General features: G+C 38.6%; 1 protein-coding gene, 1 long non-coding RNA gene and 2 other non-coding genes across 5 annotated transcripts; 3 read left to right on the forward strand and 1 right to left on the reverse strand.

Moving 5' to 3' along the window:
* Nucleotides 1-11,922: 11,922 nt before the first annotated feature.
* LOC145539965 (U6 spliceosomal RNA) lies at nucleotides 11,923-12,029 on the reverse strand. Its single transcript, XR_014078102.1, has one exon. It is a non-coding gene; the product is annotated as a U6 spliceosomal RNA (small nuclear RNA).
* An 18,742-nt stretch (nucleotides 12,030-30,771) lies between these two features.
* LOC145538057 (uncharacterized) lies at nucleotides 30,772-36,272 on the forward strand. 2 transcript variants are annotated; one of them, XR_014076615.1, is made up of 3 exons: nucleotides 30,772-31,018; nucleotides 31,440-31,553; nucleotides 34,894-36,272. It is a non-coding gene; the product is annotated as an uncharacterized LOC145538057 (long non-coding RNA). The 2 variants fall into 2 exon arrangements; XR_014076614.1 differs by having other exon boundaries at nucleotides 30,772-30,809.
* Nucleotides 36,273-71,196: 34,924 nt separating this feature from the next.
* On the forward strand, nucleotides 71,197-238,658 carry LYST (lysosomal trafficking regulator). Its single transcript, XM_081569436.1, has 53 exons — nucleotides 71,197-71,283; nucleotides 97,621-97,710; nucleotides 100,135-100,333; nucleotides 112,819-112,909; nucleotides 114,583-116,662; nucleotides 118,107-119,130; nucleotides 120,650-120,811; nucleotides 122,299-122,455; nucleotides 124,732-124,958; nucleotides 125,454-125,520; nucleotides 129,811-129,920; nucleotides 131,518-131,935; nucleotides 133,196-133,340; nucleotides 134,734-134,907; nucleotides 138,664-138,824; nucleotides 139,669-139,859; nucleotides 141,984-142,229; nucleotides 147,002-147,175; nucleotides 148,089-148,238; nucleotides 151,848-151,985; nucleotides 155,640-155,838; nucleotides 158,128-158,259; nucleotides 160,414-161,041; nucleotides 161,739-161,916; nucleotides 163,770-163,939; nucleotides 164,825-165,055; nucleotides 170,456-170,622; nucleotides 171,288-171,440; nucleotides 175,258-175,449; nucleotides 177,128-177,306; nucleotides 179,479-179,685; nucleotides 186,267-186,443; nucleotides 187,013-187,089; nucleotides 187,235-187,423; nucleotides 189,448-189,593; nucleotides 189,682-189,778; nucleotides 190,541-190,602; nucleotides 192,240-192,295; nucleotides 194,327-194,479; nucleotides 197,622-197,866; nucleotides 204,166-204,232; nucleotides 205,562-205,718; nucleotides 209,363-209,503; nucleotides 212,358-212,575; nucleotides 218,368-218,598; nucleotides 220,133-220,322; nucleotides 223,628-223,764; nucleotides 226,267-226,365; nucleotides 229,918-230,057; nucleotides 230,337-230,434; nucleotides 234,417-234,573; nucleotides 235,655-235,726; nucleotides 236,657-238,658. Exons 3-53 carry the CDS (start codon nucleotides 100,142-100,144, stop codon nucleotides 236,793-236,795), a joined length of 11,391 nt encoding a protein of 3,796 aa, XP_081425562.1. The 5' UTR covers nucleotides 71,197-71,283; nucleotides 97,621-97,710; nucleotides 100,135-100,141; the 3' UTR covers nucleotides 236,796-238,658.
* Nucleotides 205,878-205,950, forward strand: TRNAG-CCC (transfer RNA glycine (anticodon CCC)). Its single transcript has one exon. It is a non-coding gene; the product is annotated as a tRNA-Gly (tRNA).
* Nucleotides 238,659-241,335: the final 2,677 nt, after the last annotated feature.

Consider the following 241,335-nt stretch of genomic DNA (forward strand, 5'->3'; position numbering starts at 1 on the left):
ACATGGCAACCACCCGGCTTTCATAGGGTTTAGAGTTGAAGAGAGAAATGAAAACATTAGAATACTTTTCAGGAAAAATAATAGTTTAATATATTTTCGTTTTTTTTTCTATCTTGATTTTTCTCTTACTCTACCGTCATTTTAAGCATGTAGTTACACATGCCATGACTTTGTAAGCTTTGTTTTTCAAGACTTATCCAAAATACAAATTTTCTCCTAAAATAGCTGTAACTTCAGCCCCTCTTTCTTGTAAAGAGTAGTACCTGTAGGCTGGTCATATGGACCAGATACAAATGATGTCCAATTGGTGTGAAGAAGTAAAATAAATGTGTGTGCAATTTTCCCAGTCTTTCTCTATACACATTGACATCTTTGACAAATCGTTAAAGTAAAATAGTAAATGCCCTGAAATACTGATGCTTTATCAACGTGAATCATTAATGCTACTACCTGTGGAGTAACCTTCGATTTAATCCGAGGAAACACCTGAATGATCCCTTTCACATTCTCCAACTGTTTGTTTCAGTGTCTGATTTCTCTAAACCTCAGGCATCATCAGACCTAGGCAGAAAGTAGACTGTGAACACCCAACCCTTATTCTGGAGTCAAAATACCACTGGAGTATATACAAAACTATGTTGCAGCTCTGTCAGTGCAGGACTTCAAGACAGCTAGGCCTCGAAAATCTTTTGAGGTGGTTTTTTTTCTTCCTTTTTATTTTTTTAACCAGTTGGTGGTCTTCTATCTAACCTCTAAGTTCCTGGTTCTTTGCATGAGGAAGAAATGTGCTTTGCAAACCACATGGCTTGGCAAGTCTAGGTGGGAAGGAGAGGTTGACACTTGAACTTATGTAATTTCAACCCCAGCCACTGGCAGACATGGGAGAAATCAATTTTTCCCATATATGTGATAGTTTTCTCAGAACTGGATTTACACCATCTTTGCATGCCTGCTAAGTCACTTCAGTCGTGTCCAACTGTGACCCTATGGACTATAGCCCAACAGACTCCTCTGTCCATGGGATTCTCCAGGCAAGAATACCACAATGGGTTGCTTTGCCCTCCTCCAGGGGATCTTCCCGATCCAGGGATTGAACTCACATCTCTTATGTCTCCTGTATTGGCAGGCAGGTTCTTTTACCACTAGTGCCCCTGGGAAGCCTGCAACATATTACATGTATATATTTATAAATATAGGCTTCGCTGGTGGCTCAGAATCTGCCTGCAATGCGAGAGATCCAGGTTTGATCCTTGCTGCTAAGTCGCTTCAGTCGTGTCTGACTCTGTGCGACCCCATAGACGGCAGCCCACCAGGCTCCGCCGTCCCTGGGATTCTCCAGGCAAGAACACTGGAGTGGGTTGCCGTTTCCTTCTCCAGTGCATGAAAGGGAAAAAGTGGAAGTGAAGTCGCTCAGTCGTGTCCGACTCTTAGTGACCCCATGGACTGTAGCCTACCAGGCTCCTCCATCCACGGGATTTTCCAGGCAAGAGTACTGGAGTGGGGTGCCATTGCCTTCTCTGAGGTTTGATCCTTGGGTCGGGAAAATCCCCTGAAGAAGGGAATGGCAACCCACTCTGGTATTCTTGCCTAGAGAATGTGTGTATATTCTTATATGGGTAAAAGATTGACTTCTAAGTATGACCTCTAAGTTATATCTGCAGGCCGCTAACCTCAACATTGCAGATCATCTTTTTTCTTCCAGGAGGAGAAGGGACAGCAGTTTGCTTAGATTCTTGAATTTGACTGAAGATTGAATGTACTTTTCCCCATATTCTATTCTCAAGGCAGAGTGTTAATACATCAGAGCGTGAATCCAATAACCACACTGTCACCCTTCCTCTTCTTGTCAGCATCAACGTGCATGACATAAAGGAAATAGACCCTTCAGAAGAGATGAAGGGCCTGTGATGTCTGGTACCAAGAATGTATTGGAAACCTTAGGAAAGTCACGAATGTGGTCAGCTGAACCCTACCTGCCTAAGACTATTTGTACCACTGCTACTGTTCTTGCTCTCCTGTTTCAATTACAGCCAAGTTGTAGTCTTCGGCTGGGATAGGCTGCAGAATATGATACGGGGGAGAGCCTGTGATTGGATTGTTAGACATGAGCCTTGAGGGACCTTGGCTTTGTCTTTTCGACTGACTATTCTGGACCATGTGACACAGTCTACCAACTCCCAGGGTGCTTTTTGCTGCTAGAATGAATGACTCAGCATCAGGATGGCTTTAGTTGGCATTCTCTGGGCTGTTTCATCCAGCCCAGGCATGACCACTGTGGGCCTACCAGATTCCGCTGTAATACACACAGCCAGGAGCTCACTGCCTTCCTTCCCCGCCAGGATCAGCTTCACAGGGGAGCGACCTTTAGAGTTGCATGGGACCCACACTGGGAAGGGCCCTGCAGGGGTCCAGTGGTTAAGACTTCGCCTTCCTATGCAGGGGGTGCAGGTTTGATCCCTGGTTGGGGAGCCAAGATCCCACATGCCTTAAGGCCAAAAAACAAAGACATAAGACAGAAGCAATATTGTGACAAATTCAATAAAGATTTTAAAAACGGTGTACATTAAAAAAAAAAAATCTCGAGGTAAAAAAAAAGAAGGTCCCTGTTCTTGCTGTCCTGAAATTCTCAGCTTTTCACCAAGGAGACCCTGAATTCTTATTTCATACTGGTCACAAAGTATGTAGCCATTCTGCCAGGACATGTAAGCTTCTCTCACCCACCAGCCACGCATGGCACATTCACACACAGCAATTACCTGGGACCTTCTGCCTTGGATCATGCTCTGCTCCAGGCTTGAATTGGCTTCCAAATCTGGGCTTTCCTACTTAGTTTCAGGGCTGCTTTGACTTGACCTGCCTTGACCCCTGGGACTTGAAATTTAAACCTGACTTCCTCTGTCTGACACTTCAAGGTCAAACACTCCAGAGGTTACAGCCTCTGTTCACCTCTTAGTGTTTTTCACTCGAATGAAAAGTGAAAGGGAAAGTCACTCAGTTGTTTCTGACTCTGCAACCCCAATGGACACAGTCCATGGAATTCTCCAGGCCAGAATACTGGAGTGGGTAGACTTTCCCTTCTCTAGGGGATCTTCCCAACCCAGGGATTGAACCCAGGTCTCCCAAATTGCAGGCGGATTATTCTTTACCAGCTGAACCACAAGGGAAGCCCAAGAATACTGGAGTGGGTAGCCTATCCCTTCTCCAGCGGATCTTCCTGATCCATGAATCAAACTGAGGTCTCCTGCATTGCAGGCGGGTTCTTTACCCACTGAGCTATGAGGGAAGCCCAATATCCTAAGTCACTTGAATGACTTAGGATAAATTCACTACCCAACTCAGCTCTGCTCCCCTAGATATCAGTCAGCTATTTCTATTTATAGAGAAATGTTTTGGACTTTAGTGTAATATCCCTTTTATTGAGCCCTAAGTCTACTTTCCTGCAACTCCTACATGTCAGTAGAGTGTTCATTTCCTTATGAGGAACTAGCCTTGGGACATCACCATGCACTTGACGTTTGTGTTCTGATGCCACATGTTAGTACGCATGATGGATTGCTAGTGATTGAGTCAGCAAGTCAATTAATACCAAAACAAGCTTATTTAAATTAAGCATGTCTGTTGTATCTGACAATATTAAACACTCCTTCCCGTTGATTAAAATTTCAGAATGTCTTCCAGTCACTGTTTACACATTCCTACACAGTGAGCCCAGGCTTCCCAGGTGGCGCTAGTGGTAAAGAACCTGCCTGACAATGCAGGAGATGTAAAGAGATGTGGGTTTGATCCCTGAGTCAGGAAGATCCCCTCAAAGAGGTCATGACAACCCACTCTAGTATTCTTGCCTGGAGAATCCCATTGGACAGAGGAGCCTGGCAGGCTATAGTTCATAAGGTCACATAGAGTCAAACTCAACTGAAGCAATTAAACAGGTATGCATGCATGCACACAATGAGACCAGCCTCAGACACCTAGGTCAACATTCCCTTTGACACTCTCCACAAATATCCAGTCTCCCCATTCACCTGCCTCAGGTCTCTCAGACCCCCACTCAGATGAGCCTGCTCACAGTTCCTTATCAGATCCTCTTCTCTGACCCCATGACTCCTCCCAAGTAGCCACCGGGCCTGGCATGTCATTTCATGGTGACAAAAGTCTTCCTAAACACCTTTCACTGGATTCTGCTTTTATACCCCTCACACTGCAAGCATCCCCATGCCCTGAATTTTCCCCAACTCAGGCATAGCAATGTTTATTTTTACTCATGTGCTGGGTGTGGATCCTGCAGTTGTGGCCCCCACTTACCCCAGCAGAACTCTCATGGTCTACCCAGACCTGTCCATGACTCCTTTGTAGCATGGCCCTTCAACTGAGCAAGGTGTATATGCATGTGTATGTGTACATATACATGTGTGCACTTAGCACACTGAAGCGACTTAGCACACACGTATATGCTTTGGTAAGTAAGTAAGTGTTAGTGGCTCAATCGTGTCCAACTCTTTGCAGCCCTATGGACTATAGCCTGCCAGGCTCCTCTGTCCATGGGATTCTCCAGGCAAGAATACTGAAGAGGGTTGCCATGCCATTCTCCAATGTGGCAGCTCTGAATCAGAGGCTGTAGGAGAGGGACCCTGGAATTTGGAGAGTTCAAAAGTTCCCCAGGCTGAGTCAAGGTTGGGAGCCACTGCCCTCACAGGAGGCCACCCTCTCCCAGACATAAACCTCATAAATGGACCTTAAATGGGAGTCTGGTCCTTTAGGGTAGGAAGGTATGATGTCCTCGACTTTATAGCTGGAATATAGTCTTGGAGACTATATGACTTGTCCAAGAGATGGAATGGAGCAAGGACTCTGTATTTGCTTCCTAGGGGGCATCTCTTTCCACTGTCCACGGCACTGTTCACACCTCTGTGTGTGTGTGTGTGTGTGTGTGTGTGTGTGTGTGTGTGTGTGTGTGTGTGTGTGGCAAGCTCTATGAGCCCTCTGCATGTGCTTGCTGCACAGCATTCTAGGTTACAACCCTGGAACTGACTTGAGCACACAGGTCACATCCAGACTCCACCTGCTGGAAATTCCCTCTAAAATCCTGCCTCCCATCCCCCACACTCCTACTCTGTGCTCCTCTGGTCTTTGCGCAGAGCTGACAGAGAACTGCCATGTGTTTTTGCTCACATCTGTCCCCCACTACACTCCGGGCTCCTTGAGTTGGTCATGCATGCTCTAATAAGATACTGACAGACCTGGGTTTCTCAGTTTGGCTGGTGTATTAGTTGGCTGCAGCTGCCATACAAAGGACCACAGGCTGGCTGACTTACAACAGTAAAAACATATTGTCTCACCATTCTGAGGGTTGGAAGTCCAAGATCAAGGAGTTTTCAGGGTCGGCTCCTTCTAGGCTGTGCTGGAGAATCGGTCTCAGTCCTCTCCCTCAACTTTTGGTGGGTGGCAATCCAGTGTTCTTTCTCACCCTGATCTCTGCCTTCATCTTCCTATGAGGTTCTCCCCATGTGGGTATCTGCATCTAAATTTCCCACTTTATAAGATCCTAATGACCTCATTGGAGAAGGCAATGGCACCCCACTCCAGTACTCTTGCCTGGAAAATCCCATGGACGGAGGAGCCTGGTAGGCTGCAGTCCATGGGGTCGCTAAGAGTCAGACACGACTGAGCGACTTCACTTTCACTTTTCCCTTTCATGCACTGGAGAAGGAAATGGCAACCCACTCCGGTATTCTTGCCTGGAGAATCCCGGGAACGGCGGAGCCTGGTGGGCTGCCGTCTATGGGGTCGCACAGAGTTGGATCCGACTGAAGTGACTTAGCAGCAGCAGCAGCAATGACCTCATTTTAACTTGATTGCTTCTATAAAGATCTTATCTCTAAATAAGATCACCTTCTAAGCTACTGGGGGTTAGGACACCAACATAACCTTTCATGGGGACACAATTTAGCCCATCACTGGTTTCATGACTTTAAGCAAGTAGCTGAGACCCATAGAATCTTGGTTTCTTCATCTGTGAAATCAGTATTTAAAAAATACCTACTTTACAGGCTTTTTCTTAATAATTATTATCAGATTAGATAAGGGATTAAGTTTTGTTTTCAAAGCAAGGTACAGAACAGTAAGTTTAGTTGCTATAATCTGGGTTAAAAGAGGTGGGGCAACCCTCCATTCATTCTGTGTGTGTGTAGGGGGGTTGGTGGGTGGGTGTGTGCACACACACATGCGTGCCATAGATTGACTATCTAAACCATCAGAGCCTACGGCAAGCTCCAACAGAAACCACGTATCAAGTAAACATGATGACTTCCAATTTTTCAGTCAAATGTAAGGCCATATCAACACTAAAAATCAAGAACTAGGCACTTTTGGTGCTGTTAAATCAGCTTTATCATTTTGTTTACACTTGGCAGCAGGTTCCCCAAACTTCCTGATCAGACCTTCCGAGAGTACAGATCTTCTGAGAGAGTCGGTTCCGGTCGGTCTGGGCAGGACTGAGGGATCTGTGTTTCCCCAACCCCTCAGCTTGCCTCATGGGACCAACCTGGAATCCTGGCAAAGTAGATGAGGGCTCCTCTCACCAGGGCCGGCCTGGCTCCTCATCCCCCGCCTCTGACTGGCCAGGTGTGAGTCCATGACCCAGGGGGTTCAGTTCCCTCAACTCCAACCTTGTGCCTGATTTTGAGTTGAGATCCCACAATCCTTTGCAGCTCTAACATGCCATCCCTTGTCTGGTCTGTTCAGACTGGTCTGTATTATTGTATGCTCCTCAAATACCCCTGGCATCTTTTTCTGTGTGTCTTCCCACCAGCTGGCCCGGTCAGTGTTCTGTGCTCAGTGGGTGTCCGGCCAAGCTGACCTGTTGATGGGCCAGAATTAAATAAGAAGAATTCAATGGGGAGCCAGCGCAGGGGAGAAAACTTTCAGTGAAGCCTCTCCCTGCTCAAAGATCTTATTCTGCCCTTCAGGGAAAGCTGGGGACCAGCTGGGCGGGTTTGTTTCAAGTTCACCTTTCCACACTTGGTGAATCACTGTTGCGAAAGATGGTTGGTTATTTAAACGTCCTCAGCAGACTCACTATTCTATGATGAGCCAATTGTTTTGATTTTGTTTTGTTTCATCAGATGAAAGAAAGTGTTACCCTCCTCTGCTGGTGGGAATGCAAACTGGTGCAGCTCCTTTGGAAAAACATTTGGTAGTTTCTTAAAATCCTGGGTGTACACCCCAGAGAAATGAAAGCATGTCTACACAGACACTTGTGCGTGAATGTTTACAGCAGCATTATTCCTAATAGGCAAGAGGTGGAAACCACCCAAATGCCCATCTGTAGATGACTAGATAAACAAATTGTGACATATCCACACAATGGGATACTATTCAGTCATAGAAAGGAATGAAGTACTGTTACATGCGACGGCTTGGATGAACCTTGAAAACAGAATGTTAAGTGAAAGATACCAGACCAGAGGGTCCCGAATTCAATATGGGTCCCCAAATTTTTGGCACCAGGGATAATTTTTCCCTGTATCAGGGGTGGTAATGGTTTCAGGATAATTCAAGCATATTAAATTGATTGTATGTGAGCCTTATTTCTATTATTATTACATCAGCTCTACCTCAGATCATCAAGCATTAGATCTCAGAATTGGGGGACCCCTGCCATATTGTATGCTTCCTTTTATATGAAATGTCCAGAATAAGCAAATCTATAAAGGTAGAAAGCATATTAGTGGCTGTTGCCAGGGCCTTGGAGAAGTGGAAACAAGAGTGACCCCTTCTTCCCTGTGGGGTCCTTGGGGTGATGAAAGGTTTGAAACCAGAGAGAGATGATGGTTGCACAGTTCTGAATGCATGAAATGCTGCTGGGTCATACCCTTTAAAATGGTCCATTGTGTGTTATGTGAATTTCACATCCCTGTAAACACAGAGGAAAGGGTAAAAGACAGTGTGGTGGAGGGAAGAGAGTAAGAATGGGAATGAGAAGGAGGGAGGCAATATGATTATGCCTGACATGAATTTTCTCAGTTCAAAGGAAAATGTGACCCTGAATGCGTCACTGAAACAGAACAGGGTATTAGCCTGATTACAGCGACCACAGATCTCCTCTAAGGGTTGGAAGTGTCATCATTTCCTCCAGCCAGGAGCAGCGTTTGGTACTGTGAGTCACAAGATGTTGTGGTCAGTGTGAAGTCTTTTCCAGCACAGAGGATTCTGCTCTGACTCTGAGCCACACAAGCTTCTTACCCCTCTGGGGTCTGGTCCCCCACCTTGGGGCTCAATGGGGACTTGAGGGACCCAGGACAGTGTGAGCCCTTCTGGGCTGCAGAGTCACCAGCCCACAGGTAGAGACCCCTTTGTGTCAGCTCTTAACTGGGTAAGACATGCTTTTCCTAGTGCTTGTCAGGACAAAGATTTGGATGAAAAAAAAACCTTGATGAGGATTTGAACTGAACAACAGGGAAGACACGCTGATGGTCAGTCTAGAGATCACTTTGGAAGGGTCTTGGCATAAGCCCTTTGCTGCCAGTCTTTGTAGCCTTCATGTCATGTCCCTTTCAGATGAGTTTGGATGAAAGTCTCAGGTGAACTTGACCGTATAACAAGACCAGTTCAGGATGAAAATAGAGTTCTGCAGAATTTATTAACTCAGCAGTCACATCCACTCGGGATGTCTGAATGACAGACCTTGGCTGCTAGCCTTGATTTCTGCCACCAGGTTTACCCTACTTGGGGCGGGTATCTACTGGTGGGCATGTGCAAACAGCAAGGCCGTACTGTATAGCACAGGAAACTATATTCAATATCTTGTGATGAACTGTAACGGAAAAGAATACAAAAAAGAATGTATATATATATATATAACTGAGTCACTTTGCTGTACAGCAGAAATTAACACAACATTGTAAATCAACTATATGTCAATAAAACTGAAAAAAGAAAAGAGGCCATCATGACTCCCAGTCTAGGCTATGCCACAGTCAGGGTGAGGGTCTCGTGGTGCATTCCAGGCTTCCCTAAGGACACACGCTCTCTTAGGAGGCTGAGTTTGGGAAGATCCAGGACTCTGCTAGGACAGCCAGTCAGTTCCCTCCAGCAGTTCAGGTAGTGATTTGTAGTTCAAGATCTGCGCTCAGAATGTAATAGAGAAGAACTTTTGTATTCTATTACAAGGTAATCACTTAAGGGATGTTGCCTATAAGCTTAAATTATATACAATTGCCCATCTCTGGGAACCCTGCTTCCCAGGTAATGAGCATTAAGATAAAATACCTTTGTTTATCTCACAAGAAACAACCTGACCGAGCCCACCAGTGAATGACTACAGGGAGGAAGAAATTAACACATCCCCTTCTGAGGCAGACAAGAACCAGGAAATGTTTGACTTTACATCCTCTCCTTTTAGTATAAAAGGAGCCTGAATTCTAACCCAGGCAAGATGGTTCTTTGGGACGAGTCTACCATCTTCTCCATCTGCCCACTTTCTGAATAAAGTCGCTGTTCCTTGCCCCAACAACTCATCTCTCAATTTATCAGCCTGTCATGAGGCAAGCAGTATGAGCTTGGACTCAGTAACAGAAAGATGACCTTCTCAGCTTCACAGCCCCCTGGTGGGCCCCTGCTGGAGTCTCCTACTCAGTCGGGAAGAATGGGGTGGTCCTTGAAGGGATGATCACCCTTTAGAAGTCCTCACTGCCCTGAGCCTGTTCTGACGTAAAATGCACAGTTCCCTCAGATTCCTGTTGTGATGGCTATTTTCTTATTTGAGTTTTTGGACAAATGACTTCATTTTTCTCCAGCCTGTGACTTGCAGTAAAGCACCCAGTCTTTTAATCAGATCATTAAAATCAAAATGAAAAATTTAGTTTTCATTTAAAAATGTAAATGAAATTTTATTGAATATGGAAAAGTATTCATATTTACTTTTATAAAATACAGCACAGTTGTGAGACTGTCCTGACTTGCTCCCCCCACTGCACTCCCTCCATACATAACCCTAGCACTCCAGTGATGGAATCTGTGCCAGGTCGTGTCTCCAGGGCTGGAGCTTATGGCCACACCATCACATGATGTGGCAACTCATGCTTCTTAATCAGAGCATCAGATGACTTAGCGCAGTTGTGCTCTTGTTTTTACAAAGCTTCTCTGCAGCGAGGCCTGCTCTTAGATCGTGGGCCTTTCCTTGGCACCACTTCAACAACTCAACTAATTTCCTGTGCCAAGGGCCCTTTCTCCAAGATTTCTTCTCACATGAGCCACCCCATTAGAGTCCAGATTGACTTCAGGGCATTCACTGGAGGGGAGGGGCCATGCCACTGGTTTGGCTGCTGTGAAAAAAGAGCTGTGGAATTGGAGAAGGAGTGAAGACTGGGTTTGACTTCTGCTTTTGCCCCTTGGCAGCTGTGTGACTTTGAAAAAGTTACTTAATTTCTCTGGGCTTCCCATTTCTACATTTGTGAGACAGGACTTACAAACAGGAGGCAAAGAGAGAAAAGAGCTCAGTCCCCAGAAGGGGACAGAGATGCATTTAAACCCTACCTCTGGAGCTTGCCCAGATTGTGACCCTGACAATCCCCTGACCTACCAAAGCCCCAGATGTCAGGTGTTGTGAATGGGAGAGACCCCACTTGCCTCTGGGAGTCCTTTGAAAAAATTAAAAAAGAAAATGTATGTGTCGTGCCTGGCATGAGTTTAGGCACCAAAGAAAAAAATTTTTTTTTTACTATAAAACAAATGTCAAACATGCCAAATATCTACCTTCATAGACTTTGAAAGGATTAAATTCACAATATATATGAAAATATGCTGTAAATGGTAAAGAATCTAAAATGTCATTATCATTATTATAATCTATTTTTTCTCTCAGGCCTATCAAACTGTAAAAAAGTTTGGAAAAAAACAGTACAATAAATATCTGAATATTCTTTCCCTAGATTCACCAATTGTTATATTTGCACCCTTCCTCTATATATCTGTATCTATTTCAATCTCTATCAACTTAGCACCACTGTCGAACCATTTAAAAGTAAGTTGCAAGCGTTATACTTGACACTCAATTACTTTAGCAAATGTCTCCTAAGAATAGCATCATTCTTTCAGCGGTAAATAATCCACCTGCAATGCTGGAGACACAGGAGACGCAAGTTGGATCCCTGGATTGGGAAGATCCCCTGGAGGAGGGCATGGCAATCCACTCTAGTATTCCTGCTTGGGAAATCCCATGGACAGAGGAGCCTGGCAGGCTAAAATCTATAGGGTAGCAAAAAGCCAGACACAACTGAGCAACTGAACACACACAAACACTTTATATAACTAACTACTATTATTACCAAGAACTTTACCATACGTATAATAATAGTATCTTATATGCAGTCTACACTTTCTCCAATTAGACACGCAGTTCCAATACAGGATCCCACATTTCATTTGGTGATTGTCTCTTTAGTCATCTTTCTTTTATTTTATTTTGATGTGGACCATTTTTAAAGTCTTTATTGAATTTGTTACAATATTGCCTCTGTTTTATGTTTTGTTTTTTTGGCCGTGAAGCATGTAGTATGTGGGATCCTAGTTCCCTGACCAGAGATCAAACCTGCACTCTCTGCACTGGGAGGTGAAATCTTAACCACTGGACCCCCAGGGAAGTCCCCAGCCTTCTTTACTCTAGAGCTGTGTCATTCAATACAGAAGTCCCCAGTTGTATGTGACTGTTTTTTAAAAAAGACCTTTTTTGGAGTATAGTTGATTTATAATTTTGTGTTAGCTTCAGGGGTACAGCACAGTGATTCAGTTACACATATACAACATCCACTCTTTATTTTTGTTAGATTCTTTTCCTAAATAGGCTGTTACAAAGTATTGAGTGGAGTTCTCTGTGCAGGTTCTTGTTAGTTACCTGTTTTATATACAGTGGTGTATATATGTCAGAAAAATGTGGAATACTTCACAAATTTGCATGTTATCCTTCCACAGGGGCCATGCTAATCTTCTCTGTATCATTCCAGTTTTAGTCTATGTGCTGCCAAAGAAAGCACTGTATACGGCTCTTGATCCCTTGAAATATGGCTGGCCCAAATTGAGTGTACTCAAGACTTAGCGCACACGCAAAAAATGTACATTATTTCATCAGTAACTCTGTATATTGATTGCATATTGAAATAATAATACATTGAACGTATTGGGATAAAAATCCATTTTTAAAATTAGTTTTACCTGTGGCTATTTAAAAATTTTAAATTGCATATATAGGTCACATTACATTTCTGTTGGACAGCACTGTTCTAGAATATTTCTCTCTTGTCTTTTTTTTTTCTCTTGTGACATTGACATTTTTGTTGTTGTTGTTGGCACACTGTGTGACTTGCAGGATCTTATTTCCCCAACCAGGGATCGAACCTGGGCACCAGCAGTGGAAACTTGGAGTCCTGACCACTGGATCAGACATGAACATTTTTGAAGAGTCCAAGCCGATTGTCTTGTTGAAGGCCCTACAGTCTGAATTTGTTTCCTTTTGAGTAGATTTGGCTTAATCTTTCTGACAAGGATATAACCTGGGTGGTATTGGTAGTTTACAAAGCATCATGTCAGGAGGCTCACAGTGTCCGTTGTTGGGATTGCAGAGTCTGATTGCTTGGTTACGGTGGAATCTGCAGATATCTCTAATATAAAGTCCCTTCATTCTTGTAATCAATAAATAACCTTCGGGGTGATCCTTTGAGAACATGTGCACATCTTTCTCTACCATCTTTTATCCAATGGTGTCAGCATCTAGTGATGATATTTGTCTCTATCAAAAATCACACCAAACAAACTGTCTTAACTTTTTAACTCAGTGGTCAAATAATTTTCTGTTTGTGTCATTTATCCTAAGACAGTGTGGACAATTCACTGACTTATAAATCTCATTCATTACTGGTTGCATAGCTTTCCCTTGCATAGAATCCAGTTTGTATTTGTGCTCGTGTCCAGTCGTTCAGTCATGTCCGACTCTTTGTGACCCCATGGACTGTAGCCTGCCAGGCTCCTCTGTCCATGGGATTCACCAGCCAAGAATACTGGAATGGGTTGCCATTTCCTCCTCCAGAGGCTCTTCCTGACCCAGGAATTGAATCTGAGTCTCCTGTGTCTCCTGCATTGGCAGGTGGATTCTTTACCACTGAACCACCTGGGAAGCCCTAGAATTGGGAATACAACATATTTTATATCATCTTTATTGACAGTTATTTAGTCCTGTTTCTTTCTATTAAAAATATTGATTCCATGAACATCCTTTTAAAGGGCACATACAAACATTTCCTTCTTTGAGACATATTCCTGGAAGTGGTATTGCCGAGTATGTTTACTGAAATTTTTGACACATGTTGTCAGATGGCCCTCCAGAAATACTGCACAGTTCACACCTTCAGTGAATCATCCAGGATGCTTTCAGCTGCAAAGGAACAACAATCCCAACACAAACTGGCTTTAAGAATAAAGACATTTATCTCACACAAACCAGAACTCCAGTTGAAAGGTACAATATACACTGTTTTTACTCAACTTCATTTTTTCGAAAGGCACTGGTTGGGGACCACCAAACCAACTGCATGTTGACAGTTTGGAAAATAATGGCTTGAAATACTTGGATTCCATTCTGGAGCTGGAGACAGGAGGCTACCTGAGCAAATTCTGACTTAGGAATGGAGAAGTAGAGATCCATCATCTCATCTACAAGGGCTAGCAAAGCACACTGTTCTCAGGCCCTCCCCTCCCTGGACATCACTCAGCTTCCTAGTCCTTGCCAATCTAACAAGTGAATAATCTCTTTTAAAATTTCATCTGTGAAACAGATTTCATGGGCAAGCAGTATTGTATAGTATAGTATTATGAGAGACCCACCTGGATTCATAGTCTGAAAGCACCACTTATCAGCTGTGTGACCTGGAGCAAGTTATTTAAACTCTTTGTGCCTCTGGCTCCTTATCTCTAAAATAAAAATGACCATATCTACCTTATAGTCTTGCTATGAGAATGAAAAGATATAATTTGTGTAAAATGCTTAGCACAATAAGTGCATTTCAAAAAGCAACTGCTTTATCATGTGCAGATTTCTATTGCTCTGTATGTGTGTGCTAAGTCGCTTCAGTCATGTATGACTCTTTGTGACCCTATGGGCCGTAGCCCACCAGGCTCTTCTGTCCATGAGATTCTCCAGGCAAGAATGCTGGAGCGGGCTGCCATTTCCTTCTCTGGGGTGTCTTTCCAACCCAGGGATCGAACCCGTGTCTCTTATGTCTCCTGCATGGGCAGGTGGGTTCTTTACCACTAGTGCCACCTGGGAAGCCCCTTCTGTTGCTCTATCAGGTTGCAGGAGAATCAGGACTTGAACCCACCACACAAAGGAGAAGAAGTCAGCTGGCACTTAATCTGTGCTGGCCTGACTGCATCCTGGTTTTCTGACCCCACAGCTCATGATGCAGATGGAAGGGAAGGATTGCTTGTGGGGCACTGTGGACAAAGTCCTGGAGGCTCTGAGAAAAAATATGACGATGACTCTGTCTTCTAGGACTTCACTAAGGAAAAGACGGCAGACTAAAATACAAATGCCTTCAGCACAGACATATTTTACATGCAGTACACCTTCTCCCTTGCCCTCAATTTTGCCCCCATTCATAGGTTCATAGCCATCACTTCACCAAGTCTGGTACCTTCCTTCAGGGTCTTTTTTTCTTTTAATTGAAGTATAGTTGATTTATAATTAATTTCTGCTGTACAGCACAGTGACTCAGTTATATACACATATTCTTTTTCATATTCTTTCCCATTATGGTTTATCACAGGATATTGATAGTTCCCTGTGCTATACAGCAGGACCTTGTTGTTTATCCATCCTATATATAAAAAAGCTTACATCTGCTAACCCCAACATCACAATCCATCCCTCACACCCCCTCCCTTGGCAGCCTCCAGTCTGTTCTCTGTGCCTGCGATTCTGTTTCTGTTTCATAGATAGGTTCATTTGTGTCGTATTTTATATTCCACATATAAGTGATATCATATAGTGTTTGTCTCTCTTCTTCTGACTTCACTTTAGTATGCTAATCTCTAGTTGCATCCATGTTGCTGCAAATGACATTATTTCATTCTTTTTTTATAAATTGGAGGTTAATTACTTTACAATATTGTGGTGATTTTTGCCATACATTGACATGGATCCACCACGGGTGTACATGTGTTCCCCGTCCTGACCCTCCCTCCCACCTCCCTCCCCATCCCATCCCTCAGGGTCATCCCAGTGCACCAGCTCTGAGCACCCTGCCTCATGCATCAAACCTGGACTGGCAATCTATTTCACATATGATAATATACATGTTTCAATGCTATTCTCTCAAATCATCCCACCCTCGCCTTCTCCCACAGAGTCCAACAGTCTGTTCTTTATATCTATGTCTCTTTTGCTATCTTGTGTATAGGGTCATCATTACCATCTTTCTAAATTCCATATATATATGTGGTTAATATACTGAATTGATGTTTTTCTTTCTGACTTACTTCACTCTGTATAATGGGCTCCAGTTTCATCCACCTCATTAGAACTGATTCAAATGCATTCTTTTTAATAGCTGAGTAATATTCCATTGTGTATACGTACCACAACTTTCCTATCTATTCATCTGCCGATGGACATCTAGGTTGCTTCCATGTCCTGGCTATTGTAAACAGTGCTGCGAAGATATTTCATTCTTTCTTATGGCTGAGTAGTATATATGTACCACATTGTATATATGTACCACACCTTCTTTATCCATTCATTTTCTCAATGGACATTTAGGTTGATTCCATGTCTTGGCTTTGTGAATAGTGCTGCTATGAAGATAGAGATGCGTGTATCTTTTTGAATTATAGTTTTGTCTGGATATATGCCCAGGAATGAGATTGTTGGATCATATGTTTTCTCTATTTTTAGTTTTTTGAGGATCCTCCATACAGTTTTCCATAGTGTCTGCACCAACTGACATTCCCACAAAGTGTCAGAAGTTTCCCTTTTCCCCATATACCCTCCAGCATTTGTTATTTGTAGACTTTTTAATAGTGGCCATTCTGACCAGTGAGAGGTGGTACTTCATTATAGATTTGATTTGCATTTCTCTAATAATTAGTGATTGACAGGGAAGCCTGGTGTGCTGCAGTCCACGGAGTCGCAAAGAGGTGGACACGACTGAGCGACTGAATTGAGCTGAATAATTAGTGATGTTGAGCATCTTTTCATGTGCCTACTGGTCATCTGTATTTCTTCTTTGGAGAAATGTCTACTTAGGCCTTCTGCCCATTTTTCAATTGGATTGTTTTTTTGTCAGCAACTTATATGAGCTCTTCTATAGTTTGGAAAGTAAGCCCTTGTTGGTCACATAATTTGGAAATATTTTCTTCCATTCTGTAGGTTGTCTTTTCATTTTTTATGGTTGCCTTAGATGGGCAAAAGCTTATAAGATTGATTAGGTTCCATTTGTTTATTTTTGTTTTTATTTCTATTACCTTGGAAGATCCTTCAGGGTCTTGTATTTGGTCTGAGATCCTTGAGCCTTGGTCCACAGCCTTCCGTCTTGGACATTCGCCAGCCCCTTGTCTGACACATGTGAGTGCCCAATGGATGGTAAATGATTGGCTAAGTACTTACAATTTGCAACATGTTGCAGAAGGCACCAGAGTAATTAGAGTGCAGTTTTTCCTTTGATTTCAGTTTTCCCTCTGGGATCCATAGTGGTTTATGTACAAAATCTCGTGGTCAGTGTCTCTTTAGTGGCAGAGGGGAGACTAAGTATTTAGGGAAAACAGGAAGTGGCAAAAGAACTAAGAGAAAGAAAAAAAAGTGTTAAATGTTCTTGTGGAAGAACTGATGCAATAGAAGGAAAGTCTGTGAGAGGATGATGAGCAAACAGTAAAGGGGCTTGTGAAACCTTCTATGTTTCAGTGCAGATCTAAGCCAGAGCTGCTTTGTTTTCTCGAGGTCTGAGCCTTGACACAGCTGTGAGGTGAATGTGTGCAGGTCGATTTCAATTGAGATTAAGAAGGAAAAGGTGACTTTCCCCTAATTGAAAAATAAACAGATGCCAAGAGCAGGTAAATTATAGTGAAAAAGTGTTAGTCACTCAATCCTGTCCAACTCTTTGTGACTCCATGGACTATAGCCCACCAGGCTCCTCTGGCCTTGGGATTCTCCAGGCAAGAATACTGGAGTGGGTTGCTGTTCCCTTCTCTAAGGGATCTTCCCAACCCAGGGATCGAACCCAGGTCTCCCACATTGCAGGCGGATTCTTTATGGTCTGAGCCACCAGGAATCATAGAAGAAACACAAATTCCCCCAGAAGAAGTAAAATATTATTAATAGGTTGACATTAATCATCCAGTGTCATAACTGACACCATCAGTAAGGTAACAAGTAAATAAGACTGTTTGGAGGTGTGAATGGGACAGTGATAATGATAACATTTACAGTGCTGTTTGTCCCTGTGACCTCTTTTCCCTGGTGTGAGTTTATTCCAACAGAATAACAGAAATCTATAAACAAAAACACAGTTTCTGAAATGATTTTTCTGGGCTAAGTACTTTACATGAATTCTCTCCCTCTCTTTCTTTTACTTTGTTGTTGTTTTGGCCACGCTGAATGTGGGATCTTAGTTGCCCAACCAGAGATCGCACTCATACCCCCAGCAGTGGAAGCATGGAATCTTAACCACTGCGCCACCAGAAATCCCTGAATTTTCTCTTTTAATCCTCACAACAAATCTATAATGTATATATCTTTAATTCCCATTTAGGTAATTTTTATCCCCATTTTAGCCAGAGACTCCCCAACAGAGAGGTTAAGTAACTTACTCAAAGTCACACAGTAGATAAATGGTGGTTCCAAATGATGAACTGAAGCAGGTCCCTCACTGAGTCCTCACTGTACAATATTGCTTGTATATGAAATCTCACTGTTACACAGATGGAACAAAAATGCCACGGCTTTCTGAAATGTAAGTACATTCTATAGCATTAACTTAAAAGTCCAGAGATGTCCCCTAGATTGGTGACACAAGTTATTGTAGCATATGGGTGATGCAGAAATTTTCAATGATTTTCAAAAATACATGAGGTTTGGGGAAGCACTTCTTCAACCTTTATCGTGGGAAATAATCAAATCTAAGTCATCTCCACTCTGTGACTAATTCCCTTTTCCAGAGCTGTGGAGTTATGCTACAGCAGCTCTGTAATGACTAAGCCTTTAATACAGAATTTTTTCCTAATGATATATGCTTCTTAGGACCAAGGTCTATTAAGGAAGTCTTTGAGTCTGGACCTGGAGGGAAGATTATATCTCTGTCTTTCAAAATTAGGCTAAAAAGGCTAATATCCATTAACAAAAGAGTGCCAAGTCCCCTCCTTCTATGAAGCCTGGCCTCACCACCCCACTCTCTTCTCTTCTCTTTTTGGTGAACCTGCTTCAAACTTTTCCTGCAGCATCTACCACAGCCTCGTCTCCCTGAGAAGTGGCGTTTTGGGATTGGCCAGGCTTAGGGGCCCCCTCGGTGTCCGTTCAGGCATTGTGCCTCCACTTTTGGTTATTTTGCAGTCACTCAGCACCACAGAAGACAGACGCTGCTTAATCAAGGCAGCAAATCAGAAAAAAAAAAATCAGAACCCATCCTATTGTCCACTAGCATCTTTATTTTTAAGCCAATCCTATCTGGAGTCTTTTCTGACATTCTTGTGTTCCTAATAAATATTTATCTTGACAATAGCACATAAATCAGTTGATGACTTCCCTTGTTACTTATAAACTTCAAGGGTCAGAGGTAAAGAATCAAGTACAGTTGAGGTCTTAAAATTGAATTTGTGCCAGATATTGAAACAGAAGTACAGGCAGACCTTATTTTATTGCTTTATTTCTGCTTTATTGTGCTTTGCAGATACTGTGTTTTTTACAAATTGAAGGTTTGGGGCAATCTTGCATCAAGCACGTCTATTGGTGCCATTTTGCTCACTTCATGTTTTTGTGTCACATACTGATAATTTTCACAATATTTCAAAGCTTTTTGATGATTATTCTCATTGTTATGGTGATCTGTGATCAGTGATCTTTGGTACTGCTACGACTCACTGAAGGTTCAGATGATGGCCAGCATTTTTTAGCAATAAAGTATTTTTAAATTAAAACATGCACATTTTTTAGATATTATGCTATCACACACAATAGACTATAGTATAGTGTAAGCATAACTTGTATATGAACTGGGAAACCAAAAAATTCATGTGCATGTGAATAGCTTTATTGTGATGGTCTGGAACTAAACCCACAGTATCTCCAGGGTACATCTGTTATTGAAATTGTTTGAGTTCTAATGATTGGCGTATTTATCCACAGCTAACATCTTGGCCTTTTTCTCAGTTTCTGATAATAAAGAAAACCTGATGAGCACATTCCCATACTTAAAACTTGTCAGTGGTCCCTGTTTATCCCCAGGAAAAAATCCAACCCTTTTATCACGGCAAAGAAAGTTCTTCTGGACTTCCCTAGTGGTCTAGTGGTTAAGATTCCATGCTCCCAGTGAAAAGGGGGTGTGTTCAATTCCTGGTTGAGGAACTAAGATCCCATATGCTTTAGGCATGGCCAAAAAAAATAAGTTCTTCCTAATCCACCACTTGCTCATTTCCTTAGTCTCTTCTCTCAACACCCCTGACTTCTGGCCCCAGCTAAGCCTCAGCCCACCAAGGGTCTTTGTCATTAGGTGGGCCCATGAGACCCCATCTTGAAACATCCCCTCCTGCCCTTACCTCTTCACCCTCACCTGGCTGAATGAGTCTAGCACATCTGTCTCCACTAAGATGTCCTTTCCTCCTAGAAGTTTTCTCACTCCCCATCTGCCTCCACCTGGAGGGGAGCCACTCCTGTATAGTCCCATGGAAGCCCTCAGCATTTTCCATGCTGTGTTATGACTGCCTGTGGATTTCCCCAGCTCCCCCTCCACCTGTAAATTTCTGAGAGCAGAGCTCTTCACTGCTATATTCCGAACACCCAGCCATCCTGTCTGGTATGTAGTAGATAACTTGATAAATATCTGTGATTGAATGTTATTCATACTCATATGATTTTTTATATTTGTTGCTATACAGACTACAGTTATGTATTCTGTTTATACACAGACTCTCTGCCACTTAAAAAAAAAAATTATTTGACTGCTCTGGGTCTTAGTTGTGACATGCAAGGTCTTTAGTGGTGGCATGTGGGATCTAGTTCCCTGGCCAGGGATTGAACCTGGGACCCCTGCATTGGGAGTACAGAATCTTAACCTCTGGACCACAGGGACATCCTCCAGCTCTGCCACTTACAACAACCAAGTGACTCCTCTTTCCCCCACCCCAAGTTGATGCCTACTCCAGCATCACAAGGTTAGTCCTGTCCCCCTTCACACACACACCCTGCGCCAAGTGTTAACCCTGCTTTGTACAAACTTGAGTGTTACCCTGAGGAATTGGCTTTCATTCAGCAAGAAGGATGAGTCACTGGAAGTGTGTTTAAGACTAGGAGAGCATGAAATTACAACTCTGGGCCAAGATGAACATGCATGGATTGGCAGCACAAAAATCTGAGACTAAGGGAGATTTGTTAGGGAGCAGTAACTACTGGGGACAGGAATGGAGAAGAAGACACAGTTTTGAACTGAGAGGAAGGATCTGGCCATTCATCAGATGTTGTGGTTTACTCGCTAAGTCATTTCCGACTCTTTTGCAACCCCCTGGACTATAGCCCACCAGGCTCCCCTGTCCATTGGATTTTCCAGGCAAGAAGGCTGGAGTGGGTTGCTATTTCCTTCTCCAAGGGATCTTCCTGGCTCAGGGATCAAATTTGTATCTCCTGCAATGACAGGTGAATTCTTTACCACTGAGCCACCAGGGAAGTCCTGTTCATCACATATAGGGACCAAAAAGAGAAAGACTCAAAGTTGAGTTCAAACTCATGGGACTAGAAAATTGGAAGTCAGGTGACACCATTCACAGAAATAGGAACTATTGGAGGGGTTCCATGAAGTGTTTCATTTTTCAGGTAGGAGAGGTGTCCATTGGGTCTGCTAACAAAGTATGCAAGTTAAAAAGCTCAATTATTGTGCTTCCCTGTTGGCTCAGTGACAAAGAATCTGCCTGCCAATGCAGGAGATACAGGTTGATCCCAGATCTGAGAAGATCCCACATGTACTAAAGTGAAGAAGAGAATATAAGGCAGCTAAGCCCATGAGCCACAACTATTGAGCCTGTACTCTAGAGGCCAGGAACTGCAACTACTGAGCCCACGCTCTGCAACAAAAGAAGTCACTGCAATGAGAAGTCCGAGAACTGCAACAAAGAGGAATCCCTGCTCTCCGCAACTAGAGAAAAACCCACACAGCAGCAAAGAGCCAGCGCACCCAAAAATACATAGATAAATAAGATCTAATGTATATATATAAAGCTCAATTATTCAAACCTAGAGCACTGACACAGGATCCACTTTGACCAAAATGTATCAACATTGTTGTGACCACTATGGCCTTACTTGCTCAGTTTTGTTTGGCTTAAATATCAATTGCCTTATATTCTTTTCTTCACTTTAGTACGTGTGGATACTGAACACATTTCGAATTTTATTTCCCATCAGATGAATGTATCTACCTGAAAAATATTAAATATTTATTTTTTTCTGCCCTGGGAAAAAACTCAATTATTCAAATAAGGATTACAGATAGCATGGGTTGCAATTGCTAGGTGCCGATCACTTTACAGCATTTACTTCTTTCGTGCTTACTACAACATCCTGAGATCCATTGTGTGATTCTCCCATTGTACAGATAAGGAGACTGAGGCTCAAGTCACTTGTCCACATTCACACAGCTTTTCTGGGTATCAGAAATGAGATCCAGCCTGGGCTCTGTGACCCCAGTACCTCAGTACGGTGGAAACTGGGGCTCAAGAGAGATTCCGAGCTCTCTGTCAACTCCAGAACCGTCAGCTTTAGGATGCTAATCAAGCGCTGTGATTGGATGAGGTTATCAAGGGAGGTAACATGCAGAGGAAAGAATTGAAAATCAAGGATAGGAATGGAAGACTAAGATGAGCAGCCAAGGGAAGAAGACAGAGGTGGAGATGAAGCAGGAGCAGCAGAGAATGGGAGTGGAAAGAGTAAAGCATCTTCAAAGAAGGTAGAAACATGTTCTAGAAGAGAGTGATGATTACATCAAGCTCTGTATAGAAAGGTCAAGAAGGAAAAGTATTTTAAGGCCGTTGGATTGTTTATTATTTGTTGATTGGGTTAATAGTATGTTGCCTAAGTCTTCCCAGGCATTCACAGGGAGAAAGCAAAGGAGTGTGGAGGAAGCAAGTTGGGCAGCATCAACAGGTTTCATAGAATTGTACCAAGACCAGCACAGATGGGTCAAGAGAAATTTGTGCTGCAGGTTCCATGCATCCAAGATCCAAAGCTGTGACATGCCAAGTTTTAAGTTTGCTTGAAACCCACAGGGTATCACTCCAGCAGAGTTAAAGCCTCAGAGTCGCTCTGGGTTAACAAATTAGCATTTAGTTTGAACACATAATATGAGACAGACCTGACTGTTTTGTATCAAGGCCCCTAAGATCATTTGCCAAAGATCCAGATCTTATTTCAGGCTCTCCTTTCAGTCTCTGGGGCACCCGCTAACATGGAGTATAACCATGCCTAGAATGAGCTAGAACTGCTGTTTCTCTAGAACCATTCACGTAATACTTTATGTGCAATGACAGAATTTACAAACCAAGATCATTGTCTTCTTCTTTGCCAGTTGCTAATTAACCTTTCAGCTTGATATTCAGAGTTTCTGAAACTCAGGGTATTTCAGATGATCTCTGCTAACATTGGCCTCTTTGAGAGAGGAGAGGACTCTTTCCATTTCCTTGGTTAAATAATAAATGAACTGGTATCCAAGCTGCTAAAATTGAGCTCCCATTGGGGGCTTACTGGCTTCAAAGTGTGTGTGCTGAGGAGGAGAGATAGGACATCCTGGTAGTCTTTAGAAACTCTAGGAGGTTAAAACTAGAGCAACATGAAAAACCATCTCACTCAGGGTCTCGTTTTGCAGATAAGCAAAATGAAGCCCAGAAATATGAAGCATGCATGTGTGCTAAGTTGCTTTAGTCATGTCTGAGTCTTTGCAACTCCATGGACTGTAGCCCATCAGGGTCCTCTGTCCATGGGATTTTCCAGGCAAGAATACTGGAGTGGGTTGCTAGGCCCTCCTCCAGGGGATCTTCTCAACCCAAGGATCAAACTCACCTCGCTTTTGTCTCCTGCATTGGCAGGTGGATTCTTTACAAGTAGCACCTCACCTAGGAAACCCAGAAATGTGAAGGGGTTTGCTCAAGTGCCAGAGCTGGTTACAGCATTAGAACTAGAGTCTAAATCTCTTATCATTAATCCAGTTCTCTTTCTACTATGCTCTTCAGAAAACAATGTACTGATCCACAGATGTCCTCTGTTTGGCATTCCAGCATGTTAGCACCAAATACCATGTACTGTCTTCATAAATACATGCTTGTGCCTTAGGCAAGAAAGAAGGGAAGGAAGCTGGCAGACAAGCTCTTCAAAATATACTGAGAAGACTCTGATGGCCTAGTGGAGGGTGGGAGGGAGGTTTAAGAGCGAGGGGATATATGTATACGTACAGTTGAAGACAGAAAAGTGTGGAAAATTCTTAAAGAGATGGGAATACCAGACCATCTTACCTGTCTCCTGAGAAATCTGCATGCAAGCCAAGAAGAAACAGTTAGGACCAACATGGAACAACAAACTGGTTCAAAATTGGGAAAGGAGTGCATCAAGGCTGTATTTTGTCACCCTCCTTATTTAATTTATATTCAGAGTATATCATGTGAAATGCTGGGCTGTATGACTCACCAGCTAGAATCAAGATTGCTGGGAGAAATATCCATAACCTCAGATATGCAGATAATACCACTCTAATGGCAGAAATCGAAGAGAAACTAAAGGTGAAAGAAGAGAGTGAAAAAGCTGGCTTGAAACTCAACATTCAGAAAACTCAGATCATGGGCACGAAGTCCCATCACTTCATGACAAATAGATGGGGAAAAAGTGAAAACAGTGACAGATTTTATTTTCTTGGGCTCAAAAATCACTGCAGACAGTGACTGCAACTATGAAATTAAAAGATATTTGCTCCTTGGAAAAAAAAACTATGACAAACCTAGACAACACATTAAAAAGCAGAGACATCACTTTACTGACAAAAGTCCATATAGTCAAAGCTATGGTTTTTCAAGTAGTCATGTACGGATGTGAGAGTTGGACCATAAAGAAGGCTGAGTGCTGAAGAACTGATGCTTTTGAACTGTGGTGCTGGAGAAGATTATTGAGAGTTCTTTGGACAGCAAGGAGATCAAACCAGTCAATCCTAGAGGAAATCAACACCGAATACTCATTGGAAGGACTGATAATAAAGCTGAAGCTCCAATAATTTGACCACCTGATGCAAACAGCTAACTCATTGGAAAAGACCCTAATGCTGGGAAGGATTGTGGGCAAGAGGAGAAGGGGTGGCAGAGGATGAGACGATTAGATAGCATCACTGACTCAATGGACAGGAGTCTGAGCAAACTCAGGAAGATGGTGAAGGACAGGGAAGCCTGGCATGCTGCAGTTCATGGGGTTGCAGAGTCCGACACGACTGAGCTACTGAACAACCAACAACAATAGCTGATTCACGTCATTATACAGCAGAATCCAATACAACATTATAAAGCAATTATACTCCAATAAAAAAAAGAAACATATTGAGCAGATACCCAAGGAGTTTCTTAAGAGGTAACATAAATTTTGGGGAAAGACCATCCAGGCTTTGGAATATTCACTCTTGGTTTTAATCCTTCATCCTAATTTGTGATGCTGGAAAAGTTAATACTTAAAATCTATATTAGTTTTCTATTGCTGCTGTGACAAGTTACTACAAACCTAGTGGCTTAAGTACACACGAAGGTATGTGATTACAGCTCTAGAACAAGTCCAAAATGAGTCTTACTGATTAAAACCAAGTGTTAGCAGCGCAGTTTCCTTTAGGAGTCTCTCAAGGAGCTTCTGTTTCCTTACTTGTTTCAGCATCTAGAGGCCTCCTGTATTCCCTGTGGCCTCTGCCTCTCATCATTTCAACCTCTTGGTTCTATCAGTACATGTCCCACAACTGACTTTGACCTTCTCCCTCCCTCTTATAAGGGATGTTCTTATATCAGGCCTATCCAGACAATTCCAAATAATCTCCTTGTCTCAATATTTTTAATATAATCATATCAGCAAAGTTTTTGTTGTTGTTGTTGCCATATAAGACAACATATTCATAGGTTCTGAGGATTAAGATGTAGACATCTTTGGGGACCAGTGTTCTTTTTGTTTATTTTTATTGGAGTATAGTTGCTTCACAATTTTATGTTAATAGTTTCTGCTTTACAGCAAAATGAATCAGCCATATGTATACATATACCCCCTATTCCTTGGATTTCCTTCTCATTTAGGCCACCACAGAGCATTGAGTAGAGTTCCCTGTGCTATAAAATAGGCTCTCGTTAGTTATCCAACCAGTCAATCCTACAGGAAATCAGTCCTGAATAGTCATTGAAAGGACTGATGCTGAAGTTGAAACTCCAATACTTTGGCCACCTGATGCAAAGAACTGACTCATTGGAAAAGACCCTGATGCTGGGAAAGATTGAAGGTGGGAGGAGAAGGGGACGACAGAGCATGAGACTGTTGGATGGCATCACTGACTCCAGGACATGAGTTTGAGTAAGCTTCAGGAGTTGGTGATGGACAGGGAAGCCTGGCGTGCTGCAGACCATGGGGTTGCTAAGAGTCTGACATGACTGAGCAACTGAACTGAACTGAGTTATCTATTTTATTGTTGTTTAGTTGCTAAGTCATGTCCAGCACTTTTGTGACCCCATGGACTATAGCCCACCAGGTTCCTCTCTCCATGGGATTTCCCAGGCAAGAATACTAAAGTGAGTTGCCGTTTCCTTCTCCAGGGGATCTTCCTGACTCAAGGACCAAACCTAAGTCTCCTGCACTGGCAGGCAGATTCCTTATCACTGAGCCACCAGGGAAGCTTCTATTTTATACACAGTATCAACAGTGCATGTATATATATATCAATCCCAATCTCCTGGCTCCTCCCATCTTGTCCTTTCCCCCTTAGTATCCATATATATGCCCTCTACGTCTGTGTCTCTACTTCTGCTCTACAAATAAGATCATCTATACCATTTTCCTGGATTGCACATATATGCATGAATATATGATATTTGTTTTTCTCTTTCTGACCCACTTTACTCTGTATGACAGTCTCTAGATCCATCCACGTCTCTGCAAATGGCACGATTTCATTCCTTCTTACGCCTGAGTAGTATTCCATTGTATATATGTAGTATATTTTTACTCATTTCTTCATCAATGGACATTTAGGTTGCTTCCGTGTTTTGGCTATTTTAAATAGTGCTGCAATGAACATTGGGGTACATACATCTTTTTGAATTATGACTTTCTCCAGGATATGCCCAGGAGTGGGATTACTGAGTCATGCGGTAGTTCTATTTTTTGTTTATTAAGGAATGGGGGCCAGTATTCTCTCTTCTACAAACTCTGAGGCTAATAGGTAACTCCAGAGATAATAATTCACGTTGAATATTGCTTAGATATCACTTCCCACAAAAAGACTTCCTTGGAACCCTAAAACTGGGTTTGACTTTCCTCCTATGTGCTCTCATAGCCATTTGGGCTCACCTCTTTGCCCTTATTATACTATATTGTAATGTCTTTTTAAAAAACATATATGTTTATTTTGTTTTTTACAGTAGATCCTTGTCTGTTATCTATTTTAAATATAGCAGTGTGTACAGGCCAAACCCCCTAAATCTTCCTTCCCTCTGCTTGCCCCCTGGTAACTATAAGTTCATTCTCTAAGTCTATGGGTCTGTTTCTGCTTTGTAAATAAGTTTATTTGTATATTTTTTTAGATCCACGTATAAGCGATATCGTATGATATTTTTCTCTCTGACTTACTTGACTTAGTATGATAATCTCAGATCCATCTCTGTTGCTTCCACAGGTGTTATTTTATTCTTTTTAATGGCTGAGTAGTGTTTCATTGTGTATATGTACCATGTCTTATTTATCCATTCATCTGTCCATGGATATATGTGTTGTTTCCATATCTTGGCTGTTGTAACTAGTGCTGCGTGAGCATTGGTGTGCATGTATCTTTTTGAATCATGTTTTTCTTTGGATATATGACCAGGAATGGGATTGCTAGAATATATGGTAACACTATTTTTAGTTTTTAAGGAACCTCAATACTGTTCCCCATAGTGGCTGTACCAATTTACATTCCAACTAACAGTGTAGGAGTGTTCCCTTCTCTCTAAACCCTCTCCAGCATTTATCATTTGTAGGTTTTTTGGTGATGACCATTCTCACTAGTGTGAGGTGATATTTCATTGTATTTACTGTACTTTACTGTACTTTAATTTCTTGATCACTCTAGACAAGAAAAGCTATGACAAACCTAGACAGCATATTAAAAAGCAGAGACATCACTTTGCTGACAAAAGTCCATATAGTCAAAGCTATGGTTTTTCCTGTAGTCATGTACAGATGTGAGAGTTGGACCATAAAGAAGGCTGAGTGCCAAAGAATTGATGTTTTTGAACTGTGGTGTTGGAGAAGACTCTTGAGAGCCCCTTGAGCTCAAGGAGATCAAACCAGTCAATCTTAAAGGAAATCAACCCTGAATATTCATTGAAGGGACTGATGCTGAAGCTCCAATACTTTGGCCACCTGATGTGAAGAGTTGACTCATTGGAAAAGACTCTGATGAGAAAGATTGAGGGAAAGAAGAGAAGGGGACGACAGAGGATGAGATGGTTGGATGCCATCACTGACTCAATGGACACGAGTTTCAGCAAACTCAGGGAGATAATGAAGGACAGGGAAACCTGGCGTGCTGCAGTTCATGTGTCGCTAAAAGTTGGACATGACTTAGCAAATGAACAACATAAGACAATACAACTCTGGAGAGTAAGAACTGTGCCCAATTCATTTTTGTATCTCTGGTCCCCAACAATGTCCAGAGCTTCACAGTTGCCCAATCAGTTATAATTGTACTGAGGATTAAATGGAGACCATACAAATTTCCCAGTGGCATCTAGATTAAATAGGTATTCAGAAGATGAAGGATGCTTTTGTGAACATCCATTATGCCCAAGAAACCAGGAGAATTTCTATGAGTGACAAGTAAAATGTCTCCATCCCTAATGAGAAAATGCAAAATTGCATGTCTTCTAGCTTTGGGGTAATTAGACCCTTTGGAGCAATTAGTCAATGTCATGGTTCACCTTTTCTGTCTTTATTTTAATGTTGTTTTGCCCAGAACCAGCACATGTTTGCTGAAGGAAGAATGTTGGCTGATTTTCAGAGGTCAAGTGGGGCAGGAGCAGGTGGGAAGGAAGAAGCTATCACCTATATTTCTACATCCCAATGGGGCAGAGCAGAAATGCAACCTGGGTCTGTCTTTACCCTTTTAAGAGCTGTGTACTGTGGCATCTGTTTCTTCTCACCTCAGTGGCCAGAATGGGTTTTATCCTCTAAGGTTCTCACCTGGTCCAATGGAGGGATGAGAAGATGGGTAGCAAGCCTAGTAGTTCTGGGCGGCCTGGTGGTGCTGGAGTCGCTACATTCTGTCTGGCCTCACGCAAGTCATTCCTCTTCCAATTCTGTGTCTATAAAATGCATGACTCACCTCTCAGATGCCAAGAAACTCAAAGACTTTGTGTTCCTGTCATTAAAGGGTAAAATTTAAATTTAAAAAAGCTGCTGTAGGCATATCTACCAGACTTGCATTAGACAAAAGCTCATGTCAAGGACAAAGCCAGCTTCGATTTTATTTCAAAGACTGGAGCAGGAGACCTAGTGCCAGAACTTTCAAGGTACCTGCTGTTTAAAGTGGGCCTGCTCACCTTTCAGCTGGATTCAGATTCCAACACGTCCTGCTATAGGGGTGCTGATTCCCCTAAAGTTACACAGAGCAGGAATTGAACCAGCAAGCTTGCCTTTCTAGCGAAGCAATAACATGTACTGATTGCACCCGCAGTCAGAGCTGTGTGCCTAAATGATCTGCAGAAGAAATTTTTAATGATTTGTAAGTTTATTTCCACAAAAAGTATAACAAAAGAACAGATATTAAACCAAATTTAGAGGATTTTTTAGCTGTGCAGCTTATGGAATCTTAGTTCCCGGGCTAGTGATTGAACAGTCCCAAACCAAACCTACATATGAATTCAACAAGACAGTCTTTTTGAGAACAAAATGTAAAATCAGGCCACCATGAGCTTCTTGAAGACCACTTTTTAAATCCCTATTTTTAAAATTATTTATGCTGAAATAAATGTTAACTGGTTAATTAAGTATTCAAAATTAAGTACTCAGTCACACAGTAGTTCTATTGTCTGTTGCAAGGATCAAAGGGGACTGGAAGACAGTTTTCACCACCAAAGGGCAAACATTAAAAAGACAGCAAAGGGACATTGTATAAGTGAAAACAAATTCTCATTTACGTGTAATTCATGCAGTTTGGAATATTGATCATTCATTCATTAACTGTCTCATTTTTATCATTCCACATATGTATTCTAAGTATCTTCCATGAGACAACAAGGGAATTATGCTCAGTGTTCTTGGTGCTTCCTGACCTTGTTTGTTTGTTTTAGTCACTAAATCATATCCAGCTCTTTTGTGATTGCATGAACTATAGCCTACCAGGCTCCTCTGTCCATGGGATTGCCCAGGCAAGTGGGTAGCCATTCCCTTCATGGCCTTATTAGGCAACAGATGGGCAATAATATGGACAATGTGGTGTGGTAAATGCTGCTTTAGGAAAACAAAGGGTGCCACAGAGCCAAAGAGGATGCCAATCTGGTCTGGGGGTAACAGGGAGTTGGACTCAACCACCAAAGACCACCTGCCTCCACTCACATTATTTTCAAATGTGAGGAGCAGAGATGGGAATGTACAGCAGACTATTCTAGAAAAAGAACTTGTCCCATAGATCAGGAACCTTAACAATCAACAGGCTAGGAATTTGATGAATGCCTCAGATTCAGAGATTTAGGACTGTGATTTAACAAAGCCAGTAGTAGAGACTTCCCTCTTGGTTCAGTGGCTAAAGACTCCATGTTCCCAATGCAAGAGGCCTGGGTTTGATCCCTGGTCAGGGAACTAGATCCCCAATTCTGCAACTCAAGATCTCATATGCCACAACTAAGAGCCAGTGCAGCCCAACGAATAAATAATAATAATCAACCAAAGCCAATAATCCTCACATAAGAGACCTTTCACTTTGGATAAAGGCAACCCTATTATCATCAGCAATACCCCCAGCCTCTGTCCAGAGGGATCAAAGTCCTCTTCAGGGCCCTTTTTACTTCTATGGACTTTTCAAACTGTGGCCAACCAACACCCCACTTACTCAAGCCCTCTAAGAACCTTCCCCTCTAAAGCAAATGGAGTTCTCAAGAAGCAGGAAGTTTCCTTAGGAGAAGGGGAGTGAGGGAAGTAATATAGGACATAAGAAAACGTGTTGTCTCTGACGACCTTGAGAGAACAACCTTAATGGAAGGGGAGGGGCTAGAGCCAGCCAGAGGAGCTAGAAGAGAGGAAGAGAGAAAAGGGTGTGGACAGGCTTCCTGGGCGGGGCAGCCAAGCAGTTGGACCCTAGCTGGAGGAAAACGTAGGTTCTTCGGTCAAGATAGGACCTTGGAAATAATTTGTATGCCCATAAGACATTTAGACTTTTAGTTTAGTTTCTACATTTAAACATTTAGTTTCTCTTTAGAAGGAGAAACTGAAGATGCTGGAGAAAAGAAATGGAAAGTCCTTGAGAAAACTAGAAGCCTTTCAGAAGGAGTAGGGTCTTCACTCAGGGGAACAAGGAGAAAGGTGGAGAATGACGAGGAGAGAGGCTGAAATTCAGTTTCCTTTCTTGAGCTCTTAGTAACTGAACAGAATTTAAGCAAAGGAGATGTTAAAAAAAAAAAAAAACTTTTGACTAAATGATAAATTGTAGAATCCAGATGGGAGAAGTGTGCGTGTTGGGAGAGGGGGTGTGGAAGCATAGCAGGGGAAACAGGCAAATTGTGTAGTTGGCAGTTGTAAAATGGCCATCCAAGGAAGAGATTTAAATAGCACCATTTGCCAATCAAGGCTGGATGGTAGAACCGGAATATTTTTTCTTTTTTTTAATTTATTTTTATTGAAGTATAGTTGCTTTACAATGTTGTGGTAGTTTTTGCTTACAGCAAAGTGAATCAGCCAAATATATACATATATCCCCTCTTTTTTGGATTTCCTTCTCATGTAGGTCACCACAGAACTGAAACATTGAGAGTGGCTGCAGAGACCGAGACTCTAGATGGCTTGAGGTGCTGTCCCACTGCTGATTCTCTGACTGGTTCATCTGATAGGAAAGGTTGAGGTAAAGAGACATTTTGAAAACGGTATCTGTGGTTGTCATTAATTTGAAGGAGGTAAATAGATACCCTTTAACTTCCATCTTCCCACCTACCCAGAGTTGAGGCTTTGCCTCTAGTGGAGGGATTCTGGGAGTTCAGTAGCAGCATGACTTCACCTTCTAGCAACCATTGACTTTTGGCCAGTTACATCAGCAACAGCAGCAGCAGCATAATCGTCAACTGAATGCTTACTGTGTGCCAGGCACTGAGCTGAGTTCTTCAAGTAGATTATCATATTTAATCCTATGTAGATCTACGAAGTATAGACAATTAGAATTCACATATTGCTCTTAAAAGGAATGTGAGTCTCAGGGAGATTAAGTCATAGGAACTGTGATACAGGTAAACTTGGAAACTACCTTGTCGCCAAAGGCTGCATTTACTCCTTAACCTCTCTGAGCCTCAGTTTCCTCATCATAAAATGGGACATTATAATAACAAGTTCCACACAGGAGTATTCCATAGATTACATGACATCAGGCATAAAGTAGACAGTCCACAGAGTTACCTATTATTAGTAGATTTGAGCTATTATTACAACACTGTGTTTACATTTTAATAAAGGACTGTAGAGAAAGAATGTGTGTGTTTGTGGAGAGTTTTGTATGTGTATGTGTGGGAGAAAGAAAGAACAGTAATAATCAGAAAGTCATAAATTCGAGATGGTGAATTTTGAGTACTGGCAGAAGAGATTTTGTGTGGGCAGCTTTCCCTTAATGCCTTAAACTCCATGATATACAAGTTCCTCAAGATGGTTTTAATTTTCAGGGCTGGGGATAGTGAGGTGTATGAGGCACTAGATTCTGGTGTAATATTTAAAGGTACAGGTCCCCAACCTCTGGGATCTAACATCTGATGATCTGAGGTGGAGCTGATGTAATAGTAACAGAAGTAAAGTGAAGTCACTCAGTCGTGTCCGACTCTTTGTGACCCATGGACTGTAGTCCATGGGATTTTCCAGGCAAGAATACTGGACTGGGTTGCCATTTCCTTCTCCAGGGGATCTTGCTGACTCAGGGATCAAACCTGGGTCTCCTGCATTACAGGCAGACTCTTTACCATCTGAGCCACCAGCGAATCCTGAAGTAAAGTGCCCAATAAATGTAATGAGCTTGACTCATCCGGAAACCATCCCTGTTACGCTGGTCCATGGAAAAATTGTTTTCCACAAAACCCATCCCTGGTGCCAAAAAGGTTGGGGAACAATGCTAAAGGGACACAAACAGGGTTGAGGGTGGGAGCAAGGCTCAAGAGGAAGGCTATATATATATATATATATATATATATATATATATAGTCATGACTGATTCACATTGTTGTATGGCAGAAACCAACATAACATTGTAAAGCAATTGTCCTCAATTGAAAAAAAATAAATTTAAAGAGAGACAAACAATTCAGTTATCAAGATACATTATATATGTGGGTGTATTATATATACATATATATTTTTTAACACCTCTGAATGAACTAGTTCTATAAAAGCATGGGTTTGTCCTATAACATTTAATATGGCTTTTTGGTATTTTAGCTTTTTACTAATAGATAAAATAGATGATTTCTCCTTTTTTGTCTTACTTTGCAAATTATTTAGAAATAGTATCTAAGTTTTATGGTTATTTCTGCCCAAAGAGGAATTAGAAATTCTATGGGGTTTTGGTTTTGAGATATACTTAACGTATAGCATTATATTAGTGTCAGGTGTGGCAAAGAATCTGCCTGCCAATACAGCATACACAAGAGATGTGGGTTTGATTCCTGGGTTGGGAAGAACTCCTGGAGTAGGAAATGGCAATCCAGTCCAGTGTTCTTGCTTCAAAAATTCCATGGACAGAGAAGCCTCAGTTCAGTTCAGTCGCTCAGTCATGTCCAACTCTTTGCGACCCCATGGACTGCAGCATGCCAGGCTTCTCTGTCCATCACCAACTCCCGGAGCCTGCCCACACTCATGTCCATTGAGTTGGTGATGCCATCCAAACCCCCATGAACAGTATGAAAAGGCAGAGAAGCCTGGCGGGCTACTATCCATGAAGCCCCAAAGAGTTAAACACTACTGAGCACATGGCACACACAGTTTCAGGTGTACCATATAATGATTTGATATTTGCATTCATTGCAAAATGATCACCTCATTAAGTCTAGTTAACATCCATCACTACACATGGTTATATATATTTTTTCTTGTGATGAGGGCTTTTAAGATCTATTAGAAGTTTTCATTAGAAAAGACCCTGATGCTGAGAAAGATCGAAGGCAGGAGGAGAAGGGGACGACAGAGGACGAGATGGTTGGATGGCATTGCTGACTCAATGGACATGAGTTTGAGCAAGCTCTGGGAGATAGTGACATACAGGGAAACCTGGCATGCTGCAGTCCATGAGGCTGCAAAGAGTCGGACATGATTGAGCAACTGAACAACAACAAGCACCTTTGAAGTTTACAGTACTATTAATGACCCCATGAACTGTAGCCCACCAGGCACCTCTGTCCATGGAATTCTCCAGGCAAGAATACTGGAGTGGGTTGCCAATCCCTTCTCCAGGGGATCTTCCTGATCCAGAGATGGAACCCAGATTTCCTGCATTGCAAGCAGATTCTTTACCATCTGAGCCACCAGGGAAGCTCTAGTCCCATTATTATCTATAGTCACCATGCTGTACATAACATCCTCAGAACTTATTTATTTTATAACTGGAGGTTTGAACTTTTTAACTCCCTCCACCCATTTTGCCCACCCCCACACCACACCTCTGTATCTATGAGTTTGAGGGTTTTGGCTTTTTTTTTCATTTAAGATGCCTCATACAAGTGAGATCTTATGGTATTTGTCTTTCTCTGTCTGACTTTTTTCACTTAACATAATACCCTTAAGGTCCATCCACGTTGTTTAAAATGGCAGAAGTTGTTTCCTTTATTATGGCCAACATTCCATTGTGTATATAGACTTCATTTTCTTTATCCTTTCATCCATCAGTGAACACTCAGCATGCTTCTATGTCTTGGCTATTGAAAATAACGCTGTAATGAACATAGGGATGTGTGTATCTTTTAACTTAGTACTTTTATTTCATTCAGACATATGCCAAGAAGTGGAATTGCTGAATCATATGGTAGTTCTATTTTTAATTTTTTCAGGAACCTCCAAACTGTTATCCACTGTGGCTGCACCAATTTACATTCCCACCAACAGTACACAAGGGTTCCCTTCTCCACATCCTTGCCAAAACATGTTATTTCTCGCCTTTTTGATGATAGCTATTCTAACAGTTATGTGATATCTCACTGTGCTTTTTTTTGTTGAAGTATCGTTGATGCGAGGCTTCCCCAGTGGTTCAGCAGTAAAGAATCCGCCTGCAATGGAGGAGATGCAGGAGACAAGAGTTTGATCCCTGGGTACAGAAGAACCCCTGGAGGAGGGCATGGCAAACCGCTCTAGTATTCTTGCCTGGAGAATGGATCTACAAGAGTCAGACACAACACATACTTATAGTTGATTTACAACATTGTATTAGTTTCTGATGTATAGCAAACTGATTCCATTTACATATATACACATACTCTTTCTCGTATTCTTTTCCATTATGGTATATTACAGGGTATTGACTATAGTTTCCTGTGCTATACAGTAGGACCTTGTTTATCTGTTTTCTATATAGCAGTTTGTATCACTAATCCAAAACTCCTTTCTACCCCTCCCCTACCCCTTTCCCCTTTGGTAATCCATGTTTTCTACGTCTGTGAGTCTGTTTCTATTTCTCCTTTGGAAAAATGTTTAATTTACCCATTTTTAATTGGCTTGTTTGATTTTTTCCCCTTAAGTTATATGAGTTTTTTATATATTTTGGATATTATTCCTTTATCAAATATCTGACTGGCAAGTATTTTCTCCCATTCAGTGAGTTGCCTTTTCATTTTGTTAATGGTTACCTTTGCTGTGTAGAAGTTCAGTGTAGTTTCATACAGTCCCCCTTGTTTATTTTTGCTTTTGCTGCCTTTGGTTTTGGTGTCAAAACCAAAGAATCTTCACCAAAACCAATGTCAAGGAGCTAACCACCTATGTTTTCTTCCTAGACTTCTACAGGGCTTATGTTTGGGTCTTTAATTCATTTTGATTGATTTTTTGGTACACTTAAGTTTTAATATTTTGTATGTGGCTGTCCAGTTTTCTCATCACCATTTATTGAAGAGATTGTCTTTTCCTCATTGTATATTCTCCAGCTCCCTTGTAGTAGGTTCATTGGCCATTTTTCATGGTTTTCTCTCTGGGCTCTCTATTCTCTTTCACTGATCTAAGTGTCCATTTTTATGCCAACATCATACTGTTTTGCTTACTATAGCTTTGTAATATTGTTTGAAGTCAGGAAATGTGATGTCTCCAGCTTTTTTCTTCTTTATCAAGATTGTGTTAGCTATTCGAGATCTTTTGCAGTTCCATACAAATTTTAGGATTGTTTGTTCTATTTCTGTGAAAAATGTCATTGGAATTTCGATAAGGATTACATTGAAACTGTAGATTACTTGAGTAGTATGGAATTAATAAGATTAATTCTTCCAATCCGTAAGCATGGAATATCCTTCCATTTATTTGTGTCTTCATCAATTCATTTCATCAGTGTCTTGTAGTTTTCAGTATACAAGTCTTTCACTTCTTTGATTAAATTTAGTCCTTTATTCTTTTTTGATGCAATTGTAAATGAGATTGTTTTCTTGAACTTCCCTGTGGGTCCAGTGGCTAAAGACTCCACACTCCCAATTCAGGGGACCTGGGTTTGACCCCTAATCAGGGAACTGGATCCCACACAACTAAGAGGTTGCATGTGCAACTAAAGATCTTGTGTACTGCAATAAAGATCAAAGATCCTAAGTGCCACAACTAAGACCCAACACAAATAAAGAAATATTTTAAAAATAAAGTCTTACTTCTAATTTAAAACAAGTTCTTAATAATAATAACTCTTATTTACACTCTCATGCCAGCAAGCATATTAAAGAGTTCTAGAATATTTCCAGACCTTCACTGACACACCAATAAAAGATTCATGTTCCTAGCTTTACATATTTTTTCTCTGAATGCTTTATAACAGGTCATCATTATCCAGCTGTGGATATAATGTCCAAAAATATAACATTACCAAAAAATTACAGAAAAAGTTCTCTATAAAATGACTAACTGATAAAGTGAGCCTTGGACTATCCCCCCAAACTACAGAATGACACAACATGATAAAGCTATATAATTAAGTTTTTTATACACAAAGTATTTTATAATATACTGTTCAACCATAGAAATCATGAAGGGAGCATGGGAAAGGCCTATTAAACTGTGGAGTAGCTATGACACATGTGAGAGCTCTATTGTTATTCATAGGAATTGTGTTTCTCCTCGTTAATATGAGCATTTGAAAACAAAGGATATTTACAGGAATTGTGTGCTCATCAGGATGATGGTGCCCTGCCATACTCAGCAGCATTGTATTGAACACTGGTACTTGAGAGAAAAACCAAAATTAATTCACAATAAGGCTAATTGGAATCTGCTGCTGCTGCTGCTGCTGCTGCTGCTGTGTCGCTTCAGTCGTGTCCGACTCTGTGCTACCCCATAGATGGCAGCCCACCAGGCTCCGCCATCCCTGGGATTCTCCAGGCAAGAGTACTGAAGTGGGGTGCCATTGCCTTCTCCGAATTGGAATCTAGACCTCATTAAAAAGTTCCTTCTCCCTTTGGTCATTCTTTAGAGCTCAGAAATGTTCATAAACAACACTGCAGCTGCCTTTGCTGTCTCTAAGAGAAAGAGAGAAAATGAAAGAAAGAGCTTTGCATCTAGTTTGTGATGGAGAACAACTCTGCTCCTAGAAAGGGAATTGCCCCCACATACAGTTGTTGCCCCTACTTATCAATAGCCTGGCCTGGGGCAGGTCGCTCACTTGTGCACTCAGTTCTCCCAACATGGAAAGCAGCTCATGGGGTGGGCTTTTGTACAGAGCAAAGAAATCAAGGCAGGCGAAGCACTTAGAATATACGTAGCACATAGTAAGTGCTCAATAAATGACAGCTATTACTAGCTATTAAGGGATTGGCTACCCAAGCCTACCCAAGGGGAAATCTGAAGGCAGTGGGAACAATATTAACATGTGTGGCAGAACAGATAACTAGAGGGGATGCAGATTACATCTACGTTTCTCTCACTCCAGCTGAGGACAAATTTTGGGGTTTTCCTGGGTACCATCTTTGGGTCACTACTCGTTGTATTTCACGTGCTCTCAGGGGATTAATTGGAGAAGGCAATGGCACCCCACTCCAGTACTCTTGCCTGGAAAATCCCATGGACGGAGGAGTCTGGTAGGCTACAGTCCATGGGGTCGCTAAGAGTCGGACACGACTGAGCGACTTCACTTTCACTTTTCCCTTTCATGCACTGGAGAAGGTAATGGCAACCCACTCCAGTATTCTTGCCTGGAGAATCCCAGGGACGACGGAGCCTGGTGGGCTGCCATCTTTGGGGTCGCACAGAGTCGGACATGACTGAAGTGACTTAGTAGCAGTAGCAGGGGATTAATGACTCCCAAACTTTGAGTTCCAACCCTCAGCTCTGGGCATGTTTCTCTCAGGTTCCTACAGCACCTCAGATTCAACACATCCCAAACCCGAGCAGTCACCTCACTCATCTCCAGCTCACCAAACCTGCTTCCCCAGTGTGCCCTCGGCTGATGCAATCCCATCATCTCTGCTTCAGCCAAGCTCTGGACTCTCATCTCTCTTGGCAACCTTTAGCCAACCTGCGCCACACTTCATCAGTAACCAAGTCCTACCGGTTTTACTTCTTAAAGATTCTTCAAACTGTCCCTGACTCTCTCTCTCTGTGACCTCTGCCCCAGGCCACAACTTCATCCAATTCACCTGGTTTCCCTGCCTCCAAATGCATCCTCTTAAATCACCACCTCCTTGCCCCATCAACTACCCCTCATTAAAATGTTCAGGGACCTCTTCCTACTTAAATGTCCAGGCTTCTAACCATGACTCCAGAGCCTCCTGACCAGGCCCTGGCCCATTACTAAGACTTATTTCTCTGACTGCACTTTGTTTTCTAGCAACACTGGACTGCTATATATCCACAGAATGTTGCTTTTCAGGTCCATATCTGGGTTCCTGCGATTCCCTGTACTTGTGATGCCTTCCACCCCTTTATCTCAGATCCAATGACATGTCCCCCAGGAAGACTGGCCGGTTCTTCCTCTCTCTCAAAGTGGATTAGATCTCCTTCCCCTGAGAGACTTTGTCTTTTATGCAGCAAATCATCACACCTGCTACAGAATATTGTAATTAGGTGCTTCCCTCCCTAGACCAGGAGCTCCTTGAAGTTAGGAAATGCTGTGTCTTATGCATCTTTGTACACTGAGTGCTTAATAGAGTGCTTGGCACTCTGTGAGCACTTAGTAAGTAAATACTGAATGAATTAACATTTATCAATCCCCTCAGTACCCCAGGACTTCCTTGTTGGCTCAGATAGTAAAGAACCTACCTGCAATACAGGAGACCTGGGTTTGATCCCTGGGTCAGGAAGATCCCCTGCAGAAGGGAATGGCAATCCACTCCAATATTTGTGCCTAGAGAATTCCATGGACAGAGGAGCCTAGCAGGCTACAGTTCATGTGGTCACAGAATCAGACACAACTTAGTGACTAACACTTCAGTACACCAAGAGATGGAGTGTCATTTGAAGAAACTAGATTAGTATAATATATGGTTCCCCATTGTTCCCTATTGTACAGGAGACAGGGAGCAAGATCATCCCCAGGAAAAAGAAATGCAAAAAGCAAAATGGTTGTCTGAGGAGGCGTTACAAATAGCTGTGAAAAGAAGAGAAGCAAAAAGCAAAGGAGAAAAGGAACGATATACCCATTTGAATGCAGAGTTCCAAAGAATAGCAAGGAGAGATAACAAAGCCTTCCTCAGTGATCAGTGCGAAGAAATAGCAGAAAACAATAGAATGGGAGAGACTAGAGATCTCTTCAAGAAAATTAGAGACACCAAGGGAACATTTCATGCAAAGATGGGCTCGATAAAGGACAGAAGTGATATGGACCTAACAGAAGCAGAAGATACTAAGAAGAGGTGGCAAGAATACACAGAAGAACTGTACAAAAAAGATCTTCACGACCCAGATAATCCTGATGGTGTGATCACTCACCTAGAGCCAGACATCCTGGAACAAACAAAGCTAGTGGAGGTGATGGAATTCCAGTTGAGCTATTTCAAATCCTAAAGGATGATGCTGTGAAAGTGCTGCACTCAATATGCCAGAAAATTTGGAAAACTCAGCAGTGGCCACAGGACTGGAAAAGGTCAGTTTTCATTCCAATCCCTAAGAAAGGCAATGCCAAAGAATGCTCAAACTACTGCACAATTGCACTCATCTCACACGCTAGTAAAGTAATGCTCAAAATTCTCCAAGCCAGGCTTTAGCAATATGTGAACCATGAACTTCCAAATGTTCAAGCTGGTTTTAGAAAAGGCAGAGGAACCAGAGATCAAACTGCCAACATCTACTGGATCATCGAAAGAGCAAGAGAGTTCCAGAAAAACATCTATTTCTGCTTTATTGGCTATGCCAAAGCCTTTGACTGTGTGGATCACAATAAACTGTGGAAAATTCTGAAAGAGATGGGAATACCAGACCACCTGACCTGCCTCTTAAGAAATCTGTATGCAGGCCAGGAAGCAACAGTTAGAACTGGACATGGAACAACAGACTGGTTCCAAATAGGGAAAGGAGTACGTCAAGACTATATATTGTCACCATGCTTATTTAACTTATACGCAGAGTACATCATGAGAAACACTGGGCTGGAAGAAACACAAGCTGGAATCAAAGATTGCTGGGAGAAATATCAATAACCTCAGATATGCAGATGACACCACCCTTATGGCAGAAAGTGAAGAAGAACTAAGGAGCCTCTTGATGAAAGTGAAAGAGGAGAGTGAAAACGTTGGCTTAAAGCTCAACATTCAGAAAACTAAGATCATGGCATCCAGTCCCATCACTTCATGTCAAATAGATGGGGAAACAGTGGGAAGAGTGGCAGACTTTATTTTCTCGGGCTCCAAAATCACTGCAGATGGTGACTGCAGCCATGAAATTAAAAGATGCTTAAGCAAAGTTATTACCAACCTGCTGCTGCTACTGCTGCTGCTGCTAAGTCGCTTCAGTCGTGTCCGACTCTGTGCGACCCCATAGACGGCAGCCCACCAGGCTCCCCCGTCCCTGGGATTCTCCAGGCAAGAATACTGGAGTGGGTTGCCATTTCCTTCTCCAGTGCATGAAAGTGAAAAGTGAAAGTGAAGTCGCTCAGTCGTGTCCGACTCTTAGCGACCCCATGGACTGTAGCCTACCAGGCTTCTCCGTCCATGGGATTTTCCAGGCAAGACAGCATATTAAAAAGCAGAGACATTACTTTGCCAACAAAGGTCCATCTAGTCGAAGCTATAGTTTTTCCAGTAGTCATGTATGGATGTGAGAGTTAGACTATAAAGAAAGCTGAGTGCCGAAGAATTGAGGTTTTTGAACTGTGGTGTTGGAGAAGACTCTTGAGAGTCCCTTGGACTGCAAGAAGATCCAACCAGTCCATCCTAAAGGAGATCAGTCCTGGGTGTTCATTGGAAGGACTGATGTTGAAGCTGAAACTCCAACACTTTGGCCACCTGATGTGAAGAACTGACTCATTGGAAAAGACCCTGATGCTGGGAAAGATTGGAGGTGGTAGGAGATGGGGATGACAGAGGAAGAGATGGTTGGATGGCATCCCTGACTCAATGGGCATGAGTTTGAGTAAACTCCAGGAGTTGGTGATGGACAGGGAGACCTGGTGTGCTGCAGTCCATGTGGTCGCAAACAGTCGGACACGACTGAGCAACTGAACTGAACTGATGATTCCCTATGGTGAAGGGAGGAACTTCAAACACTGAACAAGCAATACAAAATAGCAGATATTTATTTCAGACCTGCAGAAGGTGAAATAGAAAACAGGAACCCAGAGATGGAGGGCAGGGAAGGGTCAGAAGTGACTTGGAAGAGGGTCAGATCCAAAAGAGAGCTGCCCAGATGGACAGGTCACAGATTAGAGAGCTACCTTGCATATCACTTATTCCCTGGTGGCTCAGATTGTAAAGAATCTGCCTGCAATGCATGAGACCCAGGTTTGTTCCCTGGGTCGGGAAGATCCCCTGGAGAAGGGAATGGTTACCCACCCTAGTATTCTTGCCTGGAGAATCCCATGGACAGAGGAGCCTGGTGGGCTACACAATCCATGGGGTTGCAAAGAGTAGGACAGGACCAAGTGACTAACTTCACATATCACAGTGCTGTTGGTTTATAAGCCACCAAAGCCACCAAACCAAAGGGAAAGTGAAATGACTCTTCACTCACTGAGCTAGTGTTTCCTGAGCATCTATTAAGGAGGCAGGCACTGGGGATACAGCAGTGAATCAAAGAGGCCCTGTCTCTGTCATCACTGAACTTACCAGGCAGTGGGAAGACAGAAAATACCAAAGTAAGCAAAGAAATATATAATTACATACGGTAATTAGAGCTGTAAAGGGACTAGACAGGATACTGTGAGAGAAAATAGCAGATAGGGCAGGGAGGGTCTATCTAAGGATGTGGTTTGTTTTGTTTTTTTAAGGAAGTTCCTTTTATTTATTTATTTTTAAAATTTTGGGGCCACACCACATGCCAGGCACGGTCTTAGTTCCCTGAGCAGGGGCAGAACCCATGGCCCTTGAAGCGTGCATTCTTATCCACTGGACTGCCAGGGGAGTCCCAACAATGTGGTTTATAAACTGAAGTAGACAAGTGTTTCCCTGGTGGCTCAGTGGTAAAGAATCTATCTGCCAATGCAGGAGACACAGGCTCAATCCCGAGGTTGGAAAGATCCCCTGGAGAAGGAAATGGCAACCCACTCCAGTATTCTTGCCTGCGAAATCCCATGGATGGAGGAGCCTAGTGGGCTACAGTCCATGTGGTCACAAAAGAGTTGGACATGACTTAGCGACTAGACAACAAAAACAGACAAGGAAGGAAGGAACAGGAGAAGGAGCAGTCCAGGAAACTGGCCTGGGGCCTGAGCAAGGAATGAAAAGAGGCCAGTGCAGCCTTGAAAAGCTGGGCAAGGAAAAACAAGTCCTGCCAACATCCAACATCTGCCAGGGAGGCAGACAAAAGCAGAGAGGTAGAGTCAGGTCAGACGGGTCAGGAGTTTAGATTTTGTTCTATGTGCAATGATCAAGGAAGAGTTTTAAGAAAAGGAGTGATGGAGTGTGATTTACATTCATAGAGAACCATCCAGGATGCTAGGGACAGACAGGAGTGGGAGGGAGTTTTGGAGTCAGAGGAGGTCGTGACTTGTGTTAAGCTACTGAACGCTTCTCTTTAGGAAACATTATCTTTTATCTCATTTTATAGCTGAGGAAACTGAGATTCAGAACTGGGAGGCAGACCCAAGTCTGTTCTCTCTCAGAGATGGAACTTAACACCCCTGTTGCCTCTTCTGTGACCCTTGTGCTCAGTTATGCAAAACTTCCAGGTTGGCAAAGATTAAAGAGGGTGATAATATCAATTTTTGGCAAGGCAACAGGGGAAAAGTGAATTTTCAACCACTGTAGATGGGAAAGTAAATTGGTGCAGTCTTTATAGAAGGGAGCACCATGCCTTAGAGATGTGTGCCTTAGGGCCCCCAATTCCATTTTTAGAATCTTAAAAAGATAAACCCAATACTGAGCCAAAATGTTTGAGCAAGTCTTACTTATCAGTATTTGTAATAACAAAATAGGGCATTGATAAAATAGACTTCAGTACTGTGCATTTAATAACATGCAGTGTTACTGCATGGACTCTACAATATATTAATATTAACTGGTGATAAAATTGGGTTGCCAAAAGAGGTAGTGTGATTTCATTTTCACAAAATATATGTTTATATAGAGAGAAAACTTTCTGGAAGGATCTATATCCAAATATTAAGAGTGCCTATAGTCAGCGGGGAGAAAATTTTCCTTCTCTCCTTTTAGGTTCTGTGGCTGGTCTAACAAAAAAATGATATAAGGTGGATTAACAGGAGAAAAACAAATTTAATTATGTACATACTGGAGTCCTACAAAGACAATAAGACTCAAGGGCAGGTGGGGCGGTTGATGTCCATAGCCCATTCTGAGCTAAGGAACAGCTGGATAGGGGCCTGAGGCTTCAAAGGGGAGGCGGGTCATTCACAGGAAAGTACTAAGAGCAGATGTCTAGTAATTATATGTTTGCCTTGATACATAGCAGCTTTTTCAGATGTAAAGTTACCTCTGGTACTAGCTCTCTTTATGGGCCTTCCAGTGCAAGGGCTACGGGTTCAAACCCTGATTAGGGCACTAAGATCCCACCCACATGCCTCACAGCCAAAAAACCAAAACACAAAACAGAAGCAATATTCTGTAATTCAATAAAAGCAATATTCAATAAAGACTTTAAAAGTGGTCCACATTAAAAAAAAAAGAAAGAGAGAGGGGTAAAAGCTTTCCTTGAGTCTGCTGCATCTTGATTGCCTTCAGCTCAGAATAATCCATGTGCCAAAGTGGCACATTTTGGGGGTGCTTGTTCGGAACCCCTTCACTGTCTCCAAAACATGGAGAAATCTGGAGATTTTTAATGTTGTTGCTGTTGTTTTTTATGCACAATATCTAATTTTTGTAGATCAAAAATTTTAAGTTTTTTATTGAAATAGGGCGTGTGTGTGTGCTGTGTGCTTAGTTGTTCAGTCGTGTCCGACTCATTGTGACCTCATGGACTGTAGCCCACCAGGTTCCTCTGTCCATGGGGATTCTCCAGGCAAGAATACTGGAGTGGGTTGCCATGCCCTCCTCCAGGGTATCTTCCCTACCCAAGGATATAACCCAGGTCTCCCTCATTCCAGGCAGATTCTTTACCATCTGAGCCACCAGGGAAGCCCGAAATAGGGCATATGTACAGAAAAGTGCACACATCCTATTCTCAAAATGAGTGAGTGATAAACTGATCACACCCGTGTTAATAACACACAGATCAAGGGAACGTTCCCAGACCCCAGAAGCCCCCTCTGCTGAATCACTTAGAATCTACTGTGTTGAGTCCATCTTCCTCCACTTCACATTATGTCTCATGCGATTCTTCCGTGTGGTTGCACTGAATTTCGGTACATTAATTAATTGCTTGAAATCTTAGCATGTTAATACCTTATCTTTTTCTAAATATGACGCCTTAGAAGGATAATCATAGCATTTTTGTCACCTTATAAAGTGTTTTCTATGGATACTGGCTCTAAGCATTATTGTTTTCCTCACTTAATAGACAAGGGACCTGGGTACAGAGGATAATTTACCTTCCTCTGGATCATACACAAAGCCAGGACAGGCTCATATCTAAATCTGTGCCCTTTCTGCTCCACTTCCTTGGATTAAGAGCAAAGGTAGCAGTGGAATAAGAGAAAGGAAGAGCTTTGCTCACTAGTATGCTCTTCAGACATTGAGACAATCACCTGGGAGAGCTGTTTAAACTCCTTTTCTGAAAACCATTCAGAGTAGAATACACAGACCCTTCTAATTCAGAAGGTGAAGGTCCCATCAATATTCAACCAATTTCAACGTACATTGTTGCTGGAGAGAATTTCTTTTGCTAATGATCTGTGAGAACAACTTTTCTCACTTTACATTATAGTATAATTATAGTATAATCTATGTATACTTACCATGTGGATTTTATGTTTGCCTATGTCCATTCTGCTTTTTGAACAACATTGATTATAGCCTCTTAACAATCACATACAGGCAGTTCACTTCTCGCGTACAGTCAAAAATCTGGTGACCGCAGGACTGGGGTAGAACTCAAGTCTTCTGGCTCAAGGGTCTTTGGACTACACATCAGTACATAAAGTGAGAAAATCCATTTCTACTTGGAAGCATAAACGATGTTGTGCCTGATTGTTAATAAACCTGTAAACATGGTTTGTTTGTTTTCAAGCAAGTAGAACTGCAAAGACCTAACTTTATGTAACATACAATCATATTTCACTATAAAATCCATAAAGATCCTTCTTTAAAATTCTGAGATTCTATTCAGTTCAGTTTAGTTCAGTTTCTCAGTCGTGGGATTCTATGGGACTTTCTGAATTAGTCCTGAATATTCATTGGAAGGACTGATATTGAAGCTGAAACTCCAATACTTTGGCCACCTGATGCGAAGAGGTGACTTAATGAAAAGACCCTGATGCTGGGAAAGATTGAAGGCGGGAGGAGAAGGGGATGACAGAGGATGAGATGGTTGGATAGCATCACCGACTCGATGGACATGAATCTGAGTAAACTCCAGGAGTTGGTGATGGACAGGGAGGCCTGGCATGCTTCAGTTCATGGGGTTGCAAAGAGTCAGACACGACTGAGTGACTGAACTGAACTGAACTTCTGGGACTTCCCTGGTGGTCCAGTGGTTGAGACTCTAAGCTCCCAATGGAGGGAGCATGGGTTCAATCCCTGATTGGGGAACTAAGATCCCACATGCTGCATGTCCAATAAATATATAAAATAAAATATTTTTTAAGTTAGAAAAAAAATCTTATGGTTCTAGGTGTCTGTATTGTGAAATGAATTTTACAATCCAGTACACTTTGTAGAACCTTCAAAAGAAATTAGATTAATTAATAGAGAAAGCAAAGATTTATCACTTCAAATATTTACTTCAGCACTATCACAAGTAACCTTGTCTTACAGGTTAATGTCAGCCCTTAAAAGCTGAATTGTGGAGCCATGCATTGCATGGGGGTACCCAAATCTGAAGTCTGTAAATGAATTGATCTATAAGCGTGGTTATGGCAAAATCAACAAGAAGCGAATTGCCCTGACAGACAACGCATTGATTGCTCGATCTCTTGGGAAATACGGAATCATCTGCATGGAGGATCTGATTCATGAGATCTATACCGTTGGAAAACGTTTCAAAGAAGCAAACAACTTCCTGTGGCCCTTTAAATTGTCTTCTCCACGAGGTGGAATGAAGAAAAAGACCACCCATTTTGTAGAAGGTGGAGATGCTGGCAACAGGGAAGACCAGATCAACAGGCTTATTAGAAGGATGAACTAAGGTATCTACCAGGATTATTTTTGTAATCTGGTCAGTTAATAAACAATTGAAACAAATTGAAAAAAGAAAAAAAAAAAGCTGAAGTGAGATAACTGAACAGCTAGTCTGAAATCCCCTATTCCTTCTTCCCTATTCTCTACTCCCCTTTCTGTGGATGTTCTCCTTTTTTGTGTTAATTATGGAAAAATCGCAAATAAGAAATTCATGTCTGCTGTCTCTCTACCTCTGAATCTAGCACCGGATGCTTGCACGTGGGAGAATTTAGGAGACATACCTACCCCTTCCTGGGTTAACTTTCTGGAATCTGAAAATGGAATGGTCTGTTTTCCTGACAAAAGGACAGTATTTGCAGGTCAAAGGACAACTGATAAGCCTATTTATTTTCCCAGAGACCTTGGCCAGGCACTTCCCCTCTCTTAACTCTCCTGGTCAGCCTGGACTTGGCAGGCTATCTATGCCTTCTCTGTGAATCTCTATCTTCATAGTTACTTTTTTATAAACAGACATGAAGGGGGAATCTTTTATTTTTATTTTTGATGATTAAAATTTTACTGGAGTATAGTTGATGTACACTGTTCCATTAGTTTCAGATATACAACAAAGAGAATCAATTATACACACATATATATCCACTTTTCTGGTTTTTTTTAAAGATTCTTTTCCCACGTAGGCCATTACAGAGTATTGAGTAGAGTCCATTGTGCTATACAACATGTTATCATTAGTTATCTATTTTATATATAGTAGTGTGTTTATGGGGGCTTGAAATAGCTCAGCTGGAATTCCATCACCTCCGCTAGCTTTGTTCATAGTGATGCTTCCTAAGACCCACTTGACTTCACACTCCAGGATATCTGGCTCTAGGTGAGTGATTACACCATCATGGTTATCTAGGTCATGAAGATCCTTTTTGTATAGTTCTTCTATGTATTCTTGCTACCCTTTTTTAATATCTTCTGCTTCTGTTAGGTCCATACCATTTCTGTCCTTTATTGTGCCCATCTTTGCATGAGATGTTCCCTTAGTATCTCTAACTTTCTTGAAGAGATCTCTAGTCTTTCCCATTCTATTGTTTTCCTCTATTTCTATGCATTGTTCACTTAGGTAGGCTTTCTTAACTCTCCTTGCTATTCTTTGGAATTCTGCATTTAGGTGGGTATATTTTTCCTTTTCTCTCATGCCTTTAGCTTCTCTTCTTTTCTCTGCTATTTGTAAGGCCTCCTCAGACAACCATTTTGCCTTTCTGCATTTCTTTTTCTTAAGGATGGTTTTGATCACTGCCTCCACATTTCTTCAGGTTCAGTGTCTGTCAGATCTAATCCCTTGTATCTATTTGTCACTTCCACTGTATAATCCTAAGGGATTTGATTTAGGTCATACCTGAATGGTCTAGTGGTTTTCCCTGCTTTCTTCAATTTAAGTCTGAATTTTGCAATAAGGAGTTCATGATATGACCCACAGTCATCTCCTGGTCTTATTTTTACTGACTGTATAAAGGTCTTACTTGTTTCCTGAGAAACCTGTATGTGGGTCAAGAAGCAACAGTTAGAACCAGATGTGGAACAATTGGTTCAATATTGGGAAAGCAGTATGACAAGGCTATGTATTGTCACCCTGCTTATTCAACTTTTATGCAGACTACATCATGTGAAATGCCGGGCTGGATGAACCACAAACTAGAATCAAGATTACTGGGAGAAATATCAACAATCCCAGGAATACAGATGATATCACTCTAGTGCTGGAATGAAGACTGTGGGGAGAAATATCAATAACCTCAGATACACAGATGTCACCACCCTTATGGCAGAAATCAAAGCACTAAAGAGCCTCTTGATGAAAGGGAGAAAGGAGAGTGAAAAAGTTGGCTTAAAACTCAACATTAAAAAAATTAAGATCATGGCATCTGGTCCCATCACTTCATGGCAAATAGATGGGGAAAAATGGAAATAGTGAGAGACTTCTTTATTTTTTTGGGCTCCAAAATCACTGCATATGGTGACCGCAGCCATGAAATTAAAAGACACTTGCTCCTTGGAATAAAAGCTATGACCAACTTAGACAGCATATTAAAAAGCAGAGACATTACTTTGCTGACAAAGGTCTGTCTAGTCAAAACCATGGTTTTTCCAGTAGTCATGTATGGATGTGAGAGTTGGACCATAAAAAAGGCTGAGCACTGAAGAACTGATGCTTTCAAATCATGGTGCTGGAGAAGACTCTTGAGAGTCTCTAGGACTGCAAAGAGATCAAACTAGTCAGTCCTAAAGGAAATCAACTCTGAATTTTCATTTGAAGGACTGATGCTGAAGCTGAAACTCCAATACTTGGGCCACCTGATGTGAAGACCTGACTCATTGGAAAAAACTCTGATGCTGGGAAAGATTGAAGGCAAAAGGAGAAGGGGGTGCAGAGTATGAGATGGTTGGATGGCATCACCAATTCAATGGACATGAGTTTGAGCAAACTCAGGGAGATAGTGAAGAGAGCCTGGTGTGCTCTAGTTTGTGGGGTCACAAAGAGCCAGAAACGACTTAGTGACTGAACAAGAGCAACAACAATGGCTAGACCACTTCTTGTTTATCCATTTACCCATCAATGGACACTTGAGTTACTTCCACCTTTTGGCTATTGGGAAAAACGCTGCTGTGAACATGGGTATGTAAATATCTGTTTGAGTCTCCATTTTCAGTTCTTCGGGGTATATAACCGGAAGTAAAATTGCTGGATCCTATGGTAATTCCATGTTTAACTTTTTGAGGAGGTGCCAAATGAGTCCCCCTTTTCATATATTCGAGGAAGGATTCTAGGGGCTGGAAAGGTGGGGAGGAGAAGGGATGGCAGTTCCAATTACCAGGAAGCAGAGTTCCTTGGAAAGGAGGCTAACTGAGTTTTTCAGTCCTCTCTGTAAGGTAGTGCTCTACATGCCACCCAGCAGGATGGGGTAACCCTTGTATCTTTCCTACCCAACTGCTCTCTCAACACTTCCAAACCACATGGACAGGTACTGAAGGCTTGTAAATAACAGTAACTTGAACTTTTCTCCTCACTCCACTATTCCCCTCTAACTCTGGCTTTTTTTTCTGGCTGCACTGTGCAAATGAAGGATCTTAGTTCTCTGACCAGGAATTGAACCCACCTCCCCCACAGTAGAAGAGTGGTCTTAACCAATGGACCTCCAGGGAAGTCCTGACATTTTTAATATGCCATTCTCTTATCTCTAATAATAATAGTAGACAATGTATAAATAGGAGAAATATTTACTGACCATTATCTTTTTCTACTGATATGTTTTAGAGAGTATAATAACTCTTTAGGCAGAAATGGTTTAGGCCCTGCCCTTGAATTTAATGCTAATTAATTTAATGCTGATTTAGTGCCATTTATCTTTAATCAGATATAAGATTAAAACTTTTTCCTTTAATTTTTTGGTCTGGCCTATGGTGACTTATGGTATCCATCTTATTTCCTTTTATGCACTGGTTATTAGGAATCTAGACCAAATTCAGAGCCCAACTATAATAAGCAGCTCATCTCAGGTAACTGGTTGTATTCACTCATTGACAGAGTCCCTATTGTATTTTCAACCTTAAATTACCCCATTTTTATTACGTTTTTTTGGGGAGGGCTGGGGGGATTATCTTGTGCCCTTTCAAAACCAGGCAAGATATAAATTCTGAATAAATGAAAACAATAACACACCTTTACGAAGTTAACTCTTTCAAATTACCTGGGTCTCATTTAGTACATTATAGTAATTGAACTGCACAGATTCTTCAAGTTGGAAACAAGGAAAATCTATCTAAATTACTGTTGGTGTTGCCCTAACTGACCTGTTTATGTAATAAAATCAGGATCTCTAAGACCTCCAGGGAAGGATCACTGCTACCGAAAATGTGAGTAGGCATTTTGGAATCTGCATCAACTTTCAAGCCATTCAGTATCACTCTGTGCCTCAAAAGAGTATTTAACTAAATTATTGAAACCTGTAAAGGCAGGAGCTCTGTCTTCCAAATGAACCATATGCATCCTGTTTATTAACAAGTATCTAATTCCTAATTGGGCCGAGATAGTTATTCCTCCAGAAAGCTTTTGGGAAGAAAACATTAATTCAGTACATCAAACTGTGGTAGGTGGTCATACAGCAGTAGTATTTTTTTTTTAATATTTTTTTATTTGGCTGCATTGGATCTTGTGGGATCTTTGTTGCTTCATGTGGTATCTTTCACTGAGACACACGGACTTTCAAGGTGTGGGCTCAGTAGTTGCAACTCTCAAGTTTAGTTTTTTTTTTGTTTTTTTTTTATTTTTATTTTTTTATTTTTTTTTATTTTTTATTTTTTTTATAAATTTATTTATTTTAGTTGGGGGCTAATTACTTTACAATATTGTAATAGTTTTTGCCATACATTGACATGAATCAGCCATGGGTTTACATGTGTTCCCCTTCCTGGACCCCCCACCCACCTCCCTCCCCATCCCATCCTTCTGGATCATCCCATTGCCCCGGCCCTGAGCCCTTGTCAAGTTTAGTTTTAATGAGGTATGTGGGGTCTTAGTTCCCTGACCAGGGATTGATCCCGAGTCCCCTGCAGTGCAAGAGGGATTCTTAACCACTGGAACCACTAGGAAGGGAAGTCCCAGCAGAAGTATGAAAGTCAAGTATTAAGGTATCATGAATCAGGAAGCCTCATGATAAATGCAAGGAACTCTTGGAGAGGTGAATCTTCACAGTTATTCAAAGTACTTCAGGGCTTTTTTTTGTGTGTAGTACAACAGGAAACACAGCTACCAAACCTTTCAAAGTAAAGAAGCAATTTTTTTCCTTAGTGGTATACATTGATGGTGACTGTATTATCAATAGCATTCAAACAATATTCATGGTTTAAGGATAAGGAACTTTCTCTCAGTCTCTTTGACCCTTACATCTCTGTTGGGTGTATGTCACTGAGTTGAACTAGAGCTAACACAAGGGTGGTGAATACAGTCCACTTGCTCATTTCACTGAGTGTGGCTGAGGGAGTCCCAGACATGGCCCGAGCAGTGAGTGTCATCACAAGCAGGGACTGCAATCACTATTTATTGCAAAGATATTCATCAAGGGCCTAATACATACATGGCACATAATATATTTGAATACATTTACAACTCTTTGTTTAGGAACTATGCCAGGTGCTTTAGTGTTCATCAGGGTATGGAAGTTGAGAACCATAAGTAATGTGATAATACCTATTATAAGCATCCACTTTAATAGCCATTGTTCTAGGCCTCACCATGATGTTATAATATAAATTTGTTTAGTTGTAATCTGTGTCCAGAATACAACATAATTAGCATCAGTTTCTGGGTACAGAAATAACACTGAAAGTTCAGAGCAAGCACATATAAGACATAATAGTAATTTAACAAATATTTATTGCACATCTTCTGTATAGTCTATATATACATATATGTGTGATACATACAGCAGCCTAGTAAATAGTTAAGAACACAGAACTGTAAGTTAAGTTGGCTGGCACTACCATTTAAAAGCAACATGACAAACAAACTTACCATAACTAAAAGAGGAAAGGGGAAAGGGTGAGGGGAGGGATAAATTAGTAGTTTGGGATTAGCAGGTACAAACTAATATCTATAAAATAGATAAAAACAAAATTCTACTGTATACCACAGGAAACTATATGCAATATCTTATAATAAACCATAATGGAAAAGGATCTGAAAAAGAATATTCATATAAATGGAATCACTTTGCTATACACTTCCAATGAACACATTATTGTAAATCAGCTATACATCAATAAAAATTTTTTAAATAAATATTAAAACACATAATTGACAAGAATAAAGCAACTATGTGAGAGTAAAAAGAATAAAACCAGTGTGACATTGGGCAAGTAGCAAATTTCTTATCTATAAAATGGGAACAAGAATACTTACCTGGCAGAATTGTTATGAGGATTAAGTACAATAACATTTGCAAAATACTAACCTAGGACCTGGCTTAAAAGTTCAAAAAAAGGTAACAATTTATCATTTATATATATATGCACATGAATTTGTTAATAAAAATATTAGTTCAGAAATTCATAGCAGGTGTGGTATTTAAACATGGCACAGTGGTAAAAGAATCTGCCTGCCAATGCAGGAGATGCAAGAGATGTGGATTCAATTTCTGGGTCAGGAAGTTTCCGTGGAGGAGGAAATGGCAACCCACTCCAGTAGTCTTGCCTGAAAAACCCCATGGAAAGAGGAGCCTGGCGGGCTACAGTCCAAGGGGTCGCAAAGAGTTGGACATGCTGAGCGACTGAACATGGGCATTTTTAAATCAAAATTTTAAAAAAGAATAATCTCTGGGGAAAGAAAGGAGAGAGGCAGCTGTCAGCACAAAAGAAGGGCAAAAAAAAAAAAAAAATTACACTGCAAGTTTGGTGAAAGTTTGCAACCAGGTGATGAGTGGCAGCAACTAGGCTCAGGACTCATATTCTGGCATTTAAGCCCTCTAAGGACTGCAGAGTTCTCAGAAAAAGAGTAATGATGATCTTCACAGGGATAAACTCTGGCTCTCCCCCTCTGCAGGAGAATCAGGGCGCTCTGACTCATAGGAGCCACCACAAAATCACTAACTGGAAATCCTTGCTGCAGCTACACTGCAAAGGAATCGGACTCAATTTGCCAAATTCCCCATGTGATCCAAGCATGGCCATCTGCCAAAGAGCCAGAGGAAGAGAGGGCCACTTGCCTTCCCGGCAACACAGACGTTGTCCAGCCTCATCCCCGAATGAAAGCGCAGCAGAGAGCTCACAAGAAGTCATTTCCTATGATGATTTGGCTTTGAAAAGAGCAACTGTGATGCCAGAGTGTTGGGTACATTGCCTCTTTTGACCGAGCAATCATTCTTCCATGGGGAAGTGGAATTGGAAGTTTCTTGTGCTGCATAAAGCTATTTCTTTACCATCTGCTCTCGTATCTTCCTCCGATGACATCAGAGTGCAGCAGGATTTACCTTTGCCATTTAATGGGGTTTCGGGCTGCTTGACTCAACTGTGCCTGTTCTTATAATGCTAGGAGAATGATCCTATCCTAAGGCAGCTGAACAGAAGCCAGAAGTTAACTGCAAGTAAGAGACCCAGCTTGCATAACAGCATGGAAGAGATCAGTTTCACTGCAGCAACACAGAGTAGGTGGTTGCTAAATAGTCTACAGTGAAGATGCCTCAGAGTGACGACTAAAGGAAAGAGCTCCTTGCTCACCTGAGGAAGGTAATCACTGTACAGGTAGGTTAAAGTGTTTCTGAGACCTCCCAGTGCCAGTCAAGCATGTGTGCAGCTTTGGTGGGCAGGCTGGGTACAGGCTGAGAGCTTTAAAGCCACCGAGGAAGATGATTAGCAGCTGAATTCCTGGCAGCCCCAGGGCTCTCGGGGGCTGGTTCCTACACACTGCTTGCATGGAGATACTGAGCAGAAAGAAAGGAGAATGAAGACACTCCTGTAGAGTGGGGTGAGCCAATGACCCTCACTGGAGAGATTCCAGCTCTGATTCTTGGATGCCAGAAAACTGAGGTAGTCTGTCTTGGGCATGGAATAGGTCCAAGGACTCACGTAGCAAGTGGATATAGAAGGGCTCCTGGGGTGATGCTATTAGACAAGGCTCATCAAACCCAACATATCCAACATGCACTCTCTCTCTCACACACCCACCGCTGTATCTCTAACCTTTCAGCCTCTATTGTATTCTTGATCTATGCTAGGGATAGCTCCAGTCCCTCTATCTTGCAGGTAAAGACTGGTCTAGGAGGAGGAGGGAGACAGCACAGAACTAAGGATTGGAGTGGGGAATTATAAAGAGATAAATAAGAAAGTCTAAGGCTGGAGTTAGAGGTGAAAGGAAAGCCTGTGAATGAGATTGGAGGAAAAGCTAGGAGGAGCCAGAATGTCTACTAGATGGAGAAGGGGCTGAGGACACTCTAGAAGGCAGGGGTTTAAGTATTGGGAGGGAAGAATAAGCCCAAGTAGGGTCAAGTTTGGGAGGGGTATTGAGTGATTGTTCTGAGCCAGGAGACTAGGAGAGCTTGTGTGTGGGTCAGCCTGGCTGGAGATGTGGATGAAGATAAAAAGGTGGATACGGATGAAAAGACAACTCTGTCCACTCAGAAGCCAAGTGGCCTGGGCTGTAGTCCACTCCATGGGCCTTCTCACTCCACACCTCTTGCTGGTTCCCATGTCTTGCTAAACAGCCTCCTCCATTCCCACATCCCCTCAGTGCGGCCTTCATTCTCTTTCTTTTGGGCTTTTGCCAGTCTCCCCACCAGTCCCCCTGCCTCTAGTCTTCCCCCTCCAACCTATTCCTCACACAACTGCTAAGCATTGTCCTTCTAAACTGCAAGTTTGGTTGGCTTCCCTGGTGGCTCAGAGGGTAAAGAATCTGTCTGCAATGCAGGAAATCCCTGGGTCAGGAAGATCCCCTGGAGAAGGGAATGACAACCCATTCCAGTATTCTTGCCTGGAGAACTCCATGGACAGAGGAGCCTGGTGGGCTACAGTTCATGGGGTCACAAAGAGTCAGACACAACTGACTGACTCACACACACAAACCAAGCTTAAAGGACTCAAGTCTTCCCATTGCTGGCAGAATAAAGCCCCAACTCATTTCATGGCATGCAGGATGCTTCAAGATACCTGCGCCCACCTTGCCATTGCAGCTTCATCTCCTGTAACTTACCCTCAAGTCTTCAGTCACCTGCAAGTATCCAATCACCTGAATAATTTGTTAGTCCTTGAATATGACCTTGTAACTGCATTCCTACTTCCTGAAGTTATTCTCTCAGTCTAGAAGAGCTTTTCCTTCTCTCCTGCCTATGAAACCTCTTCTCATCTTTCAAGACGAAGCCACCTCCTCTGAGAAGCCTTCCTGTACTCCTCCCTCCAGATTAGAATGAATTGTTCTGTCTCCTGTGTGTGTGTGTGTGTGTGTGTTGAAATATATAAAACATAAAATATAAAATTCTTCATTTTAACCATTTTAAGTGTACAATTCCATGACATTAAGTACATTCACATTGTTGTGCAAACTTTATCACCATCTATCGCTGGAACTTTTTCATCATCCCCAAGTGATACTCTTTCCCCATTAAATACACCCTTCTCCTAGTCCCTGGGAATTGTCATTCTACTTTCCATCCCTATGAATTTAACTATTCGAAGTGCCTCATATGTGTGGAATCATGTAATACATTTCCCTTTATGACTGATATGTTTCATTTAGCATAATATCCTCAAGGTTCATCCATGTTATAGCAAGTGTCAGAACTTCCTTCCCTTTTAAAGCTGAATTAAATTTCACTGGGTGCAGAGACCACGTTTTGTTTATCCATTCATCCATCTATAGATACTTGAGTTGCTTCTACCCTTTGATTACTGTGAATGATGCTGCTATGAGCATCAGAGTTACAAGTACAGTGTCTGTTCAAGTCCTTGCTTTCAGTTCTTTACGGAAAATATCTAGAAGTGGAACTGCTGGATCGTATGGTCATTCTAGCTCCATTCTTTTCCCTCAAAGGTAACTGTGCATGATAAGTGTGCATCCTCAATGTAATAATGTAGCTATATATAAATTCCCTAGGAGCCATGTTCAATAATTAAAGCACAACAAAGACCCTGGAAAGAATATTTGACTTTTCCCTGTAGTAAAAGTAGGTTTTCCACATAGAGAAGCTGCAAACCAGTTGAAATGTGACAATGCTGTTAACACTTGAACTCAAAAATTAGACTCTGGCAACATGCTTCTAAGACAATCTTTTCAAGAAATTCAGTTAGTAAATTTTGTAGTTATTACTCTGTCATGACCTGCTTAGACATTCGGAATCAAGGAACCTGAATTCCAGTCCCACCTTGCCTGTTACTAACAGCAAGTAACTTAATTTTCTAGGCTCTAATTTTACCATCAGTAAAATAACAAATATCCCAATACATTCATGAGAAAAGAGCAATCTAAGTGAAAGCATTCTGGTAACTTCAAAATAAGGATCATCTGAATTATCACAGTGACTGGCACCCTGTACAACACTGGGGCCTATTTAGTTGACCTGAATAGTAGTACATCAAATTCATGTCCTTCCTCAAAGGAAGCTAAATGGAATTCTTTAAAGAATAAAGTATAACCATACTTTTTTTTGAGGTTTGAATGGAACTTATGTTTTTAACTTAATTTTTATTTTGTATTGGGATATAGTTGATTTACAATGTGATGTTAGTTTCTGCTGTACAGCAAAGTGAATCAATTATTTATACACATATATCCATTCTTTTTCAGATTCTTTTCCTGTATAAATTATTACAAAATACAGAGTAGAGTTCCCTATGCTATACAGTAGGTCCTTCTTGGTTGTCTGTTTTATATATAATGGTGTGTATATGTTAGTCCCAAACTCCTTATATGTCCCTGCCCCCCACCTTTCCCCTTTGGTAGCCATAAATTTGTTTTCTAAGTCTGTGAGTCTGTTTCTATTTTGTAAATAAGCTCACTTGTATTATCTTTTCAGATTCTACACATAAGTGATATCATATGATATGTCTTTCTCTGTTGGACTTACTTCATTTAGTATGACAGTCTCTACGTCCATCCAAGTTGCTATGAATGGCATTATTTCATTCTTTTTTATGACTGAGTAATAGTCCATTGTCTATATGTACCATATCTTTTTGATCCATTCCTCTATCAGTGGGTATTTAAGTTGCTTCCATGTCCTGGCTATTGTGAATAGTGCTGCAATGAACATTGGGGTGCATTATCTTTTCTAATTATGGTTTTCTCCTGATATTTGCCCAGGAGTGGGATTGAAAGTACAGCCATACTTGATTATTCCCACTTGGATAAGAAAAATCTTTGAGTAAGAAGTAGAATTCCAGGAACATTTGAAGAATGATAGGAAAGCTGCTTGAGGAATTGTAATACTGGGCAGTTTAGGAGATAGTTTTCCATAAATAAGAAGTAGACACAAAGAAAGAAGGCCCTGATTATTATCAGAGCCAAGATTATTAAAAATACTCTTGATAAAAATAGATGATAAGTCCTGTACAATATGTGTGCATTCCATCCAGGCAGTATCAATGTGAGTTTTTATAAAACTTGTAGGTAGAAAAAAATACCCAAACCTACTTCACATGATTATGTCTATGGTACATTTAGGTGTAGCAAAGATATATTGAGAGTCACTGTTAAGATGTTGGTGCCAAATCATGAAAGTTTTACTGAGTAATAAATTAGCATAGCTTTCTTGCCTTAGGAGAACTGACCAATAAAGTTACTTTTAGATCTTACATTCTTATCTTCTGTGTTTTCAGAATGTCTGTGCTATTGATTCTCCAGAAGGGAAGGCAAGATAAGGCAAGACTACTGATCTTTTTTTTTCATGTAGAATGGTAAATTGATTGAATGGGATGTATTCTTCCTCTTCATGTCTCATTCTTCTCTCCCTGAAACTGAAGAAGTGGCCAGTAAATAAAATGCATGTTTGGAACAATTATAGAATTCAAGTGACATGATCAATCACTTATATCATATATGCAAGACAAAAGGCACAATGTTATATATGTAATAGCAATGAATTAGAAGGAAAACAATGAGACAGCAGTTCTTCTAAAGACTGAGGTCTTTTTCAGGGCTATTGGTTTATATAGATCTATATTTCTCTATTCTAGAGCATCCAGAAACAGCCTGGAAAAGACAAAGAACTTTAGTATGGAATAAAGTGACATTTCTAATGAGAGGGGAAAAGATGAGGATAATGTATGGCATTGAAACAAGAGACTGTCCCTTTGGAGGAAAATGCCTTTCCCCGTTTTCTTTCCCTTTAAATGGTGTCTTTCACCCTAGTTCTCAGGCGTCTGGCTAGGAAGCCCAGAAACAGAGGTGGCACTTGGAGTGGATGCTGTTGGCATTTACCCATTCCCCATCTTGTACTCCTCCTTGTAAACCAGTCTCCTGTGGCCAAGGATTTATCTTATTTTCAAAGACATCTATAATAGGTCAGACTTGAATTTATGCTAACTCAGGAAACTCTCACATACCTGCTCGTGCATTCACCCCAGGGTTGACCATTCTAAAACCATGTCTCTTCATCAAGAATCAGCCACTGTGGGTAGGAGGTTTGCCTGAGCACTGCCTTTGGTATATGAGCAGCGGGCTTCCTCAGCTGCCTGAGTTGGGTGTGGTAGAGAGCAAGCAAAGGGTCAGAAGCCAGGTTTCCAACAACTAGCAGGGACATAGCTGCCAGAAAGTACAGTGTTGTCTACATCCCGTCAGGAAACCCTTGCTCTATATTATGCCTAATTATCAGTCAGCAGCTGAGTCCCAGAAGAGTACTACAGGGCAGGAAACAAGGCAGGAGAGGTTATCCTGAGGGGCAAGTGGTCCTGTGACTGTGCTTTATAGTACATTTCCTGGCCAGCTATTCCTTTGATTCAGTTCAGTTCAGTTGCTCAGTCGTGTCCAACTCTTTGCGACCCCATGGACTGCAGCAAGCCAGGCCTCCCTGTCCATCACCAACTCCATCAACTTAGGCTGAAGAATTCTACTTCTTACTCAGACTCATTCCCATTGAGTCAGTGATGCTATCTTACCATCTCATCCTCTGTCATCCCCTTCTCCTCCCGCCTTCAATCTTTCCCAACATCAGGGTCTTTTCCAATGAGTCAGCTCTTCGCATCAGGTGGCCAAAGTATTGGGAGTTTCAGCTTCAGCATCAGTCCTTCCAATGAATATTCAGGACTGATTTCCTTTAGGATGGACTTGTTGGATCTCCTTGCTGTCCAAGGATCTGCTAGCTGTTCCCATCCTTTGATTAGGTGACCTCAAATTCTTGGTTGATGCTTCTTTGTGATTATTCAGTTGAATCTAGTATTGGATTATATATACTTGAATAATACAAAAACAGCATATTTAAGCTTTAAAATTATTGGCTCACATTATGTTCAGAAAGATCTTCAGACATCCAAGGTCAGTGTTCCAGTGATATAGCTTATCTGGTAAATAGAGGCAATGTGACACCAATTGTGATTTCAAAGGACAGCAAATGTGACAGCAAAAGTGATTTATCTTATAAAATACATGATTTGAAAGTTACAACTGCAAACAGATAAAATATGAGGAACAGCAAAATGATGGTCATGAATGCATTGGTTAAGAAATGTATTTGAAATTTATCACATAGAGTCATTCCAAATATTATAATGAAGAAAATTGTCAATAATATTATCTACAATAATAATAATATTATCTACACCAACAACAATAATTGCAACAGTGTGCTGTGCTGTTCTATGCTTAGTTGCTCAGTTGTGTCCAACTCTTTGCGATCCCATGGACTGTAGTCTGCCAGGCTCCTCTGTCCATGGGGATCCTCCAGGCAAGAATATTGGAGTGGGTTGCCATGCCTTCCTCCAGGGGATCTTCCCAACCCAGGGATGGAACCTAGGTCTCTCATATTACAGGCAGATCCTTTACCGTCTGAGCCACCAGGGAAGCCTGGTGACAGGTAATATAATAATATTATCTACAACAACAATAATAATAGAAACCTTTATTGAGCATCTATACATCTTTATGAGTGCCTCACTTTTAGGCACTGAGGATACAGTAGACGGAAACAAAATCCCTACCTTCAGGGAGGGTAAAGTTTAGACAAAATCTTGGTTGATGCTTTTAACAACTGGAGAAGAAACTCGTGCAGTCTAGCATCATTCTTTTTCTTTCAGGTGGCTGCTATCTGATTCTTAGGCATGTTGGGAGGGGAAGGGAAGGGGGTATAAAATAGGGGGGTATCTTTCAGAAATCACATAGAATTCAGAAGAATCTGAGTCAAATAGTAGCTTGTACCCTGGCCACAAACACCACCCAGAGGGCCAGAGTCACTTGCCACAAAGCAGCTTCCCCCTTGCCCAGGGAGGCACTGCATTTTGGAAAGACTATCTCCTGGCCCGGAGTCTTCATCCAGCTGAAGCTTGAGTTCACTTGCTCCCGGGATGTTGCCTTGGGGCTTTGCTGACTAAACTGCTCTACCACAGTGACCCATGTGAAGCAACATGATGTTTTTAAAAAACTATGGATTGAAAATCCAGAAGATAATGTTATTAAATAGACCCAGATGTTTTTAACTGTCTTGTTTCTTTAAGGTTCTTCACAGTTCACAAAAGTGCTTTAAAATGTCTTACCTGTATTCCTCAGATTTCTAGAATCTAGAAACACCCTGTCTTCTCCTTTTTTTTTTTTCAAATTGGCTACCTTGCTTGACTTGTGGGATGTTAGTTCCCCGATCAGGCATTGAACGTGGGCCGCCAGCAGTGATGTGCTAAGTCCTAACCACTGGACCACCAGGGAACTCCCCACCCTTCTTAATTTTATATTTCAGTGATTGATTTCCAACAAAATGTCCGCATTTCCCCCAATATTATTGTGTGTTTTGGATTACTTTTTATGCTTGGATATTGTTAAATTTCCAAACAGTGTCTACTGTTGTTGTGTCAGTTGCTCGGTCATGTCCGACTTTTGGGGACCCCGTGGACCATAGCCCGCCAGCCTCCTCTGTCCATGGGATTCGCCCATGGCAAAAATACTGGAGTGGGTTGCCATTCCTTTCTCCAGGGGATCTTCCTGACCCAGGCATCAAACCTGGGTGTCCTGCATTGCAGGCAGATTCTTTACATCTGAGCCACCCAGGGAAGCCCCAAAGAGAGTCTATATTTTATTTTCAATAGGGTAGCATGCCTGGGCTGCATCCATACTATTAAGTGATACAACTGTCTCAGCACTGTACTCATGGAGTAGTTGCATGAAAAGGCAAAATTTGGCCATAAGTCATCTGTTTACAAAGCGAATCCCGTGGAGTCCTTCATGTCCTACGTCGCTCTAATGTTAGCACAAGCTGGGCAGGGAGAAGGGTTTTTGCTTTGAAGTCAAGGCTCCAGGCAAACATCTAAGGAAGTGAGTGCCCTCCCTCCACTATGGCTGGTGCACTGCAGGCCCTTCCAAGTGGCACAGTAGAGCTGTTCTCTTTTCTCTGCTGTGACCACTTGTTTAAAGGCAGAGCTGCCTGGGACCAGCGATTCTACAGACATTTTAGTGAAAGCAGACCTTTCAGTTTGTTTGTTGTTTGTTTTTAATCTCAGATCCCTTTGAAATATCTTTGAAATCTCAGGATTTAGAAATATCTCAGATGCTGGTGAAGAGGAAATTTGGATACCAGATCCTATGCTGTACATACATTCATCTCTTCCCTTCTGCAGCCCAAGTTGTTTCTTTGGATTTTTTTTTTAAATACTTATTTTTATTTATTTACTTATTTGGCTGCACCAGGTCTTAGTTGTGGCACACAGGATCTTCAATCTTCATTGCAGCATGCAGGATCTAGTTCCCAGAAAAGGGATGGAAACTGGGCCCCCTGCATTGGGAGTGTGGAGTCTTAGCCACTGGACCACCAGGGAAGTCCCGTGCAGCCCAAGTTTTATTTTTAGATGAGCTGTGTTCCAGAGAAACTTAGAATGAGAGCTTCCCCAGAATACTCTTCCATATCTCATGTAAGTCTGTTCATGGAAGGCCCCACTAGGGCCCACCTGAATTCGACAGGTAAATATGGCTTAGGCTGAAGGTGGGGCCGCACTACATTAATATTCAGTTCTGATCTCAAATATACAACAAGTCTCTGCCTCTCAGATTAGTTTGCATTGTGAACTGGGGAAATGATTATGCATTTTTTACAAGTTTGATTTCTCGGTGCAAAAAAATAGCATTTTATTTTTTAAAAATTTATTCTATTGAAGTATGGTTGATTTATAATGTGTTGATTTCTGCTGTACAGCAAAGTGAGTCAGTTATACATATATATTCTTCTTGATATTCCTTCCCATTATGGTTTATTACAGGATATTGAACGTAATTCCCTGTGGTATACAGTAGGACCTTGTTGTTTGTTCATTCTATGTATAATACTTTGCATCTGTTTACTCCCAACTCCCAATTCATCACTCCCTGCCTTTCCCCTTGGCAACCACAAGCCTGTTCTGTGTCTGTGAGTCTGTCCCATATCATAGATAAGCTCATTTCTGTCGTATTTTAGATTCCACATATAAATGATATCATACGGTATTTGTCTTTGTCTGACTTACTTCACTTAGTATAATAATCTCTAGGTTCATCCACATTGTTGCAAATGGCATTATTTCATTCTCAGTTGAATGGTATTCCATCTTATTTATTCATTCATAAAATAACACTTTACTAACAGGATGCCACATCAGAATGTACACAGGTATGACACAGTCTGGTATTCCAGACACAAAAATTAGGATTTGAATAAAATCTCCCAAAGTGTAAAAGACACAAACTCTAACAATTATTGACCTATTTTAAAAAGGGTCTTCAAACCACCATAATCTCTCACCAGTCTTTTTTTTTTTTTTTTTAATAAATTCAGTCTTTTTTTTTTTAAATTGAAGTATAGTCAATTTACAATGTGACCACAGGTCATGGAGAATTCTTTCAGGTGCTATATTCTTCTGTATTATTCTTTGCCTCATTTATTTAAAATAAAAACGCACTGAGCAGCTACTGTTTCAGGAGCTTGGGAATACAGAAATCTAAAATGCAGTCCTCACAACTTATTAAACTCAAAGTATATTCGAGAAGACAAAAAATTACAAAAATAACAATACATACTGGGAGTTACAGGCTTCCCTGGTGGCTCAGATGGTAAAGAATCTGCCTGCAATGCAGGATACCTGGGTTTAACCCCTGGGTCTGGAAAATCCCCTGGAAGATGGCATGGCAATCCACTCCAGTATTCTTGCCTGGAGAATCCCATGGACAGAGCAGCCTGGTGGCCTATAGTTCATGGGGCTGCAAAGAGTCAGACATGACTGAGTCATTATAACACACACACTGGGAGTTACAGTGCTTCCCAGGTGGTGCAGTGGCAAAGAATCCACCTGCCACTACAGGAGACATGGGTTTGATCCCTGGGTCAGGAAGATCCCCTAGAGCAAGAAATGGCAACCCACTCCAGTATTTTTGCCTGGAAAATTCCATGAACAGAGAAGCCTGGCGAATTACAGTCCATGGGGTTGCAAAGAGTCAGACATGACTGAGCACACATACACGCATGCCTCACTGGGAGTTAACAGACAAAAGGAAAGAGCACTGTATTCAATTGTGTTCTGGCTTATCTGTCACATGTACTTGGGATATTCTTTCCCTCTTAGCAGATAAAAGGGAAAATCCATACTTTATATCTTAACTTATAAATACTAAACGGGCAAGAGCGTGCCCTTTTGTGCATTCAGTGCAGTCTTCTGCTGACACAGGCCAAAGACTAACTGAGCCATTAAAGCAGTTGGGTGGGGTAGGCTCCTTCCATTTGTGTGATGTAGCAGCACCCTGGCTTAGGATAAACCTTTATTCTTTGGTGATGGTCCTTATTTTTTTATATTTACTTATTATTTTATTTGGCTCTCCTAGGTCTTAATTGCAGTGCAAGGGATCTTTGTGGCATGTGAACTCTCAGTTGTGGCATGTGGAATCTAGTTCCCTGACCAGGGATCAAACCCAGGTCCCCTGCATTGGGAGCATGGAGTCTTAGCTACTGAACCACCAGAGAAGTCCCATGTCTGGTCCTGATTAAAACAGACTCTCTATCAGCCCCTCTGGAGAATCAGCACAACCTATTATTATAATTATGATGTTCTTTATTAGCACCTCGCTAATTGCTACACAATAGGCCCAAGATAAGATATTTATTTGTCCCACAGAGTTTAACCTATGCTTTGAGGTTCTTCAACAAGTGACTAGACGTTTTAAGCAACATGGAACATGGCTTAGCTAGAAACAACCAGGTTGAAATAGGGAGCAATTATCTACGTGGCTACAGTTGAATCGGTCAGTCAGTTCAGTCGCTCAGTGATGTCCGACTCTTTGCGACCCCATGGACTGCAGCACACCAGGCTTCCCTGTCCATCACCAACTCCCGGAGCTTTCTCAAACTCATGTCCTTTGAGTCAGTGATGCCATCCAATCATCTCATCCTCTGTTGTCCCCTTCTCCTCCTGCCTTCAATCTTTCCCGGCATCAGGGTCTTTTTCTAAAGAGTCAGTTCTTCACATCAGGTGGCCAAAGTATTGGAGCTTCAGCATCAGTCCTTCCAATAAATATTCAGGACTGATTTCCTTTAGGATTGACTGGTTTGATCTCCTTGCAGTCCAAGAGACTCTCAAAAGTCTTCTCCAACACCACACTTCAAAAGCATCAATTCTTCAGTGCTCAGCTATCTTTATGGTCCAACTCTCACATCCATACATGACTATTGGAAAAACCATAGCTTTGACTAGATGGATCTTTGTCAGCAAAGTAATGTCTCTGCTTTTTTTTTTTTTTTTTTTTATAAATTTATTTATTTTAGTTGGGGGCCAATCACTTCACAACATTGCAATAGTTTTTGCCATACATTGACATGAATCAGCCATGGGTTTACATGTGTTCCCCCTCTGCTTTTTAATATGGTGTCTAGATTGGTCATAGCTTTTCTTCCAAGGAGCGTCTTTTAATTTCATGGCTGCAGTCACCATCTCCAGTGATTTTGAAGCCCAAGAAAATAAAGTCTCTCATTGTTTCCATTCTTTCCCCATCTATTTGCTATGCAGTGATGGGGCCAGATACCATGATCTTAGTTCTTTGAATGTTGAGTTTTAGACCAGCTTTTTCACTCTCCTCTTTCACTTTCATCAAGCAGCTCTTTAGTTCCTCTTCACTTTCTCCTATAAGGGTGGTGTCATCTCTATATCTGAGGTTATCGATATTTCTCCCAGCAATCTTGATTCCGGCTTGTGCTTCATCCAGCCTAGCACTTCACATGATGTACTCTGCATATAAGTTAAATAAACAGAGTGACAATATACAGGTTTGACGTACTGCTTTCCCAATTTTGAACCAGTCCATTGTTCCATGTCTGGTTCCAACTGTTGCTTCCTGACCTGCATACAGTTGGAGCAGAGGGATATATTGGTCATCTTCGCCCACCTGCCTTCCTAGCATCACCCTCAACCTCCCTGAAATGTGGCCTTTACTCTTTCTATTTTAAAAAGGATCTTCAAGCCATTGTTATCTCTCTCACCAGTTTTTTTTTAAATTGAAGTACAGTTGATTTACAGTGTTGTGTTAATTTCTGCTGTATAGCACAAAGTGATTCAGTTATACATACATACATATTCTTTTTTATATTCTTTTCCATTATTATTTATCACAGAATATTGTATATATTTCCCTGTGCTATATGGTAGGACCTTGTTGTTCATCCATTCTATTTATAATAGTTTGCATCTACTAAAGCCAAACTCCCAATTCATCTCTATCTCACCCCCTCTTGGCAACCACAAGTCTGTTCTCTATGTCTGCCCTCTCACCAGTTTTTACATATGTTCTTTCTCCTCCTAGAGGAGTACTTCTTAAACTTTAGTGTGCATAGAAGTCATCTGAGGATCTTGTTGAAATGCCAGGTACGACTCAGTGAATCTGTGGCATGGCCCTAGGTTCTGGACTTCTCACATGCTGATGCTGCTGGTCCATGGAGGAGCATGGGCTTAGAACATCCTGCAGGCCTGTTTCGGTTTCTGGACACATGGATTTTAGAGACTGCTACCAAAAAGTAAAAGTAATAACCATGCTAATGACAAAACGATAAACTCTTTCAGGGACCAATCAGCTTCCCAACTTTTTATTGCTGATTAAGGTCAAGAAAGGCCATTAAACATATGTAAGGCTCTAATTGGAGAAGGCAATGGCAACCCACTCCAGTACTCTTGCCTGGAAAATCCCACGGACAGAGGAGCCTGGTAGGGTACAGCCCATGGGATCGCAGAGAGTCAGACACGACTGAGCGACCATTCCACTCACTTCACTCACTTCATACTTTATCACTGGAGAAGGAACTGGCAACAACTCACTCCAGTATTCTTGCCTGGAGAATTCCAGGGACTGAGGAGCCTGGCAGGCCATGATCCATGGGGTCTCAGAGAGTCAGACACGACTGAAGTGACTGAGCTACCAAGGCTCTAATTGTCATATCATAAATAAAGGTTATTTGAATTCCAAAAAAGTAGGAAAGGCATAGTTTCAGAATAGAGGACAATCTTTTGAATCGAGTAAACTTGACTTTGTGGAAAAACTCACTATATTGGTCCCATTTTTAAAATTTTATCCTAGACTAGGGCTTCTCAGGTGGTGCCAGTAGTAAAGAACCCACCTATCAATGCAAGAGATTTAAGAGACTCAGATTCGATCCCTGGGTTGGAAGATCCCCTGGAGAAGGAAATGGCAACCCACTCCAATATTCTTGCTTGCAGAATCCCATGGACAGTTGGCAGGCTACAGTCCATTTAGGGTTGCTCAGAGTCAGACATGACTGAAGCGACTTAGCACGCACACTGCTGCTGCTGCTGCTGCTGCTGCTAAGTCGCTTCAGTCTCACACAGGAGCACTAAAATTAGTTAGAGAAAATTGGCCTGCCTGAAGTCAACTGAGGCTTTTAAGTCTCAAGTCTAGAGTCAGCTTTTCTGGGAAGTCTTTTCTGATCCCAGGGATGGGGTTGGATGTCCCTCCACAGTGCCCCAGGGATCCCTGGGGATACTTAGGATAAAATTTTAATAGCATTTCATTCTTTTTATGCCTGAGTAATATTCCATTGTGTGTGTGTATGTACACACACACACACATCTATATATACACATATCTTCCTTATCCATTCATCTGTCAATAGACATTTAGATTGCTTCCATATCTTGTCTATTGCAAATAGTGCTGGTATGAATATTGGCATGCATGTATCTTTTCAAATTATAGTTTTCACCAGATGTATGTCCAGGAGTGGGATTGTTGGATAATATGGTAACTCTATTTTTGTTTTTTAAGAAGCTTCCATATTGTTCTCCATAGTAGAATGTCTTTCATCTATCTCTGCTTCTCAAAGCCTCAGATATCACAAGTACACAAAAAGACTCAGTAATTGAATGATGGCCTGAAATAATGCCTCAGTGTTAATTACAGTCCTACTAGTGAATTCTGTTTGTGGTGATAGGTAGAATTAGGGATATTTTTTGATGGTCCAAACTAGTGGCATGTATAAGATTACTGAAAGAATGTACATTAAGAACCTTCTTAGGTAGCACAGGGTTCTTTTGAGTAGGCAGTGAAACACATATAAATCTTTACCTGTTCCTCACATTGAACCTGACTGGTCCTTTCCAACTCTTGCTTTGAACTGGTCAAGTAATATTCTGTTCTGTGAACTTGCTGATACCTTGAACTCTTCCTTTGTTTTTCTGGTCTTCTGAATGAGCTACCATGAGCGTTAGAGGGTTCTTGTGAATTTTTAATCTGCGCTGATTCCCTGGGCTCTTGACTTTTGAATAGAAATGGATAGCAAACATGGATTTCTTATGATAACATTTCATAAGTTCTAGGGTTGCCATAACAAATACTTCAACCTAGGTGGCTTAAACAACAGAAATTTATTTTCTCATCATTCTTGTGGCTAGAAGTTCCAGATCAAGGTTCGAGCAGAGTTCGTTTTCGTGAGACCTCTCTCCCTGGTTTGCAGATGGCCATAGTTCCACTATGTTCTTATACAGCCTTTCCTTTATGCCTGTGTGGAAAATTCTGGTGACTCTTCCCCTTCTCATAAGGATACTAGTTCTATTGGATGAGGGCTCCACCCTTATGACCTAATTTAACCTTAATTACCTCCTTTAAGGTTCTGTCTCCAAACTGAGTCACATATGGGTTAAGGCTCCAACCTATGAATTTGGTACAGGGAGTGGGAATCAATGGTATTTGTGATATGAGGGAGACTTAAGTATGGGCAGAGTCCCCTCTTGTTGAGGTTTAAGGGCAGTGTTGAGGTAAATTTCATTGAGATGATGAAATCTGAGCAAAGAAAGGAAGGAGGTAAGGGAGTTATCTATGTGGCTCTCTGAAAAAAAAGCATTTCAAGCAGAGGGAACAGTCAGTGCCAAGGCCTTAGGACAGGAATATATCTAGAGTGGTTGGTAAACAGTAAAGAGGCCAATGTGCCTTCAGGATGGCAGAGTAGGAAGAGATGAAGTTACGGGGAGCCAGATGGTACAGAATTCTGCAAGCCATTGTAAAGACTTTGGCTTTACTTGAGTGAAATGGGGAGCCACTACAGGGTTTTGTGCAGAAATGTGACATGGCCTGATTTACATATGCATGTAGCCACAAAATGATTATTTTAACATATTTTGGTGACTTGGATGTGAAATTATGCACATATACATTAACTGCATCTTTTAAGACTTTGATTTTAGAATCTCCCTTTAGAAACTAATCTTAGAGTCAAATTATCTGGAGAACTACCCACTTATGAAGTTTTCCATCATGTGATAAATGCATAAGTAGGGCTTCCTTCTAGATATTTATCACTTGTCTTTATTCTTCCTTCTAGTGCATGTACTTGATTAATACACATTATTTTGTGTGTTCATCCGAAATATTTTAAATAAGTTTTATCTAATATGTATATTTAACATCTATGTTCTAAGATACTCTTATACAGAGTTAATACTATGGTAGCTTGGTTAAAATACTTTATATCTCAGATATAAAGAGAAAAGAATAGTCACAAAATACATTACTTTGTGCCTTTTACAAGAAAATAATACCTCGAGGGCCAATTGTGTACCATTGTCATATAAAGTCTGTTTTGTTCTCTTTAACAAAATCATGACCGTCTATTATTTCCCATTCAAGAAACAGAAACTAGCTTGTTAGTTAACACTTCTATGATCTCTTTTGTCCATTAAAGGAAAAAAAAGGGTGTTTTTGAGATTAGTGTGAAAGTTGGTGTATAAAGAAGAGTAGGTTTGGTTATAAGTAAAACTGTGAAATAGGTCATTTGGCTTCCTCTTCCTCTGAGTTCAGGGAAATTCACCAAAGTATCTTAGGCACTTAGCACACAGTACCAACACAAGTAGGTGTCACTATATATTTGTTAAGTAAATAGCATCTCTTTCACTAACTTGCTGGAGACTTCATGTATTGCCCATTCCTGGAGTAGTCCAGTTTTAAAAGATTGTGGGAGGCAGTGGGTGAACTGTCAATGGTTGAACTTCAGAAGTTAGTGGGGAGATTTCAAAGTATGGGATTTCCCCAAGAGCCCCTTCAAATCACATCACTGGGCACCTATTTACTTGGTTAGTCACTGGATCAGATGGAAGTTGCATTTGGTATACAGCCTTGGGATATAATATCCTGAATTATTTCTAGATTCCCATGTAAAAATTACTGCAGTTGTTGATTCTAAACCAGCTCAATTAGTAAACCATTGCTTATACAGTTGACCTTTGAACAACGGGTTTGAAAGGGCACCAGTCCACTCACATGCAAAAGTTGTTCACTAAGTCTGTAATACAGTACTGAATACACCATTTGAAGTTGGTTGAATCCATAGATGGGGTAATGATTATAAAGCTATATGCAGGATTTTTAATTAGTAGTGGGCCAGTGCCCCTAACAGCTTCCCTCTTGTTCGAGGGTCAGCTGTACCTTGTATAGGCAGAACTTGAACCCCAGACTTTCAACCCTCAAAGCTCAGGTTCTTTTCCAGTATCTTAGACATTCCACCGCAAGGCCAGCCACAGTGACTAGGTGGTGATGCCTAACTACGGCATCAGTAGCCTGTCAACCATATGTTGGACCTGACAGTCAGTCAGGAAGCTAAAATATCCTTATATTTAACCTATGGTTCCCACCCGCTGGAACTGCTATTGTAAGACACACAACTTTGACAGGGCACACTGCCTAATACTGTGTATGAAGAGGGTTAAAACATACACCTTTGCACTTAATTCTAAGGTAGCTTCGTAAACCTCTTTACGTTTTTGTAATAAGCCTACAGTAACCTTTGCAAAATGTTTATTTTTTCCAGGCCTCGGGGGAAGGGCAGAGTTCCTCGCGGGTAACCCTTTCTCCCTCTTCCAACCCCTTCCCATCCTCCGAGCCCAGAGAAGGGGCACAGTATGATTATCTATGTTGAACGGAGGGAGAGGACGCTAAGCATGTACTTGGTGCTTTTCAAACGGAGCAGACTCTCCCTAGGGTGTGACGCAACCCGCCTCGCAAAGCCCCGGAACCTCGAGGACGCGGGATGAGCCACCCCGCCGCCAGGAGAGAGCCCCGGCCCCACCCCGAGACCTCCGCCCGCCTTCCTCTCTTCCTCATTGGCTCCGGCCTCCACGCGTTACGCCTGCGACGCAGGCGCTGCCTTACCGGCGAGGGGAGGGGCTCGGGAACGCGTGAGGCGGGCGAGTGCGCAAGCGCAGGAGCGGGCCGGACGAGGGGGAGGGAGGGGGTGGTGTACCCGGTTTCCTGGGTTACCTGAGGGGGCGGGGGGTGGGGAATTTGCGGCTGCGGTGGAGGCGGCGTTAGCGGCGACGACTCGGGATTCTCCTGGTGAGGAGGAACGCGCATCAGCGGCGGCCAGAGAGCAGGTAAAGGCGGCCGCCGGGCCTGGGGGTGCCGGCCGCTGTTAGGGGTGCCGGACCCTGTCGGTGGCCTGGAGGGAAGGTGGTTGGGGGTGGCAGTCAGCCCCGGCTGAGGGTCGCGGTGGCAGGGCTGAGGGCGGAGGACTCGGCCTCGACGCGCCGGCCCGGGGTTTCTTTCCGGCTCTGGGGCTCCGGGACGTCTCCCCGCCGCGCCCGGGCAGCCTTTGACAGCACCTGAGCCGCGGGCGCGACCTCTGCCTGGCTTCTCTGGATCTTTGCAGCGGCCAGCGGCCACTAACTTTATTTCCCGGCGCTTGGAGGGCGGAGGTCAGGCAGGCTGGCGGCGACTTGCTGCGATCTTGATTGCATTTGTTATCCTGTGCCGCGGCACAACTTGCAGCCGGGCCGGGCCCACACCGGCAGGTTGACGGCTGGAGTTGACAGTTTCGGCGCCACCACCCTGCGGGTCACGCTGTAAGATCTTGCCCCGCGGGTGTTCGCCCACCTGTCATCTCCTCTGTGCGCCTCAGCCCGCTGCATTTTTTTTTTTTTTGCCTGTAAGCTCTTTGCCCGGGCGAGAGACTCTCCGAGAGGATTCTCTGAGACATCTGCCGTCTGTCCCGAGCATCATTGGCGCCTTGTCTGAGGTGCGGGTTGGCCTCTGGTGGGATTATAACTGTATACTTTTCGGTATGGGAAATAACCCAGGGAGACCCCAGCATCACAGTGTGGAGGCCAGATGTTTGCTTGGTGGTGGAAGGGGTAAGCTCAGAGGCTTTAAAAAAACGCTTCCTAGCTCTGGGTCTTACTGGGTTAAACAAAACAAAACAACCATACACACCCAGTGACAGCACTTGGTAGTTGATGAGGTTGTTTTAAGAAGATAGAACGTTTTAAGAGAGTTGAATCTCGTGTTGAATACTTTGGTGTTGAATTCAGACCAGAATGTTTCCTTGAATATTGAATTCAGCTTGCACTTTCCTTGGGGTTTGTTTAGCAGATTGATGGCACAAACTGAATTGGGCTTTTCTTCCTGATGATCGTTCGCTATTCTGCTCTGTTACTTTAAACTTCCACACCCAGGAACCTTATGCTAATAAAGATGTTGACTTTGTGCTTTCATCTTATAAATGTAGTTAATTAATATAGGGGATCTGTTTTAAAGAGCTTTGCAAGTAGCCAGCAACATTTTTTTTTCTGACAGTTCTTTGTTGTCATCCACGTTGTTACTACAAAGGTTGGAAAATTTGGAGAAGTGGGGGAGCATAGGGAGAAAATGAGTTACTATATAATTTAGTTTACATTAAAGTGAATTTGTAAGCTATAAGATTGTACGTGAATATAGTAAATATTTTTGAATAGCTACTGTGTGCCAGTTTCCTAAACAGATAAATATCCTCTCTAGCAGGGAGTTTACATTAGTAGGGGATCGCAGATGATAAAATATGTTCTTTGTCAGATGGTGTTAAGTACTATAGAGAAAAAGCATGGAAGAGGGAGAAATTTGCAGTTTTATTTTGTTTTATCAACATATAGTTGATTTACAATGTTGTCCTAATTTCTGCTGTACAGCAAAGTGATTCAGTTATATATATATATATATATATACACACACACACACACTTTTTTTTTTTAAATACCTTTTCCATTATCTTTTATCATAGGATACTGAATATAGTTCTCTGTGCTGTACATTAGTACCTGGTTGTTTATCTGTTCCATATACTAGCTTACATCTGCTAACCCCAACCTCCCACTCTGTCCCCTCCCCTTTGACAACCACAGATCTGTTTTCTAAGAGACATGCAGCTTTAACTAGAGATAGCCAAGGAAGGCTTCCTAGAGAAGATGACATTTGAGCCCAAGACTACAGGGAAGTGAAAGGGTAATCCCTGCACCTCTCTGAGGGAAGAGTGTTCAAGCAGAAAGAAAGGCACTTGCAGAATGCTTAGAGGCGGGAGTATACTGGGGACATTTGAGGACAGCAGAGGCTGATTTGGCTGTGGTGGAGTGAGCAAAGTAAAAGCAGTGGAAATGCAGGAGAGAGGTAAGTGGAAATGGGGAATCAGATTGTGCAAGGGCTTGTAGGCCTTTGAAGGACTTGGGCTTCCGCTCTGAGGGAGAAGGGGGCTCATCCTTTTGAATAGAGAAGGCATATAATCAGACTTGCCTTTTAAAAGGGTCATTGTGGTGGCTGGATGGAGAATGGATTTTATCTGGGGTGGGGTGAGGTGTTGGACAGAAGTGGTGATATCAATTCCAGGACCCTTCCCATAATCCAGGCCAAAGAGGTTGTACCTTGGACTATAGTGGAATTGGTAGAGTGGTTGATTTCTCAATAAATTGAGGGTAAGGTCAACAGGAGACTTAAAGGGCACCAGAATTTCTGTCCTGAGCAAGTAGATAGATGGAGTAGACATATATTGAGGTGAGGTTCATGAGAGGAGCAACTTGGTGGAGAGAAGGTTAGGAGGTGGTTAGAAAATAATGAAATTAGACTCCAAGTGGAGATTAGTAGTAGTAGACCCAGTGACTTTGTATTGAAGACACTTCTATGTTATCTTGACTGTAATAGGGACTTAATGTTTTCAACCATGAACTGCCAACTTTTTTTCATATTCATTTTCTTTCTAGACTTTTGGACCAACCTAATCATCTTTTTCATCAAATGTAGCTTTGTTTTTACTTGCATGCACTTAGAGCATCTGTTTCAGTTGTAGAGAAAGCCAGCCCTATAATCCAGAATTTCAGAATTCATTTTTCATTTGTTGTTGTATCTAACTTGAACACCTTCATCTGATTAACCTTTTTCTGAATTAAGTTTGGACACCTGGCTTAAGTTCAAGAATTTTTTCAAGCTTCAGGAATCTTGTTATCAAATGTGGCTTCACTTGGCCATTTGTGAATTACAATGGAAATGACCTGTATTTTTAATACTTTACTTGTAGTCAGTAATATACAGGGATTACCCTAATTCTTCTGTTTCATTAAAGATGGCTTGACGTAAATGGGCCATCACGTGTTTGGTGGAGATCTTCATCAAATTATGCAGTATTTGGAGCAATAGAATTTGACCTGTACAACTTGTATGAAAAATATATTAGGGTCTTAAAATTTAAGGTCTACCTCTTAACATTTTCAGAACCCCAGTAATACACTAATATTTTTAAAAGGATTTTTAACCCAAACATATGATGAAAGTATATAAAAATATGTTAGATAAGTATGTTACATAAGTATATAAAAATCAGTTTAGTTCAGTCGCTCAGTCGTGTCCAACTCTTTGCGACCCCATGGACTGCAGCACGCCAGGCCTCCCTGTCCATCACCAACTCCTGGAGTTTACCCAAACTCATCTCCATTGAGTTGGTGATGCCATCCATCCATCCCAGTCTCTGTCATCCCCTTCTCCTCCCGCCTTCAATCTTTCCCAGAATCAGTCTTTTCCAATGAGTCAGTTCTTCGCATCAGGTGGCCAAAGTATTGGAGTTTCAGCTTCAACATCAGTTCCTTCCAATGAACACTCAGGACTAATCTCCTTTAGGATGGACTGGTTGGATCTCCTTGCAGTCCAAGGGACTCTCAAGAGTCTTCTCCAACACCATAGTTCAAAAGCATCAATTCTTTGGTGCTCAGCTTTCTTTATAGTCCAACTCTCACATCCATACATAACTAGCTATAAACTGATCTTAGAGTTGATAAGGATTCTGTATTCTCTTTGATACTACTTTCTTTTGCTATTGCTTCTTACCAATGTTTATCCTGTGCCTCTTAATTCTCCTGGCTTTGTTTTACAGTAATTGAGACATTGGGAAATTTTGAATGCTATCCAAGTCTAACTTCTGAGAAGACAAAAAACCCCCAAAAATCTTAGCTAATAATATGAAAGAGTAATGTGTAAAAGGTGTAATCATCTTAATTAGCCAAGAAAGAAATCAAACAGTTTTCCAAAAGGCTAGTCATTATTCCATTCAAATGTGATTCTTTCAAGTCGAAACTCAAGAGAGACCAGGAAATTAGAGAACTTCTAGCCACTTTAGATGAGTGGAAGAAATAGATGAATGATAAGGTAGAGTAAGTATCACACATATTCTCTACAACTACTGCCACTCATCTTTAAAAAGTAAAGAGAATAGAAGATTTTTGCCAGAAACCCAAAGAGTTGCATATTTTAAATAAAAAAAATGTGTGAGGAGTGAAGTCTGGAAACTATACATTAAATATCTTGGCACTGATTGATTTCTATAAAAATTGTAGACCAGATTGCCAAACAGATGCTTTGTGATTTGTGATTAGAAAATAAAGTACTGATTACTAAGATGCAGACTTGGTTTTTAAAGAATACATCATATTATGCTGGGCTTCCCTGGTAGCTCAGATGGTAAAGCGTCTGTCTACAATGCAGGAGACCCGGGTTCGATCCCTGGGTTGGGAAAATCCCCTGGAGAAGGAAATGGCAACCCACTCCAGTATTCTTGCCTGGAGAATTCCATGGATCGAGGAGCCTGGTGGGCTACAGTCCATGGGGTTGCAAAGAGTTGGACAAGACTGAGCAACTTCACTTCACATTATGCTAACCTCATGCTCATTTTGCCAAATATAATATAATTTATTAAATTATATTATTTAATATAATATTAAATAATCTTTGTGAGTACCTCACATCTTAGAATGCATTCCCATTTAGCATCTCACTTAACTTTCACATCATCCCTGTTAAGTACTATCAGGTGTGGAGGGCCTCAACGGTAGGAATCCTGGAGAGACACAAAAGGGACACATGTGGGAGATTTGGGGCTTCTCTGCTGGCTCAGATGGTAAAGAAACTGCCTGCAGTGCAGGAGACCCAGGTTTGATCCCTGGGTCGGTAAGATTCCCTGGAAAAGGATATGGCAACCTTCTTCAGTATTCTTGCCTGAAGAATTCCATGGACAGAAGAGCCTGGTGGGTGTACTGTCTGTGGAGTTACAAAGAGTCAGACAAGACTGAGTGAGTAACACTTTCACTTTCATGGGAGATTTTAGTAAGGACTTGTTTAGATATGAGGTAGGGGAAGAAGAGGGAGGAATCAAAGAGTGCTTTAAGGATTCTAGATTAGGTGAATGGTAATGCTAGTAATCGATCTTCTAAAAAGTCTGAGAGGAGTAGATAGGGAGATGTGAAATTCATCAGTTCATATCAGTTTGGTGAAGTAGTTGTTTTGTTTCTTGAAACTGAATCTGGAATGAGTCACATATAATTTAAAAATTTAACATATGTAGGTCTGGAGCTCAGGAGAGAAGTCTGAACCAAGTAAAAAAAGTTTTCCTTTGTTCAGTAAATATATTCTTTCAAATACTTTTGGTAAAGCAGGGAGGACAGTGGGTGGAGGTTTGAGCAGGGAGATGTGATTAGGGAAAGTTTGTTTTTCTTTAAACATGGAATAAAAAGGATACTTTAGTGGACTGAAGGAAAGAGGGTATTGAAGAGGAGAGAAAATTGAAGTCACAAGAGAAAGAAGATACTAGACATAATCTCAGAGGCAGTGGAAGGATTGAGAACAAGAGCACAGGTGCACAGGTGAAAGGGTTATCCTGAAGAAACGTAGTGATGCATATTCCTTTTGAAAAAAGAAAAGGAAATAAGGAGTAGATACGGAGACAAATGAGTAGCCAGGATAGTTTCACTTGTTTCTGTGGAGCAAGGTTATCTGCTGAGATTGAGAGGAAAGAGCATGGATTGGGGTATTTTTGTGGAGAAAGGAAAAGTTACCATTGTGATTGGAAAGTGGCCTTGACCAAGGACAAGTGACCTAATCGCTGATAGTGTTTAACACCCCTGCAATCACAAATATAGAAAGAGACTGTGCTGAAGCAGTTTTCTCCAACAGTTCCTGTGACAGAGCACAAGGCAAATAGGCTGAACCTGGACCGGGATTGAAAGGGAAGGTATGATGGAGAACTTGGGTAGAGGGTGGTGTGAAGTCAAGGGATTACTGGTGGTGATGAGGTTGTTAACTGAAGGGCTGAACTTTTAAGTATCCTGCTTGATTAAGGAAGAAAGTGAAGCCAAGACAGGGCTGATAAATGTGGAGAATGAAGAGGATGAAGAATCCCAATGAGTAAGCTGTAGGATTAGTGGACGTACTGCTACTGCTGCTGCTGCTAAGTCGCCTCGGTCGTGTCCGACTCTGTGCGACCCCATAGACAGCAGCCCACCAGGCTCCGCCGTCCCTGGGATTCTCCAGGCAAGAATACTGGAGTGGGTTGCCATTTCCTTCTCCAGTACATGAAAGGGAAAAGTGAAAGTGAAGTCTCTCAGTCGTGTCTGACTCTTAGCGACCCCATGGACTGTAGCCTACCAGGCTCCTCCGTCCATGGGATTTTCCAGGCAAGAGTACTGGAGTGGGGTGCCATTGCCTTCTCCATTAGTGGACGTAAAGGAGTACTAAAGATGGAAAAATGTGGTGTGAGGGTCCTAAATTTAAGATTCTGGTGCTGGAACGATTGCAGGTGAAACAAGAGCCAAAGTATGACTGATGACGGTGGGTAGCCAAGATTAATAGTGCTAATTACAATAGTAATACTAATAAAAGCAACTGTTTATTGTGTGCTTTATGCTAGTCCTACACTGAATGCTTCTTATAGATTAATTATGAGCTTCTCATAATAAACCTATGAACATTATTACTATTTAATAATAAATCATCCTTACTTTTCACAACCATCCTGTGAAGCACATATTAGGCGCTCCATTTTACAAATGAAGAAACTGGGGCTCAGTGAGATTAAGTAATTTTCCCCAAGGCACACAGCTTGGAAGTACCTGAGTCTTTCTAGCCCCAGAACTCTTATGCCCAACTCCTAAATCATGCTGGCCTTCTGCCAAGTAGGGGTCATTGAAGAAAAGGAAGTCAAAGTACTCTAAATCCTAGTGTGTTGGCATTAATTTTTCTCATGGGTAGTGAAGCCCAGAATAACAGATCTTGTGTGGAGAGGAAGATAGGAATTGTATGACAAAATTCTCAATAAATGAGTGGCTCAAAGGTCAGTCAGTGACAACTGTAACTATAGCTACAGCCTTGAAAGGGGATGAAGTGGGATAATAATGTCCAGATCACCTTCGGAAACCAGAATTGTACTGACTTGTCTTCCTAGCCTGGAATCTGGGTGTGCATAGTGATTTATTAAGAGGAGGAGATGAAGTGATCCTCCTGTGTGGAGGTAGAGGATATAGGGAAGTTTCTCAGCAACAGAACTAGGGATTCTAATGGTAGGGAGTAAAGAATTCAAAGTTGAGCCAGGAGGACTCATCTAGTTGTGCATTAAAAATCGGAAAGGATGGTGACAAGGCTGGTTATATAATGTATTGACTAAACAGATGTTATTTTGAAAATGAAAAGATGTTAATAATTACTGTGGGACAACAAGCGTAAAGTAGGACTGTCCTGGACAAATTGAGGTATTTAGTCATATCAGTCATTGGTAACCTGAGGACATACCACCCTAGAAAGGGGTTGTGGATGTTGGGAAATGAATTGAGCCTTGAATTAGAGGCACGTGAATGGAGCTTACTAGCCTAAGATTATTTTCTAATCCCACAATACTGCCCTGAAATGTTCTGGGTATGTCTTGTTCTATAAGGGTCTGGAAATTTGAAGGAAGTTATGAATTCATCTCGAGAGAAAAATTTGGAAGCCATTATTATATAGATGGTACCTGAAACCTTGGATGATGAGATTATCAAAGAACACAAAGGAAAGTAAGGCAGAGGGGAGAATGCAAAAGCTCACCAATGTGAAGGAGCCAGTGAAGAAGCATCCAGACAAGGAGACAGAAGGAGAAGTCAGAGGGGCAGGAGGAAAACCAAAAGAGATTTGGCATCTTCCATGTCATGAGATGGAGCAGGACATGACAACCCACTCCAGTATTCTCACCTGGAGAATCCCATAGACAGACTGTAGGCTGTACAGGCTACAGACTGAAACCTGGACAGCTACAGTCCATGGGATTGCAAAGAATCGGGCACGACTAAAGCAGCTTAGTACGAACACACACATGTCAAGAGACAAGAGAGATTTAAGAATGAGTGATTAATAATCTCATATGCCTCATTGAAAAGACCCTGGTGCTGGGAAAGATTGAGGGCAGTAGGAAAGAGGGTTGACAGAGGATGAGATGGTTGGATGGCATCACTGACTCAATTGACATGAGTTTGAGTAAACTCTGGGAGTTGGTGATGGACAGAGAGGTCTGGCGTGCTGCAGTCTATGGGGTTGCAAAGAATCAGACACAACTGAACGACTGAACTGACTGACTGATGCCTCATGTTCCTCGGAGAGGTCAAACGAGATAAGGATATCCGTTGGATTGAGTCGGGCAGTTAGAAGTTTATTATTGGTCTTGACTTGAATAGTTTCAGTAGAGTGGTATGGGCAAAAGCCAAGCTGCCATGCACAGAGTGTGTGTGTGGTGGGGGGCAGGGTGGAAGGTGAAAAGACTACTTCCAGTGCAGATTACCCTTGAGTAATCTTGAAAGAGGAAGGTGTCAACAGGCTTTTTTTCTTTCTTTCTTTTTTTTTTTTTTGGAAGAGGCTTTTATTATATAGCAGTGACTGAAGTTTAGTATGGGAAATCAAATGATGAGTAATAGACACTGACATACAACTACCACCTATAGTTTATAGAACTTTTAAAGTCAGTGTTGGTCCCTGATTTGATACCAGGCTCAAATCACATTTTTTTTATTAATAAATTTATTTATTTTAGTTGGGGGCTAATTACTTTACAATATTGTAGTGGATTTTGTCATACATTGACATGAATCAGCCATGAGTTTACATGTGTTCCCCATCCTGAATCCCCCTCCCACCTCCCTCCCCATCCCATCCCTCTGGGTCATCCCATTGCCCCAGCCCTGAGCATTTGTCTCATGCATTGAACCTGGAATGGTGTTCTGTTTCACATATGATAATATACATGTTGTAGGCAGAGAAAAAGCCAATGGAGATGAAGGGTTAAAAACTGAGAAGAAAATGGAAGTGCTAGCAGTGCCTCCTAATAATGTCTAATCAGTAATTTTGTAGTAATCAGAAGAGTGAAAGTGAGAGCAAGAAATATTTTAGATCAAGGAAGACAAACTTCATAATAACTGTAATTTGTCAGAAGCTGCAATGGGTGGAGAGTGTTTATAGAAAGGAGGGAATTCCTAATTTGGATGAAATATTGGAAAGTGACATCTAGGTTGTAAACTAACTCTAGGTTTCTGTTTTTTTCCCCTCTACTTTTAATCCTGTGTTTTTTTGGAATGATATAACCATGTTCCACCTCCAAGGTTGTTGTTAGAATGAATTTGCTATTTTCTGGGGATTTGTTCTTATAATTCTTACTTCTTAACTTTTTTAAAAGTTAGCTGTACATTGGAAATATTTTCTGGTTAAGTATATTTGTTTTCTATTGTGGTTACATTTGATTCTTGGCTGAATTCACTGGTTTTGGTAATTTCTGTTTAACAAAAGTGAATTCACATCTATATATGTGTTTTCTGTTAATGAACATGTAAAGAGCAATAATAGTATGTTAATTTTTTTCTTCCCTCTTTAAATTTGTTCTGACCAAAATGTAATTTGCTGCAGTGGAATTGTTATTAGTTTTGTAGTTCACTTGTCTTGGTTCCTCAGGTTGAAGAGTAATAGTCATAATTGCATAAGTATTTTTTCAACAGCATAATTATTATACAAAGTTTAGAGGAGTGTAAAATTAAAACGATGGTGAGAATGATTTCCTCATTTATTATAACTATGTGCTTTATTTGAAAGGCAAGCAGAACATTTATCAGTTCATAAAATGAATTCATTGTTACGTCTTCTGGATATTCATTCATTGAAGTGCAAAATTAGTGTATCCTGGACAATGGTAAAAGGAAATTTTGCTGGTGTGACTTGTAGGGCAGCTGTTTATATTTGTCAGCTCACTCTTACACTACTTTTTGATATTTACTTATCTGAACCTTTAATACACTATGACTTTATTTTTATTTTAGTCTATTAAAGATTAAAATCCTTTTCCATTTTCTGGATTTCCTCTTAATGATGCTTCCAAAGATAGTAATGCTGATAACTGTTCTTGCTTTTCTCTGTTAGCTTTATTTAAAAATTTTGGAGACTGTTTCTAAAGTCATACATTCCATACTGCTGAAATGTATTTATTTTCTCTACATCTTATTTTTTAAAAAATAGAATCTCTGGTTTTGATAAAACCTAATGATGCGCAATTTAAGGAAACATTTAGAATGTGTAATTTTAATCTTAAATCTTGATGCTTACTGTTACTATATGACTATTACTATATTACTATTTTCTGATTATTATACTGTTACGAAAGCCCATAGCCTAAAAAATACTTAGAGATCATCTACTTTTGTCTTTGTTTGAATATGTATAAGAAGAATGGGAATCAGAAAAGCACTTTGCCTGAGATCCTAAAGAATTTGATGCAAAACAGAAAACTGAAAGTGTTTTGACTTTTAGTCTAGTATTCTTTCTCCTATACCACCAAATTCTTGAATATTTTAATACACTTTAAAAATGTAATCCCATAGCCAAAAGATGCCTTATACAACATGGAAAACAATGGTGTTTAGTTTCTAGTATGTAGTTCATGTGTAACTTTAACCCTTTTTCTTTGCACGTGTCTACATGCAGATCACAGTGATAGAAACTAGATTGTAATGATACCAATGTGGTTGAAAAAAAAACATAAAGTGTAGGTTGAATCTGAAATTCATTCTCTCAGAAACTGTTTAATATATATTTCTGTTTTACTTCTGTTCTCTATCACTCCCAGTCCCTGTGCCCTTCTCTCCTACTATCTGTCCATCCTCATGAATGGTTAGAGAACAGCAGATGAAGCAACCAGATCTCAGTTTGGTCTTACTGTTGTTTTTCTTGATGTGAAATGTTCTGTAACAGTAAACACATTTGTCTATAATTGCCTCAGCTGAATTGTTTTCTTTAGAATAGAAGCTAATTTTCATTGTGTCTATAAGAATTACAGCAGATGAGGAAACTAGTACTATCTACATTTGCAAGAAGTCTTTCAAGCTTGTCAATATCTGTGTTCAGTATTTCTGAAACTTATTTTGCAGGCCCTTTACCTTATACAAGATATATGTTAAAAACTGTTCATCGTTATGATGTTACTCTACAAATTATTTTTTACTGTTTTCATTTCACATTTAGCATAAGGCTCCAGGATTGTTTTTGTGTGTGTTTCTTTAGGTGGAAAACCACCATATCTACTGTTGATTTTAAAGAACTTTGAAACTGTAAACTCCAAATCATATTCTTTAACATAGGAAGAATAAACATCTAAGCTTTTATTGCTGAAGTTTTTTGTTTTTAATCTAAAAAATTTTGGTAAAGGTTTTTAGGTGTCTCTGTAGCACTTTCCTTAATACATTAAGTTCTTGCCGTGGAATGGAGAAAGGCTTTTGTAAATGTGCCTGTTTATTTGTCAGTGCTTTAGGTGTGGGAATATTTCATAAAGGAATTTGAGTAACAAAATGTTTACTGTCAAAGTTAGTATTAAATGAATTGGTTTCTATTTATTGAACTCTTACTATTTGACTTATTTTTAAACAAATAAGACCTGATTTCCCTTCTTAAAGTATAATCTAGCTTTGAAAGAAACAGTGTAATCCTGTAATACAATGTAGTGAGTCCTAAGATAAAGGCATTTAGAAAAGTAATTGGTAATTAATGGAAATTTCAGTAGCAGCAGCAACATGATTTAAAGAAAAAAAACAAATAGTGAAATAATGTTGAGAACCTTTAGGAGGAATTATGGCATAGTACATTGTGTTTTGAGATGTGTTGAGAGATTAAAAAAAAGTTAGATAGTGGAGGGAATTCCATAGCATGATAATAAGGAATTAGGATCTTATTCCCTAGGAATTGAAGTACCATTTATGATTTTAAGGAACGTGGCTGACATTTTTAGCAGTTGTAGAATTTGAACTGAATGGAGATGCACCAGGAAGAGTGACCAATTAAGAGGTTGTTGGTATTGCAAGCGAGAGAGATGAGGACCAGAGAATGCTTCTCTTAAGATGAGAGGGGAAGGACCAGATTCAAGGTGATGATCATAACAGCTAACAATTATTGATCTTTCTACAATCTGCCAGCCACAGTGCTATCTCATTTAGTTTTAAAATTAACAACAACTCGAGGTGCTCTTAGGAACTCAGTTTTATAGATAAGAAACTGAGACTTAGACGAAGTCAAGTCTAAGGTCACAGAGCTGGCAAGTAGGAGATGCAGAGGTGAACCAGCCAGCTGTCAAGACGAAGAATTGACTAGGCCCCGGATGAAGTGCTATTCTTTTTTTTCCATGAGTGGCTGGGTAGAGCCCATTAACTGAAATAGGAATGAGGAAGGAAGAGCTGTTTTGTTGGAGGGAGGTGTCAATGTTTGTTTTGAAGGAGAGAAATTTGATAAAATACAGAGATTGCCTGAGTCTGAATCCTGTGTCTGATACTTGTAGCTCTGTGACCTTGAGCAGTTACCTAACCTCACTGTGCTTCAATTTCCAACATGTGACCGATAGGGGTATATTTGTACTTACGAGACTGTTACGAGGATTAAACCAACCACTCCAATAGAGTGCTTACGGAAGTGCCCAATGTGTAGTAATTAATCATGGCAGGTATTAGGTGTATCACCATCATTATCATTCTGTAAAAATCTAGAGATCTGTTATGAAGATGGATGAGCTATTCAGTATAAAACTTCTAGCACAATTATTCCTAGTAGGAATGTACAGCCAGGAGAGATGATTTACTTGATGGGCCTTCATCGTTTCTTTTGTTGCAGCCACAATGTCTCAAAATTTCCATTCTTTTATGGTGCTCAGGATCAAACACTGATAATCTTCTGAGTTATCTGCTTGTCCAGTTTGTTTTAGAGAAAACGAACTGCTTGTTGAAGGGCTTTAGTGTGATACATCTTGGTGTGACTTCCTTGAAATTTCCTTTAAAATTCTGCCTTGCTACACTGTGCCTGGGTTCCTTTATTTCCTGGCCACTTTTGTTGTACAGGGAGCCACGATGACCTCTCTTCTCTGAGCCAATCAAATTTTCCTCCACATTTACTAGTTAGGGATTATTATAGTCCTATATATTTAATATGGAACACTAGGTCAGAGCCAGTCAACTTTTATCCCTCTTATGTTACAATCCCCATTAGAGCTGAAGGTGTTACTTCTTGTTAAAATATAAATACTTCTTTCCAGGAGGAGCAGAATTTTCTTTTTTTCAGTTCACTTCTTGATGTGACTGAGACATGAGGAAACATGGAAAATGATACCATGAACCTGTGGGAGACCTTGAGAAGTTTAGGATGGCAGCATGTATTGCCTGGAGGACAGATGAGCCTGATTACTGCCTGATTATAGTTACACTTAGTGCCAGACCCAATCACTAGAATGCTCTGACAGGTACTATTCTAAAATATATAGTTTGGCTGTGAAAGTGTTAATCACTAAGTCATGTCTGATTCTTTGTGACCCCATGGACTGTAGCCTGCCAGGCTCTTCAGTCCATGGAATTCTACAGGCAAGAATACTGGAGTGGGTAGCTTTTCCGTTCTCTAGGGGATCTTCCCAACCCAGGGATTGAACCTAGGTCTCCTGCATTGCAGGCAGATTATTTTTTAGTTTGGCTATGTGAAGTTTCTCAAAAATTGCATGCCGTATTAGGAAGAACATTGGATAGGAATCTGAAGATGTAAAGCCCTGTGACTTTTGGGAAATCTCTTAACCTCCATCTGCCTTAGGGTTCTTATCTATTAATGTAAAATTTGGAGGGAGATACTAAGATCATTTAATTCTCTGTTAAGATAGTTATTCAGACTGTAAATGATTTGCCTTTGCAAACAATGTTATATGAAGTATTTATATTTATAAGGCTCTTCTCCAGGTTGTTTAAACTACAGTATACCTGAGAGTGGCATTGTGAGAGAAGAAGGTTTGGGGAAGTGCTGGTGTTAACGTCATTAAGCTTAACTGGCCCTAGTGTTTGCCTCACATGTGCTACCCTACTTTTGGAGCCCTTTCTTTGATCATCAGAGCCACCCCAAATGACTTGGATGTGTGGGAACACCATCTCCCCTTGCTTGACAGGGTACTGGAAAGGGGCATGGCAAATGTGGTGTTGCTGCTGCTGCTGCTAAGTCGCTTCAGTCGTGGCCGACTCTGTGTGACCCCATAGATGGCAGCCCACCAGGCTCCCCCGTCCCTGGGATTCTCCAGGCAAGAATACTGGAGTGGGTTGCCATTTCCTTCTCCAGTGCATGAAAGGGAAAAGTGAAAGTGAAGTCGCTCAGTCGTGTCCGACTCTTAGCGACCCCATGGACTGTAGACTACCAGGCTCCTCTGTCCATGGGGTTTCCCAGGCAAGAGTACTGGAGTGGGGTGCCATTGCCTTCTCCGAAATGTGTTAGCCATCCAAATTGAAACTGTCAGTTCAGTTCCCCAGGGGGACTTGGGTAGTTAACTCAGACTCCTTAGGGTCCAGAGTTCAAAGCCTTAATGACATTTTTTTTTCCCCATGAATACCACATTAGTATCCAAGGAGCTGGGGACCAGTCTAAACTTTATAAGAATGTGTGACATCCTGACTTTGAATCAGATATTCTTTCATGCAGAATTCAGAAAATCAAGTTCAATATTTGTCAAGAAGCTCCTGAGCTCTAAACAACAGCTATAATCTAAAACAACTATTATAATTTCTTTCGAAGTTAATCATTAAATGGAAGTTGAACATCATCCTCGAGTATGGTGAATTATCAGTAATTGTGGGATTGTGATTTATCTTGCAAAAAAAGTTTGTATTATCACTAAGGTAGTTTTTATGGATCTCCAATTCAGCTATTTAATTTAGAACTTTGTTGAAGTGTCACACCCTTTAATTCTCATTTTAAATTCCAAAGATTTTATAAAAATAAGCCCATGAAATATGTTTTACTTTTTCATATTCAATGACATCAAATTTTACTTCAATATTCTGAAGAGAATATTTATTTTCCACTATAACATAGGTTGTAAAAATGCTTATATTAATAAATATATGTAATAAGTGGATAAGCAACAAGGGTATATTGTACAGCACAGGAAAATGTAGCCATTAGTTTGTAGTAACTTTAAATGGAATATAATCTATAAAAATATTAAATCACTATGGTCTACTCCTGAAACTAATGTAATATTATTGTAAATCACCTATACTTCAATTAGAATAAAAGCAAGTAAGCTACTTGTAAGAAGAAAAAAAAATTGGTATGTAAATAATATCATCGTAAACTTTCTGTCTTAAGTCGGTAGTTGGTAATCATTCTGATGGCTATTATTTAATATATCTAGTATGACCAAACATTTACAAGATAAAGCCTAGATTAGCAGTTATTTGCTTGCTTAGATGTTGTATAATTTAACTCAACCAATGTGTCTTATCTAGCTTATTCTTTAAAGAGAATTCTGTTATCTGAACAAGATCATTTCCTGGTATCTTCTCTCTTCCCCCATCCAAATCTCTTGTATGTTTGGCTCTGTGCTATGGTTACAAAAGTGTGTAGGGAGAGATTGTTGAATCTTGTTTGCAGGTGTACAGATTGCAGACTTGTGAACTTTGAGTAAAGATCCTGGGCAAAGTTTAGAGGCATTTAATGTTAAGGAAACTTCTTTGCCCATTGTCTGATTTTTAATTGACCTGACAGAAGAAAAGGTGTGTCTTCTAAATGTTGTTATTTTAGTTCTAGTTAATTAGCTCCAAAAATATCATATAACCTCCAAGACAATTGTCATGGGACCTTGAAATGTTGGCTTTAGTTTTTGTCATCTATAGAATGTGGGGTTGGAGAGTATGAAGTGGAAAGTTTCTGCTGTTGTGTAAATGCACGAAATGATAAAAATAGTGTTATCATTTTTTCCTCAAGTTTTTTTGATCTCTAGTGATATGTTGCAAAGAATATGTGAAATCTTTGGGAAAGTCATAAATCGGCCTATAATCAATATATACTAAACCCTGTGAAGAGATGGGGTTTAGCATAGTTAAGAGTTCATGTGAACAACCGTTATTTTCATGAAAGCTGCTTCAAATTGCAACAGATTCTGATTCAGTAAGAATTCAGTTCAGTTCAGTTCAGTCGCTCAGTCGTGTCCGACTCTTTGCAACCCCATCAATTGCAGCACGCCAGGCCTCTCTGTCCATCACCAACTCCCGGAGTCTACCCAAACCCATGTTCATCGAGTCGGTGATGCCATCCAACCATCTCATCCTCTGTCGTCCCCTTCTCCTCCTGCCCCCAATCCTACCCAGCATTAGGGTCTTTTCCAATGAGTCAACCCTTCGCATGAGGTGGCCAAAGTATTGGAGTTTCAGCTTCAACATCAGACCTTCCAATGAACACCCAGGATTGATCTCTTTTAGGATGGGTTGATTGGATCTCCTTGCAGTCCAAGGGACTCTCAAGAGTCTTCTCCAACACCACAGTTCAAAAGCATCAATTCTTCGGCGCTCAGCTTTCTTCACTGTCCAACTCTAACATCCATACATGACCACTGGAAAAACCATAGCCTTGACTAGACGGACTTTTGTTGGCAAAGTAATGTCTCTGCTTTTAAATATGTTATCTAGGTTGGCCATAACCTTCCTTCCAAGGAGTAAGCGTCTTTTAATTTCATGGCTGCAGTCACCATCAGCAGTGATTCTGGAGCCCAAAAAAATAAAGTCTGACACTGTTTTCCACTGTTTCCCCATCTATTTCCCATGAAGTGATGGGACCAGATGCCATGATCTTAGTTTTCTGAACGTTGAGCTTTAAGCCAACTTTTTCACTCTCCTCTTTCACCTTCATCAAGAGGCTCTTTAGTTCTTCTTCACTTTCTGCCATAAGGGTGGTGTCATCCGCATATCTGAGGTTATTGATAATTCACTGAGTACTAATTATTTTGTGTATTATTTGTGTCTCACAATAATCCTGTGATTTTTAGTAGTCTTCTATTTTTTGGTACCTAATACATTTCTGAAAAATATTCTTTGTGATGATAATTTCTCTAATACTATTGTAGTTAGCAGATTTAGGTAAGTATGTAATACTGGGTTGGCCAAAAAGTTCATTCACGTTTTTCCGTAACATCATGCAAAAAAGCGAAGTAAACTTTTTGGCCAATTCAGTATTACTTTAAAAGACAATTTACCAGAAATTTTGGTGTTCAATGAAAGATTAAGAATTGAGTCCTTCAGATGGTGCTGTTAGATGAGAAAAAATATGCTTTTTAATCAGGCCATAAGAGTAAAGTTCATTATTATAACATTTTTTCTTGTTTGTTTTCCTTTTTCTTCTTGTTTACTGTAGAAGTCACAAGGCAAGGAAAAATCAAAAAATGCAGATACCTTCTGCTTTTATTTTCAGAGTTTCCTTGGAAACTCCATCATCATAAGCAGACCCTTAATATTTCCTGCAAACTGGTCTGAGGAAAGGGTGTAGTGATCTTTTCTTCCTCTAGACGGCACTCTCTGTTGGAACATGTTAAACTAGTTTCAAGCATTTAAAATCAGTTCAGTTCAGTCTCAGTCGTGCCCGACTCTTTGCAACCCCATGAACTGCAGCACGCCAGGCTTCGCTGTCCATCACCAACTCCCGGAGTTTACTCAAACTCATGTCCATTGAGTCGGTGATACCATCCAACCATCTCATCCTCTGTCGTCCCCTTCTCCTCCCGCCCTCAATCTTTCCCAGCATCAGGGTCTTTTCATATGAGTCAGCTCTTTGCATCAGGTGGCCAAAGTATTGGAGTTTCAGCTTCAACATCAGTCCTTCCAATGAATATTCAGAACTGATTTCCTTTAGGATGGACTGATTGGATCTCCTTGCAGTCCAAGGGATTCTCAAGAGTCTTCTCCAACAACACAGTTAAAAAGCATCTTTGCTTTTCAAAAGCATAAATTTTTTCGTGCTCAGCCCTCTTTATAGTCCAACTCTTACATCTGTACATGACTACTGGAGTAACTATAGCCTTGGTTAGATGGACCTTTGTTGGCAAAGTAATGTCTCTGCTTTTTAATAAGCTGTCTAGGTTGGTAATAACTTTGCTTAAGCATCTTTTAATTTCATGGCTGCAGTCACCATCTGCAGTGATTTTGGAGCCCGAGAAAATAAAGTCTGCCACTATTCCCACTGTTTCCTCATCTATTTGACATGAAGTGATGGGACCAGATGCCACGATCTTAGTTTTCTGAAAGTTGAGCTTTAAGCCAACTTTTCACTCTCCTTTTTCACTTGCATCAAGAGGCTGTCTAGTTCTTCTTCACTTTCTGCCATAAGGGTGGTGTCATCTGCATATCTGAGGTTATTGATATTTCTCCTGGCAGTCTTGATTTCATCTTATGCTTCATCCAGCCCAGTGTTTCTCATGATGTATTCTGCATATAAGTTAAATAAGCAGGGTGACTCCTTTCCCTATTTGGAACCAGTCTGTTGTTCCATGTCCAGTTCTAACTGTTGCTTCCTGGCCTGCATACAGATTTCTCAAGAGGCAGGTCAGGTGGTCTGGTATTCCCATCTCTTTCAGAATTTTCCACAGTTTATTGTGATCCACACATTCAAAGGCCTTGGCATAGCCAATAAAGCAGAAGTACATGTTTTTCTGGAACTCTCTTGCTCTTTTGATGATCCAGCGGACATTGGCAGTTTGATCTCTGGTTCCTCTGCCTTTTCTAAAACCAGCTTGAACATCTGGAAGTTCACATTTCATGTATTGCTGAAGCCTGGCTTGGAGAATTTTGAACATTACTTTGCTAGCGTGTGAGATGAGTGCAATTGTGCGGTAGTTTGAGCATTCTTTGGCGTTGCTTTTCTTTGGGATCGGAATGAAAACTGACCTTTTCCAGTCCTGTGGCCACTGCCGAGTTTTCCAAATTTTCTGGCATATTGAGTGCAGCACTTTCAGAGCATCATCTTTGAGGATTTGAAATAGCTCAACTGGAATTCCATCACCTCCACTAGCTTTGTTTGTTCCAGGGTGTCTGGCTCTGGGTGAGTGATCAGACCATCGTGGTTATCTGGGTCATGTAGATCGTTTTTGTACAGTTCTTCTGTGTATTCTTGCCACCTCTTCTTAATATCTTCTGCTTCTGTTAGGTCCATACCATTTCTATCCTTTTGCCAAGAGAATGCATTGATCATAGCAAACACCCTCTTCCAACAACACAAGAGAGGACTCTACACGTGGACATCACCAGATGGTCAACACCGAAATCAGATTGATTATATTCTTTGCAGCCAAGGAAGGAGAAGCTCTATACAGTCAGCAAAAACAAGACCGGGAGCTGACTGTGACTCAGATCATGAACTCCTTGTTGCCAAATTCAGACTTAAATTGAAGAAAGTAAGGAAAACCACTAGACCATTCAGGTATGACCTAAACCAAATCCCTTACAATTTTACAGTGGAAGTGCCAAATAGATTTAAGGGACTAGATCTGATAGAGTGCCTGGTGAACTACAAACGGAGGTTCATGACATTGTACAGGAGACAAGGATCAAGACCACCCTCAAGAAAAAAATGCAAAAAAGCAAAATGGCTATCTGAGGAGGCCTTACAAATAGCTGTGAAAAGAAGAGAAGTGAAAAGCAAAGGAGAAAGGGAAAGATATACCCATTTGAATGCAGAGTACCAAAGAATAGCAAGGAGAGATAAGAAAGCCTTCCTCAGTGATCACTGCGAAGAAATAGAGGAAAACAATAGAATGGGAAAGACCAGAGGTCTCTTCAAGAAAATTAGAGATACCAAGGGAACATTTCATGCAAAGATGGGCTCACTAAAGGACAGAAATGGTATGGACCTAAGAGAAGCATTTAAAATAGAGCTACATAAAACATTTACCAAAAATGTTTACTGATGTCATATAATCTCTGAAGATCCACATAGCAACTCTGTGGGATGGACATTTTATGGGGAGGAAGCCAAACTTCACACACACAGCTCTTTGTGACTGGACACACATTGCTTGATTCCAAATCTCCCGCCTTTGTTTTTACCATTGTTATAATACTAACAATTTGACTGTTCTGAACAGATTCAGAAACTAGCAAAAACAGAGTGAATAATCAGACTGGTACATATTTATTGAAATATTTATTGAGTAAGTAATAAATATTGGTTGAATTAAATGAATTAGTGAAAAAGTGAACTGTAGCACAATAGACTCTGTCCTCCTTATCACCAAGACCACTCATTATTTGATATTTCTTGAGGAGGAAACTTAGTGACCATTGGAGTACTTCTTGCCACATTGTTGAGATTTTATCTTCAGTGGTAAATGTAGTATCATTGGTAGCACTGATTAAAGCATAGAATTGATAATATATTTAAAAAGTGCCTAAAAGTTAAGAATATGTAGTAATGACTTGATGTAGGGGCAGGTGTAGTAGCCCTGCCACGTTTCACGAAGGTAAATGTTTGAAAATACATTGTACTGAGGATGATAGCATAATTCTGTGATCTTTTAGATAATAGGTTGTGGCAGAACCAGAACCAGATCAGAGCTAAAATATCAAAGTCAGCTTTCCTAAAATGTCTATGGGAGGTCTCACTCAGCAAAAGCAAAGCTTATTTTATTGACCATTGCATTTCCAGAAGGTAAAGGAAATAATCGGGGAGCTGATACTCTGAGCCTAATTTTGACCCTCTTTGAGGGCTTGGTTAGTGAACATAATGGGAAGAGCTAACAATGATATGTTGTCCAGAAAACTAACTTCATGATTACTCAACTCCAGTGACCTTTCACTTCCCCTCCAACACTGACATGCAGAGTCATACTCTGGATGTTGTCATCATCTGAAACTGTTTGATTCAGAAATCTACAAATTCCCATGTCTTCCTTGCTACATTCTCTGTTCTTCTCTCTCATGGTGATTGAGTACCTGAATTTCCTCTTTGTGTGTCAACATGTGCCTGGCCTTTTTCTTTTCTCTACCCAACCTGTACCCCATTTATGACCATACGAATTATTCTTTCACCTGTACCCTTGATTCCTTCCTCTTATGCTTCTGCTGCCTCCAGTCACCAGAACCCTCATTTCAAGATCAGTGATACAATCTGTATTCTCTATTATGAGATCCAAGCAGCTGAATCCTGGAGAATCTGAAACATTTGAGAAAATTGATCACATCAGAAATTCACAGTTTTCAGCCAGCGCCCCAGGAAATCTTTTTATTTTTCCTTGATCACTATTCTCTCCATCCTTGTTTTCCTGCTTCTCGTTTTGCTTTTTGATACCAAACTTAGTGTAATTCTTCTGGAGACTTGAGCCTCTCTTCCTGTCTGGAATGCCATTCTTCTCTCCTTTTCTCCCTTTACCTGTTCAACTTTTTTCAAAATTATCTCGTTCATGAAGCTTCCCTGACCACTCAGATTGGGTTCAGTACTTCTTATCAGTGCACAGTGCCCTGTGTATTGGTTTGCCTTTGCCACATAATGTGATCTTCCTGTGGGTGGGCAGAGACTGCGACTGCTTTCCTACTTTGTACTCTTAGTGCCTGGCACAAAGGGAGTGTTTAGTAAGTGATAGGTAAGTGAATAAATAATAAACAGAAAGAAGACTTGAAGCAAAGGTGGAATATAGAGAATTGGAGATACAGAGTTCCTAAATATCAAAGAAAAGATCAGTAAGGTGCCATATATAGTTTCTAGAAGGGAAAGTGGTTGTAAGATGTCCATAGAATCTTTATTGAACAGTTGGAAATAATATGCAAAGAAAAAGTAGAGGCAAAGTGGCCAAATGAACTCAGATTTTAAAATAACACATGCAGAACAAGGAAAGAAGGATATGAAACAAATAACAAAAACAAAATTATTTATATATAAAAGAGGAACACAACCCTCTGAGAATAATGAGCTAAGGTTTTAAAAATGTTAAAACTGACCTTTACATTTTATATATAGAAGATGAAAATAACAAGCAAATAATGGATTCTTCTTTTAAACAAACCGACCCTATAATCAGAGACAGAGAATAAATGAAACTTCTCAATTTCTGTTTTCTTTCCATCTTCTCTAACATGAAGAATGATCTATACACAGATTAATGAGGGTAGAAGTAAGAAGAATAGGAGAAAATGTAAGCCCAAGGTTGAGGAGGAGATTGTACCATAATCTCTGGTTGCTCTAAATGAATTCACACCTCAGGTTCAGATTCTGAGAAAATTTGTTAATGTCATTGCTCAACTGGAAATCTTTGAGTTATTACAGTGAATTTGAAAACTTTTAGAAGATTGTGAAGAATAAACTTCCAAAATTATAAAAAAAGAATGCAGATTCCATAGACTTTAGTGAGTTTGAAGTTATCTCCACAAAAGCTTCTTAAAGATCATTTAAAAAGATTTGCAAATGTTTACAGAAAGAATAGATAGACAGGAAAGGTTAAGGAGAGTCTCTAAAACTAATTCATGTAGATAACCCAGATTCTGCTTTTGTTGGGGATGTACATGTACAGATCAAGAGAATGCTGCAGCTGTAATATACATAGAATCCCATGAGGTATTTGACATCATCTGGTCTATCCTGTTTTGGGAGACACATGGAGAGCTGGACTGTAGTATAGATCCAGTTATTGAATAGCGGAACTTGATTTTAGTTACTGCAGCTGTACAAATATGCCATAATATCTTTTTTTCTTAAAAAACTAAACAATTCCCCTATCCAGTGTCCCCTTCAAACTGCCACCTATTTCCTTGCTACCCTTTTTGACAGAACTTCTCTAAAGGGTTTTCTAAACACCTTGCCTCCATTTGTTTGCCATTCTTTGCCACTCCACTGAGACACTGTTTGACAGGGTTGTCAGTAACTTCCATGTTGCTAAATCCAATGGTCAGTTCCCCATTTCCATCTTACTCAACCTCTCAGCAATATTTGACACAGTTGATCACTCTTTCCTGTTTCAGGTTTTCCTCACTTGGTTTCTGGGAAGGACCATGCTCCTGAATTTTTTCTGCCTCACATGCGGTTCCTTCCTGGTCTCCTATGCCGGAACCTCTTCGTCTCCCTAACTCAGTGATGTAGACCCCAGGGCTCAGTCCTAGAGCCTGTTCTCTGCTGCGCTTGCACTCATTCTCTGGGTCCCCCCTGTTGAGTATTCTAGCCACTAGCCACAGTCCCATCATTGCAGAAAGTTCTTTCACATGGCATTGCTCTGGGTTATTTCATCCATATTATCTCATTAAAATGCATCTGCATGCTGATAATTCCCAAACTGATTCACCTGTTCCAGCCTCCCGCCTGAACCTAGCTTGGTATATCCAACTGCCTGCCTGATACCTTTGACTTGCTTCTTGAGAGACCTGTCAGACTTGACAGAGCTAAGGCTAAACTTTATTATACTTTGTCTCCCATCTGGTCTTACCTATAAATGATCTAGGCTAGTCCTTGCACAGTCTTAAAAAAAACTTGGTAGTCTCTCTTTTTGTAAAAAAATTTTTGGAGGTTAGGCAAGGAAAGGAGGGTGGGCAGGAAGGAGACTTCCACTGTTCGGGAGAGACAGTTCCAGAGGAACACTCCTGTTTCTTTCTACATCTCACTTCAGTCCCTGAAAAGTAGGAGTGAGTGACTTTTCACACTTTTGTAGTAATATCTAACTTCTTTTTTTCTCTTGCACTCGGTATCTGGTCGGAGAAGGCAATGGCACCCCACTCTAGTACTCTTGCCTGGAAAATCCCATGGACAGAGAAGCCTGGTAGGCTACAGTCCATGGGGTCGCTAAGAGTCGGACACGACTGAGCGACTTCGCTTTCACTTTTCCCTTTCATGCACTGGAGAAGGAAATGGCAACCCACTCCAGTATTCTTGCCTGGAGAATCCTGGGGACGGCGGAGCCTGGTGGGCTGCCGTCTATGGGGTCGCACAGAGTCGGCCACGACTGAAGTGACTTAGCAGCAGCAGTAGCTGCAGTATCTGGTGTATCAAATATACACTAATCTCAATGCCCTGGAATACTTTTTCCCCAGATACTCACATGGGCTGTTTTGTTACTTCATTCAGGGTTTTGCTCAGAATGTCCCCTTTAGACATTCCCTGCCAACTCTATCTAAAGTAGCCTTCCTGTCATTCTGTATCCTTATTCTGTTTTACTTTGTTTTCACAGCACTTAGTACCACTACCTGGCATTACATTTATTTTTTCTGTCTCTACCCCACTAGAATCCATGAGCATAGGGATCTTCTTTTTGTGTCAAAAATAGTAGCTGGTGTATAGTGACTGTTCAATAAATGTTTGTTTAATTAAATGGCCTATTGATGATGACACTTATGTCATTTCTAATGACATAAAACCAGAGGGTATAACTGACACATTGTCAGTTTTTTGTTTGCTTTGGTTATTTATATTTTACACTTTGCTAGTTGCTGAATTAGAGAAAGTGAAACCTATTGCTTTTCTGAAAAGGTCATTTATATGATTATAGGCATTTTGCTAGGATGCATTTCATTTATGGTAAAATTTTAAGAGTATAAAAATTCTAGTAATATTGTTGGGAGCAAGTTTTATTTCTTATGACATTATATCAATAGTTATAAGTTGAAAATTGTAATGATGATGAATTTGAAATTTGGCATTTTTGCTATAAAGTACAAAAAGCAACAAGACAGGGTCGCCGGCCTCAAGGAGCTTGTTACCTAGGAGGTAAGATAGTCATACAGATAAGTAGCTACACAGGGGCAAAAACATGTAATATTCTAAAAGACACATTTTCAATTTATTTAAAAACTGTATTTCCATATTTTATGGACACCTAGCATAATATAGAGTAATTTTTTTTAAAGTCAGAACACAGCTATGAATAATGAGTGATGGCAGAGTGTAGGAGGACACAGCTCATTGTTCTGGCAGATGGGATTATGATTTTGGATGGAGTGTAACTCCATGGATATCCAAGCTGGACCGCGTACAATACGAAGATAAAGAAGCCATGTCAGTGGCTTTCTAAGAGCATTAGAAAAATCCCTCAGCTTGGCCTGGAAATGTCTCTCAGTAAGAGAAACAGATGGATCCAGTTTTCTGGCAACTTTCACTTCTAATAGCCAGCCTCAGTTAGCTGGAATCATTTTAGTATCTGAGATAAACGGCCCCATCTTATAGTAATCCAAACTAGAGGGTGCCAGTAGTCAGAGCAATTCATTCAATACCTCCTTATGCTCATCGTTCAATAGGTGATTTCCTTGTCTGTAATTTTAGAGTTAAAAATATATGGATGGTGCAGTAGGAGCAGGTATGGAAGGTGTTTTGAGACTCCACTCCAGGACTGTTTTGTTTGGTTAAGCAGTTGATGCCCTGGTGGTTGGCCAGTGGAGTGGGCAAGTAAGACTGAGATCTAGCCTGTGCTTTGATAGCTGTGTGCCATGGGCTGCACCATCCTAGGAAGTGTTTTTTCCCTAATTCACACAAAGTCCTGTGTAGCCTAAGAACAGTTCTGTTCTATTTCCTGCCTGCTTTATTCTCAAGGGCCTAGAATAGTGTGTAGTACAAGAACCGTCTGTCAAGCTGAAAGGAATTCAAGACAGTGCTCTAGATTTGAGCATTTTGAGCAATTAAAGGTCATTTTGATTTTAAAAGCTTGTGGTTCCAAATAAACCTTACTGTTTGCCTTATAACTATGAAAATATTTTTCATGCCTCTGCCTGGTAAAAGTTATAGCAAAGGAGAAAACTACAGAGAAGCATCTTCTTGCTACCCCAGAAGTAGGAATTTATCCTTTGGTATTCTAGAAATAGCCTTCACTGTATTATACATAGGAGATTAATTCATTTTTAAAAATTCAAAAAGGGTAGGAAACTTGGTGGTGGTTTATTCATTCTTTGGCTGTAGTATTTTCTGAGTTCTCATATATCCTCAAATATCTTTTACAGGAAAGTAATAACTTGACTGTCATACTATATAGATGATATTCTACTGCCTTCTAGATTTTGTTATTAAAAAGACAGATGGTGTGCAGTTCTTCCTCCTTTATAGTGGTTTACTGGAGGTTATAAGTTGGGAGTTGGGAGAAGAGGTGTAGGGAGCTGTGATCAGGTTGTCTTGTGCAGATCAATTATGTTCCAAGACTCCATCTCTCAAGATCCCATTCTTAAAGCTACAGGCATTTTTTCGTGTGCTCTTGAGATTAAAAAAATTGTTGGCTGTTTCATACATCAAACATGAAGACTAGCCTCTGGTTTTTATGTCAAAATTTTAATTTTTAAAATTATTTGTGTTTAGCTATCACCGTTAATGGTTCTCCTGTTTTGTTTTGTTTTATCCTGTTTTTTTTTTTTTGGTAGGTGTAGCTTCGTTCTAAGAATATTTGTTTCGTCCAGTTCATGAACTCAAATTATAAAGACCCTAAATGTTACAGAAGTGTTGAAAGATTGGTGAGTATTTAATGTAACATATATTAATAGCCAAAATACTTGATTCAGTCTAAGACTTTGAAACTACATAGTTATGTGACATTAATTAAATCCCAAAGTGAAAATACCTAAACTTTCCAGACATGTAAATTATGGTTTATTCATACTATGGCACATGCACAATAGTTTAAAGGAATGAACTTAATGTTGAGAGGGAAAAGCAAAGTTATAAAAAGATGCATACATTTTTAAAATAATTAAAATGATACTGAATATTTTATTACTATGATGTATCAAAATTATAAAAATATATATGGAAATGATAAAACAGCAACTAAGGAGGTAGAAGAGGTATGAGTGGAGTGTAGCTTTCCTGTACTATAAAGTTTGATTTCTCTACACACATACACACGCACACACCCATCCCCCCCATGCACGAGAACTGAACTGAACATAGCTTAATGTTAATACTTGCTAGATCTGAGGTCTGACTATTTGCTATAACCTCATGTTATAGAATCTTTGTTTTTTTCTGGGCATTTGAAATGTTCCAAAAAAAATCTTTCAAAAATACCATGCAATCATCTTTTCAGTTGGCATTCAGAATGGCTGAAAAACATTCAGTTAAATTCAGCAATGCTTATTAGATTCGTCAGAAGAAATAAGTATTTCTTACTGTGCCAAGCAGAAGTGCCCCCATCACTCCTTCCAGAGTTGTTCTGCTAGTGCTGTTAATAACTAATGCAGCTAGAAGAGTGAAAAGTGTGTGAATACTGGATGGAAAAGTTCATTTTTTGTTATTAGTAGTTGACAGAGTTTTAGATCTAGAAATTCCAATAAGAGCAATACAAGAGTTCAGTGAGAAGTTTGGATATATGAGTAAAGTTTGGATATCTCAAAATAAATCTACTTCCTATAGGCCCCCTATATACCAGTTTTGTATCCTAGTTAGAATATATAATGGAAAATAAAGTCCCATTCAGAATAATGATGAAAACTGTAAGACACCTGGAATAAACCTAACAGCAATATATAACAGCAATTTCTACTTCAAGGAAATAATAGGATAAATGTGCAGGTATTATAAGGTGTTTATTGCAGTTTGTTTATGATAGTAACAAGCTAGAAACAACCTAAATATTCAACAGTGACAAATTGGCTACATTGTTATAGTACATCTACTAATGAAATACATGTACTGTATGTAAAATACACATGCAGTCAGTTCAGTCACTTCAGTTCAGTCGCTCAGTCGTGTCCATGAATTGCAGCACACCAGGCCTCCCCGTCCATCACCAACTCCCGGAGTTTACCCAAACTCATGTCCATCAAGTCGGTGATGCCATCCAGCCATCTCATCCTTTGTCGTCCCCTTCTCCTCCTGCCCCCAATCCTACACATGCAGTGGAATGTATTAAAAACAGTATGCATACAGCCATTAAACAGAGAAAGAGTTCATGTGAAGATTTCCGAACTATCTAAATGAAACAATCAGGTAATAGATCATTTATATATGATACCCTATATATGTAACTGTGTGTGTATTTTATATACATTTTTAAATCAGGAAAAATGTTTCTGCATATAATACTTTTTACTGACATGGCGTCTTATGCTTTTAGGAAGTGGGATTGACGTTATTTCCTCATTAATTGTCTAAAAATTCATGTTAATTTCTATTATTTCTGTTAATTTCTAGACGATAGGCTCTAATTATTACCACAGTTTTTTTGTTTTTCACATTTTTTAAAATTTCTAAAGTTGCAGTGTGCCTTGCAACTGATGATGTCTTACATAGTCAGTAGGCTGCATTTGTGGAAGAGTTAGTTGTTCTTGAGTACCCTTCAATGAACTTGGTCATAGCTGTTCACAATGTCAGCCCTTCAGTTGAGTTATGTTCATTGTCAGTACTACATCTGATGAATTTTCTGTGTTTCCTGGTTATTTGCTTTCTACCAATCTCTGGTAAGATTAAAAAACTTGCACCAGCCTCAAAACCTACAGAATGATGTCAGCGTCTTTGGGTTCTGTCAGGTGAAAAACAGTTTATATTTTTAAAGATCCATTTATCTTTCAAAATATGTACAGCAAGAATATTTTATAAGTAATGGGTTTATTTTTATTCTATAGTGAGGCCATTTTAGAGAGGAAGTCAGCATTGACTTTAACCGCCACCACCCACTAGTGTTTTCTTTCCCAGCACTTTCACTTACCCATGCTTGCTCAGTCATTTCACACCCAGGACTAATTTCAGCCATGCAAGTATACTTAAGGAGTACCAGACTAGATCAGAACTATGTCTGAAAAGATTATAAGGTTAGGTACCAATGCCCAATAATTTAAAGTCAGTCTTGGATTAAAAACGAATAGCAACAAAAATACATGTTAATAGTTTTATGCAACATTTTTATTTTTCTAATCTTTTCTGTAATATTTATTTTATAGCTCGGTCATGAGCACTGACAGTAACTCATTGGCGCGTGAGTTTCTAACTGATGTCAACCGGCTTTGCAATGCGGTGGTCCAGAGAGTGGAGGCCAGGGAGGAAGAAGAGGAGGAAACCCACATGGCAACCCTCGGACAATACCTTGTCCATGGCCGAGGATTTCTGTTACTTACCAAGCTAAATTCTATCATTGATCAGGTAACATTTTCATATCAAATCATTTTTTTATCAGTAAATTTTAATTATAGATAAGTAATTTCTAGGTTGCTTAATTTCTGATAGTCTCTTTGAGATAAAGTCCTGTCTCTCACATTACTCAGACAAGGAAAAGTAACTCCATTTATGAACATATTGTTTATTTGGATACTTTCCAAAATGTCTAAAATATCTTACAGTTATAAACAGCCTTTTTTCTAAAATTCTTTCATATACCCTATGCTTTTTAATTTTAATATCAGTGTGAGATAACTATGATTGTTAGTAGAGGTAAGATCATGATTCAGAAACATCATGCATTTGTACTTTCAATAAGTATCAGGTATATTTTTTAAAAGTTTAGTGTAAATTATATTTAGAGAACTTGCCAATTCTGGGGTGAAAGTACAGAATCTTTTGTGTAAACTAATAATTACTAAATCATCGGGTTTTCATACCTTACTGTGTTTGCTTAAACAATGGTAAGACCATATGGTATTTTGCTGTTTCCTTATTATAGAATTAACAGAATTTTAAGGCTAGTTGGGACTATGGAGATGTTTTCATCTAACCTCCTTTTGTAGATGAAAGACTGAGATCCAGAAACATTAAATAAATCAAACAAGGTTAGCTTGAAGCTTAAATGCAATTTTTATCTATTTCATTTTATCTGTAAATCCCAATATAATCCCAATTAAACTTTCAATAGCTTTTTTAAATGCCAGCTTTATTGGAATATAGCTTACATATCAAAGAATTTATCTATTTCTTATGTGCAGTTTGGTGGTTTTTAATGTAGTCATACATAAATGCAACTGTCACCACAGTCAATTTTAGGACATTTTCATCCCCTCAAATAGAAACCTGGTGCCTTTTAGCCATTACTTCCCTATCCCTCCCATCCCCCCAGCCCTCAGCAAACACTAATCTACTTTCTGTCTTTCTCTTTTGAGTTGTGAAGTATCTTTTACTGTACTGTTAAATGGTTGAATGTGGATGTGAAAGTCATTCAGTCCTGTCTGACTCTGCGACCCCATTGACTGTAGCCCGCCATGCTCCTCTGTCCATGAGATTTCCCAGGCAAGAATACTGGAGTGGGTTGCCATTCCCTTCTGCAGGGGAACTTCCTGACCCAGGGATCGAACCCGGGTCTCCTGCGTTGCAGGAAGTTTCTTTACCGTCTGAAGCCCATTAAATGATTGAACTCATTCAACTCATAATTGCAACATTTTTTCCTATGGCAATATTTTTTTAATGCCCTCTTTCTCCTTAGTCACTCACTTTTTAGAATATCTGTAGCAATGGTGGTAGGGACAGTAGAAGTAGAGTGAAAATAAAATATTAATGAATAACCATTTTAAAAATAAGACTTCCCAAGATTTAGTTGTTTAAGCCAGAAAATAGAGAATGATCTTTAGGCTCTTTAAGGGGAATTTAACTATGTAAGATTTAATCATTTAAAATGGAATCAAAGCACTGGATTCAAAGCTGTACATGAGAAACTTTAGCTTTTTTTTATATCTCTGTTTCTCATATGTTGAAACACTTCTTGGATACTCTGGAGAAGAGGCAGTTTAAGTCCTTGCAATACTTCTTCTTTATTAACAGATATTTAATATAAGGAGTTAAGCAGACTTTTTATTGATACATAATTTACGTATAGGAAATGCACAGTATTTTGTTGGATAAGTTTTGACAAATATGTAACCAAATCAATGGTTAGAAATTTCCACCACCCTAGAAAGGTTTGTCATATTCCTTTTCAGTCAGCCACTCCCCTTCCCCCGCTGCAAGATAACCATTGTTCTGACTTTTAACATCTAAGTATAGTGTTGCTTGTTCTAATACTTCCCGTAAATGTAATCATGCAGTATGTACGCTTGTGTCTCGGAGATGATTCATGCAAGTTGCTTAAATCCGTAGTTCATTACTTTTTGTTCCTGGTTAGTGCTTTGTTGTATGGATATACCATAATTTTTTAACCATTCTCCTGTTGTTTAACCATTTGGGTTGTTTTGTTGTTGTTCTTTAGTTGCTAAATCATGTCTGACTCTTTTGTGACCCCCATGGACTGTATAGGCCACCAGTCTCCTCTGTCCATGGGATTTCCCAGGCAAGAATACTGGAATGGGTTGCCATTTTCTTCTCCATTTGGGTTGTTTACATTTGGCTATTGTGAATAAAGCTGCTGTGAATATTCTTATAAATGTCTTTGTGTGAATATATTTTCATTTCTCCTGGATAAATATCCAGGCATATGATTGCTAGGCTATAGGATAGGTGTTTAGCAGTATAAGAAATTGCCAAACTGTTTTTTGAAGTGGTTGTACCACTTTTCATTCCTACCAGTGGTGTATGAGAATTCCAGTTGTTCTGTATCCTCTCAATATTTGACATTGCCAGTTTTTTTAGTATTACCCATTCTAAGTGAATGTGAAGCAGTATCTCACTGCAGTTTTAATTTGCATTTCTGTGACAACTAATGATGTTGAGCACTTTTTAGTGTGCTTATTGTCCATTTGTATATCTTCTTTTGTGAATATCTGTTCAAGTTTTGTGCTCATTTTAAAACTTAGGTTATTTGTTTATAATCCAGTTGTTATAATTCTTTATGTATCCTGAATAAAAATCTTTGTTGAATTGCAAATACTTTCTCTGTGGATTGTCTTTTCATTTCTTTCTTTTTTTTCTGCTGAGCTGTGAGGCGTGCGGGATCTTAGTTCCCCAACCAGGGATGGAACCTGTGCTCTCTGTAGTGGAAGCATGGAATCTTAACCACTGGACCACCAGGACAGTCCCACCTTTACATTTCTCAACAGTGTCTTTAGAAAAGCAAATTTTTTCCCTTTATGAATAGTGCTTTTTATATCTTGTCTAAGAAATCTTGGTCTTACAAACCCAAAGTTGCACAGATATTCTCCAATGTTTTTCCCCCTAGGGGCTTTTTTGTTATTATTTTTAGGTCTTTTAGGTCTGTGATCCATTTTGGATTAATATTTGTGTACGGTGTGAGGTAGGAATTATGGTTCATTTCTGCCCATCCACTCAGTTATTCTGCAGCATTTCTTCTTAAAAGTTTGTTCTTTCCCCTACTGAAAAACCTTGCCACCTTGGTTAAAAACCAACTGACCATATATTTATAGTTAATTTTTAGACTCTCTCTTCTACTCTGTTTATCTTCTTTCACTAATACTATACTGGCCTGATTACTGTAACTTTTATAGTAATTCCAGAAATTAAATGGTATAAGTTCTCTAATTTGTTCTTCTTTTTCAAGAATGTTTGAAGAACATTCTAGATCCTTTGCCTTTCCATATACATTTTAGAATCAGCTTATTATTTCTACAAAGTGCCTGCTATGATTTCAGTTGTGCTGTTGTTGAATCCAGAAATCAATTTGGAGAGAATGGACATCTTACATGCTAACAATCCTGAGTTTCTCAATCCATGAACATGATATAAATCTCTTTATTTGAGTCCTCTCAAATTTCTCCACAGTTTTTTGTGGGTTTTAGCATTGAGATCTTATGTATTTGGGGGTAAATTTGTTCTAAATAGTTTATTCCTTTCATGACATTATAAATGGCATTTAAAAATTTTATTTTTCTGCTGCTTGCTGCTCATAGAAATATAGTTGATTTTTGTATGCTGACCTTGTGCCGTGTGATTTTACTAAATTTATTTACTTATCTATCTTGAAGTTTTACTGTGCATTCCTTAGGATTTTCTGTTTAAACAGTCATGTCATCTATAAATAATTTCACTTCTTTTCAAATTTTTATGCCTTTTATTTCATTTTCTTATGTTTTTCTTTGGCTTCTAGTACAGAAGTGGGTGGAAGTGATGAGAGTGGACATCCTGCCTGTGTTTGACCTGAGGGAAAGGCATTCAGTATTTCACTATTAAATCTTATGTTAGCTCTAGATTTTTCCCAGATGCCTTTTATCACAATAAGGAAATTCTCTTTTAGTCCCAGGTTGTTGAGAGTTTGTATCCTGAATAAATATTGGATTTTGTCAAACGTTTTCTGTGCCTATTGAGACTATCATATAATTTTTTTCTATTAATATAGGTGGATTACATTGATGGTTTCTAAGTGTTGAACTAACTTTGCATTCCTGGAATAAACCCAATTTGGTCACAGTTTATCATATACAGACATGTTAATCTGTTTATTCTGAGGGAAAAAATGCTTAAATAGCAAAAATGTAATCTTTTTAATGGTTAAACATAACAGACTGGAAGTTTATACTTAGACCTTTACAAGTTTTTTGAAAACTTGTAAACTTGAAAACTGCCCAGCCTAAAAAAATAACAATTACCCTTGATTTTAATGTTGGTATCAGTGTCAATTAGATAGGTGGCTTTGGTGACCTAATTGCTCCAGATCTCAGTATCCTCATCAGTAACGTAATATACATCAGTAACATAAATACATCTAGTTGGATGACTCTTCCAACATAAAAGTGATTTATTTCTATGTCTATTTGACAGTAATGGTTTCTAATTTCTTCTATACCCTAATCATGGACATATATCACTTAATTCTAAGATAATGAGTAGAAAATAACATGATTTATTACCAATAAAATATATCAAATTGAACTAGTATACACAACTATGTGTTATAAAATTCTGCTTTTAAAATTTCCAGTATATATAGTTTCTATACCTATTCATATTCTATGGATGTTCTATAAAGTTGTTATTTATTTTACTGAGTAAAATATCAAGAACAGGCTAGACATTTATGAACAGGATATAGTTTTAAAAATATAATGGGTTTCTTTAACCTTTGCTATTTTATATGTAACAGAGTACTTTAATCTTCTTACATTTTTATAGTATTGTTTCTTTAATATGTGGTACTATATAATTGGCCTATCATAACAATACATAAAGTAAGTTTAATTGGAAAATATCAGACTTTTAAAACTGTGGCTACACAATTCATTCACTGGTTTATTCAACAGTATCTACTATGTTCTAGCACCTCTGCTACATACAGATATACAGGAATAGAGATGTCTTTACCAGGAACTCATAGATTTTGAAGGGATGGACAGATTTTTTTTTTTTTAAGGATGACAAACTGTAAAATTATTTGGGCATATAAAGGAGAGAGTCCTCAGGAAATGCTTCTTAGACAAATTGACATGCCTAAATAGGAATTGGCAGTGTAAAGGGGGAGGAGGCATTAAACCAAAGGAACTGAAAATGCAGACACACTGAGCTCTGGAGAAAAATTTACTAGGAGGGTTAAAGCAAAGGCTGCATGTGGGGGCCTGGCTAGTAGGGAAGACTGATGGCAAACCTTGCCTACTGTAGTTTTGTCGTTCAGTCACTCAGTCTGAGCGTGTGACTCTTTGCGACCCCATGGACTGCAGCACGCCAGGCTTCCCTGTCCTTCCCTATCTCCCTGAGTTTGCTCAAACTCATGTCCATTGATTGGGTGATGCTGTCTAACCATCTCATCCTCTGCTGCCCCTTTCTCATTTTGCCTTCAATCTTTTCCAGCATCAGAGTCTTTTTCAATGAGTTGGCTCTACCATAGTAAGTCAGTCTACCATAGTAAGGAATCTTAATTTTATTCTGAAAATATTAGGGAGGTTGTTAAGTAAGAGAATAAGCAATGAAAAGTATTCTTCAGATTTGACGAGTCAGTCACTGATAATATTATTAGCAAGAATTGTTTCTGTTGGAGAATAATGCAGACTTTTCAGTTTTCAAAGGTAATAACAATGAATGAATTTTAAATTACTGCATCTAGTTCTGCAGATTCTGTTTATACATATGCCAGAATTTATCTGTGTATGATTGGTCTAACAGGGATGAGGGAGCATAGCAGATGCTGACATTCCTACATCTTGGAGGAGTGGGAGTGTGATCACAGTGGAAATGGTAGCCCCTGGACAGCAGTAGATAATCCATTGCATTATCTCCTTTATACCCAGGCTAGTAGACAGGAGCAGTGAGTATATCAGTTGATTGCTACATAACAAACCACAGTTCAAAAACTTAGCAGCATTAAAAAATAATTTATTTGCTTCTGATTCTGTGAGGTTGGCAGTTCAGATAGGCTCAGCTGGGATCACCACCTCTGCTCCTTCTGGTGTCAGCAGGGATTACATCTGAATGTGCAGTTGGTTGGCGGAAGACTGAGGGCTGCTGGATGGGACTGTTGGCTGGCTGCCTGGTTTCTCATCCATGTGGCCTCTCATCTTTCATAAGGCTAGTCTCAGCTTCTTTCCATGGGTGGAAGCATTCCAAAAGGCTGAGGGGGGAGGCTGAAGAAAGTCACATATCTCACTTCTGCCACATTCTGTTGATCAAAGCAAGTCACATGGCCAGCACAGATTTAAAAGATGAGAACACAGACTCCAGCACTTGATGGGAGGAAATCACTTGTGGCCATGTTTTATCTACCATAGTGTTTTCCCTCTGGCCATGATTATTAGCATCTCTCCCATACTCCCTCCCAGGACTCTCAAAGTAATGTTCCATCATGGCATTCGATCGGAAGTCCACGAGCTCACAATAGGCATCAGTTCTGTATGCACTCTAGGCTTCCCGGTGCAGCACTTTGGTAGCAGCTAGGCTTTTGTGGAAAAACACCTTCAAAATTTTTAGTAATACTCTCCTTTGGTCTAGCTAACAGGGCCTACTAGGTACCACCTTAAGTCTTTCTGGGGTTGTGACATAATACTCTTAGTATTATAGCCACTTAATAACCCATTTTTGATAGGAGGAGAGGAGGAGAGGGAATTGGGAGCTGGTTGGGCAGACTATGGCCTTTAGACCAACTGTTGCCATTGATCTGTTTGTGGGCAGCACACAAGCTGAGAAGAGTTTTGGCATTTTTAAAGCACTGTTAAAAAAAACAAAAATATGGGACACAGGCCATGTATGACTCACAAAGCCTAAAATGTTTACATTCTGGCCCTTTACAAAAGAAGTTTGCAATTTCTGGTCTAAATCAAGAAAAACTATTTTTTTTCAAAGCATAGTATTTGACATCAGTAGAGAAAACAGTACATGTAATTATCCTGAGACATCAAAAACATTTAACAGAATTCATCTATTCTTGACAAAAACTCTAAAAATAGATTAAGAATAGAGAGTTTCATATAAAAAGAGTAGAAAAAAAAGAAAAAAATTTAAATTTATTTTATTAAGGTATAGTAGGACTTCCCTGGTGGCTCAGATGGTAAAGAGCCTGCCTGCAATGCAGGAGACCTGGGTTCAATCCCTGGGTCAGAAAGATCCCCTGGAGAGGGAATGGCAACACACTCCAGTATTCTTGCCTGGAGAACTCCATGGACAGAGGAACCTGGTGGGCTACTAGTACAGTATTACTAGTAGCAAAAAGTCTTTGCTACTTTCAACACGGAGTAGCAGAGTAGGACAGGACTGAGCAAATTTCACATAGTTGGGTTACAATGTTGTGTTAATTTCTGCTGTACAGCAAAGTGATTCAGTGAATATTCCTTTTCATATTCTTTCCCCTTATGGTTTATCATAGGATGTTGAATATAGTTCTGTGTGCTATACACTAGAACTGTGTTGTTTATCCATTCTATGTATAATAAGTTTTAATCTGCTAACCCCAAACTCCCAATCTATCCCTTCCTCACCCCCCCCACCCCCTTGGCAACCACGAGTCGTTCTTTGTGTCTGTGAGTCTGTTTCTGTTTTGTAGATAGGTTCATCTGCGTCCTATTTTAGATTCTCCATCAAAGTGATTATTATATGGTATTTGTCTTTATCTGTCTTACTTCACTTAGTATGATAATCTCTTGGTCCATCCATGTTGCTACAAATGGCATTATTTCTTTTTTTGGCAGAGTAGTATTCCATTGTATGTATGTTCCACATGTTCTTTATCCATTCATCTGTCAGTAGACATTTAGGTTGTTTCCATGTTTTGGCTATTGTGAATAGTGCTCACATGAACATAGGAGCACACATATCTTTTTGAATTATAGTTTTGTCTGGATATATGCCCAGGGGTGGGATTGCTGGATCACATGGCAACTCTATTTTTAGTTTTTGGAGGAACCTGTATACTGTTTTCCACAGTGGCTGCACCAAATTACACTCCCACCAACAGTGTAGGAGCATTTTCTCTACATTCTCACTAGCATTTATTTGTAGACTTTTTAAATCATGGCCATTCTGACCAGTGTGAGGTGGCACCTCATTGTAGTTTTGATTTGCATTTCTCTGATAATTAATGATGGTGAACATCTTTTCATGTGCCTACAGGCCATCTGTATATCTTCTTTGGAAAAATGTCTGTCTAGGTCTTCTGCCATTTTTCAACTGGATGTTTTTCATTGTTATTGAGTTGTATGAGCTGTTTGTATGAAAAAAATCAAAATAATTTTTAATAAGCTCTGCAATAGAACCAGCATAAGAATAACTTTATTACTACTCTGTTTGATATCATGTTTTAAAAACATGCAGTAATAAAATAGAATATGAAAATAGTGACAGCTAAATGTGAGAAAGATGGAGAAATAAAAGTTAATTTTTAAACTGATGTGTACAGAAAAATCCAAAAGATCATCCAGAAAACTGTTGAACAGAATTATAGAATATAAGACAAACATATTGTTTCCTTTAGCTAAAGCTATACAGCTAGAAAATTTTAAAAAGATTCTGTTTACAGTAGTAATGAAGAAATGTTCACATATGTGTGTATAGATACACATTTAAGAAATAATTATAAAGTTCTGATAGAAGAAATGAAGGACTTAAATAAATAGCACATATATTTCTGCTATGTCTGGAACATTAAATTTAGCATTTCAAAATTAAAAGTAATGCCATTAATATAAATTAAAATAACTTCAGTCCAAATTCCTTAACATGTCATCCTGAGATCCTTGAACCCCACTGATCTGGTGCCCATATGCCTGCAGCTTCCTAAACATCGCCTCTGGTTTGGGATCTCAGCCTTTCCTCCCAATAAAATTGCCCTTTCTCTTCCATCCTGCCATCAGTACTTTTGGATGGTTAGGGTAGGCAATTAATATAAAATACAATCAAAACAATAGAATTGTGAAAGAGACAGTGCCTGGCACCTGGTAGATATGGAGCATGAGCATGATTCTTACCACCTGGATGAGAGTGATCTCACTGTTAGTTATTGCAATGGGGAATTAAAAAATGTGTGACACAGTCCTTTTCCAAGCAGAGGGGAAAACATAAAATTGTAAGTATTAGATAAGGAGTAATGTGATTTCTCTAGATCGGATAGTTTAGGAATAGCCAGGCAATGGCTCTGTTTGGGTCGTATATTGCCTAATTTGGCATATTGATCCTTGAGCTAAGTGGGAAGGAAATAGAGAAGTTCCAGGCCACGTGTCTCAGAAGCCAGGGGCAGGAATGCCAGTTCACACAGCAGTGGTGATTTGCCAGAGTACTGTGGAGGAACATGCGCTGAATTACAAGGACAGCCTGTCTATAGCACTTCACACACCCTTGAGGTTTTGGCAAGCTCTGTTAGAATGTTATTAGTTCCTCTACAAAAGATAAAGACTCAACTTAGAAGGACTAGGCAGGAATGTACCTGTCCAAAATTGGTTTACTTTTTTTTGCAAGATAGTTGCAAGATAATGTATCTTTTGCTGGCATCTTAAAAAATGTTGAGATAGGTACCTAGTACAAGCTCTGCATTCAATTGTTATCTAGACATCTGCTGATTCTGAAGTAAAGCACATAGAAATGGGGCCCTTTGATACAATTTTTACTTTGCATCCAGAATTCAAAATCATTCAGGCAGGTAATGTTTATGAACATCCAGCTGTGTACTAGGCATTGAGTGGGAAAAAGGGAGGTGATTGCTAAGGACTAGGGCTTGAGCCCTGGAATTCATGCTCTGAGAGAGGCCTCCAAAGTATGTTTGGAAAAGTCTCCGATCATATTTAGAGATAAATCCAAACTCCTTCATGTGACCCCCCTTCCCAAGCCTGCCTTGTATCTGGCACTGTCCACGTGGCTGACCTTGCAGCCTTTTTTCTCAGTGCCCTCCCCCTTGCTGTGCTCTAGCCATGCTGTCCTGCCTGCCATTCTATGCAAAAGTCAAATCCATTCCCACCCTTTGTATCTTTCCTATGAGCTCTTTTCCTCCATGTCTTTGCATGGATTCTTCCCTCTCATCACTTAAGCATCTGCTCAAGTGGTCCGTCCTGACTAGCCTATTTAAATGTTCCTCTTTCCATCCTATTTAATTTTCTCCATATCACAGCATTCTGTCTGAAAGTTTCCTATCTGTCCCCATTGTTTTCTGTCTCACCTGCTAGAATGTCAGCTTTGTAAGGATGTGAGTATTGTCTTCCTTGTTCACCACTACCTCCAGAGTGTCTGGCACATAGTAGGGGCTCAATAAATATTTGTTGAATGAATGAAAGAGGAAAGTGGGCATTCAGACATTAACCGTTCAGCAAATTGGTTGCTATACTAAATCATGAAACCTTACTTGACCTAGGGGCGATTAGAGAAGTCTTCCCACAGAGGAACTAAGACCTGAAGGATGAGTTGGTACTTGGCAGATGGAAGGATGGTGAGAGAATTGTAAGAGCAGTGCACGTGAGGAAGACGTTTGAAGGACCATTGATGTTCAGGAAACCTTAATAGTACATGTAGGTAGGGGTTGGGTGAGGTGGTAGGAGTTAAAACTGGACAAGTCAGTAGGAATCATGTCATGAAGGGCCTTCCAGGCCTGAGAAGGGATTTAGATTTTGTTTTTGCAGAATTTTAAGCCTTTTCATAACCAGGATGCTAGAAAGTAATAATCTGAATCCTGTCTCTATTTTCTCATTCTCCTTGACTCTTCAGCCTATTTGTAATTTGATTTGCACCTTCATCACTCCATCAAAACTGTGTTTGTTAAGGTCACCAGTGACCCTGTACTTGCTAAGTGCTTTCCTACCATCATCTTACACAATTAAGGATCAACAACTTTTGACCTGGTTAACTCTTCTTTCTTTTCTGAACTGCTCCCTTCCCTTGATGTTTCTTGTTCTGCTTCTCTTTGGAGAGAGTTAACATCTCAGTCTCCTTTGTAGGCTGCTCTTCAGCACCACCATCTCCAGTTCATTCAATGTTGTTCTCCAGAACTCCATTCTGGGAAGTCTGCACCTCTCCTCCTGCATACTCTCCTAGGAAATTTCACCCACGTCCTTGACCTCTGCTCGGATGACACCCCAATTATTTACTTTACATCTTTTTCTTAAGTTCCAGTCATGTATATTCAGCTGTTTATTAAAAAGCTGAGTCCATTTGGAGATCCAACAGACATCTCAAACTCAGTATATCTAAAAAGTGAATCCATCGTCTTTACCCCAACCTAACACCACTGCTAAATGTCCTATCTTGATGACTGTATTATCAGTTGTTACCTAGTGGCCTAAATCAGAAACTTTCAAGTTCTTTTGGATCTTTTTTTTTTTCCCCTCCCATATGCCCCATAGATAATCAGCTGCAAGTCATTTCATTTATCCCTATGCTTTCTCAAATATGTCTCCTCCTTTTCAATTTTACTGTCTGAGGCTTCAGGTAATTATTATCTCTCGTCTGTATTACTGTTTCCCTGCCTCTAACACTGATTAGTCCCTTCCCCTCCCCACCAGTTCTGTGGTCTATATAGTGTCAAATCTGATTATGTCACCCTGACCCACTCTGACCCCCTCCCCACAGATTGACATAAGGAATTTACACTTGATTTGTCATTAATTCCTCAACCACCTGTGTCCCAAGTTTCCCAGGTCTAGCACTTCCACACCTCTGATAACGATTGCTCCTTTTTCTGAACTCCTAAACTGAATGCCTGTGCCACACCTGGGTATGTACACATGCTGCGTGCCTTCTGTTCTTTAACTGTCCTGTGTGTATGTGTTCTATGGACCAAATGAGGGGACCTTCTCCAGGGCTTGGACCATATCCACCAGAAAGGGTAAGACAGTAAATGCTATGGACCTAGTGTGCAGTCAATAAATATTTATCGGATGACCTTCACTAATAAGTCTGTCTCTCTTTACATATACTATTGTATTAATAATGTCCATTTCTCTTTTTGAAAATTGTGTTTTCTGAGTTTTAACTGCATGAAGCCTTTATGTTTTTCTAGTAATTTTTGTTACTGGTTTGCTAATTAATAGGGCTTAACTTTTCATTTTCACCTAGCAAATTTATCTTTTTGTAGGTGAGGAATTCTTGCAATGTGCATGGTGGTAATAACAGCTACTTTCAGAAAAAGCAGCAAGAATGTGCTAAATACCATCAAATACTCTTACATTCTCCTATCCTTGGGAAGGTTTATAAATTGCAAAGTATCACAGCTTTAATTGGATTTAGGATAGGTTAATTTGATTCTTCTTCCTCAAGAAATTGAATTTTTTTTGGTTCAACTTAAAGATAAGATATTAGAAGTTACTGTGTTTCATGACCTCAGAGCATGAAGGATTCTTTTATTTCTAATACAGGCATTGACATGCAGAGAAGAACTCCTTACCCTTCTTCTGTCACTTCTTCCATTGGTATGGAAGATACCTGTTCAAGAAGAAAAGGCAACAGGTATGTTTCTTTTCTTTGTCTTATCACCTGTGTTATCAAAATTCTACTGGGGAAAAACTTCCACTGAAAGGTTACTTCTGCTGTGATGGTTGATACAGCTCAAAATCAAAGCAGTATATATTAGTGTGATATTTAATATGAAAAATTCTTTAGGCAAATATATTTTTATTTCTGCTAATAATATAAAAATGATAGCCCTACTTAGAGAATTCCTTGAATGTAATGATGATTAGAAAATAGATGAAGAAGCAAAACACTTAGCAAAAGGAGTAAATCTGTATGTGCAGCCTAACATTTAACAATGGAGAGTGAAAAGTTTGAAGAAATTAAAGATTCTCTGCTTACTTTAAAGACTGCTTTCCATTACCGGTATTCTATCAATGACTTTTGCAGTTTAGTTTTTCTAATGTTGCTTTTAAAGGATAAATTTGAAGTAATGTTTTGTGTTAGGACTAGACAGGATTATTACACTTAAGGTCAACATATTTTTAATTTCTAATTCAGAAAAAATATATATCATATTAAGTACATGAAAATTAGTTTAAATGTTTCAGTAGAGGGATTAACAGTTTTCCCCCTTGACCATTTCTGGAATATGCAGATTGTGAGATGTTTAAGGATCTCTCAGGTTGGAAAAAAAAAAAAACACCTCTTGAATTGTATTTTAATGCCATATATGCATTTTAAATGTATTTCTGATATGGAGCTCTCTTTTAAGGGATTTATCTAAGGTCTTGTAATAATATTATCCTGCTTATTTTGTTGATTCACTGACTCTGCTCTTATTTTCTTCTGAATGTCTAGAACTCACACATTGTTAATCCCTTAAGAACTCTAATTTGTGTTCTTTTGATGAAGTTGTCTTCATTGCCTGCAACTTTTGCATATGTGAAATTTGTCAGACTCCTTTTAATCCCCTCTCCCTTAAAAGCACAAGTCTTTTATTTATATTTTTAATTATTCATTCTAAATTATAACTGTACCTTTTGTATAGATCTTATTATATATTATTGCCAAGGAAAAAGCCCAATGTCATTATCTTTTTAGTATGGAAAATTTTTTCTTTTCTCTAAGATATAGGTCTTGAGTGATGACCAGGCAGCAGCCCTAGGTTCAAGGCACTGAGGGTGAAACAGCAATATCTTCACCTGTGCCAAGTTCCTTGCGTAGCACATGCAGTAAATATTGTGAATGAATAACTCTTTTAACCCCAGTCTTGGAGAGCATTTGTATCTATTGTATGATTTTGAAATAATTTTGGAAGATCTTAAGGTTCCTAAATTATATCAGAGCTATAAACTAAATACTGTTTTGAGGATAGAGTATACCTCTGTGTCTTAATTAATGGTGTTATTAGAGGAGATTTGAAAAGTGGTAAGAATAGTAATGCTAAATACCAGCATTGCTTTCCTAACTCTGTTCTCCCTGTTTTCAAAATCAATTTGTATTCTTTGATTCAGGGCCACTTGAATTTAATATGAGAAGGATAAGGAAATGAAGTGATGTGGGGAGGAAGGGGAGTAGAGACATACCAAACAGCTGAAGGAAGTCAGCCCCTTAATAAAAATATACTGAGGACAAACTCCTGAAGTAGAGAAGTAAGAGGAGAATCACCTATGCAAATTGAGTTTCAAAACATATTAAGGTATTCTAAATTTTCTTTCTTTTGTCAGACTTTAATCTACCATTCTCAGCTGGTATAATCCTGACCAAAGAAAAGAACTCAAGTTCTCAAAGATCTACTCAGGAAAAATTATATTTAGAAGGAAGTGCCCCGGCTGGTCAGGTTTCTGCAAAAGTAAATGTTTTTCGAAAAAGCAGGCGACAACGTAAAACTACCCATCGTTATTCTGTAAGAGATGCAAGAAAGACACAGCTCTCCACCTCAGATTCAGAAGCAAATTCAGATGACAAAAGTATAGTAATGACTAAATACAGAAGGTCGCATGTGCTGCAGCATTTTGTAAAACAGTGTCCTAAAGAAGACCACCTTACAGCTAAGCTTAACCACTTATCAACCAAAGAGCACACTCCTCCTGACACCATGGCTTTGGAAAATTCCAGAGAAATGATTCCAAGACAGGAGTCAAACACTGACATTTTAACTGAGCCAGCTGCCTTGTCTTCCATCAGTCACATGAACAATTCTCCATTTGACTTATGTCATGTTTTGTTATCTTTATTAGAGAAAGTTTGTAAGTTTGACATTACCTTGAATCATAATTCTGCTCTCGCAGCCAGTGTAGTGCCCACACTGACTGAATTCCTAGCAGGTTTTGGGGACTGCTGTAATCTCAGTGACAATTTGGAGGGTCAGATGGTTTCTTCAGGTTGGACTGAAGAACCAGTGGCTTTGATTCAGCGGATGCTTTTCCGAACAGTACTCCATCTGATGTCAGTAGATATTAGTGTGGCAGAGGTGATGCCAGAAAGTCTCAGAAAAAATTTAACAGAATTGCTTAGAGCAGCTTTAAAGATTAGAACTTGCCTAGAAAAGCAGCCTGACTCTTTTGCCCCAAGACAGAAGAAAACACTACAAGAGGTTCAGGAAGATTTTGTGTTTTCCAAGTATCGTCATAGAGTGCTTCTTTTACCTGAGCTGCTGGAGGGAGTTCTGCAGATCCTGATCTGTTGTCTTCAAAGTGCAGCTTCAAATCCGTTCTTCTTCAGTCAAGCCATGGATCTGGTCCAAGAATTCATTCAGCATCACGGATTTCATTTATTTGAAACAGCAGTTCTTCAAATGGAATGGCTTCTTGTAAGAGATGGGGTTCCTCCTGAGGCCTCAGAACATTTGAAAGCCCTCATCAATAATGTCATGAAAATAATGAGCACTGTCAAAAAAGTGAAGTCAGAGCAGCTCCATCATTCAGTGTGTACAAGAAAAAGGCACAGACGTTGCGAATATTCCCACTTCATGCATCACCATAGAGACCTCTCAGGTCTGTTGGTCTCGGCTTTTAAAAACCAGGTTTCCAAAAACCCATTTGAAGAGACGGCAGATGGAGACGTGTATTACCCTGAGCGGTGCTGTTGCATCGCTGTGTGTGCTCACCAGTGTTTACGCTTACTGCAGCAGGCTTCCTTGAGCAACACGTGTGTCCAGATCCTCTCAGGAGTTCAGAACATTGGCATATGCTGTTGTATGGATCCCAAATCTGTGATTGTTCCTCTCCTCCATGCTTTTAAATTGCCAGCACTGAAGAGCTGTCAGCAGCATATACTGAATATTCTTAACAAACTGATTTTGGATCAATTAGGAGGAGCTGAAATACCACAGAAAACTAAAAAAGCAGCTTGCAACATCTGTACCGTTGACTCAGATCAACTAGCCAAATTAGAGGAGACCCTGCAGGGAAACTCATGTGATGCTGAACCTTCCTCAGGTTTATCAAGTCCATCCTACAGATTTCAAGGGATCCTGCCCAGCAGTGGATCAGAAGACTTGTTGTGGAAATGGGATGCCTTAGAAGCTTACCAGAATTTTGTTTTCCAAGAGGACAGATTACAGAGCGTACAGATTGCAAACCACATTTGCAGTTTGATCCAGAAAGGCAATGTTGTTGTTCAGTGGAAACTGTATAACTGCATATTTAATCCTGTGCTGCAAAGAGGAGTTGAATTAGCACATCATTGTCAACAGCTTAGCATTACTTCAGCTCAGACACATGTATGTAGCCATCATAACCAGTGTTTGCCCCAGGAAGTACTTCAGATTTATTTAAAAACTCTGCCTACCCTGCTTAAATCAAGGTTTGTTATATATGTATGTAGATATTTTTTCTCATTGTTGAAAATATCATATTCAAAGATGTTTGACTATCTTTATTATTTATTCTTTCCTAGGATTTAATTTTAGTTTAACAACAAAAAAATTCCCACCCCATGTCAGATTTTTTTTAACATTTATTTATTTGTTTGTTTTACTGAGGTGTTTATAGAGAAGAGGACAGAGCCATTGATTTTAATTTCTCTGAAAAAAAGTAAAGTTTTAAATATATATCTGAGAGAAAATGGATAAAATGCAGATACCCAACAGCAGGGGCAAAGTTAAATTAATTACATTATATTTACTTGATTTAATATTATTAACCAAAAATAATGTTAGCCAGGATCTGTTGGGACATGAGAAACTGCTTATAATATTTTATCAGTAACATACACAAAATAAAAAATATCACCCATTTATTTACAGCTATGTAAAATATATATATATAGTATATAAAGTATGTACATGAATGATAATTATTTATCAAAACAGTGAAATTAATGGAATTATTATTTTTTAAATACCATATTTACATTTATTACCTATATGTAGAAAAACTGGAAAATACAGATAAGCAAAATGAAGAAAATTAAGATACTTAGAATCCCACCAGTGAGTTTTGCATATTTTGTGATTGTCAACTCTCATACTTAAAAAAAACAATTTTGTAAAGGAAGCTTGCTTCTGATAGGTAGTTAGCCTTTGAAATTAATGTGTATACCATTTTAAAAACTTACAGTAAAGTATAACATATCTGTGATCATTATTTTTACAACCATTAAAAAAAAAATCCTGACATTCTGACATTGTTTACATAGAACTGTCTTTGATCTGAAAGTTTTATAACTCTGTGGCGTATTTATGGACAGCCTGAATCTTTCCTGAGCTGATTTATACTAAAATCATTACTCAGATTCCAGTGATCCAGGCTCGTGAGTTTTCCCTGAGACAGAGCTGAAAAACTTCAGATCTGTAGTTTAGTTCTTTCCCTTGATGACATACAGATTTAAAATAAGCAAAAGTCCTGAGTGAACCACCAAGTAGCCAAATGAATGGACACACAAAGGCCTCCCTGCTTTCAGAGTGTCCGTCTCAAATATGGAGGTTATTGTGGCATTGAGAATTTATATAGAGAAATTTGCCATTTGGGGAAAAATATTCTTCCCTGAATTGCTTTGTTTCACTTGAGATGCATGTAATCTGTTGTTTTCAAATGCTACTGGAATTATATATGCAGTGTTTGAAGAAGGATGTGAAAGTAGTTAGAAAGCAACTTGAAATCCTGGTCATATCGAACTAAGGACTTCAGCCAGATAATTGATAAAGTTGAAATACGTAGTGTTTAGTATATGCAGCAATGACATGTTTAAATAGTGTATGAATGATGTGCCTGTATATAAAATCTTTTGTACTTTTTTTCTCTCACAGGGTAATAAGAGATTTGTTTTTAAGTTGTAATGGAGTAAACCAAATAATTGAATTAAATTACTTAGATGGTATCCGAAATCACTCACTAAAAGCATTTGAAACTCTGATAATCAGCCTAGGGGAACAACAGAAAGAGTCTTCAATTCCAGGTATTGACGGGATAGACCTTGAACAGAAGGAGTTGTCATCTTTAAATGTCGGTACTTTGTATAACCAGCAAGCTTATTCAGATTCTCAGAGTCTTAGTAAATTTTACGCCCGGCTCAAAGATGCTTATCCAAAGAAACGGAAGTCTGTCGTGCAGGATGTTCATATCAACACAATTAACCTCTTCCTCTGTGTGGCGTTCTTGTGTGTAAGTAAAGAGGCAGAATCTGACAGAGAATCAGCCAATGATTCAGAAGATACTTCCGGCTATGACAGTACAGCGAGCGAGCCTTTGCAACACATGCTGCCATGTTTCTCTCTCGAGAGCCTCGTCCTGCCCTCTTCCAAACACATGCACCAAGCAGCTGACATTTGGTCCATGTGTCGTTGGATCTACATGTTGAGTCCCATTTTCCAGAAACAGTTTTATAGGCTCGGTGGTTTCCAAGTATGCCATAAATTAATATTTATGGTAATACAGGAACTGTTCAGAAATCCTGAGGAGGAGCAAGGGAGAAAGGAAGGAGATAGAAACATGAATGAAAATCAAGATTTAACCAGAACTTCTCAACCTGAGATCACTGGGAAGGAAGATTTATTATCTTTGACTGTAAAAGGTGACCCCACACCAGCGGAACTGAGTAGTCTGAAAAAGAGTGCTGACAGTTTAGGTGAATTAGAGTCAGAGCATCTTTCTTCCATAAATGTGGAACAAATTCCAGCTGCGGAAGCTGTTCCTGAGGAAACAAAAATCTTTATGAGTCGAGAAAGCGAAACCTCTCTTCAGGGCATACGACTTTTGGAAGCCCTTCTGGCCATTTGTCTTCATGGCACCAGAGCTAGTCAGCAAAAGATGGAGTTGGAGTTACCCAGTCAGGTAAGAACTTAACTTTCATCTAACCGTTGTGTAATGTAAATTTTTTAAAGTTCTAATGTAATGCTATTGTCATTTTGTTTTCCCAAAGATTCTGAGTTTTGAGGTGCTCTTGTATGCTTAGCACAGTACCAGGTACTGTGGTGGACACAGAGGAGTACATGACCCCGTTCTTGCCCTCAAGAAGCTTAGGATTTAGTTTGGAATACAGAACCCACGTGACAAAATTTACCAACCCTGAAAGGCATTAAATACACATTAAATATCAGATGTCAGATGAGTAATAATGGGTAAGTAAGTAAGTGTTAGTCTCTCAGTCGTGCCTGACTCTTTGCGACCCCGTGGACTGCAGCCCACCAGGCTTCTCTGTCCATGAGATTTTCCAGGCAAGGATACTGGAGTGGGTTGCCATTTCCTTCTCCAGCTATTGTATTTCAAAGTCCATACTAGACAGTCTTGGTGTGGTTCTGTTTGGTGCCTTGCCCTGATCCCCTGCCAAGCTGATCCACCCGTGCACCATCTGCTGCAGATGTTGGCTGCTAAGGACTCACATCTGCACCCAGCTCCCAAGGTGTGGGATGCTGAGAGCCAGTGACTGATGGGTATGGCTCTGGGAGTGGGGACAGTCTCTGTGGTGCAGTTCATGCTGCAGAGCTTCCCATGGAATTGGGCTGGGGATGACGCATTTATTCTGAAACCACATCTTTTCCTGGATTCTTCCCCCAGCATATTCTGCCTTCCTCATGCCTTTACGAATTTCCCCTGAGAACACATCTCAGCCAAAAAGGAATGCTTAGTTTCAGGCCCTGCTTCTAAGGAAATTTCAAATATGGCAGATCCCTTCTTTTCTTTCTGCATTCTAAGTTACTTCAGTCACGTCCAACTCTTTGTGACCCCATGGACTGTAGCCCACCAGGCTCCTCTGTCCTTGGGATTTTCCAGGCAACAATACTGGAGTGGGTTGCCATTTCCTACTCCATCATATCTTGTCTGTGTGTATCTGTGTCTCCCACTGGACAGAGTTAAGGGAGAAGTCGATTTCCTACCCATCCTTATGGCTTCATCCCCTAATAGAAGGACAGGCAGTGAGAATTCCCTTCCAGGACAGATAGGAAGGAGTAAAGAAGGGAGGAAGAGAAAAGAATTAGAATACAAGGGCTTCTTAGACTCTTAAGGAATCACTAAGAAAAGGAATTAGTAACATCTAGAAATTGTTAATGAAAACCTTGAAGTTTCAACTAATCATTTTTTTCCCTGATACAATTAATTTATGATACATTGAAATTCAAAAGCAAATAAGATGAGTAAAGCATTGGATAAATTAAAATATTATTCTTAATTGTAGCAAGAGGACATTTGTATAAGCACTGGATATTTATACAGTCATTTTAATTGCATATCAACTGCAAATAAATGGACTAGCTTTTACTTAAGTAAATATTAATTTATCATATGTTTTCTCACTGTTAATTTTTTTTCTTAAAGCATGTTGATATTTTTAGTTTCTTTGCTTTTACCTTAGAACTTGTCTGTGGAAACTATATTGCTTGAAATGAGGGATCATCTTTCCAAGTCAAAGGTGATGGAAACAGAATTAGCAAAGCCTTTATTTGATGCCCTGCTTCGAGTTGCACTGGGGAATCATTCAGCAGATTTTGAGCATGGTGATGCTATGACTGAAAAGGTATGAATAACATACAGTTATGTTGTTGTTGTTTGGGTGTGACTGGCAGAGGCAGAAGTGTGTGGGTTCAGAGTGTGACACTGTGATGTGGTTAGAACATACAGGCCAGGATTTGGTCAGGTGAGTTCAGTGGGTTCTGTCTCCATCCTCTGGGATGGATTGTATCTACATCTCATAAAACGCAGGAGAGCAGTGTGACATGCTTTTCTTCACCTAATCTGGAAATTTACTGAGAATTGCTTCTAGTAAGATGAAAAGTATTATTTGATGTCTCATATATAACTGATAGTTTATTAAGTAATAATGCAGGGATAGGGATGACTCAACTGTCTTCTTTGTCTTATTTGATTCTATAGTGATATGGTTAGTATTTGCAGAACTCTCTTCTCACTTTAATTTTAAATCACTCAACATAAAAATGACTGGTCCTTGCATAGAAAGAAGTCATAGTTTTTTAGTTGTTTATGTTAACTTCATTTTCTAAAAGAACTATTTTAATTTTTTCCATGAAACTGATGTATACATACATAGTTAATTTACCTCTCCTTTCCTGTTTCTTTTACCTTTGTTTACCTTTATCTTTGTGTAACTTCCTTTTCAATTCCTTGGTCTAGATATATTGGCATTTTATAATCTTCTGCCATAATAGTTTACATTACTGTTTGTCATAACGTAAAAACTTACTAAAATAACTACTAATGTTATAATCATATTTCTGAATCAATTGGTTAACTAGAAAATGTTAAAATACCTACCTAAAATGTTAGAATACTTATGTAGGTTAAAATATCTACCTACCTATTTAAAAAAAAAAGATTATTCTTCTTTTTGTAAATGTTGCAATGATAAAGTACTCTGAGCTTCTTTAAGTGTGTTTTTTTAAAGTGAAGGTATTATTAGCATTTTTATAAGAAAAGGAAAATTTCATGCCACATGATACTGCACAGGGAGTTAATGCTGGAACTCTTTGATTTCAGAGATGCTTGTATGTAGACAGTTGCGTTCTGAAATCTTAAAATCAGTTTCTTTGAAAATTTTTCATGTCTTTAGTTATCTAATTTATGAAACACTTTATAAAAACCTTTGGAAAAATCTTTTCTTGAGCAAATATGTAAATATAATATGTATTTATTTGCATTAAGTTGTAAGAAGTATAATTCCACCTCATTGTGGTTTTTAGTCATCTCCTATCACATAACTAGAATGAAATTTCTTAGACTTACTTTTCAGTAAAACTGAAATGACCTATAGTTTAATTTGTTAGGACACCTATTTTTTGAGGTGTTAATCAAGTTGGCTGAGAAATTCTGGAGAATTATGCTGTGTGAATTTCATAATGTATAATGGTTAATATCAGTTCCTAAAATTTTTTTCTTAAAATACTGAAGCTGTCTTCAAAATGACTTTTGAGTAATAAATATCTTATTTTTAAAAAAATGAACAAACATTGCAACTTTTGCCTTAATTTAATTATACTGATCTTATAGAGTCATCAGTCTGAAGAAGAATTGTCATCCCAGCCTGGTGATTTTTCAGAAGAAGCTGAGGATTCTCAGTGTTGCAGTCTTAAACTTCTGGTTGAAGAAGAAGGCTATGAAGCAGATAGTGAAAGCAATCCTGAGGATAGTGAAACCTGCGATGATGGTAAAATATCACTGAAGTACTTGTGACTTGATTTGAAAGTCAGATTATTAACTAGCAAATCATTCTTAATAATATCACTTTAGAACTTTCTATTGTCTTACATTTGTAAAGTTGTATTGTATCATTATTTTATTTGATCTTGACAAGAAATTCTCGCGTTCTTGTAAGCAGTTTGAAAGTGAAAGTGAAGGTCGCTCAGTCATGTCCGACTCTTAGTGACCCCATGGACTATACAGTCCATGGAATTCTCCAGGCCAGACTACTGGAATGGGTAGCCTTTCCTTTCTCCAGGGGAATCTTCCCAACCCAGGGATTGAACCCAGGTCTCCCGCATTGTAGGTGGATTCTTTACCAGCTGAGCCACAAGGGAAGCCCAAGAATACTGGAGTGGGTAGCCTATCCTTTCTCCAGTGGATCTTCCCAACCCAGGAATTGAACTGGGGTCTCTTGCATTGTAGGTGGATTCTTTACTAACTGAGCTATGAGGGAAGCCCCTATAAACAGTTGAAATCAATGAAATATATTTTTGTTATCACAAATATTGATGGAGTGCCTAAAAATACAGGGTAGAAGAAGTCTCTGCTTTCATATATATTCTAGTGGAAAAGACAAGAAATATCAGAAATAAGCAGTATGAAGAAATAAAACAGGGTGATGTGATAGTGACTGGGTAGTCAAAGAAGGCCTCACTGAAGATGTGTTTACATTGAAGCCTTGATAGAAAAGATCTATCCAGTGGACATTGACAGGAAGAGCTTTTGAAGGCAGTTTGTTACAAAGATTAAGTAATACAAGGAATACAGACATATCTTTGTGGCATCCAGAATGCTGCAGCATAGGTTTCTTAGTTTACCACAGCCCAGCTTGTCCTTAATATGGAAATGACATTGCATGTGATCCTTTGTTTCCAGGCCTAAAACTTGAATGGAGTAGAATGGAAGATATGGATTGAAAAGAGCCAGGAGATTTCTGGAAGGGCTTATCTTTTTATTTGCTGGTCTTATGACTATGCCAATACTGTTAGTCTTCACTAAGTTTGCAGTAGTTATTTTCTTCAATGGCTGTTGTCTCTTTCAAACTGAGTGAATGGGAATATTCACTGATGTCCTACTTAAAGGGCTTTGACGGACCCATAGCAAGTGTTTTTTTTTTTCACCATAAAGAGAGTGAAAAGCACAAAGGAACAGCCACAGATTGAAAGCCTCATACATATATATTCATGTGGCTTACTTGATTTGTTAAACAAACTTTTTTTCCAGCTTTTTTGAAATAATTGACATACATCACCTTATAAGTTTAAGGTGGTTTGATTTGCATGTATTGTGAGAGGATTACCACAGTAGTTTTAGTTAACTTTCACTATCTCGTATAGATACCATACAAAGAAAAGAAATAAACCTTTTTTTCCTTGTGATAACTCTTTTAGTATTTATTCTCTTAACACCTTTCCCGTATATCGTACAGCAGTGGTAACTATAGTCACCATATTGTATGTTACATCCCTAGTACTTATTTATCTTATAACTGGAAGTTTATACCTTTTGACCACCTTCTTCCACTTCCCACTCCCCCTTTCCCCCTAAGCAGGTGCTTTTGAAAAATATTGCTATAATACTGTCAGTTTTATCATAGTACAGACATGATTTCATAATGATAGATACCTTCCTTTTTGTAAGTTTGCTCACTAGATCTTAAAGAATTTTGGTCCAGGTAGAAATTTATAAATTTCTTACCTATATGAACTTTTAAAAAGAGTACAGCAGTTTCTTTAAAGAGCGTAACAGTTAAATTTTTCAGAATGTAATATTCAGTGAGGCAGTGTCTATATCCCACTTATAAAAAAGGCAAAGTATAAAATTCATCCAACCAGTAGCCAAACCTACTGTTTTCACAGAGATGTAAGCAAATGAACTACCCTGTGATTTAGTTATTTTGGCATCAGAAAGTTTGGGATAGTACTTTTTTCCAGTTGTCTCAAAGGAGTGTGTTAAATCTGCATCACATGTCTATAAAAATTGCTGTTGATAGTACTTGTGCTTCTAGTGAAGACCAAAATTACTTTTAAGGCTACTCATTTACCATCAAAATATCCATATGACTTGATTATTCAGGATAATTATTGCAGTAAAAAATCAAGTAGTAGGAAAAGATTTTGTGAGCATCTTCTTATAAATAGCACTTTTGCCACTAGATCTCCTAAGTGATGAATGAGATTTGAATTTTTTTTCAGTGCTTAGGAAGAGAATAAAAATAACCTTTTCTTTTTCTCCTTTTAGGGGTAGACTTAAAGCCTGAAGCAGAAAGTTTCATTGCATCAAGCAGTCCAAATGACTTACTTGAAAACCTTGCTCAAGGGGAAATAATTTATCCTGAGATTTGTACATTGGAATTAAATTTGCTTTCTACTGGTAAAGCTAAACTTGATGTGCTTGCCCATGTATTTGAGAGTTTTTTGAAAATCATCAGACAGAAAGAAAAGAATATTTTTCTACTCATGCAACAGGTAAAAGATGTATTTAGTTAAATGTGATCAGTATTTATCACACACACGCCCTAATTATTCATCTCTTTATTTATATATAACCCAACTTGTCTGAAAATTGAGGTGATTACTTACCTTTTGTAATACTTTATGGTATGTTTTTAGTACAAGTGATAGTCTAATTAATCTTCTGCTTCCATAGTTCTCCAAAGTAGGATAAAAATCAGTGTTGTCATTGGCTAACTGTAAGAATTCTAGTGTATTTCTGAGAACGAGTAATATTTTTTAAATTGCATTTAATTTTGATATATGGTCATTGTTTTGAAAAATCATAAAAAACAGTATGAAAAACAAAATGAAAATTATGCATAATCCTACACATAGCATTCTCTCCACTTATTATAAAATATCTAGATATGTATATACAGTATACTATCAAGTAATTTATTATGATATTACAGTTTCTTCATGTTTTCATGAGGTAAGAAATTTAATTTCTTATTTTTTAATCTTCAGGGAACTGTGAAAAATCTTTTAGGAGGATTCTTGAGTATTTTAACACAGGCTGATTCTGATTTTCAAGGTGCGTTGAAACTTTGGTTTTAAACAATAGCTTTGAAATAATTTTGTTATGTGAAATGAAGAGTTGACAATAATAGCTTCCATTGGCATAGTGCTGTGTAGTTTCAGAAGTAGCTTTATATGCATCATCTCTCCTGTTTCTCAAACCAATAGAGTAGACATAGTATAAGTATATTTAAGACATAAGTATCTTGAATTTCTAGAGAGGAAAATCTAGATTCCAAGTGATCAAATGAGTTGTTCAGGGTCATGTATTTAGAAGTGGCATTGCGAGACTGTTCAGTTCAGTCACTCAGTCGTATCCAACTCTTTGTGACCCCATGGACTGCAGCACGCCAGGTTCCCTGTCCATCACCAACTCCTGGAGGTTGCTCAAACTCATGTCCATAGAGTCGATGATGCTATCCACCCATCTGGTCCTCTGTCGTCCCCTTCTCCTTCTGCCTTCAGTCTTTCCCAGCATCAGAGTCTTTTCCAATGAGTTGGCTCTTCACATCAGATGGCCAAAGTATTGGAGCTTCAGCGTCAGTCCTTCCAATGAATATTAAGAGTTGATTTCCTTTAGGATTGACTGGTTTGATCTCCTTGCAGTCCAAGGGACTCTCAAGAGTCTTCTCCAACACCACAGTTCAAAAGCATCAGTTCTTCAGCACTTAGCTTTCTTTATGGTCAAACTCTCACATACCTACATGACTACTGGAATAACCATAGCTTTGACTAGACAGACTTTTGTCAGCAAAGTACGGTCTCTGCTTTTTAATATGCTCTCTAGGTTTGTCATAGCTTTTCTTCCAAAGAGCAAGCGTCTTTTAATTTCATGGCCACAGTCACCATCTGCAGTGATTTTGGAGCCCAAGAAAATAAAGTCTCTCACTGTTTCTGTTCTTCCCCATCTATTTGCCATGAAGTGATAGGACCAGATGCCATGATCTTTGTTTTTCGAATGATGAGTTTTTTTTTTTTTTTTTTCGAATGATGAGTTTTAAGCCAGCTTTTTCACTCTCCTCTTTCACTTTCATCAAGTGGCTCTTTTCTTCCTCTTTGCCTTTTGCCATAAGGGTGGTGTCATCTGCATACCTGAGGTTATTGCTGTTTCTTCGGGCAAACTTGATTCCAGCTTGTGGTTCATCCAGCCCAGCATTTCACATGATATACTCTGCGTATAAGTTAAATAAAAGGGTGACAAAATACAGCTTTGATGTATTCCTTTTCCAATTTTGAACCAGTCCATTGTTCAGTGTCTGGTTTTAGCTGTTGTTTCTTGTGAGACTGTAACTCAGTCTGAAGGATTGCTGCTCTGTCAGGTATTACTTGAGTGCCTACTCTCTTCTTTGTACTTTCACAGACATTTTAGAAATTCATAATGAATATATAATATGGTCATATTATATATACCAGATAGAACCCTAGATTTTAGCTGTAGAAACCTAAATTTTAATTGGAGGATTAAGGCTGACATACACAAAATGTTAATTTGAGCTTGTCACATTTTCTCATGGTTAAATTCAAGTTATGCATTTTGGGCAGGCATACCCCAGTGCATCATATCCAGGGGTTCATGATATCTGTATCTTAGCAATGATGATGTTGCCTTTGATCACTTGGTTAAGACAGTATCTTGCAAGGTGCTTCCATTGTTAAGTTACTATTTTCTCTTTATAATTAGTAAGTATCTTGGGAGGAGATAACTTGAAACTATGTAAATATCCTTTTTTTTATCTTTAAGCTACTCATTTTAGTATCCAGTGATGATTTTTGACTGAAATAATTAATATGGTGGTATTTGTCAAATAGTAATTTTCTATTTCCATGATTCCTTCATTTCTTAATTGGAATTACACTGTAAGGAAAGCCTTCCCTTCTTCTGCATTTACTTAATTATGGCTATATTTTTATATATTGTGCAGGCACTTAATGGACCGTTTTGATCTGAAGACTTATTTCTATCTTAGCTCTGAGAAATTCTATTCCATTATCTTTTAATAACAGCTTTATTGAGGTATAATTCATGTACTTGACATATAATTAATATACTATATAGTTCACCCATTTGAAGTATACAGTTTACTGTCTTTTAGTAGATTCAGAATTGTTCATTTTAAAACTTTTCTGTCACCCCAAAAGAAAGTTCTACAGAGAATTTGAGCCTAGTACAGAAAGTACCTAGGTTAACATTAGTATATTTGCTATAGTTAATGTACCTATATTGTTAAATTATTAACTAAAGTTCATAGTTTATTCAAATTGCCTTCATGTGTACTTAATGTTCTTCTTCTGTTTAAAGATCTTATCCAAGATTCGCATTGCATTTTGTTGTCATACCTCTTTAGGTTCCCTCTTGGCTGTGACAGTTTCTTAGACTTTCCCTGTTTAATGACCTTGAGAGTTTTAAGCAGGACTGATCATGATGTCTTCCTACTGGAATTTGTCTGATTTTTTTCATTGTGTATCTCACTGTAGTTTTTATTTTGCATTTCCATAATGATAAGTGATGTTGATCATCTTTTCATGTGCTTGTTAGCCATTTGTATATCTTCTTTGGAGAAATGTCTATCCAAATCATTTATGCTTTTTAAAAATCAGGGTGTTTCTTTTGTTGTTGTTGAGTATTAGTTATTCTCTCTTTGCTCTAGTTATTCTCTGTATACTCTGCATAGCGACTCTTCTGCTGTTTTTCCCCTTGGTTAGGCAACTCAGCCAGTCTGCAGACTTTACAGTTATAGTTGGTAGCCCTAATGTGTACATGCTGTCATACATCTCAGCTTTTTGTTGGCAGAATCCATTCAGTTTCTTTAGAGAACAGTTAACAAGTTTGGGGCATAACAGTAAATAATGAGTTATCTGTGCTGAATACTCAGAATAAGGGAGACAGATGCATGTTCACAAACAAACCTTTTATTAATCCCTGTGCTTTCAGCCCTGTTCTTACTTTCTCCCCAGATTTTTGACAGATTGGCTCTCCATTCTTCTGAGCCCCTTTGTAATTCAGAGAGATCCTAGGCTGCAGCTTTCTCTTTTGTCTCTCTATCCTTCCATCTTTAGGAAATATTTTTAAATCTCTCAGTTGATGTGCACCTAGTGCCCACTGCCTCCCCTGCTTTTTTCCTATTATGGGTTTCTTCCTTTTTGTTATTCTGTACTTTTAGTCCAGTGACTTTGCGATGATAGACAGAGGGGTGTGTGTGTGTGTGTGTGTGTGTGTGTCTCTCTCTCTCTAGTCCCCCATTTTGAACTGGAACCTATTAGTTTTGAACTGAAAAAAAAAAAAAAATCCACACACATATACTTTACTTTGATCATATTATTTTCTTACTCTAAAACCTGTAACTGATTCATGTTACTTACAGGATAAAGTCCATGCTATTTCTTAGTCTCATTGCAATTTTCTTTCTGTGTCAGTTCATGGCTTCTATAAAACATGTTGCTGAAATAGGACTTCTCTTCTTAGGTTTTATATCAGAATTATTTTGTCATATCCAAAAGGGAGATAATATTTATTTTGTAGGACTTTTTGTTTAGGATCAGCTGAGATAATGCGTGTAAATATACTTTGATCACTGTAATATATATGCTATGCTGCTTCTGCTGCTAAGTCACTTCAGTCGTGTCCGACTCTGTGTGACCCCATAGATGGCAGCCCACCAGGCTCTGCCATCCCTGGGATTCTCCAGGCAAGAATGTGACAAATATTATTCATTATTTTACTCTCAAATGTTCTATGAATTTGTGTATTATACATGTAATATATATAGCATATGTAATATATATGTTATAATTATTATTCATTATTTTACTCTCAAAAGTTCTATGAATTTGTACATTACCGGTTATATTTCATACTAAGCCTCATGATAAAATAAAATGTTCAAACTAATCTTTAGTGATATTTAAGTGTTTTCATAATTTTTAATATTTCTACTTTTGTTTATATCATCTAATTTTCTCTTTAGAAAGTTATAGTTATAAACTAAACATTTTCAACATAAGGAGGTAGCAGACTGTTTTACAGTACCTAACAGTGTCAGCTTATTTAAGAAATACTGTATTAATTTATGCTTCTTTAAATATCCTTATTTTACTTTGAGCTAACCACTCTTTCAGAAAAATGGTTTTGTTGTTTTTTTGTCAGCTGGTTAGTTGGTTTTCATTTAGTGATATTGCTGTTTCTTCAGCAAATATTTGGATTATTAGATTAATATAATCCATGTAAGTTGTGACAATAGTATTGATATTTAATCTCTATTATTGTATATTGGCTTTAATTTTTCTCCTCTCTCTTTCTTTAATTTAGCATGCCAGAGAGTATTGGTGGATCTTTTGGTATCTTTGATGAGTTCAAGAACATGTTCAGAAGAGCTAACCCTTCTTTTGAGAATATTTCTGGAGAAATCTCCTTGTACAGTAAATATGCTATAATTTGAGATTTTTTTCACTGATGCCTAATAGAATTTTTTTCTTTAGAAATCACTAAGCTCCCTCTTTTGATGTAGTAACTGTTATACAGTCAACTCCATGTTATTGTGTGTGAAATTCTCAATTATTTTATTATTTAAACAATTTTAACTATTTCATTTCTGTTTTGGCAAATTAGATATATCACTGGGGTCATAATCCCTTTACCTGATTACATCCCAAGTCTTTGTGCTTAAGAAATGCTGAATAATTTTAATTACTAAAGATAATTATGAGTAATGATAACCATTTTGAAGGTTATCTTTTTTTTTTTTTTTAGAAAATTATTATTCACTCTTCATTTATCTTCTATCACTTGTCCATTGGTGCAGCTTAGTGATTTTTAGACTCTTCTTTGCTGAGAAGCCCATTTTTATAATGAAATCTTGACTCGAAGGCTTACCCAAATAAAACAGAAAGCCTTGGAGCTACTTTCTTTGAAGTAGGATTGGAGAGTGTTCCTGAGCCCTGCCTGTTTCACCACCCTACTTGAGCCTTATAGACCCTGAAGGAGCCTGTGGAACATGAGGTCAAAAACCACTAGTGCAGACAATTGAGAACTGACTGTATATTTATGCGGTGTTTCTATTCTATTTTCCTGAGTTCATTTATCGTAGCAATCAACATTAGATGTTATTTTATGAATGGGTAGGACATTGTACTGGGTTAATCTTCTCTATTTTTTTTACTTGTCTCCTTAGTCGTTGCTTTTCCCTTTAATTAAATACTTGTTTCCTCTCATCTCTTTTGTACATTTTGTGTTTCAGTTTAACCAAAAACTTGTAATTATAAATAAATCTAAAAAAGGTGAAAAATTTTTATTTGATTAGGGAAAAGGCATGTAAAATAAGGTGGAAAGTAACTGAGCACTCAATTTTAGGAAGTCAGTCATGCCATAGATACCATTAAGAAACCTAAAGAATTTGTAAGGTCTCTGGTTCTATCTCTCATTTAAAAATAATTGTGAGAAGTAACTGTAGTGCACTTGGAAATAAACACCTTTCTTTGGTAGACATGATTCCCGATACAATCATTGTGTTTTAATTTCTAGTACATAAAAGCTCAGAACTTTTTAGGTCTGAACCTTTTTAAGATCTTCTAAATATAAAACAAATTAACCACAATAGATTATATGTTTTAAGACTGAAATCTCTGTTTCATATTTTGAAAAGTGAAAGTGAAGTTGCTCAGTCGTGTCCAACTGTTTGTGACCCCATGGACTGTAGCCTACCATGCTCCTCCATCCATGGGATTTTCCAGGCAAGAGTACTGTAGTGGGTTGCTATTTCCTTCTCCAGAGGATCTTCCCAACCCAGGTATCAAACCTGGGTCTCCTGCATTGTAGGCAGACGCTTTACCGCCTGAGCCAATATGTTAACACAAAAAAATGAAAATTTTAATGATATAGTAGGTAGGAAGTTATTTAAATAGAAATGCTTATATGCATACATGTATGTTTGTATTTTTGTTTATAACCTGATTTTCAAGATTATTATGTACCTTGTAACATGACTGTACAGTTTTGTTTGGTTCTCTCTCCCTTTAGGAAATTCTTCTTGTGGGTATTCTGAAAATTGTTGAAAGTGACATTACTATGAGTCCGTCACAGTATCTAACCTTCCCTTTACTGCATACTCCAAATTTAAGCAATGGTGTTTCATCACAAAAGTGCCCTGGGATTCTCAACAGTAAGGCCATGGGGCTATTGAGAAGAGCACGAGTGTCACGGAGTAAGAAAGAGGGCGACAGTGAGAGTTTTCCCCAGCAGCTGCTTTCCTCTTGGCACATAGCCCCGGTCCACTTGCCGTTGCTCGGACAGCCACACCTGTCAGAAGGTTTCAGCATTTCCCTGTGGTTTAATGTGGAGTGTATCCATGAACCTGAGAGTACCACAGAAAAAGGAAAGAAGACAAAGAAAAGAAACAAGTCACTGATTTTATTGGACAGTAGTTTTGATGGAACAGGTATGACAACAGTATTATCTGTTGTACTAAGACTTTTCAGATGGCAGTTTTAGTTGAGCACTAGGAACACAGTGATACTCTGACTTACTGTCCACACATTCTTCATGTGGAATGCCTTAGTAATGGTAGGTTCTGATGTACCAAAGCCTGAATGGTCGGACATCCTTAAACACCATTTTCTTCTGTACTTTTGCCTAGTGTGGGATAGGAGAGGGAGTATGAGAAGGGAGGCAGGTGGACCACCACATACGCAACTGCTTTGGGATCACCAGCCACATTTTCTGCCTCTGTCATGGTCCCATTACTGGCTTAGGGTGGCTCTGATATTTGAAAAGGAAAGCATAGAACCCTGTAGCTGCTTTTCCATCCTTCTCTTACCTGTTTCCAGTCTGCTATCATTCCACCTCCATTTCATCTCCTTTCTCTCTTGTAGTTAAAGCTCTCCTTCTTATGCTGTATCTTACCACAGTGCTTCTCTCCTGTCACAGAATGTGTAACTGCATCAGCCAACCTCCAGAGTGAGAATAAATTTCATTCCAGTTCTTTCTACAGCCTACTGAAGCACTCTTTTGTGACTATGAAACTGCTAGGTAGAAAGAACTTGTTCGTTAAAAAGCAGTTTATGGTGGTAGGAAAGTGGGCTAATTCTTAGGGTCTGTGGAATGAATGAAATGACTAAGCCAGAGGTTTGGGGGGTTATGATTATTGGGAGGTGCTGGCCTCAGTAACTCTTCATTCCACAGAGTTTACACACCCCACTGGAGCCTCTGCTTCAGGACACTAGACCTTTACCAGTATTTGGTTTCTAAGAACATCTTCTACCACTGACCTATAGATAGAAAAGAAAACCTTAATGACGCTGTCAAGACTGAGGGGTGGTAAATGTCACCTGGTATGCATAGTTGGAGCTCTGAATCTTACTTTTCCACAGACATATTTCCAAGTTATTAGCATAGCATACTTAGGTATTTTTATGGGTTAGCCTAGGAAGTTGAACTTTTAAGAAATCTTAGTAGATAATTTAATGAGTCGAGTAATTAATAAGAGTTTTCTTTTATAAATTGTACATCGAAAGAGCAAAGCAAAATGACCTGATATAGAAAACTCTCCATGTACATTAGATAGCACTGTCATCAGTAATATCACATGTACATTGTTTAGAGCTATCAGTTCTTAGGTGGCAAAATTCAATTTACATTACTTTTCCACTCAATTTTTGTCAGATGCTTGACTGATCATCCTAACATCTTTTTTTCATAGAGAACAACAGACTGGAAGGTGCAGCATATGTGAATCCTGGTGAAAGGCTCATAGAAGAAGGTTGTATTCATATGATCTCATTGGGATCCAAAGCACTGATCATCCAAGTGTGGGCTGATCCCCACACCGGCACTTTTATCTTTCGGTAATAATTATCCTCAACCCTGCCCCCCATGAATAGCTTAGGTATTTAAATAATTTATGTAGAAGACATTAATGTGAAATCTGCTATTGACAAAATAGAAAACTCTTATTTAAAAAAAAGAAGGTAGATTCAAACAATTAATATAATCTGTGTAATAATATATTTATATAAAATCTGTAATTAAACTCTAAAGTTCACTATGTTAATTCTCGGTGTATCTTAGACCAAATACTTAAGTCTTATCTATGGATGTATTCTATCTGATTGCAGTGATCTTATGATGTTGTTAACAGGCAGCTGTTTTTCATGCAGATTATATACTTAATAGCCAGTGTCTCTTTGACTTAGGTTCTCATTGCTGTCTTGTCCTTTTTTCTTGCCTCCTTTGTTAACTAGTATAGATACAAGTTTTTTATTTGTATTGAGTGAGTATGAATGGTATGATACTATTTTTATAAATATGTAAAAGTTGGACCATAAAGAAGGTGGCTGAGCGCTGAAGAATTGATGCTTTCAAACTGTGGTGTTGGAGAAGACTCTTGAGAGTCCCTTCGACTGTAGGGAGATCAAACCAGTTAATCCTAAAGGAAATCAGTCCTGAATATTCATCGGAAGGACTGATGCTGAATCTGATGCTCCAATACTTTGGCCACCTGATGCAAAGAGCCAACTCATTGGAAAAGACCCTGATGCTGGGAAAGATTGAAGGCAGAAGAAGGGGATAACAGAGGACAAGATGGTTGGATGTCATCACCGACTCAGTGAACATGAGTTTGAGCAAACTCCGGGAGATGGTGAAGGACAGGGAAGCCTGGCAAGCTGCAGTCCATGGGGTCGCAAAGAGTTGGGCACCACTGAGCAACTGAACAACAATAATTTTTATAAAAATTTAAGTAAAATATGTTACTTATGGATCTAGGTTCTGTAAATGTTATAAAAGTTACTAGGTAGTTTATGTAAATTATATCTTAATTCTCTTAGTAATCCCTCAAAATAGGTTAGACCAATAATACATACTGGCATTTAGATATTTACAATTTTGTATTAATTTCTGTATAAAGCAAACATTGCACTAAATAGTCAATGAGTATATAGATAATAATAATAAATTTTATTTTTGCAAATTGAATCCTGAAGATTATTGCCCAAATTGTTAATACTAGCAAATGAGCCAAATCTGTTTTTCAGTTCATGAATTGAGGTTATACTATAATAAAATAATCAAGCAGATTATGATATAAAACAAAGACCTCCTGACTTTTCAAGTTAGTTTAATACTAGAACTGGTTTTTAAATTTTACTTAAATATCTAGAGTTATACTTAACTATACATGTTAAAAACTGAGATCAGAAATTTCATGTTTCAGCCTATACCTTTACTCTTTTTGTTCAGTGTCTGCATGGATTCAAACGATGATACAAAAGTTGTGTTACTAGCACAGGTTGAATCACAGGAGAATATTTTCCTCCCAAGCAAATGGCAACATTTAGTACTCACCTACTTACAGCAGCCCCAAGGGAAAAAGAATATCCATGGGAAAATCTCCATATGGATCTCTGGACAGAGGTATGAAACACTTTGAATAAATACTTAATAATCTCAGTTACAATTTTAAGTTTAATTATTCTCTTACAGCTTCTGAAACAAATTACAAGAAGACTATAGATAAAATTTACTATATTTTAATAGGAATCTGTCAAGTGAGATATTTTTCTTTTTTATCACTTACATACAAAATTAATTTGCCTTAGAAGTAACCGTTGAAGATTAATATTTGGATCTGGGGGACCATGCACAAATCTGAACATTTAGACATTTATGAATTTAGTACATCAAGCTCATATATTATAAGATAAATCCATAAGGAATTATTTAAATTAAGTGGTTAATAAAGCTAATACCAAAATTAAATCAGAGTTTCAAAAGAAATTAGAATGACTAGAAAAAAATATAAGCCAGTATATCAGATGATGGATTAAGATAGAAACCTAGGAATATACCAGGTGATAGGTTTGGTTATAGTACTATTTGACTTTTACAAACCAGGAGAACTGTGAGTCAAATTAATAAGAAATATCTTGTGGAATATCTTAATGTAAAGTTTAACTCAGAATTGTAAGGTATCTTGGATTTGTAAGAGTTGGAAAGTATTTTATTGAATGAAATAGCATGAAAGGGAATACAGAATTGGAAGCTAGTATAACACAGGAAAGAACCAAGCTGGTTGGAAGGACATCTAAGTTGAATGATGAGAAAGAAAAATGAATGGGCATGGTGATACTGCATGACAGCAGCTTTGAATCTAGGATAAGGCAGCTAGACTTTTTGCAAGGTGCTTTATATACATTATTGTCCATTTCTCTCTAAAGTCTCTCAGAGTAGATTAGATCATAGAGATAACATATAGCCTTTGCACAGATTAATCGGTTTTTTCATTCATTTGTTCGTCAGATATTTATTGAAGAATTGCTATGTGCTGAGCACATTCAGTATTAGGCCTGGGAGCTTGGTAAACAAGACAGATATGTTCCCTGCGTTTTGGGGGCTCACAGTTCAGAGAAGAAGCAGGGTACACAATTAAACGAGTGTGTATAAATCATGACAAGTACTGTGAAGATAACAAATGGATCCCGAGACAGAAAATACCTGGTTTCCTGCTTAAGAGAAGGGCATCAAGGAGGACCTATCTAGAAACAGATCATTTAAGCTGAGACCCGAAGGAAGGCAATGGAATTTTGCATGAACAAGAGAGAGGAAGAGTGAACCAGGCAGAGGAAAGGGCCTGTGAGAAAGAAGAGAAGGCTGTGTGCCTGTCAGCACTGCAGTGGAGGCTGCAGGAGTCGACTGCTTACAGCCTTGCAGCCTCAGGAAGGCTGGGAGAAGAGGCTTGTGAACTGCTTTGGGGTAGCCAGTCCGCAGTGTCTGCCATAGGAAACAGTTTATTCATTTTAAAAAATACATGAAAATATGTCATTGAATCTCAATTTCCATAATCCAAAGAAAATATTTTCTGAGAAGTTCTGTCTTCACAACTGCCTAAGCCTGAAGGCAGCTGTGGCACATCAGTATATGTTTCCAGAACCTTGAGTTAAATTGGTTGGGATTGGGGATGAGACGGTGAGAGTCTGCTGGACACTCGCCTTATTTCTGGAACTCTCAGCACCTACCAGACAGTGTAGTAAGCACTTTGCACAGATGACCTCATTTAGTCCTTCTAGCAGCACAACAAAGTAAGAGATGCCTCTACCCTTCCATGTGAGGCAGCGGAGACCCAAAATGCTGCTTGCAGTGAGGAGGGTGGCTGAAACTCAACCTGGACCCTGAACCTGGATAGAGCCCTGCTTTAAAACCCTCTCCTCTCTTAATGGGCTTCCCAGGTGACTCGGTAGTAAAGAATCTGCCTGCCAATGCAAGGGATGCAGGAGGAAGATCCCCTGGAGGAGGAAACGGCAACCCACTCCAGTATTCTTGTCTGGAGAATCCCATGGACAGAGAAGCCTGACAGGCTTACAGTCCATAGGGTCACAAAGAGGTGGACATGACTGAGCATCCACCTACGTGCTTTACTAACCCTACAGCCTTTTGGTGAATCAGGCAGGCTGACAGATATAGGAATCATAAACTAATCATTACACATGTTCAGAATGAGTGTCTAGATGTTCTCTGTGGCCAGTTCTGAAGTTACGAGCATAACACTCAATTTTTACTCACCCACTTATTTGAACATTACTTTGAATTTACCATTTGGTAGAAGTTAATGATTTTATCTAGTAATAGAGCATTGAGCAAGTGACCAAGGAGGAATATATTATTCCTTTGATTTAAATTTGGCACTATATCACTCTCGGAACTAATGAAATTATTTCTACAAGTAATACATTTCGAGATGTAACGACACTGAAAAAAAAAACTTAGTATTTTCTACTAATTTTTATTTGATGAACAGAACACAAATCTGGTAGGAATATATGGCACATAGTAGATGCTGCTAAGTCGCTTCAGTCGTGTCCGACTCTGTGCGACCCCATAGACGGCAGCCCACCAGGCTCCACCGTCCCCGGGATTCTCCAGGCAAGAATACTGGAGTGGGTTGCCATTTCCTTCTCCAGTGCATGAAAGGGAAAAGTGAAAGTGAAGTTGCTCAGTCGTGTCCGACTCTTAGCGACCCCATGGACTGTAGCCTACCAGGCTCCTCCGTCCATGGGATTTTCCAGGCAAGAGTACTGGAGTGGGGTCCATTGCCTTCTCCGACATAGTAGATAGTATGAATTATTTTAGTGTTTGTTGAACCCGTCTTGCATTGATTTTACAGATTTTCTTTACCCTTAAGAACTGGATTAAGTCATAGTGCCACTAGGTGGCAGTACTGTTTCAGTTACAGCCATTTAGTTGGTTCAAGAAAAAGACGCCTGCAACAGTAATAGAAGTTTTCTCACTATAATGTTGTATGTCAGTTGTACTTCAATGAAAAGATTAGCTCACATCTTTCCTTTGTTAATAATATTCCTATTTAAATAGTTAAATGTATATATTAAGTATGGAACAGAAAGCCTTAAGGGCAAGTATTTAAATAAATATATACCAAAATAGAATTTCTCATTACTAACTTATTCTAAGTGCTTTGTCTTTACAAGCTATCTTCATTATCTTGAGTTTAAAACATTCTAGAGTGAGGGAAGAGCTCGACACTCTGCAATTTCAACAAGAAGATGAAGTTCTCCCATCATGTGTGTCTCTCTAGGAAAAAGCATTAGTTTACCTTTTCCTACTCTGCCTTTTGTGAGGATTCCTATAACCTTTATCCATGAAGAAAAGCAAGAGATTAATCAAAAGCTCTGCAATATTTAGTACTGAAAACACAGAAAATGCAAAAAAGCATTGGCATTTCAGTGCCTTGTCAGAGCAAAACTTGAAGTGATACTCTTCCTGATTAGTTTTTGAAGAGGGCATAAGGTTTTAGGAATTGTGTACTGAGTTGGGAGACTTTCTGGTAAAATCAGGGGGAGGTGGTAGATTTCTATTTTAAACCAAGAAGGCAAATATGCAGACGTCAAGTGGCAAAGAAAACTTGCAACAAATGTCCGGTCATACTTCCCATGGCCTGGTGTGGATCACCAGGCATCGCTGTTCCCTTCCTCTCCTTTGGGGGGTTGTGGACCACCAGCACCTAGGACCAAGAGACAGGAGAATCAGTCCTTCTCTCTCACCCATTACCAATTATCCAATACTAAACCAGGAAACTTGTTCAAGAATTTCGCGTTATTAAACATTCACACTTTAAAAATCCCTGAAGTAATTGATTTAACTTTGTTTTTAATGTAGGAAGCCTGATGTTACTTTGGATTTTATGCTTCCAAGAAAAACAAGTTTGTCATCTGACAGCAATAAAACGTTTTGCATGATAGGGCATTGTTTATCATCCCAAGAAGAATGTTTGCAATTGGCTGGAAAATGGGACCTGGGAAATTTACTCCTCTTCAACGGTATATTTTTCCCCTTCAAAGCATTTCCAAATTTTTCCTTCAGTTAACAAATATTAAACTAAGTTAATTTTCCTGGATAAAGTATTTATCCCTGTTCCTTCACTTGTACTTAGTACTGTATTTCCTAGATTCCAAGATGTACTGTTTTAACATATTTATAATATAAGTGGTTCTTATAATTGGTACATATATTTAATGCAGAGGCACATATCTTCCCCCACCCCCCTGCCAAAGAGAAGCTTATGTTAAATCACTTTATAATCCTGGAAAATGCATTATACAGGTACAGTTTAGACTGGCTGTCTCTCTTATTTATAACTTTAGTATATTATATAAAAATACCAAATTTTAGGTGAAGAAGAAATACATGATTTTTAAAAATGTATTACTCAACCTGGCACATAATAGCATTTAGACAGTGTTTATTGAATAGATAGATGGATGGATGAAGGACTAATGATACCAATCCATATGTTGTTTTTAAAAGGAATTCACTGAGATAAAATTTCCATTTGCAAAAAAAAAAAAGGACAAAACAAAACCAAAAAAAATCCCCTATTTTTAGCTTACGGAGCAAATATAAATATTATTACTTTATTTTACCAAGAGTTTTACAGATAACTTTATATATATACATATATATGTATATTAACTCATCTTACATCCAGAGTCGCTATCGATTACTTGCTCATTACACTAATCTGAAAATTGAAGCTTTATTGATTTTGAAAGATATAGTGAACAACTAAAGAATCTAGCAAAAAAAAAAAACCCTCTGATTTCTTATTTTTATGAAAAATTCTGGAGTATTTTAAATAAGGAACTTTTTTTTTTTGCTATTCAGGGGCTAAGATTGGCTCACAAGAGGCGTTTTATCTGTATGCTTGTGGACCCAACCATACGTCCATAATGCCATGTAAATATGGCAAGCCTGTGAATGACTACTCCAAGTACGTTAATAAAGAAATTTTGCAATGTGAACAAATCAGAGAACTTTTTATGACCAACAAAGATGTGGACATTGGTCTTTTAATTGTAAGTTTTCATTTTATAGGTTTTAACTTTTTAGTAACTGTTAATGTATGTTTATTGAATGTGAATTAGCTGTGATTTGATTTTTAGAGTTTTTCTTTTCTGTTTCTCAACATTTTCTTTACTTACAAATGTTTTTCTTTTTAATTAAAATACTTTGACTTCCTCAAAATTTGTTTTCAGATTTCAAATTTTCATCTGCTTTTCCTTGGAACTATATTTCTATACTAAGTATTATTTTAGGTTATACCCATTGTTAATCATTCGAGAAAAACTTCTATGGTATAATGAAAATATAAGATACGTTACCCTTAAAAATTGCTTATTACGTTTCCTTTCCATACTTATAAATAAGTGCTAATTTTTATTTATATTAATTTTTATTATACATACTCAGATTTTAAAATGTTTATTCTTTAATATCAATAGCAACTAGGAATTTTGCTTTCAAATTATTGCTAATTCTGCTTATATGAGACTCTTGATTGCATTTTATACATTATTCTAATATATTGTTATACACAGTTTAGGAGCTTGTGATGGATACTTTTCATTATAGCAACTAGGAAACTGATCCTTCATAGTCTAAAACATTTAAGTTTTGAGTAGTATTAAGTATCTGTAGTAAAATAGATATAGAATTTAACTAAAGATCTGGTATTAGACCCACAATCTTTTTCTCCATAGAGTATTCCAAAATGGTGGTAGGGGCATTTTGGCTGTCCACTGTTATTGAACGGGGGCCAGAGATTGTAAATGTTCTACAGTGCATGGGTAGTATCCAACCAGAATCACCCAGAGGACTTGCTAAAACATAAATTGCTTCAGTAGATCTGAAGTGTGGCCCAAGAATTTGCATTTTTAACAACTTCCGAGGTGATGCTGATGCTGCTGGTTGGGGACCACACACTAAGTATCTCTGCTTTAGGAAGACCAAGGAGCTCATACAACAGATGTTTGTTCAGATAATTTTAGCTCTCTAGTTTTTGGTTAATCCTTTTTTCACAAAAAAATACATATTCTTAATCCTTTTATTTTGTCTGAAAAGAATGGAGGTTATAATTCATAAAATTCAACAGAAATTATCGCAAATAAAAATTATACAGGTTTTATGTGAAAAATCTTTTTTGAAAGCATATTTTTTAAGCCTGACTTTTTTAGCCTGCTATTTTGGGGTTATGAGACATGAATAAGAGGTCAGATAGACATGGTGCCCTCCTAGCAAGGTGTTGGTATCAGATGGAAATTGTTTCAGATGATCAGGCATTTTATCAGATGTTTAATGAAAACTACTGTAGATTTATGATTTTGTTTTACCCAGCATAATCATATACAATAGACTGTGCATAAGTTTGGTTGGTATGCATATGTGCTAAATGATGTCTGATGAAACTATACTTGAATCACCGTGGGTTGAAAATGATTGAAGCCCAAAGCCCCCAACTGCTACACAATTTTTCATAAGCATGATCTTCTGCAGCAGCCTTCATTGAGAGCACCTCAGAGTACATTTTGTTTTTAAAGTTTACCATAATTTTTAAAGTAATTGATAGAATATTTGACAGAGAGCTAGAACCTAATCAAAACTACCCTTTGCTGGGGAGAAATATTCAGTTTGGTAGGTATGCTAATAGTTTGGGGTTTTATTCTAGTGGAAAGAATGCTCTAGTTTATACAGTTGTGTTTAAATGAGTAGGCAGCCCATGAGCAAATTCAATACCAAAATACATTTGAATACATTGACCCAGAGTTCACATCTCATAGGGTTGTAAGAATTGGTTACTATTTATAAATGCATAGAACAGTTCATAGAATATGAGTGTGGTAGGGATTTGTTATTGATGATAGGTGTAATTTCATGTTTATTCTCAAAAGATCAAAGCTGGAATTTTTCTCAGCCTTCATATGGTTTACATGTATTGACCACTCCTAAATGAAATGGATCTTTTTCGTTGTGGAGAGCTGTCTTGCTTCTCATGTCCGTCTTTGTTTTGTGCAGTGACTGTCTTTTTTAAAACAAAGAAAAAGATTTTTTGCTTGTCTTTTCACTTTGAAATAATCCATTTGCTAGTTGATAATGTACTTTTTAAACTGTTTAGTTATTGAAGGAAAATATTTGTGTTTCAGGAAAGTCTTTCAGTTGTATATACAACTTACTATCCTGCTCAGTACACCATCTATGAGCCAGTTATTAGACTTAAAGGTCAAATGAAAACCCAACTCTCTCAAAGACCCTTCAGCTCAAAAGAAGTTCACAATATCTTATTAGAACCTCATCATCTAAAGAATCTCCAGCCCACTGAATGTAAAACCCTTCAAGGCATTCTGCATGAGATTGGTGGAACTGGTATATTTGTCTTTCTCTTTGCTAGGGTAAGAATCACTGATTGTAATTTTATTTAAAGAGAAACTACTTCTTTATTACTGATAACTTTTAGGATTCCTTTTTAATTAACAGTAAAGCTATGTATCAACTATATTAAACTTTCAAGATTAAAAAAGCACAGATTGTTTAGAATGTCATCAAAGTTTCTGCCACAATAATTTTTTTGTTAAAATTTCTTTTTAATTTATGAAGATTTGGGACTTCCTTGGTGTTCTTGTGGTTGAGACTCTACTCCCAATCCCAAGGGCATGGGTTCGATCCCTGGTCAGGGAACTAAGAATCCTGCATGCCACGTGGTGCAGCCAAATAAATTAATTAATTAAATAATTTATGAAGATGTCAGAGTTTTCTGTTATCCAGAAATGTAATTAGAACCATTAAGTATTAAGTGTATAAGATTTAATATTGCCAATGAGGAAAAAAAATACTATAATAAAAGTATAGAAGAAATGTATTTCTTAAAATAAGATTTGTGAAACTTGTTTTTCCCTTGAAACTTCCAGATACATGGGGAAAAATAAAGGTCAACAGATAAGTACAAAAATAACTTATTTGAGATTGAAGTTTTTTTAAAGAGAAGGAGAAAGTCAAAAAGTTTGACTCACGCCATGGATACTGTTTTAGAGAATTATATTTATTTATGTGTTGTGTTTAGTCATCTGTGGGCTGAAACAATCTCTTTCCTGAGGTGGAGTAGACAGTGGTGTACATGACTGTTTCAAGGACTGCTGAAATCCAAATAGAGGGTACAAATGGTCTCGCTTCAGTACGAATCATTTCTACTTCCTTGTGGTCCAAATCCTTGTTTAATTAAAGCAACCCTGATCTTTTTTCACTTTCAAATTTTGTGCTTAAGTGTAACTTCTGCAGCATTGTCCTATGTCTCCCTTTTTTTTTCTTTAGTGGGGGCACCTCTGATTACTTTTGTGATAAGAGACATATCAATATTAGTTGTTATTGTTACTATGCTTATAAATACTGGATTAGCATTTGACCTGCCATACTCTAAGCTTTCTTTCTTTTTCTTTTTCCATTTTTAATACCTTTTTTTGCATCTAGTGTCTAGTTGAATAGATATCACACTACTGTTTTAAAATAAAAACGTTTCATTTAACATCTCATCAACATTTTGTGATCTACTTTTATAGCTTTGTATAATTTCAAAATGTGTATACTTGGTTTTTCCTTTTTCATCAAGTTTAGTCAGTTCGGTTCAGTTGCTCAGTTGTGTCCGACTATTTGCAACCTCATGGACCGCAGCACACCAAACTTCCTTGTCCATCACCAACTCCCAGAGCTTGCTCAAATTCATGTCCATCAAGTCAGTGATGCCATCCAACCACCGCATGCTCTGTCGTCCCTTTCTCCTCCTGCCCTCAATCTTTCCCAGCATCAGGGTCTTTTCCAATGAGTCAGTTCTTCGCCTCAGGTGGCCGAAGTATTGGAGCTTCAGCATCAGTCCTTCCAATGAATATTCATGACTGATTTCCTTTAGGATTGACTGGTTGGATCTCCTTGCAGTCCAAGGGACTCTCAAGAGTCTTCTCCAGTACCACAGTACAAAAGCATCAATTCTTCGGTGCTCAGCTTTCCTTATGGTCGAACTCTCACATCCATACATGACAACTGGAAAAACCATAGATTTGACTAGATGAACCTTTGTTGGCAAAGTCATGTCTGCTTTTTAATATGCTGTCTAGGTTAATTGTAGCTTTTCTTCCAAGGAGCAAGCATCTTAATTTCATGGCTGCAGTCACCATCTGCAGTGATTTTGGAGCCCAAGAAAATTAAGTCTCTCACTGTTTCCATTGTTTCCCCATCTATTTGCCATGAAGTGATGGAACCAGATACCATGATCTTTGTTTTTCAAATGTTGAGTTTTAAGCCAGCTTTTTCTTTCTTTTTTTTTTTTTCACGTATATAGTCTTTAATGGGTACGTCCACATACTGTTATGATTGAGCTCTTAAAGCTTAAGCCAGCTTTTTCATTCACCTCTTTCACTTTCATCAAGAGGCTCTTTAGTTCCTCTTTGCTTTCTGCCATAAGGGTGGTGTGATCTGCATATCTGAGGTTATTGCTATTTCTCCTGGCAATCTTGATTCCAGCATGTGCTTCATCCAGGCTGGCATTTCACATGGTGTACTCTGCATATAAAATAAATATTAAAGTTAAATAAGCAGAGTGACATTTACAGCCTTGATGTACGCCTTTCCTAATTTTGAACCAGTCCATTGTTCCATGTCAGTTTCTAACTGTTGCTTCTTGACCTGCACACAGATTTCTCAGGAAGCAGGTAAAGTGGTTATCTCTTGAAGAATTTTTCAGTTTTTTGAGATCCACACAAAGGCTTTAGCATAGTCAATAAAACAGATGTTTTCCTGGAATTTTCTTACTTTTTCTATGATCCAGCGGATGTTGGCAATTTGATTTCAGGTTTCTCTACCTTTTCTAAATCCATCTTAAACATCTGGAAATTTTTGGTTTGTGTACTGTTGGAGCTTAGCTTGGAGAATTTTGAACATTACTTTGGTAGCATGTGAGATGAATGCAATTGTGTGGTAGTTTGAACGTTCTTTGGCATTACCTTTCTTTGGGATTGGAATGAAAACTGACTTTTTCCAGTCCTGTGGCCACTGCTAAGTTTTCCAAATTTGCTGGCATATTGAGTGCAGCACTTTCACAGCATCGTCTTTTAGGATTTGAAATAGCACAGCTGAATTCCATCACCTCCACTAGCTTTGTTCATTGTGATGCTTCCTAAGGCCCACTTGACTTCACATTCCAGGATGTCTGGCTCTAGATGAGTGATCACACCATCGTGGTTATCTGGGTCATTAAGATCTTTTTTGTATATAGTTCTTCTGTGTATTCTTGCCACCTTTTCTTAATATCTTTTGCTTCTGTTAGGTCCATACCATTTCTGTCCTTTATTGAGCCCATCTTTGCATGAAATGTTCCCTTGGTATCTCTAATTTTCTCGAAGAGATCTCTAGTCTTTCCCATTCTATTGTTTTCCTCTTTTTATTTGCATTGATCACTTAGGAAGGCTTCCTTATCTCTCCTTACTATTCTTTGGAACGCTGCATTCAGATGGATATATCTTTCTTTTTCTCTTTTGCCTTTCACTTCTCTTCTTTTCTCAGCTATTTGTAAGGCCTCCTCAGACAATCATTTTGCCTTTTTGCATTTCTTTTTCTTGGGGATGGTTTTGTTCACCACCCCCTGTACAAAGTTACGAACCTCCAGCCATAGTTCTCAGGCACTCTGTCTATCAGATCTAGTCCCTTAAATCTATTTGGCACTTCCACTGTATAATCAAAAGGGATTTGATTTAGGTCATATCTGAATAGTCTAGTGGTTTTCCTTACTTTTTTCAGTTTAAGTCTGAATTTTGCATTAGGGAGTTCATGGTGTGAACCACAGTCAGCTCCTGGTCTTGTTTTTGCTGACTGTATAGAGCTTCTCTATCTTTGACTGCAAAGAATATAATCAATCCGATTTCGGTATTGACCATGTGGTGATGTTCATGTGTAGAGTCGTCTCTTGTGTTGTTTGAAGAGGGTGTTTGCTAAGACTGGTGCGTTCTCTTGGTGAAACTCTGTTAGCCTTTGCACTGCTTCATTTTGTACTCCAAGACCAAACTTGCCCATTACTCTAGGTATCTCTTGACTTCCTGCTTTTGCATTCCAGTCTCCTATGATGAAAGTGACATCTTGTTTCAGTGTTAGTTGTAGAAGGTCTTGTAGGTCTTCATAGAGCCTTTGAACTTCAGCTTTTTCGGCATTAGTGGTTGGGGCATAATTTTATTTTCATTACTGTTACACAGTGATGATCCCAAGGAAAATGGTTAATTTTTTATCTCACATACATATAGGATCTTGCCAAAAAGAATTTTAAACTATGTTTTTACATACACAAGCTGTTCAGTATCCTTCCTCCCCTACAAAAGTATAATTCAGTTTCCTTAAAATCCTTTCAGGTATAGCCTTCCTTTTGAGCTTAATCTCCTCCATCTAGCCAGATAGACAACCTGCAGCCTCCTAGATGTACTGTGAATCCAATCTTCATCTCTCTCCTGACTGTGTCCCACCCTTGGACACTTGTTTATCCCTGCTTCCTGTGGTTTTGCTCTCTCTCCAAGTGATTTTCTTCACATAGGCTTCCCATCCTGAGCGGGGTGGAGTCAGAAGTAGTTTTTATGCTCTCATGCATTCATATCGTCTCCCTCTTCTTTGCCTTTTCATATCATAATAGGATGTTTGTTTCTTACATATAGTAGTTGCCAGAAAGCATTGGGGGAATTGAAGTACAAGTCACAATCCTTAGTTTTTATTCTTACGTCTTATGTTTTGACCTATCAGCAGGCCCCACTGAAGGTAGGTAGTCTGCCTCTTTACAGTGTGAGCAGTCTGTCTATTACTTCATCTTCCATAGCACAGAACATAGAGCCTGTTTGTTGACTAAGTATCAAAAATATGAGGCATTTTGCTGACACTTCAGATCACCAATAAAATGCTACTGACTTCTAATGTTATCAATGTTATTTTCGTTAATTTATAGAATATTTGAGACATAAGAGCATGGAACTTCTTGGTTTTATTTGTTTACAATTCTTAAGTAATTACAAACAGTGTCAGCAATAAAAAATAAACTTTCAAATGAAACTGATAGGTTGGTATTACATAATGGAAGATAACCCCACATGTTAAATTTTTAATCTCAACAAATTAGAAAAAATGTATCTACTTTTTTTTTTAGGTTGTGGAACTCAGTAGCTGTGAAGAAACTCAAGTGTTAGCATTGAGAGTTATACTCTCATTAATTAAATACAACCAACAGAGAATACATGAGTTAGAAAACTGTAATGGACTTTCCATGATTCATCAGGTGTTGATCAAACAAAAATGCATTGTTGGCTTTCACATTTTGAAGGTACGTTCTCATAAAACTTATTCTCAAGGTTTCATATGCAGTGATACTTACCTCTTCATTAAGTCTTCCAGTAATAGAGTTTCGTGTTTCAGTTATTCCTGAAGAAAATTAAGGAAACTCGATAGTATTTATTTAATCAAACAAAGGCTCTTCTGGGTTTTTTGTCATATAAATACTTACATTTTCATTTCCTTTAAAACATTTTAGAAGAGTAAAAGAAAAAATTAAGATTTTTAGATCTTGATAAGCCAGTGATACCTCCTGGGCTGGCCCCTCATTCTGTAGACTGGTGATAGTGACTCACAGGTAGACTGCTGCTTGCTTCAGCACCCACAGTTATGGCGGCGAACCCAGTTCTCCAGACACCTAGTGCTGTGCAGTTCTCGTGAGGCAATGCTGCTATAGAGTTAGTATCTTAAAGCCGTATTAGCTTTTTATTGTGATCCAGCTGTAATCACATGTTTAAATACCTTTCTAACTAAAAGCACTTGGTAACATTGTGATAGTATTTCTTTCTGAGGGTTCTAGTATTAAGGCAAAAGACCAATGCCTGTTCCCATGCCCCCGGACTCCAACTCTTAAAATGAGCAAGATCCATACCCTTGTGGCATGAATACTTCTTAGAAAAAGTTTAAAACTCAACAGATTCATTGAATTTTAAAAATAGGATGTAGTTTATTTTACTCCGTATTTGAAACTAAATAGTCATTTATAAATATTTGAAATTTGAGGGTTTTCTTATTACTTGAATTGTTTTACAAAACAAGGTAAAGATACCTTGTGAAATGCCAAGTTATTCAGTAGTTTTCTTTTGAATTTAATGTTATGACTGCTAAGATTGAAAGCTTAGTATCGCTGTTGAATTTTTGGATTGATTATTGATGCATCTTGTATTAATGCTGTTTTTCCGTAGACCCTTCTTGAAGGTTGCTGTGGTGAAGATATTATTCATATCAATGAGAATGGAGAATTTAAGTTGGATGTAGAGTCTAATGCTATAATCCAGGATGTTAAACTGCTAGAGGAACTATTGCTAGACTGGAAGATATGGAATAAAGCAGAGGCATGTACTTTATGTGGTTAAAAAGCATTTTTATGAATGCATTTTTATGCATTTACCCTCTCAGCAATTTTTACATGTACAGTACAGTACTAACCATATACACTTTGTCATATGGCAGATCTCTAGAACTTTTTCATTTGGTTTGACTACTCTACCCAATGGACAACAGCCCCCCATTTCCCTTCCCCTGAGTCCCTGGCAGCCACCATTCTACATTCTGTTTCTTTGGTTTGATTGTATTAGATATTTAATACAAGTGGAATCATTCAGTGTTTGTCTTTTTGTGATTGGCTTATTTGACTTAGCATTATGTCCTCAAGGATCATCTGTGTTCTAGCATATGACAAGACTGTTTTCTTTCTTACACTATTCCATTGTATGTGTTTTCCACATTTTCTTTATATGTTCATCCGTCATGGACACTTAGGTTGCTTCCACATTTTGGCTATTGTGAATTATGCTGCCGTGAACGTGAATGTGCAGAGATCTCTCTGAGATCCTGTTTTCAGTTATTTTAGATACATTGGCAGAAGTAGAATTGCTGAGTCATATAGTAATTCTAATTTTTTAAAAATAGAATTACTATACCATACTATTTTCCATAAGAGAGGCACCATTTTACAGTCCTACCAGCAATGTCCAAAGGATCCAATTTCTTTACCTGCTTACCAACAATTGTTATTTTTTGATAGTGTCTCTTCTGTAGGGTATGAGGTAATAATAATAACTTGTAGTTTTGATTTGCATTTCCCTGATGATTGGTTGATGAAAAGCATCTTTTCATGTACTTACTGGCCCTTTGTATATGTTCTTTGGAGAGATGTCCATTCAGGTCATTTGACTATTTTTTAATTGAGTTATTTGATTTTCTGTTAATGAGTTGTAGGAGTCATTTATATATTCTACATACTAATCCCTTATCTCATATACGATTTGCAAGTGTTTTCTCCCATTCTGTATATTGTCTTTTCACTCTGTTGGCTGTTTTCTTTGCTGCACAGAGAAACATGTACTTTTAAATATTCATCTAATCAGTCCTCTCAAAAACAAAACAAATTTACTGCTTCAGTGTAACATTAATTGTAAATGGAAATCTAGAGATTAATTTCTGTGCAAGGTCTTAGACAGCCATAGATAATGTTGATCTGGAGAGTCAGGATCAGAACTTTGGCTGCAGTAGTAGTTAGAGGAGTACTCAGGCTGGAAAACACTTGAATCAGTTGGAGACTTGCATTTACCATAAACTCTGAAAGGGAATCCTACTAAGAGTGTGTGGAGTTGAGTCAAGAGGAGGGAAACGGACACACTTCTGAGTAGGGGAGCCATGTTGTCCGGAAGTCAGAGCTGTATCCGTTTGCAGAGCAAGGCTATGAAGTCATGGTTTCATGGTAGGCACAAGCTAAGGAGCATGCTTTGATCTTAGATCTAGGCAAAGCTTCCCAACTGGATGATGGATTGTGTGGTCTTCACAAGGACCCAGCAAGGAAAGTGAATATGGGGCTTTTTCCTTCTGCCCTAGCTAAAGTATAGTCTTTTTGGTTTGGTTTGGAGAGCCTCCTCAGTTCTAGTGTGGACTGTAGATTGTCTAGAGTTATTTAGAGTGTAACATCATTATCATCAAATGTAACTGAAGACCAATTCAAAGTGTATTCCTTAACAATTTTAAAATATTTGGTTACTTCCAAATTTGGCAACAGTCACCCCAGACTTAATATCAATAACGAGTTATTAAGCTAAAGAAAACTTTTCTAATCTATCATTAACAAAAATAAATTTTGACCAAACATGCTAGAGGAGAGACAGATTGTTTTTCTGTTCTCCCTGTATAAAATTATATTACCAAATTATTGTTATATGAAGAAGCAGTTCAAGAATATGCTCCTACAAAACACAGGGGAAAAGTATTATGGAGCTGTGTCAAGCAGCTAGCTTTTTCTAGATGTTATGGTATTTGTCAGTTTTTAAAACTTTCTATTTCATTGTGACTTCTCATTCTGAATAAATTCTCTTCCAGAATTTTAAAAACTCCATGTGCATTCATACATAGTATATATGCATTTGTGAGCTTCTCTGTTGGCTCAGCAGTAAAAAATCTGCCTGCCAATGCAGGAGACACAGGTCCAACCCCTACATCAGGAAGGTCCACTGGAGAAGGAAATGACAACCCACTCCAGTATTCTTGCCTGTGAAATCCTCTGGACAGAGGACCCTGGTGGGCTACAGTCCACAAGGTCACAAAGAGTTGGACAACACTTAACAGCTAAACAGTAACAACAAATATATGCATGTATAAAAATACACATGATGTTGCAAGGAGAGAAAGCTTATGAACATAGTGATAGTAAATGCAAACAAATTGAATCAAAGACAGTATGAATATAAACATGTAATAAAGAAATAGCTCAATTGTAGATTATAAGATTGAATCTTCACTAAAAATTGGACAGCTATTTTAGTATTTCAAAAAAGGATGCTAATTTGATCATTAAAAAAGTTTGGCTAATAAGCAAAGCATTTTTTGGTCGAATTCAAAACTGAGATGCATGGATACTTCTATGGATTTGAAATAAAATTTTCTTTCTTTTTTTTTTTTTTAATTTTCTTTTCTAATTGCTTTTTTAGCTGAGTTCTGGTTTTTGTCTGTTGGTTGTCTGGTTGTTGGTTTGCTTTGGCACTATTCTATTTTAGTATTATTTTTCAAGCCTGAATCAGGTTTTCATATTTGAGCTGCTTTGTCTTCAAATTTTCATATGCCTTTTTCTTTCAGGGCATCTTGATCCTGTCCTATTAAGAGAGAGGCCTTGGTTAGAACAGTATGATTAAGTCTATCAATTCCTTGGCCTTTTCATTATTCATTTCCATCATATAATGGCAGGCAAAACAGCAAACCTACAACCCAAACTAGTTAATTTTGCTTTTTGTTGATAGCTTTGCTGAAAGATTATTTGAGGTGATAAAATGAGGTGAAGATTATCTTTCAGTAGTGGTTATCTATGTAAGATTCCTTTTTCACTATTACTGTGAATTATATGGAAGAAGCATTTTAAAGTATGTTAAGAGGATGCTAATTATTGTTTTAAACTGCATGTTTAGTAATTGTGTGGAGGATTCTATAATTTGGACTTAAAAGTAAATTAATGCAAAAATTCAGAATTTCTACACTGTCACCAAATATTTTCAATTTAGTACATTTTTTTCTAAAAGTATTTAATTAAATGCTACATACACAAATTAACATTGAAGTCTATATGCTTTTAATAATGCTCTTTGAAAATAAATTATTTGCAAACAATTTATATTGATAATGTGTTTCTCTGTAGTAAATAGTTCCCCAAGATAATTCATCTTTTGAAAATACTGTACATCATTAATGTCCCAAAGCCCCTAATGCAGCATTGCATTGAACATAAATATTTAGAAATGACCTATTGTCAAAAAAAATAATAGCCTGGGAATAAATTTTTAGATTTGCTTTTTCAGACAGATTTAATCTTTGACAAATTGTGATTGTTTACACAATGTTAAACTGTTGTATTGCATGTCTTCTAAAAAGGACGAGCCATGTTTTTCAATAACCCTGTGCTAATTGGTATATGTTTGTTTTCTCAGCACGGTGTTTGGGAAACTCTGCTGGCAGCCCTAGAAGTTCTCATCAGAGCAGACCACCAGCAGCAGATGTTTAATATTAAGCAGTTATTGAAAGCTCGAGTGGTTCATCACTTTCTACTGACTTGCCAGGTTTTGCAGGTACTCCTTATGTAACTTTACTTATGGAGACATTTTCTGCAGTGATTTTTGTTTAATAACTCAATATCATGGACTGAAATTCTGTGGGACTTTCAATGAGATTTTTTCTGTGAAAAAGGTAACGAAAATGGGCAGAGAGAGGAGAACCTGCCCAGACAGGGGTGGTCTCTAGAGCCAAATAAGGTAGAAAGTTCCCAGAAAATGTAGACAGAGAGAATGCTATCAACTTGGAAATTCTTAATAGCTTATAAGATTTCATCAGAGTGAAGAAGGCAAGACCCAGATTTCTTGGAACTTTAAGCATGTGTGGTGGATCATTGGAGGTAGTGAGAATACATGATTATTAAGAAGTCCAACAGCAAAAGAAAAGAGAAATAGACTGTTAACAAAAGCTTCACAATAAGTCAATTTAAGGGATTTTTTTTTTTTTTTTTAATGAAGTAGGATACCAGTGACTATGTGTAAGGAGTCAGTGGAGAGGGCAAAGTTGAAGAAGCTTAGACTGGGCTGAACTCAGGAATTAGTAATTGAAGTGGTGACCAGGAGCATTGGGAAGTCACTGGGGTATGATTTAGGGAAAAAAAAAAAAAAAGATGGTTGTGGCAGAAATAACACTGAATTGCAAGTTTGGAGATCTGTGTTCTTGTCTTGACTTGGCCATTGTGAGATCTTGAATTACTTTTTTTTTTTTTTATAAATTTATTTATTTTAGTTGGGGGCTAATTACTTTACAATATTGTAATAGTTTTTGCCATACATTGACATGAATCAGCCATGGGTTTACATGTGTTCCCCTTCCCGGACCCCCCACCCACCTCCCTCCCCATCCCATCCTTCTGGATCATCCCATTGCCCCGGCCTTGAGCCCTTGTCACATGCATCGAACATGGAATGGTGCTCTGTTTCACATATGACAATACACATGTCTCAATGCCATTCTCCCAGAACGTCCTACCCTCACCTTCTCCCTCAGAGTCCATAAAATTGTTCCATGCGTCTGTGTCTCTTATTCTGTCTCGCATATAGGGTTATCGTTACCATCTTTCAAATTCCATATATATGCATTAGTATACTGTATTGTTGTTTTTCTTTCTGGCTTACTTCACTCTGTATAATGGGCTCCAGTTTCATCCATCTCAGTAGAACCGATTCAAATGTATTTTTTTTAATGGCTGAGTAATATTCCATTGTGTATATGTACCACAGCTTCCTTATCCATTCGTCTGCTGATGGACATCTAGGTTGCTTCCATGTCCTGGCTATTGTAAACAGTGCTGCGATGAACATTGGGGTACACGCGTCTCTTTCAATTCTGGTTTCCTCGGTGTATATGCCCAGCAGTGGGATTGCTGGGTCATATGGCAGTTCTATTCCCAGTTTTTTAAGGAATCTCCACACTGTTCTCCATAGTGGCTGTACTAGTTTGCATTCCCACCAACAGTGTAAGAGGGTTCCCTTTTCTCCACACCCTCTCCAGCATTTATTGCTTGTAGACTTTTGGATAGCAGCCATTCTGACTGGTGTGAAATGATACCTCATTGAGGTTTTGATTTGCATTTCTCTAATAATGAGTGATGTTGAGCATCTTTTCATGTGTTTGTTAGCCATCTGTATGTCTTCTTTGGAGAAATGTCTGTTTAGTTCTTTGGCCCATTTTTTGATTGGGTCGTTTATTTTTCTGGAATTCAGCTGCAGAAGTTGCTTGTATATTTTTGAGATTAATTGTTTGTCTGTTGCTTCATTTGCTATTATTTTCTCCCATTCTGAAGGCTGTCTTTTCACCTTGTTTATAGTTTCCTTTGTTGTGCAAAAGCTTTTAATTTTAATTAGGTCCCATTTGTTTATTTTTGCTTTTATTTCCAATATTCTGGGAGGTGGGTCATGGAGGATCCTGCTGTGATTTATGTCGGAGAGTGTTTTGCCTATGTTTTCCTCTAGGAGTTTTATTGTTTCTGGTCTTACGTTTAGATCTTTAATCCATTTTGAGTTTATTTTTGTGTACGGTGTTAGGAAGTGTTCTAGTTTCATTCTTTTACAAGTGGTTGACCAGTTTTCCCAGCACCACTTGTTAAAGAGATTGTCTTTTCTCCATTGTATATTCTTGCCTCCTTTGTCGAAGATAAGGTGTCCATATGTGCGTGGGTTTATCTCTGGGCTTTCTATTTTGTTCCATTGATCTATATTTCTATCTTTGTGCCAATACCATACTGTCTTGATGACTGTGGCTTTGTAGTAGAGCCTGAAGTCAGGCAGGTTGATTCCTCCAGTTCCATTCTTCTTCCTCAAGATTGCTTTGGCTATTCGAGGTTTCTTATATTTCCATACAAATTGTGAGATGATTTGTTCTAGTTCTGTGAAAAATACCATTGGTAGCTTGATAGGGATTGCATTGAATCTGTAGATTGCTTTGGGTAGAATACTCATTTTCACTATATTAATTCTTCCAATCCATGAACACGGTATATTTCTCCATCTGCTTGTGTCCTCTTTGATTTCTTTCATCACTGTTTTATAGTTTTCTATATATAAGTCTTTTGTTTCTTTTGGTAGATATATTCCTAAGTATTTTATTCTTTTTGATGCAATGGTGAATGGTATTGTTTCCTTAATTTCTCTTTCTGTTTTCTCATTATTGGAGTATAGGAATGCAAGGGATTTCTGTGTGTTAATTTTATATCCTGCAACTTTACTATATTCATTGATCAACTCTAGTAATTTTCTAGTAGAGTCTTTAGGGTTTTCTATGTAGAGGATCATGTCATCTGCAAACAGTGAGAGTTTTACTTCTTCTTTTCCTATCAGTATTCCTTTTATTTCTTTTTCAGCTCTGATTGCTGTGGCCAAAACTTCCAAAACTATGTTGAATAGTTTGAATTACTTTTGTAGACTCCTGTTCTCTTCGTATATCTGAGGTAGTCAAACTGACCTGTGTTAAAGTTAATATCTACATTTTAAGTTTTCTGATTCAGCAATACAAAAGAATATATGAAGAAGAGTGGATTTAGAGATATATTGTCTATTTGGACAGAGAGGAAAGATCTACCCTTGATCTAGAAGCCAGCTGCTACGCACTCGGGAGGTGGGGTTGGAATATATAAGTAATTTGTTTATATCTGTCTTTATTTCTGGTAATTACGTAGCATTCTGCCAGGTCTGATTATTCCAGGCAGTAGATGGTGCAGTAGAAGGAGATCAAAGGTCTAAGTTTGAGTTATGCTGCACTACTGACATGTTTTCTATGTGGTTTAAGTTAGTCATACAATCACTTCAGGCCTTCATATTATAGAAATGGAGGATAAAACCTCTCCGAGCTGTTGCGAGTGATAACTTTGTAGACTGGAACATCCTCTATTCATGTAACCAGTTTTGTCTATCGGAAATTTTCTCTTCTGAACCCAAACTAGTAGTAGCAGAAGCAGTAGTGACAATAGTACTAGTAGTAGCTAACATTTATATGGGGCCATTGGTTTTAATGAATTTTAATAGCAAGATTGCTTGAATTGAGAAATAGCAGCTCAGTTTTATGGTAAATATCTAGTCTAGAGCAGAAAACCAACACAGTTCTATCTTAAACGAATTATCTTGCTTAAATGAGAAATGTTAGTTAAGTTGACAGTTCTTTTTAAATTAAGAAGAGTTTTTAATTTTTTTCAGGAGCACAAAGAGGGGCAGCTTATATCCATGCCCCGAGAGGTTTGTAGATCATTTGTGAAAATTACAGCAGAAGTCCTTGGATCTCCTCCAGATTTGGAATTATTGACGATTATCTTCAATTTCCTTTTAGCAGTTCATCCTCCTACTAATACTTATGTTTGTCACAACCCCACAAACTTCTATTTTTCTTTGCACATAGGTAGGTATAATCATTTTTGTTAGATCTTGGCTGTTTCCACTTTCATTTTTTCTTCCCGTTTGATCCATGTTTGCTTCATATTCGTTGAATGACCTCTGTGCTAGAAACTGCTCAGTTACACACTGGAATTGGGACAGGGTAGAGTGAACCAGACATAGTCTCTGCCTTCAGACATACAGTGAACCAGACATAGTCTCTGCCTTCAGAGAGCTTAAAAACCAAGAGGTGAGGGTAAATGTATGTGCTGAAATAATTATAATAAATAATAGCTGGCAAGTACCTAATAGATACAAAAGAAGAACTGATTCGATTTCAGGAGAGTTAGAATTTCATCAGACAGATATAGAGAGAGATTTAATACATTAATAATATGCCATGGGCATTGAAGAATTTTGATAGGTATTAATAGATTAGAGAATTACTATCAGGTGAAGAGAGTGACTTAAAGCAAGGAAAAATAGAGAAAATAAAGAATAGTTAATTTTACCTAATATAGGAGATTTATAAAGGAGTAGAGAAATAATATCCTATATGTAGCTTGGGACCATCATTTATTCCACCACACCCAGAACCATATTAAATGAGTCCTTGAATGTAAGATCAGAGAACTTGAACCTGTGTTCTATTCAGGAGTAATTGAAGGATTTTGTTTTGTTGTGTTTGTTTTGAGCCAAAGAATATGATATAAGTTATTACAATAAAATTCAGCATAGAGGAACAACCTGCATAGAAATGAGTTGAAGCTCAGGGAACAGATGAGAACACTGAAGAAAAGTGTTGGGAGAAAGAAGGAAAAAGGAAGCTAAGGATAGAATTATTGGTAGTACTATTTAAAGGATGGAACGAGAAGAGTAATCTCAGTATTTTTTTTTAATGGAATAATCAGATTTTTAAAAGAACTAGGAAAATGTGATGTGATAAGAAAGCAAGCCAGCGTATACATGTGACAAAGCTAGATAGTAAATTTAGAGAGGGAAGCTGATTGTAAACAGCCATGTTAGGCCATGTAATAGTGAATATAATGATACAGCTGCAGTAAAAAGCCAAGTGAAATTATACACCATGACTTTGTATTAGGTTCAGCAAACATCTAGTGAATAAAGTAATGTCAAGATTCTGGTAGCACAGGGTAGTTGCAAAGATGAGTAAAATGTGGTCGCCTCTTTTTAGGAGCTTACAGTCTAGTAAAGGGGAGTGAGGCATAAACAGTAAGTATAACATATGGAAAGCGCAGCAATGCCACTATTTCTTATTCTGGTAGCATAGAGCATTGCAAGGAGCTATTTCCTGGAGGAGGAGATACCTGCTCTGAGTTGAATTGACTAGGAGTTGAAGGGAAGGGCCTTCCAGGCAAAGCAAATGGCTTGGTGTTGCTGACATATTTAATGTAAGGAAGAAGGCTAGTAGAGGGGCATGGAGACAGATCATGGAGATTGTTCTAGATGAGAAACTTGGACTTTATCCAGAGTGGTAGGGAGGCAACAGAGAGCCCTTGGAAGGTTTTAAGCAGAGCTTACCGTTTGATGGAGAGAATGCTGGTAGCTATGAGGATTTGAGGGTGGCCAGATGTCCATCCTGGATATTATTTAGAAGTTTATGATGATAATCCAGGTGAGGGGTGTTAAGAGCCTGCATTATAGCACTGTGCTAAGGATGAGATGAGTTCAAGAAACAAAGTCAGTAGAATCTGGAGACTGATTTGACATGAGTAAGGGAAAGGTTGTGGTCACGGGTGGCTCCCAGATCCTGCGTGGGAAACAGATACTTCTACTACCATGGGAACCAGAGAACAATGCAGGAGTGAATTTAGGGCAGAAGGATGACTCACATTTAGATTTGTTGCATTTAAGAAATCAAGCAGTTGAATTTATAAGTATGAAGCTCAGAAAGGAAGATTAAGCTAGATGTATTAATTTTTGGAGTCATATTGGGGCTGTGTAAAAACAGAAGACATAGACCTTCCCTCAAGTAATGAAGAGATGAACGGTCTCCTTGGAGAGATCATGTTAGCATATAAAAAGTGAACAGTTAGCTGTTAAACTATACAAATAACTAACAGTTGGAATTCAAAGAAAATAGAAGTTAATGTAGCTAGTATTAGTCAACAAAAGAATCTAAAGTAAGAAATTGTAGAGTGTCCTCACATATCAAATATGCATTAGCATAAAGTACACCATTTTTTTGACTTTGAATATTTTTGTAAATGTTTGTATTTAATGACTTGCTTTTAAAGTTGTATTTTTGTTTTATCCTTTTAAAAAATTTTCTCAAAATTTATTTTGATTCTAGATGGCAAGATCTTTCAGGAAAAAGTACAGTCAATCATGTACTTGAGGCATTCTAGCAGTGGAGGAAAGTCTGTTACTAGCCCTGGATTTATGGTAATAAGCCCATCTGATTTTACTGCTTCACCACCTGAAGGTAAACAGACAAACAAAAGTGATAATGAAAGTGTAGCCCTTTCCTATTTAGTTCTGAATATAGATGCATGTTTGCACAACCTGATAGATTAAATAAATGGAAAGCTAAACTTTAAAATTACAGAATATATTTAAGGAATCCATTTACTACTTTCTGATATTAGTAACTCACACTCAGTATAGCAAGTAATTCTCGGGAGAGCTTAGGAGATAGATGAGGCTCATGCTATTTTATTCTGGAATTCTTTGTCCCCCTTTATCACAGTCTTTCATTAAGCTTCTGATTTATTTTCCCATTTTCTTCAAAAGCTTTGTTTGGCTTACTGTTTCCTTTCCATCTGAACTCATTCTGGACAGCTTTACTAACCATGTGAGTGGCTATCCGTACTGCAGCCTCATTGAGATCCTTGACCCTGGGGACCTTCCCTCTACTTTACCTTCCAGTCTGCTTGTGTCCATCTTGGACATCATCAAAGAACACTTCCCACCTCTGAAATTCCAGTCTCCCACTCTCTAGGACAACTTCCTATCTTTCTGGTTTCTTTTTCATCATCCCCAAGTTTTTTCTGCCTGTTTTCCTTTCAGTATAGATTTCATTAGCCAATGAAAGACTAGGTCCTACCTAGTCTTGTCTCCAGCTCTTATACAAATTATTAAATAGGCCAGTAAGATAGAGACATGGATAGGTAGGTGAAGGTATCTGGGTATTAAGCTCCAATTTTCTTTCTCTCCCAAAGAGTTTCGGTTATTCCCTAGCACATCTTATGGCCTTGTATTATAATATTTTAAGTCTGTGTTTTAATTAGTTTTATTTGGAATTTTATAGAATGTGTCATTTTTAAAATTGTTGAGCATCATTCTGAAACTTTTGCTAGTACAATCATGCCCACATTTTCTCCAGGTCATTTGAACAGACCCTTTTGGCAGCCTTATTCCTCCAGCCAAAATCCAGAAATAACTAGGAAGAACTTCTGAACTATGGAGCTATTTTATTGCCACAGAGCCTGAGCTCTAAGCAGTTCATTCAGTCCTTATTTACTGTATATCAGCACTTCTCAAGTTTTAGATGCTGAAAAATCACCTGGAAAGCTTGTTAAAACACAGATCCCTGGGCCCCTGCCTTCTGCATTCTGATTCAGTAGGTCTGGAGTGGAGCGTGAGAATGTACATTTCCAACACAGCGGTGCTGATCCCCGTGCTCCTGGCCCACAGACCACACATTCAGGAGCATTCATTTATATCCCATACACTAAGGGTGAGAGTGATTTTTCTCATCTCCTTCTGTGTAGAATATGAGGAGCAGAAAATTGGAGAGCTGTGGCAAGAAGTGAAAAACTCTTTCCTAGTAATAGCAGCAAAAAGTGACTGCAGAAATGAGGAGTGAGAGAACAGTCTAGGGACATTTAGCCTGGTAATAATAACACCAAGTATGGCTATCACTGCTATTTATTCAGCACATATTTATTATGTGCTCTTCTTACCTTTGAAGAAATGAACACTCATATAATTAAATTATTTACCTAAGGCCGCCTAACTAACCGAACTGTCTCATCAAAAAGCCAACACTCTTTCCACTGTGTTAAACTGTATCCTTGGAACGTCCCTGGTGGTCCAGTGGTTAAGACTTCACCTTTCAATGCAGGGGGTGCAGGTTCAATCCCTGGTCGAGGAGCTAAGATCCTGCATGCCTTGTGGCCAAAAAAAACCAAAGAAAAACATAAGACAGAGACATTTTGTTAACAAATTCAAAAAAGATTTTTTTAAAAAGGTCCACATCAAAAAAAAAAAATCTAAAACAAACTGTATCCTAGTGACTGTTAGCCTGAGGTAAATGGATTTTCACTTAATTCACTTAATTTCACTTCAGTAGGACCATTCATCCCAATAACTTTGAATCATTCAGCCAATATTGTATATTCTATTAAGGAAACAAGAAGAGATAGGTATTTTGGGAAACTTTTAATTGAAAGTAGTTGAAACAAAAATACTTTTAACAGAAATTTTAAGCATTAGTCACTACAGTCATTATCCTGTATGGGTTCACTAACATCACTGGATAAATGGGTTATTACTGTGATTGGGACTGACAGTACAAAAGAGAAGTGGTCCCACTGAGCTGACTTTTCAGTGCTGTTTTCCTATCTACTCTTACCAGGAAACAATTCTTCCAGTGCTGTTCCAAAGCAGGTAACTGCCAGTATGCTGCGTTCTAGAAGCCTCCCAGCATTTCCTACTTCTTCACCTCACATAAAGCCACTAAAACTGACTGGAAGTTTGGGTTGTAGTATTGACAAGTTGCAGAGTTTTGTAGATGATGGCATTGCTTCCCAGCCAGAGAAATGGAGCCCTCCAGGGAGTTCCGAGACACTGGAAAAAAGCAAACAAGATGCCTTCATCAGTAGCTGTGAGTCTGCAAAAACGGTTTGTGAAACAGAAGCTGCCCTTTTGGCCCAAGCGTCTGTCAGTGATGTCCCAAAAGGAGCCTTGGGACTTCCGGCGGTCAACATAGATCAGAAAGACTTGGGAGCAGAGCCCAGATCAGACGACGACAGTCCTGGGGATGAGACCTGCCCACTCCGACCTCTTTACCTAAAGGGACTGGCCTCGTTCCAGCAAAGCCACAGCACCATTGCCAGCCTGGGTCTAGCTTTTCCCTCACAGAATGGCTCTGCAGCTGTCGGCCGGTGGCCAAGTCTTGTTGACAGGAACACCGACGACTGGGAAAATGTTGCTTTTTCTCTCGGTTATGAGCCACATCACAGCCGAACTACAAGTGCTCACAGGTACATGTTTTTTTGTATGACAACCACTTCCTCCCTTTTTTTTTAACTATTTGAAGAATTTCTGTACTTGTAGAAATCTCTTTATTCTGTGACCTCTTTATTATGTAACATAGTACAACATGTACGTTAACAACAAGCAAAGATGCCTTTCTCTTTACTTTAATACTAGGTGATAATTCCATATTTAACTAAAGGCTAAACCATAAATAATTCTTGAAGAAAAGATTATCTTATGGTTTATTTACTTCCATATGATTATTAGAGAAAAACTCTTCAGTTTAGGAAAATTACACAGTTTATTATTGTTCCCCAAAACCATCAGTGAAACTTTCCACAGTGATGGAAATGTTCACCTGTGCTGTCCACTGCAGAAGACACATACTCACTCGAAGTGTGGCCAGTGCAGCTGAGCAACTGAATTTTTAAATAGTTTAAACAGCACAAGTGGCAGTTGAAAAACACAGATGTACAGTAGACTAGTGTTTAGTAGAGTATATATCTAAAAACTACTGGTGATTAAAAACTGATGGCAAATTTGTTAATCATAGTTAAATCAAGAAACATTTTTAAGCCTTATGAACTTACGTTTCACATGTGAAAATTATTATTACTCATCATTGTTCTTAAGGTAATCATAATACACTACTTTTTTCCCTCTGATATTGTGTTTATGACCCTTTGTGGGTCTCTGTTTTAGTGTAACCGAAGACTGCTTGGTACCTATATGCTGTGGGTTGTATGAACTCTTAAGTGGAGTTCTTCTCATCCTGCCTGATGTTATGCTGGAAGATGTGATGGACAGGCTCATTCAAGCAGATACACTTTTAGTCCTTGTCAACCACCCATCACCTGCTGTACAACAAGGAGTTATTAAAGTAAGGGCAAATACTAAATATGTTGCTTTAATTTGGAAGAATAAATATATGTGTACTCTAAAGTTTGAATATACATATTCAAATAGATCTGAAATCTTATTTTATTCTTAAGTATCATGAGCTGATATAGTTTGTTACTGCTTACCCGATTTTTATATGTATTATCATCCAATTTTAAGCCTTCTCCATATATTGCTTTGTATCAGTGTGTTTTTTAAGTCTACTACTTACAAGGAACACATAGATCATTGGAGGTCTCTCCTGAGTGCATTGTCGTCAAATGTTAGACAGTTAACTTCAGGTTTCAGCTCAGATGTCACCTTCTCAGAGAGACTTTCCCGAATCATCTTCTGTCTGGCCTTACTCCTCATTTGCTCTATAATAGCATCCTGGTTATGTCTTATAATTACCTTTTTAATTTGTTTATATACTTTCTTTTACTCTCCCACACTGAAATATAAGCTCTATGAGGGTAGGCATCTTGTGTTTGATATATAAAAGGTCCTAAGTACATTATTGAGTGAATAAAGGTTTGATATGAATGGTTCCCATTAGGAAACAACCCTTTGAAATGGTCTTCAAAGAATCCCACTGTTTTAATTTGATGTGGGACATTGTGTAAGCAGTCTCAGTTCAACCCAGTATTTACTTAGCTTCCATCTCATGTGTAAAACACTGGGCTAGTTGCTCTGTGGGATAAAAGGGAATAAGCCCCTGTATTCAAGAGTTTATAGACCAGTGTGGGAGAGAGACATATACACGAGTAAGTAAAATGTAAGAACTTCTGTGATGGTTGCTTCAGTGGTAGTCTTAATAAAGAAGAATGGGAGCATGCTGCTGCTGCTAAGTCACTTCAGTCGTGTCCGACTCTTAGCGACCCCATGGACTGAAGCCTGCCAGGCTCCTCCGTCCATGGGATTTTCCAGGCAAAAGAGTATTGGAGTGGGGTGCCATTGCCTTCTCTGAATGGGAGTATAGGAAAAGCAAATAATTCTGATGAGGGAACAAGGGCAAGATGCATGCAAAAGGTGTATTTTGTATTATGCTGTAAACTTAGAAAAATTTTTAAGTAGGGCAGTAAAGAGATGTGTGTTTTAGGAAAGAATAGTCTTATCACCACTGTGAGGGAGTGATCGCAGGGGAAAGAGGTGGGAGCACTGTGTTCGCAGGCTAGCACTGTGATCCAGGGGAGAGATGATGAGTCCCTGATCTGGGGAAGTGGGAAGTCAGAGGACTGACAGATTTGAGAGACGTTCCCTGAAATAGGGGAGAGAGACGTTGCTAATTACATGTGGGCAGTCAGGATGAGAAAAGCCCAAAGTGAGATCAGCCTTAAAGTCTAGGAGGATGGTGCTTCTGTGCTCTAAGACCAGAACCATGAAAGAAGTGAGTTTAGAAGGAAAAATAATTACTTTGATTATATATATGTTACATTTAAGACGCTGGGAAAGAGTGAAAATTTAGGCCTATGCTTAGAATAAATAAAATGTCAGGAAGTCTAGAAAAATAGAGGTTTAGGATATATATTTTTGTTCTTTGAGAGAAAGCATTGTACAGTGTTGACTAATTTTTCTTTTTTTCAGAATTAGACACAAATGTTCTACTTATATTCAACTAAGGCTACCTAAGACCTCCAAGACAGAGGCATCATTAGCATTCTATGGTAGTCAGAGAGAAAGTTTTAGGTTTGTTTGCTTTGCTGAAGAGGTGGCCCTTTTTTTTTTTCAGCTTTTTACATTCTATACACATGAAGTTAAGCAGCTTACAACTACAGGTGTAGTACACTGCCTGATTTGTATATGTTATATAAAATTTTAATATATTATCTAAATTGTCTCAATTTTTTTCCTTAGCTATTAGATGCATATTTTAATAGAGCATCCAAGGAACAAAAAGATAAATTTCTGAAGAATCGTGGGTTTTCTTTACTAGCCAACCAGTTGTATCTTCATCGGGGAACTCAGGAATTGTTAGAATGCTTCATTGAAATGTTCTTTGGGCGACATATTGGCCTTGATGAAGAGTAAGTGGGTTCTTCCCTTCATGAGAATTGGGGATCTTTTGTCTTAAATGTAAAATTTATTAAACTGACTCAAAATTATTCTATCACATTTAGAAAAAAATCTGCTAGAAGTCATTTTCCAGGTGAACCAGTTTATTATTTTTCATGTGATATTCTTTTTATAACTTCTTCCTTTGCATTTCATTCACTAGCTAGGCACTGAAAAGAAAGAAATGCTGCATCAAATGAAAGAAAGTGATATTTAAGATTTGGCATACAGTGTTAACCTGAGAAGAAGGTGGCCCCCATAGTCTCAGCAGCAGATTACATGAGGGATCCATAGACAGGCTCCTGACTCCCTTCAGGGATGCTCATTATCTGAGAGAAGAGTAAACCGGCATACTGATCACTGAGCTTGGGCCCTGGTGTAATGCTCATGGATTAATGAATAAGTGCAAAACTTAAAATTTTTCTCACAAGCCAGAAGTTTGGCAGAAAGGTTAAGCTGTTATTTCTATATCTGATAAAGTAGAGAGAAATGTGTCTTTTTGTTAAGTGTCTGCTACTTGTTTGCAAGTAGGCCAGTTCAAAACTATTAATTGTAGCACTGACAATATTGCTTTTCATTTGCATAAGCTTTTGGCTTTGTCAAAGCAATTCTGCATCATCTCATTTGATTCTCACAAGAGCCTTCAGAAGAAAGTAGAGCAGATATCATCACACACATTTGACAGATAAGGAAAATGAGGTGTAAAACACATCAATAACTTCCCTCCATCACAGAGGCAAATAGTATACAGGAACTCAAAATCAGGTCAACAAAATGGCCAATATTGCAATCATTTTTTCCTTATTTCATGGTTAGTTGCTTCTAACATGCTCTTAATTGTGTATTATTTATTATAGATTTGATATGGAAGATGTGAAAAACATGGGACTTTTTCAGAAGTGGTCTGTCATTCCTATACTGGGACTAATAGAGACCTCCTTATACGACAATGTGCTCTTGCATAATGCTCTCTTACTTCTTCTCCAAATATTAAATTCTTGTTCTAAGGTAGCAGATATGTTGTTGGATAATGGTCTACTCTACGTGTTATGTAATACAGTAGCAGCCCTGAATGGATTAGAAAAGAAGTAAGTTTAAGTCATTATTTAAAACTACCTCTGATTAACAACTTTGGAAGGGAAAAAATTTTAGTAGCAGGTTACATTAAAGCATCTGATATTCCATAATATTTTCAAAGAATTTCTTTCCTTCAAATCTGATTAGATTGGATTTGAGAGGGTATATTTTCCATCATTTTTCCATAAAGTTTGATTTTTTTTAAAAAAGATATTTATATGACCTACATTTAGGTATTTAGAACCTGAAAACAAGGAACAAATTTGTGTGTATCCTCAGTCGCTTCAGTCATGTCCAACTCTGTGACCCCTCTGTCCATGGGATTTCCCAGGCAGGAATACTGGAGTGGGTTACCATTTCCCTCTCTGAGGAATCTTCCTGACCCAGGGATCAAACCTGCAACTCCTGCATTGGCAGTCAGATTCTTACCACGTGAGCCACCTAGGAAGCCCCTGAAAAAATTTACCTGTCCTCAAATATATTTACCAAGCTTCCACTATGGTCTTATAGAAAGTATTATCCCCCTCCAGAATAGGAAATTGAGACTTTGAGGGATATAATAACTTGTTGCAGATCATATAGCTAGTAAATAGAGAACTTGAGGCTGAATCTTCTCACTTCAAAAGTCTCTGCTTTACAGTCAACATACTCTCCCACTTTTCCTACCCACTGTTTTCTCCCGCTGTTAACTACCATACTGAATTAACTTTTTTAAAATTTATTTATTTTTAATTGAAAAATAATTGCTTTACAGTGTTGTGTTGGTTTCTGTCATATATCAACTGAATCGGGCAGAAGTATACATATGTCCCCTCAGTCAGAAGTACATTGGCGAATGGTTGCCCACCAGATTGATAAACAACTTTAAAAAATATGTTAGAAGGTTATATTTTTATTTGGGTTTTGTGCCTTTGGTTTTCTCATTTATGATATACAGTGTAACATTTTTATTAGCATAATATTAATGTTAGAAATTTTCAGAAGCACCATCTTACTGCATGTTAAAGCATTAAATATTAATATACTTTTGCAGAGAAGGCAGAGCGTATCCTCAGTGATTCTCTAAGCCAGGGAGACTCTCTCGGTATAAGAGAGAATTTGTAGTCAGCTTAGTTCAGTTTTCACTGGGCACCTGTCTTATTTCAGTTCAGTCGCTCATTCGTGTCTGACTCTTTGCAACCCCATGAGCTGCAGCACGCCAGGTCTCCCCGCCCAACACCAACTCCTGGACCCCACCCAAACTCATGTCCGTTGAATCGGTGTTGCCATCCAGCCATCTCATCCTCTGTCCTCCCCTTCTCCTCCCGCCTTAAACCTTTCCCAGCATCAGGATCTTTTCCAATGAGTCAACTCTTCGCATCAGGTGGCCGAAGTATTGGAGTTTCAGCTTCAACATCAGTCCTTCCAATGAACACCCAGGACTGATCTCCTTTAGGATGGACTGGTTGGATCTCCTTGCAGTCCGAGGGACTCTCAAGAGTCTTCTCCAACACCACAGTTCGAAACTATCAATTCTTCGGCACGCAGCTTTCTTCACCATCCAACTCTCACATCCATACATGACCACTGGAAAAACCATAGCCTTAACTAGACGGACCTTTGTTGGCAAAGTAATGTCTCTGCTTTTTAATATGCTGTCTAGGTTGGTCATAACTTTCCTTCTTTTAATTTCATGGCTGAAATCACCATCTGCAGTGATTTTGGAACCCCAAAAAATAAAGTCTGACACTGTTTCCACTGTTTCCCCATCTATTTCCCATGAAGTGATGGGACCAGATGCCAAGATCTTAGTTTTCTGAACGTTGAGCTTTAAGCCAACTTTTTCACTCTTCTCTTTCACTTTCATCAAGAGGTTCTTTAGTTCTTCTTCACTTTCTGCCATAAGGGTGGTGTCATCTGCATATCTGAGGTTATTGATATTTCTCCCGGCAGTGTTGATTCCAGCTTGTGTTTCTTCCAGCCCAGCGTTTCTCATGATGTACTCTGCATATAAGTTAAATAAGCAGGGTGACAATATACAGCCTTGACGGACTCCTTTTCCTATTTGGAACCAGTCTGTTGTTCCATGTCCAGCTCTAACTGTTGCTTTCTGACCTGCATACAGGTTTCTCAAGAGACAGGTCAGATGGTCTGATATTCCTATCTCTTGAAGAATTTTCCACAGTTTATTGTGATCCACACAGTCAAAGGCTTTGGCATAGTCAATAAAGCATAAATAGATGTTTTTCTGGAACTCTCTTGCTTTTTTGATGATCCAGTGGATGTTGGCAATTTGATCTCTGGTTCCTCTGCCTTTTCTAAAACAAGCTTGAACATCGGTTCATGTATTGCTGAAGCCTGGCTTGGAGAATTTTGAGCTTTACTTTACTAGCGTATGAGATGAGTGCAATTGTGTGGTAGTTTGAGCATTCTTTGGCATTGCGTTTCTTTGGGATCGAAATGAAAACTGACCTTTTCCAGGCCTGTGGCCACTGCTGAGTTTTCCAAATTTGCTGACATATTGAGTGCAGCACTTTCAGAGCATCATCTTTGAGGATTTGAAATAGCTCAACTGGAATTCCATCACGTCCACTAGCTTTGTTTGTAGTGATGCTTCCTAAGGCCCACTTGACTTCACATTCCAGGATGTCTGGCTCTCGGTGAGTGATCACACCATCGTGATTAACTGGGTCGTGAAGATCTGTTTTGTACAGTTCTTCTGTGTATTCTTGCCACCTCTTCTTCATATCTTCTGCTTCTGTTAAGTCCATACCATTTCTGTCCTTTATTGAGCCCATCTTTGCATGAAATGTTCCCTTGGTATCTCTAATTTTCTTGAAGAGATCTCTAGTCTTCCCCATTCTATTGTTTTCCTCTCTTTCTTTGCATTGATCACTGAGAAAGGCTTTCTTATCTCTCCTTGCTGTCCTTTGGAACTCTGCATTCAAATGGGTATATCTTTCTTTTTCTCCTTTGCTTCTCGCTTCTCTTCTTTTCCCAGCTATTTGTAAGGCTTCCTCAGACAGCCATTTTGCTTTCTTGCATTTCTTTTTCCTGGGGATGGTTGATCCCTGTCTCCTGTACAATGTCACAAACCTCTGTCCATAGTTCATCAGGCACTCTATCTGTCAGATCTTGTCCCTTAATCTATTTGTCACTTCCACTGTAAAATCATAAGGGATTGGATTTAGGTCATACCTGAATGGTTTAGTGGTTTTCCCCACTTTGTTCAATTTAAATCTGAATTTGGCAATAAGGAGTTCATGATCTGAGCCACAGTCAGCTCCCGCTCTTGTTTTTGCTGACTGTATAGAGCTTCTTCATCTTTGGCTGCAAAGAATATAATCAATCTGATTTCGGTGTTGGCCTTCTGGTGATGTACGAGTGTAGAGTCTTCTCTTGTGTTGTTAGAAGAGGGTGTTTTCTATGACCAGTGTGTTCTCTTGGCAAAACTCTGTTACCCTTTTCCCTGCTTCATTCTGTACTCCAAGGCCAAATTTGCCTGTTACTCAGGTGTTTCCTGACTTCTTACTTTTGCATTCCAGTCCTCTATAATGAAAAGGACATCTTTTTTGGGTGTGTGTTCTAAAAGGTCTTGTCAGTTCAGTTCAGTAGCTCAGTCGTGTCCGACTCTTTGCGACCCCATGAATTGCAGCACGCCAGGCCTCCCTGTCCATCACCAACTCCCGGAGCTTACCCAAACCCATGTCCATCCAGTCGATGATGCCGTCCAACCATCTCATCCTCTGTCGTCCCCTTCTCCTCCTGCCCCCAATCCTTCCCAGCATAAGGGTCTTTTCCAATGAGTCAACTCTTCACATGAGGTGGCCAAAGTATTGGAACGTCTTGTAGGTCTTCACAGAATCGTTCAACTTCAGCTTCTTCAGCGTTACTGGTCGGGGCATAGACTTGGATTACCGTGATACTGAATGGTTTGCCTTGGAAACAGAGAGATCATTCTGTCGTTTTTGAGATTGCATCCAAGTACTGCATTTTGGACTCTTTTGTTGACTATGATGGCTACTCCATTTCTTCTAAGGGGTTCCTGCCCACAGTAGTAGATAAAATGGTCATCTGAGTTAAATTCACCCATTCCAGTCCATTTTAGTTCGCTGATTCCTAGAATGTCAATGTTCACTCTTGCCATCTCCTGTTTGACCACTTCCAATTTGCCTTGATTCATGGACCTAACATTCTAGATTCCTATGCAGTGTTGCTCTTCACAGCATCAGACCTTGCTTCTATCACCAGTCACATCCACAACCAGGTGTTGTTTTTACTTTGGCACCATCCCTTCATTCTTTCTTAAGTTGTTTCTCCACTGATCTCCATTATCAAATTGGGCACCTACGAACCTGGGATGTTGATCTTTCAGTATGCTATCTTTTTGCCTTTTCATACTGTCTTATTAGGATCTGTGTTTTGGGCAGATGAGAAATACAAAATATTGTATTTCCTCAAAACATCTAGTCTTGATTGCAGTACAGTACATGAAATTGGTAGAACTTGGAAAGAGTACCAGCAGGCTCCTTCTAAGAGCTGTTTGTTACTGCTATTGTTTTAAATAAATTGTACTTACAGAATGTCCCTACATGCTACTCTATTGATTGGCCTCAAAAGTTACCATTTCTAACTCTTGCTTGATTTTGAAAATGTGGAGTGGGGTAGCTTAATATCACACACTGAGGTGGATGATCAAGGTTAAAAATTGAGGGACAGAAGTAACTAATTCATATTTATTAGGTACTTACAAGTGATTACTGTGGGCTTCCCCAGTGGCTCAGTGGTAAAGAATCTGCCTGCAGTGCAAGAGATGTAGGAGACACAGGTTCAGTCCCTGAGTCAGGATAATCCCCTGGAGGAGGGCATGGCAACCCACTCCAGTATCCTTGCTTGGAGAATTCCATGGACAGAGGAGCCTGGTGGGCTATAGTTCATAGGGTAGCAAAGAGTCGGACATGACCAAAGCAACTGAGCATACACACAAGTGATTAATACATGTTCAAATCTTTGTCTCTTTTAACCCTTAAAATAACCATACTTTGTGTAAGTGGGATTCAGAGAGGTCAATTAATTTATTCAGAGTCACCATCTTTGAGAAGCCTCAGAATATACCTCTTCATACCCATAGAACCTTCGGTGGCTGGGAATCTAGTGGTGCATGCCCACAGTATCTTGTGTTAATCTCTCTTGTTACACTTACTACCATTTACTGGTAATAGTTATCTGTTCACTTGTCTGGTCCTCTGCAAGCTGAATTTTGACAGGAGTCAAAGTCTTTCTTTTTATCTGTCCCTAGCCTGTAGTTCATATGACCTGCCATAGAGTAAGCATGGATAAACATCAAATGAATGCATGAATGAATGCATGCTAACAGAACAGGAATTTAAACCAGTTCTTTTTGCCTTAAATTATTTGTTCTTTTTCTTTAGCGTTCCTTTGAACGAATACAGATTACTTGCTTGTGATATACAGCAACTTTTCATAGCAGTTACAATTCATGCTTGCAGTTCCTCAGGCTCACAGTATTTTAGAGTTATTGAAGACCTTATTGTACTGCTTGGATATCTTCAAAATAGCAAAAGCAAGAGGACCCAAAGTAAGATTTAATTTTTATGAATTGGGGGGAACAGTTGTATAATAGCCAAAAACGTTATTAGAAACTCATCTCTTTCTCTGACTTCTGTAGAGAGAGTGGGTTAGAGGAGAGGAAACTGTTTTACTAAATGTTCACCCTTAACTTTGTTTACTGGCTTTAAAAAGAAGCCTTTTTAAGTGGCAAAAATTACAAGTGACACCCTGATGTAATTAGTAGCTGACAACATATCATTTAAAGAAGCTGCTGATTTTTCTTGCCAAGTAGAATTAAAGGCTTATGTTGAATAATAATACCCTTTAATTTTCTTTAGTGGCAAATATGAAAGTGAATATGGGGCAGAAAAATGTGAGAATTTCGGGCTAAACTTTTGCCTTCTATATTAAAAAGCCTATTCTTTTAAGACAATTACATGAAATGAAATACATTTGTGAGCTAGTATTATTCCATTGAATTTTTTATAGTGGTCCTTCGGAAATTTGCTTTAAAATTGCTTTTAAAGACAGTTCAAAAATGTTTACTACCATCAAGAACATGTGATCAAAATTTTAAAATTTAAGTCTAATAAAATATTATTGGCAGTTTTGATATTGCTTTAGTATTAATATAAAAGTCAACTCAATTACAATCACATAGCTTGAAAACATTCTAGTATCTTCTGTTTTTAGATATGGCTGTTGCTCTACAGTTTAGAGTTCTCCAGGCTGCTATGGAATTTATAAGGACCACCGCAAATCATGACTCTGAAAACCTTACAGATTCACTTCAATCACCTTCTGCTCCCCATCATACAATGTTTCAAAAGCGAAAGAGCATTGCTGGTGAGTGTTTAAATAATATTTTACTAATTATAAACAGAAGGTAGCCTGACTCTCCTATATTCTTATATCACTCACATTTTATTTTATTTTTTTTAAATTAGTTTATTTATCTATTTTTTAACTTTACAATATTGCATTGGTTTTGCCATACATTGACATGAATCCACCATGAGTGTACATGTGTTCCCCTTCCAGAATCCCCCTCCCACCTCCCTCCCCATCCATCCCTCCGGGTCATCCTGGTGCACCAGCCCCGAGTACCCTGTATCATGCATTGAACCTGGACTGGCGATTCGTTTCACATGTGATAATTTACATGCTTCATTGGTATTCTCCCATATCATCCTGCCCTCTCCCTCTCCCGTAGAGTCCATAATACTATTCTATATATCTGTGTCTCTTTTGTTGTCTCACATACAGGGTTATCTTTACTGATTTACTAAATTCCATATATATGTGTTAATATACTGTATTGGTGTTTTTCTTTCTGGCTTACTTCACTCTGTATAATAGGCTCTGGTTTCATCCACCTCATTAGAACTGATTTGAATGTGTTCTTTTTAATGGCTGAGTAATATTCCATTGTATCACTCAGATTTTAAAACATTGCTTTGTTCAGAAGTTCAACTGTAGTGTTTGAGAAGGTTTTCCTCCCAGAGGAAATTATTCTCTAGCTTTCTCTTCAGTGCTGTTCTCTTTCAGTTATCTCTTGAGCTCCTACCATGTGCCAAGCACTGTGTTAAATGTTGAAGATGCAAGGATTAAAAAAGACACAGATTCTACCTTTCTACCGTAAAATAGTAGAGAAATACAGAGGATAGAAATAGAGACCATACAGAGCTGGGCAACCTGATTTACATGTAGGGTTAGGGAAATCTCTGAGGAAGTAAGGTTTCAATATAAGGGATGAGAAAGGAATTAGAGAAGTCAGTGAGTGTTACAGGCAGAATGAACAGCTGATGTGCAGGTCCTGAGGTAGCAAAAAGCTAAGCTTGTTCAGAGAACTGAAAGAAAGCCATATACCTGGAGTGTAGTCCTTGATGAGATGGTGCCACCGGGTGAGGTGCTGCAGGATGGCATAAACCAGTTCATATGGGCCATGTTAAGTAGCTTTGATTTTATCCTAATGGGAAGTTGTCAGAGGCTTTTAAGTAGGTGACATGACATAACCAGACTTTCATTTCATAAAGACAGCTCCAGTTTCTGTGTACAGAGTGGATTCAAAGAAAGTGGGAAAGGCAGTGGGAAGTGCAGGGTTTATTGCAGTAGTCAGGGCAGGAGATAATGGTGGCTTAGACGTGATTACTATATGTACCTTAGGGCTTGCTGTAAATGAGGGTATATCATCAAATTATAATTTTTAATATTGTTAGACTTGTTTTTTTCCCAAAAAATATGCTCTGATGTTTATACACATTAATTCAGAAAGATAGTATAAACACTCCCCATATTGACTTTATGTATATACACACATATACATATATATCTCTATATAGTGAATATATATGTACATAGACAGGCACTCATGCACACACACACACACACACACACACATTTCTCCAGAGTACTTGGTAAATTGAGATTTAATCAACCCTTACAGTCTTAAGGGCTTTTAAATCCAAATCTTTCTTCTACTTATGGTAAACTACTTCATTGTGTTGGGTGCTATGCCAAAGTTTAGAACCATATGAAATACTCTTCTGTAGAGAAAAGCTATTAAATATACATTGTTTCACAGGAATATGTTTGTTGCTGTTGTTCTGTAGCTGAGTCATGTCTGACTGCAACCTCATGAACTGCAGTAAGCTAGGCTTATGCAGCACTCCAGGAATGTTTTCATTATACCAAACAAAATCTTAGGTAGATAAAACTTGTAATACATCCACATAACTAAACGTATTGTCCTATAATTCCTTCCTTAATTTAGTATATTAGTGTAGTCTCTCCTCTTGGACTTCCCTCTTTTATTCTGGGTTGAATTCCATCTTTTAGCAAGACTGGCAGTAGTGCTCAGCTGCCTGCATGACAGAAGGTGCCTTTTAGACCGTTTTTCCTTTGCAGGATTTCTTAGTTAGTCAGAGACTACTACTTAGGTGGAACCTCCCTCTGTTGATAGAGGAAAGTACATTTACTACTTTCACAAATTCCTGCTATTTCTTCCTTCTTGATATTTCTCATTCTCACGTCCATTTCTTCTTTGCTTTTCTACCTAGATCCCTGCTTTAGTTTCTTTTCTGCTTGTGCCTGGGCTAACACAACGCCCTTGTGCTAATTTCTGTTTGATCTGTAATTCCTCTTATCTATGATTTCTCTTAACAGTTTGTCCTCTCTCTCTTCAGTTACTAGTCTTTTTATCACCTAGAGCCTAAAGGCCCTGCAGAGCTCCAAGTTTGCTATTGTTTATTTTTCCTTTCAGTCATTTTTGAAGTGGATAATAGACTTTTAGTTCTTTCTCTAAACCATTCTTTTTTTCCCCTAAGTCCTATAGCCTCTTCTACTGGGGTTATATTTTTCATACTGTCTAAGTAAATGCAATTGCTGTATGCCACATGAGGCTTATAGAATTCTAAAAATTTTCAACTTAATAAAAGACCTTGAAAGTCATCCAGTCCAGCTTCCTCTTGTCACAGATCCACCGAGGCCTAGAATTAGAAACTGCTGGATGGAGGCCCCACACCCATCTCTTTGTGTCCTTTCACACCCACTCCTTCCAGGTTTGTTATATCAGAGTTAGGATGACTTGCTTAAACTAAGAACGTAATCTGATAATATTATCCTTGAATATATCCCAGATATGAATTTTTCTTTTTATTTGCTCCATTTTTGTCTCAAAGGTGACTACACACCAAGCTGTATTAACTGATAAAAATACTGATTACCTAAAATACTGGACAGTCTAAAATGCTATTAAAATATTTCAATATCTTGCAGGATGAGTCATTAAAACCTATTGTAAGTAATGTTTATAGAGGCTATTTGTGGACTTTGATATATGCTTTCATAATTTTAAAAAAGGTTCAATTCCAATGAAGGATTCCATTATTCCTCACCTACCAAGACGTCATTTTGGTTCCTATGGTCATCTTCCGATGCCCTTCTCCTTCAGTCCATTAAATCAAGACTCAGTTACCTGCTTTTCTCCTGGATCCACTCCCTGTGGGGTGCCTCTTGGAGCAGGTGCAGTAATGGTGCTGGAAGCCACTCCTGCCTCTTCAGCCTGAGGAAATCTTTCTCAGGAAATGTTTTGTGTAGGATTGAATCACATGTGATGCATGTTTCAAATCATTTTAATAATAAATTACTGAAATTACACTCTCCTTTCTGAGTTCTTCACTGTATTTGACTGATTTCTACTATGTCACTATGTACATGTTTCAAAACTAATTTATAAAATTCAGCAATGTTAAGTACCCAAAAATAGTAATGTTCTTGGTAAAACATGATGTGCTTTAAAAAAATCAATTGATTATTTTGGAATACAAAGAAGTGAAACGGTATTTGAAAATGTTTGAATATATACACCCTTCTAATTGAGTTTTTCAGAGGACTAAAATTTTGCCAAAGGATATCCATCCTACTAAGCTATGTCACAAGCTATAGCATTGTTATTTTCGACTTTGAAATCAGAGGTACTGTTGCACTTCTTCAAAGAGGGAAAGACATCACATTCTCTTAATCACTCTCTTTCCTTGTATAAATTAACTTTGAATTAAATTATGTTCTTTTCATTATCTGATAATCAAAAAGTTATAGCAGAAATGGTTTCTTTGATCCTTGTTAACTCCAGCACTTGATGTTTTAATTTATATACTTAAAGGTCCTCGAAAATTTCCCCTTGCTCAAACTGACTCTCTTCTGATGAAAATGCGTTCAGTAGCAAGTGATGAACTTCATGTGATGATGCAACGGAGAATGAGCCAAGAGAACCCTGTCCAGGCGACTGAAACAGAGCTTGCACAGAGATTGCAGAGGCTCACCGTTTTCGCAGTTAACAGGATTGTTTATCAAGGTAGGATTAGAGAATAAATGTGTTCTTGCTCAGATATTGAAATGAGAATAATTTAAGAGAGGGGCTTTGCTGGTGGCTCAGACAGTAAAGAGAACTGACTAAATTTCAGGTTTTTTAACAGCATTAAAAAATGTTTGGCATCCATACTAGTAAAAGAATTTATTTGGAACCAGTAGCCTTGAATAAAATTCTGCTTTTTAATATGTTAAATGCTGGCCTAGACTGACCATTGAAATTTAAAATAGTATAGCACCTCCAATATATTTTTTAAACTTTTTTTGAAGTAGTCATAGATTCACATGCAATTGTTAGGAAATATTACAGAGAGATTCTGTGTACCCTTTACCCAGTTTCCCCCTTGGATCTTGTAAAACTATAGTTCAGTATCAACACTGGGATATTGACATCACTACACTCAAGAAAAAGGACATGTCCATCCTTATAAGAATCTATATGTTGCCTTTTAGAGCCACATCCACTTTTCTCCCATACCCACCCCTTCCTTAATCACTGGCAACTATCAATCTGTTCTCCATTTCTATATTTTCATCATTTCAAGGAAGTTAAATAAGTGGAATCATACAGTATATAACCATACAGTAAGCGTAAGATTGACTTTTTTCACTCAGCATAATTCTCTCGAGAGTCATCCTGCATGTTGCATGTATCAATAATCTGTTCCCTTTTTGTTTTTGGTAAGTAATGTTCCATAGCATGGATGTACAGTTTAATCATTTACCTGTTGAAAGACAGTCTGTGTACTTTCCAGTTTGGGGCTATTACAAATAAAGCTAGCTGCTGTAAACATTTTTGTGAAAGTTTCTGTGTGAACTCAGGTCTTTGCTTTTCTTGGATAAATATCCAAGAGTGCAATTTCTAGGTGGTATGACGGTTGTATGTTTTGTTCTTGCTACGGAACTGCCAGACTTTTCTAGAGTGGCAGTATAATTTTACATTCCTACCAGCAATGTATGAGTGATCCAGTTTTCTTCATGTCTTCACCAGCATTAGAAGTTTCACTGTTTTCAGTTTTAGCCATTCTGATAGATGATGTTGGGCTATCACTTTGTGGTTTCAAGGTGTACTTCTATGGGAGCTAATGATTTATATGTTTATGTATGAACTTTAATGCCTATAACAAACACTAAAAAAGCTATGCAAAGAAATATACTCAAAAACAATACAAATAAGCCAAAATTCTAAAAAAGTTCAGGTGACACCCGTTTTTTTTTAACTTTTCTAATTTATATTTGGGACAACCAGCCTCTAGAGTAAACTGTGAAATTGAACTGTTATCACATGCACAACAGTTAATGGGATAGCATGTTCAGTTAAACAGGTCTGCATATCTATCTAATGTAAATATCGCATGGTCTTTATGTTTAATTTGTACAAGAACCTTCATGACTTTAACAATTTTGTAGTTTAATTCATCTTTGTTAGTAAAATAAAGCTTTAATTTAGAATTGCATGACTCATGTATGCTTAAATTTCTGCATTGTTTTAGGTGAATTCACTTTCTCTAGTATATTGTATTTTTTACATCAAATAACAGCTATTACACGTTTACATTGTGACAACTGAACTAGTAATTACATAGAATATTTTTGCCACTATCATTTGTAATGGCTCAGTATTAGTGATTTGACTAATTTTTTATTCTTCTTTTAATTCAAAGAATTTAATCCAGATATTATTGACATTTTGAGTACTCCAGAAAGTGCCACTCAAAGCAGGACCTCAGCTTCCCAGACTGAAATTTCTGAAGAAAATACTCATCATGAACAGCCTTCTGTTTTCAATCCATTTCAGAAAGAAATGTTCATGTATCTGGTAGAAGGATTCAAAGTATCTAGTGTGAGTAAATTAGTTACATGGGAAATGTTCATTCACAAAGAAGGAGTAGAGGTTTTATGTGTCTGTATTCAGTTCAACTCAGTTGCTCAGTTGTGTCTGACTCTTTGCCACCCCATGGACTGCATCACGCCAGGCTTCCTGTCCATCACCAACTCCCGGAGCTTGCTCAAACTCATGTCCATTGAATTGGTGATGCCATCCATCTCATCCTCTGTCATCCCCTTCTCTCTCAGGAGGAAAAGTGTCTGTATTACATGTTTTCAAAATCATATCCTTACACTTTCACAGACTTTTCTGAAACTCAGACAACTTGAATTTTAATAATGAAGTAAAATGTATTGCTAATTTGCCTTTTTCAGAACTACTTACTTCATACAGCATTGGTTTTTAAGTCTATAACCCAAAAGCTATTTTCTAATATTATAATTTATTAAATAAAATCAGCATCAGAAAAGAATAGGAATTTGATGATTACCATGAGAGCTTAAACTAATAACCTGTTTTTAAAGGACTTTATTTATAGCTGCTTACTCTAGAGTTATTATTATGGATAATTATGAAGTACAGATGTTGGCTTAAACATATCTAATATCTTCAAAATTATGTAGAGAATACTGAGAAGCATCAGGCTCCATTTATCATCAACTCACTTATGTTTTTGTGGGTCATTTATAGTTGAACATAGGGAAAAAAATTGGTCAGTACGCTCATAGATAACAAAGGCTAATCTAATTCTAGCAGAACTCATAAATCATGATTCTGCCAATATAACTAGATTTGGTTGTCTGCAGGTTCCACTTAGAACTGAGCCATTCACACAGAGCCCTTAGGACTAGGAGTAACTGGAGAGCCCTTTCCAAAACTCAAAATAAACTCTAAAATGTACTGATTCCAATTTTTAAACCAGATACAGGATATTTGATCAGGATTGGGTTAACCCTGTGGGACCACCATTGAAAGCACAGCTTATGTGGTTATTTATTAAGGGATATTGATGGTTAATTTATATACAATTCTTAATTTGTGACAGTTTTACTCAATATTTTAGTCTTCCCTGGTGTCTCAGTGGTAAAGAATCTGCCTTCCAGTACAGGAGGCAAGGGTTCGATCCCTGGGTCAGGAAGATCCTTTGGAGAAGGAAATGGCAACCCACTGTAGTATTCTTGCCTGGAAAATCCCATGGACAGAGAAACCTGATGGGCTACAGTCTATGTATGCATGCTAAGTTGCTTCAGTTATATCTGACTTTGTGATCTTATGGACTGTAGCTCGCCAGGCTTCTCTGTCCATGGGATTCTCCAGGCAGGACTACTGAAGTGGGTTTCTATGCCCTCCTCCAAGGGATCTTTCCAAGTCAGGGATCAAACCTGAGTCTCTTATATCTCCTGCATTGGCAGACAGGTTCTTTACCACTAGCACCACCTGGTCCATTGGGTCGCAAAAGAGTCAAATGCAACTTAGCAACTAAACAACAACAACAAACAGCAATATTCAATATTTTAGTACTAATTCAAGCCTCTATTATGAATCCTTCTCTTTTATATTGTAAAATCCAGGTGGGCTTATTTACCGTTGTTCCTTGATGGTTCTTTTTTTTTTTTTTTTTTTTTGCCATTTAAAATTTCCAAACCCTGGGTAATTTTTTTAAGTGTCTTAGAACTTCAGCTTCTTTATCTCTCCCTTTTTAAATTGTGGTAAAATATACATAACATAAATTTTGCTACTTTAACAATTTTTAAATGTACAAATCAGTGACATTAAGTCCATTCACATTGTTGTGCAACCATTACCACTGTCCATCCCTAGAAATTTTTCTGTTATCAGAAACTGAAACTCTGTGTTCATTAAACAGTAACTCCCCATTAGCCTCTCCCCTAGTCCCTGATAAACCACTATCCTATTAGTATATATTGCACTTGTTTATCCATTCATCCATCAATGGTTATTTGGATTGTTTCTACCTTTAGGCTATTTTGAATGATGCCACTATAAACATTGATGTAAATCCATCTCTTTTAAAACCCTGTTTGTGTGGATGTGTATATCTTCCTAATTTCAACTGTTTGAAAATTCTCAAATAAAACATGTTCCATGATTTTTTAGGGCTGTGTTGAGGTTATTATATTATTGCTTAAGAAATTTGATCCTAATTCATTCCTGTTTTGATTTAAGGCTTCAGGTAAAACCGGTAGTTCCAAACAGCAGTGGGTTAAAATCTTATGGTCTTGTAAGGAAACCTTCCGAATGCAGCTTGGGAGACTGCTCGTGCATATGTTGTCTCCAGCCCACCCTTCACAAGAAAGAAAGCAAATTTTTGAAATAGTTCGTGAACCAAATCATCAGGAAATACTACGAGACTGTCTTAGCCCATCCCTGCAAGTAAGTACCCCAATACTTCATAAGTAATAACTGTTATAAAACTGTACAAATCAAGAACTGAATTTAAACTGTATTTTCATGCCAAATACCATGAATATAGTTTTCTAACCAAACAAATATTTTCTGAGGTCTTCCGTCAGATGCCATTTACCAGAGTCAATTTGTTTAATCTGTTTAATTCTCCTTCCTTTTTCCAGTGTTTAAGCAGTTCTATACCTGAGTTCTTATAAGGTCCTTCATAGTTTGTTACTAAATCTTGAAGTGTTTTCTTTAAGAACTCTTTGGAGATTTTTTTAAAGCATTATATTATCCATGAAACATCTATGCTGAATGGCTCAAACAGCAGTACATATAACATATTTCAAAAATATTTACAGTAAGTTAAAATATTTGTTGATCATCTGGAATGGTAAAATCAAAATACTCAAGCTGTTTTGAAATCTATAAACTCGATCACTTAGCAAGCAATAGATGGAGAATTTAAGTAGTGTAACCATTCTGTTTAGCAGTTTCTTAAGTTAAATACACTCTTAGCCTGTGACGCTAAAATTCCATTTTTAGATATTTACCTAAGAGAAATTAAAACATAAGTCCATAAAAAGACTAGAAGAATATCCATAATAGCATTTTTACTAATAGCCAAAAACTGGAAATAACCCAAATATCTGTCAGTGGGAGAATGTATAACTAAACTGTGATATATTTATACAATAGACTGTTACATAGCAATAAAAATGAACTGACTACTGATGCACCCATCAGTATGGATGAAGCTCAAAATCATGGTGTCATTGAAAGGGACAGCCAAACACCAGAGTAGGCATTTTATGACTATTCATATGAAGCCCAAGAATAGGCGAAATTAAGATACAGTCATAGAATTTAGGACAGTAATTGTCTCTGTGAGGAAGGGGACAGTGAGAAGGGGAATTGAATGGAAAAGGGCATAGGGAAATTTCTTGGAGTGATAAAAATGAACTATTACCTTACTTCAGGTAGTGGTTACATGGGTGTATGCAGTTGTCAGAACTCCTAGAAACAAACACTTAATATCTATATGCTTTATTGAATGTAAATTATACCCCTATAGATAAAGTATTACATGATATTTAAGATAGGACAAGTATTCCTTTTATGTCCCTGAGAACTCAGATTTATCACACTAGGAACCAAAAGGTTATGGTTTTGAAGTGATACTTTTAGGTGCGCTTTTCAGTATTAAGACTCAAGTGCACTAAGGGCATTGTCATCCCTTTGCCAAGACAGGAGCATACCTAGCCCATAGTTTCCTTCTGTGGTGAATTCAAAGAGGTGTTCTTCGTTGCTTTATTCTTAGCCAAGCTGCCATCCCTCTGAATCCAACCATGATGTTTCCAGTTCTCTTCTACCAGCTTCACTTCTCCACTTTTCGTTTCTGTTGGTGGTATCCTTACTGCTTTCAGCTTGAAACATTGCAACTGTGGTTGACTTTGTTCTCTCTTGAATCCATTGTAGTGCCAAGACCAGTCATGTATTTAGTCCTGTCTTTCCCTATATTCTGTGCACCCTCCCACCCCCCAGCTTAGGCTTTCACCCCTAATGCCTGGATCACTACAATAGCCTCCTCTCCACCTCAAGACCAAATTACTCTATCTGGTAATTTTTTAAAGATTTATTATCCTTCCTGCTAAATTGCTTCAGTTGTGTCTGGCTCTGTGGAATCCTGTGGACTGTAGCCTGCCAGGCTCCTCTGTCCATGGGATTTTCCCAGGCAAGAATACTAGAGTGAGTAGCCATTTCCTTCTCCAGGGGATCTTCCCGACCTAGATTCCACTAGTGAAGCCCTAGTGGTTCACATGGAAGATTTATTATGGCAACATTCAAATAAACTTAAAAGATGGAAGAAATCAAAAGAAGAACCCCACATGACCATAACCTGACTTTAATTTTTCTTTGTAGTACTTTGAAATAAAATCAGGTATCAGATTATTTTACCTGTAAATACTTCAGTCTAGATCTCTGCTGATAGGACTTTATTTTAACTTATCACTCTCCATGATAGTAACAATAATTCCTTCTTCTTCTTGTTCAGTCGCTAAGTCATGTCCAACTCTTTGCGACCCCATGGACTGCACTATACCAGGCTTCCCTGTCCTCCACTATCTCCCAGAGTTTGCTCCAATTCATTTCCATTGAGTCGGTGATGCCATCCAACCATCTCATCCTCTGTCGCCCTCTTCTCCTCCTGCCCTCCATCTTTCCAGCATCAGAGTCTTTTCCAGTGAGTCGGCTCTTCATTATCATCTAATACCCAATGTTTAAATTTTCCCAATTATCTTTTAATTTTTTAGATAGTTCTCTTGATTCTGGATCCAAACAAGGCCCACACAATATTTGTTTGATATGTGCTTCATCTTTTTAATCCTTGTAATTACTATCCCCAATCTTTTTTTTTTTAATGTCATTATTTGTTCATGAAACTGAGTCATTTGTTCTGTAGAATCTCCCACATTCTGAATTTGTTTAGTTATATCCTTGTGGTTTTAGATCTAGAGGCTTGACTAGATTCCAGTTTTTTATTTTCTATTTTGTTTAAAAAAAAAAATACTTCATTTTCCATTGCGTCATGGCAACAGGCAGAAAATGTCTGGTTGCTCTGCTTTTTTCAGATGGTAGCAGCCTGATTCATCCATTATAAAGTTCACCCTCAGTCTTTAATTATTTTAGTAACCATTAATGATAGTTGCCAAGATCCACTTTTTCATTAGGAGTTGCAAAATAATGATTTCTCTGGGTTTCTCATTCCACCATCATCTGTTAGCTCTGATTCTTCTATAGGGAAGAATATTCCCTTAGTAGCTGTTTGGCTATAGTCTCTGTAGGAAAGGCAAGATAAATGCTTGTTTCTTTCGTCTGTTTGTTTTTAGAATAATAACTTTGTGCCCTAGCAAACTCTAATTTTTGTATTTGTTTTTATATTTCAAGAGGTGTCATGAATTCAGGTATTGTTTTATAAATTTTATAAGTAGTTTCAAATCTTTGCAGTTATTTTTCTCTTTCATGTTCAGATTAACACTTCTGTAGATTCAAGTTGTTGTATCCTTTTAACATGGCCTTTTTAATTTTAACAAGTTGATATGATTAACTTGAGGCTTCCCAGGTGGCACAGTAGTAAAGAATCCACCTGCCGGTGCAGGTGATGCAGGAGGTTCAGGTTTGATCCCTGGGTTAGGAAGATCCCCTGGAGTAGGAAATGGCAACCCACTGCAGTATTCTTGTCTAGAAAATTCCTTGGACAGAGGAGCCTGGCAGGCTACAGTACATGGGGTCTCAAAGAGTCGGACATGACTGAGCAACTGAGCACAACACAGCTTTATTAACTTCCTTCCATTCTGGAGCAAAGAATGTCCCAGGCTCATCTTGTACATTTCCTTCCCTAGAGCTGCAACCAAACTTTTCCCCCAAGAAGCTCCTGTTTCCTTTTAATGAAATAATAATATTTAGAAACTACAAGTCTAAGGACTAGGTATGTTCATTTCTATTGGATTGTCATTTCTTCTCAGCGTTTTTAGTGGGCAAAGCTAATAAAAATGTGAAAGTGTTAGTCGCTCAGTCGTGTCCAACTCATTGCAACCCCATGGACTGTAGCCCACCAGGCTCTTCTATCCATGGGGTTTTCCAGGCAAGAATACTAGAGTGGGTTGCTGTTCCGTTCTCCAGGGCATCATCCCAACCCGGGGATCAAACCCAGATCTCTCACATTGCAGGCAGATTCTTTACCATCTGAACCATCTGTAAAATGTCAACCTGGTTTCAAAATCAAAATTGTGAAATATAGCACAGTTGAAGAGTTTCTACTTTTTATCTCTATAGCCTTACCTCATACTTTCCCTTTCCCTGTAGCTTACCATCCTTATTTGGTTTTTATTTGTTTTGGAGATACAAGCAAATTTGTGATACACACTCACGCGGGCGCGTGTATGTATTCTCTCTCTCACTTCTTTATACGAAGAAAGGTAAAGAACCATACACATCCTTCTCACTCTACTTTCTTCAGCTAACAATATATCCTAGCAATGGTTCCACAGCAGTATAGAGAGCTCTTCTCATGCCTTTTTTATAACTGCCTACAAGCTCTATTCCATCTATAGTTCGCCTGATTTTTAAAGCTCCAAGCTTCTCTTCTATTGAATCTGGTTAATTCTCCAGCCAGTCTGTGGCTCCTCATCTTTTCTCTCATAACATCTTCACATCCCTTGTAGTCCTTCTGCTTTTTTCATGTTGTCCCCACAGCATGAAACGCTGTCTCTTCTCCTCTTTGTCTGTCTATATGCCTGTTGTGTCCATTCAGCCATGCACCCACATCATATGGTACCACCTTCAAAGCCTTTCTTCCTTCTTTTAGTCCACTCAGAACTCTTCCTTCTTGAAACTTCATCGAAAATTTAATTTTTACACATTTTATTATTTTCTAAGAATTTGTGTTTAAATTCAATTCCTTAAATCAGTTTTCTGAGAGCAGGAAATAAGATTTCTATGTGTGCGTGTCTCCAAAAACAACTTTTCTAGTCCCAGAAACTACAGTCAATAAATGATTGATCAGAAGATGTTAAAATGAGCTATTAGAAACAACTTCCGTGTCTAGGAAAATCATGTTTCTTTGGATATTCAGAATGAAAAACAACATTTCTGATGGTTTTTCAAGATGATTTTAAAATGTCACCAAATACTAAGCTGAAATATTTTTAGAGTTCTATCAAGATTATTACCTTTAAGACACAGATATGAAAATATTCTAGTTATTTACCATTCCTCTTTATTTGCCAACTCTTCAGGCCTTTTACTTGCAGAGCATCTGTTCATTTTTCTCTTTTGGTCAGGTAACAGCTGTCTCCTGACTAATTTAAAATGTTGCATTAAAATGAGCTTTGCTATTTTCATCATTGCATATGTTCATCTTATGCTTTTGAGAAACGACATGATGTGATTCAGCATGTGAATTTAAATATCACCTAAAATGTAATAGTTTCCAAATCCATTTGTTGACTATTCACAGTTTAAAATATCATAAAGCCAAATACAGTGATATTTGTATGAGTGCAAATTGTTAAAAAAATAAAATTATGCATGTTTAACTTGTTGGCAAAGTTAATGTCTAAATAATATATAGTGTACACTTAACAATCAGGTGTAATATCTCTGGCATGAAAGAGCCACTTAATGGAAAAAAGCTTTGAACTACACAATAAATAAAAAGCACTAAAACTGGCATATGTGTGCATATCAGTCACTCAGTCATGTCCAACTCTTTGCGACCCCATGGGCTGTAGATCGCCAGGCTCCTCTGTCCATTGAATTCTCCAGGCAAGAATACTGGAGTGGGTTGCCATTCTGTTCTCCAGGGGATCTTCCCAACCCAGGGATTGAACCCCAGTCTCCCACATTGCAGGCAGATCTTTACCGTCTGAGCTGCCAGGGAGGCCCATAAAATTGGTATAAACAAGGCTTATCTAAAAATGAAATTTCACATGTTTCCAAAGTCAAATGATCATCTAAAGCAAAAATGGTAGCCATGTCTTGTGGAATCCCAGCATAGCTAATAAAAATATGCATGTGTGCTCAAAAAAAAAAAAGAGCCACTTAAGAAATCATGAATCAAAGTTTGGTTTAGTTTTACACTGGGAAGGACCATTCTCATTTTCTTAAGTAACATTTTCATTTTGTCTATAGGGCCTGTTCATAAAAGACTGACCTAAACCCACCCTTCTCCCAAATATTCACATACTGAATGCTGACATCTTAACTGGTTTTAGAGTTTTTCACCTTTTGTTCTCCCCAGGGAATAGTGAATGCTTACAAATGGATCCAAAGATACTTTTTTGTTCTGTTATTTTCTCCAGTGTTTATTCTCCCAAGCAGAAATTAAAGAGACTCTTACCTTAAGGTTTAAAGGAAAGTCTCCCTTCCAGTTCAGTATTCCTATGAGAAGAATAAGAATTATTTTCCTTTATCCCAAGCTTATTTTCTGTATCCCTTTAGCAAACCCTGTCTAAAATTCTTTCTCCAAAAGCTTGTGTGCTTGCTTTTTTCCTTGTTTCCTTTATTAATTCTATCCCTCCTTTCTTCTCTTTTTTCCTCTTTTTCTTCCATTTTTTTACCTTTAACAATAAAAATTTTCAAACATACTAAGAAAAATAGAGACTAGTGAATACTTAATAAATATCATATGACCATCCCATAGATCTAACTATTGTTAGTATTTTTATCATATTTATCATAATTTTTTTCTGAGGTATTTTAAAGTAAATTATATAAATCACGACATTTTTTCAAAAGACTTCTTTATGTCACCATAACATTATTATACCTAATAAAATTAGCATATACTCTAATGTCATCATATACTCAGTGCATAATCATTTGAGAATTTCTTCGGTTGTCCCCAAAATGTCTTTTTAGCTGATTTATTTAAACCAGATCCAGCCAAATAAATATAGCAATAAAATTTACTTTACTGTTAAAGAATTTAAATGTAAGAAATAAAAATTCTTTATGACTTAAAATTTTTTTTAACTGAAAAAATTGTTACTTTTTTTTTAAAGCATGGAGCCAAATTAGTTTTGTATTTGTCAGAGTTGATACATAATCACAAAGATGAATTGACTGAAGAAGAACTAGACACAGCAGAACTGCTCATGAATGCTTTAAAATCATGTGGTCATAAGTGCATCCCTCCCAATGCATCAACAAAATCAGACCTTATTAGAGTGATCAAAGAGGTGAGTCAGTGAAACCATAAGAAACAGTTTTCTTAGGAGATCCCATTGACTGTAACTAAAGAATGATTGAGAGATTTTTTTATTATAGAGTACCACTGATGGTGAATTTCAAATGATAATTTTTTTGTACTTTATATTGCTTTTTTAATATGAAAAAACAAATAGTCTTATTTTAAGGAGCATTTTATTCTCTGTGGTCATCCATATTTATTACCACTAGCTTTCAGGGAAGAAAAAAGTTTTATTAGTGACAAGGAAGTTGAATCATCAGCCTCAAGTTCTCACTTCTTTAGTGAAAAAGCAAAAAAGGAAGCAAGCAGCTATGCAAACCCATTGGGTTTGGCAGCCCTAGTTAACTATTCCACCCTAATTTCTGTGACCCAAATTGTGTGGTAACAAAGGAGAATTATAACATTATTTAAGTAGCTGATGTATTTTAATATTCTGGTCTCCAGGAGACAGTTTTTTTTCCTTTGTTAACTTGGTTTTAAATTTAGTTTGCTGGGCTCTGTGCCAGCGTTAAATGATAAATAAGTTTTATATAGTATATTATTATCTAAATCTTCTAGGAACAAAGGAAATATGAAACTGAAGAAGGTGTGAATAAGGCCAACTGGCAGAAAACAGTTAACAATAATCAGCAAAGGTAGGATTTCACGTGTGCTAAAAGTTGTGTCTTTTAGGAGCCGCATTATATTTTGCATATGCTTTTAGTTTTAATGTAGCATGTTTTGATATACATTTAATGTTCCTATACATATGCTTAACTTACAGGCTTCTTGTCTGTTTAGTCTCTTCCAGCGTTTGGATTCAAAATCAAAGGATATATCTAAAATAGCTGCAGATATCACCCAGGCAGTGTCTCTTTCCCAAGGAATTGAGAGAAAAAAGGTGATCCAACACATCAGAGGAATGTACAAAGTGGATCTGAGTGCCAGCAGACACTGGCAGGAGCTTATTCAACAACTGACTCATGACAGGTGAGCAACGTGGGAGGGCTTTCAGTGGTCTTGCATGAATGTTTTATATTGATGTTATTTTCACTCTAGAATAAAGATTCATAATACTGTCTCATTAGCTTAAATATTTTTTGTTTAATCATTTGTAATTTATTTCCTCTTAAAGAATATGCCTATGAGAATTTTTTAATTCTGGGGAGGGAGAAAAAATAATGAGAGAGAGAGACATTAGCTCTTCCAGAGAGTAATATCTGTTTATTGGCGTTCATTTTAAAATATGATCTTTGCAAAAGAATAGGGAAATCACTGAAACAAGACAGTTGGGAAATATATCTTTTCTAGTTAAGACTTCAGTAACACAGTTAAAAAGATGCATCACAAATAGTGAAAAGAGGGAAATTAAAATATTATTCTCTGAATTTGGGTAAGATAACTGATTAGTATTACAACTTTGAGGAGCTATATACTAAAGCAAATTCCAGGTGAATGAATGAATTAAACTTAAAAAGTTTACAAAGCAGGACAAAATAGAGTATTTATCAACTCTGATAGATAACTTCCTAAAATCAAAGAAACTACAAAGAAGAAATGAATGACTTTTTTTTTCCAGTGTATTTAACAAGCATAGCCACAACAAAACATCAAAATTTATTTTCAGCATGTATTTCAAAGTTAGTATTTTTATTATTTTAAAATTTCATAAAAGTTTGAAAATAAAAATTAAAATCCCAAAAGTCTGAGCAAAAGACATGAATATATTCTTCACATAAGACAAGTAGAATTAATAAGCAGATGGGAAAAATTGAATGTTGCTAGAGGCTAATTTAGTTTTTTAAAATCTTTAGATACTATATTTTACCTTTTATGTTAAAATTAAAAGTTTTTTTAGGAACTCATCTCCACAGTAGGAAGAATGTATCTTATCCTTGATCAGAGGTTTGTGGCATTGTATACTTTGACATAATATTATCAGGAACCCTATAAACAATTTATTTCTAGTTCTAGTTATTCTATTTTAGTGATTCTGTCCTAAGGAAAATATTCAAAATATGCAAAATCAATAAACATAAAGATTTTCATCTCTGCATTATTTTGTTAGTGAATGAATCAGAAACAACTAAGTATATAACAATAGTAATAAATACAGTATGATCCTTTCACTCAATATAATATTAGCCATTTAAAATGGTAATAATAAAGAAGGCAGGATATAGGAATGTGTATATAAGAAAATATGTGTGTATATGAGTTATAACTAATTTTAAAAAATGAAAATCACTACCAATATTTTGGTATGTTTGGGGTAGTAGGATTAAGGGTAATTTACTTCTCTTATCTATTTCTAAAAACTATTTCCTTTCATTTAAAATATTAATTTATTTTAAAACATTTTAAGAAATGTGATCACTGCAAAAATGAGTAATTTTGTTTGTTACATTAGATAATAGGCAAAATGAGAAATGAAAAAAATTTACTTGGAAATTGATTTTTTTTTCTTTAGTTGACCAGATTAAGTCTAACACATCACAAAGCATATATAGTAGTCATGCTGTATCTTTTTAAAAATGTAATAGGTACAAGAAACTAGTAGCAGAGCTTGCCTTGAGGCAAGGAGACTGGACTCCAGAGCAGGGGGATACTTTGTTGTTGTTGTTATTGTTTTGTAATGTGTGTATGCACGTGTGTTTGTGCTCGGTTGCTCAGTTGTGTCCAACGCTTTGCAACCTCATGGACTGCAGCCTTCCAGGCTCCTCTGTGCATGGGATTCTCCAGGCAAGAATACTGGAGTGGGTTGCCATTTCCTCCTCCAGGGCATCTTCCTGACCCAGGGATCAAACTTGCATCGCCTGAGTCTCCTTCATTGGTAGGCAGATTCTTTACCACTGAAAAGCCATGTGTATGCATATCCCTGTCTAATTATATACATAGTTGGGACTTTTCAATTGAGTGGATCAGTTTTGACTTACTTATTAAATTTTTACATATATTTTTTTAAGTTATAAGTACTTCAAATTGCCACTTAAACCTTCTCTTTCTGCCTGTAGAGCAGTCTGGTATGACCCCGTCTACTATCCAACTTCATGGCAGTTGGATCCAACAGAAGGGCCAAATCGAGAGAGGAGACGTTTACAGAGATGTTACTTAACTATTCCAAATAAGTATCTGCTTAGGGATCGACAGAAATCAGAAGGTAATAGTGACTTCTTGACTCAACATATAAATATAGCAGGTGACTGTGGTCATTACACAAAGATGATGTAATCTCTTTTCCTCAACAGATGTGGTCAAACCACCACTCTCTTACCTATTTGAAGACAAAACTCATTCTTCTTTCTCTTCTACTGTAAAAGACAAAGCTGCAAGTGAGTCTATAAGGTAAATTTGAATCCGTAAGACATCTTCTCTTTTGTTGAATGTGTTAAAGACTTTAATAGTCTATTACAGTGCTTATGTGATGTTTATTTTAGATAATGCAGTGGTTTAGGGAAAGACCTGAACATGGCTCAAGAGAGGACAAAGTTAAATGGCCAGAATCCAAAGAGAACAGACAGTTTTGATAGGGAGTTTTCATTGGACTTCAGTCGTCATCTGTTATGTGAGGAAGATAAGTCACACCTAACGCATCATAGCATTGTTGAGGATTGTGGGTCAGTATGGTAACTATTGATAGGGTTGTCACTGTGGTTGTAGTGGAGGTTGTTATCAGGCCCATTTTATAGATAAAAAACTGAGAATCAAGATAAGTGACTTAATTAAAGAATAGAACTTTTCTGACTCTGAATCCCCCTTTTCTCCTAAATGCTACATTTCTTTCCTGTATTTGTTCAGAGGCATGAACCAATGTTTGCTTATGTACTGGAAAATATAAAATATTGAAGTCTCTTTTAAATAATTGAGTCCTTGTATTCTGCATAGGGTATAGGGATTATTCACCTTTTCTAAAAGTTTCCGTTATTTTCTCTGCTATTATAATGTTAGAAATGAGATAATATTTTCATGTGGACTCGAACAAGGCATTCTGTGCTTTTGAAACTCTTGTCTGCTCTACTGAAATCTTCTACTAGATAAAATAAAGCTTTTACTCTCTGAAATTGTTCAAAACATTTAATCATAGTAATTTTAAATATGTTTTGATAGAGTCAATCGAAGATGTATCAGCGTTGCACCATCTAGAGAGACAGCTGGTGAATTGTTATTAGGTAAGTTACATTTTGAAGATTTTTATACATATTCACTGTACCTATTTTATTCTTAGATAATATGAAACGTTATTTTGACAGACTGCCATTAAATGAGATAAACTTTCTCTAAGATTGTATAGGTTATTTTGCCTTAACATTGTCTATAATGCATATGACTCATGAATGTGAAGAAATGACAGTCTTATTTTCTGAAAAGCATATGAATGGCATTTTAATTTTTATAAAGTTAACTTTCTTCATGAGTATACATTTTTAAATTTGTTTCTTTTATTATGTATCAATTTTTAATTCTAAAGTAAAGAATCATTAGTATGTTTATATGCCTGCTGTTTTAACGGATATCCCTATACACATGAAATATATCCACCTTGAGATTATTCTTAATTTATATTCTTCATTGTACTTCTGAGAGAAAGGCCAAGACTATTGATCCATGGATAGTTACATTTAGTGAGAAATTTTTTCCTCAAGACATGAAGGAATAGCGTTAAACCACATAGTCTCTATTCCCTTAAGGAACTGATTTGTATGCTGTGGGCCAATTGTTGTCAAATCAGGGGCATCCAGATCACATGGGAACTTCTAAGAAAAATGAATTCTCAGGCCCCTACCCAGAGCCACTGAATCTGAAACTCTGTGGATGGGGCCCAGACATCTACATTTTTATATACCCTGCAGTGATTCTGACACACTCTCAAATTAGAGAGTCACTGCAGTAGGCTAAAGCTATATAGCCTCAAAGCCCTAACATGCAGAGTTTCAAGCTTGCCAGGGCTGAGCCCCATAGTCACAAGGATGGAGATGGTGCCCTTCTCTGAGCTGGCCATGCCAGGACTCAGGGTGACCAGCATCCAGTGCAGAGCTCCAGGAAGTTCCCACTGTTTGGATATGTGATGTAGGGATGTGCATTAACAACAGCCTATAAATCAGGAAAATTTGGGGGACTGTCTGAGCCCTGATGGAGCCATCAGGGCTCAGACAGTAAAGAATCTGCCTGCAACATCGGAGATGCGGGTTCGATCCCTGAATCAGGAAGATCCTGGAGAAGGGAATGGCTACCCACTCCAGTATTGTTGCCTGGAGAATTCCATGGACAGAGAAGCTTGGTGGGCTACATCCCATGGGGTCGCAAAGAGTCAAACATGACTGAGCTACTTACACTTTACTTTTCTGCCCTATTGAGTGTTTAAGTCAGCAAAATAATTAAGGATTCCTCTTTTGCCAGAAAATTTAGTTTATAACTTGAATTCAGTTTATGTGTACAAAATAAAAGTAATATGCTAGTAACCTAAGAAGAATACTGGTAATAATAAACAGCCAACACTTTTTAGCACTAAGCACCAGACACTGTTAATAAACATTTTATGTATATTCTGATGTAATCCACACAGTAACCCTATGAAATAGAGTCTTCTCCCTACCCCATTCTTTTTATGAGGAAACTAAAGCACAGTGGGGTAAGGCAGCTTGCCCAGGATCTCATGGATGCTATTCAAAAATACTTCCTGAGTATTAAGAACTCCTTCTGGGTTCTGGGATTCAAATTCGGTCCAACTGACTCCAGAGGTGCTTTTAACTATATAAGATAATAGTGCACAGACATTTTTAAACTCACAGCCAATTATTTTCTGCAGGTAAATGTGGAATGTATTTTGTGGAAGATAACGCTTCTGATACAGTTGAGAGTTCTGTGAGTAGCGGTTTAAATTTGCATTTATATGAATCTAGACAAATTCCCACATGTATAAGTTTAATAAAGCCAGAGAGCAGGTAGAACTGTTAAGAGTTCATTTCTTGTCACACTCTGTGTAAATTTGTCTGAATTCCAGTTTTTAAGATAATTTTAAAAAGAAGACCATGCCATCCCCTCTGACTCATGTTCTGAGTCTCATAGCAGCAAGTATTATGGGTCAGATTCTGAAGCATTCGTATTATTTCAGTTTATGTCCATTCTTTCTCACTACTATCCTCTGTAGCAACAAACTTCTTGCCACTCTCTGTTTATTGTCACATACATTTACCTTCAAAAAGAAAGAAAAATATTGTCTGATTTAATAACCTAGGTAATCCTAATATTCACATAGCTTAGCAGTCATAATTTTTATTCTTCTGGACTCAATTCACATTTTGGTACAGTAAAGATTTTATTTGTTTGAATTCATTTACATGCCATTAAAATACTGCTTTGAGAGTCTTGTAACAGGAGAAATAAAGCTCTTTGTTTCAGAAGTTCTAAAGCCACGAGTTCATAAGGATGTATTTAAATAAGATTATGTATGGTTTACTGGTTAATACATATTTGATTCAAAGAAATTAGGGAATGAAAACATAAAATATGGTTGTGAAGCAAATCATGTTAAAAAAACATTAAAGTATTGCATATAATCCCCCAAAATTGAATAGGCATTTTTTCGTGATTTACATAGCAATTACTACAGTATTTATCCCAGCTAGCAAAAGTATCAGTTCATATAGTTATGTTATTTTTAAAGATGTATCTTTTTAGAACAAAAGAGTTTAATAGTTGATAGATGAATCAGCTTTTTTTCTGGGTGGGTCCAAAAGATGACATTTTCCACCTAAATGGAAGCTCTAAAAAGACCCTTGCTTTTTAATAAATTGAAGGATCCTTCCTTTCTCTGTACTTTTGTAGCATTTGTTCTTATTTCCTGTGTGACATTTGCTGTCTTGCCTTTCCAAAGCAAATATCCTGTGCCCCCTTTTTATCATATATAGATTTATTTCATGCAGAGCACTTAGCGAGCACCTTGCCTGTAAATGCTTAATTAATATTTGTTAAATTGAAAGTATGTTAAATGCTGAAGCTAAACAGGGAGGAATTTGGTTTTAAGAATGAGAATATTACCTTTTCATTAAAACATTTTGCTTTCCTTGTAATATATTTCCTGCCTCTATTTCTAAAAATCAACTGGGACACAGTAAGACACACAGAGAGCAGGCCAGAGTGTCACTTCCTCCTTACTGCTGTTTTTCAAATTTCTCTTTATTTTTGACTCCTAGAGATTTCATTTTCCCTTACTTTCTTGCAAGCTCAGCTATACATTTAAAAGAATATTTACTTACTAAAAAAAATCAGTCTGAAAAGTCTACATACTTTATGATTCCAACCATATTGACTTTCCGGAAAAAGGAAAACAGTAGAGGCAACAAAAAGATCAGCGGCTGCTGGGTGGAGCAGAAAGGAATTTCACAGCAGTGAGACTATTCTGTATGATACTGTAATGGTGGACACATGTCATTAAACATTTGTCAAAACCCATTTGACCTATACGACACCAAGATTAAACTATGGGCTTTAGTTAAGAATAATCTATTCAGTAGTGGCTTATCGGTTGTGTACTACATGTACTACATGAGTGTACTACATGAGTACAAGATGTTCACCGTAGGGAAACTGAGTGCAGAAAAGCTATACATGGGAACTCCATACTATCTGCTCAGTTTTATAAACATAAAACTTCTCTGGAAAATACAGCCTATTAATAAAGTTTAAATGAAGTTTATTAACTCAGTTTTTTTTAGACTTTATCCAGCATTTTGAAGTGTTTAGTAGCAGGAGGATTTTCAGAGAATCTAATCTGCCACTTTGCCATGGAAGGAAGGCTTTACATTGCATTTTGATAGTTTTTTAAAATGTAGAATTAAAATGATTCTATTTCATGTAGAGCAAATGCTTTCATGTTATTTCCTTTGACTTTAGAGCCTTCAAGGAGAATTGGAACCAGCATCGTTTTCCTGGACATATGAAGAAATTAAAGAAGTTCACAAGCGTTGGTGGCAGTTGAGGGATAATGCTGTAGAAATATTTTTGACAAATGGCAGAACACTCCTGTTAGCATTTGATAACACCAAGGTAAATTTGCCTGTGTTAATAAATATACTTTTTCAAAAAGATCATGGAATCAGTTTAATTACACTCATACTGACTAAATGAAGTTTTAAGGTATTTAAACTTTAACTATTTCTGAAATCAAATGAAAATTACCCTATTTCTTAGTACTGATTAAATCTTTGGTTATATTAGGACTATTTTTGTCCTCCAAAATGGTGTTAAATTTTTATTCCCCAGAGTGACTGTATCTGTGAAAGTGAAAAGTGAAAGTGAAAAGTGAAAGTGAAGTCGCTCAGTCGTGTCCGACTCTTTGAGACTCCATGGACTGTAAGCCCACCAGGCTTCCTCATCCATGGGGTTTTCCAAGCAAGAATACTAGAGTGGGTTGCCATTTCTTTCTCCAAGGGATCTTCCCCACCCAGGGATCGAACCCAGGTCTCCTGCATTGCAGGCAGATGCTTTACCCTCTGAGCCACCAAGGAAGGACTGTATCTGTAATAAGTAAATAAATGAATGTATAAGCAACCTGAAGTAGTTTAACCTTGATAGTAGATTTCATTTTTGACAAACCCTTTCTTGACTCCCACATTCCTTCAGCTACTATGTGTATGCTTATCTTGATAGAAAACCTCTTGGAAGAAATTGTGTATGCTTGCTGCTTCCAATTCCTGTCCTCGGATTCTCTTTTGAAATGCTCCAGTCAGATTTTTTCCTCACCACGCCACCTGTAACCTCTGGCCAGCATCACCAGTGACCTGAATGTTGCTAAACCCTACAGTTGTATTTCTTAATCATCATCTTACTTGACTTAGCAGCAGCATTTGACACAGCTGATTATTCTTTCTTTAAAGAAACGGTGGGGGTGGGGGGAACCTTCCTCACTGGACTTCTGCATTAAAGTCTAATTGGCATCTCAAATTTAACATGGACAAAACTGAACTTCTAATTTTCCCCCTAAAATCTCCAGTTTTCCCCAGCTCCATAAATGGCAACTCCAACCTTTCTGCTTGGCCAGTTCAAAAACCTTGGGATTATCCTTGACTCCTCTTATTCTGTCATCCCACTTATTCTGACTCCTCTTAATCATCTACTCTTATCAGTAAATTCAGTTGGTTCGCCCCTCAAAGTATACCCAGAATCTGAGTGTTTCCACTGCTGCCATCCTGGTCTAAGCCACTGTCAGCTCTGGCATAAATCATTGCACTAGCCTCCTCACTGGCCTCCCTGCTTCCGCACTCCCTCTTCTTTCAGACTGCTCTCAGCACAGCAGTTAAAATGGGTCAGATCCTGCCATTCCTCTACTCGGAGCCCTCCAACCACTTTCTTTGTCACTCCGTTAAAGCCAGGACCTTACAGTGTTGAATAACCTAGCACTTCCTTATTCTTTCTGACCTTATCTTCTACCATTCTATCCTTCACTCTCTCTAGTCCATCTGTGGAAACTTCCTTTTCCTTGGCTATAGCAGGCACACTGATGCCTGAAAGCCTCTGCACTTACAGCTCCCAAAAATGCCACCTGGAATGCTTTTCCTTGTAGAAATCTACATGACTCACCCCCTTACTTTTTTCAGGTTCCCTGATCAAATACCCTCTTATCAGAGAGACTTCCCTGATTATGTATTTAAAATAGCAACCCCTTTCTCACTCCTACCCCCAGGAATCCCTTTGTCTCCTTGACTTTCCTCTGTTTTCCCTAGAGCACTTCATAGCATCCAAAAATGTCTGCCTAATAGAATGTAAAGACTGTTTTATTAAGTGCTACAGCTCTAGCCTCTTGAGCATACTGGTATACAGGTGCTCAGTCAATATTTATTGAGTGAATAAATGTTTCCTTTTCCTTGCAGAGTTTAGTATGCAAACCGTCATAAATTCTCTCCCACCAACCTTAGCTTCAGCATCTGGCAACCTTCAGATTTAGGCTGTAGGTTTAGGTTTTTATTTTTGCCTTGAACTGATTCTTTTTTATTTTTAATTCTGATTAAAAAAAAAACAACATAGCATAGAAGTTGCCATCTTAACCATTTTCATGCATACAGTTTAGTAGTGTTAAGTATATTCACATTGTTGTAAAACAGACCTCCAGGTTTAGGTTCTTAAATACCCTGTGATCTTATGCCTATTCCATAACTAAGCTTATTCTTCTCGTTTACTTTTAGTCTCATCTCTGATTATCCACATCTTTGGCTCATCTTCCTATGCCTGAAGCATATACACATTTAAGAGGAGTAATTCAAATTTGTTTTTATAAAGGCCTGGTTCCTCTATTTTTTTCCATTTATTACCAATTATCATTTAATTGCTCTAGAAGACATCAGAACACCCTTTTTCTGTGACAGAACTTTTCTGAATCTCTTAAAAAAAGAGTTCATATATTAGTTTTCCATCAGTAGTGAAAATGAGGTGTCTTGTTTTTACATAGGATATTTTATTTCATTCTCATAAAATAAATCTTACTACCCCCATATTACAGTATGGGAACTGCAGCACAAAGGGTTTAAGCAAGAAAAAAGACCAGGTCTGTCTAATTCTGAAAAGTGTGCTCTTTCTTACTACAGCGTGTTTCATTTATATAGATGAAGACTCTTCATTTTCTTTTATTGACTTATTTTTTCCTTAGGGTCTATATGTAAGTGATTTTTCTGTACAGACTTCTTAGTTTCTTACTGATTTCTCCAGCTGCAAAACATAGTGGTTAAGAGCCAAAAGTAAATGAATGTAACAAAGCAGAAAAGGATTCAAAGATGAGGAGAACAAACTAGCGGTATAAGTGGGGCGAGAACAGGCAGAGGGAATTACACAGTACAAACCACTATGTGTAAAATAAACTATAAGGATATATTGTACACAAGGACTGTAGTCAATATTTTATAACATTTAAATGAAGTATAGTTTATAAAAATATTGAATCACTATGTTGTATACCTGAAGCTAATATAATATTGTAAATCAACTGTACTTAAATAAATAAATATATATAACACAATCTTTAGAGGAAGACCTAGATTTGAATCTTAATTCCCCACCAGTCAGTGTTATTGGGCAAAAAGTGTTTTCTTGAAGGACTTGAGATTAGTAACATGCCTATGATATCATGGATTCTTTGGAGGAAAGTGTCAAGACTAAAAATAAAATCTGGGCTGTTTTTTTTCTCCTTCCGTTCTAGGTTCGTGATGATGTATACCACAGTATACTAACAAATAACCTCCCTAATCTTCTGGAATATGGCAATATCACCGCTCTGACAAATTTGTGGTATACTGGGCAAATTACTAATTTTGAGTATTTGACTCACTTAAACAAACATGCTGGCCGATCTTTCAATGATCTCATGCAGTATCCAGTGTTCCCGTTCATACTGGCAGACTATGTTAGTGAGACCCTTGACCTCAGTGACCCATCAGTCTACAGGTAACTGAAGACATCATCACCTTTTGGCTTTGTCAATGTGCTGTATTTATGTCATTAAAGTCCTTCTCATGAAAATTTTCAAACGTGCAAAAAACTGAATGTATAGTAAACCCCCATATGATCATTACCCCAACTCAATAATTATGAAGATTTTTGCCAAATCTGCATCATCTTTTTTTCCTTAAGACAAATCATACACATTTATGTCACTCGTCAGTTCTGTAGTATATATCTCTTAAGAAAAAAGTAAAACATTTTGTTACATAACTTCAGTGCCATTAGCATATTGAAGAAAATAAAAATAATAATTTCATGGTATCATCTAATATCCAGCCTATTTTTAAATGTCCCCTGATTATATCAAAGATGTCTTTTTATAGTTGATTTGCTTGAATCAGGCTCAATATCATCTTTGGTTGCTTTGTCTCTAAAGACATAAATCTTAGAACAGCCCTTATTTTTATGTATGTATTTTTCTCTTTATTCCTAACATCAACTTGTTTAAGACAAAAAAGGTCATTTATCTTGTAGAATGTCCCCCGTTCCACATTAGCATTTAGCTTTTTCCTCTAGCCGCTGTATTTCCTAGGGACTAGAAATTACTTCTAAAGCCTTGCTAAGACTCAGGTTCAACTTTTTTTTAAGAAGAACTCTCTAGAGGTGGTGGTGTGAACTTTTTATTGCCCCATATCAGGAGGCATGTAATATCCCACTGTTAAGGATGCTCAGGCTGATCTGTGGGTTCAGCCTCCCATTGAACTTGTTTCTTTCATTGATGATTATCATTTGAGTCTGTGATTTCACTGGGGGTTACCGAATGGTGATTTCCTATTCTCTCATTTCTTCTACATTTATTAGAAGAAAGCACATAAGATGAGCCTGGAACATTTTGTTGTGTCAGAGAGCAAGAAAATTAATATAGTCTTGTCAAAAGAGTTGGAGCCATATTTGCACACCCATGTTCATTGCAGCTTTATTCACAGTAGCCAAGAGGTGGAGGCAGCCTGGGTGTCTGTCTATGCATAAATAATTGTGGGAAATTTGGTACATATGTAATATGGAACATTATTTAACATTAAGAAGGAGGGAAGTCCTGTCACATGGAAGAACTTTGGGGACTGTGCTAAATGGAATAAGTCAGCCACAAGAAAACTAAACACCATGTGATTCCACTTAAATAGATTGTTAAGGGTTATCAGACTCAGACAGAGAGTTAAATGGTGTTTGCTGGGGATGGGGGAGGAGGGAGGATGGGGAGTTGTTGCTCAGTAGGTGTAGAGTTTTAGTTTTACAAAATGAGAAAGCTTTAAAGATCTATTGCACAACAGTGTAAATTAGTTAACACTATTGAGCTAGGTACTGGAGGGTGGCTATGATGGTAAGTTCAGTGATGTGTGTTTTTTTACTATAATTATAAAAAAATAAAGAACTTAGGAGCCAACTTGAAGTGGCTCTCACTGCCAAAGGTAAGACAATCAGAGCATCAAAAAGTATAAAGACCGTTAACTGATTGAAACACATTTAAGTAAAAAGAAAATACTTAAGTTAATAATGATACTCTTTAAAGGCCCCCAAAACAAAGCAGAACTCAACTCATTGGTTGCTGTTGGATGGGGCTACAATTCTCTACTTTTGAAATTTGACAACTAAGGAGAAGAATTAAGCTTTTATCCTGCCTTTCCTGAAAGAGTTGCATTTTAGAGTAACCAAATAGCCGTAGTTGATGAGGGAATATTCTGTTTCTTTAGTTTTAAATAACATTCTCTGACTATTATCAAAAAATCAAGAAATAGCAACTGTTAGCAAGGATGTGGAGAAAAGAGACCCTGTGCACTGTTCCTGGGAATGTAAATCGGTGCAACCACTATGGAAAACATTATGGAGGTTCCTCAAATATTAAAAATAAAACTATCATATGATCCAGCCATTCTACTTCTGGATATTTAATCCAGAGAAAATTAAAACACTAACTCGAAAAGATATCTGCATCCTCATGTTCACTGCAGCATTATTTATAGTAGCCAAGACACAGAGACAACCTAGGTGTTCATCTGTGATTGAGCAGATAAAGAAAATGCCACACACACACACACACACACACACACACACACACACACAGAGGAATACTATCTAGTGTTAAAAAAAAAAAAAAAAGAATGAAATCTTGTGACAACATGAATGGCCCCTGAGGGCATTATGCTAAGTGAAAAAGTCAGACAAAGACAAATACCATACAGATAAGTAAGGAGAAAAGGAAAGAGATACCCATCTGAATGCAGAGTTCCAAAGAATAGCAAGGAGAGATAAGAAAGCCTTCTTCAGTGATCAGTGCAAAGAAATAGAGGAAAACAATAGAATGGGAAAGACCAGAGATCTCTTCAAGAAAATTAGAGATACCAAGGGAACATTTCATGCAAAGATGGGCGCAGTAAAGGGCAGAAATGGTATGGACTTAACAGAAGCAGAAGATATTAAGAAGAGGTGGCAAGAATACACAGAAGAATTGTACAAAAAAGTTCTTCACAACCCAGATAACCACAATGGTGTGATCACTCACCTAGAGTCAGACATCCTGGAATGGGAAGTCAAGTGGGCCTTAGGAAGCATCACTACAAACAAAGCTAGTGGATGTGATGGAATTCCAGTTGAGCTATTTCAAATCCTAAAAGATGATGCTGTGAAAGTACTGCACTCGATATGCCAGCAAATTTGGAAAACTCAGCAGTGGCCACAGGACTGGAAAAGGTCAGTTTTCATTCCAATCCCGAAGAAAGGCAATGCCAAAGAATGCTCAAACTACCACACAGTTGCGCTCATCTCACACACTAGTAAAGGAATGCTCAAAATTCTCCAAGCCAGGCTTCAACAGTACGTGAATCGTGAACTTCCAGATGTTCAAGCTGGTTTTAGAAAAGGCAGAGGAACCAGAGATCAAATTGCCAACATCCGTTGGATTATCAAAAAAGCAAGAGAGTTCTAGAAAAACATCTATTTCTGCTTTATTGACTATGCCAAAGCCTTTGACTGGGTGGACCACAATAAACTGTGGAAAATTCTTCAAGAGATGGGACTACCAGACCACCTGACCTGCCTCTTGAGAAACCTGTATGCAGGTCAGGAAGCAACAGTTAGAACTGGACATGAAACAACAGGCTGGTTCCAAATAGGGAAAGGAGTACGTCAAGGCTGTATATTGTCACCCTGCTTATTAACTTACATGCAGAGTACATCATGAGAAACACTGGGCTGGATGAAGTACAATCTGGAATCAAGATTGCCAGGAGAAATATCAATAACCTCAGATATGCAGATGACACCACCCTTATGGCAGAAAGCAAAGAAGAACTAAAGAGCCTCTTGATAGTGAAAGAGGAGAGTGAAAAAGTTGGCTTAAAGCTCAACATTCAGAAAACTAAGATCATGGCATCTGGTCCCATCACTTCCTGGCAAATAGGTAGGGAAACAGTGGCTGACTTTATTTTTTTGGGCTCCAAAATCACTGTAGATGGTGACTGTAGCCATGAAATTAAAAGACGATTACTCCCTGGAAGAAAAGTTATGACCAACCTAGACGGCATATTAAAAAAGCAGAGACGTTACTTTGCCAACAAAGGTCCATTTAGTCAAGGCTATGGTTTTTCCAGTAGTCATGTATGGATGTGAGAGATGGACTATAAAGAAAGCTAAGCGCCAAAGAATTGATGCTTTTGAACTGTGGTATTGGAGAAGACTCTTGAGAGTCCCTTGGACTGCAGGGAGATCCAACCAGTCCATCCCTGAAGGAAATTAGTCCTGAGTGTTCATTGGACGGATGATGTTGAAGCTGATACGCCAATACTTTGGCCACCTGATGTGAAGAACTGACTCATTTGAAAAGACCCTAATGCTGGGAAAGATTGAAGGCAGGAGGAGAAGGGGACGACAGAGGATGAGATGGTTGGATGGCATCACCCAACTCAATGGACATAAGTTTGGATAAACTCTGGGAATTAGTGATGGACAGGGAGGGCTGGCGTGCTACAGTCCATGGGGTCACAAAGAGTCGGATATGACTGAGCGACTGAACTGAAGTATGATCTCACTTATATATGAACTCTGAAAGTGAAAACAAAACACACAAAAAACTAAGCTCGTTGATGCAGAGGACACATTGGTGGTTGCCAGAAGCATTGGGGGGTGGAGGGGGAAGGAGTTGTGGCAAAATGGGTGAAGGGAGTCAAATGGTACAAACTTCTAGTTATGAAATAAACAAGTTATGGGGATGTGATGTAGAGCATGGTGACTATAGTTAATAATATGCCAAGAGAGTAAATCTTAAAAGTTCTCTAACATAGCACAAAAATTTTTAAGTATATATGGTGGCAGATGTTTACTAGACTTACTGTGATGATCATTTTGTAATTTTGAATATACAGATATTGAATCATTATGCTGGATACCTGAAACCAATATAGTGTTATATGTCAATTACACTTCAATTAAAAAATTCTTAGTTTAAAAAAAAGTTGACTGCAAATATACTATTTAGTATATTAGAATATTTTAATTACAACTTCAAGAAATCAGATTCAGTTTAATGTATTTGTCAATTTAAAAAGAGCAGATGGCACATTATTTCCCTTTTAGATATTTTTATACACTGCTAATGTACGTTTAAATTTATACACTACTGGTATAAAGAGATGCAGTCTTTCTGAAAGAGTTTGACTGTATATAACCAAAGAACTCTTCAGAAATTGCATACTCTGTTTCAGCAATTTAACTTCTAGGACTTTTTTAATAGGAACTATTTTCTTAGAGTATTTTCTAGGAAATACTTTAGGATATGTGCTTGACCAGAAGGGTTACGCCTGGAAGTGAGCTTCATGAGTGCAGGAGCCAGTTCGTTGCTAATAACAGTGCCTGGCACTACAAGCAAATATTTAGCCATAAGATAGTCCTCACATCATTGTTTAAAGTAACTGAAATTTAGAATCAACCTAAATGTACAACACTGGGTTTGAGTAAATTGTTCTATATTGTAGTCATTAAAAATAAGACTGTAGAAATATACATTGTGGGGGATTCTTTTTATTTTAAAGTGATATACATACACAAATAAGCAGAAAACATATACCTTTCCAGATATGTTGTAGTGATATATTGTGGTTGATTTTTGGTTTATTCTGTTTGCCTCATCAATAACTTCTGATTTCCATCCACAACAACATTGTGTTCACAAAGAACTATTTATACTGTTTAGGAAAAATTGTATGCCAGGATCTTAAACATGATTTCTTCTATATTGAGATGTGACTTTTTATCTCTTCTATTGATATAAAACTGTTTTTACTTTTTAACAAAGTTTTTAGGATTATGAAAGTTTCAAAAATGAAATTAATGTGTTTGCTACTGCTAATTTTAATATCCCTATGAAATAATTTTCCTCCAAACTAGATATATCCACTCTGGCTAAGCAGACCTGGTTTGACTTACTGAAATGTGAGCAAATCTTCATGTTGATCTAGTTGTGGCGCCAGATGTTGAAATTCCAGGTAGCTCCATCCCAGTGCCAGACCAGAGGGCGCCTCAGCCAGAGGAGCATGTCCATCTTTGTTGGATCTTGTTCTCTTGCTCTTTTATGGGCCACACAAACATGCTGCTTGACTCTGTAGCTTTTAAAAGTGGAGATTCATCCTTCAGTTTTCCTGCTTCCCTGATACAGTGTAAACACCAGCACAGACATACACATGCTTACACACATTCTCTCCACCATACACATAGTGTCACTCACTATCCATGAGTTAGATAAAATGTTTATTTCATACTTGCGCTCCAAATCTCAACATAGTCATTGTAAGCATGTGTCGTTTTTTCAGTTTTCACTAACCTAATAGTTATATAACATTTCCTCATGCTCATACTCCTGGCCAAACTGCCCTTCACTCTTCATTGCCTAACTGGGTGTAGGGTCGGGAAATGGGGACAGAAACTTCCAGGGAATCATCTGCCGTGGGCAGTGTGAGTTATGGTTTGAGGAGGTAGAGGAACCAGGGAGGGGAGGCAGAAGCCCTTCTTGGTTACCTGGAAGTCAACAATTCCTAACACCGATATGCATCTGTTTAGAAAAATCCTGTCTTCACAGTTTATGAAATTATAATTGTGAATGGTGACTGTTCATGGAAAAGCAACATGTGTAAGCACTAAACCAAGGGCCAAGTATCTTGTTGATCATTTATTTACTTGTAAACATCTGAGGCAACTTAATCCTGACAGTATTAACATACTTCCCATGTTTTCCATCATCTCTTCCTTTATAGAAATCTCTCCAAGCCCATAGCTGTGCAGTATAAAGAAAAAGAAGACCGTTATGTGGACACATACAAGGTAGGTTCAGTTTTTCCTCGTGTATTTTGATAAGTTAAAATGATTTTTGTTTTTTGGACTTGTGTCTTACCTAATTTTCAATGTATAGTATTGATTTTTCTGTTTCCCACTTCTGTGTGCAACTGACAGGCAACTGGAAATTATTATGTGATTTTAAATATTTTTTCTGTCTTAATTCTCTGAACTTTGCCCCCCAAAATAGATACACTTATTTTTGTATAACTTGGAAGCTCATAATCCATTGTTGTGTTCAAATGTATGAAATAATTATATTCCTTATAAAAATCACAAAAATGTCCAGGGACCTGCTGTTTATATCCCTAGTGTTATATATAATAATATCAATATATTTATAATGTACCATAACCCCTTGTTATTCATCTCAGCAAATTATGCACAGGTTTATTAACAAAAATACTGGATATTAGAGTTTAAAATAGAAGTTAATTATCTATGTCTGTGAAATTAATGTTAATGGAATCCTGTTGGAAATTCAAAAAAATTCATTAGGCATATGTTGTATTCTTCACAACAGTATAAAGATAGGAGCAGCTGAAGCAGTTTTCTCATATTCACCATGTTATCTTATGTCAAAATTTCAGAAAGATCATTCCAGGAATCTTACAGCTGTCACTGCTTGATTCTTCTGTAGCTAAAAATGGGGCAGTGCTATGGAAATCAAAGAGAAGTGACTCCAGAAAATTCACTGTCACCTGACTTTATTAGAGACAGAAGCTATGGGAGATGAGAATAGTGACAGATATTAAAACTTTGGTTGAGGCTCTTACTTTATGATGGGAAGATAAGAGTAGTTGAAGGATCACCAAATTCTTTTTTATTTCTGTGTAAGTCTACTGCAAAACAGCTATAAAATGTTATATTAAAGAATTTCAATAATGTGATACAGTTTTTACATTTCTCTTGCATTTCCTCTGTGAGAGAAGCATTTCTCTAAACAACATAGCATTACTTCTTGAAACCCTCTTAAAATGCAGACATCTCTGGTGAAAGTGGCAGTTCTTATTTGTTGATCAGTTTAAACATTATGAGCCATTAGTGGGGAACCAGAGGGCTGAGAACTAACATGCAGAACAGGTGGGTTTTCTACTAGGGACTAAGAGAGTAAACGTGCAGACGGTGAGATGCTTCTTGAGTGTTCAGCCCTCACTAGGACACCAAGGAGGAGGTCCCCAGACACTCTGGAAGGCTGAGGGCAAGCTATGGAGAATGGCACCTAAGGGGCAGTAGAGAAGGATGGCAAAGATGAATGAGGCTTCTCCAGCTCTACCTAGAGCTCACTATCACCAATTTGGTCCCTGTGTTCTTCAGTACCTGGAGGAGGAGTACCGCAAAGGAGCCCGGGAAGACGACCCTATGCCCCCGGTGCAGCCCTACCACTACGGCTCCCACTACTCCAACAGTGGCACTGTGCTTCATTTCCTGGTCAGAATGCCTCCTTTCACAAAGATGTTTTTAGCTTATCAAGGTAAGGATGGTTTTCTAACTGCCTCAAAGGTCAGATTGGTCATCAGAAGAAAACCAGTTTGCTGACATCCTGAGAATGTGTTAAAACTAGTCAAACCATAGGAAAAAGAATTCTGCTTACTCTCTGAACAAAAGTCTCTTTAAGATACCTGCTGGGACTTCCCTGGTGGTCCAGTGGCTAAGACTCTGCACTCCCAATGCAGGAGGCCTGGGTTCGATCCCTGGTCAGGGAACTAACTAGATCCCACATGCCTCAAATAAAAGATTCTGCATAGCACAGTGAAGATCAAAGATCCCACATGCAGCCAAATAAATTTAATTTTTTAAAAAAAGAAACCTGCAGTAAGCCAAATCATCTCAATAATGTCTCAGATTTCCACCTCAAATTGAACTTGCCTACGTTTATAAAAAAGCAATTCACTTTTTCACATAGGAAAAATTTTACTCTCCCTTTTAAAGTTATGAAGTCACTTTTTTTATTTAAAAAAATGTTCAACTTAATGATTTCAGATAACCTGTTATCTTTGGCCCCTAAAGGGGAATTTTAAGTTGTTATCAGTAAGTGGCTATTAGGAGACCCGCATTGCCACGTTCACCATAGTAACTACCTAGGGAATAATCTTCAGTGGCAGCCTGCACACTTGAAGATGGCTTAGATACAGATGAATTTACTGCTTTGTATGCAAGTAGGTTTCTAGTGAGAATAGTGGTTTCTAGTGAGAAATCCTGTCAGTTTCTAGTGAGTCAGTGGTACTAGCCCTGTAGTTATTCCTCCTGGAACAGAATCCTTTGTGGAATCATTATCCATTCAATTACTTGACTCTTCTTGAACTTCTTTATATATTTACACTAATATGCATGTAACCTCTTGGAGGAATAAATTTTGTATTCTGTAGACCACTTGGTCTGTGAAAGGGGCTTTCTTGTATTTGTCCCTCTTCTATTTGTCAGTACACAAAACAAATGTTCCATATGACAGCTGTTCAAATATTTGAATATTACTACCCTGTCCTCCTCCTCCTCTCACTCTTGTTTATCCCTAGGCCAATTATCCTTAGTTAAGAGCCTCCCATATACAAGGCCTGCTGCAAGGAATTCAGAAATAAATAAGACAGTTTTGTACTTATTGAAGCAATGTTTGCTCTGGTTTCCAAACCTGTCACTGTTCTGCTCATCTTTCTGGATGTGTTCTGCTTTGTGAATGCTGTTATTAACAAGTAGCAGTCAGAATAAAAAAAGATATTTCAGGGAATTCCCTGAATTCTTAGTGGTTAGGCCTCCACACTTTCACTGCTGAGGGTGCAGATTCACTCCCTGGTCAGGGGGCTAAGATCCTGCAAGTCGGGCAGTATGGCCAAAATAATAATAAAAATGAAAGAATATTTCAGATGTGGTTTGGGACAATGGAAGTAGATAACAGAACTGTTACTGCCCTTCATTTCTTTTCATGTAGTACAAGAATCTATTAATATAAAACTCTCAATCAACTATTATGCTAGTTTTCTTCACTGGGTATTGAAGAATGATTTTTTAAAAAAGACAACAGGGACTAGCTCAGTACCCATTCTATTCTTCTGATTAATTTAAAATGATTTATGATGGCATTTTAATTTATTTCTAGACTTCTCATTTAATCCAGGGTTTCTCACTTTGGCACTGTAGTCATTTTGAGCTACATAGTTCTCTTTAATGGAGACTGTCCTGTGCACTTTGGGACATTTAGCAGCATCCCTGGCCTTGATCTACTAGATGCCCATAGCATCCCTCACCCAGCCATGAGAACCAAAAATGTCTCCAGGCATTGCCAGATGTCCCCCGGGGAACAAAAGTGCTAAATTAACAACTGCCACTTGAGTTCATACATGTTCTAGATTATAGGAATTTGTAGTATTAGTTTTTTAAAAAATTAAGAAACTGCAGAGAATTTAAAAATTCAAACAGAAGCCTCAGTGTGTTTCTCCTGTTCCACGGTTCTGTTGTCTCTATTCTACATATTGTGATTCCACCATAGCCTCACAGAATTGCCTTTTATTTTTCTGGATTCCATTTAGATTAATAACTTTTTATCCTGAGTTAGTATTTTTTTAAGTGGCCCTCCCTACTTTCTGAGAAAAAAAAACAAAAAGATTTGTTTGAAACCTCATTTCATCCCAGATTTTATTTAGTGCCCAGCCAATGCTAACTGATTCAACTGAATAGAGGAGAAAGTAGTAAAAGTGATAGAAAACGTTGCTTGGCAAAGCAGGTCAAGCGTGGGGAAGATTTAGCATATTTTTAAAAAAATTGTGCCTTGCTTGATGCTGAAATTAGTCTCTTAACAGTCTCCAGATGAAAGTCAGTTCAGTTCAGTCGCTCAGTTGTGTCCAACTCTGCAACGCCATGAACCGCAGCACGCCAGGCCTCCCTGTCCATACCAACTCCTGGAGTTTACCCAAACCCATGTGCATCGAGTTGGTGATGCCATCCAGCCATCTCATCCTCTGCCGTCCCCTTCTCCTCCTGCCCCCAATCCTTCCTAGCATCAGGGTCTTTTCCAATGAGTCAACTCTTCGCATAAGGTGGCCAAAGTATTGGAGTTTCAGCTTCAACATCAGTCCTTCCAATGAACACCCAGGACTGATCTCCTTTAGGATGGACTGGTTGGATCTTCTTGCAGTCGAAAGGACTCTCAAGAGTCTTCTCCACCACCACAGTTCAAAAGCATCAATTCTTCGTCTCTCAGCTTTCTTCACCATCCAACTCTCACATCCATACATGACTACTCGAAAATCCATAGCCTTGACTAGACAGACCTTTGTTGGCAAAGTAATGTCTCTGCTTTTAAATATTCCAGATAAAAAGATGTGTTCAAATTCCAGCAGGTTGAGGGGAGTTTTAGATGGTACACGTGGTGACCAAGAAGAATCCACACTGCTGATATTTTCAAGAGCTGGAGTTTAGGTACCATTTCATATTCTAGGTTAGAAAATCTGTTAACTGTTGACAGAAAAGACAGAAAAGACAGAATCGAAATTCAGTCCTTGATTGTTAATAGTCTACACAAGGAAAGCTTAACAAAAGAGTAACTATTAGTTTTATTTTCATTCATAGAGAATTTTACTTATTTAGCTAAGAGTTAGAACATCTAAAAAGCAATGCCCCTGTCACCCCAGAAAGAAAAAAGAAAAAAGAGAAGAAAAATAGTCTTACTGATTAGAGGTAAAGGAATAATTTTGCTTTTTGATGGGGTAAAAACTGTTTTTACCTACTTGAACTTTAATCTTCCTTCCATATTTATTCATTCAATAAATAAATAATTATCTAGTTCCTAGAATGTGCTTGGTATGGTTGATATCCCAGGTGTCTGCTTCTATGGAACTTTCATTCTTCTTGGACAGATAGATATTTAACATTAATCAATTAAACAAATAAGTGATAAAATTTATCTAGTTATACATGAAAGCATAATACAGTTTAAAAATAATACAATCTCAAATTACGTAGAGTAATATTTATTTTCAAGAACACAAATAACCTCTTTTACATTATGGACAAATAAAATGAAAATCATTTTAATATTTTTGAAGTACTGAAAGTAATTTTAACAAGTTTCAAATGGAAATCAAGTCTTTGTGTCTTAAGTGTGTTATTTGTATTTCTTTTTAGATCAAAGTTTTGACATTCCAGACAGAACTTTTCATTCTACAAATACAACTTGGCGCCTCTCATCTTTTGAGTCCATGACTGATGTGAAAGAACTTATCCCAGAGTTTTTCTATCTTCCAGAATTCTTAGTTAACCGTGAAGGTACAGCAATAAATCGTTTCTAATTTAAATTTCTTAGAGTTTGTACTTACTTTATAGTTTTCCAAAAATAAAAATAGCTTTTGTAAGTTGTAAAATTTGAGTCCCCAAGTAAGAGAAATGCCTTTATTTGTTAGGTATATAATTTTATTTCCAAGTGAGCTTGAGGATTTTAAATATTTTATAGGACTAGGTATATTTGGAAATCTGTAATTTTAACTATTAAAAGTATTTGTAAACATGTATATTTTAATTTTGTTACAGAAATTGCTTTATTATTTTCTCTGATTATAAAAGTTATAATATGCTGATTATTTTTAAAAGTCATGAGTTTATTAAAGAACAATATAAATTAACCAAATATCAATGATTTTATGAGTAATGACCAAGTTATAAGTAAAACACTCTAACTAGAGTTACTGAATAATGAAAAGTGACACTAGAAAATAAAATCAGATTTTCTGTGATGCCAGTGACCAACAGTCTCAGCTAATCATACCTGTTCTTTAAGATCAGTTAATACTTTACAAGGTATCTTAGGGTCATTTTCTTTCATTACTTAATTTCATATTTTTGTGTGACTTTTAGGAATATATGAAATTGAGAATTATATCTTTAGAGAAGTTAAAGTGTTAGCCAATTACTTCAGAATTTTTTACTGTATTAACTGGCTTCTCTGGAGTTATTTAGATAATCACTTATAAATCTGTGCTGCTAATTACTTGGAGCATGTTTCATGGTGTTGCCCAAGTAAGAAATGCCTCAGTGACATATCAACACTTTCAATTTGGGGTACCTGCCTTGTTGTTCCTGCCTCAGTTAAGTCTACTGCTTGTTTCCCTGTCCATGGTTTCTTATATATATGTTCCCATTATCTATAGCTGCATAACAAATAACTCCGGTACTTAGTGACTCAGAAAATTAAACCCATTATAGTTTTTGCAGGTCAGAAACTCAGGAACAGCTCAGCCAGATGACTTTTGTGGTTTTGGCTCAGGGTCTCTTGTGCGGTTACATTCAGATTGGCTGCAGCAGGAACATCCAGGGGAACAGAGCAGCATGAGGCTGGCGGGCCTCTCCTTCTTTAATGTCTGTAGTTTTCTGTGTGGTTTCTCCACGTGGACGATTATGGACTTCTTGCAGCACGCAGCCTTGGACATTCTAGTTGGCATCTCCGGGCTCCTAACACAAGTGTTCCAAGAGAGATGAGCAGAGGCTGCATGGCCTTTTCCAGCCTAGCCTTGGAGGTCACAGCGTGGCCTTCGACTGTGTTCTGCTTGGGAGGTAGTCACAAGGGCCTGCCCGCATTCAAAAGGAAGGAGCGTAGACTTTGCCACTTAATTGGGGAGTAGTGAGATTCTAGAAAAGCATGCACAGCAGCAAGTGTTGTTATAGCCATTTTTGGAAAAGATAACTTGCCATAGCATACATCCTGCCATTTCCTATGAGTGTTCCTGTAGGCCTTTCATTGTACCTCCAGGTACCCCCTCTGGGTGAAGCGTCTACCCCTCTGATGTGTCCAGCTGTGTCCAGAGCTCCAGAAAGTTAGGAATGATTTGAGTTCATTGAGCCCCCTGCTGCTCACCCCTCTCCTGCTCAACCCTTACATGCCTCATCACTACTGTTCGATCAGTTCAATCAGTGAATCTCTGCTGCCTCCCTTGAAGCTGCCACAGAGTCTGGAGGTGCTCAGTCAGTCCGTCTTGACACTGTCACCCTACAGCTGTCAGATGACTGCTGGGCTTTTTGAGGTGACCCCCACCCTCACCCCTTGTTAATTTTATATAAACCCTTGGTTTATGTTTCATATCATATCATGTCCAGGTACTTCCAAAATTAGTGGAGATCCTTCCAGTTGTTTCCACAAGATCAAAAAGCAGTCAGACAGCAACTTACGTTCATATGGAGCATAATCAGCTTTTAAGAAGCTCTTTTAAATTTGTGTTCTGCTATGATGTTCAGATTTTCTTTCCATAAAAAGTAGCGCAAAAAATTTCTGTTCAAAGGTAACATTTCCTTTAGGATAATTTTTTTTTAATTTTTATTTAGTTTTCTAAACTGGAATATAATTGCTTTACAATGTTGTGTTAGTGTCGGCTGTACAACATGAATCAGATTTATGTATACATACATATATCCCTTCCCTCTCTAGCCTCCCTCCTACTCCCCCCAAGATAATTTTTTTAAAGAAACACTTCTGAGATTTTTGTTTACACTAGCAGTCTAATGAGACAATTAGATAACACCTTATTTACATCACAGAACAACCCTCTTAATATGTTAGTATAATTTTGTTGTCTATGGGAATGCTTAGTGGAAATGAAATCAGAACAGACCTATAGATTTACCATAAAATGAATAGACTAAGTTCATTCTTGAAATGTGTATACTTTGTTGAGTTTTTTAAATTGCAGAATGCTAATATTTACCACACAAGTAGCCTTAAATTTATTATGTATTAACACCAATAATTCTGAAATGCTTATACAAAAGCCTTAACTTTATTGTAATCAAGATTACAATTGAGATGTTTTCACACTTAGTGCATTTGAAGATTTGATAAGTGAAATATTAGAATTAGCAGGCAGTGATTTTCTGCTTCTTTTCAATATGATATGAAGTAGTGGGAGAGTAAATTTGAAAGATTTCAGATTCAGTTAGGATAGATAGTGTTAATCCATGCAGCTCTGTGAGTAGTAAGTCAACAGGTGAGCAACAGTGTTATTATCCTCTGGATGCTCCTTTTCCTGGTTATAACACACAATAGCTATTTGTGTGAACTCTTCATGTCTGCTCAGTGGGCCAAAGGAGGCATAATTTGGAGGAGATAAACATTGATATTAATCTTCTCTTTCAGGTTTCGATTTTGGTGTGCGTCAGAATGGTGAGCGGGTTAATCACGTCAACCTCCCACCTTGGGCACGTAACGATCCCCGTCTTTTTATCCTCATCCACCGACAGGCTCTAGAGTCTGACTACGTGTCCCAGAACATCTGTCAGTGGATTGACTTGGTATTCGGGTATAAACAAAAAGGGAAGGCCTCTGTCCAAGCCATCAATGTTTTTCATCCTGCTGTAAGTGACTCTTTTAAATTCTGCATTTATATAAGGTAGAACCTGAATATTTAAAAGTTAGACTGTTTCTTTACAGTACTCAAGTTTATGAAAGAGAATGATTGACAAAGACACTGAACTTGCCCAAGATTTTTTCAGGTTTACGTTTTACCTCTTTAAGAATAACTTAGATACTATCTGTCAGAGATTCCCCAAGACCATTCCCAGGTTGGATGAGGACTTAAGAACTCAGCATACAGTTGTACTTACAGTGAAGGGTACAAAGCAACAGAGCAAAGGGAAAAGATACATGGGCCAGAGCTGGAGGAAACCAGGCACCAGCTCCCGAGAGACTTGTCCCAGTGAGTCACAGAACTCACTCCATTTCTCCAGCAACAAACTGACAGAATTAGGGCTGCAGTGCCCGGGTTTTTATTGAGGACTGGTCATGTAGGCACCCTCTCTCATATGTCCAGAAGTTCCAGGCCTCTAGGAGGAAACAAGGTGTTCGGGATGCACCACATTGTCCAGTTTGGGTGCAGTGAACCACTTTTATCAGGCAAAAAAGGCGGGAACTCTTCTGAAATCCGTGTTCCCAGACAAGGCCGAGGACAAGCCTTCCAGACAAACCTTCCCAAGGAGAGCCGTTCAGGCCTGCTGGGTAACTCTTTTCTGCACATTGTCTTATATACATGTTCTGTTTTTAAATGGCATCCCTTTTCCTTATTGTACAAACAATATGTGTGCCTTGTTAGAAAAATATCTAAGACACAGACTACAAAAGGAAGAAATTTTAAGATCAACTTTGATATCATCATCTAAAGATAAATATCAAAACCACTTTTTTCCCTACACATATCACCTCATTTATATAATGATTTTATTTCTGTAATGTTATCTTTTAAAAAATAATTTTATTTATTTATTTATGGCAGTGTTGGGTCTTCGCTGCTGTGCAGGCTTTTCTCTAATCATGGAGAGCAGCAGCTACTCTCCAGTTTCTGTGTGCAGACTTCTCATTGCAGTGGCTTTTCTTGTTGCAGAGCACAGGCTCGAGAGTGTGCAGGCTTCAGTAATTGTGGCACATGGGCTTAGTTGCTCCGTGGCATGTGGGATCTTCCTGGATCAGGGATCAAACCCTTGTCTCCTGCATTGGCAGGTGGATTCTTTACCGCTGAGCCACCAGGGAAACCCCCATTTATATAATAATATTAATGCTACTTATTATTCCAAAGTATGGATATCCAGTAATTTATTTAACTAGTCCCCTATTCTTGGATATTTTGTTAGTGTTCTTCTGCTATTAAAATTAATATTCCTCCAATTATTTCTTTATGTACCACTTTACTTCTTTGGGTTAAATTCCTAGAAGTTGAATTGTTACACTTTAATGTATGTTTTTCAATGTTGTTAGATAGTCTACATTTTTTTAAAAAAAAAACTACCCTCTTCAGGAAACTTTTATTTTCCCAGGCTCTGGGGATGCAAAGGTGGATAAGATTCACACAGGGAGGGAAGATATATGAGTGACCAGTAAGCAAATGAAAAAAAGCTGGCATCTTTAGTCATCAGGGCTTTCCTGTGGCTCAGCAATAAAGAATCCACCTGCCATTGCAAGAGATGCAGGTTTGAACCTTGGGTCAGGAAGGTCCCCTGGAGAAGGAAATGGCAACCCCTTCCAGTATTCTTGCCTGGGAAATCCCATGGACAGAGGAGCCTGGTGGGTTACAATCCACGGGGTCACAAAAGAGGCAGACATGACTTAGCGACTAAACAACAATAATATCTTTAGTCATCAGGGAAATGCATATTAGAGCCACAGTGAGTTACCACTTTATATCATTGAGAATGACTCTAAATAAAAGACTAACAATTCCAGGTATTGAATAAATGGAATACTACTTAACAATAAAGAGGAAATGTTTTATGCTGACTGAAAGAAACCTGTATGAATCCACTCCATTTACCTGAAATTCTAGAACAAGGAAGATTAATCTCTTAGTGATAGAAATCAAAACAATGGTTGCCTCCAGAGAGTAGGGTATTGACTGCCTAAAGGACATCAGGGAACTTTCTGGGTGATAGAAACGCTCTGTACCTGATTTTCATGATGGTTCCATCAGGTGGTACTTTAACAATCTGTAGTGTTTTATTGTGTGCAAAATATACCTCTATAGAAGTATATATGTAAGTTTTAAAGGTTTTAAAGACTGAGGTATAATTTTTAAGCTTCATATTTGATCTAAAATGTAACTTTAAAAGCAGTTAAGAGCGTCCCTGGTGGTCCAGTGGCTAAGACTCTGTGCTCCCAATACAGGGGGCCTGGGTTTGATCCCTGGACAGGGAACTAGATCCCATATGCTGCAACTGAGACCCAGCACAGCCAAGTAAAAATATAAGCAATTAAGTTCACTTTGTTGTACAGCAGAAACTAACACAACCTTGTAAAGCATTTATATTCTCAATACAAATTAAAAGCAATTAAGAATTTGGACATTAACTTTAGTATACTCTGTGCCTATAATACTGGCACAAATTTTCAATTATTCTCATTTAAAATTCACACTAAAAGTATATGCATACTGAAATATACCATTTAATTCTCATCTTACTAGATTTTTTCATTAATTCTTTGGAACTTTAGAGCTTTAATAATGGATAGAGTTTGTACCATTGTTCTAGAAATTTTAAATACAATTTATTTTTTTTGCCACACCTCATGACATGTGGCATCTTAGTTCCCCAACCAGGGATGGAACCCTTGCCCCCTGCGTTGGAGGCATGGAATCCTAACCATTGGCCTATCAGGGATGCTCTGTTTTTGAAATTTAATAAAACTCAATGCATGAGACAAAACGAAGTGTAGCATTTAAGTGCACAATCTCTGAATCCAGGATTGAGTTCACATCCTCATTCTGTGACTCTGCTACTTGCTGTGTGACCTGCGGTGTCACCTTAACCTCTCTGTACTTTTGTGCAGATTCATAAAATGTGAGCAGTAATACCAACCTCATAAATAAGAAACTGCATACAGGGTAATGTCTGCCATCCAATTAAGTATAAATGTTAACTTTGTAAAAAGGAACGTAAAAATGCTTTTTGATCTTAATTCATCATTCACTAATATATGGCGTTCACTAGAAACTGATACCACAGAAGATAAAGAAGTACTATTTTAAAGTAAATTTTAAGAGCTCTGGCTATAGGGTTATTCCAGTCTTCTTTTGAATTTTTGAGTCTATTTATTAAATTAAACAACTGTAAAGAATGAGCCTGCTTAGATAAGCATTTATAACAGGAGCCCTGTTATAATATAACATTTATATTGGAGCCCTTGTGGTGGTGGGAGTGTGGTGGCAAGGGGAGTAGATATTGAGGATTATTTAACTTCTGAAGAACCTTTGAAACTTTACTTTGGCATTTATAGAAATGTTATTTGCAGATACAAAAATGGAATTTGCTTCCTATGCTGAAAGTTAAATTATACAAGCAGGATGCACAAACATGACAGATCTGTACCCAGCTTTAAAAATATGCACCTCACTTTAAAAAAATGCACCTCACTCTCCTTCTGACTCTAACACTAAGAACAAAAGTGTAATAACACCCTTTACATTTAAGAGCTTGCAGTTCTCACTGCTACTCTTCCAGATTCTCTTTCAGTTTTCGTTAGAACCTAAATAATACTATCTTAAGCTACCTGGCAGCATTGTATCTCAGTTTCATTTTTGCCTTTTCCTATATATCACTTTGGACAAGTGACTTTTTCAACAATGTAGTATTACACATGAAGTCTGTTTTAAAAAGTTATATGTACCAACATTAGGTGGGAAAGAAAAGGACAGTGGCATGGCAAATCCTGAATTTTTACTCCTTTTCTAGACTGATTGTTGCCCTAACCCGCCTTTCTCTTTAGCTTCATGTCCTAAGAAAGGTGACAGCATGGAGGGCACCAGTCACATGGAATACTGTGTGCTGACCTTTCTGCAGTGTTTTGGTTAAAGATGGAATATATTGACTTTGTTTCTCAGCCAGTCTTCTGCCCCTTGCCTGGGAGGTGAAACTCTCCTTCCTCCTCCATTGACAACCTCATGGAGTTGGCTGGGGAGGCTGAAAGAATATACATCACGTTACAGTTTTCTCACTGCCAGGTTCTTGTCAGGTTCAGCAGTATATGTGGAAATCTCAAAAGCAAACACACGGAGAGGGAATCAGAATTAAATGAATCCTCTCCAAGGATAAGTAAAGCATGGTTTGTTGCTCTTGAGCTTACAGGATGGAAACCACAAAGACTTTGCTTGGGTTTCAGTGTTACTGGTGTTTAGACTCTTGATTCTTCAACCCAGACAAGAGAAGAGTCATAGACATACAAAAATCTAGGTTCCTTACTAATGTCTCTGTATGTAAGAAAACATATCTCAATAATTGATATTTGTAGACATCTTCAAGATGGGGGTGTGTGATATGAGTTAGCAACACAAAGTCATCCTGTGACACCAGCCATTGTGTCTTGAGAGGAATCCAACTCTTTCTTTGAGCATATTCACACAAAGAACAAAAGGGCATTTGGATATCACACAATTTCAGGCAGACACAGGTGGCTTTGAACTTCTGGGGCAGGATCCTCTAGTTTTCTTCAGACTCAATGTTGTCATATCCCTGAATTCTGTTGTCTCTGTTGATATTGTGGACCACATGAAATGATGCTGACTCAGTTTTCTGACCAATGTCTGACAGACAGCCACAGAAAAAATAGATCCACTTACTAATTGCCTGCAGAAGCTATTTTGGATCAACTTAATTGAAAAACTTGTTTATTTTTTTAGTCAATTCTTACTAAAAGACAAGACCGAAGAAAATCCTCATTTTGTTTCTCTTTTTTTTTTTCAACTTGAGGTATAATTGACATACATTATATTAGTTTCCAGTATACAACATACTGATTCAGTTATTTGTGAAATGATCACCACAATAAGTCTAGTTAACATCCACCCCCTACTTAGTTACAAAACTTTTTTTTCTTGTGATGAAGACTTTTAAGATTTACTCTCAATGATAGTTCGATTTTTAATTTTTTGAGGCACCTCCATACTGTTTTCCATACTGGCTGCCCCAATTTACATTCCCAGCAGCAGTGCACAAGGGCTTCCTTTTCTCCACATCCTTGCCAACATTTATTGTCTCTTGTCTTTTTTATACTATCCATTCTAACAAGTGTGAGATGATATTTCATTGTGGTTTTGATTTGCATTTTCCTGATGATTAGTGATGCCGAGAATATTTTCTTGTACCTCTTGGCTATCTATATGTCTTTTTCAGAAAAATATCTATTCAGGTCCTCTGCCCCTTTTTAATTAGATCTTTGGGTTTTTTGCTGTTGAGTTGTATGAGTTGTTTATGTTTTGGATATTAACCCTTTATCAGTATGTGATTTTTAAACAATTTCTCTCATTCAGTAGGCTGTCTTCATTTTATTGATAGTTTCCTTTTCCTGTGCAGATAAATGAAGTCTTACATGATATTCTCTTAAATTAGAAATTAATTTATAAAATTACCTAATTAACACCAGTCAAGATACCTTATTTTTGTTTCATCCATTCAGAAGCATTGATGACTCCTATTCTGATCTCTTTGAGACTATTAATGATTATCAACCTGTTCAAAAACATTTTAAAATCCTTTCCATTTGAAATTTGAGAAAGGAAATCCTTTCTATTCTCTATTGCCTGGAGAATAAAACAAGTTGTTTTCCCCTTTGGTATTATCATCAAGTCTTGCTTTTTACATTCCTCTTATTCTCTTTTTCTCTTCAGACATATTTTGGAATGGATGTCTCTGCAGTTGAAGATCCAGTTCAAAGACGAGCACTAGAAACCATGATAAAAACCTATGGCCAGACCCCTCGTCAGCTGTTCCAATCGGCCCATGCGGGCAGACCTGGCTCCAAGCTCAACATCGAAGGGGAGCTTCCTGCCGCTGTGGGGTTGTTAGTGCAGTTTGCTTTCAGGGAAACCAGAGAACAGGTCAAGGAAATTACCTATCCGGTATGTCATTTGGATTTCAGTAGAATTCAGGAAAATATGGTTCAACTCCTGAGACATCAGGCCTTCTCCCAAGCTTTAGAGGGAGGGAATTGAGTAACATGGTCCCAGCCTGAAGGTGTGCACCAGCCAGTGAATACAGATGCCCGCATTACCAGTTCTGTGTGTAGAAGATGCTGCATTAGTAATATGAAGAGAGTGCTTTGGGAGCTCAGGTCAGATTGTGACCTCCCTGAGGGTTATTACTGCGGAAAGCCTCACCAGGCAGTGACATAGCAGGCATTGCAAATGAGAGGGAAGGAACCAGTGCAAACATGCCTAGCATGGTCCTGGTTGTCAGCTTCCACCAGAAGTAGTGACCAGGAGTGTAAATGTTTGAGTTTACAGTTAAAGGAAAAATCTTACATGATTTTTTGGCCCCTCCAGATTGTCATGATAAGAAGTATTGCCTCTTAAAGTAGGTATTAAGTATTAATTTGTATTCTGAAATAGAAAAATCAAGCAAGCCTTAAGAGTAAAATGGATTCTAATCCTCAGCTAAATTCTTCATTATTAAAGCAACTTAAGGTGGGAGCCTGTGAGTTGTAAAGTGTTAAAGAGGTTTGCAGAAGGGAATCGAAGAAAATGAAAAGACAAGGGAAAGAGCTTGTAAGATAAAGCAGAGACTTCAGATTGCAGTCATCTGTGATCCACTTTAAGAGGAAATGGTTTTTACAGACCTTGTTTTGACAACTGTTTCTTATAATAAAGTTACTTAAGTACACTAAATGTAAACTCTTTATGCTTATAGCTCATATATATCAAATTTGCATGTTAAATGCAAGCAGAACTTATATAACTAGTAAGATCGAAATTGAAATTTTAAAACATCAATATGATGGATAATATTGTTTTGCCAAACCCAGATCACGCATGTTGTTTTTCATAGTTGAAAGCTGTATTTTTCGTTTTATGTTTACTTGTCAGTGTAACTCATGATTTTGAAGCCTTACAAATCATTTTAGTCATTGTCATTACCAGGGTCATTATTTTTAACCAGAATCTATTATTTTAACACGTCAAAATAATTTAACAGTACATCCCTGAAAAGTAATAAATGCCATTTCATTTGCCACTATACTTATTGCTCATTAACTAATTAAAGTTGGTGCATATGCAGGACCTGAGCAGGATGTCTGTTTGTAATAGGAATGGATACTGAACTGCCTCCATCCCACCTCAGGACTTTCACACTGGCTGTTCCCTCCACCTGGCATGCCCTGTCCCCGGATAGAGCCCCGGTGTGCTTTTATTTCACTCAGGTGTCTGCTTGCCTCAGAGACTCTTTCTCAACCCCTCATCTAACTAGCAACTCTCTTTCTCAGTCCTCTCCCCTTTCTTAGACTTTGTTCATAGCACTTGCACCACCTATGGAAATATGTGTTTCTCATCTGTCTTGTTCATCACTGTATCTAACCACCAGGAACACATATTTCCATGAGTGATTCTATATTTACTACCATTTTTTAAATGTGCTTTTTACTTTTCTTGGTTTTAGAGTCCTTTGTCATGGATAAAAGGCTTGAAATGGGGGGAGTATGTTGGTTCCCCAAGTGCTCCGGTTCCTGTGGTCTGCTTCAGCCAGCCCCACGGAGAAAGATTTGGTTCTCTCCAGGCTCTGCCCACTAGAGCAATCTGTGGTTTGTCCCGAAATTTCTGTCTTCTGATGACATATAGCAAAGAACAAGGTAAAATAAAACATGAAAATCATCCTAGGTCACTCTTTCAAGAGATTGGAATGTTTCCCCTCATCTGTGCTGCTATTTTGTTTCATTTCTGAGTTTTCTGAGTCCTTGGTGAAAAACCAAACTCAAACTTGTGTTCATTTAATGCAAAGTAGGAATTAAAATGTACTACATGAAAAAAATGAGAACTAAAGGCAGTGTCATTTGAAATGAGAGGAAGAATTGAAGGAGACAAGAATAAATAAATGTCTCTCACAAGATGAAAACGTTATCAATTTTATAGAAATACACACTTTGAGGTTCTTGAATCCCAGAATAGACGACTTATTTGACCAACAGTTCTAGTACCTCAGAAGAGACAGTCGTGACAGTAAAACAAAATGAGAAAATCGTGATAGCTTTGAAAATAGGTTTTAAAAATACATATGTCTGGAAAGCAATCTTTTTCTCACCTCTCTGTACTGACTCACTAAAAGCAACACATGGGAAAGTGCTGTCAGTAGAGGCCCTTTTGATATTTCTAAATGTCACCTACACACTGGAAAACTAGTGACATTTTCCATTCAAGCAATTCCTCAACCCTTCCAAATTAATCATTTTATTTAATGCGGAAGAACTCTCCCTACTTCCTAGGCCTGGGCTTCAAGCACTAAAATGAATGACTGGGGGCACCCATCTGTGCCTATCAGGGGTGTGAAGATTTGCCTGGAAAACAGTGTGTGGACCTGACGCCTCTTGGTGTTGGTTCTGCGCGCTGTGCTCCTCTGGTCCTCGCCGCCCTGCCCACCACTGGAGCACCACAGTACAGGGACCGCAGGACCCGGGCCCCAGCATCAGCCGCTTCAAGGAATTTAGTGTGCTGGCTGGACCATGGTTCTTTTAAACTCACTCTTCCTTCTGTCATGAATGATTGCCTTTATAGTTGCCAGTAATAAAAGAAGCCACATACCATTTTATCAAAGTTTGGTGAACTAGGAGGGGTAAGGTAAATCTGTTTAATCGTCATTGTAATATCAGTAGTTTGTTCTCACTAGTATGTTGCAGTCAGCTATGAGATGTGTCACAAGTAGTTTACTACTAATAACACTTAAAGTTCTAAATGTGTGAATAATTTGCCTTTGAGAAATTAATTAGAGTGGATTGACGTTTATCTCTGTTGATCAGAGAGAAAGGGGCTGGTATTATCACTTGGGACTTAAATATGTCCAATAGAATAGCTAACCTACCTTATTGGTGCCACTACAGTCACAAGCCCTTAATAGCTGTGTTCATTCAAATTACACTTTATTTCCTCATAGAATACTAGCGGGATTTGGCAGAATCTAGATGTGTCCAGGGAAGTGGTATCATACAAGTCATGGCCATGAGCTTGTGTGGCACAGTGCCTGAGTTTGCACCCCAGTTGTGCCTAATAGCTGTGTGACCTTGAGAAAATTACTTATGCTTTTCGAGTCTTGGTTTTAATCTATGAAATGGGAATAATAAAAGGACTTAGTTCACAGGGTAATTCACTGTAATGATTAAATGGAATAATATAAGGAATGGTTAACACCTGACTCCAGTGTGCTTAATAAATGCTTAAGTGCTTAATAAATAAATGTCCGTCAGACGGTAAGCACTCTGGAGCCAGGGACTCTGAGCGTTCACTGCTGTACCCAGTAAAGAACCATCCACAGGGGCATTTCCTAGAGACCTTGAGTGACTTTTAAGGGTGCAGCCGGCAGATGGAAGGTCATGTGTGTTGAGCACTGTTATATTAAATAACTGCCCTCTAGTTACACATGTGTAATACAGTGTAGCAACCAAACTGCCATGGTTTTAATGATCTTTAGCTCAGTACAGGCCAATTACTTGAGAACTGACAATGCCTCAAAATTGTCTGAGGTGCTTTTTTTCCAAGTATGCTCAGTCCCATTGGAGACACACCAAATTAGAATCTCTGGGGCTTGAGTCTAAATCTGCACATGCTGCAAAAGTCATTTTCTTGCAGACTCTTGTTTAAGATCTACTATTCTAATAGGTAAAGAAACAGTTTATTTTTCTTTTTAAAAAAAGATGGTACATCTTGTGTTGCTGGAATGAGAAACCAGGGACAGTTATTGAGTTCTTATCACATGCTAGGCTTTGTGGTAAAATCTGGGAAGTCCTGAGGCTTATCTAGAGAGCAGATATGTAGCAAGGCTATTCTCATTTCTATATTGCAAAACTGATGTCCACATTTGGAATTATACTCAACAAAACAGAAATTTGTGAATTACATTTTCAATGTGCTCTTGATTCATTCAACAAATATTTATTTGTTTTATTGCTTTATATTGTGCTATGTTTTATGCTATATATTATGCTGAGTACTCACATTCTATATGTTATAGATATAGCTATATATTAAGCGAGGTACTCACATTCTCTTTAAGGAACTCAAAGCTTCTTAGTTGCACAGGCAGCACCAGCTACCTACAGCTTTTATGCTGCATTAGCCCTAGTCAGTGTGTGGAAAAGGATGTCAGGATGTCCAGATCTTTATCCCAAAAGGACGTAATATTGTGTTGAGAGTAGAACAAGAACAGAACAGAACCTCATTATATGAAGTTCCCCCATACAAAGTCCTTGCAGTTGCAGGATTAAATTATTCTTCTCAGGATTGCTTCTGTTCCAGCAATGGTCCCTTTCTAGTATTAGTAGTTCTCCATATTGATTTTTCAGTAAGGGGTATCTAGAAAGTTATTTAAACATTATCTAGTTCATATTTGGGAGAAGGCAGTGGCACCCCACTCCAGTACTCTTGCCCGGGAAACCCCATGGACGGAGGAGCCTGGTAGGCTGCAGCCCATGGGGTCGCGAAGAGTCGGACACGACTGAGCAACTTCACTTTCACTTTTCACCTTCATGCACTGGAGAAGGAAATGGCAACCCACTCCAGTATTCTTGCCTGGAGAATCCCAGGGATGGAGGAGCCTGGTGGGCTGCCGTCTATGGGGTCGCACAGAGTCGGACACGACTGACGCGACTTAGCAGCAGCAGCAGCAGTTCATATTTATTATTAGAAGAAAAAGCATCACAGAACATAAATAGAGGAAGCTTAATTATCATTGTTCCAACCTTAGAATCCTATTAGCCTTAAAGGAATGAAACTAACATAAATCGGTCCATCTTATGGCTATAAAGATGATTTTGCACTGGAATGACTATGTTCTACAATGTGAACTTCAGACCTTAAAGGCCAGAATGGTCTTTAACCTGACATTTTAGTGGGCTGTCCAATGACAACTGATCAGGGGCTACTAATACTTTTATTTCTCTTGCTTGAGGTGTAAGAAGCATGAACAGTACTGACATTCAGTGGTCAGCCATCCTGAGCTGGGGATATGCTGATAACATTTTAAGGTTGAAGAGTAAACAAAGCGAGCCTCCAATAAACTTTATACAAAGTTCACACCAATATCAGGTAAACATTTTTATGAAGTACTTTATAATAATAATTAAATATAATGCTTTAAAAGGGAGTCAGACTGATGACAGCTAGTCTTTAATATCCTGTAGTTAGTCAAGAAGCTGATGATGCTAGACATAGGCCTTGTTTACAGTGCTGACAGCCTTCCTAACTACTGCTGTACTGACTATGTCCCCAAAGTTTGCTCTCTACCCCAGCAGTCCCCAACTTTTTTGCCACCAGGGATTGGTTTCACAGAAGACTCATGTTCCACAGAGCAGGGAATAGGGGGATGGTTTCAGGATGATTCTCCTAAGGAGCCCACAACTTAGATCCCTTGCATATGTAGTTCACAGTAGCATTCGTGTTCCTATGAGAATCAAGTGCCACTGATCTGACAGGAGGCAGAGCTCAGGCAGTAATATGAGTGATGAGGAGCGGATGTAAATACAGGTGAAGCTTCGCTCACTTGCCAGCCACTCACCTGCTTCTGTGTGGCCCGCTTCCTAACAGGCCATGGACTGCAGCTGGTCTGTGGCCCAGGAGTGGGGGACCCCTGCTCTACCCATCTCTTGTTGAGACTGTATCATAATCTCCTACTTAGCATCAGCTCACAGCAGTGTTGGAACAAAATCACAATTGATTTTTTTCTCAGTGTTAACTTGCCTTTTGTTATTATATCATTTTCAATAACCAGAGCATTATCTACTGTACCTGGTTCTTTTTAAATGGACCGGGAATTTAGGCATCACTTCATGGTAGAAAGAGCCTTGGGCCTTACTAAAGCCCTGCCATCCCTGTGATCTGTGTTAGTGTCCAGCTCTGTTACTTACTATGTAGGCTTTCGCAAGTAACTTAACCTTTCCCAACTTAAGTTTCTTTCCTCCTGCTTAAAACTGGAGTAGTCATACTCCCACTACTCTCTCATAAAACTGTTGTAAAAATGTCTCCAGTGTTTGTGAAAGTGTATTGTAAACTATAAAACACCATATACACACACAAACACACACACACAGTACTGCAACAACTTTTTCCGGGACTAAATTGTATGCTAAACCTTCTCTCTTTGACAGTCTTTCCATAGGAAGTTCTTTTACTGCTTTCTGACTTCCATTACCTACATACACCTGGCGCCTACTCACACATCCTAACGTTTGTCACCATTCCCCGAGCACCTTAGAAATGGAGTCGGTGCCTACTCACACATCCTAACGTTTGTCACCATTCCACGAGCACCTTAGAAATGGAGTCGATGGAAGGCTTCCCAGGTGGCTCAGTGGTGAAGAATCCGCCTGCCAGTGCAGGAGACATGGGTTCAACCTCTGATCTGGGAAGATCCCCCAGGCCTTGGAGCAACTAAGCCCGTGCTCCACAACTGCTGAACCTGTGCTCTGGAGCCCAGGAGCTGCAACTACTGCCCATCTAGAACCCGTGCTCTGCAACAAGAGAAGCCACCACAATGAGAAGTGTGGACCGCAACTTGAGAGTAGCCGCCCTCTCCACAACTAGAGAAGATCTCATGCAGCAACGAAGACTCAGCACAGCCAGAAATAAATAAATAAATAAAAGCATTTAAAAAAAAAGAAGAAAGAAATGGAGTCAGCTACTTGTGGGAAATTTTTGGCAGTGAAAGAAAGGAGAGCAGTGACTTGTTTGCTTAATCTTCAATATGCCTGAAAAAAAGGTCACTGCTTTTTGTCATCTGGCTTACTAGTAAACTAACAAAAGAAAGAACAAAGGGCAGTGAAAAACAACCTTATTAGAAATTTTAGTAAGAATTTCAACACTGCAAAATTATTTCTGTCATGTAAAATTGGGCACAGAAACATCATTAAAGATGAAAAATCACTTTCCTTAAGTCCTTTTAGCAAAACAGGATGATCCAGATTTTGAGGAAATGTGGTGTGATCAAGTACTTCCAATCAAATGACTACCTAGATAAGAATACCATGTTTCACTTTGTTCTTGGAATATGTCATTCACTTATTAGTTCTTAGTTTGAAAAAAGTTGTCCAGGATATTATCATACAAAGACCCACACTCTGCAGTTTCACTTATCTGATCAATTTCATTATCGTCACTACATATTAGAGTTCTGCTCTCTCTTTGCCTCATCTTCTGATTGATCTCTTAACTGTGAAACATATTCCTGTCAATTTTCTTGTCTTTTCTGTTATCACTGGAAAATGAAAAATTCTGAAGTCCCGACTGTATTCAATGACAACTGAAAGAAATGGTGTCTCTGTTCTTCTTTTATACTTTCTCAAAAGATGACAGCATTCTTTCGACAATGCAATAAGAGAACCAAAAGATGACAGTTTATTTCACATTTTACAGCTTTTAGACATCTTAAGGTTACATGGTACTCTATTACTATATCTTTCACCATTCTAACCATTTCAAGTAAAATATTTATCTTAATTTTGTGAGCATATATTTTTTAAATAAATGTCAGGAAAGTAGAAGCATTTCTCATGCTTTTTAAGCATGTTCATATTTGACTTGTCCTTTTCCTAGGTGACTAGTTGTGCTTGGGTCCCTGACAGCTGCCAGCTGTTCACTGGGAGCAAGTGTGGTGTCATCACGGCTTACTCAAATAGGTTCACAAGTGGCACGGTAGGTCCTGGGTGCATCTGTGGGATTTTCATGTCAATGAGGGGAAGAAACCGTTTATAAAGTATAATTTATTTAGTATAAGATCACTTAAATTTTTTGTACTTTAATCTCTTCTTCACAGAAGCTCTGATAATGTAAAAGGTCAATATCTCTTTATTTTAGGTTTATTAGGATCATAAAATAATTTTTAAAATAACTGTATATGGTCAGAGATAGAAAGTATTTTGAAATTTTAATTGTACACTAACACAGTATGCAGTATTGGTTTTTTTTAAAAAAAGGATTAAATTGTCAATATAGGAGTAATTGTACACAGCATAGCTCTGAAGCAGCAGGTCAAAGGTGTAGCTGTTATCATTTGAATACAGCAAGACGTGTGCTGCTTTTAGTTTGAAGTTATTGTAGGCTTGTGAAGTCTTATGTTGCATACCTTTCCTCAGTTCTACCCTTTCCTGAAAGTTGATTTTTCAGCTTATATATAAGGGTCTTCTTTTTCTCCTAATAGGTAATCAAGTCATGAGATAAACAGTTACTATTTAAACCATGTCCAAAAGTGTATCTTAGCTGTATGATTTTATCATTGGTTGATCTAAGGGAAGGTTACCTGGGATTTTGTGGGTATTGTTGTTGCTTTTTCTTGGGCACCATCTCATCATTTTGGGGTCCCTGAAGTTGCAGATGTGACCCTGTGCCTGTGAGGTTGGCAGGAAGCACCTTATGTTCACTAGTTTCCATTGCCCAAACCCACTAAATGCCATGGTTCTAAAAGTATTTATGTTCTTGTTTGTGTTCCCCTTGACACAGCAAAGGACAGGCTCCCAAGTGCCATGTAGGCTATAATGAAAATAATTGTTGCTTGAAAATATTTTAAAGGGAATCTTATGAAATATTTTCCTAAGCTAGTGAAGCATATCTAACTTTGAGCATTGTTTCTGTTGAATCTCCTAAGATAGTCTGCTAAAATGCATTCTACATACCTAATGATGAATATGTTGATTGGTTATAGGGAACTGTTATCCATAAGCCCTTTATATATTAGAGAAGAATGTCTTCAAAGGTGATAACTGATCCTAAAATAACTGATCTTGAGTCGTTTTTCACTAATTAATGTGCCCATGTCATCTTTATATAAGTGAACACCTGTATTTCTATTCTCTAAATTGATGGCAGGGAGAATAAATGTACAGTTTACCCAAGGTAGTATTAAACCATTCAAGAACATTTTATGAAGAAGTAGGCCAGTAGAAGATTTCTGTTCTACCCATGGAAATTATTTTCTGATCCCTCAGGAAATCATCTAGTAACACCGATTCTTAGAATCATTTTAAAGTGCAAAATCTAAAATTTCAACAACCACTGTAGGTTACCTATTTTCTGTTTACCCCATAAATATTATTCATAGTCATGAAGTAAAAAAAAATACACATACATATATATATTATATTTTAACAAGCAAGGAGGGAGCTCTAGCCTTGAGTTAGATATTCTCAGATTATCTGTCAGTCCTAGAATGTTGACACTGACCTTGAGACAGACTATTATAAGAGGAGTAGAAAACAGTAACAAGGGACAGAGCAAAACGAGGGGGTCCCAAGGAGGTTCTTGTCTAAAAGGCTGATCCCTGAAAGCGAGGATGAGTCAGGTGGGACCGACTCTTGCCTGGATACACAGCCTGGATTGGAATTCCCTGGGCTGTCCAGGATCCTCGCGACTCAACTTTGGATAAGGCATCCCTAGACTGGCGTGGTGATCCAGGAGAGATGAGGAAGGTGCTTGCATTCTATTCCACTAATAGAGGAATCCCTACAAATAATTTTCTAATGTAGTAACAAATATACAAAACCAAGCACACAAATTTATGGATAAAAAATGAATATGTGAAAAAGTTAAGCTTATTAATAATTATAATAAGAGAAATGCAATTAAAAGCAACCTTGATTGCCATTTAAAACTTGGGAAATTTTCAAAGATTTAGAATGACTGCTGAGACACAAATGCAAGCAGAGAAGGAAAGGGCTTAAGCCTTTCTGGACAGTCAATTCTTCAGTCCAAGGGACCCTGAAGCATGGTCTGCAAGGGTGCTGATACGTCTCTGTGGCCCCACAGACTCCTGGCCCTATGGGGAGGGTCCCAGAGGCGAACCAGAAGGGACCCAGACCCAGGACTCATGCTCTTGTTCAGAGCCATCTTGTTGCAGTGATCGTGTTCAGTTGAAGGCCACCTGCCCTAGCTAAGCAGAAGCCACTGCCACACAACTCAGGCCAGTGGTTCCAAGGAAGACTGGTATTGCCTGGTCATTTGAGTCTTTAAGTATAAAATATGTATTTTTATGTGAATAAGACACTGGACTATGGAGCACTTAAAATAGATGAGCTGCAGCTAATAAGGTCAACACAGGTATGTTTTAAAAACAATGGTGATCAAAAAGGGCAAAATAGATTGGATGCCTAAAGAACAATAAATGCCATATTTATAAAGTTTATCAACATGAAAACCAATATGTTGTTTATTGTTATAGTAGCATATAGTAGAACGTAAATTCTAAATACACAGGAAACATGAAAAATTCAGGATTATAATAACTTCTGAGAAAGGAGAGGAAATAGGATGTAAAACAGTACACACACTATGTAACATTTAATGTTTTCTATATTTAAAAAATAAGCTGATATTATAAAATGTTAGGATTAGTTTAACTGAGTGGTCAGTATACAGATTTTCATTGTATTTATACTTTCTACTTTTCTGTATTCTTTGAAATATTGAAATACTTTATGACAATATAAACCTAATATAAAACAAAAATTATACCCTATGGACATCTGGCATCTGTGAACCATGTGGACCTTGGAACACCAGTTTGCAAGCTTTGATTTTGAAAATCAGTCCACAGCTATTGATGAGTAATAGATTGCCATCAGGAGTCAGTGCACAGCCTTTGCAAGTACACTAGGGATACTATAAAATTATTAATATTTGCTGATCCACTGTGAGGATTCTAGAAATTTATTCTAAAGAAGTGATATAGAGGAGAAACAAAACTTATGTACATAAATTTAAAAATTATGAAATAAATAAAATAAAATTTATTTATTTATGGCATCTAAAATTTTGAAAACATTTGAAACAGTTTTAAATATCTGTCAATAAAGGATGTTCAAGTAAATTATGGTATACTAACTGAATAGAATATCATAACACTTAAAAATCATTTTGAATACACTGTCAAAAATGAGAAATATTTATGGGAGAATGTATAAAATATGAAATAGAGAACTATTTCTATGGAGATAATCACAACTATTAAAGTACATGTATATTTGGCCAGACTGGAAAAGAATAGACAAAAATCTTATCAGTTAATGAGATAACGGTCAATTAAAACTTTTTTAATGTTTAACTAGTTCTACTCTTTAGAAAAAGTTGAACTAGGTTGAAAAAATTTGTTTGAGAAGAACATTTGAGTCACTTGGGTTGTTTTGTTTTTGAGATAACAGTACTAGAATACCTTTTGTCGTGGTTTTTATCTTACACTTATTTTTTAAATTTTAGCCTTCAGAGATAGAAATGGAGTCTCAGATACATCTGTATGGGCACACAGAAGAGATAACCAGTTTATTTGTCTGCAAACCGTATAGTATAATGATAAGTGTGAGCAGAGATGGAACCTGCATCATATGGGATTTAAACAGGTACAGAAGATTTCCAACTCTAAAATAGCTGTTTTTAATGTTTCAGTTCTTACTGTGAGAAACAGATGCACTAAAATAATATCTCTACATTAGAATAACTTTAAGCATGAAATACAGACTTTACCTTTGTAATCTCATTGAATTAATAGATCAGTTAGGAATAGAGTCAGGAATCCCTTATACATAGTAGGTACATATACTGACCAAAAGAATTATATAAATAAAAGAATGTAATTATATTTAATGTTCACATGCAAATTCATGTCTTTGGCTTTTCAGGTTATGCTACGTACAAAGTCTAGCGGGACACAAAAGCCCAGTCACAGCCGTCTCTGCCAGTGAGACTACAGGTGACATTGCCACAGTGTGTGACTCAGGTGAGTTGGCCCCAAACCCAAAGCACAGAGTTGTTGTACTAATGTGTGCTCAGCTAGCTGGTTACATCATAGGTTAAACTGTCATGATACATCTCTCTGGTCCCTTCCAGACCTGAATACTTAGGGAATAGCATGTATGTGTATTCAGTTCAGTTCAGTTGCTCAGTCATGTCTGACTCTTGCGACCCCATGGACTGCAGCACACTAGGCTTCCCTGTCCATCACCAACTCCCAGAACTTACGCAGATTTATGTCCATCAAGTCTGTGATGCCATCCAACCATCTCATCCTCTGTCGTATGTGTATTAAAATACAATAAAGTCCAAGATTGAGTCCATCAATTTACACATGTACTGTGCTTAGTTGCTCAGTCGTGCCCGACTCTTTGCGACCCCATGGGCTGTAGGCTGCCAGGCTTCTCTGTCTATCGGGATTCTCCAGGTGAGAATACTGGAGTGGGTTGCCATACCCTCGTCCAGGTCATCTTCCCAACCTGGGGATCAAACCCAGGTCTCCTGCACTGCAGGTGGGTTCTCAATTTAGGCATCTACTTATGCAAAAGTTAGCACTGTCATAATTTAATTCTTCTTCTGATATGTGTAAGACTGCATTTGAGCCCATATAAGTTAATCAAATTATTGTTACATAATTCTCCTGGTTTTTGTTTTTCTATCCTTTTTTTGCTTCTGCTTTTTAACTACTGACTTTGCTACCTTCCTCCTGACTAAATGAAAAGCAGCAGCAGAGGATCAGCTTTGTATATGTGTCTTCTAGTTCCTGCAGGACAGTAGTACAGAATAACAATGGAGGTATAATGTGCCCCAAATTTACATGAGAAAGATAGATCTCCTAATCAAAAGTCTGGCTTTTAGTTTTATTTTCATGTATACATATTAAAAAACTTGACACATCCAGTAGGTAAGAACAGTTGGCAAGCTCATAGGGTTTCTGTTTGCATTTCCATTAATTGAAAGGATTCTTCAAAAAACTGTTTCTTTTTGTCCACTCAGTACAGGTATCTTTGACACATCTACACTGGGTGGCCTTTTATCCTTTGCTTGCATTTTTTATATTGTTTTTTCCTGACAGCAAATGTGTGGTCTTTCCAGACACTAAACTGTTCTCCAATTCTGTGACACCAAATGGGTGTCCAACAGTGCAATTCAATTCTGACACTAACTAGTTGAAGTTGGCAAACTTGGGCGTCTCAAGGCCCGCACCAGTTTTGATAATTCTCTCAGACAACTCACAAAATTCAAAAAAACACTGTACTTACTACTGTAGTTCATTACAAAGTGAACACCACAAGAAAAGGTCCAGAGGTCTGTTCCTGTGGAGTCAGAAGGCACCACCCTCCTGGCCCATGAATGTGCTCATCAGTCTCCTCCCCTGTTGTTCAGGGGGTTTTCTGAGGTTCCATTTTGTAGGCCTGGTATATTCAATCATTGGCCGTTAGGAACTGACCTCCGCCTCTAGCCCCTTTCCCCTCCCCAGCAGTGGGAGATGCTGTAAGGGTGGTTTCTCTGCTGGCCAGCTCCCACCTGAAGCTGTCTAGGACCTCCCCAGGAGTCATCTCCCTAACATACAAAAAACAGTAAATTAACAAGAGTTTAGAAGCTCTATGCCAGGGTCATGGGCCAAAGTCCAAATATATATATTTTACTATACCACAGATATCTCTTGGAATTTTGTCCATTTTACAAAATACTCATCATTCTTATATTCAAGAAAATAATGTCTCCAGTCATGCTTTAAGATTTCAGGTGTGAAGTATTAATATTTGCCAGGCTTTAGCCCCCAGTCATAAAGTAATGAGTGTCATGAACACATTCTTATTCCGCAGTCAGCATAACTAAAGGGAAAGATCTTAAATAGTTGACTTTGGTAATAAAAGTGTAAACAGATGATTGATGACTTTGCTAACTGTTCTTCCTTGATTTGTACATTAGAGGCTTTTAGTGTGTCACACACATCAAGAGGGAATCTGGGGGGGAAACATAGTGATTACTTATCTAGAGTTCTCTACTTTTTTGTTTTGGCAACATTTGGAAGTTAGAACTGATCCTGAGGGAGCTGCATTTTGTAAAGTTAATTACTTTCCTGCTGCCAGTAGTGATTTATATCTGTGAAATTATATCAGCTAGTCATATGAGAACAAGAAAACAAATTACTTTTGCTTATATTTACCAACTCACTAGTAGGGTATTCAACTGTCCGTAGGCAGTACGTGCAGTATAATAGAGTAATGGGTAGAACTTCCTTCCCACTTTGAACAAAAAGGCTTTCTCAACTTGTTTGAGGCCTCTCAGTACATATACAATAGGAGTCATAAAGAGCATTTGGTCAAGAGCATGATAAAAGTAATGACTTTTTAAAGAGGACAAATTTATGTTTAGTGACCTAGACTACATTTCATTCTCCTATTATACTCCAGGATGGGAAGAAAGTTAACCAGATTTAACCTATCAAAAATCTTGACTCTAGTGAGAACCATCCTAGTAACTTTAAAGTCAAAATTTAAGATAAATATATATGTATGTGTATGTATATCATATACAATATGTATATGTGTGTGTATACACATATATAATCTCAAAATTTTCTGAATTGAGGCTAAAGACACACTGGCAAACTCATTCTTTCCTTATCCTGATTTCCCAGGGCTTTTTATGGGATGTGGTTTTTATAGTGATAACATATAAAATTTATTAAACTATGTAAATATTATAGTAGATGGTTTCTGTATTTTTAAAAACCGTTCTGCCACTATATCAAAAATACATGCATTTCAACTGAATTCATACCCTTTTCCTGTTGCCAGTGGCACTATAAAGTTAATATAATATTCTAAAATTCAGAGTAGCGGGTAGTTCTCCTACCCCCTCAGTTACTTGACTGAGCATAACATTTTCAAGATTTATCCATGTTGTTGCATATGTCAGAACTTCATTACTTTTTATGGCTGAATAAAAATGAATTCCATTGTTTAGATATACCACATTTTGTTTATCCATTCATCTCTTGATGAACATCTGGGTTGTTCCCACCTTTTGGCTGTTGTGAATAATACTGCAACACACTAGGCATTTTGGTTTGTAGTATATGATGGTCTTTAGCATTTCTATAGGTGAAGAAGTATTTCTAATACTTATTTCTGTGCTATAAAATATGAAATCTTTTCATTGCCTTAATAAAGGAGAGAAATAAATTCCCTACTTTTATGTTAGTTCTAATGGAGAAATAAAATTAAGTGTGGTAACACACACTATGTCATCCCAACTTTATCATGCTTCTTAACCTCTTTCTTTATCGGTATGAGAATATTTCTCCAGAAAGGCTGGACACATCACCATAAGGCCCCAAACCACCAGCCCCAGTTTATTGAGGATGGCTAGCTATTACTGCCTCCTCCATCGGCTGGAAAACTACAAAAAGTTTGATTACTCCTGGTCTTTGAAAAGAAAAAATTCATTTAATAAGACATTGATTTATAAGATTCACTCTTGGACATTCTGAAGAATTAGCTTTCTTTTTAAGAATTAGTTTTTAATTCAACTTTTACTGTAGCTTATTTTTTTCTTCAGAAGTCCCATAACTCACTTCTTAAAGATACTGTAGTTTCACAGAATATTTTCTTCTCTTTTTGGAGGTTGTTTAGCTTTCTAGGTACTTTCAGAATTAGATTTGGCAGTTTGTATACTGAGATATTATGACTACAAAGAAATTCATGGTTAATTTATATTGTTGCTCTACCTTGTAGGTTAACTTTTTATTTTTTTCACTAGTCATCATCTCTAGATAAATAGGCCAACTCCGTGTGCCTTATGTAGTAATTTCACTTATACAGTCTCCAGTCATGAGTTGCCTATAAAATTCATCAAACAGACAAGCAAGGCCCTCAGGGATTCCCCTCTGGGGCCCAATGTGGGGGGCTCTGCAACACCCACACCCTGGTGACCTGTGGGGTTTTGTGGTGTTTTAGCTGGTGGAGGCAGTGACCTCAGACTCTGGACAGTAAATGGGGACCTCGTTGGACATGTCCACTGCAGAGAGATCATTTGTTCCGTGGCTTTCTCTAACCAGCCTGAGGGAATATCTATCAATGTGATTGCTGGGGGATTAGAAAATGGAATTGTAAGGTAAGAGGAGTTTGATTTCTTTGTGTCCTTTTGTTCATAAGGACATAGCAGTTTCAAAAAATATTTCTTACTATCTAAACATAATAATATTTAATATTTAGAGATTTAAAATCACCTTAGGATATAGGTTCTTCTGGTATTTCTGTTTTATTTCTAAATAGTAATTTGTACATTTTTGAAATTTTATATTGTTTAACTATAAAAGGTTCAGTTCAGTCACTCAGTCGTGTCCAACTCTTTGCAACCCCATGGACTACAGCACGCCAGTCTTCCCTGTCCATCACCAACTCCTGGAGCTTACTAAAACTCATGTCCATCAAGTCGGTGATGCCATCCAACTATCTCATCCTCTGTTGTCCCCTTCTCCTCCCGCCTTCAATCTTCCCCAGCATCAGGGTCTTTTCCCATGTGTCAGTTCTTTGCATCAGGTGGCCAAAGTATTGGAGCTTCAGCTTCAGCATCAGTCCTTCCAATGAATATTCAGGACTGATTTCCTTTAGGATTGACTGGTTTGATCTCCTTGCAGTCCGAGGGACTCTCAAGAGTCTTCTTCAATATCACAGTTCAAAAGCATCAGTTCTTCAGCGCTCAGCTTTCTTTACAGTCCAACTCTGACATCCATACGTGACTACTGGAAAAACCATAGCTTTGACAAGATGGACTTCTGTTGGCAAAGTAACGTCTTTGCTTTTTAATACACTGTCTAGGTTTGTCACAGCTTTTCTTCCAAGGAGCAAGCATCTTTCAGTTTCATGGCTGCAGTCACCATCTGCAGTGATTTTGGAGCCCCCCAAAAATAAAGTCTGTCAGTGTTCCATTGTTTCCTCATCTATTTGCCATGAAGTGATGGGACTGAATGCCATGATCTTCATTTTTTAATTGTTGAGATTAACAATAGGAAAATACACAAAGTATTCTTACTCCCATACCCACCTGAGCAAACTGCCCAGAATTAACCACGTTAACTGTTTATTGTGTTTCCTTACCAGATGATTTTTGACAAATAAACACGTCGGTTAAATTTTTAGTGAAGGAAACTTGAGTTTGTGTAATTAGACGATGACTTTTTTTCTTCCTCTAGGTTATGGAGTACTTGGGACTTAAAGCCTGTGCGGGAAATTACGTTTCCTAAATCAAATAAGCCTATTGTAAGGTAAAACCTCCCCCACCCCTCCCTGCTTCATACTATATTCTGTGACTCTGTTGGAGAGATAGTAAAGTACACAGAAGTAAAGAGGAATGTAAGGAGGATCATTGTAAACAACTGGCCATTTATCGAACACCAGGATGTCTGGGACCCCATGGCAGAAGGAGGCAAAGTGTTTGTGTTCATGGAGCTTAAAATCTGGGTCAGGAACTCAGAGCCTCACAGAAGGGTGTGCTGGGATCATGCCTAGGAAGGCCTCTTGAACTGTGGAAGTTATATATTTTTTCCTTTCATTATTGAAAATACCATAATGGTGATTGATAGCTACAGGAGTGTGCTAGACAAGACTGATAAACAACCTGTTACCCTCTGCTCCATTAACAAATATGACTTTAAAAACTCAATTAGAGTAAGTGATTCAAATTCTACTGTATTAAAATAAATTTATTTTTAATCCGCTAAATGTAAAGTGTAATGAAATGAAATTATATTTTAATAACACATTTTTTATCTTTTCCTCTTTCAGGGAAATAAAATACCTCCATAAAATAATCCTCATTTATTTCTATATAGAGAAAATGTAGTGCTGTTATATTTTTTGAAGTTTCCTATACCCATGTATTTGTTGTTTAAGTAATAAGCCTAAATAGGAAAGGAAAAGAAAACAAGCAAAGAGGGATCAGAGTGTGCCAATCTTTTTGATCTTGGTTTTAGTCTGTATCACCTGGTTAGAATGAGCATCACAAACTTGGCAGCAGAACCATTAAACTATATTATTACAGTCAAAACCACTTGTAGGTGGTCGTTTTGTCTGCCTCTCTGCTTCAGTAAAGACTCTTAACTTCTTACACCAATTTCCACATGATCACCAATAAGCTGATACAATTTTCAGAGACACAACATAGAAACGAGACTCTTTTTTTTTTTTTTTAACAGCCTTACATTTTCCTGTGATGGCCACCATTTGTACACAGCGAACAGTGATGGGACTGTGATTGCCTGGTGTCGGAAGGACCAGCAGCGCTTGAAGCATCCAATGTTCTATTCCTTCCTCAGCAGCTACGCAGCCGGATGAGTGAGGGGAACTCTGCACTCTCCACAGCACTTTAACTCCAGGCTACATTTACTGACTTCGCCAATTTCAGGAGGTCAAACCTGAAGACATGGATGACCAAATAAATCCAAGTCTATCCATCTGCACAAAATTCTGCAGCCTTACAAGGTCCTGAAAGGAAAGTTTTATTCTAATTTAGTGATGATCTGGAGAGTTGTATCAGGTTGAAGTCTGGCACAGTAAATTAAAATCATATCCTTGAAGTTTTTTTTCCATAGAGGAGTCTAAAGAAAAACTTACCATCTATTTCTGTTTTCTATTATTTTCTATTATTCCCCAAAAAACCCAGTAGAATTTAAATTGGTTAGCTAATTGTTCACATAAAATTTGCTCTAAATGCTTATATTTTTAAAGTTTTCTGCCAAGATAACACACACACACCCCTCCCCCCAAAAAAGGAAGGATAAGGAGAGAGAATTCAGGACTTGATTATTGCTTTCTTTGAGCAGTAACGAGTTCAGTAGGTGCCTCTGCACCAAACATTTTTTGGAATATCTGAATATTTGAATCTCAGTGTTAGGCAGTTTTTGCCTGTTGCCTTCTTAGCTCAAACTAGAACCAGAATTTGTTTGATGACCAGAAACAACAACACGGGTATTTTTGATTTTCAGACACATTCTGTTTCCTCATAAAAATTGTACTTAAAATCCGCAACACTAGATAATGAATATCCTTAGTTGAGGCACTAAGATTTAATAAACAAAATGATAATTCTTTTTAATATCTGGCATTTACAGAGCATTGAATGCTTAACAGTTTGCAATAGAAAGCTGCCACTACAAAAGAAGTTTGCACAGGTATTAACCATGCAATCCAGATAAGGCTTTTAATCTAATATGCTGGAGAGTTTTCTTCCCCAAAGCAGAATTACAAAGAAAAGGAGATAGCTTCCTTTGTTTTAAATAGGAGGCAGAATCATTCTTTTAGAAAGCAGTTCCCACTGTTTCTGTTAACCTACTCTAGGAACAGTAGAAAAATCTGTGTACTCCACAGCAAACTTATACACGATAAAGACAGAATTCCTGAAAACCCTGAAATAGTCTATTTCTATCAGGATAGTACTTGGGGTGCTGCTTTATTGGCTTTGAAAACACTGTAAAATAAGCTCAGTAATGTTACCATGAGATAAAAAAATATATTCCCGCCTAAGAATAACTTGCGTGTTTGTTATGTAAATTTCATTCATAGAGTGTTTACAGAAGTACTTTTGTAACTTCCAGACTTTCTAAAACATTCTGCTTAAAAACTGTATAATATACAACTCCAAAGTCTCTGCTGTCAAGATAAACACAAGAGGAAGCAAGTGGCCACGCATGCTTGTAACCTTCAGTTGCGTACATAGGTAAGAACACTCCACGGCTACATTCAGATCATGGTTTGCACAGACCAGCTATTAATTCTGAGGTCCAATTAGGTGCAGAGATGAAATTATTCCTATTCACGTTGAAGTGATTTGCTTTGTTTAAAAAAAAAAAAATGCAGCTGTTGTCTAGCGTTCATTTTTCTACTGAGAACTTTAAATTAGTTCCTTATTAGAACAGGTTGCTACTCAGTCTTTTTTTTTTTTTAAGCTGAATTTCATCATTTATCTGAAGAGAAAATATGCAAAATAACTGGTCTTGTTAAGAGTGCAATATTATATTTTTATGTAAAAATAAAAAATAAATTGGGGGGATTATTTATTCAGCATGAACTTAATATGTATATGTTTGAAACACTTCATAATGTGCATGTTGTAGCAAATATTTCTGTAAATTATCACAAGCTCTGTTACCTTTGTATACACTGCCACTTCAAATTGGGAATAAATTTCATAAAAACAGATTTAAGGACCTGTTCTTAATACAATTTAAATATTATGACCACATCTCAAATTGTTGGCTTTTTTTGGTAACCCATATAGTTTCTCTTTAGCTGCCCTATAAATTTATGTCACTGGAAAGGATAATTTTCATTTCTGAATTGTGGTCTTTATGAGAAATTGTATATTTTAACCTTTAAATGTAGTTTAGACAAAAATCCTAAGGTAAACCACTCATTTTTTAAAAAAAAAGAATATCTGCCCCTCCCCTTGCTCCTCCTACCCCCCACCAACAGCACATCTGTATTGGGCCCCTACTGTGTACCAGGGGCCACACTAAGTGCTGAGGTACAGTAGTTCCCCTGCACTCCTAGAGAAAATGCTGTCAGTAACACAATGTGAGTTGTTACAAAATGTGGTCAGTGCTGTGAAGGAGGAGCAGATGGTCCTCTGAGAGAATATAAGTGAAGAATTCAATCTAGATCAAGGGGATCCAGAAAAGTCAAATTGTCATTGACAATGAATGGATGAATAGAACCCTGACAGGTGAAGATGAACTCGGATGTGTTCCATGCCATCCATCTGCCAAGGACTGAGGACCATCAGCGAGCAGATGTCCAGTGAAGGAAACACCTCGGCTTCTCTGGAGGGGCCTACAAAACAGTGGGTGAGTTCAACTGCCAGCACTCCAGGAACACAGAATTACTCTTTTTCTGCTTTGCATCTGCGGTGTCTGAAGGATTCTCAAGTCAAGAGCACACCTGCTTCTCAGTGTCTGTCCCTAAAAGAACTCGGGAGCAGCATGTGTCAGTGTGATCTGGCCCACCCGGACGTCCTCGCTTTACCTACAAGCCTGAGATGGACTCTTCCACTCCGCAGTGCACGGTGCAAGCCCACATACAGGTGAGGGGAAGGGAGGAGCAGTGTGGAAGCTCTTCCCAGCCCCTCAGACAGGATCGGGCTCATTCAGGGTGGTATGGCCATAGACTTCCCAGCCCCTCAGATCTGTTCCTCACCAGTCTGGATGACCTGTTAATGTCTTGAGTCAAAGACAGAAGAGTTCCAGAGGGTGCCATAGGGCGAGCCTGAGCCCATCCCCATCCACAGACACCCTGACTCTCCAGCTCCACACAGAACAGTTCCCTCTGAAAGAACCCCAAGAGCTTGAGAAGCAACTCTTGAGAAGCTGGTGAGCAAAACTTACATCAGAACGGGTAGGAGAGGCTGAGACATGCTCTCACCACAAACCCCACTCCCAGCCCAGCAGCCCACGGTCAGGGCTGGGGGCCAACAGCTCCCAGATGCTCCCTGAGGAGGGGAGGATTTGAACCCCACATTGGCATCCCAGCTGTTAAGACTTGTACCTGAGAGATGCACCCCCCCCCCAAAACATCTAGCTTTGAAAGCCAGTGGGGCTAGTCCACAAGACCCATGAGCCTATAGCATCTGAGAAACAGGTCTCCAGGGGCTCTCCTGGACTCACCCGGCTAGCACCCCAGGGCCCAGCATGGAGGCCTCAGACTGAAAGGTGCCCAGTCTTCTCTGGGTAACAGGCTGTTGCCTATCTTGAAAGCTTCAGCCTGAGGGGCAGGCATTTAACACACTTCTAGAGGCCACTGAAATACTCCCCAAAGACAGCTGAGACTGGCAGATACCATCTTCGTGCTCAGCGTCTCCTTTCCCAGGATCTCCCAGGAAGGCACAGGTCTGGGGCCCCAGATTTTGTGGCTGCCTCCCAGAGGGATGCCCCTTCAATCCCTTGGCTCTGGTAGCCAACCAGGCTTACCTTCCCAGGCCCCACAGGACTGTAACAAACAGAGAAACAGTTCTTAAGAAGCCACCACCCAGGGAATGGTGCAGAAGCAGCAGACAAGGTCCTGTCTTGCCACGAAAGAGGCCTGTGAGCTTATCTTCATAGGTGTGGGGCAGGAGAGGGGGTGTTGATTAAGCACACATCCTGAGGTCACTGCAGGCAGTGGAGAGGCCGGTGGGTATCACATTCATGCTGTCCCTCTGTCCTGCCCAGGTCTCCAGTGTCTCAGAGAAAGGCGCTTTTGACGTCTGTAGCATTGCCACCCAGAGGCCATATCCCTTGAAAGCCTGGCTCTAGTGGCCAGCAGGGCTTGTGTTCACAGGTTTGATGGGACAGTAGCAAAGAAACACTTCTTAACTACATCGTGGGGCTTCCTGTGCCTCTCCCAGTCTTCCCCAGAAAGAGGGCTACTTGTGTGCTTTAAAAGCCGCTGCCTGAGGGTCCAGCCTTCAATCAGCCTTTAGAAAAACAAAAACCTTTAGTCTCGAAGGCCTTCACTGACTTCCACGGAGCAAACTCAAGCAGTTACTGCTGAGATAGGTAACTTGCAGGACTCCTCCTTCCTCCTTAAGGGAAATGCACAATTTGATGCAGGCTTTTTGAGTTGTTCTAAGAAACTAAGGCCTCCCACCTGCTCGAGGACAGTAACTATATGCTGACTACAAGCACGTAGACTCCAGACCAGCTAGAACCAGGTGAGATTCTGGAAACATCACCCTGTTACTTCACCACCAACCAATCGGAAGAAGGTCTGCGATCTGCTCACACATCCTACAACCCTCTCTGCTAGCACCATCTTTAAAAGCCCTGGCCTGAAAGCCACTGGGGAGTCCGGGTCTTCTGAGCACCAGCTGCCCGTTCTTGCTTGATCTCGCAACAAAACCTTC

The sequence above is a fragment of the Giraffa tippelskirchi genome, chromosome 2 (genome assembly GCF_054371585.1).
Source record: "Giraffa tippelskirchi isolate mGirTip1 chromosome 2, T2T-mGirTip1v1.2.pri, whole genome shotgun sequence".
NCBI lineage: Eukaryota > Metazoa > Chordata > Mammalia > Artiodactyla > Giraffidae > Giraffa > Giraffa tippelskirchi.

Excerpts from the sequence above, each read along its gene's own strand:
- LYST (XM_081569436.1), top strand. The coding sequence starts at position 100,142 with ATGAGCACTGACAGTAACTCATTGGCGCGTGAGTTTCTAACTGATGTC. Across the intron at positions 194,480-197,621 it reads TAGCATTTGATAACACCAAG|GTTCGTGATGATGTATACCA; the intron begins GTAAATTTGCCT and ends CTTCCGTTCTAG. Across the intron at positions 209,504-212,357 it reads ATTCTTAGTTAACCGTGAAG|GTTTCGATTTTGGTGTGCGT; the intron begins GTACAGCAATAA and ends CTTCTCTTTCAG.